Source organism: Ornithorhynchus anatinus, chromosome 16 (assembly GCF_004115215.2).
Source record: "Ornithorhynchus anatinus isolate Pmale09 chromosome 16, mOrnAna1.pri.v4, whole genome shotgun sequence".
Lineage (NCBI taxonomy): Eukaryota > Metazoa > Chordata > Mammalia > Monotremata > Ornithorhynchidae > Ornithorhynchus > Ornithorhynchus anatinus.
In genome coordinates, this window is record NC_041743.1 from 1,335,065 (window position 1) to 1,616,354 (window position 281,290).

The following is a 281,290-nucleotide window of genomic DNA, read 5'->3' on the forward strand; positions in this document are numbered from 1 at the left end:
CCATGCTGCTTCTCAGTCACGCTGCTTGTTCCTTCCCTCTCCCTGACCCTGTCTGGCTGTCTACTGCCTGACAGTGACTGCTGCTCTCTGACTCTCTCTGAATATTTCCGTTTCTCTTTCTTTCCCCTCTACTTTCTCTCCCTCTCTCTTTCCCTTCCTCCTCCGCTCCGTCTCTCCTGGTCTCCCGCTTCTCCTCCTCCCCCCCTCCCCTGCCTTCTCTTTCGCCTCGTCTCTATGTGCAGGTTGCCTCTGTGAGAGCTGCCGTCTCTCTCTTCCTGTCCCGCAACCCCGGCTTCGATCTCCCCGTCAGGTCGTCTGCCTCCGCTGCTCTGCAGGAAATATATATTCGCCATTGCTTCCTTCCCTTTCCCTGGGCCCCTGGTGGGTTCCGCGAGGCGGCTCCGTTGCCAGATGACATCTCTCGGCCTCCCCCGGGTGACCTGCGGGGACTTCTCCCCTCTCTCCGGGCCTGGCCCTGGGCCAGTCCTGGGGCAGGGTCCCCTCCGGCGCCCCCGGGGCCCCGGGCGTGCCGTTCATTCCGTCCCGTCCCCTGGCCGCGGCCGGCGGCTCGGGTTGCGGTTTTGAATTCCTGTCCAAGTCTCCTCTGGCCGCTGGTCGGCGACGCGGCCCTTCGTCCCCCGGCCTCACCCCGCCTCACCCCGCTCTCCTGGGTGCGGGAGGGACCCAGGGTGGCGAACTGCCCTGCAATCGGACTCCTCCGTGCCCAATCCCCTGTTTACCTCTCTACTCGTTCTCCTCAGGGGCCCTCACGTGGGGCTGTGGCCTCACCCTCGGAGGAAGAGGAGATTTTTATGGGTCAAGGAAGCGGGCAATCCTTCCCGTGGGCATCTGTCTTCTTCCGCCTCCCTTCGCTCCTCCTCCGGACACCTGGTAGGGTGGAAGCCCCCCGCCACCCTGCCAGCTGAGCCTTGCCGAGGAGGGCACATGCCCCGTAAGTTCCCAGCTTGTCGCCGGACCTGGCACTGGCCTCGAGGTGCTGGGAGGTCCAGCAGCAGGCCCAGACCTGGTGGCCGGAGAACGGGTGGACATCACCTCCGGTCCGCGGACCACCCCCATCCCCAGCCAGCTGGGTGGGCCACGTCTCCCTTTCCCCGGGGAGTGTCCAGAAGGGTGGCTGAGTGTGAGCGTCCTTGCCTGCCCTCCGCCTGTCCTGCCCTTTCAGAAGGCCGGGGGCACCCTCGGGCACCTAGAGAGGAGGCAGTGTAGATAGCAGCTATTTTTAAGGACGGGGGCAAATTCTGCTTATCGCAGCCATGTTCATTTCCCAGAATATAATCGAATCCTCTGGATCCCGAGCCCTCTGCCATCCTCCCGCCCCTTCCCATCAACCAAGGAGAGGGGCCAGGACCGTGGTCTGCCAGGCTGTCTCTCCCCAAAGTGACACACGCCTGCATCCCTGCTTGTGCCGATTCAACTCCCGTGGCCGTGGCCGGAGGGGAGAGGGCGGGCATATTTGGAAAAGGGGACTACGGATGGGGGGACGGGTCGGAGGGTGGCCACAATCTGGAAGGGAGCAGGAGAGAGTGAGGGTCTGGAGAGCCGGGAGCCCCCGATGGGTAATAATAATTATTATGGTGTTTGTTAAGGCCTTACTATGTGCAAGGCACTGTACTAAGCACTGGGGTGGATCCAAGCAAATCGGGTTGGACCCATTCCCTGTCCCACCTGGGGCTCCCGGTCTCAATCCCCATTTTACAGAGGAGGGAACGGAGGCCCAGAGAAGTGAAGTGACTTGTCCGAGGTCACCCTGAAGACGAGTGGCGCAGTTGGGATTAGAATCCATGACCTTCTGACTCCCGGACCCGGGCTCTATTCACTGCGCCCTGCCGCTTCTCATCCACGCTGGGTGTCTCCGAGGCCGGGGCCCGCCGATAGGAAGCGGCCCTTCCAGTCCCGGCGGGGACGGTGTTGGTAAATACGGGGGAGGGGAGACTCGTAAGCTGAGCCTGGTCACACCGTCCAGTGTGACGGTTTTATTTTTAACTTTGAAACCCTCGAGATATTTCTCCCTGGAGCGGATTCCCGCCCCCTTCCCCCTGGCTTCCAAAGCTCTGCTTCCCTCCGCACCAGACACCTCCCCGCCACCCACCTGCTCGAAGGGGCAGAGACACCCCTTGCCTGGCAGACCAGCCCGGGGACCGATGCTTAAGGTGAGGCTGTTGAATGGTGAGGGGGAGGGAGGCTTTATGGGATTTGGGGTGGAGTTGAGGTGTGTGTTTATGGGAGGGTCTTAGCGATGGGGCCCAGCAGGGGTGGGGGGACGTGAGCGAAGGATACCGAGAGCCACGGTGATATGTTCCAAATCCACCTGCCAGAATTTTTCGGGATGCTTTGGATGCATGGAAGGGTTGCTGGGGTCTGGGGTGATCGACAGGTAGGGTGGGCTTGTCGGGGAGGTCGGGTGGGTGAGCCCCCCGCCCCCAAACCTTTCATTTTTCATGGCTGCAGCCAAGGTGGCGGGGGACAACTTTGCTGGAAAGCAGCAGGGGCGGGAAATCAAGTGTTCTGCGACCGTCCGAAACGCATCCCTATTTTCCCCCCCGCTTCAATCCATCAGTCAATCCAACAGTGGTCTTTATTGAGCCCTCACTGTGTGCAGAGCACTGCCAAAGCACTTGGGAGAGTTCTACCTTCACGGCATCTCTAAAATCTATCCTCTCCTCCTTCCAAACCTCTACTATGCTGATCCAAGCACTTCTCAACTCCCGCCTTGATCACTGTAACGGCCTCCTTGTAGATCTCCCTGCCACCTGTCTCTCCCCGCTCCAGTCCACACTTCACTCTGTTGCACGGATCGTTTTTCTACAAGAAAGTGCACGGCTCTCCACTTCTCAAAAACCTCCAGCGGTTGCCTCTGCTTCATACTGAAACTCCTTATCATCGACTTGAAAGCACTCGATCAGCTGGGCCCCTCCTACCTCACCTCACCGATTTCCTCCTAAAGGCTTGCCCAAACAAGTTGATCCTCTAGTTCCAGCTTGCTCGCTTTGCCTCAATCTCATTTATCTCACCACAGGCCCCTTTCCCATGTCCCCTCTCTGACCTGGAACTCCCTTCCCCTCCATATATGCCAGACCACCACTCTTTATATCTTCAAAACTTTATTCAATTCACATCTCTAAGAGACCTTTCCCAATTAAACCTTTTCCACTCTTCTGTATCGCCTTTGAACTTGGATCTGTTACCCTTTAGGCCCTTAAAATTCATCCCACCCCCAACCCCAAAGCCTCCTTATGTACTTAACCTATAATTTATGTTGTCTGTCTCCCCCTCTGGTCTGTAAGTTTCTCGTGGACAGGGAACCTGTCTACCGACTCTGTTATATTGTACTCTTCCAAGCGCTTAGTACAGAGCTCTGCACACAGTAAGCACTCAATAAATACCACTGATGGATCGAGAGCACATTACAACAGAGTTTGTAATGAGAAGCAGCGTGGTCTAGTGGAAAAATCCAGACCTGGGAATCAGAAAGATCCGGCTTCTAATCTCGGCTCCACCACTTGTCTGCTGGATGTTCTTGGGCAAGTCACTCTCTGTGCCTCAGTTCCCTCATCTGTAGATTGAGATGAAGACTGTGAGCCCCATGTGAGACGGGGACTGTGTCCAACCCGATTACCTTATATCTACCCAAGCACTTGGTACGGTGCCCGGAACATGGCGCTTAACAGATATCACAATCATTATTATTGTTATTATTGTAGACACACTGCCTGCCCACAAGGAGCTTACAGTCCAGCAGGGGGGACAGATATCAATATAAATTAGGGCTATGTACATAAGTGTCGTGGGGTTGAGGGTGGGGAGAATATTGAACGCTTAAAGGATTCAGAGCCGAGTTCCAGAGCGATGCAGAAAGCGAAGTGGGGAATTGATGCAATTATATCCACTCTCAAAGCTCTGCTATTAAGGAGGAAGAAGTGGGAGAGTCTGCATCCAATCTATCCGGTTCCATTTGAAAGATCCGGACGACTGTCCAATTCCTGAAGGGTCTGTTGCCGGGAGGGAGGTTGGGTGGGCTGGGGACAGGGAACAGGCGGGGTCCTCCCTAATTCCAGCAGGGTTGACCTGGAGTCCCGGACTCGCGTCATTTTCCCACCCACCCATCCCCGGGGTGGCGGGATAGTCTGCTGAAAGAAGCTTGGGTCTGGCAGTCTAGTGCCAACTCTGCCCCTGACCTGCTGTGTGGCTTCAGGCAAATCGGGTGACCTCTCTGGGCCCCTTTCCTTCTCTGTAAAGTGGCGTAAGATCTCTGCCCTCCCTCCCTCTTGGGCTGTGAGCTCCGGGTGGGACGGGGTCTGTGTCCTATCTGATTATCTTATTTCTGCCCCACACCTAGCACATTGTTTAGCAATCAGCAAACACTTAATATTTACTAATAATAGAATGGCAGCCGGCTGGAAGAACTGACGGCTGCCACGGCCAGATCAGCGGGCACCCGTCCGCAGAATTCCTCCAGGGCTCTTTATGGGCAGGGAACGTATCTGTTTATTGTTGCACCGTACTCTCCCGAGCGCTTAGTAAAACGCTCTGCACACTGTAAGCGCTCAATGAGCACGAATGAGCGAAAGGCATTGATTTGTCGTAACCTCTGCTGGCAGCGAGCAGGGTGTCCTGGGTTCCAGTGACAACGGGTCAGAATCGATCGATCGGTCAGTGGTATTTATCAAGGGGTTACTCTATGTCGAGCACTGACCCTAGCACTGGGGAGAGTGCAGTAAAATTGGTAGACGCCATCGTTGCCCTGGAGAAGCTTACAGTCTGGTGGGGGAAAGTCCCAGTTCTGTCAGACTAATCTAATCCTCCACCAGGGTGTTCTGATTGAGTGGATAATAATAATGATTATGGTATTTGTTAAGCGCTCACTCTGTGCCAGGCACTGTACTAGGTTACCAGCAAATCAGGTTGGACACACTCCCTTTTCCACATGGGGCTCACAGTCTCAACCCCCATTTTCCAGATGAGGGAACTGAGGCCCGGAGAAGTCAAGTGACTGGCCCAAGGTCACGCAGCAGACAAGGGACGGAGTCGGGATTAGAACCCACGACCTTCTGGCTCCCAAGCCCGAGCTCTCTCCGCTTGTGCTCCGCTGCTTCACTGGATAATGACGGTTTCACCTTGAGTCATGTGGCCTCTTTAAAGGTTGCCCAGGGAGACCGTGGCGGGGCTCAGGATGAGACACGGGTCTCCTGACCGTCAGACAGCTGACCAACTCCCCGCGGTTACCTTTGTGGCCATTATGTCACCGAGTCACCACTGTGGCTTCTGCCCCCGAGCCTCTCTCTCTGAGGAGGCCCTGGGCCTCCCCGTTGGGTTCAGTCTTTCACTCGCTGCATTTACTGAGGACTCGCTGTGTGCAGCGCTCCGTACTAAGCGCCTGGCAGAGTACGAGGCAACAGTAAAGAGACGCATTGCCCGCCCACGTTGTTTGACCAGAGCCGCGGCGGGGGTCTTGGCTGGGCCTCGCTTCCGTTGCACTCTCCCAAGCGCTTAGCACGCGGTGCGGCTCCTTGTAGGCCCTCGGTAGATACTGCCGCTTGGCTGAGCTCAGAGGAGTAGTCGAAACTCTATTTGTGTGTGTGTTGGTATTTGCTAAGCGCTTACTATATGCCGGTATTTGTTCGAAACGCTGGGGCAAACACGAGGTAATTCAAGTTGGACGTGATCCCTGTCCCACATGGGGCTCACCCCATTTTACAGATGAGGCAACTGAGGCACAGAGAAGCAGAGAGACTTGCCCAGAGTCACACAGCAGACCTGTGGCAGAGCCGGGATTAGAACCTAGGTCTTTCCGACTCGTAGGCCTGTGCTCTATCCATTAGGTCACAGTGCTTCTATTTTTTGTACCCACTGCGTGCCAGCTCCGGGGTAGAGCCAAAGGAATCCGATTGGTCGCGGTATCCAAGGCTCCAGCCTGAGGGTGGGGAGAAGAGGGATCTTCTCCCCATTTTCCGGAGAAGGACACCGAGGCCCAGAGAGGGGCAGTGACATTCTTAAGTTCCCCAGCAGGTTGGGGACAGCGCCGGGACTAGAGGCCGAGATTCCCGGCTCCCAACCGCTCCTGCTCTCAGCCGGGCCGTGCTACCCGGAGGAGCGGGGTGGCTTTGCGGCTAGAGCCTGGGCCCGGGAGTCAGAAGGACCTGCCTTCTAATCCCGGCTCTGCCGCACGGCTGCTGAGTGACCTTGGTCGAGTCACTTCACTTCCCTGGGCCTCAGTTAACTCATCTGTAAAATGGGGATTCGTGGGACAGGGACTGTATCCAACCAGATTAATTAGTCTGTCCCCCAGTGCCTAAGACAGGGCTGGGCCATTGTAAACACTTGACGAGTACCGTAATCATTATTACCTTTCTCCCCGGCCTGTTAGTGATTTTTCTCCCTCCCTTCCCCTTGCCCCCGGCGCACCACAGGGCAGGACCCGCCGAGCTCTCCCGGCCCTGCAGCACGGGCACTGCGACCGATGCTTCGACCGGAGATGCCCCGGGCCCGCCCCGCCGGCCGCCTCCTGCCCTCTGACCCCCTGCCGCCTCCTCTGCGGGGCCGTCTTCCACGCCTGCAAGGGCGAGGAGCATCAGCTGCTGTGCCCGCTGGAGCCGGTGCCCTGCCTCAACTCCGTCTACGGCTGCCCGGCCTCCATGGCCCGCCACAAGCTCGCCGGCCACCTCCGGGCCTGCCCGGCCAGCGTGGTCTCCTGCTCCATGGAATGGAACCGCTGGCCCAGCGTGGACTCGGACACGACCCTGCATGAGAACATCATGAAGGAGCCTCCCGGGGAGGAGTGCCTGGACGCGGCCCTGGCCCTCCGGGACCAACGGATCCTCTTCGGCTCCCTGAAGATGGTGGAGCTGTTTCCAGAAGCCCGGGCCGCCGGGGCGGACGGGGAGGCGCAGGGGGACGAGGAGCGAGAGGAGGAGGAGGAAGGGTGGGACGAGGAGGGGTGGGAGGAAGACGAGGAGAAGCAGAAGGAACGGGAGCGGGAGGAGGAACGGGTGGTGGAGCGGGACGGAAGCCGGGCGGACTCTGGAAGGGCAGCAGAGGAGCCGCGGGGGGACCCCGGGCCCGCTGGGGTGGGGCTGAGCCAGCAGGAGCGGGAGGCCCTGGCCACGGGCCGGGAGGGGATGGATCTGGACAGCTTCGGCCGGTGGGAGGACATGTTCAGGAAAGAGCGGGCGGCCTCGGGGGGCGAGGCGAGAGCCGCCCGGCCCCGGGGAAACGGGGAGCCCCCGAGGAGCCCGGTGGCGGCCGAGGGGGTCCCGGGCCGGGGCGCGGAGCTGACCGGGCTGGCCCCGTGGCAGGACGGCGTGCTGGAGCGGCTGAAGACGGCGGTGGACGCCCGGGACTACAACATGTACCTGGTCCACAACGGTCGCATGCTCATCCACTTCGGGCAGATTCCCGCCTGCACCCCCCGGGAGAAGGACTTCGTCTACGGGAACCTCGAGGCCCAGGAGGTCAAGACGGTCTACACCTTCAAGGTGCCGGGCAGCTACTGCGGGAAGCGGGCCCGGCTGGGCGACGCCCTGGCGGGCGGGCGGCCCAGCGAGCACAAGGCGGTGGACACGTCCGACCTCGGGGTGGCCGTGGGCGAGCTGCCCCGGGCGGACGCCGTGCGGACGGCGCTGCAGTGCGCCCTGGAGCGGGAGCTGCGGGGCCACCCCATCTCGGAGAGCAGGAGCGTGGACGGGCTCTACGTGGACCTGGCCACCCAGACCTACGGCTTCGAGGCCGGGTCCTTCGCCGCCGGCACCGTCCTGGCCGACGTGGCCCCGGCCGGCCGGCCCGGCCTGCACGTGGCCCTCCAGAGCGAGGGGGTGACGCAGAGGCACAACAAGAGCAGCTCGGCCTTCACGTTCACCTGCGGCCAGGTCTTCCGGCGGGACGAGTTCGCCGCCCACTTCCGGAACGTCCACGCCGACCTCCAGGCCGGCCTCCACGGCTGGTTCCAGCGCCGCTGCCCCCTGGCCTACCGGGGCTGCCCCTTCGTGCAGAGTCGCCTCGGCCCGCCGGGGCCGGGGGCCAGGGTCATCTACCGGCAGGACCTCGCGGCCTTCGCCATCCGGCCCGAGGTGGCCCCCGAGCTCGGGGCCGGGCGGGGCGGCCCCCGGGGCCCCGGCCGGATGGGCCGGGCCTCTCTCAGCTCTCTGCCCCTGGAGCTCCTGCAGCACATCGCCGGCTACCTGGACAGCGTCAGCCTGTCCCAGCTGGCCCAGGTGTCCGTGCTCTTGAGGGATGTCTGCTCCTCGCTGCTCCAGGAGCGGGGCATGGTCCTCCTGCAGTGGGAGAAGCGGAGGTGTGCCCGCGGCCGCCGCACCACCTGGAGAGCTCACAGAAAGGCAGGTGCCGGGATGTCCCCCCCCCCGCGATTATACTTAATAATAATTATGGTCCTTGTTAAACGCCTACCCTGCGCCGAGCACTGTCCTAAGCTCTGGGGTAAGAATACGGCCCGGGCTTGGGAGTCAGAAAGTCAAGGGTTCTGATCCCGGCTCCGCCCCTTGTCTGCTGTGTGACCTTGGGTAAGCCACTTCACTTCTCTGAGCCTCAGTTCCCTCCTCTGTAAAATGGGGTTGAGATTGTGAGCCCCAAGTGGAACAGGGACTGTTTCCAACCTGATTTGCTCTTATCCACCCCCGCCCTTAGTACAGTAAGCACTTAACAAATGCTATTATTATTATTATTATTATGTGGATCGGGTTGGACACGATCCCTGTCCCACGTGGGGCTCACAGTCTCAATCACCCTTTTTGCGGAGGAGAGAACTGAGGCCCAGTGAAGCGACTTGCCTGAGGTCGCACAGTAGATATGCGGAGGAGGAACCGGGATTAGATCCCAGTCACCTCCTCCAAGTGGCCCTTCCCGATGAACCCCCAATTTTCTAGGCACGCCGGCCCCTCAGCCCCCATATTGTTTGGGGGTATTCTCCTTAGCCATCGCTGACTCCTTTATCCATTCTGACCCGTTCTTGCTCTCACATTCTTAACTTTAGCTATTCCTCAATTTATATTTATTGCCTCCCCCGTGAGAAGGCAAGGTCTCCGAGGGCAGGGCCCACGTCTCTTACTTCTATTTTATGATCTCAAGCTTGGCACTGCGTGCACATTAGGTGGCCAGCACAGAGCTCTGCATATAATAGGCACCCGGTACAGCGACCTGTATATAATAGGCATCTGTGGCCTAGTGGAAAAAAAGCCGGGGCCTTGGAGTTAGGGGTTCCAATGCAGGGCTCCACCACTTGTCTGCTGTGTGACCCCAGGTAAATCACTTCACTTCTCTGTACCTCAGGTACCTCATCTACAAAGTGGAGATTGAGACTGTGAGCTCCACATCGGACAGGGACTGTATCAAAGCTGATTAGCTTGTATCTACCCCAGAGCTTAGTGCAGTGAATGCTTAACAAACACCCTAAAAAGCACGGGCGAGTGCTGTGCACACAGTAGGTGCTCAATGCAGTGCTCTGCATGTGCCTGATTCCTGCTACATCGCTGATCCTGATAGATGCCCCTGATGACAATAGGGAGGAAGACCAGGAAATACCCTCTGCTTTAAAGCAGAGACTGAATCATCCCTGGTGGTTTTTATTTTTACCAGTGTCCTTGCTGTTGTGGGTCTTGGGGCATTTCCTCAGGGAAGCCAGGCCTACGGGCCTGGGGTGGGTGGGGTGTGTCTCTCTGAGCCCAGGTTTGCCTCCGCCTGGAGGCCCCCCCGCCCCGAAGAGGACAGGGCTGTCAGAAAGGGGCAACTGGGGATTCGAGCCAGTTCTAATGGAGACCACCTGCCCTTCCTCGGTCTCCCCACGCTGGACCTCGTTGCGGTTCAGAGTCTCCCTGGGATGTTCAGAGTTAATAATTAATAATAACGTTGGTATTTGGTAAGCGCTTACTATGTGCAGAGCACTGTTCTAAGCGCTGGGGGAGATACAGGGTCATCAGGTTGTCCCACGTGAGGCTCACCGTTAATCCCCATTTTACAGATGAGGAAACTGAGGCCCAGAGAAGTGAAGTGACTTGCCCACAGTCACACAGCTGACAAGTGGCAGACCCGGGATTCGAACCCATGACCCCTGGCTCCCAAGCCCGTGCTCTTTCCACTGAGCCACGCTGCTTCTTGTGATGATAATAATAATTCTGGTATTTGTTTAAGGGCTTACTAGGTGTGATGCACTCTACTAAGCACTGGGGTGGATTCGAACAAATCGGGTTGGACACAGCTCCTGACTCCCGTGGGCTCATACTCTTAATCCCCATTTTACAGAGGAGGTAACTGAGGACCAGAGACCTGAAGTAATAATAATAATGATGGTATTTGTTAAGCACCCACTGTGTGCCAAGCACTGTTCTAAGCACTAGGGTAGATACGAGATAATCAGGTTGTCCCACGTGGGGCTCACAGTCTTAATTCCCATTTTACTGATGAGGTAACTGAGGCCCAGAGAAGAGAAGTGATTTGCCCAAGGTCACACAGCAGACCAGTGGTGGATCTGTGATTAGAACCCAGGTCCTCTGACTCCTAGGTCCTTGCTCTGTCTATTACACCATGCTGCTTCAGAGTTGCCCTGGCCCCTGGGGCTGGGAGGATCAGATTTGCCCCTCTGGTATTGGCCTGGGTTCAGAGACCAGGCTCAAGACGAGGAGCAGAGATGCTCTGGGAGCATCCTGTCTGTCTCCTTTAGCGGCGGCGGCGATCGAAAGCTCATTCTGTGCCAAGCACTGTGCCGAGCGCCAGGATGGAGGCAGGGTCGTCGGCCCGGACCCCGTCCCTGTCCCACAACGGTCTCGCAGTCTAGGAGGGAGGGCAGGGACTTCGCCCCCAGTTTACAGAGGAGGAAACTGAGGTCCAATATTAACTATGGTAATAACTGTGACATTTAAGTGCTTACTATATGCCAAACACCGTATTAAGCGCTGGGGTTGTTAGGAGATTATCAGGTCCCACGTGGGGCTCGCAGTCTAACTAGGAGGGAGGACAAATATTGAATCCCCATTTAGCAGATGAGGGAAGCGAGGCACAGAAAACTTAAGCGACTTGTCCAAGTTCACGCAGCAGGAAAGCGGCGGAGTCAGTATTAGAACCCAGGTCCTGTGACTCCATTGACTTGACCAAGGTCCTACAGCAGGCTGAGGGCAGACCTGGGACTCCAACCTGGTCCCTTGAGTCCCAGTCCAGTGCCCTGCCCACTCTCCTGCCCAAGAAGCAGTGTTGCCTAATGGATAGAGCACAGGCCCGGGAGTCAGAAGAACCTGGGTTCTAATCCTGACTCTGCCACATATCTGCTGTGGGACCTGGGCAAGTCACTTCACTTCCCTGTGCCTCAGTTACCTCATCTGTAAATGGGGATTAAGACCGTCAGCCTCATGTGGGACAGGGACTGTGTCTTGTATCTACCCCACTGCTTAGCACAGTGCTTGGCCCTTCGTAAGCGCTTAACAAGTACCATAATTAGTAGGCCGCGCTGCCTCGACGGGTCTCCGCGGCCGGAGCCCTAACTCCGCTCTCTCTCCTCCCCGGTCCGCCCCCCAGGTCTGGCAGTTCAGCAGCCTCTTCTCCCGCGTCCACACGTGGCACTTCCACGAGGCGGCTGCCTCCATGGCCGAGCACCTGAAGAGCTGCCCGTTCAACATCGTGGAGCGCAAGGTGGAACCCTTCCCCCTGACCAGCCTGTGCGGGGCCCGCGGACCGACCCGGCCCAGCGTGGCTTCCGTCTGAAGGCCCGGATCCTAAAGGAGCACGAGTCTCTGGCCTCCCGCCCCGTCCCCTGCCCCCTGCTCTCCCCTCTCCGCTTCCAGGGCCCCGGATGGAGGGGCCGAGTTGGGTCGGTACTAGCCCGGGTGGAGGTTCGGAGCATCTGGAACCGTGAGTGTCCCCTCCGCGGGGGTCGATGGAAGTCAGGGCCCCCTTCCCTCTCTGGCTTCCTGTCGGGCAGCTGTCTACCACCCCCCCAGGGGCTCCAGTTACCGCGTGGAGCTGGGCCGCCCTCTGAATCCTGCCCCATTCCCGCACTCATCAATCAACCCATCAATCGTATTTATTGAGCGCTTACTGTGTGCAGAGCACTGTACTGAGCGTGTGGGAGAATACGACACAATATGACAGACACATTCCCTGCCCACAACGAGCTTACAGTTTAGAGGGGGACAGACAGACATGAATACAAATAAATAAATGATGGATATGGACTTAAATGCCGTGGGGCTGGGAGCGGGGATGAATAAATGGAGCAAGTCAGGGCCACAGAAGACCCATTCCAGAAACTGGCCCGGGCCTGGAGTCGGACCAGAAGGGAGCCGGAAATCCCCTCAGCCGTTCCGCCGCCGAAGGTCCCGGGGCTGACGGCTTTTCTTCCCCAGACGGCTGCCTAGACCCTCCCTCACCCACCCCCGAAGGCAGCAATGGGAAGACCCGGTGGTTGACGGGGAATCTAGAAGGCGGGAGGGGCTAGAGTCCTGGGACTCGCTGTCCACGGCAGCAGAATTTCCAGCGTGGAGTCCTGGGCAATTCTGGGCCAGACCATGGGTCAGCCTCTCACGGGAAGCTCCCAGATGGAGTGGGATCTTAACCAGAGGGGGAGGAGAGGAGTCCAGGTGCACACCGATCCCCCAGAGAGGAGACCGGGAAGTGTCTTTTGCAATCCTGTCCACCCTTTGGGGTGCCTATCCACGCTAATCTGCATCCACATATCGTCCATCTGTACCTACAAGTTTTCCCCCCGGGCCATCCCATCCTTCACCCTGTCCACCTGGACTGACCCCTCCCCACACCATCCCCCTGGCCGAGAAAATCTACTCGATCAATCCGTGGCTCTGGAGCACCTCGGGTTCACTGCAGGCGCCGTGTGGAGGAGCCGGAAGAACTGGGGATGGAACCAATTCGAGTCCGACTTCCAGCCGTCAGCCTGGTGACAGTAGGAAAAACCCGCCACACCGTTCACTTCCGGGGGAGACCCTTCCCCCGCTGCCCTCTCCCCTTTAAATAATAATAATTATGGTATTTGTTCGTCACTTTCTACGTACACCGTACTAAGCGCCGGGATAGATACGAGATTAATTCTTCACACGGTCTCTGTCCCACCTGGGGCTCCCGTTCTATAGGAAATGCCCGTCCAAGTGGCTGGTGGGCTTTAGGAGAGTGATCACAAAGCGCTTTTGAGCATCTTCTTGAAGGTGCAGTGGACAAAGGTGCCATTAAACCCTCTGCAATTGCCAGATGTCTCTGCCTCTCTCTAGATTGGCTAGCTGGGGGGGGGGTCTCTCCGCCCCTCGGTTCTCGCTTTGGTGTGAGGGTGAGATGAGGGGTCGGGGAGGGAGGTGCCCCAGCGGTGTCGTTTCTGGACCAGACCCCTCCCCGGCCACCTCGGCGATCCTGGCATCTAAGGGGGCACTGAGGAGCTGGCTGATGGTTGCCCTCCTTGCAGCCTCCCACGTGGTGATGGTGGAGCGGCAGATGAGGGCCAAAGCCAGTTCTTGAAGCAGTGCGGCCTAGTGGATAGAACTTGGGCCTGGAAGTCAGAGGACCTGGGTTCTAATCCTGGCTCCGCCGCTTGCCTGCTGTGTGACCGTGGGAAAGCCACTTCACTTCTCTCTGCCTCAGTTACCTCATCTGCAAAATGGGGATTCAATCCTACTCCCTCCTGCTTAAATTGTGAGCCTCGTGTGGGACGGGGACTGTGTCGGACTTGATTAACTTCTATCTACTCCGGCGCTTAACGAGTGCCGTCATCATCGTCAATCGGCCAGTCGCTGGTACTCGTTGGGCGCCTACTCTGATCAGAGCACCACGCTAAGCACTGAGGAGAACATAGAAGACGCTAGCCCGATCCTCCAGGAATGTTCGATGGTACGTTGAGCACGGTACTATGCCGTCGGGTGAGTGCACCAGGCAACGGATGTTATTTGTTGAGCGTCTACTGCGTGTAGAGCACTGTACTAGGTGCTAGTCGTTTTCGGTCAGTGGACTCTAGATCTGCCTCCTGTGAGTCCTCGAACCCAGGCCACCTGTGAGTGGATTTTTGCAGCTGAGGAAACTGAGGCACAGAGACTTTAAGTGACTTGCCCGAGGTCACAGAGCAGGCAAATGGAGGAGCTAGAATTAGAACACGGGTCCTCTGGCTCCCAGTTGCAATCGCTTCTCCACAGAGGTGATAAAACTACAAGCCGTCATTATCATCAACATCAGTGGTATGTATTGAGCGCCCACTGTGTGCACTTTATTAAGCGCTCGGGAAAGTACAACAGAGTTAGGGGGCATTTCCCTGCCCTCAGGGAGCTCGAGGTCTAGTGGGTGAGACAAACACTTTAATTACAGATAGGCGAAGCAATAATAAAGTCTATAAAATATTTATTCAAGCGCTATAGGGGAGCTGTGGGAATTTAAGGGCTGAAGTGGCATTTGGAGGGTGGAAAATGGGTCGATTTTTTATGGTATCTCTTAACTTATTCACAATATTGGTAACTGTGGTATTTCTTAAGCACTTACAATGTGCCAGGCACTGTACTAAACACTGGGGTAGATACGAGGTAATCGGGTTGGACACGGTCTCTCTGAGGTAACCGAGGCACAGAGAAGTGAAGCGACATGCCCAAGGTGACCCGGCAGACAAGTGACAGGGGCAGCATTAGAACCCAGGTCCTTCTGACTCCCAGGCCCCTGCTCTATCCACTGGAGAGGCAGCGTGGCTTAGCGGAAAAAGCCCGGGTTTGGGAGGCAGAGGTCGCGGGTTCTAATCCCGGCTCCTCCACTTGTCTGCTGTGTGACCATGGGTAAATCACTTCGGTTCTCTGGGCCTCAGTGACCTCATCTGGAAAATGGGGATGAAGACTGTGAGCCCCACATGGGCCAACCTGATGACCTTGTATCTCCCTCAGCGCTTGGCAAGTAGTAAGCGCTTAACAAATACCAACATTATTATCATTAGGTGCCGTTGCTTTTCTGATTACGTGCCCGACGCTGTCCTAAACAAGATAATCAGGTCGGATGCCGTCCCTGTCCTAAACAGGGCTCGCCATCTAAAATTAGGGATTAATCTCAGGTTTCGGAGCTGGTTGGGCCCCGTGCCCTGCACCTTGAGGACGCGGTTGACTGATTTCCGGGGTGTGGGCAGCTCTCGCTCACAGTCTGATTTCGAAGCTGCAGGTTGGGAAGATTGCTGGGTTTAGGAATAAATGTGTAATTGTGCTGCTATCTAGAGGTCACAGTTAGAATTATTGCATGTTCGGTGCTGAGTTTAAAAGCCTCCCTAGATCAATCTGATTTTTAAAATAGAATTTAATAATAATGATATTAATGGCATTTGTTAAGCACTTACTATGTGCCAGGCACTGTACTAAGCGCTGGGGTGGATACAAGCAAATCGGTTAGACATAGCCCCCGTCCCGCATAGGGCTCACAGTCTTAATCGCCATTTTACAGATGAGGTAACTGAGGCACAGGGAAGTGAAGTGACCTGGCCAAGGCCACGCAGCACACAACTAGCGGAGTCGGGATTAGAACTCATGACCGGATTCCCAGGCCCTTGCTCTATTTACTATACCATGCTGCTTTGCCTAAAGTATGGGGGTGCCGGGGTTAGAACCCAGGGCCTCACATATGTGAAGTGTGGGCACTTACTGTACTAGGCTCATAGAAAGCGCTTAACAAATACTGTAGTTATTATTATTATCATTATTATTATGTGCCAGGCACTGTACTAAGCACTGGGATAGATACAATCCATGTCCCTCGTGGGATTCCCAGTCTTAATCTCCGCTTTACAGATGAGGGAAAGGAGACACAGAGAAGCAAAACGACTTGCCCAAGGCCACACAGCAGAGAAGTGGAGGAGCAGGGATTAGAACCCGGGTTCTTCTGACTCCCGGGACCGGGTTCCATTTACCCAGGTCATGCTGCTTCAAAAAGCAATCGATCATATTTACTGAGCACTTCTTGTGTGCAGAGCACCGTACTGAATACTCATAAATCAGGGGAGGAGGCAGGAAATCGAGGTGGGTTAAGCACTTAATAAATCTTAATAACATCGGCACTTAATAAATACTATTGATTGATTCTATTATATTCTCCGGTGCTCAGTATAATCCTCTATACACACTTAATAAGTACTGCTGAGCTGATTGGTTGATATAGACGAGAAGCAGCGTGGCGTAGTGGATAGAGCACGGGCCTGGAAGTCAGGAGGTCATGGATTCTAATCCCGGCTCTGCCACTTGTCTGCTGTATGACCTTGGGGAAGTCACTTCACTTCTCTGGGCCTCAGCTACCTCATCTGTAAAATGGAGATTAATAATGTTGGTATTTGTTAAGCGCTTACTATGTGCAAAGCACTGTTCTAAGTGCTGGGGGAGATACAAGGTGATCAGGTTGTCTCTCATGGGGCTCACAGTCTTCATCCCCATTTTCCAGATGAGGTAACTGAGGCACAGAGAGGTTAAGTGACTTGCCCACAGTCACACAGCTGACAAGTGGCAGAGCGGAATTCGAACCCATGACCTCTGACTCCCAAGCCCGGGCTCTTTCCACTGAGCCACGCTGCTTCTCTAAGTTGAGATTGTGAGCCCCATGTAGGACAGGCACTGTGTCCAATCTGATTCTCCTGTATCCACCCCAGCACTTAGTACACTGCCTGACACATAGTAAGTGCTTAACAAATACCACCATTATTATTATTATTATTAATCCAGTGCTTAGAACAGTGCTTGGCACATAGCAAGCACCTAATAAATGCCATCATCATTACTGATAAGTTCGTTTGAGTGAATGAATGAATGAATGAATGAATGAATGAATGAATGAATGAATGAATGAGACCAAGGCGCCCGAGTCTTGCCAAATCGTCCATTGCAATCGCTTAGTCCAGTGCTCTGCACATAGTAAGCGCTCAATAAATACTATTGAATGAATGAATGAAGGAGGGAGAGAGGGAGGGAGGGAGGGAGGGAGGGAGTGGAGCGGTGTCCCCGCCCACCAGCACTTCCTCCCTCCCTCCGCTGGGGGCGCTCCGGCTCCCCGAGGCCGAAGCCTCTCCGGCCGCTCCGTCTCGGGCGCACTCTATGGTCCCCGGTCGCTCTTTGGCCGGGAGGCTGCGATGGCGGCCGGGCCGCTCTTTCCGCCCGGCTCTATGGTTCCGGGTGGGGGCGGCCCGGCTTTGAAAGCGCGAGGCGGGAAGGAGGCCGTCGGGCCCGAGGCTGAGGGGACGGCGGCCATGACGACGCCTCCGCCGCCGTGGCGGAGCCGGGGCGGGAAAAGGCGCCGCTCGGGCAGCCCTCGGGGCCCGGGGCCGCCCTCGCCGAGCCCGCCCCCCGGCCCAGGTACGACCCCCGCAGCCGCTGCCGCCGCCCCCCATTCCCTCGCTCGGGCCGGAGGGGCCGTGTGGCCTAATGGCGGCCGCCCGGGGTCAGAGGTCAGGGGAGGCCCACTTGGAGAAGCAGCGGGGCTCGGTGGAAACAGCCCGGGCTGGGGAGGCAGAGGTCACGGGTTCGAATCCCGCCTCTGCCACTCGTCAGCCGGGGGACCGTGGGCAAGTCACTTCGCTGGGCCTCAGTGACCTCCTCTGTCAAATGGGGATGAAGCCTGGGAGCCTCACGTGGGACCACCCGATGACCCTCTGGCTCTCCCCCAGCGCTTAGAACAGTGCTCTGCACATAGTAAGTGCTTAACAAATACCAACGTTATTATTTTTGTTATTAACAAGTACCAACATCATTATTCACTTCTCTGTGCCTCAGTGACCTCATCTGTCAAATGGGGATGAAGACTGTGAGCCTCACGAGGGACAACCTGATGACCCTGGATCTCCCCCAGCGCTTAGAACAGTGCTCTGCACGTAGGAAGCGCTTAACAAATACCAACGTTATTATTAACCACTTCTTTATGCCTCAGTGACTTCATCTGTCAAATGGGGATGAAGACTGTGAGCCTCACGTGGGACAACCCGATGACCCTTTATCTCCCCCAGTGCTTAGAACAGTGCTCTGCACGTAGGAAGCGCTTAACAAATACCAACGTTATTATTAACCACTTCTTTATGCCTCAGTGACTTCATCTGTCAAATGGGGATGAAGACTGTGAGCCTCACGTGGGACAACCCGATGACCCTTTATCTCCCCCAGTGCTTAGAACAGTGCTCTGCACGTAGGAAGCGCTTAACAAATACCAACGTTATTATTAACCACTTCTTTATGCCTCAGTGACTTCATCTGTCAAATGGGGATGAAGACTGTGAGCCTCACGTGGGACAACCCGATGACCCTTTATCTCCCCCAGTGCTTAGAACAGTGCTCGGCACATAGGAAGCGCTTAACAAATACCAACATTATTATTAACCACTTCTTTATGCCTCAGTGACTTCATCTGTCAAATGGGGATGAAGGTGGTGAGCCTCACGTGGGACCACCTGATGACCCTGTATCTCCCCCAGCGCTTAGAACAGTGCTCTGCACATAGGAAGCGCTTAACAAATACCAATATTATTATTATTATCTTCTCTGTACCTCAGTGACCTCATCTGTCAAATGGGGATGAAAACTGTGAGCCCCACGTGGGACCACCCGATGACCCTGTATCTCCCCCAGCGCTTGGAACAGTGCTCTGCACGTAGGAAGCGCTTAACAAATACCAACATTATTATTAACCATTTCTTTATGCCTCAGTGACTTCATCTGTCAAATGGGGATGAAGGTGGTGAGCCTCACGTGGGACAACCTGATGACCCTGCATCTCCCCCAGTGCTTAGAACAGTGCTCTGCATATAGTAAGCGCTTAACAGATACCATCATTATTATTATTATCATTGACTTCTCTGTACCTCAGTGACCTCATCTGTCAAATGGGGATGAAAACTGTGAGCCCCACGTGGGACCACCTGATGATCCTGTATCTCCCCCAGCGCTTAGAACAGTGCTCTGCGCATAGTAAGCGCTTAACAAATGCCATCATTATTATTATCATTGACTTCTCTGTACCTCAGTGACCTCATCTGTCAAATGGGGATGAAGACCGTGATCCCCACGTGGGACAACCTGATGACCTTGTATCTACCCCAGTGCTTAGAAGAGTGTTTGGCGCATCGTAAGCACTTAACAAATACCAGTATTGTTATCGTTCATTCATTCACTCATTCCATTTGTTTATTCAATCGTACTTAATGAGCGCGTACTGTGTGCAGAGCACTGTGCTAAGCATTTGGAAAGTCCAGTACAGCAAAAGAGAGAATCCCTGCCTATGACGAGCTCTCAGTCTTGTGTCTTTCCCTGTCATTAGTACAGTGCCTGGCGTATATTATCGTGATAATGTTGTCTTGTTTTTGTTTTGTTCTGTTTTATTCTGCTGTCTCCCCCGTTTCATAATGTTGGTATTTGTTAAGCGCTTACTATGTACAGAGCACTGTTCTAAGCGCTGGGGGAGATACAGGGTCATCAGGCTGTCCCACGTGAGGCTCACAGTTAATCCCCATTTGACAGATGAGGTCACTGAGGCCCAGAGAAGTTAAGTGACTTGCCCACAGTCACACAGCTGACAAATGGCAGAGCCGGGAGTCGAACTTAGCCCGTGAGCCCGTCATTGGGCAGGGATCGTCTCTCTCTGTTGCCGAATTGTCCATTCCAAGCGCTTAGTCCAGTGTTCTGCACATAGTAAGCGCTCAATAAAAACGAATGAATGAATGAATATACTAAACGCTTAACGCAATCCATAAAAAAAAAAATCCGTGCCGGACAGGGACTAGGTCTGACCTGATGATCCTGGAGCCACCCCAGCGCCTAGTACAGTGCTTGGCAAATAATAATAATAATAGTAATGATGGTATTAAACACTACATGTCAAGCACTGTTCTAAGCTCCGGAGTAGATACAGGGTTATCAGGCTGCCCCACCTGCGGCTCACAGTCTTAATCCCCATTTTACAGATCTGGTAACTGAGGTACAGAGAAGTGACTTGCCCCCCGTCACACAGCTGACAAGTGGCGGAGCCGGGATTAGAACCCACGACTTCTGCCTCCCAAGCCCGGGCTCTTTCCACGAAGTCTCGCTGCTTCTAATAATGTTGGTATTTGTTAAGCGCTTACTATGTGCAGAGCACCGTTCTAAGCGCTGGGGGAGATACAGGGTCATCGGGTTGTCCCACGTGAAACTCACCGTTAATCCCCATTTTATAGATGAGGGAACTGAGGCCCAGAGAAGTGAAGTGACCTGCCCACAGTCACCCAGCTGACAAGGGGCAGAGCCCGGGGTCCGAACCCATGAAAATGCTAGAAAATGCTTCACGACTACCACAATTCTCGTCGCTCCTGTCAGGGCAGGGTCCGTCGGTGACGGTTCCCGAAGGCCGGATGGACAAGCTGCTGCTGGCCAGCTGGGGGCTGCCCCACGAGGTTCTGGAGACATACCGACGCCTCGGCGTGGTGCGCATGTTCGAGTGGCAAGCCGAGTGCCTCCTCCTCGGGCGGGTCCTGGGAGGAAGAAACCTCGTCTACTCAGGTAGCTCGGGTTGCCTGCTTCCGAGAGCTGATTCTGGGAGGGGGCGGCCACTTGTCCACCACACGGACCTCGCCGCGGGGTCTAGCGGACGGGGCTGGGAGACGGGAGGCCCCGGTGGTCCGGAGAGGTGTCCTTGGACAAGTCACTTAACCTCTCTGGGTCTCAGTCTTTTCGTCGGGAAAACAGGGTTAGGTTTTCTGCTCTCCCTCTAGACTGTGGAATGTGTTTATTCCTATATCATCCTCTCCCAAGCGCTCACTACAGTGCTCTGCACACCGTAAGCGCTCAACAAATACGATGGACTCCCTGCCTCTTCGATTGTGAGCCCCATGTGGGTCTCATCTGACTGCCTGGAACCTACCGTCAGGCTCACCTCAGTGCTTGCACGTAGCAAGCGCTTAATCCGTGCCGCTATTCATCCTGTCCATCGTGAGAAGCAGCGTGGCCTGATGGAAAAAGCGCCGGCCTGGTCCTGGGTTCTAATCCCAGCTCTGCCACTCGTCGCTGTGTGATCTGGGCAAGTCGCTTAACTTTTCCGTGCCTCAGTTTCCTCCACTGTAAAAATGGGGATTCAATTATCCATCCGCCCTCCCGCTTAGGCAGGTAGCCCCCATGTGGGACAGGGACTGAATAACTCGTACCTGCCCCTGCACTTAGAACAGAGCTTGATGCATAATAAACACCAAATATCATTATCATTATTATTATTATTATGATGTCCCATAGGCCCAGTGGCCTCAGGGCTGAAAACTAGCTCCAAGACCTAATTCTCTCTGCGCTTCAATAGTAACGGTGATGGTTTTTCTAGGGGATCAGGGGCCCCACTGGTAGCGATGCACTATATGCTAAGCGCTCAAATAACTGGCTGCCTCAACGAGGCACGCGACCTTTCCCCTCTCGGAGATTAGTTCACATTATATTTACTTTGTTGAGGAGTTGGGAGAATTCGTGAGTGAACAATTAAGTATTTTCCAGCCTTGAACAGAAAGTCAAATAGTCCTTTTCAACTTATTCTCATCTGTGCTTGTCTTGGTATCTCACGGCCACCACGGGGCTTGTGTATTTATCCATTTGTTTATTGTTTGTTCACTTGTGTCGTCTCCTGGCTCTGCCACTTGCCTGCAGAATGACCTTGGGTAAGTCCCTTTACTTCTCTGTGTCTCAGTTTCCTCCTCTGTAAAATGGGGATTAAGACTGTGAGCCCCAAGTGGGACAACCTGATCACTTTGTATCCCTCCTAATGCTTAGAACAGTGCTTTGCACGTAGTAAGCACTTAATAAATGCCATTATTATTATTATTATCCCTCCTCTCCCTCCTCCTTCCACTGTGAACCCAATGAGGGACAGGGACTCTGTCCAACCTGCTTATCTTATATCTATCCCAGTACTTAGTATAAGGCGTAGCACAGAGTAAGGGCTTAAAACCACCAGTCTTTGCTTTCATCATCTTCTTTGTTGTTGTCTTTGTTGTTCTCTTCTTTGTCTTTTTCTTCTTTGTCCTTTTTGTCTTTGTAGCCTGCTTCTTCGTTGCCTTCTTTCTGTCATTCTCAACAATTTGTCAGTTTATGCCAACTCCTTCCCCCATTAGACTGTTAACTCTCACCCACACCTACCAACTTACTCACGTAAGCTCCCACGAGACCCCGGGGTCCCCTTTCATTAATCATGTGACCCCCTTGCGTTAATCGTGCCGTTTTAGCTCCTACGAGTGCCGGGAAGACTCTCGTGGCCGAGCTGCTTATTCTGAAGAAGGTTTTGGAAACCCGTAAGAAAGCCCTCTTCATTTTGCCCTTCGTCTCGGTGGCCAAAGAGAAAAAGTATTACCTGGAGGTGAGCTGAGAGAACCCTCTACCTCGGTCGTCTCTCCTGGGCCGGAAGCGGGAGGACGTTGGGGGGATGGTTCTGTCCTGCTCTGCCTGGCACACGTGCAGATCAGAAGGTGACGTGGTAATGGTCTTTATTAAGCACTTGCTGCGGGCAAAACACCAGGAAAAAAAGTCACCCGGATTAAAAGTAGACAAGGTCACAGCCTAAGGATAAGGGGTAGGGGGGGCCGGCGACAGACACGCAAAGAAAGTGAAATAAACGTTCATTCATTCATTGTCATATTTATTGAGCATTTACTTACATTCAGTAGTATTTATTGAGCGCTTACTATGTGCAGAGCACTCTACTAAGCGCTTGGAATGTACAGTTCGGCAACAGATAGGGACAGTCCCTGCCTCCAGGACCAGGCTGCTGGGGGGCGTGGGGAGCGGTTGGGCTAGGGCGGCAGGGTGACCACAGTCCCACGCCGAGATCTGTCCTCCCGCCGACGGGCTGCTCCTCTTTGCCCACCCAGAACCTGTTCCAGGAGGTCGGACTCCGGGTGGGCGGCTACATGGGCAGCAGCTCGCCAGCGGGCCGCTTCTCTTCCCTGGATGTTGCCGTCTGTACCATCGAGCGAGCCAACGGGCTCATCAATCGCCTCATTGAGGAAGAGAAGATGGATCTGTTAGGTGAGACAACGAGACCCCCTGGGCCCATTCTGAGGGGGAGGGGTGGGGTTGTTGCCGTGCAGTGCCAGCGACTTAGGCCTGGCCTGCCCTGCCCTCTCCTCTCTCCCGGCACCCCCTGCAGCCTCCGGGGTCTGGAGCCAAGAGGCAGCCAACTGGCGGGATGGCCGTAATTTGGGTAAAACAACAATGGCCCCCCTCATTTCAAGGTCTCCCTGGTTCGGCTTTTGCTGTCTGGCAAGATCGAGAAGCGACGACCCCCTCCACTCAAGCTCTCTCTCGGGTGTGGGATGCTGTAGGGCAAAGAAAGCCGGAGAGGGGTTCATTCATTCATTCACTCAATCGTATTTATTGATTAAATTGTTGTTTGGCCGGCGGGGGCGGGGACGGGGCCACCGGACGAGGTTTCTCACCTGTCGCGGGCTGCACCCGGGAACGGTTGTGTGTTTCGTTTGGAACGGTCTCGTTGCCGGGGTTGGCTTCTCCTGGCCGCCACCTCCAAGAGCTGGGCCGAAGTGGAAGCGGGTAGAGTCCACCCCTGCCGGCAGCACGCTCTGCCCCTCCTTCCCTCCCTCCGTGGCCCTCAAGGCCCCGGTCAAGTGGATCCGACCTCTGCTGGAGCCCGCCGGGGCCGGAACGCGGCGATAGGCAGGCTGGACCCGGTCCCCCTGACCCACCGCCTCGAGCCGGCCCCTCCCAGAAACCAAGCCTCCTCCTCTTCGGCTCAGGGATGGTGGTGGTGGACGAGCTGCACATGCTGGGAGACTCCCATCGGGGCTATCTGTTGGAGCTTCTGCTGACCAAGGTCCTCTTCGTAACGCGGAGAACCGCCGCCAGGTGGGCCGGGGGTAAACCGGGGGCCGGGGCAGCCGCCGTTTCTCTCGCGGTCACTGGGATTCAGATTCCCGGTCAAGCCCAGTGTAGTCCTGGAAACCGCTTCCCGGAAGCGATCCTGATCCAATCCCATTTTGCACGAAAACCCGGGCTTGCCAACCTTGGGTTTCATGTTGGTCGTTAGCTGTCTTCTCACCAGTTAGGGGGTCAGCTCCTTGAGGGAGAGGTCTTCCCTACCAACTCTACCACAGATACTTGCAAGCGCTCAGTACAGGGCCCCGCTCGTTAGCAGATGCTCAGTCAATCGGTCATATTTATCGAGCCCTTATTGTGTGCAGATCGCTCTACTGAGCGCTTGGGAGAGAACTTTACAAAAAGAGTTGGTAGTCAGGTTCCCTCCCCACAAGGATTTACAGTCTAGAGGGAGAGACAGGCGTTAATGTAAATAAATTCCGGTTATGTCCATGAGCGTCGTGGGATTAAAGGTGGGGTGAATAAAGGGTACAAATCCAGGGGCAAGCACTGTGCTAGCATTACAGGATACAAGGACACAGTCCCTGTTCCACAGTCCCAGGTAGAGAGAGAACTGATATCAAGGCAGTGAATGGGATTTTTTTTTTTCCTAATGGTATCTGTTGCTTAGTAAGTGCTTTGTAAGTTATGTGCCAGGCGCTGTATTACGCACTGGAGTAGATACAAGCTAATCAGGTTGGACGCAGTCCATGAACCTTATGAGGCTCACAGTCTTAATCCCCATTTTACCGAAGAGGGAACTGAGGCCCCGAGAAGTAAAGTGACTTGTCCAAGTTCACCTAGCAGATGGGTAGCAGAGCTAGGATTAGACCCCAGGTCCCTCCGACTCCCAGGCCTGTTCTCTATCGACTCGACCCCGCTGCTTCTATCATTATTGATTGGTTGATAGTAAATAATCGAGTCTTTGAGCCTAACTCAGAGACTAAACCGACACCCAATCCTCACTTGAATTTGAGGCCCGATTTGATTTGACCAGATTGCTGTGAAAAATTGAAGCTCCACCATCAACCCAGGTCCATTTTTCTCTGAACTCGGATGAACGCGGGTTGGGGAATAAAAAGTTCTGACAGAAAAGAGAACGCTCCACTTTGAATTTCATTTGGGGTAGAAGATTCCTATTGTTCTTCATCCAAGTACCGTTGTGCCTCCGTAAACATGTGGAACCTACAGAGATCCTCAGGTTGCTGGATGCCAGGAGCTAAATGCTGCTTTTCTGACCGAGCAGGGTGAAACATTCTGAGGAGTAAAGCGGGTCGATTGGTAGTAGAGAGAAGAAAGATCAGTAGAAGTGCAATTGAAAAAGAATCCAAACTTTACTGTTGCTAATAATCATAACCTAGGTGGTGTGTGTTTGTGTGTGTTTTAGCCAGGCCAGTTCACCGAATGATTTCCATGAAGGTGTTCAGATAGTGGGCATGAGCGCCACTCTCCCTAACCTGGGTCTCTTGGCATCCTGGTTGAACGCTGAGCTGTACCAGACGGATTTCCGGCCGGTGCCACTTCTGGAGCGGGTGAAGATCGGCGGTGCCGTCTACGATGCCTCCCTGAAACTGGTTCGGGAGTTCCAGCCGGTGCTCCGGGTCAAGGTAAATCTCTCGGGTCAGCTCGGCTCCCGACCCTGCCGTCGCCCCGTTTTGTCCCGCGGGTGACGACGGAGGAGACCGAGTCCGGTTTGGGACTTTCACCGGGCCGCGGTATCGGGGGGCAGGGAAACCCGCCAGCCTCCGTGGGCACTCTGGCTGGTAGTGGCCTCTGCCTTCCCGGCCAGCCACCCGTCTACAGGCAGATCTGAAAGGATGGCCCGAGGAAGTGGGGCTGAGGTTCCCGTGCTCAAATGGGGTGGCTCGGACCGCCAGAAGACCCGCGGACTCAAAATGGTCAAGCTGTGTTAGAGAGGGATTCCCCGTAAATGCCTTCTGCAATTTGAACCCTTCATGGATTCAACAAGAGCTTCCCATTTTGGCCCCGTCAGTGAGGTGGGTCTCCCTCACCTCTCCTTGAGAGCACCTGACCCCCGCCCCCCCGTGCCGCTGGGGCTGAATTCTCTGTGTCTTGATGTCCTCTGCGTTCTCTGTGTCTTGGCGTTCTGAGGGCCAGTGTCAAGCAGTTGTAAATCTCAGGATTTTGAGAGACTCGTTAATACGGCCAGAGAATTTCCAAAGTCATTTCTGTTTTAACTCCGGCCCGACGGCCCCCGTCTTTCCGTTTTACTTCCCATCCCAGAACCGAAAACTCACACGAGCGTTCCCCTCAAGACTGTAACGCCTTTGCGGGCGGGGAACGTGTGTACCAGCTGTTATACTGTACTCTCCCAAGTGCCTCGTCCAGTGTTGCGCACAAGGGAAGCGCTCGATGAATACAGCTGATTGATCGGCTGGCACAACTGCCTAAGTAAATGGGTTTGGTGGATTGTGTGGTGCGTTGGAGTCATCTCTGGTTCTCGGATTGAAATGGCGGTGTTGCTTATAGCAGGGAATCTGTAGCCGGGGATCGACGTATGAGCAGTTGAGGGCCTGGAAGTCAGAGGAGAGGGTGGTTTTTAATTTTATTTCTTATGGTATTTGCTTAGGGCTGACTACGTACTGAGCACTGAGATAGATACAGGATAATCGGGGACAGTCCCTGTCCTCTTAGGGCTCCCCTTCTTAATCCCCACTTTACAGATGAGAGAACTGAGGTCCAGAGAGTTGCCCGGGGTCACCCAGCAGACAACTGGTGGAGCTGGGATTAGAACCCAGGTCCTTTCGACTCCCACCAGGTCCAGGTTCCTTCCAGTAGGCGACGCTGCTTCTCTGGTTCTTCTGCTGGTAATCCTTCTCTTCCCTTCAGGGCGATGAGGACCACGTTGTCAGTTTGTGCTACGAGGTCATCCACCAAGGCCATTCTGTCTTAGTCTTTTGCCCGTCCAAGAGCTGGTGTGAGAAGCTGGCCGACATCATAGCCCGCGAGTTCTACAACCTGCAACAGCGCCAGGCCGAGGGTGGGTGCCGAGGGCCCGCAGTGGGGACCACCGCCGCCCCCGGGGGTCTCGGCGACGGCTGGAGCCGTATCTTCTCTCGCTAGATCCATCCCATCCTGCCCCGGTCGTCCTGGACCAAGCGGGACTCCAGGAGGTGACGGACCAATTAAAGCGCTCGCCTTCGGGACTGGACTCGGTGCTCCAGCGGACTGTGCCGTGGGGTGTGGCGTTCCACCACGCAGGTATTCCCGGCTGGCCCCGCCGCCTCCCCTCGGGTCGCGGGTCCGAGTGGTCGGCAGATCCTGCTGACCTTCCCCTCCTGTCCAGGCACTCTGCTCGTTCACAACCTCCTGGCGTCCAAACCGCAGAGGATGGGGGCCCCCCAGATCCGGGTCCTGCTTCCATCCTCTTCCGAGTCCGGGAGCGGGATCCCGTTCCTCCTGCAGAATGTCCTGGGGCTTCGGCTTCTCTGGCGGGGCCCGGCCGAGGGGGTCCTCTCCCGGGCTTGAGGTCTTTCCAGCACCCCTTCTCCCCTCCTCTCTCCCCTACTCCAGGCCTCACTTTCGACGAGCGGGATATTATCGAGGGGGCTTTTCGGCAGGGGCTCGTTCGGGCGCTGGTGGCCACCTCCACCCTTTCCTCGGGCGTGAACTTGCCCGCCCGTCGCGTGATCATCCGCACCCCCACGTTCGGCGGCCGGCCGCTCGACATCCTCACCTACAAGCAGATGGCCGGCAGGGCCGGCAGGAAGGGCGTGGACACAGTCGGTAAGTGGACAGGGGGCCTCGGGGCTGTTTGCTAAGGCTTGCCCCGGGCCACGAGCCGCAATCTGAGGCTAATCGAGATCCTTTAGACGGCGAGCCCCCAGCTGGACAGGGACTGTGCTCAAACACATTATCCTCTACCTACCCCAGCGCTTAGTAGAGAGCTTGGCACAGAGTAGGCGCTTAACAATCAGCATTATTATTATCTGATCCTGTAGTCTTCGGATAATAATAACTGTGGCATTTGTGGAAGCGCTGACTATGTGCCAAGCACTCTACTAAGTGCTGGGGTAGACACAAGGTCATCAAGCCTCAGTTGGGGCTCACATTGTAAGTAGGAGGAAGAACAGGGATTGAATCCCCGTTTTAAAGTTGAGGGAACTGAGGCCCAGAGAAGTTAAGTGACTCGCCCGAGTTCACGCAACAGGCAAGCGGCAGAGGTGGGATTAGAACCCAGGTCCTTATTCCAGGCCCAGGCTCTTTCCATTAGGCCTTACTGCTTCGGACTACTGGCCTTAATTAAGATGAAGTCATTTTTCTGACTTTCATGGGCTGGGATTTATTATTTCCAGGGAATTTGGGCTACCCTTTCTTCCCGAGACCGAACCACAAGCCTTGACTCATTTCTTTTAATTTGCTAGGAAACGGTCAATCGAATTCATTCATTCATTCAATAGTATTTATTGAGCGCTTACGATGTGCAGAGCACTGTACTAAGCGCTTGGAATGAACAAGTCGGCAGCAGATAGAGACGGTCCCCGCCGTTTGATGGGCTTACGGTCTAATCGGGGGAGACGGACAGACAAGAACAATGGCAATAAATAAAGTAATTCATGTGAGGGAGGAAGCCCCAGCATAGGAACTTGGCCTTGCTGGATTCTCAAAGTGGATTCTCCTGTGGATTCTCAAAGTGACCACAGGTTCCCCACTCATCCCTGTCCTCCCCGTCGCTCTCGGCCTTCTTCCGGAGGGCTGGGGGGTGGCTAGCGGCCCCGGAGAGGTTAGCCAAAGCCTCCCAGGAACTCGGCTGTAACCAGATAATTGTCATCCCATTATTAGCAATGCAGTGGCTTGTTTAAAGGTCCTGGGCTGAGGACCCTCTGCTGTGCAGATGTGGCCCGGGGTCTCCTGGCCATTCAGTGTCCACTCAGTGTCCTCACTTTCACTTCCCTGAGGGGCTTTGTGTGAGGTAGTTATGAAAAGGGAGCGTACTCCTCCTCTTCATCCTCCTTTTTCTTCCTCCCTCCTCCCCCCATCCTTCCTTCTTCCTCCTCCTCCTTCCTTCTGTTTCTTCCTCCTCCTGTTCTCTGCCAGAAACACAGTAGCGCGCGCGCGCGCGCGTGGCAAGCTCAGGCACGCTTTTGCCCTTAGGTGAGAGCATCTTAGTGTGCAAGTACTCCGAGAAGTCGAAAGGCATCGCTCTGCTCCAGGGGTCCCTAAAGCCCGTCCGCAGCTGCCTCCGGACCGGAGCCGGGGAAGAGATGACGGCCAGCATGATCCGAGCCATCTTGGAGGTACGGCACGACGGGCGAGAGAGCTCCTTTCGCCCCTCCGGCGGGCGGGATGGGATACCTACAGTCAACCAGACAGTCAGTCGTATTTATTGAGAGTTTACAGTGGGCAGAGCGCCGTATTAAGCGCTTGGGAGAGGATAATGGAACAATATCACGGACACATTGCCTGCCCACAGCGAGTTTACAATCTAGAGGGGGAGACAGTCATTAAATTAAGTTACAGATATGGACATTAAGAATTGTGGAGCTGGGAGGGGGATGAATGAAGGAAGCAAGTCAGGATGATGCAGAAAGGAGGGTTTAGTCAGGGAAGGCGTCTTGGAGGAGATGTGCCTTCAAAAAGGCTCTGAAGCGAGGGAGAGTGATGGTCGGATATGAAGAGGGAGGGCGTTCGGGGCCAGAGGCAGGACTTGAGCGAGAGGTCAGTGTGAACGTTAGCATTAGAGGAGTGAAGCGATTGCTTGGTTTCCTTCACTTCACGCCCTCCGGGCTAGGGTTGGTTCCTGGTTTCTGCCGGGTGGGCAGCCGAGGGAGGTGGTGGAACGTGGAATCATCGGGCTTGGCAGGGCTGACAGGGTTCCTTGGCCCCGGGGGGAACCTGGCTCGTAGGCTCCTCACCCCAATTCCTGTCCCCGCCTCCTAGTGCTGCCCCTTTCAAGGTTAGCTGGGTATGACCACCGAGTCCAGAGCCGACTCCTTGCCCTCGCTCCCTGCCCGCTTTCTCAGAGGGTTGTGTTGCCTCAAATCAGGGGCAGTGGGTCCTCCGCCCCTCGACGTCAGGGTGTCCTGGAGTGGGTTGGGAAGGATCGCCCTGGCCTATCCCCTGGTCCGCCCCACGTCTCCCTGAATGGGCCCCGGTGCACACGCGTGTTCCAGAGAGAATACAGATGCCGAGGAACAAGTTCTGTTGAGTAACGGGCCACTGGCCTCAAGAGACTCATTGCACCAATCCTCTCCAGCATCCCCGAGGCCGGTTCCAAAATTTCTTCCTTCTCGGAGCCAAGGCCCCTAACTCGTCACCTTGCCAAAATTCACCTCTCCCCATCGAGGGTGCCTGTGGGAACGTGACCACCCCCCCGACTCCCTACCCCTCTCGGCCGGACCGAGCCTTGGGTGAAATCGCCCTGCTCTTCCCTGGCCCCTCTGGTCAAAACCCTCCTGTCGTAGATAATAGTCGGCGGGGTGGCCAGCACGGCCCAGGAGGTGCAGACTTATGCCTCCTGCACCCTGTCGGCGGCCAGCCTGCGCGAGGGCCAGCGGGCCGCCCCGGGGGACCAGGACACCGTCGAGCGGGGAGCGATCGAGGCCTGTGTGGCGTGGCTGCTGGAGAACGAATTCATCCGGGTCCGGGAAGCCGGCGAAGATAAAGGTAATCGTCCCGCTTCCTCCGCTTCCCACTGCCGGGCGAGGGCGGCGTTCTCTGTGGGGGCACCCGGAGCGGAAGCCGATGCTCGCCTGGGGCTCGCCCTCTGAGTTTTACCGCCCGCTGCTCTCTCAGGGAAAGTGTATCAGCCAACCCATCTGGGCTTAGCCACCCTCTCTTCCTCGCTGTCACCGACGGAGGCTCTGGGGGTTTTTGCTGACCTGCAGAGGGCTATGAAGGGGTTCGTCCTGGAGAACGACCTGCATATCCTCTACCTGGTAGGTGTTTCGTCTTCTAGCTTCTCCGGGCCGGTGTGGAGAAAATCCCACACAGCCTGAAAGGGTAGAGGCTTCATAATCGGCCTGGCCTATCGCCCTGGGCTGGGTGACGTGCAGATGGTCTTGGACAGACGGGAAAAACCATCGTTCGTCGCAGCCGATTCCTTTACGGTCAGTGGAGGTTAGATCCCTGTAAAAATACTTGGCAGCAACGTGGCCTAGTGGAAAGAGCCCGGCTTAGTACAGTGCTCTGCACAGGGTAAGCGCTCAATAAATCCGATCGAATGGATGAATGAAATGAGTCAGTAGTACCTGGGTTCTAATCCTGCTTCCGCCGCCTGTCTGCTGTGTAACCACGGGCGAGTCACCGTGTGCCTTGGTTCCCTCGTGGGTAAAGCGGGGATTAGGACCGCCAGGTCGGGCTGCCAGTCACCCCCGCCCGGAGGTTCAGCGGGGTGAAGGCGGCTATGGGCGACCCGCTTCCTCCGCGGGGCCTCGGGCCCGCTTCCCCCTCCTAGGTCACGCCTGTCTACGAGGACTGGATCACCATCGACTGGTACCAGTTCTTCTGCCTGTGGGAGAAGTTGCCCACCTCGATGAAGCGGGTGGCCGAGCTGGTGGGGATCGAAGAAGGGTTCCTGGCCCGCTCGGTGAAAGGAAAGATTGTGGCAAAGACGGAGAAACAGCACCGACAAATGGCCATCCACAAAAGGTAGGGGGTTGAACGGTGGACATCCCACTTCTGAGGGACATTTTCCCCCACTAGCTCGTCGTGGGCGGGGAATGTGTCTCCTTACTGTTATATCGTACTCGCTTCCAAGCGTTCAGTACGGTGCTCTGCGCTCAGTAAGTACTCAATAAATACAATTGAATGAAAGAACGTACGGGACCTGGGAAGATTAGATGGCGATGGGCAAAAGTCTAAATGGGGGTTCCATGACTATTCTCTCTCCTACTTAGATTCAGTAAGCGCTTGGGAGAATATAATACAGCGGTAAGTTCGTGAGCCCCGCACCCAGGCTTGGGAGTCACAGGTCATGGGTTCGAATCCCGGCTCTGCCACTTGTCAGGTGTGTGACTGCGGGCGAGTCATTTCACTTCTCTGTGCCTCAGTTACCTCATCTGTAAAATGGGGATGAAGACTGTGAGCCTCACGTGGGACGACCTGATGACCCTGTATCTCCCCCAGCGCTTTAGAACAGTGTTGTGCACATAGTAAGCGCTTAACAAATACCAACATTATTATTATTATTCTTCCCCAGCGCTTAGAAGAACAGTGCTTGACCCACAGGAAGCGCTTAGCAGAGACCACAGTCATTAGGAGTCTTCCCCTTGACTCTTTTTATCGCCATCGTTCTCGTCTGTCCGTCTCCCCCGATTAGACCGTAAGCCCGTCAAACGGCAGGGACCGTCTCTATCTGTTGCCGACTTGTTCATCCCAAGCGCTTAGTACAGTGCTCTGCACATAGTAAGCGCTCAATAAATACTGTTGAATGAATGAATGAATGCAGGTATCCCTGAGATGACGCTCTTGAATTTTCTTGGCGGTATTTCTTACGGCCCACTCTCACTTGGAGAACACCAGCTGAGCTTACCTAGACTTAAACACCCTCCCTCCCCTCCCCCCTCCGTCTCTGAAGTATTTTGACGGGCTCGAACAGGGGAATCAAACGCGTTTCGGTTTAGCTTCAGATAACGACTGATGGATCCAGCGTAAACGAGGATCGATCTCTGGCCTGGAAATCTAAAGTACCTTCTCGCTGAAAATAACGCATCACATTTATAAAATTGAGTAGTTACGAGTGTTTGCATAAATAACACCTAGTGAAACAACCTTTTACCATCGTTACAGGTTGAAGTGACTGGTCGTGCACCTGGCTTTATTGTCCATTTGGGGATCTATTTATGTGGCTTTGGATCTTGGGAACGCATCGGTGCATTGTTTTCTGGGGGACACTAGTCTTGGCGTAGCCCGCTTTCCCTCACCACTCTGCTCTCCAGGATCTATCAAAGGCGCTAATCGGGACTGAAGGGGAGAGAGAGAGCTTTTCTTGTAATAATAGTCATTTTAAAGCATGACTACAGCGCTTAGCGTAAAGTATCTTCCGGTGTCGGGATGCCTCCTGACCTGTGCATCTTGTTCAGCCTCTAATAATAATAATAATAATGTTGGTATTTGTTAAGCGCTTACTATGTGCCGAGCACTGTTCTAAGCGCTGGGGTAGTCACAGGGGAGTCAGGTTGTCCCACGTGGGGCTCACAGTCTTAATCCCCATTTTACAGATGAGGTAACTGAGGCACAGAGAAGTTAAGTGACTTGCCCAAAGTCACACAGCTGACAAGTGGCCGAGCTGGGATTCGAACCCATGAACTCTGACTCCAAAGCCCGTGCTCTTTCCACTGAGCCACGCTGCTTCTCTGCAGCAGGCATCGTCCCGGGATGGGAGACCCAGAAACCACCTGGCTCGAAGGATTGGAGGGGGTTGGGGCTGGGTTGAGTGGCCACAGCGGCCTGTTTAGCTGGCCACCTGGCCGGCCCCACAACCGGGCCTTCGAGGTCCCGGGGAGGGTTGGAGACCCAGCCTCCGTTCTTAGTAATAACTGTGGTATTTGTTAAGCTCTTACTATGTGTCGGGCATTTTGTTAAGCATTGAGGTGGATGTAAGCAAATCGTGCCCGGTATATTGTCCTCTCCTATGCGCTTAATAGGAGAAGAAAAGCAGCAGCGTGGCTCGGTGGAAAAGAGCCTGGGCTTGGGAGTCAGCGGTCATGGGTTCGAATGCCGGCTCTGCCACTTGTCAGCCATGTGACTGTGGGCGAGTCACTTCACTTCTCTGTGCCTCAGTGACCTCATCTGTAAAATGGGGTTTAACTGTGAGCCTCATGTGGGACGACCCGATTACCCTGTATCTCCCCCAGCGCTTAGAACAGTGCTCGGCACATAGGAAGCGCTTACCAAATACCAACATCATCATCGTTATTATTAATACAGTGCTGGGCACCCAGTCAGCACACAACAAATGTGATTGACTGCCTGACTGATTTGCCCGACAGGTTTTTCACCAGCCTTGCCCTGCTAGATTTAATCAACGAAGTGCCCCTCAAGGAAATGACAGAGAAATTCGGCTGCAGCCGGGGGCAGATTCAGTCTCTCCAGCAGTCAGCGGCTACTTATGCGGGTGAGTTCTGCCTGGCAGGAACCCTCAGGGGCAGCCAGTTTGACCCTAGTAGGTAGGTCGGTAGGTAGCCGATGGGGTGATGTCGGGTCCTGGCTCCGGGGATTGTTGGGCCTGGTGGTCCTCCGCCAAAACCCCCGGTGTTCGGAGAAGAGGAGACTCTCCCGAGGCCTCTGGTATATGATGCACCTGCTCCTTGGATTATTGGTTCGGGAAATATCCTTTGGGAAAGAGCACGGGTTTGGGAGTCAGAAGGACCCGGGTCCTAATCCTGGCTCCGCCACTTGTCGGCTGTGTGACCTTGGGCAAGTCACGTCTCTGTGCCTCCGTTCCCTCATCTGTAAAATGGGACGTAAGACTAGGAGCCACATGTGGGACAGGGACTGGGTCCAACTGGATTAGCTTGTACCTATCCCGACGCTTAGTACAGTGGTTGGCGCCATCACCATTTAGAAGGTGAGTTCCGTGCGGGGAGGGATTGGCGTCACTTGCCGGCCGGGTCCTTCCCGAGCACCGGGCGCCGGGCCCGGCAGGTTGTCACGGGGTCTCGGTAACCGCGGTCGTGCCCTCGGTCAGTGGCGCCTCTCTTGCAGGGATGGTGACGGTGTTCTCTAACCGCCTGGGCTGGCACAACATGGAGCAGCTGCTCTGCCAGTTTCAGAGCCGCCTGTCGTTCGGCGTCCAGCGGGAGCTGTGCGACCTGGTCCGGGTGTCCCTGCTCAACGCCCAGCGGGCCAGAGCCCTCTACGCGGCTGGCTTGGTCACCGTGGCCGACCTGGCCCGGGCCGGGGCGGACCGGGTGGAGGCGGCGCTGAGGAACGCCGGGCCGTTCCGGAGGTGAGCACTGGGGCCCGAGGGGCCGTGGGGGGCAGAGAGCGCTTTGCGGAGCTGAGAGCGGAGGCTGCGGGCGAGATGGCTTCCTTTCCGCCGGGGGCCCCGTGGCCTGGCTCTGGCTTGACCTCTGCTAATCAAATCAGTCAACCAGTGGTATCTGTTGAATGCTTACCACGTGCAGAGCACTGTACTAAGCGCCTGGGAGAGTACAAGAGAACAGAGTCGGAAGGCGCGCTCCCTGCCTACAGTGAGTCTAGAGAACTGGCCGCTTAATGAAGGTCCAGAAAGCGGCGTGGAATCACAGGACCCTCCTGGGGGAAAATTGCAAATCCTCCTGGCGTTCAGATGGGAATACTTGCCTCTGAGGGTTTGGATCTTCTGCGTGAATGCTGGAAGCCTCTGTCGGAACCCGAGGGCCAGCCAGGAAGCAGCCAGGGCCCGGTCCCACCCTGCCGGGCCCGATTTGCTCGAATGTGGTCTGGGCCCCGGAGAATTGCCAGAGTTTAAAGGGGGCGATGTCACCATCTCCCACCGTAGCCCACTCACCCGTTCGGCCACCCTACCGGCCACGGAGTCCTTCCGCACGGCGAACTCGCCCCCGCGGATAAAATCGCACCGGCCGCGGCCGACCTCCACCGCGGTTTCAGGTCTGCCCCCGGGGAACGGGCCGCTGCCGGTCGTCGGCTGTCCGTCGACATCGTCGTTGCTTTGCCTACCCGACCTCCTCCCGTCGGAAAGCCCGTTTTCCCATTCCCGCTCGGGTCTTCCGTGAGTCGTAGCCTGCTTCTTGCTTTGCGTTTTCCGGCTTGATCCCCGACAAGCCTCTCTGCGTTTGCCTTGCTGGGGGCCGCCGACATCAGGTGGTCCAGCCTGGGTCTCCCGTGGCCCGTCTTGGCCCGGGCACATCTTGGAACTGCGGAGGCCAGTGTGGGGCGGCCCCTTCTCCCTAATCCTCGGAGGAGTTCCTTCCTCCCCGGGTCCCCTTCCTCACCCCAAGCTGGGTCCCGTTAGCTTAAGTTGCTTAATTCATCCTGTCCCTCCCGGCCAGCACCCGCCGGGCGGTGGACGAGGAAGAGGAGGCGGCCGAGGAGCGTCGGCATAAGCGCACCATCTGGGTGTCCGGGAGGAAGGGCCTGACGGAGAGAGAGGCGGCGGTGCTTGTCGTGGAGGAGGCCACGGCCATTCTGCAGCAGGACCTGGCCGGGATGGGCGTCCGCTGGACTCCGGATTCTCTTCTGAAGCCGGGACCCGGAGCGGGGGCCGACGGCGACTCGGAGGCGGAGGACCGGGAGTTGAGGCGGCGTGCCGGACGGTCATTTCAGAGGTCCGGGACCCCCGAGGGGAAGGACAAGGGAGCCCAGCCCAGGCCTCGTCCAGTCAAGAGTCCACCGAGGGCGGTGCCAGAATCCGGTAAAGAGAACCAGGGGCGTCCTCCTCCTCGGACCTCCGGCTTCGGAATCCCCGGGGAGGGTGTCCCACGACATCAGCCCACACCGGGAGAGCCAGGTGCCGCAGCCTGGCTGCCCGGGGCAGGGAAGCGGATGACCTTGGACCGTGGCATGGGAAAGGACAACACTCGGGTGCCCGAAGGCCGGCCCGGCTCCCGGAGGAAGGATCGAGCGCTCTCTCTAGAAGATGGGATAACACCGGCTCTGAGCCCCACTTCAGAAAACCTGCCAACTACTCCCAGATTCGGAGCTCGGAGCGGGGCGGCAAACCAGCCCGAAGACAAAACTGGGAGGTGCAAGCGACGTCGCTTGCTTCCGGGAGACTCTGGGACGCAGAGGACGGGGTCTCGGGGCCGCGGGGGACCCGGCGGCGGTGGTCGGAAAGAATCCCCCTCCTCCGGCGGAAAGACTGTGGACGTTTTAGGGTCCGGGTCCCCTGCTCCCAACCCTTCTGTTCACGTTAGGGCCGAGCGGGACGCGAACAAGTCATCGGACCCTCCACCCGCCGAGGGAACCCGTTTGGAGGGTCCCTTTGTAAAGCCAGGTCCCGAGAAGAAGCCTTGGGACACCCCGGAACCTCAAGCCAGGCGAACCGGGAACCGACGGGCGCAGCGAGGGCCTGGAGGTGGCGTGCACAAGAACGATGCAGTCGTTGGCTCGGAAAGCGGGCACGATCGCCACTGGAAACGTGGGAGGCCGAGCGTCCCCGGGCCCACCGTCACCTCCCTGGATTTTCGGGATGTGGAGGGAAGTATAACTAGGACAGCCGAGCCCCGGGAAGAACCGGTCCAGGACGGGGGCCGACTTAGGGACGCCTCTCAGAGGGACGGCAGAGCAGGCGTCTGTGCCGCAACCCAGTTGAAAGCCCAGCGGCCTGCGGACCCGGACCTCGGGCCTGGGGACTTTGAAGATAGCTTCCAGCTGGACACCCAGACGGAGAAAATCATTCAGCAGCGGCCGACGGCCGAGAGTCCCGGACGACGGGGGACCGAGGGCCCGGCATGGAGGGGCAGCGGGCACGCCAGCCGAGCCGGCGCTTTCCAAAACGAGGACGTCGCCTCGGGGCACCTGAATCACGCGTCCGCGAACGCCAGGAAGCAAACCGCCAGGATCCTGAGCCCGGCAGGTCTCCGGTCCAGGCCCCCCGAGCAGCCCGGGGACGCTGCACCCGGCGGCAGTGAAGGAAACGAGGTGTCGGTCACTGACTCCCAACTCACTCGCTTTCTTCAGGGTTTTCAAACTCCAGAGTCAAAAGCAGAGAGCCTCCCCGCGACCCCCGCAACGAGACCCGTCCAGCCGACCCCGTCCAGCGTAGCCGAGGGCCGGTCCGTCTCCGAGAGCAGCCTGAATCTCAGTAGCAGTTTATTGTTCGACAGTTTCGACGGTGACCTTCCCGGAAGCCAAGCAGAGCCCGTCTGTGACCCGCAGGCGGCCGAGCCCCTCCCGCTGGGGATCCCACCGGACCACGGCACTGACCACCCGTGCCCCTCGCGCCGGGAGCCGCCGAGGAGGGTGACCGTTGGCCATTCGCCCGCCATCGAGCCCCAGCCGGCCCTGTTCGGCGACAAGTCCGTCGACTTCTCAGAACTGGACTCTCTCCAGATGGCCGAAGTCCTGATTCCCGCTCCCAGCCCAGAGGCGCGGGCCCCCACCTCGCCTTCTGAGGGAGCGGAGCCAAGGGAGCCGTCGGACGTTGAGAAGGACGATGGCCGCCACTCTGTCGCGGGCGGACGTGGGCCAGGTGGAGGATCTCCGGGGGCTGAAGTCCCCAGGGAAGAGGGAGAAAGTCCCGGGCTGTGGTCGCAGACGTTCGATTTGAGCCCGGGACTACAGGGCCTTTTAGATAATTGTCCCCGCCCCCCAGAAGCCGTCCAGCCGAACGGGGCAGGTTCGGGTCTGCACGGAGGGGAAGAGGAGCCGGCGGACTTCAGGAGCCGGGAGGAGACTGGTTCAGCCGTGGTACCCGGTCACCCGCGCAGAGGGTCAGCGTCCCCTGAGGTCGGTTCACGATCCGAGCGGGGGAGGTCGGACCGTAGGGCCGGGCCCCCGGCGCTGCGCGCTCAGACTGCGTCTCCTCTGAAAGGCGAGGGAGGCCTTGGGGCACCCGATCCCCATCTCGACGGGGGCCTCGGACTGATCCCGCCAACACCCGCCGCTGCTAAGCCCGTCCTTCCAAGCGCCCTGGGCATGTCCTGTGGGAAGCCCAACAAAACCCAGGGGATTCCGGGCCGAGATGGAGCCTGGCATCTCCTACCGCAAAACGCAGCCACTCGCGGCTCGGCCCCGGAGCCGCAAGACCAGCGCGTCGACCCGAGGGCCGGCGGAGTCTCCGCCGAGCCGTCCCGGGACGCTTGGCTCTCCCCCTCGGTCCCCGGCAGCGCCGAGACCCTGACCGTCATTGATGTGGCCAGTGACAGGACTCTCTTTCAAACGTTTATCCGAGAATGGCAGGGCCAGAGAAGATTTGCCATCTCGGTGGCTTGCGAGAAGATCGGTCGGCCCAAGCCCCCCAGATCCACGATCGGGGGCCAGCTCAAGGAAGGTAGGCCGTCGTCCCCTTCCCCGCCCTCTCCACTCCTCTCACTCTCCTGAGCTTTCATCCCTCACCGGTTCCCTTCTGCCGTATTAGAAAGATCCTCGCGGCCCGTCCCGATCACCGACGACGGGTTTCCAGTCCAGGGGTCCGAGGACGTCTCGGTGGTCGGCCTGGCCGTCTGCTGGGGCGGGAAGGACGCCTACTATCTGTCACTGCAGCGGGACCAGAGTCATTCCGGTAAGCAGGCGTGGCCGGCCTGAAGCGGAGAGCACCGCGTCGCCCTTTCCTACCTTCACTCTGGGGTGAGAACAAGCAGTTGGGCGGCTCGTTGGCAAAGGCTCGCGCGGAGTCTTGGGGCATCGGAGAAAGCCGCGGAGGAAAAGGGAAACTGCGGAACTTCCCGGATTGGAACGCGGGCCGAGCCATCGACCCCGTGGAACGGGGGCCGGCCCGGCCGGTCGGGATCTCGGCCGGAGCCCGTGCCCCGCGGGCTTCCGGTAGACGGGAGGTCAGGGGCTTCCGCGCCGCTCCCTTCCATCCCTGCTCTCAAGCTTCCTGCTAAGGTTTCCCGGAGCGTCTAGCGGGGCCCACCTGCGCCGCTTGTAGCTCAGCGGCAGAGCGCGCGCTTCGCATGTGTGAGGCCCCGGGTTCGATCCCCAGCCCCCCCGTACTTCGGGGGAAGCAGCATGGCGTGGCGGATAGGGCACGCGCCCGGGAGTCAGAAGCTCATGGGTTCTAATCCCTCTTCCGCCTACTTGTCTGCTCTGTGGCCTTGGGCGGGTCACTTCACTTCTCTGTGCCTCAGTTCCCTCGGCTGTAAAATGGGGATTAAGACTGCGAGCCCTATGCAGGACAAGGGGGTATGTCCAACCGATGGGCTCGTATCCACCCCAGCGCTAGTTCAGTACGGTGCCTGGCACATAGTAAGAGCTTGACAAATTATTATTATTGTTATTATTATTCTTCGATACACCCTGTGAGATTCAGAAACCGCCCCCCTCCCGGGGCTGCCAGTATCAACACGCTTTGCCGTCGTCGGTCTCAAAGAATTCCAGATGAACTTAATCGATTTCCCTCCCTCCCCCCTTGCCCGTCCCCCGTAAAACATTTCAGACATCAGTGCCAGCTTGGCACCCCCTTCTCTGGACCCACGCCTGCCGGTGGAAGAGAGACTGCGGCACCTCCGATCCTGCCTGCAGCAAGAGCCCGAGGGACGGCGCTCGCTGGTCGTGTACAATTTCATCCCGCACTACAAAACCCTGCTCGGGGCCTGTGACGTCTCCCTGGCCGGCAGCTTCGAGGACCCAAAGGTTTCCAGCCTCCCTTGAGCTCTTCCTTTAGGGGATGACACCGCTCCCGCCTCGCGGGATCGCCTGTTGCGGGGTTCGGGTCGGACCGCCTCGGTGCCGTAGAAGGTCTCGCTGTCTCTCCCGGCGTCGGAAGCAGGTCTCCCGGCCCGGTGGCGCTCCTCTCCCCGGCCGCAGCCCGAGCGCTGGCCTCTTCTCGGAGATGTTTCCGGACCGGCTCCCGGCGGGCAGTGAGAGCACGAGGGTTTATCCCGCGGGGGCGTCTGAGTTCACCCCGTGGAGGGTCGTTCCGCACTGCTCTGATCCAGCCGATGAGCGGTATCTAGTGAGTGCCTGTTGTGCACCGAGCACCGTACCGAGCTCTCGGGAAAGTACGACGCGGTAGACGCGATCGCAGCCCGAGAGGAGCTCGTGGACCGGGCGCGGCCCGAGGACCCCGTGGGAGTCAGAACTGCAGAGTTGGAGAAATCGAAGTGGAGAGGGGCAGAGTGACTAGGGGAGATGCAGCCGTGGCCATTTCCACCCCGGGGAAAGGTGCTTTTGGGGGGAGCGGGGCGTGGTCTAAACCGTCAGTCGATAGCGGCGTCTGTGTGCGAAGCATCGTGGTAAAGGCCTGAGAGAGCGGAGGTGCTCCCAAGGCTAGGGTCTAGGGGGCCGGGGTTGGCAGGCGTTAGTATCGTTTCTCCTCTGGCTAGAAGTGGATTCTAGAGGAGATGTGATACCGGGAGGGTTTGCAAGGTGGGGAGAGTGGCAGTCTGTGGGATCTGAAGCAGGAGAGAAGGGAAGGCTGTGAGGAAGGAGAAGCCGGAGGGATGAGAATGAGGCACGCCGAGTAGGTCGGCTTGAGAGGATCGAAAATGGAGAGCTGCGTTGTAATGGGAGGGGAGCGAGGCTAAGCGGTCGGAGAACCGATCGCCTTAAAGGCGACGGTCAGGGGTTTCCGTGGAGAGCGCTGGACAACCATCGGAGCTCTTCGAGGAGTGGGATAAGCGCAGAGGGACTTCCTGGGAAAACGATCGGGGCGGTCGAGCCAAGTGCGAGGCCAGGGGAGAGGAGGGGCCGTAGGCAGGGCGGCCGGCGAGGTGATGGTTTGGATGGAGGGGAAGGGGCGGGTCCCGGAAACGTCGTAGAGGTGAAACGGTCAGCATCTGGAGGCGGGTTTCCGTGGGGGATAAAACCGATCCGGTGGCGAGCTCGTGTCGGCGGAAAATGGTTCCCGTCAGTTGAGGCTAACCCCTGGGAACCACCGGGCCTCCCGGGTGCCTTGGCCACAGCCGGTCCGCCTCTTCGGCTGAGACTCGGCAGGAGCCTTGGACTTTCCTCTCTCCACGCTCTGACCCTCCGCCTCGGCCGGCCGGGGCGGAGAAGCCACTGTCGCCCCGGGAACGGGGCGGTTCAGAGGGTGACCCCGGCATTGCCCGGGGATCTTGGTGGCCGCGGGCGGGCGTGGCACGAGGGAGGGGTTGCCAGGGCCGCGGGCCCGGAGCCGCTCAGCCCCACCTCGCTCGCTCTCCCGCCTTTTCCAGAAAGGGCCCGGGGGAGCGGCAGCGGGGCCCAACCGGGAGGGCGGCGCTACCCCGCATGGGATCCAAGCCGCCCCGTGTCCCTCCCTCCCAGGTGGCCTGCTGGCTCCTGGACCCGGGCTCCGTCGAACGGACCCTGCACGGCATCGTCGCCAGCTTCCTCCCCGACGAGCTGCCCCTGCTGGACGGCATAGACTCCGGCCCGGGGGTCCAGAGCCTCGGGCTGAGGGCCGGCGCCCGCCGCTCCGGACGCTACCGGGCCGCCGTCGAGTCTGTTCTCGTCTTCGCGGCGATGGAGCGACTCAACTGCCTGCTGCACAAAGAAAACCTACAAGGTGGGGGGCGGGGTGGGAGAGGTGTGGGGGGTGTGTGTTGTAAAACAGCCAGCTATTGGAGAAGAACGAGGTATCCCGCCCTTCTCCGCCTCCTGCCTGCCGTGGAGCCGTGGGCCCCCAGACGCATCTCCTGATTTGGGAGTTTGTCCTGCTGCACAGGGCCCACGGCCCGCTGACCGGGCTGGGCCGGCCTGAGGGGCCCGGTAATAATAATAATAATATAATAATGATGTTGGTAATGGTTAAGCGCTTACTTTGTGCAGAGCACCGTTCTGAGCGCCGGGGTAGCCACGGGAATCAGGTTGTCCCACGTGGGGCTCACAGTCTTAATCCCCCATTTTGCAGAGGAGGGAACTGAGGCCCAGAGAAGCGAAGTGACTCGCCCGCAGTCACCCAGCTGACAAGTGGCAGAGCCGGGATACGAACCCATGACCTCCGACTCCAAAGCCCGGGCTCTTTTCCGCCGAGCCACGCTGCTTCCCCCGGGGCTCGTGGCTTTCTCCGCAACCCCGGGGGAGATACCGCTCGTGGATTCCCCGCCTTCTCCTCCGCTCCGGCCTCTCTTCGCCGACCTACCGAGGCAAGGAGGGGGGTAGGGTTTTAGTAGTCAGGGGGATTTATTGAGCGCCCGCTGTGGGCAGAAGACCACCGTACTGAGCGTTCCGGCCAGGCTCCGGTCCCCCACTCGGGTGGGCAGCCCCATCAGAGCAGGCAGAGCTCTGAAGCCTCCCCTTTGCCCCCGACGCCCCCTTTGCTCCCTAGCGAGCGAGTCTGGGGCTCTCGGGCCCGAGGCCGATAGCCGGCAGGTGAAGGCGGAGCTTGGCTTATTTACTTTCCCGCCGTAGACCATGAGCTGCTTCTGGGCGCGTGCAGAATCTACCGACTCTGTTGTATTCTCCCCGGTGTCTGCTGTGTGACCTTGGGCAGGTCACTTCACTTCGCGGCGCCCCGGTGGCCTCACCTGTAAAATGGGGAGTAAGACTGCGGGTCGCGTGTGGGACGGGGACCGTGCCCAACCCCGATTGGCTCGGATCCACCTCGGCGCTTAGTACGGCGCCCGGCACAGAGCGAGCACTTAACAAATGCCACAGTCATTTTCAGTACAGTGCTCTGCACACAAGAAGCGCGGGGAAAGCAGCGGGGCCCCAACTGGAAAATGGGGATGAAGACCGTGAGCCCCGTGTGGGACGGGGACTGCGTCCGACCTGATTAGCTCGTATCTACCCCCGCGCTTAGCACAGTGCCTGGCACATAGTAAGCAATGAAACGCCACAGTGATTGTTTTAATTAAGTGCTCAATAAATGCCTTGGGAGTTGGGGGGAACAGTGGGGTGAAACTGTCCGCTCAGTGTCTCCAGCGTACTTGCTCTTGCTGTCGTCCGCTCGGTTGTCAACGTAGGGGGAGCGGTGTGGCCAAGTGGGTAGAGCCTGAGCCCGGGGGGGTCAGAAGGACCTGGGTTCTGATCCTGGCTCCGCCCCTCGTCTGCTGTGTGACCTTGGGCCGGTCACCTGACTTCTCCGTGCCTCAGTTCTCTCATCTGTAGACTGTAAGCCCGTCGATGGGCAGGGACGGTCTCTATCCGTTGCCGAATTGTCCGTTCCAAGCGCTCAGTCCAGTGCTCTGCACGTAGTAAGCGCTCAATAAATACTATCGAATGAATGAATGGGGATGAAGACTGTGAGCCCCACGTGGGACAGGGACTGTGTCCAATCCAGTTACCTCGAATCTACCCCAGTGCTTAGTTAAGTGCCTGGCACATGAGAAGTGCTTGACAGATACCGTCCACCACTATTATTATTATTATTGTTTCAGCCTCATCCCGGGCGCTCCAGAAGGGCACGCGGGGCATCTCTGTAAACCCTGCACCCTGGTAGCCGGGGGGAGGTCAGGATCGTTTCTCTGCCTCCGGTCCTTTCAGGAGTTTTCAGCCAAGTGGAGATGCCCACGCGGTACTGCCTGGCCCTGCTGGAGCTCAACGGGATTGGCTTCAGCACGGCAGAATGTGAGTCCCAGAAGCAGGTCATGCGAGCCAAGCTGGACGCCATCGAGGCCCGGGCCTACCAGCTGGCCGGCCACGCCTTCTCCCTCACCTGCCCCGATGACGTCGCTCAGGTGGGTCCATCGACAGCTCGGCCGGGTGGAGAGAGAGCGATGGCCTCTTCTAAGCGAGGTCGATCTCCCGGGCGGTCGGCGGATCTGCCGCTCGGCGGTCGAGATGCGAAAAACGGGATCACGTTTCGCGCCCCCGTCGACCCGCCCCATCCCGTCCCTGCTTCCCCGCCTCGTCTCCGCCGCCCCGAGACTCCTCTCCCCTCCCTTTAGGGCATCGGGCTCAGTGGGGTCTCGAGGCGCCGGAAAGCTCGGAAATCGCTTGCTCGGGAGAGCCGATAGAGGGAAGGCTACAGTTTCCAAAAGGCGGAAGAGAGGAGAATCGGGGGGCCCGTTGTCCAGTCCCCGCAAAATTGGGAGGAGCGGCCGGGGCGGGGACTGCCCCGGGGGTGGAGGTGATCTGCGGGCAGGTGCGCCGGACCGGGCAGGAGGGAGCGGCACGCGGCCGGCCTCACCGGTCGACCCTCGACAGCCACCCGTGGCCCGGTGCCGCCTCGGGGAGGTGGTGCCAGAGGGCCAATGGCAGTGAAATTTCTCTCTTCCCGTCCTCCCCTCCTCTTCTCCCAACCTCCCCTACCTTCCCTCCCCCACTCCCTTCCGTCCTCCGCCCCCCACATCGCTCGCACCAGCCACCTGCCATCTTGGGGGGCGGGCAGAGGGACGGGAGGCGGCAGGCTCGTCCCCGGCGGCCGTTGCCCCACCGGGCCGGACCGGAGAGGAGGGCGTCTGTGCAGGGGAGCTGGATCCAGAGGCGGGGCGGCGGGGTCGCCGTGCGCGTCTCTCAGAGAGCGCTGGGCTGGGGTCCCGCAGGTCCTGTTCTTAGAACTGAAGCTGCCCCCAAATGGAGACGCGAGGCCGCCGGGGAACAAGAAGACCCTGGGCTCCACCAGGAGGCCGGCGGCCGGTAGCCGCGCGGGAAAGCTGGGCCGGCAGTTCAGCACCACCAAGGTAGGCCCGCCGGGTATCCCTCCTCACCGCCGGCCACCCACGGGCCCGGCCGGCTGCCGAGGAGAGCCTGACCGGACGAGCGGTCGCGGGAGGAAGGATGGTCAGCCGATTGAATCATCGCTTCCGGGCTGGGCCCCGACAGGGTTATCTGTCGCCAGGCAGCGTCCCCAGAACCTCTGTGATATTTATTGAGCGCTTTGTATAGAGCACTGTACTGAGCGCTTGGGAGGGGACGGCATAACGGAGCTGTTACACACGTACCCCGCCCCCAAGGAGCTTACGGTGTAGCGGGACGACCGTGAGAACCCCTGGTCCGTTACTTCCTTCGCCCGCTTGTGCTCTCTGATGCCCGGGCTTGAGAGTCAGAGGTCGTGGGTTCTAATCCCGGACCCGCCGCTTGCCGGCTGTGTGACTGGGCAAGTCACTTCTCTGTGCCTCGGTTACCTCATCTGTAAAATGGGGATTAAAACCGCGCGCCCCGCGTGGGACAGCCGGATCACCTTGTATCCCCCCGGGGCTCAGAACCGTGCTTTGCACATAGTGAGCGCTTAACAGATACCGACATTATTATTATTACTCTCTGATGGCCCGGCGTGGCACCGGAGCTTCTCTGCGGTGCTGGGAGAGGACACTGGTAGGGGGAGGGTCCGGCGGCTTGGACCGTGCGGACTGTCACTGCCCGCCGGTTCTGGGGTCCAGCGGGACCAGGGGAAGGAAGAGATCGGGGGGGAGGACGATTGGACAACGTTCCTGGACTCCACACCGGGCCCCCTGACCACCGCCCGGGGGCAAAGAGTGGGAGTTCTGCCCGGCTCCCTTGTGTCCTCTCGGCAGGATGTGTTGGAGAGGCTCAAGGCCCTGCACCCGCTCCCGGGCCTGATCCTGGAGTGGAGGAGGATCACCAACGCGCTGACCAAAGTGGTGTTCCCCCTGCAGCGGGAGAAGTGCCTCAGCCCCGGCCTGGGCATGGAGAGGATCTACCCCACGGCGCAGACGCACACCGCCACCGGTAACGAGCCAGCGCCGGTCTCCCCCGCGCCCGGCCCCCGAAGCTCCGGGCCAAGATCGTGGCTCCTGGGACTCAGCTCCGCCAGGGAGCTAAAGGCAGATTTGACCTCTTCCGGTCAGTCAGGTTTATTGAGCGCCTACTCTGTGCAGAGCACTGGACAGAGCGCTTCGGAGAATAAAATGTGGATCTTGGGTGCGGAGTAGAACCGAAGAGTGGTGCAGTTCCCGGCTTGCTCCGTCCCCTCGGCCAGTCAGTCGTATTTATTGAGCGCTTACTGGGCGCAGAGCGCTGTACTAAGCGCTCGGGAGAGTACAGTATGACGATCTAATAGACACATTCCCTGCCTACAGCAAACGTACAGTCTAGGGGCCAAGCTTACAGCCTAGAGATTCAGGATTCAATCAGTGGCATCTAATGAGTGCCTTCTGGGTACAGAGCACTTGTGCGAAGCACTTGGGAGAGTATAATAAGGTTAATAGACATGATCAATCAGTTGTATTTATTGAGTGTCTTCTGGATTCAGAGCACGCAAAGCACTTGGGAGTCAGTTAATTGTATTTATTGAGCACTTTACGCAGAGCACTGGGTTGATTGAGAGACGACAATAGACACACTCCCTGCCCGCGACGAGCTTGCAGTCTAGAGGGAGAGACGGACATGAATAGAAAGAATTAAATGACAGCTACGATCGGGAGCGGTGTGGGGCTGGGAGGGGGCGATGAATAAAGGGAGCCAGTCAGGGTGACTCGGAAGGGAGTGGGAGAAAAGGAAAAGGGGGTTTAGTCGGGGGAGGCCTCCTGGAGGAGATGTACCTTCAGTAAAGTCTCCTGGGTTGTTTCCCAGCGACGGTTGGCATCGGGACAGCGTCTCCGCACCCCGTGCCGTCGGCGACTTCTCCGGAGCCCCTGGCCGGCTGGCTTGGTGCCGGGCCGGGGGGGGATCTTTGGGAAAGGCAGGAGAGTGGAGGGATCCCTCGCCGGGCCTCAGTTCCCTCCGGGTCCCTCTCGACTCCAGGCCGGATCTCCTTCACGGAGCCCAACCTCCAGAACGTGCCCAGAGACTTCGAGATCGAGATGCCCACCCTGGTTGGAGAGAGCCCGCCCTCCCAGGGCCCCGGCAGGGGCGCGTCTCGCCGGACCAGGTCGGAGCCGCCGCTCCGGGGCGTCGGGACCGATCGGTGGAAGGTCCTCGGGGGGGGGGGTTGGGGCTCAGGTCGCCGTGGGAGCGATCGGGGGGCTGCGGTCCGGCGCCTGGGTGGATCCGTGCGGCCTAGGACACGTATCCGAAGGAGGCGGTGGGGGGGACTCTCCCTTCCTCCTCTCTTCCTCCTCCCCCACCCCCAGGGCTCTCGCATCGAACCCCGAACTCTGTCAGGAGCATCGGGTCAAGGCTTTTCTTCCCACAGAGGCCAGAGAAACTGCCCCCTGGGTGGCGGCCCGCGGGTGCCGGCTGAGGAGGAGAGCACCCCCAGCCGGGGGATGCCGTTTTCTGTCAGCATGAGGCACGCTTTTGTTCCTTTCCCAGGTGAGGGGCGCCCAATCTGGGTCCTGGTGTGGGGGGCCCGGGGTCAGTGCGCTGGAGGTGGCTGTCGCGGCTCCGTGCCGCGGCACGGCGGGGAGGAGGAGTACGGGGCACCGACGCGGTTCTGCTGCCGGGCCGGGCTCCGGCGGCCCCACCCCGTCCCGTGGGATCCCCGGGCTGCAGCAGTGGGTGGGGTGAAAGGAACTTCCGATGGAGGCTTGGGGAGGACCAGAAAACCAACCAAAGGAGGGTTGAGGGCAGTGGCCTCCTTCCCCCCACCTTCTCTCTCCCCTTTCCCCACCGCTGTCCTCTTCCCCGGGTCTGCCGCTGCCCGACCCCCGGGTCGATCGCCCCGGCCGCCCACCCGGCCTCCCTTCCCGGAGCGGGACCTTCCCCGGGGGCAGTAGCGACTCCCCGCCCAGGCTGGAGCGACCCGGACGGCGACCGGGGGACCCCGGGGAGGTGCAGAAAATGCCACTTGGTCCCGGCAGCCCTTCCCCGGGATCCCGGGTGGGTCCAGTGGGCGCGCCGCCGAGGGCTTGCCTTTCCGCGATGCCAACCCCCCTCTCCCCACGACCACGCCGCTCCGTCCCCCGGCTCCCGAAGGAGGGCTGGTCCTGGCGGCCGACTACTCCCAGCTCGAGCTACGCATCCTGGCCCACCTGTCCCGGGACCGCCGCCTGACCCGGGCCCTCGACGGGGACGCGGACGTGTTCGAGAGCATCGCGGCCGAGTGGAAGGCCGTGGACGCGGCCGCTGTGGGGGAGGGCCTGCGGCAGCGGGCCAAACAGGTGACCCTGGGCTCCCTGGCCCTCCCCCATTTATTCATTCATTCGTACTTATTGGGCGCTCACTGTGTGCAGAGCGCTGTTCGGAGTGCTTGGGGGAGTACAGCAGGCCAGCCGGCGGGATGGAGCGCGTGAGACCGGACGCCCCCCGGGAGGGAGCGGAAGGAGTGGGTGGCGACGGGGTGCCGACGGGGCGGCGTCAGGGTGCGGTGGCTGTCTCCGTAGATCTGCTACGGGATCATATACGGGATGGGGGCCAAGGCCCTGGGGGAGCAGATGGGCCTAGCCGAGAGCGACGCCGCCCGCTACATGGAGACCTTCAAAGGCCGGTACCCAGGTCAGAGACGGCCGCCCCCAAAGCCCGCCCGTTCCCCGGCCCCTCTTGCCGGCTTCCGATCCGGCCTGGCGGGAGGTGGGTCTTCCCCTCCGCCCCAGCCTCCCGAGCCCTTCTTCCAGCCCGCCGCCCCGGGCCGCTGGGGAAACGCCGTCGCGGCCTCCGCTTCGCCAGCGGGGTCTCCGCGTGTGTCCTCCCCAGAGGCCCCCCGGGGCTCCCACTGGCAGACCTCCAGCCGACCGTCCCGGGACATCGGCCTGAGCGCGGCCTGGCCCGCCCTCTCCCTTTCCACCGCCTGCCTACGTCCGCTTGGGTCCGGGGGCCCTGCTGTGGTTGGAGCGGTGGCTCTTCCAACCCGTGGGAGGCTTCGGCCCCAGGGATCCCGGCGGTGGCCGGGGGTGGGGGCTCCAGGCCCGGCCCTGGACGGTGGTGGCCGGAATCCTCGAGTGTGTGCGCGGGCCCGGGGCTCTGCAGGAGTGGCCCGGGCCTCTTGGCTCCTGGGTGGCCGCGATGACCGCCTTCTGTCTTGGGGGACACCCCGGCCTTTTAGGCCTACCAGGGGGCTTAGGGTGGCGGAGGGGTGTCCGGGACGTGGGATCGGCCACGCGGAGAGGAGGGTGTCCGCCCTCGGGGGGATACGCGGCCCCGAGCCCCCGCGGGATCGAATCCATCCGATCCCCGGGCTTGAAGGGAGAGGAGGGAAGGGTGGCTGATGGTGGGCGTTGCCTCGGCCCCGTGGGCGCTTGCAGGGGTCCAGCGTTTCCTGCAGGACACGGTGAGGCGCTGCGGCAGGGACGGATTCGTCCAGACTCTCCTGGGGCGCCGCAGATACTTGCCCGGAATCAGAGACGTCGACCCCTACAGCAGAGCCCACGTAGGTCGGGGTCCCTGGCCCCGACCCCTCGCTCCCTCGGTTGCCCGTTGCCGCGCGGCCGGGGGCTTGGCGCGGGGTAGCCACGGAGAACCCGCTGGCCCGCCAGCTGCGTGGGAGCCGAGACTCAGAACCGGGGCGGGGGAGTGGAGGGGAGGGACGCGGGGACAGTCGGCCCAGGGAGCGAGAGACTGCGTCCTCGCCGGCCCCTGGCCGGGTGGCCCACGATATCTGAGCTCGAGGGCGCGGCCCGTCTGACCCGGGTGCAGACCGAGAATCCCCGCACCGCCCCCCGGGGCTGGGGTGAGCGGCCTCCCGCCCGCCGACCGGGCGGCCCCGCGCTGCGGGGCGACCGTCCGGAGCCGGCTAAGCGGGGGACCGCGGCTTCCCTCCGCAGGCCGAGCGCCAGGCCGTCAACACCGCCGTCCAGGGCTCGGCCGCCGACATCGTCAAAACCGCCACCGTCAACATTCAGAGGCGGCTCGAGGCCCTGCCCTCCGCGGCCAGGTCACACGGACACCGGGACGGCGGCTTCCGGAGGGGTGGGCCGGGTGCGTCTCCCGGGGCGGGGAGGGGTTTCCGGGGCTGGGGGAGGGGCCGGGCCGGCTTGGCCGTGGGTCCGCGTTGCCGGGTGGCCGGTCCCACGTCCCGGGGGGGGCGCGGGGACCGAGACCCGGCTGCATATCCCGGCTAGGAGGATCCGAGAAGAGGAGAGCCCCGGGAGGGCTCTGCCCCATCAGAGGCGGCTTCTTCGTCCTCCAGCTGCACGACGAGCTCCTGTACGAGGTGGCCGAGGAGGACGCCGTTCCGGTAACGATGGGGGTGGGCGCCCCGGGCGGGGCTTCCGCGCGGTCACTGCCGACTCCCCCTGGGGTGGAGGACCCTCCAAGACAAGCGACGCCCGCGGGACCCGCTCTCTGGGGCCGGGGGGGGGGGGGGGGGGGGGCGGCGACCGCCTTACCTCTCGGGAGTCTCCGGGCTGGGCCGGGGACTCGGCGGGGCCCGGACCCCGGGGTGGTTGCCGGGGTGGGCCCGGGGAGGGTGGGGTCCCCCCGCCTCCGGTGGAGCGCCCGCCATGGCCTCCGCCGTGGCGAGGTCCCTCCGACTTCCAGGCCCGGCTTCCTCCGGGGCGGCCCCGGGTGGCGCGGCCTCGCCGGCCTGGCTCCGGGGACCCCGTTCCGGGAGGGGACTGACCCAACCCCGCCTGTTGGCCTGCAGGTGGCTCAGATCATCAAGAGTGAAATGGAGAACGCCGTGAAGCTCTCGGTGCGGTTGAAGGTGAAAGTGAAAATCGGGCCCAGCTGGGGAGACCTGCAGGACTTCGACGTCTGACGGGGCAGAGCCCGGAGCGGGAGCCCCCCTCCCTCCCCTCCTCGGTCCAGGCTGGACGCGGTGGGCCCGGATGGGGACGGACTGGCTGGATGGTCTCGTCGACTCGGTCGCCGCCACCTTCCCGAACCCGCGCCCGAGAGAGCCGCCAGGCCTCTCGTGGACGGGTCTGAGTCTGGGCGGCCGCCCCCACGGACTGCGGGTCGGCCGGCTCCCCTTCCCCGAGGACCGTGGGTCGGCCGGCGCTCCGGTGGACCGTGGGTCGCTCGCTGAGCTTCCCCCGAGACTTTTGGGTCGGCCGACCCCCCCGAGGATTAGGGGTTGAGGAGTTCCTCGAGGACTGTGGGTCGACCGGCTTCCCCGCGGACTGTTTATCGATCTCCACCTGGGCGCGGCGGGTCCGTGCTTCGTCTAGCGTGCCGGGGCCGGCGGGGCAGGCGACCGTTAACAAATGAATTGTGTCCTGTGCAGAGTGGAAATGGTGATTCTTTCCAGGCGGGGCCCGTGCCTTCAGAATCCAAGCGGCGGGTGGATCTCTCCCCACCTCCCTCCGCCCCCCCGCTTGCTTTCCCTGCTAATTTTGAAGTGCCCGGACGGCTGCCCACCCGCTCCCCGACTTGGGGGCAGACGGGCGGGGCCCCGGCTTCGGTCACGTCTCCAGGGTGGCAAACGTTTTCCAGGGGGCCGCGGGCGTGACCAGGCGCGGTCGGCGGACCCCAGGTCGTTGGGTGGGGTGACTGCCGGGGCCCGGGCCTGGGGAAGCGCCGCGTCGACCTCCGTCCCGTCGGCTGGCAGGTGGCGGCCCCGGCCCGTGGGGTCGCGCGGTCGGTCAGGCGCGGGGCGCCGGGGAAGCCGATGGATTCCCTGAGAGAGGAGGGGCCGCAGGGAGCGGCAGCGGGGGGTGTCGGGGGCCGGGCCTCTGGGTCTCACCTCGGGAGCGGACGCTTTGCATCTCGGCTCGGAGGGCGGACGGCTTGCTTTCGGTTCGGGTCGGTCTCGGGGCCGGAAAGGCTTGTCCGGGGCAGAGTCTGGGGACGGGGATGGACCGGTGAGGCGATGGGGCCGCAGGCTCTTGGTTTCAGGGAGGTTCCGCGGTCTCCCTCGGCATCCCACTCAGCGCCCGACAACGCTGCCAGGGAGCTCCTCGAAGAACCTCCTCTCCCTCCGGCCACGTTCCTCGCTCGGGGTCGCCATGGCGGCCGGGTCGGTGGGCCCGGGGCTCCGTTTCCGGTGACCCCCGTGGCCGCCCGTGAGGGGGACGGGGACTTTCTTTGCACATTTGGGGGTTTCTTTTGTTGTTCTGTTCAGAAGGAATTGAGGCATCACCTCCCCAGGCTCACCCCGCCTCTGAAGGGTGCTGCTTCACCCCCACCCCCAAAATGGATGCACACGCACACACCCAGACACACACGTGTACGCACACAAACACACGCACACCGCTAAGAAATCAACCAGCCAGGGCGCTTCCTATGTATAAATATTTTTTCAGGGCTGTTTCCACATACATGGTAAACCTTGATAGAAAGCATTAATGTCGCACACTACCAAACTTATACAACATATACATTACATATATTTATAGATATAGAACATCCTATATACAAACATATACAGTTTTCTTGTTCTCTCTACAGACTACGAGAAATTCGATCGTTATAATCACAAGTGCCGAATGCAACAGAAAAATAGGAATCTGTCATTTTCTGAAAGAAGTCCGAAGATACGTCGGCGACGCCACCCGGTCGGCGCCCTTATCCTTCTGGAGAAAAACAGGGAGAGACCGTAGGTTGTCGGCGCTGTCGGGCTGGGTTGCGTGTTGCCGGCCGGGCTTCCCCGCGCCCGGGGCGGGCAGCCTCCGCCACAGGAAACCCACCTGGGGCGGGGGGGGGGCGTCCTCCTGAGCCGCCACCCGGTGCTCCGTCCCGGCTGCCCCCGGCCCCGGGACTCCCTCGATCCCTCCGCTGCCGGCCGGGCCCTTGGGGCTGCCTAGGTGGGGCCGGGCTGGCCGGGGGGACTCCCGGTCCTTCACACGGTGCTCAGGGTCCCCTGGCATCCTCAAGCCCAAGGGCTTCGCGTCCGCCCCCTTCCTAAGGGGCCAAGGGCTGGGCAGCGGCCGTCACCCGGGGGCGGAGAGGTTGTAAGCCGAGCCCCCGGGGGGCCGCCCGTGCCCTAATCTCGCCAAACGGAGCCGCGTCCGCCAGCGCCGCAATCCTCCTCCCGGAGTCCGGGGTCCCGGTCGGCCCCCGGCCCCGCCAGACTCCCGGCCTAATGCACTTTCGGGGTGGAGAAGGGGTGGGCGTGCAGAGATCCGGAAGCCCGATGGGGTCGTAGGCATTTAGTTTAAGGGGGCTTAGCCCCCTTTCGGCCTACAGCAGCGGCAGCACTGCGGCGGGCCTGGGAGAGCTCTGGGGAAGCGACCGCCGGCGAGCGCTAAGCCCAAGACGGACAGCTGCGGACGGGGAGTGGGGACGCTTGCCCTTCGGACCCTCTCGGGGCCAGGGATCCGGGCCCGGCGACGGGGCGGTAAGGGGAGCGGGCTTGGATTTCAATTTACAGATCCGCCAAGCAGCCTCTGGTCCGTGGGCGTCGGGGGAGATTCCCGGAAAGACTCGCCCCGGCCGTGTCCCGAAAACCACGAGCCTATCGGGGGGGGAAAAGGACAAGCGGGCCGCTGGGTGGGGAGCGCGGGGACAGAGTCAACGGCGCGTTTGCGGGAGATTAGTTGGAAGTTTGTTAGTTACCCCGTCGCTCGTCTTTTACCCAGAATGACCTCCCGAGCGGTACATGCCGGGAAAGCTTCCCAAGGGGCCAGCTCCTCAAGGGTGGCGACCCGTGGGTCTGTTACTTTCGCTGTACTCGTCCAAATGCCCGCCCGACAGATAGCCGATGAACGGTCTTATTGGTCGACTCAACCTGGGATGGAGAGACGGGGGGAACTGGAGACTCGACTGAAAGCAGGCCAGTGAACCCTGGGGTCCCCGGGAAGGGTTCCAAGGGGCGTTGGAGGAAAGAGGAGGGGCAGGTCCAGCCGACTGGGAGGTTTTGGCTTCCGGAAGGCCCCTGGTCCTAATTAACTCCCGGTTTGGAGCCTGGGGGTCGGCCACCCGAGCCCGGCAGGGTGGTCTGTCTTGTTCGTCTCTAACTAACGTCTCCTCTAGGCCTCAGCGGGAAGCGGAACGGCCCGGGGTCGACCCGCCGGGAACCCAGAACCCTTCCCCCAGACCCCCCGCGGGTCTCCCTGCCCCGTTCAGCCCAGGTAACTGCTCGGGTCCACCGTCGGCCTGCCAGCGCGGGGCCCTCCTCCCCAGGGGGCTGAGGGGAAGGGCAAGGGCACCTCGGGATGGGGGGCCCGGGACCAAGCTGGGGCGTTGGCACGGGGGAGGCGGTGCTCTGGGTCTTTCCAGCTGCATCTGGTGAAACCCTCCGGTTCCCTCAGGGAAACCAAGACCCACGGCATCGTAGACTTAGCGCAGGTGGTCGGGGGAGAGGAAAGATGGAGTCTGTAACGTCAGCGGCTCCGGGGAACTCCAGTCCTAACAGGAAGTTGCGTGGTCCGGGTCAGCTCCGCGTACCGCCCGGCGCGTTATTGCTTTGACCGGGGCTCGCCCACGGCTCGCTCCGGGACGAGAAATACCAGCGGCGCGAGACCGGGGCTGGGGAGTTTCGTTAAGCGTGTGGCGAGTGGCTGAGCCAGCATGTCGTCCGCCCTCCGCCGCTTCCGTGGGTCATCTGAAGCGAGAGTCCCACCGCTACTCTTGGACCGGGAGAGTCGATTTCGTCTCAGTGTGGCATTTGGGGGAAAAGGAATCCCAGTTACAGACCGTTTCCCTGATGAAGTATTGCATAGTCCATTGTGGATCAGCGGGGTGCCCGGGGGGCGCTTCTGTTCTGGACGGTCCGGTGGCAGAGGTGGTTGGAGGTGGTCAGTGTGGGCGGCACGGGGAATCGTCGCATTCACCGAGGCGCGGCTGACCTCAGGGCTCTTTCCACCGGCGGCAGATGTGCTCATCCCTCCAGGAACGAGGGTCAGCGTTTCCCCGGGGTCGGTCGAGTATCCCCCCCGATCCACGGCTGGATAGGCCGACGAGGTTTGTGTCCCTGGGGAGGTCCCGCTCGCTCCCCAGAGCCTCTACCAGGCAGCCCGATGGCACCCCTCCTTTCCCGCTGGAAGAAAATCCCCTCCCTGGCCGCCCCAGCTGGCCTGATGGGACGAGGCCACTTTGGGCGGTGGGCTCCCCCGGGGCTGACCGACTGGGCAGCGGGATCGGGCCGGGACCGGACGTGGGGCTCTCCTGCAGGAGTCAGGGTACCCCCTGTGACCTCCCTGGGGCAACGCTTGGATGGACAAACGACACGAGCTTCGTTGCCGCATCAGGTTCCAGCCTCCGGTGATTGAAACTACCTGATTCGGGTCAAGTCCAACAGAAGCGACAGACCGAACCCGCAGAAGTGCCCACGGCTGACCCGGATCAGGAAGGCGCTTCGGGGCAGGCGCGGAGGCGACGAGCCTTGAGGAAAGACGGGGTTCCCGGTTAAAGCGACAGCTTCCTGTCCCGACGAAGCAGCGTAGGTGATACGCCCGCTGTTTCTCTAACTCCTCCGTCCCCGCCGGGGCATCCAGGATTCGCCTTCCCTGGCCCGAGTGAGGCCGTCGTGCAGCCGGGCACGTCCCCGGCTAACCCGGGTCCTGCTCAGATGCCACCCGTCCGTCCATCTCCCGTCCCGGGCCCCGCCTGGGGCAGCGCCGGGGAGACGGTAAGAATCGTACTTGAGCCCCACCGGGCCATAGTGGGGAGCAGCCGGGATGCAGAGCGGCCCTGGGATAAATAAGGGGGCCGGGGGGCAAGGGGGACGGCGGCTCCCTCGGGGGGAAGCACAGGAGACAAGGGCGGAGGGGGCTTCGGCAGCCACAGGGCGGTCTCTCCTGCGTCACCCCACTGCTGGCCCGGCCGGGGAACGGGCCCGCTCAGGATGCGGGAGGTCCCGAGGGCAGAACCCACGCCACGCTCCTCCCCGGAGCTGGGAGTCCCTCGCAGATTAGGGGAAGGCCCCGAGGCTCTGCCCCAACAGGAGGCTACCAGACTCTGGTGGGGCCGGGAGGGCGGAGAGGACGGGAAAGCTGCGGGGCTCAGAGCAGAGGTGACAGAAGAGGGGGGTCTTCCAACGCCGTCTCCGTCCCGTGGGGATGGTGGCCGTACCTGAAACACAGCGGTGGCTCGAATGCGGCTCTGGAAAATAAGGAAGCTTGGCTGACTTCGACCGGAGAAATGGGTCCTTTTTCTTCCTTCACAACATGCTTTGTTTTTTTTTCTTCTTCTTCGAGTTGTCAATTTACCATGCAATGAATTTCTGAAAGTGCAGTAGCGCTCGAAGGTGAGGTGCCCGAGAGCCGGAAGCGCCCAGACCCCGGCAGCCAGAGTTCTCGGCTCAGGGAGCCCCTCCCGAGCCGCCCGGGGGGAGATGCCGGAGCCGGGGTCCGGCCTTCGCCGGGGCGAGTCTGGTGTAAATGCCAGGGCGGGGTCGGTGGCCGGGGGGCGGTCCGAGTCGGCATCGGGCCTTCCGGCCGGAGACGGGCGCGGAGGGAGGGGGCGTCGCCACGGCCCCGGCCGTCAGCCTAAAACTGGTACCATTTCTTGTCCTTGTATTTCAGCATCAGCTGCAAAGGAGAGGGAGAGCAGCTGAGAGCCCCGGAGCGGACGGACAGAGACCCCCTGCCATCTGCCCGCCCGCTGCCCCGGTGCCGCCGCGGCCCTCGGCTCCGAGGGAGGCTCGGGAGGACCCTCGCAGGACAGAAGAGAGGTGTGGCTGCAACTGGGCCCGGGGGCTGCGGCGCTGGGGACCACCATCCGTGTTGGGGGGCCCCGCCCCGCCCCTACAGAGGCGGAGGGTCACGGGAGGGACCCCGGGGTAGCCCCGGGCCTGGCTGGGGTCTGTCTGTGGTCCGTCCAGGGGGCCGGGGAGGCTGGCTCAGTCCTGGCGTCCACGAATAAAGGAGGCAGTCGGGTTGAGGGGGGCGACGGGGCGGCCGGGCAGCGGGCCCGGTCACCTACCTCGTGGGCGTGCTTGGAAAAGGCCTCGGCGCTGGTCATCATGCCGGCCGTCTTCTCGTCCAGCTCACTCAGCCTCTGGCCGCGCTCGTCCAGTGCGATGCGGGCCCGGGCCAGCTCCCCGATCACCCCGCCCGCGGCCCCTTTCACGCCCTCCACGCCGCCCGAGCCGGGAATGTGCTGGGCCAGGCTCTTGGAAGCCTTTCCCGCCGAAGCCTCTCCAACTGGAAGACAGAACCACCGGGCCCCGGCACCGGAGTCTGCGGCACTGCCCCGACCCGGGGGGCCGGGGAGGGGGCGCGAAGCGGCGCTTCTGGGGGTCTCGGGGGCCTGGGTGTTTCGACGGCAGCCGCCTAGGCTGCCGCGGCCCTAGGGGACGGGAGCCAAGGAGGCCGGGGCACGGAACCCGGAGGGAAACGGTGGCCCGGAAGCCCCGGGACGTCTAATTTTCGGCCGCAGTCCACCTTCCAAATCATTCGTCGAGACTGCTCGGGCACCTAAGTCTGCTCGCCCGACATTTTCAAGTTTTCCCGCTTGCCTACTTGCCTCTCGATTATGGGAAGGACGGGTGGGACTGACCCATCCCTAACGCAAGAGGCCTGAGCTGGTTTTATCCGAACTTTTTCCAGAGATTTCACTTCCTGGGGAAAGCCAAAGGGTGGGCGGTCATGGGAGGGAATGGTCCGGCCTTCCGATCCGGGCTCCTGGGCGGGAGCGTTATCCTGTCCCCCGCCGCCCCCCAACCCCACCCCATTACGTGACAATTTCCGTCCTTTCCCGCAGAAGGAACCGCTGACTTACAAAGTTCTTCCCGGTCAAATGTCTGCCCGCTTCCACCGAACAGCCCCTTAAGAAAGCCTCTGTTCTGGGCTTCCGGAGTCTCCACCGGCGTGAACAAGTCTCCGAGCACGTCCTGGCCAGCGCAGAGGAAACGACACGAGAGGAAGCCGAGCAGGTGAACGTTTCTCTCCCCTCAGAGGGTGACGAGACGTCACGGCCCCTCGGCGGACGGAGAGTGGAAAGGGAATGTCGTATCTGGGGTGGTTACGGGTGGGAAGCGCTAGTGGATTGGAGTGGAGGCCCGCGCTTAACTCGCCTTTTGTCTGGCCCGTCGTCCTCTTCCTCCTGCTCCTCTTCCCTAGGCAAGTGCTAGCAGGAGGAGGAGGCCAGGTGGGAGGTGGGTAGCCCCGAGCGGAGACGGAGCTAAAAGCCGGCGTGCCCTGCCGTCCCCTCCCCTCCGAGGGCCGGCCCCTCGAGGGAAACCTCCGGACAGCGAGCGCTCGTGACGCCGGACTGCCCGTCCCCCTCCGGCTTCTCCTTCCCCCGTCGGGTTGCAGGCTGTCACGTTTGGCCCCGGAGGAGGGTGGGCGGCCCGGGGCCGACGGGGGCCCACGAAAGGGGTCGCCGCCGGGGGAGGTCGGCGTGTGGGGGAGACTGGAGGGGAGAGGCTGGGGGGATTTCAGTGGGGGTTGACGGGAGCGCAGGGCCGTGTCTGTGTGGGAGTGGTCGTGGAAGAAGTGGCCTCTGCTTTGAGAGTGGGGTCGGAAGGATGGGCCGTCGCTCCACCCCGACGCAACCACACACACGCACACTCTCTCTCTCCCCGCCCCCCCATCCCCTTCAGCTCTTGCCTCTCAGCTGGTCTGGAGCTGAGCGTGTCCCAACAAGCGGGACACGGTCAGCACGCAGAAAAAGCTGAGGCGCGCTGGGCCCGGCTCGGGTGTCCAGAGCAGCAGGCCGAGGGGCAAGACAGTGACCGTGGCGAGACGGCGGGAGCGCCTGGGTTTGTCAGAGGGCACCGCTCCGCCCCCACTACCTTCCCCTTTCCTCCCGGGGTCCGGCTCCTCGCCGCCCCTGCCCGACTTTGAGGTCAGGCCTCGCCCGGCGCTCCTGCCCATGGGCGCTTGGGGCTCCGACCCCGGGACCGGCCTCCGAAATCCGGGCTCGGTCGGTCGTCATTATCATGACGACGGCATTGGTTAAGCGCCTACTTCGGGTCGGGCACTGTTCTAAGTGCACGGTTGATAGGCCGTCATCAGGTCGGCCACGGTCCCCCTCCCCTGCGGGGCTCACGGCCTGAGCGGGAGGGAGAAGTGGCGTCGAATCCCCGTTTTCCAGATAAGGGATCCGAGGCCCAGACCCACCTGCAGACCGTCACACATGGCCTGGCTGTAGGTCAGGCGCTGGATTTCCGTCGGCGAGCCGAGGTACAAGGCCTGACCCTCGTTGGTGAAGCAGAAGGTCCGCGCTATCCTCATGTCGGTCAGCGGCAGGTAGTTGACATCCAACAGGGGGCGGAGGCTGGGGAGACTGGTGGGGGGTGGGGGGGGCTCGTTCTGGGGCCGCGACCCAGCCCGCCCCGCCGGGACCCCCGGGCCACGAGCTCCCGTCTGTCATTGGCTTGGGCGTCCCTGCCCTCCCCGACATCGGGCCCTGCTCTCCTGCCCACCCGGCCCGGTGGGACCCAGGACGGCCCAGATGTGAGCAGGTCCCTTTCTGGACTCCCACGTGGCACCGGCCGCCGGGGAGAGCCTACCTCAGGGTCATGATGTGCCCGTTGGCACAGAAGCAGGCCAGGCAGGGGCTGCCGCCCAGGGTCACCACGTCGGCCCGCAGGAGGAAGGAGGTCTCGGTGATGTTGTGGACGTACAGACACGCCTGGGAGGGCAGCGAGAAGACCTTGGCTTGCTTCTCCGAGCAGATCACGGCGTACTGGGGCTCGCCCGCCTCCTGGGAAGAAGGGGGCGAGGACGAGACCAGTTTCCGTTTCCGGGCTCGGTCGTGCTCGTCCAGGCTGTTGGGGTCCCTCCAGACCTCGTACGGGGGGTGAAGGAACGCCCCCGTGCCGTCCAGGCAGGAGAACGCCAGCACCGCGCCCTTCAGGGCCAGGACCGTACCTGCGGAGGAAGCAAGCCCCGTCTTGGCGCCGGGCCGGCAGCCGGGCGTTCCCCCTCTCTCGCCGGGCCGGGCTCCCCACCGCCCCCCCGGGGCCCCCCGCCGGCCCATCGCCACGGTCCGTACCGCTCGGGGAGACGGTGACGGGGTCGGCCCCCCTGGGCTCGTCGGGGGCGGGCAGGATCAGGGAGATGAGCGTCACCATCCCCATGCCCGTCCCGACCCACAGACACGGCGAGGGGGCCGGGTCCTGCTTCCGGGCGAAGGACTCCGTGAAGAACAAGGCCGTGACGGCTTCCTTGGACTCCTTGTCGATGCTGGACACGCTGGAGCTCCGGGAGCGGTTGGAGGAGTTTTCCCGGTTTTCTGAAACCACAGGGCGAAACGCAGAGCGTCCCGGGGTCTGACGCGGGACGTGACCGAGCCGCGGCCCCGGGAAGACCGGGACTTGATTTCGACCGGCCAGCGGCTCCGACCCGCTCGAGGGGCGGGTGCTTTTCGGAAGCCCGGCCGGACAAGCAGCTCGCTCCCCGCCGTAGCTCTTCCCTCACCCGTTGGCCCAAGGCGGTCAACGATGGGGGAGGGAACCCCTCCTCTTCCCGGCCGGCCCCGACCCCGTGGCAGCCGGTGGGAAGCCGTGGGCTTCCGGATCGGGTGGGCCCGGGCGCTGCTGCTCCTGGCTCGACCGGCGGCCCAGCCCAGGGCCGGAGGTCGTGAATTGCGGCAGCCCGGGTCAGGCCCCCTGACTTCTGGGGATCAGAGGGGTGCTCGGGGGCCCGACCTTTCAAACTCTAGGCCCGAGCTCGGCCACCACCGCTTCTGTCGGAATTTGTCGGCACGGGATTTTGAGGACAGACGGCCGCCCCTGCCGACCGATCCACCCCACCCCGGCCAACAGCCCCTCGCGGGGGCCGGCTGATCCGGAAAGAGGAAGGGTTTCGCCAACCGGGGCCCGCACCAGGAGATGCCCCCGTTCCCGCTGGCCGTGGCACTCGCCGAGGGACGTTTCCAAGTCTGGCTCCCCGGAGGTCTGGGGAAGACACTCGGCCTGCTTAGGCAGAAGCCCCGGATCGGGGACTGGGAACGTCTCCGAAAGCCAGAGGTGGGTCCTGATTTGGGGGGAGGGGGCCTCCGTTTTTTGTTTTTTAAGGGGCAATTTTTGTTTTTCCTCTTTCACCAAATGCGTGAATCCTGGGGTCATCTTTGAGGGTCCGGTGTGAAAATGAGATCATCTTTCTTGTTCAGAGTATTCGGGCCAACCTTCCGCAGAGAAACTTAGCGTTTCCCGGCCCGTACCCTCAAAAAGAAAAGCATTCACCCCGAGGGATGCGTTCTCTCCTCCCGTGGCCACCTTTCCTCAGGGTCTGAGTCTCGGCTGAGCTTCACGCTCACCTCCTAAACTTTCCCAAGACAGAGGGCCCTTGGAGGAGCGCACGCCCAAGTCTGAAAGGCTGAAAGGAAGTCGGGCCTGGGCCCCGCCCAGCACAGGGCAAGGGTGGCTTTCTGCCTCTGGCCGGTCGCTGGCTCCCGGGAGGGGAACGATACCTCGGCCGGACCCAGCCGCTCCCTCAGACGACACCGTGCCGCCCCTCTTAGGGTAGGAGATTCCCAACTCCCACCTGGAGGTCTGGAGGTTGCCGCTGGGGCTGCTAGGGTCAGGGAGATAGATCCGGGGTAAGGGGGCGGGGATGGGAGGAGGCGGCGACGTCTTCCCCCAGCGCCCGCTGACCGCCGGGATAGGGGAGGATGGGACCCTTCCTTAATTCCCCGTTGCGATCCCGGGACCCGACGGCGACGGCAGGCGGGGCTGGGGGGGCACCTGCCGTGGGAGCGGGAGCAGATTCCCACGACCCTGCCCCTTCCCCCCAGCCCCCTCTGCTCAGGGCCTCGGAGAAGAGGATCCGGAGCCGGAGTTCTTCCTTCCTCCCGACGCCACTGCCTTCGTCTCGGCTCGCGGCCCTCGGAGCCAGGTAGGCCTTCCCGCCTTGTCCCTGGCCCTCCTGCCCGGGCCCGTCCGTTGGGCCTCTGGGCGGTCTCGGCTGGCTGACCCCCGGCCTCCTTTCCCACCTTACCGTGACACGACCCGGGGCACCTCGAGGCCCACGGAAAGAAAAGCCGAAGCCGCGTTTGAGGTCTTACCTTTCTCCCTCCAGGTGTAAGCGGCAAAGTGGAGCTCATCGTGTGAAAATGTACTGGCTCCATGTAATTGCTGAAGCATTGCCCGTCTGGAAATGTGACCTACTGCCACAGAGGCGCATGCATTGCAAAGGGACAAGAACAATAGAGCCGACCATCATCATGACATTTCTCCGAAAGCAGCGAAGCAATTTCATCCAAGCGCGCCTCTCCTCTCCTCTCCCGACCGGGCCCCGCCGTCCGGCTCGGCGGCCGCGAGGCTCCTCCGGGCCCCTCCGAGCCTCTGGATGGCTCGGCCGGGCCGCCCCCTCGCCCCCTCTCCCCGCCCCATCCCCTCCCGGTCTGGGAGCGAGGCTTCCCTCCTCCGCCCTTGAGCGCTTCGAGTCCCTCCGGGCCCACGCGGCGGATGCAGGGGGAGGTCGGGCCACCGACCCCGCAGGAGGTGACGGCCGGACTGCGCTCACAGTCGGGGACTACCGGCTCCTTGCCCAGGGCGGAGAGGCCAAACCGGGACCCCGGGGAGCGGGCGATGCCCGTCGGGAGGCCCCCGCTGTGAGCAGCGGCCGACCGCGGACTGCTCTGCGAGAGGAGCAGATTCCCCCCTCCGCCTCCCCTCACCCCCTCCGCCTCTTGCGCCGCCGTGCCCGAGCCGGGGCGGATCGAAACACGGCTGCCATCGGCACCGCTTCGTGTGAAAGATGAGAGGAAGACGGCACGGACGGAGACAGACATCTGAACGTCAGAAACGTGTGGTTTTTTTTCCAAGCGACCATGGAAATCCATCCCGTGAAGGAAGAACCCCTCACGACTTAAGTATAACAGAGACAGTTCTATGGCCGGCGGTTTTAGAAACCTAAAGCCCGCCTTCTTTCCAAATACTTGAATCCGTCCAAATGGCAAATTTGGACTTTTTTGTTTTCCTCTTCCGAAAGAGGGCCTCGACTTCCCCACCTGTTCAGGCCGGGGACGGAGAAGAAGCGGCGTCCGTCTGGCGGTCACCGCCTGCCTCCTTCCGCTGTTCACACGACAGACAAGCGACCCGGACGCACACGCAGGGCAGCGGGACGGGCGGCGGCGACGCGACAACGCTTCGGCCGGGGAGCGGGGGCGGTGAGAGCGAGCAGGAGGAGGCTGCGGGATCAGACTTCGCGGGACACGGCGGGGGCGCTGGGAGGAAGGCGTGTCGTGGGGGGCGGGGGGGTGGGTGGGGTGCGGTACTGCTGAACAATCCGCTAAGCGACCCGCTCTATCTACCCGCAGTTTGTCGTCGTCATCTCATTTCAGGGAGGCGTAAACGGGACCGTGGACACCCCCGCCTCCCGCTTGATGGCCATCTCCGTGAAGGGGTCCGAACTCCACTCCGGCTCTCCGACGGTTGTTCTACCACTTCCTCCTCCCTGGGCTGGGGGCAGGGGCCTGTCCAAGCCAGCTGCTGCCTTCCAGTCCCACCTCAGGGCAGCAAAGGGCCCGAGGAGAACACCACCATCCTCCCCGTCTCACAGACCCATAACCCTGACATCATCCCCGACTCGCTTCTCCTTCGCTCCACATATTCAGGCGGTCAACCTTCAACGGTCACTAAGATCTGACCTTTTCCTCGCCATCCAAACTTCTACCCGCATTAATCCAAGCACTTTAACTTTTCCTGATTACCGCGTCGTCCTCCGCGCTGCGGCCCCCTCCGCCTCCTGTCCCTTCCCCACTCCGGTCCATACTTCACTCTGCTGCCCTGATCGTTCTTCTGCAGAAACCATTCGGGCACGTCTCCCCAGTCCTCGGGAACCTCTGGCGGTCGCCCATCCGCCTCCGCATCGAACAGAAACTCCTTTCCGTCGGCTTTAAAGCTCCGGATCATTCACCCCTCCTACCTTACCTCACTGCCCTCCTACCCACCCCGGCCCGCACCACTTGGCTCCTCTGAAGCCAACCTACCCACTCTGCCTCCCTCCCGTCTATCTCACTGCCGACCCCATTCCTGCCTCTGGCCTGGAAACGCCTTCCCTCTTTATTTCTGACAGACAATCCCCCTCCTCCGCTTCAAAGCCTTAATTGAAGACCCACCTCCTCCAGAGGCCCTTCCTTGACTAAGCCCTCCTTTCCTCTTCTCCCACTCCCTTCTGGATCACTCTTGAAATCGGATTTGCACCCCTGATCTTTCCCACCGCATTTATGCACATATCCATATTTTTTTGACTCATATTAATGCCTGTCTCTCCCTCTAGACTGTAGGCTCCTTATAGGCACAGAGTGTGTCTGCCAACTCTGTTATATTGAACTCTGCCAAGCACTTAGTACGGTGCTCTGCCCACAGTAAGCACTCAGTAAATAACACTGATTAAGCGGGAGTAACGGAGGCCCAGAGAATAACTGTGGTAATTCTCAAGCGCTTACTCCTATACCGAGCACCGGTGTAGGTCATCAAGTCGGACACGATTCCCGGCCCATCTCGAGGCTCAGCGTCTAAGGAAAGAGAACGGGTCCCCGGGCCCCCGTTTTACAGATGAGGAAACTGAGGCGCAGAGAAGCGAAGATATCCACGGTCACAAGCAGGCAAGCGACAAGAGCCGGAATTAGAACCCAGGCCCTCTGACTCCCGGGCCCGGGCTGTTTCCACTAGGCCACGCTGCTCGAGCAGTCAGGAAAAAGACCACATTCTGGGCCTGTAGATTGGAATCCTAAATTCCAGAGCAGTCGGGCTTAGTGGAAAGAGCAGGGGATCCTGATTTGAGTCTCTCGGTTCCACCACCAGCCTACTCTGTGACCTTGGCCATGTCATTTAACCTCTCTGGGCCTCAGCTTCCTCATCTCTAAAATGAGAATGGGATAGATTGCAAGCGCTTGCCCCTGGTTGAGGATCGGGTCAAATTTAATAACCCTCCAGCTACCCTTTTAGACCCCCTTACAGCCCTGTAGACCGAAAGCTCCTTGTCGGCATGGTACGTGTCTGCCATCTGTTCTACTGTCCTTTCCCAAACACTTAGTTCAGTGCTGCGCACGCAGTAAGCGCTCAATTAGATACCGGTCGATTCCCCCGGCGCTTAGCACACAGCAGTAGGAAGAGCCACAATTATCATTTGTTTCGGAAAAGGGAAAAAAATCAGCTTCTCTAGTGCTCTGCCCAAATAAGCGCTCAATATAGGCCATTGCTAGATTGATAGCTAAATAATGTAGTCTCTCATGTTCTTCCGTCGTACTTCCCCACGCATCTATGGAAAAATCCAAACTAGCCAGACAGCGCTCTGAAACCAGCACACGGCAATCATGCAGGGCGTCTCGATGGTATCAAACACGAATAGGCATACGTCGGCATGGATGCGTGTTGCGAGGAATAGATCCTGAAGTGAACAGGTCCCAACTGGCAGTTAAGTGAGCCACCAATTACCGAAATTGGAAACCGAGAGATAATCAAGTCGAACGCTATTAAAATGGGCCACCGTGTTACCTGGAAATAAAACATCTGCCTCATAAGTCGCTCCATCACGGAAAACAGGATAATGTGCCCGAATGTGACTTTCCTGTTCTGGAAGGGTACCAATTTCATAACAGTCCATGCTTTCTGGTGCCTAGGATCGAGCCTCAGAGGAACGGTAGACGTTAGACCGGAGAAATAGCTGGCTGAACGGGTGGTTAGGGCGGTCTGCAACACCTCCTGCTCTAGCTTATGCGAAATTTCCCGGCACGGGCCCAGAATCACTCGTTAAAAGGTGGAAAGGTCGTGCGAGTGAGGAGAGTCCATACAGAATGGCCGGGCGGGCTACGTTCAATGCAGCAGGCCGCAAAGGAGTTTGAAGAGCCTCTTGGGAGATCAGGATGCCTGACGATGGGAGATTCTTTATATTATATTCAAGTATATTAAAGGCACTGTCTCGGGAGAGAGTCAGTCCGTGATCCTAGGTAGGCTGGCTATTTTCTGGTCACCGCCGGGTTCCATTCACAAAACCAGAGACCGAAAAGAATCCCAGATTCTAAGTCCTCTCCTGACATTTAAGCTCGGGTGGCGCCTAAATTGGGGGAAACTCTCATCCCACTTGCAGTTCGTACGTGGGATACGTTTTAATTCGGCGGGAGCAGACCGCGTACGACGGGGCCCCGAGGAGGGCTGGGTCCGAGAAGCGACCGTCGCCGCGCGTCACGGCCGTCGCGCCTGAGCTCGGGGACGACTAGCGAAAGGAAAGCCGTTGCTTTCGGGTGACACCGGGAAGAGGGCCGGGAGGAAGCACGGTTGTTAGTAGCAGGTTAGTACACGCCGTAGAACAACACGGTGATCGATCGACCTGAACGTTTCTAGACAGGTAAATGGAGGCAGCGGCGGTCTGAGAACAGGCCAAGCTGGGTGGAGGGAGTGGGGTTGACCCTATGGGGTGGTGAGTGAAACCCCCGCCCCCCAAGCCCACCCCCTCTCGTCGGGACCCACCTTCCGTCGTGACCGGGAGGGAGATGTCCATGCAGGCGGCCGACTGGGCCTTGCGGAAGGGCGGCTTCCCGGGGCCCCGGCGATTGGCCTTGGTCGCTTCGGCGCCGGCGAGGCGCTTCCCGGGGGCGCAGCTCTGGGAGGTGGGGCTCGTGCAGTGCCCGTTGACGTGATCTGGAACGAGAACGGCAAGGCGGACGCTCGCACGATGAAGCGGGAAGCGGGCCCTCGTGACCCCCGTCGAGCCCCGGGGGCCAACCTTCTTTCGCCTCCCCCGCGATTGGCCCTTGGTGTCCCAGGTGGACCCAGGATGAGTGACCGACTCCACACTCCTGAAACGAGAGGCATGCGGGCCGACGGGTGACGTCGCAGGAACGGTCAATTCTGTGTCGGCACAGGGGTGGGTGTGTTTTATACTGTATTCTCCCGAGCGCTTGGGACAGTGCTTTGCACACAGTAAACTCTCAATAAGTACAGCTGAATGAAGTGTCTCTCTGTGACTTACACACACACGCGCGCGTGCCAAGATGGCTGAGTTACAGTCTTTTCTAGACCCAGAGCTAACCCAAATAACAAATCGAGAAAATCCTTAAGCTCCTTAGTAATTCCGGCTGCGGGGTCCGACGGGGGGGGGGGGTCGAGGGCAGACGGTGTTTGTGCAAGCCAATTCCCCACCCCCACCCCGCAAAAGAAATGGATTCTAGTGGGAAGTGCTATTAGACAGTGCCTTACCGAAACCATTCTCGGAACTGCCAATTTCACACCTGAACAATTTGGTTTTGAAACCCCCAAATTTACAAACGTGGTGAGAGGCTCGCCCGAGAATGGTTTATGGGAAAATCAATTTGAAAAGGAAACGGAGTAGGAAATCTCCCCAGGCTAGTGACGTCAGGGTCTTGCGGCAGGCTGTATATGAGATATGGGAGATACAGCTGGCAAGCAGCGTGGCTCAGGGGAAAGAGCCCGGGCTTGGGAGTCAGAGGTCGTGGGTTCGAATTCCAACTCTGCCACTTGGCAGCTCTGTGACTGTGGACAAGTCACTTCACTTCTCTGGGCCTCAGTTCCCTCATCTGTAAAATGGGGATGAAGACTGGGAGCCTCACGTGGGACAACCTGATTACCCTGTATCTCCCCCCCGGTGCCTAGAACAGTGCTGGGCACATAGTAAGCGTTTAACAAATACCAACGTTATTATCATTACTCCAGCACCCGGAAAATAACACCACAGCATCCGAAAGAGGTGCATGGACTCAGCAGATGTATTCTTCCGTATTCTCCGTGCACTCATATACCAAACTTTCACGTGCACGGCTAGCAAGGGGACGAGGGGAGGTCGACGGGAGGGTTTGGAACGCGTCTCGATTTCCCAAGGGAATCCTTCCGCAGAGGTCAATTTTGCTAACGGCAGACTCTCTCGGGAATACTTGTGCCGGCCTGAGAGAGAGACTGTGGTGTCCAGCTCTAGGGAGCCCCGCCCCTGCTTTCAAAATCTGACGGGTATTTTCCATGGGCGGGACTTCCTATGGATGCTGGGAAGAGGGGTTAGGGGAGATGTCTTTCTCTGATCCTTAGTCCAGTGCTCTGCACGCGGTAAGCGCTCAATGAATACCACTGATCGATCGAAGAAACTTTCTGACAGATCGACCTTACCCCTCGGATACTTAGCCGTCTGCTGTTCTGGTCGACGGTGACACCCCGACGGCCAACACCTTCCTGCAGAAGAAACCGGGCCTCCGGGGAGCCCTGTGAGACCCACAGGACCCACTGCCTGCCGTGTGACCTTAGGCAAGTCACTTCTCTGTTCCTCAGTTTCCTCATCTGTAAAATGGGGATTGAGCCTGCCCGGGTGGGGCAGGGTCTGTGTCCAACCTGACTAGCCTGAATCTACACCACCACGTAGTTCAGTGCCTGGCCCACGGTAAGCAACTAGCAAACATCTTTAATTTCTGAAAGCGGGTGTTGACTCGGGCACAAGAAGAGGCTCCGCAGCGTTACCCAAAGCAAAATCCATACTTCATTTACTGTAAAAATAACTGTCCCAGCACTGACTTTTGGATTGTACAAAGTGCCTGTGCTAGAAAAGACCAGCTAAGCCCAGGGCAGATTTACCATCGCCATCTCTCTGCCTAATAATTTTCAAAACCCTGCAGGTCCGCTGGTCTTGCCCACATTTTCCGGTGACGCCACCACCCTCAGCGTCCCTCCCGCCTCTCCCGATCGAGCCGATCCGCTTATCGTCTGTCTTCCCCAGTGCTTGATACAGTGCTCGGCGCAGATTGACTGCTGACAAATCCCACGATTATGACCGTCTCTCCCTGCAGCCAGCAACCCCAAAACATCGCCGGACCCCAAGGGAACAGGAAGGAAAAGACCAAGTATTTTCAAAGCCCATCGCCCTGTCCCTCTCGGTCCGCTCTCCTCCGAGCTTGCTCACTCGCTCCCCGATCCTCGTCCGCCACCGGTCTTGAAAAGGACAGAATCGTGGCCAAAAGCAGAAGCAGAGGCCCGTTCTTAAGCCTCAGGTATTTTGGTTTCGTTTACTTACTCAAGATAGAAGATTTTCCTTCCCCTTTACCGTTGCGGGCAGGGCCGCCTGTTCACCCAGCATCATGAGCCTGGCAGAAGAGCTTTCAGCATTCCCTCCTTCCCGAACACGGGTTTCTCCTGGAGAGACTCCCCATCTGGGAATCACACGCTTCCAGCCCCTCACTCCCAAGCCCCAACAAAGCTTCCCCTCCACCCTCCCTACACATAGACGGAGTCCGCTCCAAACCACCTGGGCAACCAAAGCTCACCCGCGGCCACTTTCCGATCCCCCTTATCAGATCCCGATGCTCTGCCACTTTGTCCTACCAAAGCCGGCGGTCGTTTGATCGGGGCTTGGTTCTATGCTGTGGAAAGCGCCAGAGTCGGGGAACGTGGGATTTTCAGCTATTGCAACGGAACGAGTTCGGAATCGCTCGTTACTTAAAACGGAGCCCCTTGGAGAAAAAGAAGCCATTAAATTCTTAGCCGAGATATGATATACATTAATCACTGAAATTCCTTTTTAATAATCATGATCTCTGGGGGGGAGAAGGGGGCGTAACGAGCCGATGAAAATAGCAAAATTCCTGTAAGTACAGTCCATAAAATGCTCTTGCTCCTATTCCCCCCATCCCCTGAGCCTCGTATCTAGCCGCGGACAGTGGCTGAAATCTACGGGTTTGTTGAGGCCAAATGGCTACACCGGGAAGACCAGAGGCCGGAGTCAAATGCCCCCCGGATCTTGACGTCTGCCTCCCTGGAAGCTGCACCGGGCACCGGTTGTGAGACCTGAGCCGGGGGAAGTTGGGAGCAGAGACAACTCTCTGCCCGCAAGGAGTTTCCCACAAATCTCCACCTCCTGCTGAGCCCATCGCCGCCGCCTCCCACTCCGTCCCGCCGGCCGAACGGCCCCATCCAGACTGGACCTCATACTATCCTTTCTGCTCCACCCCGGCCTCGGGCTCCACCTCGTAACCTTCCTGCCCCTCCTAGGCAATCGTGGAGCGACCCTGCCGGTACCAGCCGGAGAAAGCTAAACCCCCTCCCAGGCCTGTCGCTCCGATGCTTCGAGCGGGACCGTCAATCCACCCCCAACCGGCAACGTTCGGGACTTGGCCGGGGTGACGCTGCAGGGTCGAGGATCGCGGCCAAGCAACATGGGACCTGGGACCCAAAACGGAGGTCTCCTGGCCCGTTCGCAGTGTGAAGGTCAGCCCCAGGCCCCCACTCTCCTCTTCCTCCTATCCCCCTTCCAAGAACCCCCATCCCCTTCCTGCACTGGAAATGAAAAGTCCGTCACCTCTCCCGTGCCACCCGAAGACCCAACTGACAGATTCGCAGGGGGTTAAGCAGCCCCCTTCCCCGGAAATTCTCCAGTTCAATTCTAGGGCAGAATACAATTTACAGATAAAATGCGGAAAATCTCTCGCTCCAGCCCATTCCCAGATGGGATGGAGGTCACCCGGTCCCCGGGACCGACCGGACGCCACGTTGCCCCGCGCCGTCAGAACCAAAGCCGTCCCGCCTCCGGGTGCGATGATTTGTACAATGTGTTGACGTACGATGAGAGTTAACAAGCGGAATGTTGGATGCTGCCAACGGAATCGTATGGGTTAATAGGTGGTTTTTACTAACGCCTTTGGCAGAAGCCTTCAGACGGCGCCCGGAAGAGCTTTGGCGCTGTTTTATGGGTTGACTGGGGAAAATGCTTAGCCAGATGAACGTAAGGAAACTTAAAACTGTTGGCCTTCGCCTACCGTACCGAGATCAATCTTAAGATCTGTTGGCAGACTTAACTTTCTCGGTCCTTTAACTGAAACAACAGAAAAAGGAGAAAGGCAGTTGTTAATTATTTAAAAGAGAGAAAGGAGCGAGGGGTGAACTGTGACCCTGGGCCGATCTGCTCGCTCATCCGGCAGTCAAAAGGCGGGGAGAGAACTAGGTCTCCCGGGGGGGTGCTGATGGGTAGCTCTAGGCCCCAGGGGCTGGCTCAGAACCCAGACACGGGGGTAGGAGGGGCAGTGATCGATGATGATCGACGACGGGAGGACTGAGTGTCGGCTGTCGGGGCGGCCTGGGTCCCGGGGGATCGCCACGGTGGAGCGATTTCAGTTTCCCCTGCCAAGCACGACCGGAATGCCAAACGTGGCAGACAGATGTCGCGGCCGAGGATCCCGCAGACCGCACGGACACATCCCGCTCGGGCCCTCGGCCGGGAAGAGGAGCCGTCCTCCCCAGCGGCTCCGCCGCCGGCCTGAAACGGGAGCCGTCCCTTGGTTGGGAGGGGTTTGTCGTAGACGCGCTGTAGGCAGGGAAATTTGGGGATGGAAAAGCCGATTTCATCCGCACCGACGTTAAAGCCATACGGAACATAAAAAAAGCCAAAGGCACGGAATACGGTTTCGTTTAGTCGGCGGAGACTCGTGAGACGAACTGCGTTTCGGTGAAGCTGTCGGCCGAGAGGTTTCGTTCTCACGGAGGAACGAAGCGCCGGCGAGTCGGCAGCACGAGGCTTGCGGCTCTATAGGAAGTTATGAGGTAAATCAAGGCATGGCCCCTGCCCTCGCAGAGCTTATAGCCTGAGCGAGGAGAAAGAGTACACACAGAAACATGCGTAATGCCCTCGAATGCCTAGAGAAGAAACGGGAACATTAAAGACAGAAACATCTTAAAAACGTAATTCCAGAGGGAGAGGCAGGGGCCCGAGTAATTACGAGAGGACATCGGTGGGTTCATCTGGGAAGACTTCATGGAGGAGAGGGACCTGGAGCCGAATGAGACGAGCACTGCAAGGGGGGAAAGGGTAGGAACAAAAGCAACTCTTGTGAGCGGGCCAGAAATCAGGATCACTTTTCTTTTATGGTACTTGTTGAGCATCTTCTTGTTAAGCACTTGTCATGCAGCAGACAAGTGATGACACTGGGAAAATAACTATATTTGTGAAGCGTTTACTGTGTGCCAGGCACTGTGCCAAGCGGATGCTTAATACGTGCCGGGCACTGTTCTAAGCACTGGGGTGGATACGAGCAAATCGGGTCAGACCCAATCCCTCTCCCACATGGGGCTCTCAGACCTCAATCCTCATTTTGCAGATGAGGTAACTGAGGCACAGAGAAATTAAGTGACTTGCCCAAGGTCACACAGCAGACAAGTGGCGGAGCCGGGATCAGAACCCAGGTCCTCTGACTCCCAGGCCCGTCTATCCACTAGGCCACACTTTCTTGCTGCAGGGCCTGGTGTAGTCTGTAGCGGGGAAAGCAATGAAGGCAGGTTATTTGGCGAGGGGAGACTAGAAGCGGTGATGAGAGCCTTAGGATGGTGGACGTGGTATAATAATTATGGCATTGAGCGCTTACTCTGTGCTAAACGCTGTGTGGAGAGGAAGGGGTGGAGATGAGACACTCTGGGACACTGCATGTGGGAACCGAGAGGATTTAAAGATGAACGGAAGATCACGAGCAGGGGGTGTAACGATTCCCCCGTGATGGAAGATGGGGGAAAAGAGAGGATGAGCCGTGGAGGCCAAAAGATCTTTTACTCCTTTGTTACTCTGAGTTTGCCCCCTTCGTGATTTATCTGTGAATGAGATGTCCGTGTCATCACCATAGGGGAAATTCAAATGTCGTGGATCTTGCGGTCATTAGAAACCCATCGAGGACAGACATTTTTAGAAGTATTTTTTGAAGCAGTTGATTTTTACGACTATTCTACCTTTGCACCGTTATCCTCTAAGAAGGCCGACTTTTTCAAATGAATGGTTTTCATTTTCTGGATCCTGTAACTTTGGGGGCATGGCTGGGTGGCCTGTGGATCACTATTTAGATCAATTTCCTGATTTTCTGTAACCCCGCTTCCTTACTAGAGCAGTCCAGTCAGAAATAAGCCTAAATTGGCCCTCCCGCCCAGAGCGGAAACTCCTCGATTCTGGCTATGCTTTTTTTTCAAAGGAGAAAAGCAGCACGACCCAGAATGGACCCCTTCAGCCAAGTCCTGACCCTGACTCCTCCTTTGATTGAGAGATTGACGGTACCCGTTAAGAGCTTACGATGTGCCAAGGACCCTTCTAAGCGCCGAGGTAGGTACGAGTTAATCGGGTTGGACGCGGTCCCTGCCCCACTCGAGGCTCGCAGTCTAAGTAGGGGGGGGAGTAGGGTTGATCCCCATTTCACAGCTGAGGTAACCGAGGCGCACGGAAGTGACTTGCCCAAAGTCACAGAGCAGACCCAAGGCAGAAGCCGGCATCAGAACCCAGATCTTCCGACTCCCAGGCCGGGCGCTTTCTACTAGGCCACGCTACCTCTCCCAGCCTTGTGTGGGGTAGAAGGCCGCTGGAATAGAAGGGGCAGAGACATCCAGCCCGTGAACAATGACCTCCCCCTTCTCCTTTCAGCCGCCGACCCGCCCCACCTCCAGAACGCACGGGGAACCTCTGCCGACAGCTTCGCTTCGACCCCGCAGCGGAACGGGCCTCTGAGGCACAGGCAAGCTCAGGGGATTTTCAAAGCTCTTTCCTCCAACCTCAGCAAAAGCCCAGAAAGAGAAAACTACCTCTCAGGTGGCTCGCTTTCTATTGTGCGTCGAACTTCGTTCTCCGGCATATGGACGGAAAAATCCATGAATGTGCGTAGAACACTTTCTAGGGCCTAGAGCTGACAGCTTTTGATCTCATCCCATCATTGCTATTCTTATACGTGAACCGAAATATGGGACACTCAATTCTAACTTTGTTTACGCTCCTCTGAGCTGCTTGAGTCATTTTGAGTCCTCTTTTTCCTTCTTAAATGTGGCTTCTTGGGGTTTTTTGAGGGTGTTTTCCCCCTTCTCCTCCAGCCCTCGCTTTTCCTTCCGTATACCTTCTTGTTGGTCTGGAGAACTTGGCTACTGCCTGGAGTCAAGGCAAGCCTCCTTTCTCCAATCCTTGGGGTTTGGTTTAGTGCGTTCATTCATTCAATCGTACTTACTGAGCGCTTACTGAGAGCAGAGCACTGTACTAAGCGCTGGGAAGACTACGGCAGAACAATCGACAGATACGTTCCCTGCCCACAACGAGCTTATAGTCTTACATCGGGGGTGGAGGGGACGACGTTCTCCGGTCCCCCAAAAGCCACTGTGCCGACCCACTTCCAGGAGGTCTCCCTGAGGAGGTAACGGAGGGAGGAGGGCCAGCCTCACGTAAGAATCTCGGGGTGTCATCGTCACGGCCTGTCGACTTGAAGTCAGAGAGTTCTTGCTCTCTCCCTGAATCACCCTGTCCACCTCTGGGTCCGCTGCACCCGTCTTGCGTTGCTCTCAATTTTAGACTTTTCCAAACGATCCCTTACTAGGTCTTCCGAGAATTTTACCGGCGAGCTTCGAGTCTCTCTGCTATCCTTCTCACTACGCCCTTCCTGGAGTATCCTGTTTTCTCCTCCACCATTTTGGAAGAAAAATGGCCTTACTGCCCCTGAAATGACTATGCCGTAAGCTACCGCCCGCTAGCCTGTGAGCTCCTCCAAGGCAGGGATCGTAGCTACCAACTCTATTATACTCTCCCAAGTGCTTAGTTTAGTGCTCTGCACACAGTAAGCGCTCAATCAACACTATTGATAGAGTGGAGGGACAGTAGACCAAAAGTGACGAAAGGAAATAAAGTTAATAGCCATCCAGAGAGGCTCTCACCCCTGGTAGGACCATCTTTGAACCTCAAAACCAAGTGCATTTATTTCTCTCTCCATTTCTCTCTCTCTCTCTCTCTCTCTGGATTCTATCGAGTCTGAAGCATTAATTCACTCATTAATCTTCAGATTTGATTAAAATCCCACGGTGATAATTTGGCCAATCCCCAACACGAGCGTGAAATGCCAGCCCAAACCTCTTCGGTTTGCCAGACATGGTTCATGTGGGATTCTGGGTTCAATATCCCAGTAGCGGAAGCGGGAACTTCCTTCAACTCCACGACCGATGAAGTCTTTGGACTGGGCTTACAATTTCCCCGAGCAGCTTAACAGCAACTAGCCTTCTTCAAACTAATGGTCGACGTCTTTTAAGGTATTCTTATTTCAGGGCCCAGGCAGAGCAATATTCTTAAACCAAAGCTGATCTTACCAGGATCCAGATCTGCTGCTCATTCAGTCGTATTTATTGAGCACTTACTATGTGCAGAACACTGAACTAAGCGCTTGGGAGGGCCTTTCAAATCAAGGTTTGCAATCCATCGAGTTAGAAAATATCTTCAGATTGGGAAGCAGAAATGCCGTCCCAGATTCGGTTTCAACCGCTTGGGGCGGGAGGCGGCTCACGAAGCAGATTCGGACAGTCAATTCTCAAGACTGTCCCAGGGACGGGGACGAATAAACCGGAATTTTCCGGCCCCGCAGGTAGGAAACTTTCAAGACCTATTTCCTTCGATCTGTTTTTCCATTTTGGAGAAACTGAAGAGGCTCGACCCTTGGAGACCAGGTAGAAAATGGATTGAGAAGACTAAAAGGTGGCAAATTCAGGTTCCACCGCTCAGGGCGGCACCTGGAGAGTTTCCAAAACTCTACCAGTCTCGACTACGGGAGGGAGAGTCGAGCAGAGGCCTGTCCATTCCATTCCTGGCTTGGGCAGTGGCTATTGAGTGGAAGGCATCTGCTACGAGTCAAAACTCACCCACGCTGGGCAGCAGCGGAACGGGAGAGAGTCGAGGGCGGAGATTCGAATTTACTGCGTGAAAGGCGGCAGGGGTAAACCCCTTCCGTATTTTCACCAAGAAAACCCTCTGGATCCACTACCAGAACGACCGCAGATGGAGGTGGGGCGTTCTGGGAGAGACGTGCCCATGGTGTCGCTGTGGGTCGGACACGACTCGACAGCAAAAGGCAACAGCAAATCGAGGTTCTACTTCAAATCAAAATCACAATGGATGATGGTGAGACGCTGCCTCCCAGTCCTCCTCCTGTCGGTGCCCTTGCTCAGTGCTTACTGGACGCAAAGCACTGTACTGAACGCTAGGTAAGAAGACCTGGGTGAAAATTAGATAGGACTCCTGAGCGTCAGGTCGGCCGAGCAGATACGGGAAGATTCACTGAGCGGTAGCTGCTTCAAGGGAAATGGCAGGTGAGGAGGGTCGGCCATACAAGGGTAGAGCAAATAATAATGATCATGGTACATGTTATGCGCTCACTATGTGCCCAGCTCTGTTCTAAGCGCCGGGGTAGATACGAGTTAATCGGGCTGGATGCAGTCCCTCATGGGACTCTCAATCTTAATCCCCATTTTACAGATGAGGGAAATGAGGCCCAGAGAAGTCAGACTTCTCTGGTAGTGCCGCTTCACTTCTCTGCGCCTCATTTCCCTCATCTGTAAAATGGGGATTAAAAGTGTCTTGGCCAAAGGAACACAGCAGACACGTGGAGGAGCTGGGATTAGAACCCCGATCCTCTGACTCTCAGGCCCAGACTCTATCCACTAGGCCAAGCTGCTTGGGCAGGGATTGTCTCTATCTGTTGCCGAATTGTCCATTCCAAGGGCTTAGTCCAGTGCCCTGCACATAGTAAGCGCTCAATAAATACTATTGAATGAATGAATGAATCCTTCTCTAGGCTTTCTTCCTCAGAGGGAGTAGGGACCAGTCTTTCTTTACGAGGAAGAGGTGAGCCCTCCGATGAGCTTGAGTCGCTCTCTTCTGTGCATTACGTCCACATGACCGGGAAGAGTAAGGGGTTGGAGAGGCATTCTTGGCAGGGGCAGTTTTAGACGACTTCCCAGAAAAGTATCAGAAAGGGGAGTTTCCAACAAAGCGAGGGGCTTGGTCCCTCGAGAAGCAGCATGGCTCAGTGGAAAGAGCACGGGCTTTGGAGTCAGAGGTCATGAGTTCAAATCCCGGCTCTGCCACTTGTCAGCTGTGTGACTGTGGGCAAGTCACTTAACTTCTCTGGGCCTCAGTTACCTCATCTGTAAAATGGGGATTAAGACTGTGAGCCCCATGTGGGACAACCTGATTCCCCTATGTCTACCCCAGCGCTTAGAACAGTGCTCGGCACATAGTAAGCGCTTAACAAATACCAACATTATTATTATTATTATTATCGATCATATTCGTTTCCTTCTGACCATGAAGCTCAGAGCCAAGGAAAGGAGTCTTCAGCTTCGTCTCTTTTGTTTCAGATCTCCCGGGATTCAGGTTCCAACTCGGGCTACGGAGACGGGTTAGAATTTCTTTTTTTTTTTACGGCTTGGTCACAGACACTCTGAGAACCGATCCGGTTCCTTGCTAAAACCCCCAGCTGAAAGGAAGCATGATTTCCCATAAACTCCCCGAGTTCTGGGTCGTTTTTCCCCAGCGGGCTGACTGGCACCGATTCCCGGTGCTTCTGACTCACCAGCAGTGAGACGCGGCGTGGCCTAGTGGATAGAACCCGGGCCTGGGAGTCAGAAAGACCTGGGTTCTAATCCCGGCTCGTCCACTTGTCCGCTGTGTGACCTTAGGCAAGTCAGTTCACCTCTAGTCACCTCATCTGTAAAATGGGGATTAAGACTGTGGCCGACCTGATTAGCTTGTATCTACCCCAGCGCTTAGTACAGCACCTGGCGCGTAGTAACCACTTAACAAAGGCCATTAAAGGAAGAAAGACTTCCACTCAAAGCTCAGAGACCAATGACCGGCTGCAGCTTACCCGTAGGCATTATTGTTCTCTGTGCGAGGTCTTCCCTCAGAACTACGGGGGAGAGGGTAAAATAAATAAAATCAATTGTGGTATTTGTTAAACGCTTACTATGTGCAAAGCACTGTTCTAAGCACTGGGGGATACAAGGTGATCAGGTTGTCCCACGTGGGGCTCGCAGTTTTAATCCCCATTTGACAGATGAGGTAGCTGAGGCACAGAGAAGTTAAGTGACTTTCTCAAGGTCACACAGCTGACTAGCGGCGGAGTCGGAATTAGAACCCGTGACTACTGACTCCCAAACCCGCGCTCTTTCCACTGAGCCACGCTGCCGGGTGGGCTCCATCGCTGAAAAAACTTCGACCGGGGAGAAAATGCCTCTCTACCAGACAGACGTTAAGAATGGACGGAGCTGGGTGAAAAATGGCAGATGCCCCTAGCTTTATTATATCTACCTTAAAGTCGCTTATCTTCTTCCTTCCTCCTTTCTCCAGTGAATCAGGGCTCAAGCTTTCAACAAAGCAAAACTCTCCCCTCTATGGTTAAGCAATCACTGGTAGTTACTGAACACCGACTGTGTGCAGAATACTGTACTAAGCGCACACAATAAGTGCTCGATATATACCACTGATTGATCGCTGACTGATAAGCACCCGGGAACGTACACTAGGCAAGCGCCCGGTCAAATGATGCAGAATTGGTGTTTTATTTTTAAATCCCAAGAGCGTATATTTGATTAATAATAACTATCGTATTTAAGCGCTTACCACACGCCAGGTACCGTATTAAGCGCTGGGGTAGATATAAGCTAATCAGGTCGGACACAGTCCCTGTCCCGCATGGGACTCACAGTCCTCATTTTCCAGATGAGGGAATTGAGGGCCAGAGAAGGGAAGTGACTTGCCCAGGGCCACAGAGCCGACAAGTTGAGGGGCCGGGGGTCTTTCCGACTCCCAGGCCCCGGCTCGTTCCACTAACCATTAGACCGGGTGATAAAGGATAAATTTCACCTACACTTATGATGGGGATCTTACCTATCCTCACCCGAAATTGTCAGTTTCTACCGAACGAGTTCATCCCAAAGCTTCAACAGAAAAAGGGCTGTTTCTGTTTTACATATATTCCTAGCGCTTAAAGTATCCAGTACACAGAACGGACGACGTAAGGAGAGGAAGGAATTTTTAAACCGGCCCTTCGTTTCACTGCTTTCTCATTCTCCTCGCTTCTCCCACCACCACCCCCACACCCGACTCTCTACATCGCATCATTCATTTTCCAGCCGTTTATTTTTGCCAAGCAGAAGGCAACTAAAACCAAGAGTTTAGAGATTAAGACTAAGCCTTCATTTCTTCTCCCACTCCCTTCTACGTCTCCCTGATCCGTTCCCTTCATTCACCCCACCCTCCGCCGCTCTGCACTCATGTACACGCCCGTAATTTATCTATTTATATTTATGTCCGTCTGCCCTTCTAGACTGCAAGCTCGTTGCGGGCAGAGAGTGTCTACCAACTGTTATATTGTACTCTCCCACGCATTTAGTACGGTGCTCTGCACACAGTAAGCGTTCGATAAATACAATTGATTGATTAATTGATTAATGGGGGAACGCGTTGCAGGACAAGAAAAGCAATAAGGAGGATTGAATGCAAGGCTACCTGTGGGAGAATGGCCTTTGCCAAGTACAATGTTCTGCACAGAGTAGGAGCTCAACAATACTTATTGATCGACTAGGAAGGGGATGGTGAGTCATATTTAATAGTTAGGGGAGGTTGGTTATTTGCCTGATTAAAAGGACCAAGTGGAAATGGGGCTTGCTCACCAAGCCACCAGAAGGGCCCAGCAGGCCACGGTGACCAGAAAAAACTCACTGGAGAGTAAAGCTGGGAGGGGGAGAGGGGAGACTGCCTCGGCCATATTCCAAAAGCAAAAAAGCACAAAGATCGAGCTACAGCGACACGTAAGGCGGCTCACCCCTAAGTTTGTGTGGGGCACCGGGCGGGGAGAGAGGGCTATTACTCTGGATTGATGATGGGACAAATTAGAGAACTGGCCAGACACAGAGACAAAGGGCAAGTGCATGATGAACTGCCCAAATGCAAGTAATGCACTCAGGGAGAAAAGACAACCGGCCCCCGTGGGAGAAAGGGAAACGCAGGTCTTATTAGGGCATGGAAGGAAAGGGTCGTGGGGCCCAAGAGTCTGCTCAGGAGTAATTGTCTAATGGAAGCTATGAAGTGCACTTGCTTAAAAAAATAATAAAATAAAATAAACCCAACTTGCCAAATAGGCTAAGTCAGTGTGTTAAAAAAAGCAAGATAGAGAGATAAGAATACAGCCTGTAGGAACCCCAAGGTTAATCAAACATTATCCCCGGCCCCAGACAGACCCTTATGGAATTTAAAAGGAACTTCCTGGAAATGGGATTGCTATGTACTGGAATTGGAAGTAGACAAAGGCGCCAACTTTGCATTGTGAATCCCGGGGCCAAAAGGGAACGGGGATTTAGCGGGGACGAGAACGGGGTGGATGCAGGCTTCAAAGGGCCAGGGGGCCAGGGGGCTGCCATTCTGAGCATTTCCTGCCCTGATGGGTCTGGTCAGAGATCTCGGATGACAAAGTCTGGGTGTCCAACTCAAGAGCTGGAGGTGTTTTGTCGCCGGTGGGGGTGATCACCCCACGGCCCCCGTGGAACGGACACTGTGAACGGAGGGACTCTTTCTGGAAAGTGCAGATCTGGTTTTTGAAAAAGCAGCCGAGGTGTGACGTTCCTCATGAAAGAAGGCTAGGGAAATTCCGAATGGGCAGAGGAGTTCCCTCAGTACCACGAGCGCTTCTATCCGTATCCGTAACTTATTTATTTATATTAATCTCTGTCTCCCCCTCTAACTGTAAGCACATGGTGGGTAGGGAATATGTCTAGCGGCTCTGTTATATTTTCTACCCAAGCGTTTAGTTCAGTGGTCTGCACACAATAAATATAACTGATTGATTGAGGATTCATACATGAAGAAGGAACAAAGCTGGCTCGATGTTGCTCTGTTCCCACAAGCCTTACCCTGGGAGCTTTGAGAGCGCATTTGTTCTTTTCTACTCTTTCTCGATTGCCAGGATCTGGTATTTTCCTGAGTATTTCCAGTGCTTTATAAAGCTCCCCATAGCGTTCTGCACGCAGTAAGTGCTCTTTAAATACGACTCGATGAATGAATGACCCGAGCAGCAGATACCTGGGTGACCTTAAGTGAGGCAGGCCCCCAAGATTCCTCTAGAATGGCAGGCCATGTCGGTAGACAAAAACAGAACTGAAAGCAGTCACTATATTTGGCTACCTGGGCAACATCCTGTCAGTCATACTTATCGAGCGCTTACTGTGTACCGAGCCCTGTGCTAAGTGCCCGGGAGACTACGATACAGCAGTAGAAAAGACAGATTCCCTGCCCACAAGGAGCGACAGTCCACCAGAGCACAGACCGACGGAGAAGTGGCAAACGGAATCAAGAAGTACGGCTTCAAACGTCAGACCAACTGAAGTCTCAGAGCAGAGGCCGAGTCTATCGCAACCCAGAGATAATGGTCAACAGCAGGAGATTCCAGCACGGGACAGAGGGGAAAAGGCTGCTCGGCTGGGTACAGCTCTCCCCTGCTCAAGCCTTAACTGTGATAGGTCTGGATTAAGAAATCCAGCTATCGAGGAACGGCTCCTCGGGCATAAACGCTGGGAAAAGGTTATGACCAGAGCCAGTGGCGGAGTGGGCTCGTGAGACGTTAGGAAGCGCCGATAGATAGATCAAGACTGTTGCCCTAACGATCCTCCAAGTATTCACCGAGACCGGGAAAGTCTACCTCGAAATGCACCGCACCCGAGTACTTCGGTGTCGTTGTACGAGCTCGACAAAGACTGACCTAAGAATCTCGGGAAGACCCAATTGCTCGTCACGGTCCCTTTCTGTGCCTTTCTGGCTACGGTCTCTGGATCGGTCCCAAGTTATGTCTCTGGAACTTGCTGGCTGCTGCAGCCCGGAGCTCCGGATTCCCTTGTCCTGAGATCTGTCTTTGATGGGCTGTCCCCTCTTCCTATTTGCTCCCATGCTTGAAATGAAAAGCCGGGGCCCATTATTCACTTCCGCCACGGAGAGAAGTTGGTTGTCACTTTGCCTGGATCGACAGAAACCGACAAGCCGGTGAAGTCAGCGCAAGCGAGTGCTGGGAACAAAGGCGGAACCTGTAGATCCTGGGAAGATCGGCCCCAAGGTTCGGAGACCCTGAAGGTTCAGGGAGAATCCCACCTCTTCCAGACTCAAAGTGGTTTCCCTAAACACCCCTGAGGGATCCTCAGGCCTGGGGGGGCACTCGAGGGCCTCGGAGGCCCCTGTGTCTGATGGGGTGGTCCAGCCCACCTCTGTCTCCCACAGTTTCCTGGAGCTTCCCTCTAGCTGACTCTCTGTCTAAATCATGAATGCTGGACCACTGCATCCTTCCCCAGCTGGGAACCACAGGGGCAGAGACGCCAGGTGGCCGCGGCGTGTTTCAGGGGGCTGGGGATAAAATGATGGAAGTTTTACAAGGGCCACCCATCATCAGGAAAAGCGAGAAAATCCTGTCGGAGTCAGATAATTTGGGTCTGAAGGATGACGTTTTCAAGCCTGGGGCCTCTAGAGGTTCGACCCCCTCTCTTCCCGACGCCCCGGGGGGAAGCCGCACCACACGGACGGGACACTCTTACGCAAGCCTAAAGTCCTGCCCGTCGCCCTTCACGCGCCTACACTGTATCCCATCGAGTCCCTTCCCCAGTCCTTGGTTGTCTCAGTGGCTGCCTGCGGGAAGGTCGGCTTCTCGCCGATCACGGAGCACGGCCCGGAATCTCCTACACGACAAGATGAGGAGGCAGGGCTTGGGAGGTGAATGGCAGAGAGTGATTCATCTGGCCAAATGGAGGGGGTGGAGGTGGGATCCCAGCCTCTCCGGCAATGGGGCTTTTTAGTTTCACCTGGCAAGTGGTGGGCTTGATCCCAGCTGGTACCTCGTTCCGGAAAAAGCCTGGCGCTGTCTCGGGAGTTTGGGCAACCAGGCCTGGAGGGAGGAGAAATAAAATGCTCGGTCACCACGTTTCCCGGGTCTGGTGACACCAAGGATTCTGACCTCAAAGGGCGGGCTTGAAGCCAAGAGTGGCCACCGGGATTGATTAATGGTATTTGTTAAGCGCTTGCCATGTGTCGGGCACTGTATTAAGCGCTGGGGTAGATACAAGCTAATAGGGTCGGACACAGTCCATGTCCCACATGGGGTTCGCCGTCCTAATCCCCATTTTACAGATGAGGTAACTGAGGCACGGAGAAGTGTGGTGACTTGCCCAACATCATAAGGCAGCCAAGTGGCGGAGCTAGAATTGGAACCCAGGTCCCTCTGACTCCCAGGCCCAGGCTCTATCCACTAGGCCACGCTGCTTCTCTAGGTCAGACACCATCCCTGTTCCACATAGGGGGGTTCACAGTCTAAGGGGAGGGAGAAGAGAACGTATGCCAGGCCTTCGCATTTTTTCTGAATACAGAATGATGTTCTGCCCACTCCGGGTCTGAGAGCCTTTCTGGTACCCACAGGGAAAGACCCGTGTATGTGGGGGAAGTGTTGGGGGGCTGGGGGAGACGCTCTCAGAGCCTGTTTCAGCGGATCACTTCCTGAGGCCAGGAAGCCGATCCCCTCTAAGGCTCGCTCCAATCTGTCCTTCTCCTGACTCATGTCTTCTCAGCTGGCGGGGGCAACGTTTGTCATCTGTTTTGAGAGTTCCTGCCAATTTGAAATCATGGATCCCCAAAGGATTATCGGGGCCATTTCTGGAAGACGTCATTAGAAACGTATCGTCTTTCGGTGCGGTCGGGATTAGGGTCGGCGACCCCCTTCCGTCACATACAGTTCGGGGGTTTGATTTCATTTTTATAGGGGTTATAATCGTCTTCATTTTCCTAAAAGCTTCAACGTGATATGCTGGGGAGATGCGACCGGGCATTTCACTTCATAAAATGAATTGAAAATATGTGAAAATTTCTCCCGACAATGATCCTGCCATCCGCCCTCTGACCAGCTTTACTATTTGTACAGATACGGGAGTTGGGGGTTGCTTCTGGCACAACTGGTGTCGACTGCATTTTGAAAAGGATGAAATCGTTGGAGGAGCCCGGGGAAACCAGCCACCCGGAGAAAGCTACAAAAGGAATCATTCTCCGCTCTGGCCCGGGTTCCCTCGGCTCTAAGTTTGAAGCATTGTCTAAACATCCTGTGAAACTTGTCCAGAGCAGACTCCATCAAAGTCCTGTTTGGGTGAGTTCAGCAGCGATGACAGCAGTCGGTGAGGGATTTTTAAAATGGGAGCTGCCGACTCAAGTTACTTCCGCCAAAGCTACTGCCTTAATTTCAAGCGGCCGGTTCCCCACGGGGTAACGTTTGCCGGGCTTGGCAGAGATCGGAAAATTCGAGCAGTGAGTTTGAATTTAGGCTCTGCAACACTAGATAAATCACCACCAGGATGTCTAAGTCTCTCCGTCTGGAAGGCGAAGTTGTAAGAAAGAGTAAAAACAATGACTGAGGTGGCAAAGCCTTCCTCTAAGGAGCTGTGGAGGGTAGTACTCCCTCATTTTCTCTCTATTACCAGGAAGATTTATATCCTGGTGGGCCTAGGCCTCGAGACACTAACTCCCTGGCAGGCCTAGGCCTGGGAAGACGCATTCCCTGGCGGGCCTACTTGCTTTCTGGCCAGCCTAGGCCTGGGAAGCCATGCTCTCTGGAGGCCTAGGCCTGGGAAACTTGCTTCTTGGCGGGCACAGACCCAGGGAAACTCTCTCCCTGATGGGCTTAAGCCAGGGGAGACTCCTTCCTGGCAGGCGTAAGGCCAGAGAGATTCACTCCCTGGCGGGCCTAGGCCCGGGGAGACTTGTTCCCCGGCGGGCTTAGGTCTGGAGAGACTCACTCCCTGGTGAGCGAAGGAGGCCGGAAAGCCATTTCCGTCTGCTCCACCGGGAGAATGTGACCCTGCTGGTCGCGGTTAGGGTGGGCCCATTCTACTGCAGCTCCCCACTCATTTAATTCTACAACGGGGAAGAGAGTGCCAGTCACACAGCAGATTCTTCATTCACACTCGCATCGCTAGGATCTCACCGTCGACACTGTGATCTTTGAAAGCGAAGGACAGTTATATATCGTCACCAGCTTTTACTATGAACCTATGAGCACTTACCACATGCAGAGCGCTGTACTGAGCGGTTGGGAGAGGACCATATAACAGAATTAGCAGAAATATTCCCTGCTCATAACAAACTTACCGTCTAGAGGACCATACCTACTACTTAGAATTGCAAACTGCCTTTATCTTTCCAAAGCATTTTCATAGCCATCATCTCCTAGTGTCTCGACATCCCTGCGAGGCAGGGAGAGGCAAGTATTACTACTGTTCACATTTTCTAATACTCCCCACTTCAGAGATGAAGAAACCGAGCCCCACAGGGGTTAACTGACTTGCCCAAGGTCAAAGGGCAGGCGACTGGCAGAGCTGTGATGAGCACCTGGGTCTCCTAAATCTTAGATCCAGGCTCTTCCCACAAGGCTGAAGAGATACGAACTATCGTCATCAATGCTATTTCTTGAGCACTTACTGGGTGCAGAACACTGTACTAAGCGCTTGGGAGAGGACGCTACAGCAGAACCAGCAGACAGGCTCCCTGCCCATAACCAGTTTACAGTCTAGAAGACCGTACCTATTACCTTGAATAGGCAAAACCCCTTTATCCTTCCAAAGAATATTCGCCTCAGTCATCTCCTTGTGTCTCCACATCCCTGTGAGGGAGGGAGAGGCACGTATTACTACCACCCCCGCTTTCTAATACCCTCCTCCCGCTTCAGAGATGAAGAAACCGAGCCCCAGAGGGGGTAAGTGATTTGCCCAAAGTCACAGAGCTACAAACTGGGATTAGAAACCGGGTCTCCTAACTCTTAGATCCAGGCTCTTTCCACTAGGCCAAAGAGATATGAACTATCATCCTCAAGGGTATTTACTGAGAACTCACTCTGTGCGGAGCACTGTACTAAACCCTTGGGACATCTGGGATTAGAACCCAGCTCTCCCAACTCCTAAATCCGTCACTATCCTAAGAGATGTGCACTATTACCAACGATGATATTGAGTGCTTCCTGTGCGCAGAACACTGTACTAAGCTCTTGAGAGAGTCCAATACAACAGCATTCGATGGGTGGTATTTATGGAGCGCTTACTGTGTGCAGAGCATTGTACTAAGCGCTTTATCAAACAAACAAAAATCAACCGTTTGTAGAAGGAGTGTTTCACGCAACATTTCCGTTATTGAAGAACCTCCGAAACAACAAAACCGATACCATTGGTGGATGATTCAGTGAGGAAGAGGTCAGTCGCTTTTAATAAAATAATAATAAGGATAATAATGGTATCTGTTAAGTGCTTACTATGTGCCAAGCACTGTTCTATGCGCTAGGGTAGCGACGAGTTAATCAGGTTGCCCCACATGGGGCTCACAGTCTCCATCCCCATTTTACAGATGAAGTCACTGAGGCCCAGAGAAGTGAAGTGACTTGCCCAAAGTCACACCGCTGATACGTGGCGGAGCCGGCATTAGAACCCACGACCTCTGACTCCCGAGCCCGGGCTCTTTCCACTGAGCCACGTTGCTTCTCCGTAGAGGAAGTGGGCTTTTTACCTGAAGTGGGGGACTTGCAGCGCTCCAGTTCCAAGGAAACTGGGCTGTCACTGAGTTCAGTGAGACCTGAAAGAAAAAATAAAGACAAGACAGATGAGAGGAAATCCAGGAGGAAAAAGAAGGCTAGGAAAGAATTGAACGTTCAGCTGGTGATCGGGTTAATAAATAGCGAAAGCAAAATCGTTCTTTTGGGATCCACACCCTCCCCTCTGCCTCACATCGGTATGAAAAACCAGCCTGGATAGTCGTAACTTCTGAAAAAAGAAAACGCTTGACGGAGGAGAGAAGCAAGCAAAATAATCGATTGACACAAAAAGGGAAGTCGAATGTGGCTGATGGAAAAGTCTTAAAATATCAGCGTTTCTGTTTCCCCATCTACACCGGGAATACACGTTTATCAGAATTCCGTAGGGTCCGTGGGATATTATTTGACGTGTGACTGAACGTCGTCATTACCAGGATGGGCTGGAGTGAGAACCTCCTTCTAAAGAGAGGAAACGAAGGCTCCGTCAAACTGGATGGGCTAAAGAAGGGAGGGGATTATCTTTGGAAATAAGGACCACTCGCTAGAGTGAGCGTATCGAGGAGCTGTATAACCCATCATCAGAACTAGGTCTCTGGTGTGAGAGTTGGGAAGCCCGAATAGACCCTGCGGAAAGACTGACGCTCTCAACTTCTTGTCTAGCCGTCCTCGTGCACTTAACAAGACCCAGGGGGGTGACTTTCTGGAGCAGGGGATGCTGGAATGCTCCGCCCCACCATCCGGGAAGAAATCCCTCGGAAGTGGCTGTGGAGAACCCAGATTTCTCGGGCCCTGGCAGCTAAGCGGGCCTCAGCGGGCGACCCCGGAGTTTCCGCCACCGGCCCGACTGCGGGACGGGGTGGGGCTCGCTGGCCGTGAGGCTCTCAAAAGCGCGGCCTTGGGCCTCGCTTCTGCCACGGGCCCGTGCTGTGGCTGCTCGCTGCCTATTGGAGCATCAGCAACTGGAGCTCAGCGCCCTCGGTTGCTCCCAAATTCCTCTTCCCTCAGGATTACTTGCCCCGCGCCCTCCAAGGCCACCTTCCCTACATCCGGAAACACACCAGTTAGAGCCACTTGTGGCTGCATCCTTTGCCCCCCACGGCGGGACACACGCTGACCTCCCAGTCCCCACCGCTGGCACGTGAGCAGAAAGACGCCCACCGTTTGGCTTTCGTAGCTGGTTTGTGCCGGGGCAAAATCCACCCTTTAGTCACCGGAACATTTCCTATATTTTCCTCAAGAGAGTCAGTCACTGAGCACTGAGGGACGCAATCTACAAAGCCCCCTGGTTCACTCCTCTCAACGACTAACACCGGCCACGCTCCGAAGAGGTGACTCTCCCTCAGACCTCGATAAGGACTGGCTCATTAGGGCCCAGGTCTTTCTCCTACATCTCCGGCAAGCTGCCTGAGTACGTGGGGATCGGAAATGTGCCGCGACGAGCGTCCTCAAGGGTGCGAGGTTTAAGGAATTACCAGCTAAAGCAAGCCCCAAGTTTGTGTCCCGCTGCGTTCAGATGCACAGGTAGCAGACGGTCAACACAGGGAAGAGTGCCATCTATGTGGGTAGAAACCTAGAGATGTTCTGATGGTTAAGCTGACCTTTCAGATTTTTTTTTAAATGGTATTTATTAAGCTCTTATTACGTGTCAGGGGCTTTACTAAGCGCTGGGATAGATAAAAGTTAATCAGGACGGACAAAGTCCCTGTCCCACGTGATGACGGCGATGATGATGGCATTTGCTAAGCGCTTACTATGTGTCAAGCACTGTTCTAAGCACTGGAGTAGGACATCGTCCATGTCCCACATGGGGTTCACAACATTAATCCGCCTTTTACGGATGAGGCAACTGAGGCACACAGAAGAGAGGTGACTGACCCAGGGCCACACCGCAGACAGGTGGCAGAGTCGGGATTAGGTCCTTCTGACTTCCAGGCCTGTGCTCTATCCACCAGGCCACACTGCTTCTCATTCATGAGGAAATATTCAAATTCATTTTAGCTCTTTCCACTACGGGCTCTTTCCAAACTCTTGGACTGTGAGGCCCCGGGGGACAGGGACTGTGCCCGACCTAATTATCTTGTACCTACCCCAGTGCTTAGAACAGCGTTTGAATGTTGAGCTGAATAAGGTATTTTCGGGGCTCAGACTGGGATGGAGGGGGAGTCAAGGTGGGTGATGTTGGAAGGAGAGGAGGACCGGCCAATTCTGATGGATTTAGGCAAAATGACCATCTCAGGGAGGTGGCGGGAGGCACCGGTGGAGGGCTGGGTAGACCGGGACGTTAGAGCCTGTGGGGGCTGGTTTAGAGGGCAGGGTCTGAGAAATTCTGGGGGTGGATCGAGCCCGGAGTGTGGGGAAGTTGGAAGCAGTGGGGAGCAAAAAAAGAGAGGAAGAGGAGGAGGCGTCAGGGGAATAAGTGAGGATTGGGCTGTACGATGATAAACCAAGAGGCAAAAGTCTCTGAAAAGGCAATTCCATTTGGGAATTTGTGTGGCCTGACATCTTCTGACATCCTTTAGACTGTAAGCTCATTGTGGGCAGGGAACGTGCCCGCCAACACGGTTGTACTGTATTCTCCCAAATCCTCCACACATAGTAAGCGTTCAATTGATACATTATAATGAGGACGATGATCCTCTATAGTTGAACAGGGAGGGCCGTTGCTTAGCAACGATGTACTATGAGAGTGGTACCTTTGGACCCCGTATTTTTTTCCATCCTATAAATGGTAATTGATTTATCATTAAAATTAGAATTGGCCAGAAAACCTTCCAAGGGATTAAGCTTCCTCCTAGTCCACCTACTGATAATTTTCCCCATCAATAGTCTTATTTTTACATTAACATGGGACAAGAAATTAAGCTTTTGTAGGTTTTTGCCTTTTGGCATTTTGCCTGTTGTTAAAGGCCAAGGAATTGGAGTCAAGATATTCATCTTTGAAATATCAAGTAATCTGTGCAGGTTGCCTGAAGGCTACCAAGTTTTTCACAGAAATCCTTTTGTGATTGTGATGGATTCCCAGTAATCTTCTAATAACAGATTCTCCCGCCACTTCAAAATTAAAGAAATCACATAAACACACGTTAAAATGACATTAATGTCTCGAAGAACGAGTCAAAAATCAACACATTCTAGTTTCTTCCTAATATAGCTCCATTTTCTTTGGTTTGGTGGTGCCATCCTATGATTATCTGGATGAAAGGGGAATCCGAGAACAACAGAACTCTATAATTAAATACTACTTACGCTTTGGTGCTTACACGCAATGAACATTTATCTGGGCATGTATAGGACACTATTAAACTCGAACAGGAGAGATGTGTTCTCCCTTCATAAGCGCACTTTCCAGGCTAGAAGGGTTTAATTGCAGCGCGGGAGTACGATATAACAATAAACCGTCACATTCCTTGCCCACAGTGAGCTTACTTATCCTGTCTGTACTCTCCCAAGCGCCTTGCACAATGCTCTGCACCAGTAGGGGCTCTATGAATATTATGGACGGGCCGATTGGCGGTAGGCATGCAATACCGATGATGCCGGATGGTGTGTTCTGTGGCGTTCTGAGAGCCAGCAGAACCCTGGGTGAGCGAGCGAGGTCTGGGAGTCCGGGGACCTGGGTTCTAAACCTGGCTCCCGGACCGGTCTTCCATGTGACCTTGGGCGAGTCGCTTCACTTCTCTGCACCTCACTTCCCTCCTCTGTAAAATGGGGATTAAGACTGTGAATCCCAGACGGCCCACAACTGATTTGCTTGTATCTATTCTAGCGTTCAGCAGAGTCCCTGGCACATAGGAAGCGCTTAACAAATACCATTTAAAAAAGACCATTTAAAAAAACAAAACACACACACACAAAAAAAACCCACAACACCATATCCAAGTGCAACAGAGCCAGTGGAGTGCCATAGCTGGGGACGATGACAAAGGGCAACAGAGGAGGCACCCCAGAGGACAGCTCCCAGAGAGAGCAGCCCCCGGAAATCAATCCCCAGAGAGTAGCGTTGGACCGCACTCCTTTTCCACCAAGTTGTGGGCTGAGCCGCGGACCAAGATGGGAGAACTGCAACCTCAAATCTAAGGATGCCCTTCGCTTTCCAAATTCAAGGCGTTCTGGAGACCTGCTGCCCCAGGGGTTCCGAAGAACACCCACTTGCTTGTTCTCCAAGGCACCTCCCCGCGGCTCTGTCCACATTCCCAGAGCCCCTCGCACCGCTCTGGGCAAGAGGGATGCGCCCTCGTTCCCCAAGAACCGGGCTCGAGACCCCCGAGGTAAAGTTTCTTAAAAAGGAGGAGCTGTCCTGGCAAAAATGGGGTGTCCGAGCGTATTTGCAGTGTGTGTCAAACATGAACGCAGACAGACTCAGTCCTTGGATTGTTTCATAATTTGGAACCGCAAGAATCCCGGTTTCTGACTTATTTTCTTCAGGAGGTTTCCGGTACGGTTCCGGTCCACCCCCATACTGCTGGCCCTGCACCGCACTTTTCTAAACCATCTCCTAAAAACTCATTTCCCTGCTCCCAAGTTTCCATGTTCCTCCTCACGGCCGAACAACATTAGTTCTGGTCCGAATTGGTTCACCCCACCTTGTTATTGGACAGCCACTTGCTCGCCGGGAAAATCTCTGCTGTCTGGGAGCTCCTTGAGGGGGGGGATCGTGCCTACCGACTCTCTTAGACTCTTCCCAGTGCTGAATTCAGTATTCCATACTGATGGATTGGAAGTTCCTTGCGGGCAGGGATCGTGTCTACTCACTCTCCCAATCACTTAGTACAGTGCTCTGCACAGGTTAGGCGCTTAGTAAACCTTCCTGGTGATTTCCTCTGCATACCACTCAGGAGGAAATCCCCATGAGTGACGAGGCCCACCAAACACACACACACACACACATATGCAGAGCCGTTGGCTGACTTCCCCAACCTAATTCTGTCCCAAGATAGATAAATTAATTTTTTATCCTGACTGCTCCTGGTGCTACTACAGTCTACTGTGTAAACAAGCAATTTAATATAAAAACTGATGTTCCCCAGAAAAATGCTTTGCCAATTGACCGTTTTCAAAGTTTAATATATTGTCGTTTTTTTCGAATCCCCAAACAATATGCCGGTGGCCTAGAATAGCTCCTCCAAAATTAACCGCGGTTTAACGTGTGCTGGGACTTGCCGGTGCCGAATCACAGTATCTGCGGGGCAGAGTTCCGGCACCTCTCTCGGACCCCAAAGCCCCCCCACGATGGGTGAGGTCGTGCAGAGAGTCCCAAGCCACTTTAGTGCCCCCCAAAAGAGAAGCAGTGAGGCCTGATGGATAGAGCTCAAGCCTTGGAGTCAGAAGGACCTGGGTTCTAATCCCTGCTCTGCCCCTTGTCTGCCACGTGACCTTGGGCAAGTGACATCACGTCTCTCGGCCTCAGTTCCCACATCTGTAAAATGAGGATTAAGACTGCGAGCCCCATGTGGGTCGTGGACTGTGTCCAATCTGATTAGCTTTTATCCACCCCAGCGCTTAGTCCAGTGCCTGGCACATAGGAAGCACTTAAATATTATTTTTTTAAAAAATTCTGAGCAGTTTGTGCTGAATTCCCAGAGGGAGAGTCAGGGATGAAGAGGGGAGAGTTAAGAGTTGTGCATCACCATACTGGGTCACCAAAGGGAGTCAGGGTTCATTCGTTCAATCATATTTATTGAGCGCTTAATGCAGAGCATTGTATTAAGCGCTTGGGAAAGTACAATACAGCAATAAAGAGAGACGATCCCTGTCCGGAAGGGAGAGTTAGGGAGCTGGGATGGCCCCTGAAAATGGACATCAGGGAAGGAAACCAGCACCCCATTCCTCCAAGCAACCTGGACCCGTAAATATAAACACTCTAATCGAATGTTGAAAAGCTCGGTTGAAAAAAAATCAGTCCATCTCCCAGGGGTTTGCCAATGCAGATCCAAACTGTTCCTTAGGGAAAGTCACTTCCCATCTCAGGTGGTCTCGGACACCGCCTCTCTTCTGAAGCGAACGGGTGCCAGGGGTAGCTGGCATGATGATGAGAACCCTCTAGGCAGGGAGCCTAGCAGGCTCAATGGTTCAGTGACTGATAAGCTCAGTGGGGTTGGGAAGGGAACGGGAGAGCTCGCCTGAAGCACAAGGCAGGAGCCTCGAGAAGGGCCTTGAAGCTTAAGGGACCAAAGGCTCCCCCTCTGTGGGTGGGCTTCACCCATAGAAATGTGAACAAATACGAAATTGGTAGCTTGGTGAGGCAGAACCCCAAAAAGCCCCAGGATGAAACAAACAGCAGTCGTTCGGAAGACCGGCGCTTTCGTTCAATGAGTCGGTCCGAGACAGTCGCTATCCCAGCCCCGAGGGGAAACCGGGCCGCGTGTCTGTTTCCCCCCCGCCCCTGCTACCCACCCCTTCGGGAGAGGCGGTCTCTTCAAGCGGTTTGGTTCATGACTTGGACTTGAAACAACAGTCCTCGGGAGCAGGCCTCCCAAGCGCCCAGCTGCTTGCTCGAGGCCACCCTCTCAAACGAAGGCTCTGGGCTGCAGCTCTCTGGCCTCGGCGAGGACCGGGGACGTTGGCCCGGGTGTCATCTGCGGGCCCGTGGACTGGAGGCTGAGAAATCTGGGCCATTTCTCACAAGCCCCGGATCCCCCTCTAACCCTTGTGGGAGCCACGGACTAAACCCGACACGTTTAGCGTGAGCCCGAACGGAATCGAGTCTCACTTAAATGACCCTTTGGGTTATTGAAAATTCGAAATGAGCCCGGCCCCGGGCTTTTGGGGCAAATGAGTCTCCTGCAGGGGCTCCGTCCCGCTTGCGGCTCCAGAAGGGTTAGGCTGACTTTTCCCAGTCCTGGGGCCTGGTTGAGGCTCTGCCCACAACAAGCTTTCAGTCTAGCGGGGGAGAACAGTCACCGAACCCCCACCTCGCAGGTGAGGGAACCGAGGCACAGAGAAGTGAAGTGACTCGACCGAGGTCATACAGCGCACGAGTACCGGAGGCAGGATTGGAACCCAGGTTCTCTGACTCCCAGGCCTGTGCTCTTTCCACCAGGGAGGACACGGGGGCTCCACCCCTGGCTCCGGTGGGGGCGAGGGGTGATGAGAGGCTCACAAACAAAAAGTAGAAGGATGTGTTTTGATGTAAACACAGAAACAATGCAAATTCGTCACCGGGTGCGGAACATTAAAAAAAAAAAAAAAGGAAAAAAAAACCGAGGGACTATTTTATCGCTTCAAAGGTACGCAGCTTTCAGCTTGACTGAGAAACGGAATGAAATATGCACACATGCCGAGTGTGTTGAAAGCAACGTATCACTGAGCACGGACGTATGGAGTGGACTCAAGCACATTGAGAAAGCCGTCGGCCTAACCTTTATGGAACTTACTCTGATAGGAAGTACGGATCCGTTTCGTTAAATCTGGATAAAAGTTAGACAGGCCACGCATGCAAAAGTTGTCTGTGGGACATGCCAGAGCACCAGCATCAGCAGCAGGCAGAGGAGAGAGAGAAAAACAGTCTACAGTGAAAGGAAGTGACATCATAACCAGCACCTACAACAGCCAAGGTGAAGAAGTCGCAGCAAGTGTCGGGTTTTCGGATCGAAGGGGGGAGGCACCGAGAAAAATAGCTTAATACAAAGAAGGAAGGGATGGTAGATGAGTGGTGGAAAAAGCAGTCGGAAACTTCGGTCAGCTGAATTCCTTAGAGGCGGGATCTAAACGGGAAATCGCGCTGTCGGGGAATTGTTCCTCAACGGCGGCTCGCTTGGGTTCGATCATCTGGCCAGACGACTCCTCCGTTGGTATCCAGCGGAGTGCTTTTGGTGGTGGTCTTTCCCCACTCCCCACCCCTCCCCCCCCCGCAAAAAAATGGAGATTTTAGGGTGTGGTGTTTATGCCAGTGAACATACTACTGTGCGTTTTAGATTATTTGGGCTCCTTAAACATATTCCTATATACACATTTGCATATGTGACTCGATTGCCCTTGCCATGGGAGTTTCTCCCTAATTTCTCCTCATGCTAATCCCAGAATCTCATCAGTATGTGGCCCACAGGATTTTTCAGAGTGGGGCTCGGGGAGCCCTCGGCTCTATCGAAGCAACCCGGGCCCCGCAAAATCGGGTGTCCCTTTCTGGCCTGGGCGGGCCCTTGGGGTCCCGGGGTCCCGACTCCCCGGATGGAAAAGCGGGATCGGGATGCCCAAAGGTTTGCCCCCAGTCGGTCCGAATCCGGCGTGCCCCGTGCTGCAGGTCTGGGCCCGAACTCGACATTCCCTGGGGCCCGTCGAGTCCCGGTTCGGGTCGGCGTGGCCTCCGCCTCCTCACCATAGGATTGTGGCAGGGCTAGCCCAGGGTTCGGAGACGCGCTGCTCTTGAACAGTTAAGGGGGTCCGGTCTTCGGAAGCAGAGGGGGGACCCCTCCGAGGCTGGAAGCACTTGAATGATCTGGAAGGGGGCCCCTCCCTGCCTTCTCCAAATGCCTCTCCACGTTCCAACTGGGCCAAACCTCCCCTCCCCGGCCACCTACGACCTCCCTACCCGCAGCTCTACAGTCTACGTTCAGAGTCTGCGCGGAGGCATTCCTGGCAGAGTTTGGAACCCACTGCGGCGGAGACTTCGAGGCGGCCTAAAAACTCTCAGAGCTGCCTCTGACTGCTCTGTGCCGACACCTTGAACGGGTTCCCGAACGCTTCTCTTTCCTCGGAGACTATTTCGTGCGAGCCCGCGGAGGACGCGGGCGGCTTTGGTGCTGGTCTCCTAATTAGATATCTAGGCATTTGGCAGCCGAAAAGGCCAGGATGCTAATTCTAAAATGCCTATTTTTGGCTCATTTAGAATCAGCAACTCCCTATTCTCCATAATTTCTCAGGGGCTCTAAAGAGGGCGACACCAGGATGGCATATCGAAGGCCGAAACGGTTCATGCGACGGCAGACGGAGAACCCCAGGGCTGGCTTTGGCATTAAGTCACTCTCCCCGCTCCCCAACCCCTCCTCAAAGTTATGTAAATCTTGTTGGCTGGCCTGTTTTACATTTCAAAGGCATTATAAAAAGCTCTAGGCGAGAACCCCAAGGGCTGAGTCAGAGGCAGAACCATCTTTCCTACCTGCGATGAACTGCTTGCTTCTGCGCGGAGAGCGGGGTTGCCGCGGGTAGGGATCGCTCGATCCGTATAAGTCGACCGTCCCCATGCTCAGCAACACGGTCTTCTGCAGGAAGTCCACGACGGCCAGCCCGTTGCAGTTCCCGAACGCGACGCTGAGGAGAAGGTAACCGAGCAGGGAGGGTCGGTTGGGAGATTCTCGCACAAATAGTCAAACCAAGTCCCCGGGAGCCTGAGTCACCGCGATGTTCAGCGCAACTCCGAGTAGAGGCTTCTTGGACTGACTGCATCTCGAGGGGATTACTATGCGACCGCCCCCCGCCCCGGTAACTACACTTTGGACCCCCACAGTGTCATATCCTCGAACTCCCATCCCCTTTAAAAAAATGATATGTCAGTTGAGAGTGGGCTGTAGGCTTGTGGGAGGGAACACGTCTAACACCTCTGTTAAACCATCCTCTCCCTAGCGCTTAATACGGCGCTCTGCACGGGGTAAGCGGTCGATAAACATGACTGACTGATTGACTGGTCTGAAAGGGGACGAAAACCACTTCGGAAAGTTGAGGCGACTCGGGATTATCCGTGTTTGACGAAAGACAAAGGACGGGGATAAGCTCAATTCCCGGAAAATACCGAATCCTCATTTCCTCCCCTCACCAAGCGTTTTCCTGGATCGGCCAACCAGTAGATAGTTGAATATCGGCTATTCTCACTGCTAGGAAAAAAAACGCTTTGATTCTTGTCCCTTCACCCCAATTTAGAAGACTCGGTCCATCTTCCAGCTGCTCACAGATCAATGAGGAGACACGCTTTGATGCCAGATCATAAGAGTTGCCCGAGCTCCTTTACCCAAAATCACACCGGAGGGAAGCCAAGGGAAAGAAAAACCGAGCCCTTATTTTGGAAAGGACTGATTTACTTTTGGGAACTGTACATTCTCTCACCTCCCGGCCCACCGCTCGACCCTCCAGTCTGCCCAACTTGTCGAGGTCCCGGTCACTCTCCGTATTTAGGATTTAAAAGGCAACTCTTGCTGTGTGACCTTGGGCAAGTCCCTTAACTTCTCTGGGCCTCAATTCCTCTCTGTAAAATGGGCATTCGATACCTGTTCTCCCTCCTGCTTGGACTGTGTGCAACCTGATTATCTTATATCTTCCCCGGTGCTTACTACAGTGCTTGGCACATAGTAAGTACTTAAGTAAAATAATAATAATAATCATCAATGGTATTTACTGAAGGCTTATTGTGTACTAAGCATTTGGGAGAGAAGCAGCATGACCATGGGCCTGGGAGTCAGGAGGACTTGGGTTCTAATCCCAGTTCTAACTGCTTGCTGTGTGACCTTGGGCAAGTCACTTAACTCTCTGTGCCTCAGTTTCCTCAAGTGTAAAATTGGGGATACCTATTCTCTCTCCTACTTTGACTGTGAGTCCCATGTGGGACAGGGACTGTATCTCAATTAACTTGTACCTATCTCAGTGTTCAGAACAGTGTTTGACACTTGGAAATATTCCAAATATCTTAGTGAGTACAGTAAAAGAGTGGGAAAGTTGGGCAGGGGAGAGAAAATCATTTAAAGCTAACTTACAGTCCGTAGGCAGAGCTGACGGCAAGGCTTGTGATTTGCTGCGGAGGTTCTCCGTCCACCCACACCAGCTGAACCACGAGGTCCGCTTGGTACCCAGGAGGCATCCTCACAGGGCGACCCTTCACGCTACGGGAAAGGGGAGACACCGAAACACATCCTGTGACGACCCCCTCGGCCCCCCCGAGGCCATCGACGATGTGGAAAATACAGCGGAAAGACGCCGGCTCACAATTATCTGTTTATCGCCTACAGTCCCGTTCTCTGGAAAATCCCAGTGGGTCCCCGGGGGAGAACCAAACGAGCGTGGATCTCTAAAGGGGCTGAGGATCTTCCACTAGAGTTCCCAACTTCAACCAGGGAGAGACACCAGTTGAGAGACGAAACTCTTGCCAGTGAACGTCCTCCGTCCCTCGCACCATGTTCCACTCTGGCTGGCGCGTGGCTACTCACCCCAGATGCCCTCTGCCGCTAGGCCCTTGGCTGAAGGCAACCAAGAGTGGAAATGTACCGTGTCACTCCCAACTTTGGGCACCCCATGGCGGCTCTGTGAGGGGAGAGGCCTGGGGGGTTGCCCTCGCCATCTTGGCTCTGTGTCACAAAGGGCCACTGATGAGTGATAAGGGGCCACCCGCGGCGTCGTGCCACCGTGCAGAGAGGGAAGGGCTGGAGTGAGAAGTAGCGTGGCCTAGTGGAAAGATCCCGGGCCTGGGAGTCAGAGGACCTGGGTTCTCATCCCGGAGCCGCCACTTGTCCGCTGGGTGACCTCGGGCGAGTCACTTCACTTCTCTGGGCCTCAGTTCCCTCATCTGGGAGACGGGGATTAAGACCATGAGCCCCACGTGGGACAGGGACCTGATGATCTTCTAACGACCCCAGCACTGATACGGTGCCTGGCACATAGTAAGCACTTAATAATAACTGGTATTTGTTATGGTTATTATTATTCCTTCTCGCCTGAACTCATCTGGAGGGTGGAGAGAAGAACTGAGGCCATTCAAGAAGAAACCCAAGGACCCAGAGCAGTGAGATGAAGCGTCTCTGATCAAGGGTTTGCTGGGGGCAAAACGCTGGGCTAAGTCCTAGGGTAACTATGAGATCGTTACCTCACATTAGCCCTTACGCATTGTCAACGGACCCGTGACCTTTGGACATCTGATATTCGCCCCACCCCAAATCCGACGGCACTTATGTCCATCTCTTTAAATTCTCCATTATATACGGCCCATTTATTCTTATCGTTGTCTGTCTTTCCCGCTAGACTCTCAGCTCATTATAGGCAGAGAATGTGTTGGACGCTTCCAAGCACTTAGAACAGGTGCTCTGCTCATAGTAAGCGGCAGCATGGCGTAGGGGAGAGAGCACGGGCCTGGGAGTCCGAAGTCCTGGGTTCTAATCTCGGCTCCACCACTTCTCTGCCGTAGGACCCAGGGCAAGTCGCTTCACTTCTCTGGGCCTCGGTTCCCTCCTCTGTAAAATGGGGATTGAGACTGGGAGCCCCACGTGGGACAGAGACCGTTTCCAACCCGATTTGCTCGTATCCCTCCTGGCTCTTAATACGGCGCCTGGCACCCAGTGAGCGCTTAACAAATCCCGTAATTATTCATTACTATCACTGACGGATTGAACGCGGTGTTGCTCGGATCCAGGTTTTAACAGGAGACATTGAGATCTTACTTGAGGCATGGGAGGCTGTCCTTGGTCACCCCTTCGCTGGTCACTGTGGTGGTGCTGCTCCCCGAAAGACTCTTTAAAGAAGGTAGCTGGGAAGGGGGATCTGGAAACGGAGGAATTGTTTCTGGTTCAGGAGTAATGATCTCTTCAACTTCATACTGAAGTCGTACCTCTAATGACTTAAGTAAATAAACATCCGTGTTATCGGCGAGCAGGAAACGAAATGTCATTGCTTCCAAATGTTCAAGAAGAGAGCTGAATTACATTTCCCATGGCAGATATCTCGACTATCACTTCTGCCCAATCAGATCTAGGTGTGAACAGTTCCCGGGGTGAAACTAATCCACAGAAACCGCGGAGAACGAACGCAAACGAAACCCACCCCTCAAAAAATCATCCCTCACATTCTTTCTGGGCGATTCTGGCTACACCGAAACTGGGCTTCCATTCCCAAGAAACAGCGTGAGCTGCAGCGTGGCTTACTGGCAAGAGCACGGGCTTGGGAGTCAGAGGACATGGGTTCTAATCCCACCACTTATCTGTTTTGTGACCAGGGCAAGTCACTTCACTTCTCTGGCCCGCAGTTACCTCATCTGTAAAATGGGGATTATGACTGTGAGCCCCATGTGGGGCAGGGACCATATCCAACCTCATCCCCCCAGTGCTTAGAACAGTGCTTAGCACATAGTAAGCACTCAATACCTTTAAAACATGGGATCCATTCCGCCAAATTGATAGCCAGGGAGAAATTACTTTCTAGAAAAACTGGGAATCCTTATTTTTAATTTCAAGATAGATATAAAATTAGAAATCCTCCATAGAACTGTTCTCACGAGGGTACATATATAAGGTATCCTGTCAGATGATCAATTTGTTCCAAGAGATTGCCCCCCCCCCCCCGCCCACCCCATTTCTCCTGAATCTTGATTCTAAACAAATATGGATTTGGGGGGGGGAGATTAGTAGAGAAATCGCTTGAACTATTCAGTGGCTTTACTATTAAAAAATAACCCTAAACTTTTGAAAATCCTAGACACCACTGTGATTGGAAGCAGCTTCCAAATGCGAATACACGGATGGCTGACAAAACTCTCAAACTAGGAACAACAGTTGCAGCTAGACTGTAAGCTAGTTGTGGGCAGGGAATGTGTCCGTTTATTGTTATATTGTACTCTCCCAAGCGCTTAGTACAGCGCTTTGCACCCCGTAAGTTATCAATAAATACGATTGAATCAGTTATTGAATGAGCTACCACCCAACGGGTAACCCCAAGGTGATGGAACAGCCAACTATTGTTTTTGAAATGCTTTCAAACCTTCAGCGCGACAGATTGGGCCGGGGGAGGGAGATCCATTATAATAGGAGCTTGCCCCTTTTTCTCTCCCATTTTTTTGCCACCAGGATTTGCGTTCTTGAGGCTTCAGGGAAAAACCTCAGGCAAGTGTCATTTCCCGAGTGATTAATCCTAGGGAACCACTGTCCCGGGAAACTCAGCCCCTGCATCTCAGGAGGGAGCACGTCATGTGACAGGGGAGTGGGAAATAATAATGTTGGTATTTGTTAAGCGCTTACTATGTGCAAAGCACTGTTCTAAGTGCTGGGATAGATACAGGGTAATCAGGTTGTCCCATGTGAGGCTCACAGACTTAATCCCTGGAAGCAGCGTGGCTCAGTGGAAAGAGCCTGGGCTTCGGAGTCAGAGGTCATGAGTTCGACTCCCAGCTCTGCCACTTGTCAGCTGTGTCACTGTGGGCAAGTCACTTAACTTTTCTGTGCCTCAGTTGCCTCATCTGTAAAATGGGGATTAAGACTGTGAGCCTCACGTGGGACAACCTGATGACCCTGTATCTACCCCAGCACTTAGAACAGTGCTCTGCACATAGTAAGCGCTTAACAAATACCAACATTATTATTAACATTATTATCCCCATTTTACAGATGAGGTGACTGAGGCCCAGAGAAATGAAGTCACTTGCCCACAGTCACACAGCTGACACGTGGCAGAGTCGGCATTCGAACCCACGACCTCTGACTCCCAAGCCCGGGCTCTTTCCACGGAGCCACGCTGCTTCTCCAACCCAGGGCCTAACCGTGGACAGGATTTAAGTCCAGGCCCCGCTGGCCACTTCTCCCTGCACAGTTCAGCCCAGTAACGGGTCCTCTAACGACAAACTAAAACTAAATTGAGAGCCCTAGAGGAAGTCGAAGCCAAACGATACTTTGTGCAATGAAATAGAACAGCAGACGGCAAGGTCAAAGCTGCATGGTTAATTTACCTCCATGCTCTAGAGTAACGTTGGGAAGCCCTTTGCTTTCTTTCAGGCCATTTAATGATGCGGGTGCCTAATCTGGGTTCTAATCCCGGCTCTGCCACGTCTGCTCTGTGACCTTGGGCAAGTCACTTCACTATTCTGGGCCTCGGTTCCCTCGCTTGCAAAATGGAGATTAAGAGTGGGAGCCCCATGTGGGACAGGGGCCGTGTTCAACCTGATGGATTTGTATCTACCCTTAAAACAGTGCTTGGCACATAGTAAGGGCTTAACAAGTACCATTTCAAACACCAACGGCGAAAAGTCTTGGAAGCAGAGCGTGGGCGAATGAAAAGCCTTCCCCTGATGGTTCAAGGACAAAGCAAACGCTAGCTGGCTGACATACTCTATCTCCTTCCTTCCACTTCTGTCAGACAAGCAAACTCGTTCCGGAAAGACTCACCGTTATTTCGGTTGTCGTTTCGAGTCTGCTGAACCGGTAGAGAATCACGTAGGCAGAGACCCCAGCCACACAGAATATCCTGCTCTCCGGACACCAGGAGATCATCTGAATGGCGAAAGGATCCTCTTCTACAATGTCGCACGTTGGCTTTCCTTCTCCCGACTTGGGCTTTTCGAAGACTTTTGAGGTCTTCAACTTGTACAGCATCTGTAGAGTTACTGTAAAACATTGAAACAGGTCGAAAAACTCTCACGCCGGTGTGGTATCTCCCCCTCTGGACTGGAAGCTCGGTACGGGCAGGGAAAGCACCTACTCACTCTGTCCCACCGGACTCTCCCAAGTGTTTGGAATGGTGCTCTGCCCACAGAAAGCGCTCAATGAATGGGATTCATCAGCGGCTTTAACCCCAACACCAAATTTTCCTTAACCTGGGGTGGCGTTCCAAGCCAACACGACAGTATGGACCGTGGGAGTAAGGACACGGGTTTCGTGGGAGAACGCTGGGGATTAACGTCTGTCTCCCTCTCTAGACTGTAAGCTCGCTATGGGCAGGGAATGTGTTTATTGTTCTATTGGACTCTCCCCCAAATGCTTAGTACACTGCTCTGCACAGAGTAAGCACTTAATAAATACAACTGAATTAATCTAATTCACACCTCCCTTGAGCGACTTCAAGATCATTACGCTGAGCCACGGTTGGTCTTAGTGGTCCACTCATGTTCACTGCATCTTTTCCTCTTTCCTCCTAATTTATTTTAGCAACTGTGAATTGCCTGCTAGACTGTGAAGTCCTTGAGTCTGGGGCCAGGTCATATGTCTAAGTATTTGATTCAGTGCTCGGCAGACAGTAGAGGCTCAAAAAATACCATCGACGGATAGGGATGGGTTCTTGGAGAATGCTCCGAGATTGAAACCCATTTACTGTCGACAGACTATACAGCCAACGTGGGGTAGAACTGCGTTTTAAAACAACAAACTGCCTGAAAAATTCCCTAAGGAAAAACAGTCCCCGCTGGTGGATACACAAAACCTAGGTCAGGCCCAAAGGGAAACAAAGAACAAAGGCTGTAAAATAATACTAATAATTGTGGTATTTATCAAGCGCATAGTATGCACTTGATAAATACCACAATTATTAGTATTATTTTACTAATGCATAGTATGCACCAATACTATGTAGTAAGCAATGGGGTAGTTACAAGATAATCAGGTCTCGAATGAGGCTCACAGTCTAAGTAAGAAGGAGAACAAGTGTTGAATCCCCATCTGATAGATATGGGAACTGAGGCACAAAGAAGTGAAGTGACCTGCCCAAGGTCACCCAGCAGAGAAGCGGTGAAGCTGGGATTAAAATCCAGGTCCTCTTAATAATAATAATAATGTTGGTATTTGTTAAGCGCTTACTATGTGCAGAGCACTGTTCTAAGCGCTGGGGTAGATACAGGGTAATCAGGTTGTCCCAGGTGAGGCTCACAGTTAATCCCCATTTTACAGATGAGGGAACTGAGGCACAGAGAAGTTAAGTGACTTGCCCACAGTCACACAGCTGACAAGCTGACAAGCAGACTCTTGACTTCCAGACCCAGGTTCTTTCCACTAGGCCACCCTAGTAATTCTTCTAAGTAATTCCGAAGTAAGAGTTGTAAGAGAAGTAATCTCTATTTGCATCTCAAGCAATTGGGGTAGAATGCTGTTGATTTTCCTGGTGAATTTATTCAGGAAGGAAATGCAAGTGAGAAGTAGGTGGATCTTATATGTAGTTTAGAATGTCATACTGTATTCTAATGATTAGCTGTGGAAACATTTATAACACACGGTGAAGCTAAAAGTGAATTCTGTTTTTCAGTTTTCAAGAATGAAAAAAGAAACTTAAAACTTACTTGCAGAAGCATCCCAAAACTTGATCGATCCATCCGCGTGACTAAAAAAGAGAGAAATTAAACACTGATTAAAACATGTTAAAACTGAAAATCTCAATCGTTGCTGAGTTACCATCTTATCAGAAAAGTCAACAACATATTTATGGAAGTAATAGTTTGCCTCAGGTTAAAGTATTTATTTGAACTATGCCCTCAAACTATAGTAACATATGCTGAAGTTGATTTTATAGGTAAATGAACAAGCAACTATTCTTTGGCACATTTCTCAGTGCTTTTTTGCTATTCACAACATGTTTCAACAGCCAACTGGTAGAACCTTTCTTTCTCCCTATTTTGTGATGGCTCTAAGATTTGGAATACTTATCCATTTTTTTTAATGGTATTTGTTAAGCATTTACTACACGTCGGTCACTACAGGAAGCACTGGGGTAGATACAAGCTAATCGGGTTGGACACAGTCCTCATCTTACATGGGGCTCACAGTCTTTATCCTCATTTACAAATAAGGTAACTGAGGCGCAGAGAACTGAAGTGACTAACTCAAGGTCACGCAGCAGACACGTGGCAGAGCCGGGATAGAACCCAGATCCTCTTACTCCCAGGCCCGAGCTCTTTCCATAAGGACGTGCTGCTTCCCAGTTAGCAATCAAAACGGATTGACCAGTTATCGACCTACCCCTTTGCCTGCCTCTCTCCCACCTTCTCTTCCTCCACCCCTATATAATAATAATAATATATAATAATAATATAATAATAATAACTCTTCAAGCTAGAGTTGTCTCTGAAAATCAGTTTCTACTTAAACCTCAAGGACACTTTTCTTTTTCATGCCTGTTGGCTACCGATCCACAATATCCTCCGGGAGAAATCCCAACCCATCAGTACTGTTCTGCTTACTGTTATATTGTCCTCTTCCAAGCACTTAGTACAGTGCTCTGTACGCAGTAAGTGCTCAATAAATAAGATTCGATGAAGGAACGAGGCCCCGATTCCAAAAGCCTTCCTCCTGCCACTGCCAATGACCCAGCTCCCTCTACCCTAACCAGAGGAAAACCGGTTGAAAGCGGCACGGCCTAGTGGAAAAAGCCCGGGCCCGGGAGTTGGAGGACCTGGGTTCTAATCCCTCACCGTGGGCAAGTCACTTTCCTGTATCTCAGGTCTCATCTCCAAAAGAGGATTCAATTACTGTTCTCCCTCCTACTTGGACTGTGCGCCTCATGGGGGACAGGGACTGGGTCCAACCTGCCTACTTTGCTTCTGCCCTGGGGCTTATCACAGTGCCCGGCACATAGTAAAAGCTTAACAAATACCACAGATAAAACTAAATCATAAATGGATGGGAACTGGACGGAAGGGTGAAGAACAAGTGTGTGTGTAAGCACACGACTGTGGATTATCTGAAATTCGGATTACCAGTACAAAAGTCCTATCTACTATGTGACTTTGGGTAAGTCGCTTCACTTCTCCGTGCCTCAGTAAACCTCCTCTGTAAAATGGAGATTAAGACTTTGAGACCCACGTGGGACAGGATTGCTTCTACCCCGATTATCTCATATCTACCCCAGGGCTTAGTAGGGTGCCCGGCTCAGAGTAAATGCTTGACGAATACAATTTTTTTAAAAAATCTATTCATGTCGATAATTGATATTTACTGTAAATCAAATAAGGGAAAAGAACAGTAACTTGATAAAAACCCCCAAACAGTCCCTGTTGGAATGATGAAACATGCTAATTGTTGAGGAAAAGGAATCTAAGAGCAAATCTTGGGGTGTCTTTCTAGAACGCCTCAAAGGAATTTCTTTTTACTGTCACCGTATCGCATATGAACAGGTAGGGTAACCCATATAACTTTCCCGTTGCTGCCGTCGTGCAGATGAGGCATGAGGAGAGAAGACAAGTACATTTTTGAGCCAATATTTGAATACAGTAAGGTTGGAAGCACAAGGCCGGGGGAGACCTGGACTTCTCGCCCAAAAAACTAATGTCTCTCCCCTAAGTGGGCAGCACCCTGAACACCCAGACTTACTGTTTCTAAATTCACAAGTCACCGCCATTTCCTTACCCCGTGATTATAATTTCTGGGTATGTTTGGGTCCCAAGGTTCCAGGTCCCTCCGCTCACTGGCCACTCCTAAATCCAATGATCAGAAATCAGAGGTTAGCATCGGTCTTCTCAGAGCTGAAAGAAGTATGTTGTGTTTTCAATTGGAGAAAACAAAATTACGGAACAACATTCACCCTGAGACTGTACACCAGGAAATTCACCGGCCTTTAACGTCTTAGCACTTGCTGGCCTCTCTTTCCCTATTTAAGTAGACAAACCCAGGCATGGGTTCAGAAACAGTCAGACCCAGAAAACATGGCCACCGCCGAGGTCAACTCTTTGGATTTAAAAAGGACAGCCACTAAAGTTGGAAAAAATAATAGTGAGGGGTACTCATTTTAGAGTAGGTGGCTATAATAAGAAAGGAAGTTCATTGTGTTAACATCTAGATCAGAAAATAGAATTCACCAAAGAATAAACGCTAGTTGATCTACTCGATTCATATCAGGATGCAAAAGACAATCTCTCCGGTTACTGGACCTGGGACATTTATGAGGCAGGGGAGAATTACCATTAAAACACAAAATGGGACTGCCCAATTTATTAGGCCAGAGATACTCATAATTTCTTAAAGCATTCATGCCTGACATCCAAACCGTAAAATGCCTTATGATGTCAGAATCCGAACGGTGAATTAAAAACCAGTTGGCTCGACTGCATCCCAAAAGTCATTCCGTAGGGTTAGAAGGAGTCTCCAGGCAGGGAGCTTATTTTAGCAGGTATAAAGGTAATAGCTGTAGAAAGCGGACTTCTGACCCCCCTCTTCCCAAGCCTTTGACAAGGTCTGAAAATTTGCACTCTGGGGTGGAAAGATCCAAAATGGAGGCTTTGGGGTCTGTTAGCCCTCTGAAGCCTGTCTCTCCCAGTCTCTATCCCCACCAAAAACTCTGCCTCCGTTTCACCTCCATGCCAAACATTCATGGGCGTGTATCTGTGCCACTGAGGTAGAGTTCATTCAATTATATTTATTGAGTGCTTACCGGGTCTGCAGAGCAGTGTACTGTCTCTATCTGTTGCCGACTTGTTCATTCCAAGCACTTAGTACAGTGCTCTGCACATAGTAAGCGCTCAATAAATACTATTGAATGAATGAATGAATAAGCGCTTGGAAGAGTATAACAAGAGAGTGTTTGTGTGTGTGTGTGTGTTTGTGCTTGACTGAGTGACTGGGGTGCTATTCTGTTAGGAGAATATACCACTCCTGAAAACGCTTTGAATGACAACACTGATGGGAGGGAAAAACTCCCCAGGTTCTAATGCAACATTAAAACCAATTTTCCGGGAATCTACTTCTCTTGGTGATCGTGGTTTAATTTTCGATAACAGTGCAATTCGATTTAATTGTATTTCTCAGATCCTATTACGGGCACCCACGGTTTCTGCAAGGGTTTCTGCTCCTCCCTAATCTTGGGAATAACTTGGGTAAAGGGAGGGCTTGCCGATTCTGGCTATCCAGTCCCCGAGTCTGTCATTCGCTGTGACCTCTCTGCTTACCCATTTTAGGCTCGGGCCTGAGTCTCGGGGAAAACCAAGACTGTCAGGAACTCCACCCTTTTACCAATTCAGGGAGAAGGTTCCCGAGCTCTAAGGAGCCGGGCCTTTGCCCTGGGGCTCTCCCACTTCGCCTCCGGGCTCCGAGGTGCCTCCACTGGGGCGGCCGTTCCGGATCCCGGCATCGGGTGGGGAAGGGACGTAGACACAGGGTCCGGAGGTAACCACGGCGACAACAAGACGAGACAGACCCAGCGGAGGCAGAAGCTGGACCCTGGATTTACAAAAAGGGGGCCCCGCCGACCAGTCTGGTACCTCCCGGTGGTCCGGGCCCGGTTTTCCCCTTCTGACAAAAGGCCAGGTCGACCCGGGCCGGGAACTGACTCGCAAGGGATGGTCCTTGCTCATTTTTGAAGAAACCAGTCCGCATAATAAGCAGCATTCAAACAACACGTAGAAGCCCCCTGCCTGCATATCCCCTGGAGCCCCCGTTGGTTCTAAAGACCCCAGGAGCAGAGTGAAATCACACAGAAACGACCCCCCAGTTTCGACTTGAAATTAACTCGCCTTTTGTCCGCTTTACCTTATTGCTGTAGCCTTGCTTTTTATGTTTGGCTCCTATGGAATAGAGCACCGGGATCAGGTCTGGAGGACAGTCAGCAAAATACTCTGTGCAGGTGACGGGGGACTCGTGAATGTCCATGGGATAAGGATTTTCAAAGATCGGAAAGCTAACGGACGGAGACAGGGAATTAATACCGTTGCGCCATCCCCAACGAGGAGAATACGAACGACCATTTTATCGCAAGAACGTCGCTCAGGATCGGGATTGGGAATCACAGGGAGATTCAGAATTTCCTGGTTAAGATCGACTTTCTAAGGTCCAAAATGAGCGATTCTCATACCGCCTGGCTTTCCCATTAAAACGACTATCTCTCCGATTTTGCTCCCTGTATTACTAACCCTTTTCAACCCCGACAACTGTAGTGATCTCGCCAGAAAAATATTGATGTCCCGCAGCGCGTAACTGTTGTAGCAACATCACACAAAGGAACCCACAACTGCGGTGTTATTCTCCTGATTGGGAATTTGACTGGCAGTTTGATTAATATAATCCCACACAATCTCAGCGGTTGAGATGCCTTTGGTTCCTTCAAAACTCCCCACTGGCGTGTGAAATGTGGCTCATGATTCTCTTCTCTCCCACAGGTGAAATCTCACTTCGGAAACGCTCCTGGATTTCCAACACGTTTTGTTTACTTCATTTCTGATGGACCCCCAATGTTCCTCCTGTGGATTTGGGTGGGGGACTGACAAGGAATCACGGTAAAGCCCCCAGTGATTTTGTGAGTCTACATCGGAACGACAGCACCTCAGCGGTGAGCGACAATTTGGCCGTGGCTCAATCAGCTCGCGCGTTCTACTTCACCTCGCTGGCCTCCTACTCCAGCCCAACCCACACACTTCGCTCCTCTAGCGCCAGCTTATTCACGGTGCCCCCATCTCATCTATTTCGCTGCCAACCCCTTTCCCACATCCTCCCCCTCCCCTGGAACTCCCTCCCCATCCATAAACGCCAGACTGCCACTCTCCCCACCTTCAAAGCATTATTAAGGTCACATCTTCTCCACGAGGCCTTCCCCCATTAAGCTCTCTTTTCCCCGGCTCGCTCTCCCTTCTGCGTCACATGCGCTTGAATCTGCGACCTTTGGGGATTTGCTATTCTCCCCACGGCACTAATGTATGTATCTTTAAATTGTACATTATAAATTGCTTCTTTTTATTACGGTCTCTAGACTGGAAGCTCATTATAGGCAGGGAATGTGCCTGCTAACTGTGCCGTATTGTACTCTCCCAAGCACTTAATATAGGGCAGAGACCCTAGGAAGCGCTCAGTAAGTGCCACTGATTGATTGGGTCAGAGAGCTGACTGTGGTTGAAGGAGGAGCCTTTACAGATGTTTGTAGATAGGGTCAGAACACCCACATTTTTAGCAATTAAAAGAACTTCCATCAGGCCTCCCCGTGTTCACCGGGTTGTGGGGGGAGAGGGGAGCTTCAGTTAGATGCTCCTGAAGGTATTGAGCAACATAGAAAATACGGCAAGAGGCCAGTTTGGATAACCATGAGCCAAATGACTGCAACACAGTATTCTCGCTTCAGCCCAAAAGATTAGGTGAAACTGTGGGTGGGTCAGAGAAACAGGTTGTCTGTGCTCACCCCCTCAGGTTGGGAGTAGGGAAAGGTATGCAAAGTATTCACCCCTGCCCCCCAAACTTTGCGGGTGGGATACTGGGGCCCAGATTTCCAGGGAGGAAGCCAGGGCTCGCTTGGAGATTCCCGTCACCTAACTAGTCAGTGGTCCGAGGGTCTGAGGAGAGAGGCTGACTCTCGGAGACGTAAAATTGATTTAAGGTGTGTTAGAGCGAGTCGCGGAAACCCGATCCGAATCCATTCGGGTGGAAGCTCCCCCTTCCCGTTTCAGACAACGCTTAGAATGGAGGACAGAACGCCACCAAAATCATCAGATATCCAGTTTTCGCCTTCGAGACGTTAACCAAGGGGAAAAGATAGAGGCCCAATTTGAGGACTGGTTGATTCCAAACAGAGTGCGAGGTCAGGGATGGGGGCCTGGCATTCGACTTCCTCTCCTATGGCAGCTTTTCGGGATTGATTTGAAACCAAAGCACTTCACTAAAACCACCCTGCTGTATCTTTATATTCACACTGCAGCAACAGGGAGCTCTGTGCGGGGAACCGAAGGCTTTCATTTTCTCTCTCTTTTCTCTGGGAAGCAGCATGGCCTAGAAAGAGCACGGAAAGAGCATGGGTCTGGGAGCCCGAAGATCTGTATTTTAATCCCGGCTTTGCGACTTGCTTGCCGCATGACCTTGGGTAAGTCACTTCATTTCTCTGAGCCTCTAGGTTTCCTCCACTGTAAAATGAGGATTTAATACCCGTTCTCCCTTTTAGATTGTGAACCCCATGTGGGACAAAGACTCTCTCCAACCTGATTCTCATATTTCTACCCTAATGTTTAGAACAGCGCCTGACACGCAGTAAGTGCTTCATAAATAACCATCATTATTATTTCTAAGTGTGTCTCTCATCTCTCTGCTTCTAAATCTATCTTTTAATAACTCCATGACTCTCCTTTCTCTCTCTCAGCCCACCCAGCAGGTGACAATCAAGAATGGGGGTGACTCATCTGGAGCAGAAATTTGGGGGAAATAGGATACCGAGAGGCAGGCCGAGTTGAGCGGCGCACAAAGAGCAAAGTCACAGCCCAGCAGAAACGATCTTCAGGGGAGAACAGGGTGGAACCGAATGCTGGTTAGACACCAGTCCCACCAGTCGCCCCCACCCCCACTCACGGAAGGAAGATATACCATTAATCAGCCTCCTCCTCAAACACAACATGTGGTTACATACCACACTCTCCGCTGGACACGGTAAAATCCTTGAATTGTTTGTGACTCATATTTTTTTTCCCTTTGCCTTTGAGGCAGCATGGCCTAGTGGAAAGAACCCAGGCCTTGGAGTCGGAGGTCCTGGGTTCTAATCCCTGCTCTGCCAATTGCAAGCTGTGTGACCTTAGGGAAGTCACTTCGCTTCTCTGAGCCTCAGTTTTCTCCACTATAAAATGGGCATTCAATCCTCATATCCCCTACTGAGACCGTGAGCCCCATGTGGGACAGGGACTGTGCCCGACCTCACGAACTCGTTTCCACCCTAGCGCTTGGAGCAGTGTTCGACAAAGGGCAAAAGCTTAACAAATACCAAAAAGGAAATGCACGCTAATCAATCAGTAGTATCTATTGAGCACAGCCTCTGTGCAGAACACTGTACTAAGCACTGGGAGAGTACAATTCAACAGAGTTGGTAGCCATGTTCCAAATCAGCTGCACTAAGCCTCCTCCGCAGAATCTGAGATGTTTGAGATCTGCTGGCCGGTGTGAATTGAGGGTTCGGTTGGGGCTGGGACTTTAAGCACCAGTGGCTTTCAGAGAACACAACCCATAACCGCCATCAGTAATTCTGTTCCGTTTGGGATCTCTGCCAGCCGGCTCGAAATGCACCGAACCAAGCATAGGGCCCTTGGGCCAAATACTGGGAAGCGAGCGGGGAGGTCTGAGAGCTAACCTGATCCCCGCTCTGCCACATGTCTGCTGCGTGACCTTGGGTGAGTAGCTTAACTTCCCTGTTCCTCAGTTATGTCATTTGTAAAATGGGAATTGAGACCGTGAACCTCATGCAGAATGGGGATTGTTTCCAATCTGATTAACTCGTATCTAACCCAATGCTTAAAACAGTGCTTGGCACATAGTAAGCGTTTAATAAGCATCGCAACCGTTTTTTCCTGGTTTGGCCATGGACGCAGGGTCACTTGACTTGCCTCACCTCTTGAGCAAAACTAAAACCTCCCCCCAACCCCTTTTGGGGAGATTCAGTTGATACAAAGAACGAACCTTGAACCCTCCCAGCCTTTTAGGGGAACCGCACTGTTTTGACTATAAAACTGCCACTGTGATTACCACTATAATTCTCAGACACAGATGGGGAAAAAAAAAATCCCCTAAATGTAAATAACTCCCACATTTATATGTCTATTCTACCGGTGATCAGTATTTTTTTGCGGGGGGAAGGATAAAGGATTCCATGGGGCTCTGAATTCTCCTCTGATGTAAAAATTTCTCTCTTAAGCCATCACATCTGAGCTACCACAAAATATTTTAGAGTACAGATGGTAGATAATGCAATGGCATGCTACCTCTCCTAAGCTCCGACCGCAGGGAATATACAACACGCTAATCTTCTAGGATTACCGTGCTACCGGGGCCCGAAGCCAACGAATCATTCCCTGAGAAATGGAGAATACCTCTGGTTAGGGAATGCCAGGCATCTTGAAACGGATACTTCGGGAGTTCGTTTGGGGGGTGGGGAGGGTCGAAGAGAGGTTCTACTGCACCAGCCGGTGGTTATCACTCATTACTCGATCGACGGTATTTATCGAGTGCTTACTAGGTGCAGACCTCTATACTAAGCGCTTGGGAGAGGACAATACAACAGAAGGAGCAGATGGGTTTGCCGCCTCTAATGAGCTGACAGTCTAGAGGGGGAGCCAGACGTTAACGTGAATAAATAATTTATAATATATAATTTAAAGATATGAGGTTGGTTCGGCTCTTTAGCCTTATCTTCCGTCCCTCCTCCCCTCCCTGGACCGTCAATAGTGGGTAATGAGAATAAAGAAGAAGAATTAATTATGGTATTGGTTAAGCACTGTGTGCCAGGCACTGAATTAAACACTGGGGTGGATATGAGCAAATGGGGTTGGACACGGTCCCTGTCCCGCATAGGGCTTGCAGTCGTAATCCCCATTGTACAGATGAAGTAACTGAGGCTCAGAGAAGTGAAGTCACTTGCCCAAGGCCACACAGCAGACAAGTGGCGGAGCTGGGATTAGAACCCATGTGATCTGAGGCAACGTGGTCTGGTCGGAAAGAGCACGGGACTGGGATTCAGGAAATCTGGGTTCTAATCCAGGCTCCGCCAGTGGGCTCTGTATGACCTTGGACCGGTCCCTTCATCGCTCTGGGACTCGGTTTCTTTAGTTAGAAGATAGGGATGAGATACCTGTGCTCTTAGACTGTGATTTTTTTTTTAAATGGTATTTGTTAAAACATGTACTATGTGGCAGGGACTGTTTTAAGTGCTGGGGTAGATATAAAATAATCAGGTTGGACACAGTCCACAACCCACATCGGGTTCACAGACTTCATCTCCAATGTTGGTTTTATTGTATTTCTTAAGTGCTTATTATGTACCAGGCACTGTACTAAGGACCGGGGTAGATACAAGCTCATCAGGTTGGACACAGTCCCTCTCCCACATGGGGCTCACACTCTTAATCCTCATTTTACAGAATGGGGATAAATGACTTGCCCAAAGTCACACAGTAGACAAGTGGTAGAGTCAGGATTAGAACCCAGGGCCTTCTGACTCCCAGGCTCAGGTTCTATCTTTTAGGCCAGGCTGCTTCTCGTAAGGAACTTGCCGGGAAAGTTCCTTTAATTATGAACTGAAAGGCGGATAGCGGTTTTCGAGACGTTCACGCTGTTACTAGACAGTTATGAGACATGCATTTTAATCCGCACATTTAGAACTCACTTGCTTTGTGTCAGGTCCACTACAATTAGATCTTTCTCCAGAAGCACAACTACAGCGTAGGGTTCTTGAAATTCTAAAAACAAACACAAAAGCAGAAAGAAAAAAAGAAAGCCAAGCTTTGCCATGAGAAATTTTTCAACGCGATCACCGAAACCTTACAACTGAGAAAAAAAATACCATTAATTAGAAGAATGTAAAGCTCTCTAAATCCCAGTCTCCGGTCTCGGGGACAGTTTGGAAGGCGTGATACAGTGAACGTGTTCTCTTTCATGAAGAGATAAGCCCGCCTTTCCTCTTCTCCCACTCCCTTCTGCGTCACCCTGAATTGCTCCCTTTATTCATCCTCCCTCCCAACCCCACACCACGTATGTCCACGTCTATAATTTTATTTATTCACATTAACGTCTGTCTCCCCCTCTAGACTGTAAGCTCGTTGCGGGCAGGGAATGCGCCTGATATAGCGTACTCCCCCAAGCTCCCAGTACAGTGCTCTGCACACAGTAAGCACTCAATAAATACTATTGACTGAATGACTAAAGTGGGCCGGGACCCATGTCTCGAACTAAATTCCCACATGTCCAGGGTTAAAATAGCCATCCCATCTCTTGGAGTTCCAAAATGGTACACTGCATCACCCTGGGCATTGCAGAAGTTATCGGGGTGAGAGGGGGGATTTAATTAATCCTTCAATCTATGGTATTACTTGAGTGTTTACTGAGTGTAGAGCACTCTACTAGAACAGTGCTTAGCCCATAATAAGTGCTTAAGAGTACCATAATAATCATTATTATTATTACTAAGCACCTGAAAGAATACTACAGAATTGATAGCCAGGTTCCCTGCCCACAGGAGCAAAGGAGTCTAAAAGAGGAGAACAGTATTAAAATAAATTCTGGATCTTTAATAATAATAATTATTATTATGGTGTTTGTTAAGCTCCTACTACGTGCCAAGAACTGTGAGGCTCAGGGTGATGTGAATATCAAGTAAGAATAATAATAACAATTGCAGTATTAATAAGCGCTTATTATGGGTCAAGCACTGTTCTAAGCGCTGGGGAGGATACAGAATAATCAGTCCAGACGCAGGGCCTCTCCCACACAGGGTTCACCACCTAAGCGGGAAGGAGAACGGGTACTGAATCCCCATTTTACAGACGAGAGGCCAGAGATGTGAAGTGACTTGCCCAAGTTCCCACAGCAGGCACATGGCAGTGCCTGGACTAGAACCCAGGTCCTCTGACTCCCAGGCCCGCACTCTTTACAGATCCAAGTGAACAGGCGACGCGGAAGGGAGAGGGAGAAATGAGGGTTTAGTCGGGGAAGGCCTCTTGGAAGAGTTGCGATTTTAATACAGGTTTGAAGGTGAGGAGAGCGGTGGTCTGTCACATATGAATAGGGAAGGGATTTCACGCCAGAAGGACGACAAGGGCAAGGAGTCGGCGGTGAGCTAGTGGTACAGTGAGTAGGTTGGCACTGGAGGAGTGAAGCGTGCGGGCTAGGTTGTAGTAGGAAATCAGTGAGGGAAGATAGAAGGGGGGGAGCTGATTGAGTGTTTGAAGCTGATGGAAAGCAGTTTCTGTTGGATGTGGAGGTGGTCAGGCCACCCCTGGAGGTTCCTGAGGAGTGGGGAGACATGGACTAAACTTTTTTGTTTAGAAAAACGATCGGGGCACTGGAACGAAGCGAGGACTGGAGTGGGGAGAAACAGGAGGCAGAGAAGTCAGCGAGGAGGCTGCTGCAGAAATCAAGGCAGGGTATGATAAGTGCTCGGTTCTGCATAGCAGCAGTTTGGATGGAGAGGAAAGGGTGAATTTTAGTAATGTTGTGGAGGTAGAACCGACAGGATTTGGTGACAGATTGAATGACAGATGAGTTAAGTAATACCGAGGTTACGGGCTTGGGAGACGGGGAGGATAGAGTTGTTGTCTACAGGCTTAGGAGAGACACGGGGAGGACAGGGTTTGGGTGGGAAGATGAGAAGTTCTGTTTTGGACATGTTAAGTTTGAGGTGTCAGCGGGACATCCAAGTAGAGATGTCCTGAGGGAAGGAGGAAAAGTGTGACTGCAGAAGAGAGAGGTCAGGGCTGGAGATGTGGAATTGAGATGACAGAGTGCAGAGAGTGAATGAGTGTGCAGAGAGTGAATGAGTCCTTCGAGGGAGTGGGTGTAGCAGGAGAAGAGAAGGGGACCCAGAATTGAGCCTTGAGGCACCTCCACAGAAGGAGGATGGGAAGCAGAAGAGGAGACAGGGAAAGAGAGAGAGAAGGAGCAGCCAGATATACAAGAGGAGAAAACCAGGAGAGGACAGCGTCAGTGAAGCCGAGGTCAGATACGTTTCCAGGAGAAGGGGGTGGCCCACGATGTCGAAGGAAGCCGAGAGGTAGAGGAAAATTAGGATGGAACAGAGGCCGTCGGATTGGGTGAGAAGAAATCAGTAGTGACCTTAGGGAGGGTAATTTTCTTGGCGTGAAGGGGGCAGAAGCCAGATTGGAGGGGGTCAAGGCGAGAGCTGGGCAAGAGGAAGTGGAGGCAGTGGATGTAGACAACTTGCTCAAGGAGTTTGGAAAGGAATGGTGGGAGGGGAGATAACTTGAGGAAACCGTGGGGTCAAGGGAAGGTTTTCTTTGCAAGGGGGAAATCGTAATCTAGAACGCCCTTTCTGTTGCCTGGTCACCCAGCAGTGGCAATTTAATAAAGGACAATTCCCCGAGTGTCTACCAAAGGACATGTGGATGGGAGCCCCTTTAAAATACTGGAGTGGGGAAAAACAGGAGGCAGGGAGGTCACCCCCTTGAGCTCCCTGACATCATCCAAAGCCCCCCACTCCGAGGGGAGCAGCCCCAGGAGATCACCGCTTCTTCACAGGGACACCGCGAGGAGAATCCCCCCGGCAAGGCAGCGAACACGGCCGGGGCCTCCAGTCCGAGGCGCCCCTCAAATCCCCAGGTGGTCCCTCTGGGAAAATGGCTAGCTGAGAGGAAAGAAAGCAGGAAATACGGGCGTATGAAGTGTTTGTTCCTGGCTAGTTCGAGGGATCGCAATCGGGCCAGGTTCTGAGGTGAGCTCAACTCTACCCTGCGGGGAAAGGCAGACTCTCTGGGAAGTCGATTAACATGGTCAGGGTCCCATTCAGGTCCATTTAGAGGACTATTAGTACCACTGACATTACCATTTAGTAAATAACTCCATAATGTACTTACTGCAACTGTTATTTAGCCAACGGCACCCTTGTGACCTAGCTGAGTTAATGCACCTCCTAAAGTGTCCGGGAGGAGAGGAAGCGCTTATTTATTTCATTACCAAAAGGCCCACTGGGAGGGATTTTAATATAGGAATGCTATTGAAAGATCCCCCACTCCCTTCGGCTTTCGACCTTCGGAACAGGAAAGAGGGCCATAAACCAGAGCTCGATTTATGGTGAGGTTACCGAGCTGGAGAAATGACCGGGAATGATGGACGGCATTCAAGCGGAAACTAGGGAAGTGGGGGGCTTCAGCCGGCGTGGTCCAGTCCCTGGCCTGTGTGTCAACCGGTAGCCCCCAGTCAATCCCTGGCAGCCCCCAGACCCGCCCTCAACCATCCCTGCTTCACCTGCGGGCCCAGGCCCGGATTTATAAGTTACTCGTGGGCCAGGATTGGGTCTCCTGTCTCTGCTCTACCGCACCGTCCCGAGCACTCAGTACAGTGCTCTGCACACAGTAAGCGCTCAATAGGTACCATTGATTGATTTAACACCTGTGGTGGAAGGCTACGGGGCAGGCACTCATCCTTCTCTGGAAGCAGGAGTGGTGGGGGAGAAGATGAATTTTAGCACTCTACCTTGCAATCAATAGATGCTCAATGAATACTACCATTACTATGGCTATTATTACCACCAGAAGTACGGCCTAGTGTATAGAGCACGGGCCCGGGAGCCGGAAGGACCCGGGTTCTAATTCCCGGCTCCGCCACTCATCTGCTGTGTGACCTTGAACAAGTCACTTCACTTCTCTGGCCCTCAGTTACCTCATCTGAAGAAAGCGGATTAAGACTGGGAGCCCCATGTGGGACAGGGCTTGGATTGACCCAATCCAATTTGATTACCCTGTATCTATCCTAGCCCTTAGAACAGTGCCTGGCACACAGTAAGCATTTAACAAATACCAGAAAAAAACTTCTAATTGCATGTTCTTCAGGGTAAGAGTCAGCAACCTATTCTCCCAAGCGCTTAGTTCAGTGTTTTGCACACAGTAAGCATTCAATAAATACAACTGGCTGAATGAATGAATCCTGGAACCAGAGATGTGAACTGACAGGGGACTGACAGATGGATTTATGCATAAGGACCGCAGAGCTTCAGATAAACCTTCTTGAAGTTTCTTGAAAATTCAAATGTGATCTGCTTAATCCCAAAAGGAACAAGGGAGACAAAAGTCATCTTTTTCCCATCGGCTCTTTCAGTAGCATCTCATTTTCGTCGGTACCTGGCATTACCCTATCATCTTTTGATGCGTTCTATTTAAGCTACGACCTTTATCTTCGATAAAACCGCTTCGCCAGAACTTTGCAGAAACCAGGGCTTCGGAAGAAGGTGCGTCGTTTCTACCGCTTACCGTTAGGGTAGGGCGTTTCGCACAGTGTCAGAAACTCAACGATAGGGTGATCCATTTCCAGCACCGTAATTGCTTTCCCATGCATGATGGTCAAACTCGGTCTCCTGCAGGCTTTATCATAGGAAAGTCCGCCAGAAAAAATGATGAATGGCTCGCTGTCAAGAAAAAGAAACGGAAATGTTTGCCGTTCCTTTTTTTTTTTTTTTTGGCCTCGCCGACTTTAGAATCCAGGATTAAAAAGAAGATCGTAACGAGCAACTTATATACCTCCTCTCCCAAGCACCTAATACAGTGCTCTGCGCACAGTAAGCGCTCGATAAGTACGATTGATTGATTATATCTATGCATACTTGGGGATACTTTAAAAAGAAAGCTCAGCCTGCTGGAATTTGATACCTGAAAAATACTGAAGCATATATATATCTATATATATATATATTTACCAGTCCACCAACTCTAAGCATCACAACTAAAAATAAGCCCATCAGAGACCAACCATCCTTATGGAGTGTTTGCTATCTCCATCTACACATGAATGGCTAAGAATCTGGCTGAGGTTCATGAATCTAGCACTTCCACTTCTGAACCTGTGGACTTATGCACCTTACTGTTCAAATATTTATTCATCGACAGAACTTCATCTGTATTTCCTTTCTCTTCTTCTGATGTGTAAAATTATTTTGTATCCATCTTCTCCGTAGACTGCAAGCCCCTGGAGGGGAGGGATCACGTCTCCTAACCCAACTGTACTCCGGAGAAGCAGCATGACCTAACGGAAAGAGCAGGGGGATTTCTACTAAATGGGGATTCGATCCCTGTTCTCCCACCTACTGGGACTGTGAGGTCCCTGATGATCCTGTAATCAATTAATCAATCAATCGTTATATATTGAGCACTTAATGTGTAGGGGAGTATAATACAACAGAGTCGGTAGATACGTTTCCCGCCCACGACAAGCTTACAGTCTAGAGGGGGAGACAGACATTAATATCAATAAACTAGAGAAACATTGCACTTACCCCAGCACCTATAACAGTGCTTGGCACAGAGTATTATCAATATTATTATTATTATCATTTAATCTTCCAAGTGCTTGGCATTGTGCTCTGCACTCAGTATGTACTCAATAAGTATTGTTAATTCTTCTTCTTCTTATTATTAACAGGGAGAGAAGAAAAAGGATGGTTCTATGGCAAGAACCAGGACTCCAGGGGCCTGAGAAGAGCGTCGGTTGGGCTAAAATGGCTATTTTCCAACTCACCTATTGCTGTCTGGCGCCTCTGTTCCGATGAAAAATTCTCCCTCAAGCTCTCTAATTAAGCTTGGTGAACAAACCTAGCCCTAAGCCCACGGCAAACAGTTTTTTGGAGAGCTCTATTTATCTGGCCATTGATTGATGGTGAACCGTTCATTTGCTTTCTCTTAAATCATTTAGTAACCTAATTGAATGCAATGTTCAGCCTACTTAGCCCTTACATTCTCTATGCCTCTCAATTTCCTGATCCTTTATCCTCTTATCAGTCAGTCGATCATATTTATTGAGCAATTACTGTGTGCGGAGCATTCCACTAAGCGTTTGGGTGACTGTAATAATAAGCAGACACATTCCCTGCCCACAATGAGCTTACAGTCCGGAGGACATTCTTACACCAGTATTTAATACTCGCCTGTGGAAACGTGGGTTCCCTCCTGCTGCAGTGTGGCCTAGCGGATAGAGCCGGGGCCTGGGAGCCAGAAGGACCTGGATTCTAATCCTAGCTCCACTGTGTCTGCTGTGACCCTGGACAAGTCACTTCACTTCTCTGTGCCTCAGTGACCTCATCTGTAAAATGGGGACAAAACCGGGAGCCCCACATGGGACAACCTGATCACCTTGTAACCCCCAGCGCTTAGAACAGTGCTCTGCACATAGTAAGCACTAAACAAATACCACCATTTTTAATTTTTTTTTTAATTTCTCGATAAATACGATTGAATGAATAAATCTTAAAAACTACATCTCAGCCTCATGTAGGATGATTCGGAAGCCACTAAGTCATGGACTATTTTAAAATTGACTGGCTACAGATATTATACAAATGATCAAGTAAGTCTCAATTCTTAAACGTTCTGGTTTGCCGCTTGCTCTAGGTATGAGTTTCCTAGAACATGAAATGATTTGGGAAGCCACTGATGAATATATTTGATTACAGGAGCTGAATACTGGAAGGGGAGTGGGAGGCTAAGTAGATGCTGCAAATTTGGACGACTTAAAAAAAAAAACAAAACCAAACCCACGTAATTCTAGGAGAGAAAATTTTGCAGTGGGCTGTAAATGCCTCAGAAAGAAGGAACCTCCTCCACTAACTTAATTTTGAGGAAGCAGCGTAGCCTAGTGGATAGACCACAGGTCTGGGAGTCAGAAGGACCTGGGTTCTAGTCCCGGCTCCGCCACTTGTCTGCTGTGGGACCTTGGGTAACTCCCTTCATTTCTCTGGGCCTCAGTTACCTCATCTGTAAAATGGGGATCGAGACTGTGAGCCCCATGTGGGACAGGGACTGTGTCCAACCTGATGAACTTGAATCTACCCCAGCGCTTAGAACACTCCCTGGCACAGAGCGCTTAACAAATACGATAAGACCAAACCAAACCGAAGTAATCAGTTGAGGACGCGCCCAGATAAGAATGTAACGCTACATTTTAAAAAGGATGGAGCAAATTCATTAGTTTAAACAATTCCTGGGAGAGCAGGCAGATAACATCAATAGGTACTAGGTAGCTGTCATCCATGGGGAGTTCAAATAGAGAAACTCCAGAAACCTTGTGAGAAAGAAAATGGCCTCAGCTTTCCACCTCTGCTGGTCTACCTCTTCAATTCACCATAATCCCTGGAAGTACAGAGGAGGCATACCTGTTTTTACAGGTCTTGTACTCGACTTTCAGAATTGGCTTACAGGATTCAGGTTTTCTTCCATCTCTCTGATTTTTCCCTACGGAACAAAACCACCTCATTAAACCTCAATTAAAAATTCGATCTGCTGCCCTCGAGGGGAAAAAACATCACGCAGTCGTCTCATCAATCAACCATTCAATCAATTGTATTTATCGAGCGCTTACTGTGTGCACAGCACTGTACTAAGCACTCGGGAGCGTCAAACATAACAGAGTTGGTAGACATGTTCCTGTGATGCAAAGGAAACAGGAAATTATTCCTTTGTCAAAATAGCAGAATACATCTGGTAATTAAAGGTAATGGCCCAGGCAAAAATGGGATTAGATGAGATCTTAAGGAAAACAGAGCAACTTTACTTTGGGTAGGGGAACGAGCCCGGATCTGGGAGTCTGAAGGACCTGAGTTCTAATCCCGGCTCCGCCATTTGCCCGCTGTGTGTGTGGCCGAGCCACTTCACTTCTCTGGGCCTCAGTAACATCATCTGTAAAATGGGGATTAAGACTGTGAGCCCCCTGGGGACATGGGCTGTGTCCAACCTGCTCAACCTGATTCTACTCCAGGGCTTAGTAAGCGCTTAACGAATTCCATCATTATTATTAACATTATCTACCCCAGGGCTTAGCACAGTGCCTGGCACATAGTAAGCGCTGAACAAACACCATCATCATGGACTGGGGTACATGGACTGTGTCCAAACTGGTTAGTTGTATCTACCCCAGGGCTCAGTCCAGTGCCTGGCACAGAGTAAACGCTTAAAGAACTTAAAAGAAAAACCACTTAAACACTTCGAGAAGCAGCGTGGCTTCGTGGAAAGAGCCTGGGCTTGGGGGTCAGAGGATGTGGGTTCTAATCCCGGCTCTGCCACTTGTCTCCCGTGTGGCCTTGGGCAAGCCACTTAACTTTTCTGCGCCCTCGTTACTTCACTTGTAAAATGGGGATGATGACTGTGAGAGCCCCACGTGGGACAACCTGATTACTTTGTATCTACCCTAGAGCTTAGAACAGTGCTTGGCACGTAGTAAGCGCTTAATAAATACCATCATTATTATTATTATTATCTACCCATCCCAGGGCAGATCTGCCTGGCCCATCCTAAGCGCTTAACAAACACCATCGTCATCATCATCCGAACACACCCAACCTGGGGCTACGTCACAAATTCGGAACCCGTCGGCCGTTCCAGGGGACAAGGCCTGCCTTACCGTGTGGAATTGTGGTCTGGAACGGTCTGCTTGGGCTCTTCAGGTTCCACAGGGTCAAGCTGCCGTCCGAATGGCTGCACATGAACTGTTTGCCCTCGTGGTGCCAGGCTACGGAATGGATGGCCTGAAAGGAGAACGGGAAGAAGAACGGAGCTAAGAGATCCCATCAGCGTTGCCGGATCAGATCGCTCAGGGAGGCAAACTGTTCGGAGCCAATAAGGGTCCATAGCCCTTGTGAGCCCCAGGTGGGACCACCTGATTACCTTGTATCTCCCCCAGCGCTTAGAACAGTGCTTGGCACGTAGCAAGCGCTTAACAAACACCATCATTATTACGAGGAGACCTGTTTGGTAGAAGGAGCCAACGAGTGAGAATCAGTCATCGTCCTGGTATTTAACGAGCGCTTCCGGGGGGCAGAACACTGTACTAAGCTCTCGGGAGAGTCCGAGAGTCCCACATGGCGCTTTGGGTCTAGAATGGGAGACAGACATTTCATACGAACAAATAATTTCTAGTATGTAATTTATAATACAGTCCATTTTTAAAATGGTTCTTCTTAAGCCCGGACTGTATGCCGGGCTCTGTACTAAGCGCTGGGCTAGATATGAGTAATCAATCGGGTTGGAAACAGTCCCTATCCCACTGGGCCTCAGTTAGAGGAAGATTCAATCCTCATTTTGCAGATGGGGTAACCGAGGCACGGAGAAGTGAAGTGACTTGCCTTGAGGTCAACCAGCAGGAAAGTGAGCCCGTTGTTTGGTAGGGATTGTTTCTATCTGTTGGCGAATTGTACTTTCCAAGTGCTTAGTACAGTGCTCTGCACACAGTAAGAGCTCAATGAATACGATTGAATGAATGAGAGGAAATAAGGGCAGTGAAAAAAGGCTTCTAGGAGGAGATGGGCATAAGTCTTCGAAGGTGGGAAGGGTGATCGGCCGTTGGCTACGAGAGGGAGGGGCTGCCGTAGAAACTTGAGATGGCAACTGGCTCCTGCTTGGTTCATTCATTCAACCGTATTTATTGAGCGTTGAGTGCAGAGCGCTGTACTAAGCGGTTGGCTGTGGGTGTGGAGGCCGTGACTCTCGGTCCCTCCATTGTCCCTTTTCCAATTTGCTCCTCCTTCTGTTGCCCCCGGGGTGCTCCTCTACTAACTCTCACAGTGTTGCCTTTGGGAAAGCCCATCGATCTATCCGTCAGTGGTAGTTATTGAGGGCTATGGCGTAGTGGACAGAGCCCGGGCCTGGGAGTCGGGTGGTCGCGGGTTCTAATCCCTGCTCTGCCACTTGTCTGCTGTGCAGCCTTGGGCAAGGCACTTCACTTTTCTGTGCCTCGGTTCCCTCATCTGTAAAATGCGGATTAGGATTGTGAGTCCTATGTGGTACAGGGACTGTGTCCAACCTGATTTGTTTGTATAATAATGATGATGTTGGTATTTGTTAAGCGCTTACTATGTGCAGAGCACTGTTCTAAGCGCTGGGGTAGATACAGGGTAATCAAGTTGTCCCACATGAGGCTCACAGTCTTCATCCCCATTTTACAGGTGAGGGAACTGAGACACAGTGAAGTTAAGTGACTTGCCCACAGTCACACAGCTGCCGGGTGGCAGAGCCGGGATGTTTGTATCCATCCCAGCCCTTCGTACAGTACCTGGCACATCGTAAGCACTTAAATACCCTTATTATTATTATTATTATTATTATGTGCAGAACCCTCTTCTAAGCATTTGGAAGAGTTCAATACAAGAGAATAAGCAGACACGATCGCCGTGCATAATGAGCTTAAGATAAGATTGCACGTTGTGGACAGAATTCCCACTCTGCCTTCCTAGTCCAGGTTTGCTGGTTCCAAACTTTCCTTCTGCTGACATCATTTTTCGTACAGTGCTCTGTACAGAGTGAGCGCTCAACAGAGATCACTGACTGACTGACTGATGGATTCCTTTTCAATCTGGGCTGCTCACCCCTCTCCACCAGGCAGACTTTTAAGCCTCCTACGGATTTTAACCGGATTGAGCTCGGTGAGGGAGAGAAGTTCAAGGCAAGCCCAGAGGAAATGTATGAGACACTCAGTTACATTTCCTATTAACATCCTCTTTGGTAAAAGGAATTGGCATTTCACAAGAAAAGATAAATGCTTAGTAGCATTCCCCGAGCTCCGCTCTTGTTTTCGGGATTTCCTTTTCTTGTTTTTTGCCCCTCTCCCAATAGGTTAGGCTGAGGAAAATATCCCCGTTTGCATTTGTAGGGATGAAATATTTATTCTTCAGTGATTACGTTTGATCTGGGTTCGGCTGAAAAATTCCTTTCACAAATGACTTTGATCCGGGATAGCGACAAAATCAGTTTCCAATCCAGGTAAACATCACCATAAGCACGATCTAGGAAACGGGAAATATCTGGAAACTATTAAGACAATATTGCAGCTTTCACTTCTCCTTCCTGGCTCCTCGACAGGATATGGCGTTGGCGAGGTAAAAATGGTCATTTTGAGGTAATTATTGGATTTGAACTTGCTTCCTCACTGGAATAAGATCTGGCTTCAATTTAAAAGAGTTCAAAAACCTCATGCTTTCTGGGAACCTTGGTTCGATTCAGAACCACATCTGCATGGCAACAACCGCTTCAGTAATTTCTTCCCGCCCTGCATCTAAGACACCCCCCTACCTAGTGCCACTTCCATAAAGACACCCAGAAAGTATATCACTCTGACTTGCTCCCTTTATTCATCCCCTCTCCCAGCCCCACGGCACCTAAGTCTATATCTGTCATTAATTGATTTTCTATTAATGTCCGTCTCCCCCTCTAGACTCTAAGTTCATTGTGGGCAGGGAATGTGTCTGTTTATTGTTGCACCGTCCTCTCCCAAGCGCTCAGTACAGTGCTCTGCGCACGGTAAGCGCTCAATAAATACGACTGACTGACTGCCAGTAACTTCCCATATTGTTTACACCACCTGTCTCGAACGCAGCGAGCAAACATCTCCCAGACATGTCATTAGAGTAACAAAATAATTTTTCTCCAAACCCCCGCCCTCGGCCATCTTGCAACTGGACATGAAATGTTTTAAGCTGACGGAGGCTACGGAATCAGCAGAGGCCCTAATAACTGTAAGTCTTCATTTTAATAAAAATGGCAGTATAATTGGTTTAATCAAGTTTAACGATGGAAACCAGATCCCAATTCTAATCTGGAGGAAGCATGGGGAAGCGTCTCTCCTGTGATGAATGACTCGCTCCTGTCTTCCTTTTTCCCGGATCTTAAAATCTGCCGAATGTTTTCCCAAGTGATGGAAAATCGGCAGAGCTGAAGAGCCACAGAGGTCTCTGGGCGTTTGGAGGAGACTACGAGTGAGAAGCAGCCTGGGAGTCAAAAGGTCATGGGTTCTAATCCTGGCTCTGCCACGTCTGCCGGGTGACCTTGGGCAAGTCACTTCTCTGAGCCTCAGTTACCTCATCTGGAAAATGAGACTGTGAGCCCCACGTGGGACAGGGACTGCGTCTGACTCGATTTGCTTGTATCCACCCCAGCGCTTAGAACAATTCTTGGCATATAGTAAGTGCTTAATACATACTATCATTATTACAAAATGGGACAGGCCTACTCGCTCCGACTGAGGAGCTCACTGAAGAAACATTTCTAGCCAATTGAGTGGACTTTGGTTTGATCCGTGTTCAGAAGATGAAAGTTAGGCACACCCTTTAATCGGATCCGGTGCCTGAGGAGGCTTGATTTGGAAACAAATCACCGTCCTCGGGACCTGCTTTAATTCCGATTTCCCCGAGAGAGACCATCAGAGTAAACATAAACGTGCATAAAAAGCAGATTCCTTCCCCAGCTTACCTACTCAATCCTTTCCCTGTTGCTTAATCTACTGTACTCGCTCCTGACTTTCAATTTTTCCCTTGCCTCCCTCTACCCGCTTCAATCAATCAATGGTAGTTATTGAGCGTTCGGGATTGATGGATTGGGAGACTACAATACAACAGAATTCACGGACTCTTTCCCCGCCCATAACAAGCTTATAATCTCCCCATCTCAGAGGCGGTCTCTTATCCAGGTGATCTCGATATTTCTCATAACCTCTCTCTTTTTTTTCAAGCTATTGGTTAAGCACTTCTTACGTGCCAGGCACTGTATGCTAAGCGCCGGGGTAGATTTAAGCTTATAACCCTTCTCTCCCATATCCCAAGCTGTCCTTTCTCGGACTACCTGCTTTCCTTTTAATCAGAATAATCATTGTGGCATTTGTTAAGCACTTCCTATGTGTCTAGCACCAAACCAAGCTCATCGGCAGATATAAGAAAATGAGGTTGGACACAGTCCCTTTCCCTGTTTCATATGGGACACCCAGTTTCCCAACTCGGTCACATTCTAATAATAATAATAATATTTCTGGTGTTTGTTAAGTGCTTTCTATGTGCCAGGCACTGTATTAAGCGCTGGGGTGGATACAAGCAAATTGGGTTGCTTGTGGGACTCACAGTCTCAATCCCCATTTTACAGATGAGGGAAGTGAGGCACAGAGAAGTTGCGACTTGCCCGAGGTCACACGGCAGACAAGTGGCAGAGCGGAGATTAGAACCCATGACCTTCTGACTCCCAGGCCCGTGCTCTATCCACTATGCCATCCTCTCCCAACCGCCCTGCATTCAAGTGGAAGCTCTTTGGGGGCAGGGAAAATCTCGTGCTTCTCTTGTACTTTTCCAAGTCCCTAGTTGAGTGCCCTGGACCCAATGAGTGCGCTCAATAAATACGACTGACTGACTGATTGCTTAATACATGCCATTACTGATTCGCTCCCCCTGCCACCAAGGGGGACAGGGACGGTATCTTTAACCTGATGATCTTGCACCGACCCCAGTGCTTAGCACAGGGCTTTCCAAATACCACAAGTAAGCTCCTTGTGGGCAGAAAACACGTCTTCCAAGCCTATTATATCATACTCTCCATCACATCTGGTACAGTGCTCTACACACGGGAAGTGCTCAATCGATCGATCGTATTTATTGAGTGCTTACCGTGTGTAGGGCCTGTTTTGCCCGTTTCACTTGTTCTGATGTGTATAGATATCTCTAATTCTATTTATTTATACTGATGCTATTGATGCCTGTTTGCTTGTTTTGATGTCTGTCTCTCCCCTTCTAGACTGTGAGCCTGCTGTGGGCAGTGGTTGTCTCTCTCTGTTGCTGAATCATACTTTCCAAGCGCTTAATACAGTGCTCTGCACACAGCACTCAGTAAGTTCGACTGATTGAATGAATACTAAGCACTTAGGAGAATACCCCACGGCAATAGAAAATGCACCATCCCTGCCCACAGCTAGCTAAACGTGACTGAGTTCTAATGTCCCGTCCCGCTCGGCTTAGATACTGGAGCAGCCGGCGCGAGAAGAAAAGCAGCGATCAAAATGGGATTTCTCCGATTCCTGCTGATCTGAGGAAGCGACTCGGTGAGCGCCCCGAATCTGGAACAACTCGAGCCAATTTAAAGAGCCCGTGGAGAGAGAAGCGCTCACGCGATTCTCGTTTCAAAAAGGCAGCGGTGAACTGCACCAACGCCGTAAGCGACGGAGAAGGAAAACGTCGGCTAGTAACGGTTTTAGGAACGCCCCTAGCTTCTGGATGTAAAATCGGCTCAATTCACATCCCGGGAGTGATGAACGTGGATTCGGGACCATCAGGAGAAAGATCTCCGACTCTGCAAACGCCCATCTGACTCCTGCAGGCGAGGGAAAGATGCGATCCAAACGGCCGACCATATTCTCAGCTAAGACATCTGGCTCGCTGCTCTCCGCTGGGTGCCCTGAGATGATAAGAACGGGGCCCGAACCATCCCCACCTTAAAAGTCGGCTCCTGTGTGAGTCCAGAGGGCAATAATAATGATATCACCAATGATATTTATTGAGCGTTTAATGTGAGGACAGCACTGCACTTAATGATATCACCAGTGATATTTATTGAACGATTACTGTGAGCAGAGCACCGTAATGATTGCTTGGGAGAGCACAACACGTCAGAGTAGCTAGGAACGTTCCCTGCCCACAATGACCTCACAGTCTGGAGAAATAATCATCGTCATCACAATAATAGCGATGATGACAACGATAGCAATCGTGATTATTTTTTTTTGGTGCTTACTATGTGCCAGGCACTGTATTTAGCCCTGGGATAGATACAAGGTAAGCAGATTGGACACGGTTCCTGTCACACATGAGGCTTCTAGTCTAAGTTGGAGGGAGAACAGGTTTCGAATCCCCATTTTACAGATGAGGAAACAAGACTAGAGAAGTTAAGTGACTCACCCAACGTCACACAGCAGGAAAGCAGTCAAGCTGGGACTAGAACCCAGGCCCTCTTACTACTCAAGGACAGGAGGAGGGGGACAGCATGCTCAATTTTTTTAAATTAGTATTTTTAAGTGCTTAATGTGTGCCAGGCACTGTTCTAAGCACTGGGGTAGATACAAGCTAATGAGGTTGGACACAGTCCCTGTCCCACAAGGGACTCACAATCCTAATCCCCATGTTACATATGGGGTAACTGAGGCATAGCGAAGTGACTTGCCCAAGGTCACACAGCAGAGAAATGGAGGAGCCGGGATTAGAATTCAGGTCCTTCTGACTTCCAGTTCATGCTGGGCAGGGAACACGTCTGCTAATTCTATCCTGTTCTCCTTTCCCAAGAGCTGAGCAAAGTGTTCTGCACATAGTCAGCGCTCAACTGTGCTGTGTGACCTTTGGGCAAGTCACTTCACTTCTCTGAGTCTCAGTTCCCTCATCTGTAAAATGGGGATTAAGATTGTGAGCCCCAAATGGGACTGTGTCCTACCAATTTGCCGGAATCTATCCCAGTGCTTGGAAAGCACTTAAATGCCATTAATAATACTGAAAATAATAATAATCGATTACTGCGGTGGGGTACAATATTGTTCGGCATTCCTGAACGCTCATTATGGGCAGGGAACACATCTGCTGATTCTGTTGAACTGTCCTCTCCCAAGTGCTTAGTACAGTGCTCTGCACATAGCGCTTAATAAATACCATTGGTTGATTGAGTCCTAAGTGTGCAAAACAATACGAAAAACGAAAATGGCTTCCCAAGTAGCATATCTTCAAGACGGGTCCCCGCCCCTTCACTCCGCCACACCAGGACCCCAGTCAGTTTTTCTCAGTTCCGAACGGCCCACCGCGGCTTACCTCGTCATAGTAAACCCTCAGGTCTGCTCTCTTGGACTTCAAGTCCCACAGTACCACTGTCCCATTTTCATAACCTATTAGCAGCTGGAAAAATAACAGAACAAAAACGAGAACAAGATTACTTTTTGAATGCTAAAATTTGTCACGAAGGCTTCTGTCATCCAAGGTAGGCCATTATAAGGAGGCGGCGAGCATTCAGAGTGATAGCATCCAACGCTATCTGGTGAGATGCCTTCGATCACTTGAAAGACAAGAGATGGTTCCAAGCAACCCCGGGCCCGACTCTCCAGTGTGGAAGCTTCCTTAGATTTTTTTTTTTTAATGGTATTTTTTAAGCGCTCTCTGTGTGCCAGGCACTGGGGTAGATAAAAGGTAATCGGGTTGGACCCAGTCCCTGTCCCATGTGGGGCTCACAGTCTTGATGGCCATTTTACAGATGAGGTAACTGAGGCCCAGAGAAGTGAAGGGACTCGTCCCAGGTCACACAGTGGACAAGTGGTGGAGCCGGGTTTAGAACCCAGGGCCTTCTGACTCCCAGGCACGGGCTTTATTAATTTGGCCGCGCTGAGACCCGCTGGGGCGCGGTTGGCGGTAGGCTGGGATCCACCGTAACGTATGGGTCTGTTGTGGATGTCCACTTGTCCATTCCAGAATAACTCTACTGCCCTGCCCCAGCCCAGCTGGAACCCGAGCTTCCGATTCCCCATTCCCCTTCCTTACTTAAAAGGGAAGCAGCGTGGCCCAGTGGTCAGAGCCACGGCCTGGGCGTCAGAAGGACCTGACTTCTAATCCCGGCTCTTCCATGGGTCTGCTGTGTGTGACCTTAGGCAAGTCACTTCACTTCTCTGGGCCTCAGTTCCCTTCTCATCTGTCAAATGGGGATTAAGACTGTGAGTCCTCTGTGAACAATAATAATAATAATGGTATTTGTTAAGTGCTTATTGTGTACCGAGCACTGTTCTAAGCACTGGGATAGACACAACGTCATCAGGTTGTCCCACGTGGGGCTCACAGTCTTCATCCCCATTTGACAGATGAGGGAACTGAAGCACAGAGAAATAATAATGACGGTATTTGTTAAGTGCTTACTATGTGCAAAGCACTGTTCTAAGCACTGGGGTGTATACAAGGTAATTAGGTTGTCCCACATGGGGCTCACAGTCTTCATCCCCATTTGACAGATGAGGCAACTGAGGCCCAGAGAAGTGAAGTGACTTGCCCAAAGTCACACAGCTGACAAGCGGCGGAGCCGGGATTAGAACCCATGACCTCTGACTCCCAAGCCCGGCCTCTTTCCACTGAGCCACGCTAAGTGACTTGTCCAAGGTCACCCAGCAGACAAGTGGTGAAGTCAGGATCAGAACCCACGTCCTCTGATTCCCAAGTCCGGGCTCTTGCCAATAAGCCACACCGCTTCCCTGTGTCCAGCCCGATTATCTTATATCTACCCCAGTGCTTAGAACAGTGCCTGGCACATAGCAAGCACTTAACAAATTCCACCGTTATTATCATTTTATTATTATTTGAAACAGAACTGAGCCCTGGGTGCTCCAAAACTCTTATCCGACTGACTGGAAAACCAGCCCAGAACACGCTAACAATAGGTTAACACTAGGTTAATTTAATATACCTCCACATCCCAACTCATTTGGGTCGAAGCTAAACCACAACAAATTACTCCTGCCATGACTACCGGTCTTCTGTGTGGGAGCCGAAAAGCACCGCATTTTATTTGAAAGGAAAGCTCTATTAAGCTCAAATCCCCCTAGAACAGACTCCTGGCGTTGGTACAAATTTTTCCATTAATAGTGTTAAGAATTTCCTGCGTAAAGAATTATTTTCTTGAAATATTGCCCCTGCGACAGATTTAATGGAATCAATTTTAACTCTGCTCAGATAGTTCCTTTAAAACGTGCTCTTTTGCCTCTCTGAGTTTCATCGGACTTCTAACGCTGGACTCTCCTGAAATGAAAGCCTCTTTTAATTTATCTTCTCTCCCCTTCTCGAGCGGTCGGATCTCATTTCCAGGACCCAACCTGAGAGCGGCTCAGGAGAAATCAACTTGCATTACCGAGGGAAGGTTCTTTATCAACTGAAGCCTCAGTACACACCGGGCTGCAAGATAAATGAGTATGGTCTGGCTTAGTTCATTCAGAGAAAAATTCTCCAGTCAGATCTGGAGGCCCGTGGCTTCTGAGAATAATAATAAATAATGATAATAATTGTGGAATTTGTTGAGCACTTATTATGTGCCAGACACTGTACTAAACACTGGGGTAGATACAGGCTACGCGGGTTGGAGACGGTCCCTGTCCCACGTACGGCTCACGGTCTCAATCCCCATTCTACAGATGAGGTAACCGAGACCCAGAGAGGGGAAGTGACTTGCCCGAGGTCACACAGCAGGCAGGTGGCGGAGCCAGGATTGGAACCCAGGTCCTTCTGACTCTCAGGCCCGGCTCTGTCCACTAGACCTCACTGCCTCCCAGGTTCTAACACTGACAGAAACTCTATCAACTCAGTGGTCCACAAAAGAAAGGCAGGAATGTACTACACAGAACTCTCTTCCCCTTACAAAACAACTCACAATCTGAAGTGCCTCGCCCAAAGCCAAACTAACACGCTCGCTTAAAAAAAGACTAAGTTTCCTGGGTCCAGGAATCATTTCATCTACTTTACTGTATTCACCCAAATGCTTAGTACAGTGTTCCACGCGCAGGAGATGCTCCAAAAAATGCCATTAATTGGTAGTCAACCTTAGATCCCGGAAGGCCAACCGTTTCAGCCTCCAGGATGCTCAAAAATGAACGCGGTGTCGGGCAGTGAGAATACTGTCGGTCTCTTCACTTTCAAGTGAGCGGAGACAGAGAAGACTTTCAATTTTGAAAGAGAAAGCTTATACAAAAGAGTCGCGAGCTGCTGATTTACACTCCCTCTTGCCAGACACTAATTCTTTCAAACCCGGGCGGACCGTGGAGCAACCTGAAAGGGAGATGTCACAGACGGAATGTGATAATGGCTACAAATATGGGTTAAATCCATCAATCGGTGGCATCGATTGAGTGCTTATGGTGTGCAGAACACCGCATTGTAGTTATTATTATATATCATGGCATTTAAGCACTTACTCTGTGCCAGGCACTGTACTAAGCGCTGCGGTGGATGCAAGCAAAGAGGTTAGACACAGCCCCGTCCCACATGGGGCTCACAGTCTCAATCCCCATTTTCCAGCTGAGGTAACCGAGGCCCAGAGAAGGGAGGTGACTTGGTCAAGGCCACACAGCGGACAGGTGGCCGAGCCGGCATTAGAACCCACGACCTTCTGACTCCCGGGCCTGGCCATGCTATGAAGAACTTGGGAAAGTACATTCCCAAATAATCGGTAGATGAGCTTCCCTGCCCACAAGAAGCTCCCAGTCTACGAAGACTGCGGGTGTGCCGGGAACGCGGGATAGCGGGTCCTTGCACGTTTTGAGTCCAGAAAAAAACGATACCCATTGAGAAGGGGGCCGGTGTGCCTTTAAACCTCCAGGAGTTTAAGGGAAAGCCAAACCAGGCCACGAGAAATAATTCCATTGCTGCTAGGGGAGTACTCACTTTCCCTTCATCTCTCGGACTGTCGCTGAGATGTACAACGGGGCCTGGGTGAGTCTTTGTGGATCTGCAAAAGAAATCAATTCAGAACTGTAAAACAGCTAAACCGATGGAAGGCTCTTTCGCAGAGAGAAACTGTGCCTAGAAAAATCAGAATACGTCAGCCCCCAGTATTTTATTAATAATAGTAATAATAATAATTAGTGTTGGTTAAGCACCTACTAGGTTCCAAGCACTCTACTAAGCATTGGGGTAGAGAGAAGATAACTAGATCCCACATGGGGCTCATAGTCTGAGGGAGAGCAGGTATTGAATCCCCATTTTACAGATGAGGGAACTGAGGCACAGGGAAGTTAAGCGACTTCCCCAAGTTCACAGAGCAGGTACGTGGCGGTGGCGGGATTAGAACCCAGGACCTCCGACTCCCGGGCCCATGCTCTTTCCATTAGGCCACACTGCTTCCTTAGCTTACGGTACCGCTTTACTCACTCCCTAAAACCCAGAATCAGCTCTTGGACTGGTTTACCGAACCACCCCGATCATTTCTTTCCTTTGTCTTCATTCGTTCTCTCCCCTGTCGTCTTTTTTTTCTTCCTCCATTTCACAATACCTGTGTCTTTAGCGGTTCCCTTTCCCTGATGGACATTTCCACTCCCAGGAAATCTCATCTGCTCTCAGAGCGCTTAACAGATCAGGCTCAGTTGCCAGCTTCAAATCCCCTGCGTCCTGTATCGCTTCTGAAACGCAGTCGCCCCTCCCCAAACTCTGCCCTTCTGCCAGCAAAGGAATGGCCACAGAAGCATATAAACGTGGCGGATGCCGACAATCGTTATGATCTGGGGAGGCAGAGGACCTGGGTTCTAATCCTGGCTCCACCGCTTGTCTGTTGAGTGACCTTGGGCAAGTTTCTTCACTTCCTCTGAGCTTCAGTTCCCTCCTCTGTAAAATGGGGATTAAGACTGTGAGCCTCACGTGGAACAAGGACTGTGTCCAACCCCATTACTTTGTATCTACCCTAGTACTTGGAAAAGTGCTTGGCACATAGTAAGCGCTTAACAAATCCATTATTATTATTAACTCTTAGTTACTTCTGACCCGAGGAGAATGATAGATGCTCTGATTACAAGGAATCGCTGAGCATCGTGGACTGCCAGTTCTGTTGAAGCCTCCCGTACGACATGGATTGAGAAGCGGCGGGGCCTAGTGGATAGGGCACGGTACCTGGGGGGGGGGGGCAGAAAGATCTGGGTTCTAATCCCCACCCTGCCATTTGTCTGCTGTGTCACTTCACTTCTCTGAGCCGCAGTTACCTCATCTGGAAAATGGAGAGGAAACAGCTGTTCTTCCTCCTACCGAGACTGTGAGCCCCAGACCTGGTTATCTTGCATCCACCTCATAGCTCGGTTCAGTGCTTGACCCACAGTAAGTGCTTCAATACCACCATTACTGAACAACAATGATAATGTTAATAATAGTAATTGTGGTATTTGGTAAATGCTTACTCAGTGCCAGGCGCTGGACTAAGCACTGGGGTAGATACGAGTAAATCAGGTCCCACACGGGGCTCACGGTCTTAATTAGGAGGGAGAACAGGCATTGAATCCCCTTTTGGCAGTTGAGGGAACTGGGGCACAGAGAAGTGAAGTGAGTTGTCCAAGGTCACACGGCAGACAAGTGGCAGAGACGGGATTACAACCCAGAGAGTCAGGCCCAGGCTCTTTCCACTAGGCCACGCTGCTTCGTGACTCCCGTGCTTAGCACGGTGCTTGGCCCATAATAATCGCTCCCGTTGTTGGGTAGGGATTGTCTCTCTTTGTGGCCGAATTGTTCTTTCCAAGCGCCTAGAACAGGGCCCTGTGCACAGTAAGTGCTCAATAAATACGATTGAATGAATAAACAAATAGCACGATTATCCTTATTTCAGGAGACCTTAGACCATTTTGGGAATGAAATTAAAAAATAGGCAGGACTCTCTTGGTGCCCTAGGGTATTGTTCTCACAAATCCCTCCCTCCTCTAAGCACTCACGGTCCTCTCCTCGGGTGATTTCCCCTCCACCCGAGAAGCAGCGTGGCCTAGCGGATAAAGCCCGGGCCTGCAAGTCAGAAGGCCCCGGGTTCTAATCCCGGCTCCGCCACTTGTCGGCCTTGGGCGAATCACTTCTCTGGGCCTTGGTTCCCTGATCTGTATGATGGGGATTGAGAATGTGATCGCCTTGTGGGACAGGTCTGTGTCCAACCCGATTAGTTTGGATTTACCCCAGCGCTAGGGACAGCGCCCGGATCATAGTAATACTATTTAAAAACAAACAAAAATATTAAGCATATTCCCTCGTTTTGGTCACCGTGGTTCCATTTAATCGAGAGCAGTAGTAACTCCTTTCAGCTTGGTCTCCCCAAGAGGCGTCTAAATTCTGAGGCGAACAAACAGCATTCTAGGGTTCTCTTATTTTAAGAAATACTAAAGCTAGAATCCTTTTTTAAAGCCCAAAGGGTCCAGTTGTTGCCATTTGAAGGCAGCACCCAGTTGGCCCCGAAGTCAGCTGACGTAGAGGACAGGCAGAGTTTAATGAATTTGCATGGTTTCTGCCCTTATCTGCATGCACTGCCAAGGATCTACCCGTTTTAACTTTTTCATGCCGTCTTTTCCCCGAGTCTAATTAAATCAAACGTTGCCCGTGAATGTCTTCAAAAAGGCACGCGGTATTTCTTGGAGAATATACGAACTTCCCAAGCACTGGAAAAAAAATGCCTAAATCAAAGTATGAACTTACAATTCGATTGCCTTGTTCCACATGATTACATATCCAGAAAGAACAAAAGATTCAATATTTACAATGTGTGTATTTCCCCTTTCTGTTCCGACATAGAGCCATTTACTTTGGAAAGGCAGATGGCAGTAGGTAATTCTGAAAGAAAGAGAATGGCCATTAAAACTGGGGGATTCTCCATCCTTACATTACATTTTCCCAAAGACAGCTAGGAAAACATGGGGTCCTCTAAATTTTAATGACAATGACATAGCAGGAGGTATTGTTTTCTTGCTTTGCACATGATTAATAATACAGTTCAGCAGGCTAGAGTTAATGTAACATGAAAATGTTTAGCGCTTTGTAAAAAAGGGAATGGAAGGTTTCCATCCCCACGTTGCAATCTTTGTGTCAGTAGCTGTAAGCTCATCTTGCAGGATACGAAGTTGGAGTCAACATTTTAGGGTTCGAGTCAAAGCTGCATTTGTATTTTCCCTTCCCAGAACTTTAAACTACCAGGATGCTTCTTCAGAGATTTCTCAAGAGGGTTTTAAGAGACAGCCACTTTTCTTAGAAATTATGATTGGATAAACAAATTTCTGACAACACGAATTTCAGATCACAATCAAATCTACAATGAGATGCATAAACTTTGGACCACTCATGTATTAAATCTACTTTCAAAAAAATCAATCAATATAGAATTTACTGAGCGCTTGTGGGCAAAGTACTCTGCTGAATGCTTCGTAGAGTATGACAGAGCTAGCAGTGATAGTAATAATAATAATAGTAATAACAAACATGATTCCTGCTCTCAAGAAATTTGAACTCTAGCGGGAATGGCAAAAATGACCCGGCATAAGAACTACAGACTGTAAATTTGCCGTGAGCAGGGATTGTGTCCGCTTAGCGTTATCTTGTACTCTCCCAAGCGCTTGGTAAAATGCTCGGCACCCGGTAAGCGCTCAATAAATACAACTGAATGAATACAGACGGTTAAGATCAGTGGGTCGAGAAAAAATCAATTAATCAATGGCATTAATTCAGTGCTTATTGGGTGCAGAGCACTGGACTAAACACTTGGAAGAGGACGATATGACAGAGTTGGTAGACACGTTCCCTGCCCACATGGAGCGGACAGTCTAGGGGGGAAGACAGATATTAATATAACGACACAAATGACGGATTTTGACACAAGAGCTGTGGGACCAAGGGAGGGGTGACTAAAGGGAAGAAGTCGGAGCACGAGGGTGACGCAGAAGGGAGTGGGAGGAGAGGAAATGAAAGCTTATCCAGGGAAGGTCTCTTAAGGCCTCTTTAGGTCGGGTAAGTTTAGCAAGGAACCTTGAGGCTGGAGAAAGTGTAAATATCGGGTCTACGTGCTTTAAAAACACGGACCGGTTTTAAAAGGAACTCACTGAAACCCCGTGCAGTTCTTCCGAATCTTTGCCCGGAGTCCCCAAGTTGCACAATTGACCCAGTGTGAACTGGAAGTACTTGTGTTTGGCTCAGAAAAAAGGAGAACCAGGGGGAACATATTGTAACTCAGTAAAGAGTGGGCTGAAAATGAAGATTTGGCTTTTAGAGCCAATAATGTTTTTGAAAATCCGGTGGGGGATAGAAGAAGAGATGATGTGCCAGATTTCCTTGATATCTAAGCTTCGTTTTAGTCGGAGACAAAACAAGGATCATAGCGTTCGACCCAATCTAACCCAATTCCTCCCTGTCATATATAGAGATATAGATATAAACATAGATGCATAAATACATATATATTTGATGTATACATATCCATATGTATTTTAGGAGGGTTAATCCTGGGCAACAAATATTTTCATTTCAAAAAACCTCTGTCAAAATTTAACATTTTCACAGGCCAAAGTCACCAAGGCGGTTTACTAATTCCTACTACACGTATCGTGGCCATCAAGTCGATTTAACCCAAGAGTGATGGATTGTCAATATTTTCACTGTGGTATAAGGAATCAATAGGTCTTTTGGAATGTGTATCAGGACATTTTGGTCACTTTTAAAAATGCATCAGAAGGGTTTTGGGTGGTTTTTTTTCCCTCTCCACTCCACTCTGTGATGCTTCCTTGCATAAGTGGCTTCGGCAGTGAGTTTGCGCCGATCTACTGAGGGAGTAAAATTACTCTTCTCGTTCCAACGCGTAGAGCCCTCCCCTTGACCTATTGCTTTCAATCGAAGGAATTTACTGAGCGCCGACTGCCCAGAGGGCTGTATTAAGCACTTGGGAGAGTAGAGTAAAAATAATAATAATAATGATGGCATTAGTGAAGCGCTTATTATGTGTCAAGCACCGTTCAAAGCGCTGGGGTCGATACACGCTAATCAGGTTGGACGCAATCCCTGTCCCACAGGGGGCTCCCCGTCTTAATCCCCAGTTTACCGATGATGTCCAGAGAAGTGAAGTGACTGGCCCAAGGTCACACAGCAGATCAGTGGCAGATCCGGGATTAGAACCCAGGCCTTTCTGACTCCCAGACCTGGGTTCAAGCTACTAGGCCATGTTGCTTTGCTAAGGAATGATGCTGGGGCCTGGTTCCCTTTAATGAGTAAAGTCGCCACCATACTACTTTGGGAGCCAACAGGTAGCGGTGATGAGAAGCATTCGACTATCCCTAGAACCGAGTCACGGTTCCGAAGAAACCCCTCCGGCTGATGCAGATGTGGAAAGGGAAATATATACGCAAAAGTAAAGCCACCTGAAATTTTAAAATAAATCCAATGCACACTTATTTTTCATCAGATAAAAGAAAGTATGAAACCCAAAATACATACCTGAAATATATTAATAATATAGTACTAAAATATATATTTAAATTTCATTCATTCATTCAATCGTATTTTTTGAGCGCTTACTGTGTGCCGAGCACAGTACTAAGCGCTTGGGAGAGGACAATGCAGCAATAAATGCACACATTCTGCATCGGGAGAAGCAGCGTGGCTCAGTGGAAAGAGCACGGGCTTTGGAGTCAGGGCTCATGAGTTCGAATCCCAGCTCTGCCACTTGTCGGCTGTGTGACCGTGGGCGAGTCCCTTAACTTCTCTGTGCCTCAGTTCCCTCATCTGTAAAATGGGGATTAAGACTGTGAGCCCCACGTGGGACAACCTGATTCCCCTATGTCTACCCCAGCGCTTAGAACAGTGCTCGGCACATAGTAAGCGCTTAACAAATACCAACATTATTATTATTATTATCATTCTCTGCCTTTGGGAAGCAGTGTGGCCTAGTGGATGAAGCAAGGGCTTGGGAGTCAGAGGATTTGGGTTCTAATCCTGGCTCCACCCTTATCTGCTTGTGTGACCTTGGGCAAGTCACTTCACTGGGCCTCAGTTCCCTCATCTGTAAAATGAGGATTAAGGCCGTGAGCCCCATGGGGGACGAGGACTGCGTCCAACCTCATTAGCCTGTACCTACCCCAGCACTTCGTACAGTGACTGGCGTATAATATGAGCTTAACAAACACCATAAAAAATGTAAAAATGCACATTCTAGCCATCAGCAGAGGTCTTTGAGGAGCTGAGGTTGCTGTCTCAAGCCACTGGGGTGTCCGGCAGGTGAAAGCGGAAAACGGAGAGGTAGAATGGGAGAGGAGAGACAAGGGGAGGCCTTCTCTTCCTGCCCGGCTCCGCGGTTCTCATCCCTTCAAATACCACAATTATTATCATTAATACTCTGCGGCCGCTAGCAGGAGAGCACTGTGGTTAGCGGACACATTCCCTTCCCGCAACGAGCTAGGAATTAACACTCCCATCAATCACTTCTCCAGATATTTGTGTTTAGCTCAAAGCTCTTGCACTGAGAGGAAACATCAGGCGCAGGAAAGCACGGTGCCCTACGGAGTTTAGCATCTCTTTCCGGGGGCCTGTTGGCCCGACTCTTTCATTCAATCGTATTGAGCGCTAACTGTGTGCAGAGCACTGTACTCAGCACTTGGAGAGCACAAAAGAACAATGAACAGACACATGCCCCGCCTCCTCTGAGCACAGTCTAGAGGAGGAGACAGACATTAATAGAAATAAAGAACTGACTGCTAGGAACATTAGCGCTCTGGGGCTGGGAGAGGGGATGAAATTAGGGAGCGAGTCAGGGTGACGCAGAAGGGAGTGGGAGAAACGGAAAGGAGGGCTTATTCAGGGAAGGCCTCTTGGAGGAGATGTCCCCAATGGGATCCATTCCTCTCGGGTTATGTGCAGCCCTCTTCCGCTTGGGAATCTGCGGAGAAAAACTAGTTTGTCCCGAGTGCTCAGGACAGGGCTCTGCTCCCAATAAGTGCTCGATGAATCCCATCGATTGATCGGTTGACTGATTGACTAAGCGCTCCTTTTCCTCTGTTCCCCCCCGCTCATCACCCCGACTTTTTCCCTTTGCTCTGCGCCCCTGCCCTCCCCACAGCACTTGTGTATAATGTAGATATTTAAAATTCTTTTTATTTATATTAATGATATGAGTATATCTATAATTCTATTTATATATACTGATGCTGTTGATGCCCTGGTTACTTGTTTTAATGTCTGTCATCCCCCTTCTAGACTGTGAGCCCGTTGTGGGTATGGATTGTCTCTATTTGTTGCTGAATAGTACTTTCCAAGCGCTTAATACAGTGCTCTGCACACAGTAAGCACTCAGAAAACAGGATTGAATGAATGCACCTTGCGGTGGGTATCGATGGCTCAGGTAAATTCTAAGTAGCAAATCTCCACGGGCCTGTGGGGAGAATGAGGACATTTCCTCTCAGGGCAGAAGCTTTGGACTGGACCTACTCTTCAGCGAACAAACATCTAGAGAAGAGATTGACGGGACTGTTGGCTTCTGGCTCGTTGTGGACAGGGAACTCATCTGCTAACTCTGTTGCGCTGCCCTCTCCCAAACGCCCAGTACAGTGATCTGTACATAGTAAGCGCTCAATAAAGACCACTGATTAACTGATTCACTTGGAAACTGGTTCTGCTCGCTAGGCTTGTCCAAAGGAATACCTCGAATGAGCAATGGATCCAGATAGAACTTGAAACTTCTATGTCCTTTACTCTCCAGGGTCTGTTTGGCCAAAATACCCATTTACTTTGAACGTGAATTTTAATGAAATTTTAATTTTGAAGCAACAGACCTGTTGACTTTTAAAGCTTCACTACCAATACCAAGAAATGTGCTGATGCAGTTCATTAACGAGCAACTGCAATTGATTTCTCCATCGGCATTCTGATCATTTTCGTTTTAAACTCACATATTTCAAAAATCGACCGGTACGTAACAGCCGAATAAGTATTCATCTGTGTACATGTTTTATAAGAAATCACCACGCAGAATCTATTCATTTAAAAATATCTGGATTCACCTGACATTAAACGTCTTCCACTGCTACTAAAAATCCCATAAAGCGAGAATCATTAGACCATATTTTGATATCGGTCCATTTTTCACCCAGTCCCCGTCCAAGCTTATTATAGTTCTTAATGGAATTAAATGCAAAGATGTATCTTTTTAGCTGCAGACAATCCACGCTCTGGACCTTTGCCAATGGGGAAAAAAAAAGTGAAATGGCAAGGTTGTAATTACCTCATTTTGCAGTACAGTGCAGTTCACACGAGCAAGCAAGACAAGGCAGAGCACTCTAATAATACAGATTGCAAGAAGACGAGAACATTCATCAGAAAGTCTCAGCCCACTGAAGTATGGCAAATTGTCCTTGTTTCTCATCAATCTACATGATTTTAGTTGACGGGACTCTTTGAAAATTGTTTGAGATTTCATCACATCCGTCAAATTGACCACTGTCCCCCAGCAGAATCGCTATCCTAGGAGTAAATCTCTCTAACATTTGACGGCAAAAGAGCGGTGTGTGGATTTCATAAAACGTTTCCAGGGGGCCACTATATTTTAATTTTGAGGCAACATACCCGTTGATTTTTAAAATTTCACAACCGATACCAAGAAATGTGCTATGCAATTCATCAATGAGCAATAGAAATTGATTTCTCCATAGGCATTCTGATCATTTTCTGATCACTCCACTCAGTTTGGTGCCATTGGAAAATATAACACACTCTACTCTCCGGTCCATCAATTCAATCACGAGTGAAATAATAGCAAGATTTGTATTCGTTAAGGGCTTAATAAGTGCCAAGCCCTGTACTAAGCACTGGGGCAGATACCAGATCATCAGATCAGACGCAGTTCCTGTCCCGCATTGGGCTCACACGTCAAGCTCCACCAAACTGGAGCCTCATCTGTTCAAGTAATGGTATTTATTGAGCACTTATTGTATGCAGAGCACTGTACTAAGCGTTTGGAAGACTGTTATTTGTTAAGTGCTTGCTATGTGCCTAGCCCTGCTCTAAGCACTGGGATACATACAAGGTTATCCATTTGGACATAGTCCCGGTGCCTCATGGGGCTCAGTGTAGGTAACAGGAAGTGGGATTTAATCCCCATTTTACAGGTGAGGGAACAGAGGCAGAGAGAAGTGAAGTGACTTGCCCGCGGTCACGCAGGAGACGAGGGGAGGAGCCGGTATTAGAACCCAGGTCCTTTTGACTCTCAGGCTCGTGCTCCAACCATTAGGCCATGCTGCTATCAACTGCAGATATGGATGAAAGTGCTGTGGAGTTGAGTCTGGGGGGAATAAAGACTATAAATCTAAGTGCAAGGGTGACCCAGAAAGGAGTGGGAGAAGAGGAAATGAGGGCTTTACTGGGGAAAGCCTCTTGGAGGAGATGTAATTTTAATGAGGCTTTTAAAGTGGGCAGAGTGGTATTCGATGGGGAAATAAAGGGACCCCAGGCTCTTCTGGGCCCAGAGGGGAGCCCCGGCTCCCAGGATCGGACCGTTCCTCATCCTTCGGTGAGCTCCGAGAGCAGCCCTGGGGCTGATGACTTTTCCAGGCAGGGCAGGGGATGGCAGACTAGTCAGTCTTTGTCCCGGGCCAGCTGGGCTTCAGAGTCTTGATTAGTGGGAATCACATCACAGGAGTCAAGGTGAGAACAACTCACATCAGTGTGGAGCAAGGATTTTCATTTTGCCTTTTTCCTCCAAAGGAAGACAGAACATGAACTATCCATTCCTGAGGAAAAGGAGAAGATAAGCAAGCCCAAGCTAGCAGGAAGTCTCTCTATCTCTATCAAGTCTCTCTATCTCTGTCAGTCTCTCAGAACACATACACACACACATACATTCTCTCCCTCCCTCTCCCTCCTTTCCTTCCTTTCTCTTCACCCCCACCCCCCGGCTCCTAATTTCCCCTTTCAATGTGTTATGGTTAGATATCTACACCCCAGAAAAGAGGACTAGGCCAAAAATGGATATTTCAAAGGGGACTAAAGGACCCAGACTGACAAATATTGACCCCACATCAGGGCACGAGAGGACCGATGTTTGCACAATACTTTATTTTTAGATTTAAAACAGGTCCCTGTTCTTTTCTCCAATTTCCAACCGTCGTGAAGCTTCTTAAAGTGAGGTATGTGGTTTTAGAATGCTTGCTTATTTAATCCTTAGAGGTGGCTCATCTTCCTCCTTGCCTACCTGTTTCCGACGCTAGGTCTTTGAGGGAAGGTCGAAAACATTCACCCCGAGGACAGATGTGGCTCGTTTGTGGGTCTGAGCAGCAGGAAAAGACAAGAGGAACGCTCTTCGACGTGCCATGTTAACTCCAGAACAAGACACCCTTGGATTGACGATCCACCCGCACACCGGATGGACGCTTCAAAACTCCGTAATAAAACCGTGAGCTCCTCGTGGGCACGGGATGAGTTTCTCGCCTCTGCCGCACTTTCCCATGCCCTTAGTACAGAACTCTGCACTCGGGAAGTGCTCAATGAACGCCAGCGCTTAGCCGTAACCACACAGAACGAGACGCCTCGAATCGAAGGTGAAGGAAGGCTTACCGCTCTCGGTTAAATTTCAGAGAATGGAGAAGAGCCGGCCGTTTCTGTCTGAGGTTCCACAAATGAAGTGTGTCATCAGCACTCGCGCTGACCAAAGCGCCCTGCAGCAATAACAAGTCACAGTCATTGGGGGATGGTTAATAATCATGCTAGTAAAAAGAAGAAGAAGAATCGTGGTCCTTGGAGCTTGGAACTTGGAGACACAGAAGGGGGTGGAAATAGAGGAAATGGGGAGTTAGTGTCTCCAAGCTCTTCTGCTCTCCAAAGCCCTTAATACAGTGTTCTGCACACAGTAGGAGCTCGATAAACGCCATTATTGACGATGGCATTCGTTCCTTGACTTTTCTGCAGTCTTTCCTTAGTATCTGAGGGCCACTGAAAGAGTGCTGGGCCTGGAAAAGAAAACCGCAGGCACTTTTTTCCTCCTCAGAGCTACTCTGCTCTTTGCCAGCTTTCCTCAGATGCCTCTTCTCCCTTTGCCAGTTCCATTCAATACCAGGGAACGGGGCCATCGCCGATCCATACTGCTGCATCGGATCGGGTCAAGTCAAAGGCAAAATCAGCAGGCGTTAAAATGAAAGGAACACGGAGAAGAGCTCGGGTTTACCGATAGAATAATGATCGTAATAACTGGTATCTGTTAAGCGCTTACTATGTGCCAAGCACTGTAAACTCACTCTAGACTCTAAGCTCATTGTGGGCAGGGAGCGTGTCTACCAACTCTCTCTTATTCTCCTCTCCCAAGTGCTTAGTACAGTTCTCTGTGCACAGTAAACAGTCAATTTAGACGACCGATTGATATTTTGTATAGTATTTTTTACGCGCTTACTAGGTACGAGGCACAGTTCTAGCGCTGGGGTAGATACAAGATCATCAGGTTGGACACAGTCGCTGTCCCACATGGGGCTCACAGTCCCCACCTCCATTTTAGAGATGAGATAACTGAAGCACAGAGAAGTGAAGTGACTGCCCCAGGACACACAGCAAATAAGTAGCAGAGCCGGGATTAGAACCCAGGTCCTTCTGACTCCCAGGACCGTATTGATTTATTTTAGTCAACTATTTGTGTGTTTTATTTATTTCTATTAATGTCTGTCTCTCACTCAAGACCGTACGCTCGTTGTGGGCAGGGAATGTTTCTGTTTATCGTTACATCGTACTCTCCCAAGTGCTTAGCACAGTGCTCTGCACAAAGAAGGCACTCAATAAATACGACCGAATGAATGACTGAATGAATGAAAAAGTGTTCAATTCACTCGGCTACGCTGTTTCTTGATTACTAAGTGCTGGGGTAGATGCAAGATCAAGTCTCAAGCCTCACGTCTACGAAGGAGGGAGAAAAGGTATCCAATCCCCATTTTGCAGATGAGGGAACTGAGGCTCAGAGAAGTTCAGTGACTCGGCCAAGGTCACGCGGCAGGTAAGTGGCAGAGTCAGGGGGCTAGAAGGAGGAGCAGCAGACGGAGGTCGGGAACATCGGCGCCCTGAGAGGTTGGCGGCACCGCGATGCCCCTCTCCAGAAGACCAGAGATAAAAAACCGGAATGATCAAAGAGCCAGACGAGGACTCACATTTCTGTTTCCAAAAGGACTAGAAAAGCAGCGGACTGAGTGACCACGTACCCAGTGGGAACATATTTGGACATCATTTACTGTGCTTTTATGAACTGTTACTAGAAATTCCCTTTTCTTCCCGCAAGACGGTCCTGAGAAAAATTGCAGTCTCATGCCCGAGACGGGGGGGAAATCCTACAGGAATAATACTCTGAACCCAGTTCTGATGATTACTACTACTACTAATAATAATTGTGGTATTTGTTAAGCACTTACTATGTGCCAGGCACTGTACTAAGCGCCGGGGTGGATTAGACTGTGAGCCCGTCTTCGGGCAGGGATCGTCTCTATCTGTTGCCGAATGGTCTGTTCCAAGCGCTTAGTCCAGTGTTCTGCACATAGTAAGCGCTCAATAAATACTATTGAATGAATGAATGAACATAAGCAAATGGGGTCAGACACAATGCAACAGATGGTGTTTCTGTGAACCTCACGCAATCCCTCGGTGGTATTTATTGAGTGCTTACTGTGTGCAGAGCACTGTACTGAGTGCTTGGGAGCTCATTATGGCCAGGGAATGTGTCTGCTAAATCTGTGGTATTGTAGTCTCCTAAGAGCTTAGTCCGGTGTTCCGCACATAGAAAGCGCTCAATAAATACCACTGATTAACTGATTGGGAGAGGACAATACAGCACAGCGTAATAGATAGAGCCCGGGCCTGGCAGTCAGAAGGTCATGGGTTCTAACCCCGGCTCTGCCACTTGTCTGCTGTGTGACCTTGGGCGAGTCGTTTCACTTTCCTAGGCCTCAGTTACCTCCTCTGTAAAATGGGGATTGAGATAGTGAGCCCCACATGGGGCAAAGGAAAGGACTGTGATTTGCTTGTATCCACCCCAGCGATTAGTACATAGTAAGCGCTTAACAAACGCCTTTAATTCAAGACTGAAGGTTTGGGGGGAAGGAATCGATGATCGTGTAGGTGGCTTGGGAGGGGCCACACACTCTCCCTCATCGGAGCCCATCGGAGTCTCCCCTGGGGCAAAGAGGGCAACGGGAGGGAGACGGGTAGAGTCCAGCACACAACTGAGGGCCCATGACGAGCATAGCGGGGATTGGATTGTAAGCTCGTCCCCCTAGACCGTAAGCACGTCGTGGGCAGGGAAGGTGTCTCTTTACTGTTCCAATTGCTGGGTACAGTGCTCTGCTAAACGCTCAATAAATAGGATCGAACGAATGAATGAACCCACGACTCCCGCTGCCCGATGCCACGCTCAATCCACCAGACCGACGGCGGGGCTCGGTTCAGACGAATGACTGCTATCCCCGGGCAGGGGTTAGGATGCATTTCTAAACCCACAGTTGCTCACAGATCAGCCGTGAATTTCTGCCTCGCCCGCTTCATCTCCCGCCGTGCCTATCGACGCCGACTAACCACAACGTTTAAAGATTCATCCGCTCGCAAACACCGCGTCCGTCACAGTCCGTTCCGTAAATGAATCAATATTAATTTGCAACTGACAGCTGTTTGGCGAGTTTAAAAGAAAATCCATATCATGCTTGATTACACCCCCCACCCGCCGCTCAATATCTTCTACAGTTTAGACCTTCGACAAATTTCATTTATTTTTTGCTTTGACCCATTAGAAGTCACGGTTTAAATAAAAAAAAAAACCAAACCCGAAACCCATAGACTGCATCGTTAAAGTCTACTTAAGACAAAAGGAAAGCATCTACTTACAGGAAATCAATCCTTACCTCATTGATTAAGAACTGGAGCTGGAGGACGGCAGCTTCGTTCTCGTGTTGGCAGTGGCAGTCGACCCCAGGTCTGCCCAAGCTGGCACGGTCAAAGTCAAAGATTCTGACATTTCTGTTATCGCCAAGATTCAAAAGTAAATTGGACAAATGGGGAAAAAAAAAATCGAACTACCTAGCAACTGTCCTGTGATTTCACAACCTTTTTTCTTCTGACTGAACGGAGAAGCCACCTCCCGCCCACCCCCGCATCGCCACACACCCACTTGTCTTTTAATGGTAACAATAACTGGTATTTGTTAAGCTCTTACTCTGTACTGAGCACTTCTCTAGACCATAAGCTTGTCGTGCGCCAGGGATGTGTTGCTCGTTCTGTTGTACTGTGCTCTCCCAAGCGCTTCATACAGAGCTCTGCACATAGTAAACGTCAATAAAGACGATTGATTGATTGGGGCGGGTATAAGTAAATCGGGATGGGCACAGTCCCTGTCCCACACGGGGCTTAATCCCCACTTTACAGATGAGAGAACTGAGTCCCAGAGAAAGGAAGTGACTTACCCAAGATCACACAGCAGACAAGCAGTGGAGCTGGGATTAGAAGCCAGGTCCTCTGACTCCCAGACCTGTGCTGCTTCCCTGATATTTGCTGGGTGCTTTTTATGTGCCAGGCACCGATTTAAGCGGCAGGATAAGCACAAGTTATTCAGTCCGTCAATCAGTTGTATTTACTGAGCACTTACTGCGTGCAGAGCACTGTACTAAAGGCTTGGGTGAGTACAACGCAACGCAGTTGGTAGACACGTTCATTCAATCGTATTTATTGAGCGCTTACTGTGTGCAAAGCACTGTAGTAAGGGCTTGGGTGAGTACAATATAACAAGAAACAAACACATTCCCTGCCCACAACGAGCTCACAGTCTAGAGGGGGAGACGGACATTAATATACATATATAAATGAATAAATAAATCAATTACAGATATATGCAAATGTGCTGTGGAGCTGGGAGGGAGGGTGAATGAAGGGAGCAAATCGGGGTGACGGAGAAGGGAGTGGGGGAAGAGGAGAGGAGGGCTTAGTCCGGGAAGGCTTCTCGGAGGAGATGGGCCTTCGATAAGGCTTTGAAGTGGGGGAGCGCAATTATCTGTCCGATATGAGGGAGGGCGTTCCAGGCCAGAGGAAGGATGAGAGTGCGAGGTCAGTGGCAAGAGAGACAAGATGGAAGTAGGTTGGCATTAGAGGAACCAAGTGTGCAGGCTGGGTTGTAGCGAGGTGAGGTAGGAGGGGGCAAGGGGATGAAGTGCTTTAAAGCCAATGGTGAGGAATTTTGTTGGATGTGGAGATGGACGGGTAACGACTGGAGTTCCCTGAGGAGTGGGAAAACACGGTCTGAATGTTTTGGAAGGAAAACGATGCAGGCAGCAGAATGGAGCAGGGAAGAGGGAGGGCATTCCAAGCCAGCGGCAGGACGCGGGCGACAGGTCGACCCCGAGATAGATGAGAACGAGGTACGGTGAGTACGCCGACATTAGAGGAGAGGAGTGTGTGGGCTGGGCCGGATTTATTCATTCATTCAATCGTATTTATTGAGCCCTTACCGTGTGCAGAGCACTGTACTAAGCGTTTGATAACAGCGAGGTGAGGTAAGAGGGAGGTAAGGTGTTGGAGTGCTTTACAGCCAACGGTGAGGAGTTGCTGTCGGATGAGGTGGATGGGCAACCACTGGATGTTCTTGAGGAGTGGGGAAACACAGCCTGAGCGTCGTCGTTGAAAAACGATCGGGGGAGCAGAGTGAAATATGGACTGGAGTCGGGAGAGACCTTCACCCATGGGGCCTTCAGGAATCTAACCCTAGCAGCTGGTGAGTGAAATCTTGGTTCCTAAGTGAGTAGAATGTTCCCAACTGGGTGGCCCTCAAAGGAAAAACTAGTTTCCATATTCCTGTGAACCCACCAAGACACAGCCGCTACTTGGAGAATGCAACTAGATCCACCTTCTTGAAGGTCAAGGTGTGAATCCCCCCTCCCCGCCCCTTCCAAAAAGGGAAAGAAATTGTGAAGAGCAAATGGGGAAAGAGAAATCACTCAAAAAAACTCCAATGTAATGGAAAGGAGACTATTATCTAGCAGGATCATCTAGCATTCTTTCAGCATGGTTGGTTTTGTCTCTCGAGCATAGCGGGGATTGGAAATTTCAATCCCTTGCAAAAATACAAGCCCTCGTACCTTTTTCGGCAATCATTCAAACCGCTTAAGACATTTTTTCAACATACTAAACTGGGCTTCACTTTAAATAATTGCCTGATCATCAGGAATGAGATTAAGAAGAACTCAGAGTAATCAGACGGGGCTGAATAAGAAGTGCAATTATATCTCAGATAACAATGGAAGAGTTTGGAGAAGTGATTAGCACTGCATTTGGGAGATTCGCAGGCTAGCTGAATTCAGATGTTCGGAAGCTCACCCACGAGGCTTGCTTTACCCCTGAAGAGGAGACCACCATTTCCTCAAAACCCTCTACCGTCTACGGGTTCTACGGTACAACCTTTCCGTAGCACATGCAGGTGGGTGGGAAGAGAAGGCCTTTGAAGGTTTGGAGGGAGGGGAATTCTAAGGAAATGGGGGGATGGAAGAAAGGTTGGAGAGAGTGGAGGATTTAAAACAGAAGAGAAAAGAGGATTTAAAGCAGAAGGGCAAAAGAAAACAGGCAGAGGAGAGAGGCGAAGATTCATTCATTCATTCAATAGTGTTTATTGAGCGCTTACTATGTGCAGAGCACTGTACTAAGTGCTTGGAATGAACAATTCGGCAACAGATAGAGACCATCCCTGCCCACTGACGGGCTTACAGTCTAATCAGGGGAGACAGACAGACAAAAACAAGACCACTTAATAGCCATAAATAGAATCAAGGGAATGAACACCTCATTAATATGCAGCATGTCCTAGAGGATGGAGCCAGGATTAGAACCCATGACCTCTGGCTCCTAAGGCCATGCTCTTTCCACTGAGCCACGCTGCTTCTCATCCCAGCTCTGCCACTTGCCTACTGGGTGACCTTGGGCAAGTTGCTTCTCTTCTCTGGACCTCAGTTCCCTTATCTGTTAAATGGGGAGGAAGACTGAGAGCCCTGTGTGGGTCAAGGATTGTGGCCAACCAAATTAGCTTATATATCTACCCCAGCATTTAGTATAGTGCCCGGCATATAGTAAGCACTTAACAAATACCACAATTACTATTACTACCCCAGTACTCAGTACAGTGCCTGACACATAATAAGCACCTAACAAGTACCATAAAAAAAAGGAGAGGAGAAGGAAGTCACAGGAACAATGATAATAGTAATTATGTTTGCTAAAGCTCTTTCTATGTGCTAAATACTGTACTAAAAGCTGGGGCAGATACAAGGCCGGTCAGTACGGACACAGTCCCTGTCCCACTTGGGGCTCAAAACCTAAGTAGAAGGGAGAACCATTTTACAGATAAGGAAACTGAGGCCCAGAGAAGTGAAGTGACTTGCCCAAGACCACCCAGCAGACAGGTGGCAGACCCGGGATTAGGACCCCGGTCCTCTGACTCCCAGGCCTACGCTCTTTCCGCAGAGTCGAGCTGCTTCAACCGGTACCGTACGATCACCTTATTAAGCTGCTGGACTTATTGAGGACAGCATGAATTTCCCAATTAATTAGTCAACTGAGCCAAGAAATAAATTTCACAGATTAAAATCCATATCCAATACAGCTGCCTGAAAAATTGACCGATCTCACCAGCATCATTATTACCTGTGTAAATCACGGAAATAATCTTCGGCCCATAACACGGCCCGTGGTGGGAACGGGGCTATTTTAATTACAGGGCAAAATGGGTGGCCTCTCCGGGCCCACTGGTTTTATTATCACCGACCTCTGTTAGGTGTTTACTCTACGCCAAGCTCTCTGCAAAGCGCTGGCGGACAATCCAGGGAAATTCATTCATTCATGTATTCGTTCAATCATATTTTTTGAGCACTTACTGTGTGCAAAGCACAGTATTATGTGCTTGGGAAAATACAATATAATAATAAACAGATACATCCCGTGGCCCACAGAGGCCTTATAATCTAAACAGAAGAAAGGCACACAGAAAAAAAGAATATTATACCATCTGTAAAATGAGGATTAAGACCGTGAGCCCTGTGTAGGATAGGGATTGTGTCCAACCGGATTATCCTGAACCTACCCCAGCGATTAGAAGAATGCCTGGTGCATAGTAAGCGCTTAAAAAATATCATTATTATTATAATGATGATAACAATGATAGTAATAATAATGATATTTGTTAAGCACTCACTGGCTCAGTGGAAAGAGCACGGGCTTTGGAGTCAGAGGTCATGGGTTCGAATCCCGGCTCGGCCACTTGTCAGCTGTGTGACTGTGGGCAAGTCACTTAACTTCTCGGTGCCTCAGTTATCTCATCTGTGAAATGGGGATTAAGACTGTGAGCCCCACGTGGGACAACCTGATTCCCCTGTGTCTACCCCAGTGCTTAGAACAGTGCTCGGCACATAGTAAGCGCTTAACAAATACCCACACTATTATTATTATTATATTACCTAAGAAGCACTGTACTTAGAGCTGGAGTAGATAATGATGGCATTTTGGTTTTGTATTGTTTTTTATGGCATTTGTTAAGCACTTACTACGTGCCAGGAACCCTACTAAGCACTGGGGAAGATAAAAGATCATCAGATTGGACTCAGTCACCTGACCCCCGTGGGGCTCACGGTCTCAATCCCCATTTTACAGATGAAGTCACTTCACTTCTCTGTGCCTCAGTTATCTCATCTGTAAAATGGGGATTAAGACTGTGAGCCCCACGTGAGACATCCTGATTCCCCTGTGTCTACCCCAGCGCTTAGAACAGTGCTCGGCACATAGTAAGCGCTTAACAAATACCAATATTACCAACATTAGATGAGGTAACCGAGGTACAGAGAAGCTGCAACTTGCCCAAAAAGTCGCCCAGCGGCCAAGTGGCAGAGCCAGGATTAGGACCTAGGTCCTTCTGACTGCCAGGTCCAGGCTCATATCCACTGGGCCACGCTGCTTCTCATAAGCAGATACGGAATAAGCAGATCAGACACAGTCCCTGGCCCACATGGGGCTCGGAGTCTAAGAGGGAGGGAGAGAGGACAGGTATTTTATGTCCATTTGACAGATGAGGAAAGTCCGGCCCAGAGGAGGTGAAGCGTCTTGCCCAAGGTCATACGACAGGCAAGTGGTGGAGCCAGATTTAGAACTAGGCTCACCTGGCTCCCGGGCCCAGACTCTCACCACTAAGCCACGCTGCTTTAGAATAGAAATACCACGTTCTTGGAGTGTCAAAGGACCCTCTTTCGTCACACCGCCAGCTGCCCTTTGCGGGATTCTGTTTAGCTCTCCACACACCCTAAGGTGAGAGCCATTCGGGCCCAGCTGGGGCGATGAGTCAGAATCCTCCGGCCATGCCAGCAATGATCGATCGATTGATCGATCAAGGCTTTTTTTCTGTCAGACCACAACCTTCAAGTCTTCTTCTAGAACAAGCAGGAATTGTGAAAGATCTAGAAAAGGCAGAGAGCTGTACCGGTTTTCCTACTGTATAAAACAGTATAAACAAGAAAAGGGAAGTTCACCTTTAAGAAACCTAAACTAATAAACAAGAATTATATTCTCAATGAAGATGGTCTTTGCGTTTCTTTCATTAGCTTCTAGGAACCAAATTGATATTTATGATGGGCCTATTTGCTATTTTAAAAGTCAAAGTAAAAAGGACTATTTTTCCTCCCTTCATATCATAACATCTGCACATTATATTTCGCACCATTTTATGCTATAAATTAAGGTTTACGTTTGCTCCTTTTTATGCATATAATCTTTCCTGCTCATATCCTGGCCAACCTTTCCAGGTCACTCATTCTAAAGTGATAGTTATCCTAAAATTAAACAGTGACAACTAAAATGTCCGGGAACTAATATTAATGATAGCATATATGAAACAGCGTGGTTTAGTGTTAAGAGCCCAGGCTTGAGAGTCAGACGTCGTGAGTTCTAATCCTGCCTCCGCCACTCATCAGTTGTGTGACTTTGGGCAAGTCACTTAATTTATCTGTGACTCATTACCTCATCTGTAAAATGGGGATTAAGACAGTGAGCCTCACGTGGGACCAACCTGAAAACCTTGTAATAATAATAATAATAATAATGTTGGTATTTAAGCGCTTACTATGTGCCAAGCACTGTTCTAAGCGCTGGGGTAGATACAAGGTCATCAGGTTGTCCCACGTGAGGCTCACAGTCTTCATCCCCATTTTACAGATGAGGTAACTGAGGCCCAGAGAAGTTAAGTGACTTGCCCACGGTCACACAGCTGACAGCCAGGATTAGAACTCATGACCATCGACTCCCAAGTCCCATGCTCTTTCCACTGAACCACGTTGCTTCTCTTATCTACCCCAGGGTTTAGAACAGTGCTTGGCACTTAGTAAGTGCTTATTAACAAATACCATCATCATCATATCATCATTAAGCAAATACATCCTTATATATCTGTAGTTTATTATCTATTTATTGAATTTATATTAATGTCTGTCTCTCCCTCTGGACTGTGAGCTTATTGTGGGCAGGAGTGTTTCTACTTTTTGTTATACTACGCTCTCCCAAGGGCTCAGTACACTGCTCTGCACATGGTAAGCGCTCAATAAATATGATTCAAGCGAAGTCATACATACCAGGTGCCAAGCTCTGTGCGAAGCATGAGGTAACGTGAAAGATAAAATCTGAACGCAACGTCACTTTTACTTCTCCATATTTTCAAAAAGCCAAATAGACTGAAATACCCATTCTTTCATCTTAACTGGTTGTAGTTCACGTTTTAATTCTTTCTTTCCAAGGGGTTGCAAGCCGAACATTCTCCACCCAAGATGACATTATTAAGCAGAGAGTGAGTCCAAATTAGAGTACGAATCATCAGAGGTTCAACCCTGACTCGCGGGAGACAGATACCCAAGGAAAACGGGCAGGAGAAACAATCGATCGATCAATAGTATTTACAGAACGCTTACTACGCGCGCAGCCCGGAACCAAGTGCTTTGAAGAGAACAATACGAAAGAGTTGGTAGACATGGTCACTGCCCACAGGGAGTTTAAAAGTCTAGAAGGGGAGAAGGTAATAGTCAAGTCGGTGCAGAAAGTGTGCGTAGCAAGTGAGGCGGAACGAAAACCACAAGAGCCTTGGAGGGGACAAGGCTGGAGAGGACAGTAAGAAAGAATAATAATAATAATTGTGCTATTTAAGTGCTTACTATGTGCCACGCCCTGTACTAAGCGCTGGGGATGATACATGGTAATCAGGTTGGACACAGTCCCTGTCCCACACAGGGCTCACGGTCTTAATCCCCATTTTACAGATGAGGGAACTGAGGCGCAGAGAAGTCAAGTGACTTGCCCATGGCCACACAGCAGACAAGTGGAGGAGCCAGGAGTCGAACCCGGGTCCTTCCGACTCAAAGGTCCGTGTTCTATCCACTGAGCCGTGCTGCTAGAGTTAGGCATCCGTAAAGTTGAAGAAATCCAATAGATCTAGTATTGGATTTCTAGTATCTAGTAGATATAGAAGAGGATCTAGTAGATATAGAAGGATGAGGACCAAGGGAAGGCCTTTTTATTTGATTTTTATGGTATTCGTTAAGCGCTAACTGTGTGTCAAACACGGTTCTAGGTGCCGGGGTAGATACAAGTTATGAGGTTGGACACAGTCCCCGTCCCACACCGCTTCTCACAGAGTAAATTAGAGGGAGGAGGATTTAATCTCCGTTTTACAGATGCAGTGGTTTGTACACAGTAAATGCTCAATAAATTCGATCGAATGAATGAAGATCTGTCTGAGATGAGCCACCGAGGCCGGGAGACGCACCAAGATGGAGGGTCGGAGGTCTGGAGAGAGGCAGAGTCGAACGACTAGAACAACCACGGTTTTAAAGGCTTCTCATCATCTTGGATCGTAACCTTCGAAGAGATCTCATGTTTCGTTGCAGAGAGTGCTCTGACACCAGGAGCGTATCAGAGAAAATCAAAGAGGATGTCAGAATTTGAAATTCAAATAAGCGCAAGTTGAAAATAGAAAGCATCCAGTTTTGTAAAAGAACAAAGCAGTGAAAGGATGCAAAGAACGGAACACCCAGGGGATGAAGTGCTCTGCTCTGAAGGGAGGCCTATTTAGGGGAAATGCGGAAGAACGGAATGGAAAATCCATCCGTGCTTTTATAGATACAACCCGCTTTAATTGAGTTTGACGTTCCTCTCGTTCTACATTTGATTGACATAAGCGCGTCCTGTCTGACTTGTCGTTCCGAATGGATATCGCTGTCGGTTCAATTTGCACGTCATTTCTAAATACAGCCAAATTACGCTTTCAGGCTAGTCCTGGAAACTTGACGATCCCCCACGTTTTCTTTTGACAAAACCGTACGTTGCTATTCAGAACTGTCCGAAAGGAAGCATTACAGGAGAGGAGGTGAGAGAACGGAGTCGCCGCAATTGACTGACGAACCACGTCAAGCCTCCCCGGGCTACAGATTATTCATCAACTGAAAACCAAACTGCCCAGGATGCACGACGGTGTCACGCTTTTGTGGCGTCAGAGGCACGCCGTCAAGCTGTGGAGCTGGAAAATTCAGACACAGAAAGCTCTCCTCCTCTCCTTCCCCTCTGTCCTCCTCCTCCAAATCCTGTAGCTCTTCTAATATTTTGCTGCTGCCCAGCTGCCTAATTTGAGCTTCTGGCAAAATGGGGTGTTTGTCTCCCCTCTCCTCCTGCCAATTTCCCGGTAAATCCGAAGGCCTAGTGGAAAGAGAATGGGCCTGGGAGTCAGGGGATGTGGGTTCTAATTCCGGCTCTGCCGGTTGCTTGTTGGGTGACCTCGGACAAGCCACTTCGCTTCTCCGGGCCTCAGTTACCTCATCTGTAAAATGGGGATAAAATACCTGTTCACCCTCCCTCTTACACTGGGAGCCTCGTGGAATGTGACTACCGACTCTGCTATATCATACTCTCCCAAGCGCTTAGTCCAGTGCTCTGCACCCAGGAAGCGCTCAATAAATACCACTGATAGATGATTGAGACCCCAAACCCCAAATTACCAGAGTGGCCTGGTGTCAGAAGTGAGGGCTTATCCCTTCCCCAACCTCTTGGAGAAAGGAAATGGAGACTTCCAAAGAAGCGGGGGGTTTGTCCGTCTGCCAAGTCGCTTCCCAGTTACTCCGGGGGAAAAAAAGCAAGGGTGGAAAAGGTTGAAAGTCAATTATTTATTAGAGATGAAGGGTGAGCCGGGCTCCCGCTGCTATCCCTCCAGATACTCGGCGAGTGGCAGTTCGACTGTGGCTTAGGAGCAAAGCTCAAATTTCCTGGGAGGAATCTGGCTCATTAAACAACTGTTCCAACCTCGGCCCCGATGAGGCAGAGAAAGCAGCATGGCCTAGTGGCAAGAGCCCGGGCCTGGGAGTCAGAGGACGTGGGTATCTCATCCCGGCTCTGCCGCGTGTCTGCTGGGTGACGTCAGGCAAGTCGCTTCACTTCTCTGGGCCTCAGTTCCCTCGTCTATCAAATGGGGGTCAAGACTGTGAGCCTCGTGGGGGACAGGGACTGTGTCCAACCTGATTAGCTTGTATCTAGGCCAGTGCTTAGGATAGTGCTTGGCACATTTTAAGCACTTAACTAATGCCACAGTTATTATTATTATGATTTTGAAAGCAGAGAGAAAGTCCCCCTCTATAGTATGCTTCCCTTAAGGAAAAAAATAAGATAAATAAGATAAAGGTACATGAAAGTAATCGTCACACTGCCGCTGTTTAAGGCGAAATGAATTCCACAAGGTATTTGGAATGGATTTCCAGGAAAACATGAGAAAACGTGGCAGGCCTGTCTTTATCATGGGCAAAATTAATTTCACGGGCATATCACTGGCCGAGAATTTCTCCTGAATACATGCCCGAAATAGACCTGAACTCTCAGAGGGTGGGTGACCTCCTGAACCACTGGGCTTCTTTGTAGCAGAGGCTGGAATGTCTCGGGAGTGCAGTGCTAAAAGATAATTATAGTAACTATAATTATGATATTTGTTAAGCGCTTACTCTGTGCCAGGCCCTGTTCTGTCGATACAACCAAATCAGATCAAACCAAAGGGAAACATACTATGGAGGGGGGGCCTTTCTCTCTGCTTTCAAAATCATAATAATAGTAACTGTGGAATTAGTTAAGTGCTTAAAATGTGCCAAGCACTGTCCTAAGCCCTGGCCTAGATACAAGCTACTCAGGTTGGACACGGTCCCTGTCCCCCATGGGGCTCACGGTCTTAGCCCCCGTTTTACAGATAAGGGAATTGAGGCCGAGAGAACTTAAGTGCGTTGCCCAAGGACACCCGCAGGGAAGTGGCGGAGCCGAGATTAGAACCCAGGTCCTCTGACTTCCAGGCCCGGGTTCTTCCAGCTAGGCCACGTTGCGTCCGCTGTTGTCAGTGGACCCCCACATTTAACACCAGGGTCCTGGTGACTACAGCTTCTAACAGCCGTAGAAGACACGTTCTCGGAGTTCCCCACTAGAAGAGCGCACTGTGCTAAGCATTAAGTACAGTGCTCTGCACACAGTAAGCGCTCAATAAATACAATTGACTGACTGACTCGTCAATGGTAGGGAACGTGTCTGCTATTTCTGTTGTCCTGGACTCTCCCAAGCACTTACTACAGTGCTCCGCAAATAGTAAACGCTCAATAAATACCATCGATGATTGCTTGATTGATCAACACACTTTCCCTTCCAAAGAGTGCGCTGAGACAGGTTGAGGACCCGGCAAGTTCTCCCTTGGCCACCGTCCTGGGGCCTCAGGTTCTGCTGCCCCGATTCCTCCCGGGGCTCCATCCCCTCTCTCTGACCCGTCGCGGTGTTGCCGAAAAGACCCTCCCAGCTCACGGGAAATGAATGCAAATTGTAGGAAACCCATTTCCTTTTCCCTGAGATGCCTCCTCCGATACATCGTGTATCACATTCCCATCACAGTAAGTTGAAATGGAGTCTAAAAATATGTTTAAATTGTGGGGGGAAACAGCAATTTTACCACAAACATAGGAAATCCTTTCTAGACACCAAGCTCATTATGGTCGGGGACTCTGTCTCCTAATTCCGTTCTACTATACTCTCCCAAGCATCAGTACAGTGCTCTGCACATAGTAAGCACGCAATAAATATCATTGATCGATTGACTGTGGCTCCTGGAGGCCTCGATTCTGCTCTGTTTCACCAGAACAAAACATGGCGGAATTCCCTACTTCCACCTTTCATAAAGGACTGACTTAGTGGGATCGGAGGTGACTATTTCCTTTCCCACTTAATTCTCACAGTTCCTCCGACCCAAAAGCCCAAAGGCTTCTGCTTGCAGAGAATGTAGCGATGAGTATGAATTTAGCCTGTGCTCCTGTTTCACTGCCAATTCTCAGTCTGTGCTACAGGCCTGTCTCTGGGCCTTTTTTAATGTGTCTGTTCACAGTGTTGCTGGATTTTTTTTGGATCGTGACTTTCCAAAGGGCAGAGCCCATGTCTGTTTAATTTACTTTAACTCGCTCAGCTCGCCACACAGCACCAGGGGTAGGCGGTATCGGGGAATGACTAAAGCTCATTTGACGATGAGGAGGATGATTTTTTTTTAAATAGTATTTGTTAAGCGCTTACTGTTCTAAGCATTGGGGTAGGTATAAGTTAATCAGGTAGGACCCAGTCCCTGTCCCATTTGGGGCTCACCTTCTTAATCCCCATTTTGCAGATGAAGGAACTGAGGACCAGACAAGTAAAGTGACCAGCCCTAGGTCACTCAGCAGAAAAATGGCAGATCCACAATTAGAACCCAGGTCCTCTGACTCCTAGGCCGGACTCTATCCACTCACCCCACTCCACTTCTGATTTCGGGTTGGCCAGGGATTCACCGGTATCCAAAATCTCTACCTAGAGACAGGGATTCCTAAAATTAAATCAGACTACGGGTGGCGAAAGGGAGGGTACGTCGCCTCCAGTGTCTCAATCCTTTGGCCGTTTTGGAGACGTTTTCAGGAATTCACCCTTTGGAAAGCTTTGCTCGCTCAGGGAGAAGCTCCTCAGGCTGAAGATTAGATGTTCCACTTACTGATTTGGGTCAAAAGACAATTTTCTGCTCGAAAATATACCCGTGTGAGGCTAGTTGTCAGCGGAAGGACTCGGCCAACGTGGGCTTGGGATTCCCCAGAGGCTGGTGACAGATTTTCTGAGCGACCATATTAGGGGACCCCGTGAGCACCTGGCAAACTTGGCAACCTTGAAGTGTGGGTTCATGGCCACTTCACAACTCCAGAGGGAGGAACCTCTCTCTCCCGCCAATCAGAACCCTTCTCCCCCTCTTTTTTATGGTATTTGTCAAGCATTTAGTATGTGTCAAACACCGTTCTAAGTGCTGGGGTACGTACAGATCAATTAGGTTGGACCTAGTTTCTGTCCCTCATGGGGGTCACAGTCTAAGTTGGAGGGAGAACTGGCACTGAATCCCCATTTTACAGTTGAGGGAAATGAGGCACAGAAAAGAAAAGTGAATTGCCCAAGGTCAGCAGTCAATTGGCAGACCCGAGATTAGAACCCAGGTCCTCTGACTCCCAGGCCCAGGCTCTTTCCACTAGGCCCTGCTGCTTCCTATCCTCGATAATCCCTAATCTTATCCCATACCTTCTCACATCAAACAGGAGATCCCGTTAACTGGTTCAGGGCCTCTATCCACTCCTGTCCTTCCCACCTCCCAACCCAATCATATTATTATTACCGTTATCATTATTATTATTTTAAGTGTTGTGTTTAAGTACTTACTAAACAAACGGTAGATACAAGAAAATTGGGTCAACACAGACCCTGTCCCGCCTGGGGCTCAGAGTCTAAGTAGAAGGGAGAAGAGGTCTTGAATCCTCATTTTACAGATGAGGTAACTGAGGCCCAGAGAAGTGAAGGGACTTGCCCAAGGCCACACCAGACAAATGGAAGCAGCATGAGAAGCAGCATGGTGTAGCTGACAGAGCATGGGTCTGGGAGTCAGAAGGTCATGGGTTCTAATCCCCGCTCTGCCACATGTCTGCTATGTGATCTTGGGCAAGTCACTTTACTTCTCTGGGCCTCCTCTAAAATGGGGATTGAGATTGTGAGCCCCACATGTTTCTAACCCAATTTGCTTGTTCCCACCCCAGTGCTTAGCAACAATAATGTTGATATTTGTTAAGCGCTTACTATGTGCAGAGCACTGTTCTAAGCACTGGGGGAGATACAGGGTAATCAGGTTGTCCCACCTGAGGCTCACAGTTAATCCCCATTTTACAGATGAGGTCACTGAGGCACAGAGAAGTGAAGTGACTTGCCCACAGTCACACAGCTGACAAGGGGCAGAGCCGGGATTCAAACCCATGACCTCTGACTCCCAAGCCCCGGCTCTTTCCACTGAGCCACGCTGCTTCCCTGTGCCTGGCCCATAGTAAGCACTTAAATATTATTATTACCACTACTAATTAGTGGTTATATTCCCTGCCCATAACAAGCTTACAGTCTACAGTGGAGCTTGCAACCTAGAGTCTGTCTCCCTATCAATTGTATTTATTGAGTGCTTACTATGGGCAGAGCGCTGTAGTAAATGCTTGGGAGAGTACAATACAGCATAATTAGATCTATTTCTTGCCCATAACTAGCTTACAGTCTAGAGACAGGCGATTGTATGTTTCTAGACCGTAAATTCCATGTGGGCAGGGAACATGTCTACCAACTCTTAGACGGACCTCTCCCAAGCGCTCAGTAAATACCACGGGCTGATCGTGTCCTTACGTCTTCTACATACACCCCTCCTGCAACCAATATTGAGTTCTGCATATAGTTGGTACCCAATGACCACTGACGATCAATCATATTTATTGAGTGCTTACTATGTGCTGAGCACTGAACCAAGCACTTGGGAGAGAACAACACGACAGAATTAACAGATACGTTCCCCGCCCAAAACAAACACAGTCTAGAGGGAGAGTCGCTGTCCGAACCTGAAACAGGGGACACACGTATCCGGTTTAATGTTGAAGACGGGGGCTAAGGAAGGAACGCTAAAATAATCTAGTTATTTCCTTCACTTCAACAACCACGGCCCGCCGTTACCCCTGGACAATCTGGGAACGGCAGCGTGAGGGAGAGAGTCGACCTCAGTATAAATCCAACTTGAAAATATTGACAATTTGAGTTTTGTTTTCGCTCTTAAAGGTGGCATTCAGTTTATATAATTACACGCGGGAGATGTTCTTGTGGTTCTGAGAAAGTAGAAATACAGTTCTGCTCTTTAAAAGAAGACTATAATTTATCTTTCAGATATTAGCGCTCCACTCCCCGATAGAGGGGAGTTTAAGTACAACAATTTAATTCTGAAGTTAAAAAGTACTAATTACAGAGGAATTGGTAATATTTGTTGCGAATGCCAGGATGGGTACAGTTTCCTGTTTTCCAAGAACCAAATATGAAGGATACAAGAGCATGCTCTCCTAAGAGCTGAAAACGGCAGCAAGCCAGTTCGAGGTGGGCAGGGTTTTAAAAGGAATTTTAATAATAATAATAATTAGTTATGGTACTTGTTAAACCCTTACTATGTGCCAAGGACTGTTCTAAGCACTGGGGTAGATGCAAGTTTATCAGGTTGGACACAGTCCCTGTCCCAGATGGGGTTCACACTCTTAATCCCCATTTGGCAGATGAGGTGACTGAGGCCCAGAGAAGTGAAGTGACTTACCCAAGGCCACACAGTAGACATGTGGCGGATCCGGGATTAGAACCCATACCCTTCCGACTCCCGGGCCTGTGTTCTATCCACTAAGCCATGCTGCTTTGTGGCTTTTCTATTCAATCGTATTTATTGAGTGCTTACTCTGTGCAAAGCACTGTACTAAGCACTTGGGAGAGTACCAACTGTCGTCACTAGAAAAGGGGCTGCTGCCTTCTGCAAAACTAAGAAGCATGATAGACAACGTGGCCCGGGGGAAAGAGACCAGGCCCGGGAGTCAGTGGACCTGGGTTCTAATCCCGGCTCTGCCACCTGTCTGCTGGGTACCGACGGCTCAGGTAAATTCTAAATATACAAATCTCCACAGGCCTGTGAGGAGAAGGAAGACATTTCCTCTCAGGGCAGAAGCTTTGGGCTGGACCTACTCTTCAGCGAACAAACATCTGGAGAAGAGACAGACGGGACTGTTGGCTTCTGGCCTGTTGTGAGCAGGGAACTTGTCTGCTAACTCCGTTGCTCTGCCCTCTCCCAAGCGCCCAGTACAGTTATCTGCACATAGTAAGCGCTCAATGAAGACCACTGATTAATTGATTCACTTGAAAACTGGTTCTGCTCGCTAGCCTTGTCCAAAGGAATATCTCGAATGAACAATGGGGCCAGGTGGAACCTGAAACTTCTAAGTCCTTTACTCTCCGGGGTCCGTTTGGCCAAAATACTCATTTACTTTGAATGTGAATGTTAATGGAATTTTAATTTTGAGGCAACATATCTGTTGATTTTTAAAATTTCACTACCAATACCAAGAAATGTGCTGATGCCGTTCATTAACGAGCAATAGCAATTGATTTCTCCATCGGCGTTCTGATCATTTTTTTCTAAATTCACATTTATCAAAATGGACAGGCACATAGGAGCCGAATAAGTTTTCATCTGAATACATGTTTTATAAGAAATTACCACACAGAATCTATTCATTTTTAAAAATTTGGATTCATAGAGTAAGCGCTTCACAAATACCATCATCATTATTATTAATATTAATATTTGTAGTAAGAGTATCTAGATTGCGAGGGAGCTTTTGGGGAGGCGGAGAAAAGAGGAGTCCGGACTGCAACTGGTTTTTCACTTCCTCCCTCCTACGAGTCAGCCGCAAACACCCGAGTCGTCACAAGCGACTGGTGGAACGGTAGGAGACAGGAGGCAGAACGGCGCTTAGTACAGTGCTCTGCACATAGTAAGCGCTCAATAAACACCCCCGATTGATTGATTTGGGCTAAGCCTCAGCTCCTTTCCAAGACGCCCTGCTCCAGTGACAGTCACTTCCTGGTCCCTTTGTTTGGTGTAAGCAGACGAAGGGAAAAAACCTGTTCGCCCAGCAGATGGCCAACATATGGTCATAGGAAATTGTGGAGGCAGAAAAAATATCATTAGGTTCAAGGAGCAGTTGGATGAATTCACAGATGAGGGTTCAGGGTGGACTGCTAAAGAGGAAATGAGGACTGCAGAGAGGATTATGGATCTTTAGATGATCTGCACTCAATCCTATAGCGCGATGGCAAGAAGGGAGCCCTTCAACTCCACTTTGGTTCCGCTGAGAGAAACCAGGGCTGGATGGGTCATTAGGTTTGATGAATCAATCAATCCACTCTATTTGTTGAGCGCTTGCTGGGTGCAGAGCACTGTATTAAGCACTTGGGAGAGTAACAGAGTTGGTAGACCAGCTCCCTTCCCACATGAGCTTGCAGTCCAGAGGGGGAGACAGATATTGATATAGATAAAAAAAATGATGGATATGGACATAAATGCTGTGGGGCTGAGGGAGGAGTGAATAAACGACGCATATCCAAGTGCAAGAATAATGTAGAAGGAAGTGGGAAAAGAGGAAATGAGGACTTAGAATGGCCCAGTTTGGTGTTCCTTATGCTTTAGAAGGATAAAATTGTTGACCTCGGTAGAGAAGAATGAAGAACAGGTTTTTGCATCGGGGTGTAAACAAACAGCAGGAATATAAGAGGGGGAATCATTTTCTGAAAATATCTAAGGCTAGAAAAGACCTTCGATGATCGTGTGGTTCAAACTGGATTCAGAAATGCAAGGTGGCTCCAAAAGATGACTCTGGAGTGCATCAATTGGAATAAAACAGGAAGGAACCAGGTAAGTATTTTCTGATTACACCCTCCACAAGTATTTTCTTATTCACCCAGTGGAATAACTGTGGTATTTGTAAGCGTTTACTAAGTGCCAAGCACTATATTAAGCACAAGATGAACAGATCCCACATGAGGCTCAAAGTCCAAATAGGAGGATGAACAGGTAATAGAATCCCCAATTTGCAGATGAGGGAACTGAGGCACAGAAAAGTTAAGTGGCAAGCCCAGGTGACAAGAGACAAATGACGGAGCCGGCATTAGAACCCAGGGCCTCTGGCTCCCAGGCCCAAGATTTTCTTCTACTAATAATAATGTTGGTATTTGTTAAGCGCTTACTATGTGCCGAGCACTGTTCTAAGCGCTGGGGTAGACATAGGGGAATCAGGTTGTCCCACGTGGGGCTCACAGTCCTAATCCCCATTTTACAGATGAGGGAACTGAGGCACAGAGAAGTTAAGTGACTTGCCCACAGTCACACAGCCGACAAGTGGCAGAGCTGGGATTCGAACTCATGAGCCCCGACTCCAAAGCCCATGCTCTTTCCACTGAGCCACGCTGCTTCTCACCGCTTCTCAATGTAGGAGGAAGGTCCTAGAAACCAACCCCTTTAGACTGTAAGCTCATCGTGGCAAGGAATGCGTCCGCTATATTGTTATATTGTACTCTCCCAAGTGCTTAGTACAGTATTCTGTACACAGTAAACACTCAATAAATATGATTGATTAATAAAGATGACAAGGATTAAAAAAATAGAAACCACAGGAGAGGGTCAGAGAAATTGGGACAATTTTGATCTGTGAAGATGAGGCTGAGACAATTAATTAAGGATCCGGCCTCCTTCCTACATACACTGTGAGCCCTAAATGGGACCTGATCATGTTGTATCTACCCCAGCACTTAGTACAGTGCTTGGCACATAGTAAGCACGTAAATATCACAGTTACTACTATTATATTATTATTATTTTCCAAGATAACTACGCTCCTGAAGCTGAGGAGCAGCTGCTCTTTCTTTGCACTGAGGCCAGAACCGGGGGACTGAAATTCTGCAGCGGGAGAAATTTAGTCTAGAGAGAAGACCAAATTACCCGACAGTAAATGTTGTTAAGCCCTGAAATAAATGAGCCCGAGACCTGGGAGTCGGAGGATCTGGATTCTAACCTGGCTCCACCACCCGTCTGTCTTGTGACCTCGGGCAAAGTCATTTAACTTCTCTGTGCCTCAGTCTCTCATCTGCAAAATGGGGATTAAAATTATGAGCCCCACGTGGGATAGCGACTGTGTCCAACCTCATTATCTTAGCTCTACCCCAGCGCTTAGTACAGAGCCTGGCACTGAGTGTTTAACAAACACCACTGAAAAAAATAATGAGTAAACTGCAGAGGGAAATGGTGATGTGGCCTTTCCTCTAGATCTTCAAAAAAAACAAACAACAAAAAACCAGGAGAGATTTGTCTCTCCGGAAGCCTACTAATTTTGATCAGTGGATCAAAGTAGATCAAACACACTGGTGATATAGGAGCAAGAGCATCAATTATGGAAAAAGGCAAACTCTGCATAAGCTTTTGAGGCAGGCTGCCAAAGTTCTCCTAATTTTCATTTCTCAGCTATTTAATAATTCATGCGGTGCTCAGCAGTCAAAACATCCATTTAATGTTTCTGCATTTGAATGAAGCATTAGTGATTTTTTAAAATCAAGATATTTATGTTTTAAACTGTCACTGCCCTTCCCGGTGGAGCGGGAGAACCAAACCTCGTCAGTTTCGGACCTCTGGCCCCCGCCTCTAATAAGGTGAAAAGAAATTCCCCCTCGATGACCCCCATATGGGGAAGTCGAGAGTGATGTGTTTTAACAGTCTTCCGATTTATACACAATGTCTTCTTAAAAATGTTGCTCCAGTGTTTGGCTGGCTCAAAAAGATGAACTGCATAAGAGGTTGTCAGAAAGTATTTATCGACTGTCCAGAGGGATGTGGATTGAGGTAGCTGGGCCTCAAGCCCCGGTTCCTTTTCTTTTTTTAAACATGGCATTTGTTAAGCGCTTATTTCGTGTCTGGGACTATACTAAGCGCTGCGGTAGCTCACGTGGGGCTCACAGTCTTACACCCATTTGACAGATGAGGTAACCGAGGCCCAGAGACGTGAAGTGACTTGCCCAAGGTCACACAGCACACGTGTGGTGGAGCCATTAACTCTTCAACTGCTCCATCTTCCCCCCAGCTAGATCAGACCTTTTAAATATTCAATATTTAGTATTTTCAATATGTTCAAAAGAAAACTCCCCATGTAACTGATTTTTTTTAATGGTATGTGTTAAGCGTTTACTATGTGCCAGGCACCATACTAAGCATGGGGGTGAATAAAAGCTAATCAGTTTGGACAAAGTCCGTGTCCCATAAGGGGCTCGCGGTCTTAGTCCCCATTATACAGATGAGGGAACTGAGGCACAGAGAAGTTAAATGACTTGCCCAAGGTCACTCAGCAGACAAGTGGAGGAGCAGGGATTAGAACCCAGGTCTTTCTGACTCCCAGACCCATGGTCTACCCACGCTGATTCTCTAATTGTTTTTAGATGGTCATGATCCTCATTCAAGAGTCTTTGCTTTTGTCTTCTAGATGTCTCGGCAAGGTGTCCACCCACTGCATCTCGGGGCAGAGAGATTCGCGGATTTGCCCCCGGGCTATGATGAATGTCACCCTCGGGCTGAGGTTCCCCATATTCTTGAGGGAATCTCTGGCCCCCAGATCAGCAATCCTGGCCTTGTTCAACTGGTCCATTCTTCCACCTTCGGGACCAGAAATGGGTCCCCAAGTTATTGATTACCTTGGGCAAGTCACTTAACTTCTCAGTGCCTCAGGTTACCTCATCTCTAAAATGAGGATTAAGACTGTGAGTCTTCTGTGGGAAAGGGACTGTGTCTAAACTGATTACCTTGTATCTTCCCCAGTGTTTAGAACAGACTGTGAGCCGGGACTGTCTCTCTTTATTGCCGTATTGTACTTTCCCGAACCACAGTATACAGTGCTCTGCACACAGTAAGCGCTCAATAATTACAATTGAATAAATGAATGAATGTTTGGGACATAGCTCTTAACGAGTACCATAATTATTATTATTATAAATCAATCCTATTCATTAAACACTGTGTGAAGAACATAGTACTTGACACGTGGGAGAGTATAATATAACAACATAGGAAGAAACGTTCTCTGCCCTTCAGGAGCTTCCAATCTAGAGGGTTGTTATGCACAATTATTAAATTATGCCGCAAACCAATCTGAGAGTGGATCCCTCCCTGGATTTTCAGTGGGTTCCTAGGTAATTAAGACGCTCCACCACAACCCTCGCTTCAGCAACTTTGGAAACTTGCTCAAAGAAGGCTGTGCCAATCTCCTTTTTGTTGGAAGCTGTTTAGTGATTCCCTAGAGGACTGCAGAAATGAATGCGGCTTCCAAAAATATCCGTAACTCCCGGGTAGGATCTTACTGACTAAGAAAATCTGACTAAACATGTCCAATCGAACAAGTGAATTAATTCCCCGTGGGCTTACCGGGGAATGAGGGAACTGGAAATCCACCAGACTGGGGTGCATGTAGGTGACCAATTCTGCCACATTTATAAATCGGTCTTATGCCAGCATGTGGGCAGCATCATTAACTTCAGGGACAGGATGGGGGGTGGGAGAGAAGAGAAGGAGAAGGGGGAGGAGGAAGGGGAGAAAAATTGGGGGAAAGGAGGAGCAGGAAGGAAAGAGGAGGAAGGGGGTAAGGGGAGGGAGGAGGAGGAAGAGAGGAGGAGGGGGGGAGGAGGAAGGGGAGAGAAGGAGAACGGTGGTGGGTGTCTGAGGACCTGGCTTCTAATTCTGACTTCACCACCTGCCTGCTGGGTGACCTTGGGCAAGTCACCTCACTTCTCTGGGCCTCCATCCCCTCTTCTGGAAAATGGGGATTCAATACCTGTTCTCCCTCCTACTCAGACTGTGAGCCCCATGGGGGATGGGGACTATGTCCAACCTGATTAACTTGTACCTACCCCAGTTTTTGACCCATAGTAAGTGCTTAACAAACAATAATAATAATAATAATAATAATGATGATAAAGGAACCTCCCCTTGGATGCATCGGGTAGGGATGCTGATAAAGCATGGGCACCTGTTGGATTCTCCTCCGCTCCCACTCTGAAGTCATCAACTTCTTGCTTCCGAGAACAGTATTTTGCACATAGTAAGTGCTTAACAAATACCATAATTATTATTATTATCTGAGAGAGGCACGTGAGGGGGCTGGGGCAGACCAGCTCAGTGGTGGCAGGGAATGTGTCTATTATTATATTGTCCTTTCCCAGTGCTTAGTAAAGCGCTCTGCTCCCAGTAAGCGCTCAATAAATACAACTGCCTGACTGACTGACTGGGCAGGATTCCGGGCTCAGAGTGGAAAAATAGGCGAGGGGAGGATGGAGCGTCCCTATCTCTTCCAACGCTCCCCCAACTTCAATACTGAAGGCCCTCCTCCTCCAAGAGGCCTTCCCTGACTAAGCCTCCCTTTCCTCTTCTCCCACTCCCATCTTCGTCACCCTGACTTGCTCCTTTTATTCATCCCCCCGTCCCCCTGGCACTTATGTCCATATCTGTCATTTTCTTTATTCTCATTAATGTCTATCTCCCCCTCTAGACTGTAAGCTCTTTGTGGTCAGGGGTTGTCTCTACTGATATATTGTATTTTTTCATGCGCTTAAGACAGTGCTCTGCACAGAGTAAGCGCTCAATAAATACGATTAAATGAATGAATGAATATTCCGGGGAGACATCGAGGCTAATCCTGCAGTGATTCCCCTCCCCGCCCCCACCCTGCACCACAGAGTTCAGTGAAGCAGCGGCTTTGAAATACTGAATTCTTTAGAGATCCATTATGGTTATTACTCACTGTGCCGTGAACTTCAAGGACTTTGCAAATGGAGTTTCGGATCATTTGTGCCTGTAATTTTCCAGGTACAGAAGTTGAGCTGACAGGCCAATAATTAACAGACGCATCTTTTTCCTTGTTTTTAGAACGGAGGGATTCACTTGGCCTTTTGCCAGCATTCAACACATTCAACCGTTCCCTGAAGTATCAAAATGACAGCTAGTGGCTCTGGGCTGACTTTAGCCATTTTCTTAAGCAGAAAGAATTGTATTTTTCCCGGTGTTTTGTGGATTTTTTTTCCAGTGGTATTTCCTGAGTGCTTACTACGTGCAGAGCACCATACTAAGCGCTTGGAAGAGTACAATGTAACGGAGTTGGTAGCCAGTGCTTAGAACAGCGCTTGGCACGTAGTAAGGGCTTAACAAATGCCATCATTATTATTAAATGTCCTCTGCCCACAATGAACTTACAGTCTAGAGGATTATTTCCCTGAGGAACATTTCTCCTGGTCTCATTTGCCACGTAATTGTCTTCCTAAAGATTCTAGAAAGGTGAAGGGTGGGAAAAATCCACATTAATTTCAATAATTCTCCTTATCAAATTCTCTCTCATGTTTTCTAAGTGGTTTCTTTCTTTGTAAACGAGTGGCTATTTTTGAGATCGAAATCACCCCGAAGAAAAGTGATCATCGTAGCACAATTCAGGGGCTGGTTCATCACTAGTGGGAAGAAAATCATTTAGCTTTCCATCTAAACTACGGATGGAAAAACGGCACACTACCGTAAAGCGCGTTTTCTGATTGCCATGTAGAAATTTTATCTCATTAAAAATGGAGCTATTTTGGCTCAAGGGAGAGAGAGGTCTATTCTCCGCTTAAAAGGGGAGAAAGAATATATCTTAGAGAAGCAGTGCGGCTTAGTGAAAAGAGCACGGGCTCGGGAGCCAGAGGATGTGGGTTCTAATCCCGGCTCCGCCCCTTGTCTCCTGTGTGACCTTGGGTAAGCCACTTCACTTCTCTGAGCCTCAGTTTCCTCATTTATAAAATGGGGATTAAGACTGTGAGCCCCACATGGGACAACCTGATTACCCTCTATCTACCCCAGTGCTTAGAACAGTGCCTGGGACATAGTACGTGTCTCACAAGTACCGTAATTATTATTATTGCTATTAACAAGCGTAGGAAGCATTCCCCTAAAGCGAGCACATTTCTGAGGGGAATCTTTCCAGAGAAAATATTGTTTCAGCCCCAAACCGTCGTGGGGAGTCATAGCCGGGAACACCTGGCCAAGGTGTTTGGCTCCTGGGCCCACAGGCAGAGAGGACATTAGCCAGCCAAGCACCAACAGTCCTCACCTTCTGGCTCGCCCCAGGAACGTTGCCAGACTGGCAGAAAGTGTCTCCGGTTTTGCCAAGCTCCATCCTTGCCCGGTCCCTCTGCTGTCCACCTACGTAGCTTTTGGCGACCCCCAGGATCAGGGTTTGGGGAGAGGGGAGCCCAGAGCCACCTGTACCCCCAGTAGTCAACTGTCAGGACCCCCACCCAAAGAAGCAATGTCCTGGCCCAGCTACCGCCTTAGCCAGTCCAACGTGAGAAACAACATGGCCTAACGGGTAACCCGGTCCTGGGAGTCAGAAGGACCTGGGTTCTAATCCCAGCTCTGCCGCTTGTCTGTTGCGTGTGACCTTGGATGAGTCGCTCCACTTCTCTGGACCTCCGTTCCTTCATCCGGAAAATGGGGATTACGACGGTGAGCTCCACGTGGGACTGTGCCCAACCTGATTGGCTTATATCTACCCGAGCACTTAGTACAGTGCCTGGCACGTAGAAAGAGCTTTACAAATACCATTAAAAAAAAATGGGCTTTTCAGACTCGGGTGCTGAATTGGGGGCAGACAGAAATCCTGGGACTCTGCAGCTTCCCTCTACTCCTCTTCAAATTTTCCCCTGACTGATCCAAAGAGCCGTCCTCTGCAATGGGTGGTCAACTCCAGCCACAGACCAGCTGGAAACTCTCTCCGGGTGGTGGGGGCGGGGGGAGCTGAGGACGGGAGCATGAGGGGGAATAATAATAATAATAAAAGTGGCATTTGTGGGGGGATAGCACCAGTGAGGAAGGGCTGAAGGGAGGCTCATTTCCGCTTTGTGGTCGTAGAAACGAACCGAGACCAAGATCTGCATCTAATGGGATTCCCCCTGCAAGGGGCACTACACAAATTTAGAATGTCACAGCTGGATCATTTGGCCAAAAATATTTCGCCCCACCGGTATAGAAAGAACACTCTAGTATTTATACTGTCCTCTCCCAAGCACTTACTACAGTGCTCTGCCTGCAGTAAGCGCTCAATAAATACCACTGACTGACTTAGAAAATGCATCCGATTCGTGATTACATTTGGGAAAGAAGCACTTCTTTCATTCCTCTAACCGAAAATCAGATGGACAGCTGGAAGGCAGACCCTTTCGACAATCAGTTAGCAAGGACAAGTTATCGAGAAAGTCTACGTTTCCATCTGACAGAACCTGAAAACTGCCTGTATTCATTCAGTTCAATAGTATTTATTGAGCGCTACTGTGTGCAGAGCACTGTTCTGCCCATATATAATTGTTCTCTGAAGGTAACTCTAGCAGAGATCGAATCCCAGCTCCGCCTCTTGTCTGCTGTGTGACCTTTGGCAAGGCACTTCACTTCTCTGTGCCTCAGTTACCTCATCTGTAAAATGGGAATTAAGACCGTGAGCTCCATGTGGGACAGTAACTGTGTCCAACCAGATTACCTTCTATCTACCCCAGCACTTAAAACAGTGCCTGGCACATAGTAAGTGCTTAACAAATACCATAATTATTATTATTATTCATCCCAGCGCTTAGTTCACTGCCTGGCACATAGTAAGCATTTACCATTATTATTATTAGAGAATCGGGGCGGGTGGGGGGAGTTTTCTTTTTCAAACCAGCTAAGACCCTAATTTTAAAATCAAGAAATATTCCTCTCCTGGGGCAAACATCCCCCATAGAAATAGAAACTGAAGCCTACAACAAACCTCTATCTACGAGTTTAGAAGAACGGTAGCAAATGGGGTCTTCGTTAAGCACTCACTCTCTGCCAAGCACTGGGCAGATCTTCGGGTCAGACCCAGTGCCCTCCCCGAATGGGACTCACAGCTAGGTGGCTGGGGGGGACTGGAAGACACCATCTCCTGAGGTCTCTTTCAGGTCTAGAGTTCTGCGATCTCAGAAAACCTGCAGCTTGGGAATGGCAGTCATTCAGATGGCCATTAGGGTTCTCTAAATCTCCGGCGGCAAATGGAGAATCATTCTGAATGCTTCCTCTCATTCCTCTGCCACTTTCTACACTGGCAAACAGTATTATCTGCTTTGTTGCCCACAGAACAAGGGAGCTCTGGGGAGACGGTGGTTCTGCTCTAAAGAAGGACCGTGGCTAGTGGAAAGAGCCCGGGCCTGGGAGTCAGAGGACGTGGGTTCTACTCAAAGCGCCGCCACTTACGAGCTGTGTGACGTCAGGCAAGTCCCTTCACTTCTCTGGGCCTCAGTTCCCTCATCCTTAAAATAGGGGTTCAATCCCTGTTCTCCCTCCTACTTATTCTTTGAATCTCACGTGGGACCCGATTATCATGTATCTACTCCAGTCCCTAGTACAGTACTGGGACATAGCACTTTAAAATACTATTATTCACTTCAGCTCCTTTGCACCATATGAAAATCCCCAGAGGTTTTGTCCATGATGACAACTGCGGGACAGTCCAGTTAATCCTGCTGAAATTGGCAATGGTTTCATTGCTTCTGACAAACGCATCTGTCAGAATCAGAGTTTGGGAAAAAGCCGCTAGGAGTATCACAGCGGGACAAAAATGGCCCAATTCAGCAGTCTGTTTGCAAAAGCAGCCAACTCTTGCAGTAATTATTTGAGGAAAAAGAAAACTTTGGGCACATATTACTTAAAAACCTCAGATAATCAATAGAGTATGAAATTTGGCACCAGTGGATTAAAATTTCCATTTCAACTAATACTGGGGCGACATTCATTGGAGAATGCAAAATCTCGATCGAAACCAGGAAGCCCTTATGGAAAATTCGGCAACTGAAATGATGTAAAAATACCACCTTTTTTCTAAATAGTGCGGCTTATGGTGGTGAAGTATGGATTTCGATTCTTCTCCTGAGATCGTATCTCCTCCAAGAGGCCTTCCCTAAGTAATCCTTCATTTTCCCTAGCCACCTTTCTCTCTGGCTTGACTAAACTTGGCTGAGAAGCCCATAAGCACTTAAAATACTCACTCCAGCTCCACGGCACTTTATGTCCACATCTTTATACCTTATTTTAAACTATTTAAACTCTGTAAACTATTTTAATGTCCGTCTCCCCTCTAGACTGTAAATTTCTGGAGGGCAGGAATCATATCTGCCAACTCCATTATACTGTACTCTCCCAGGTGCAGTGTACAGTGCTCTGCACACAGTGTGCGCTCAGTACTGTTTGACTGAGTCTCCCTTTCATTTTTTAAAAATGGTACCTATTAAGCTTTCACTATCTTCCAGGCACCGTTCTAAGAGCTGGGGCAGATACAAGGTTGGACACAATCCATGTCCCACATGGGGGCTCACAGTTTTAATCCCCATTTTGCAGATGAAGAACCCGAGGCCCAGAGAAGTGAAACGACTTACCCAAGGTCACACCACAGATAAGTGGCGGAGCCAGGATTAGAAGCCAGGTCCGGGCTCTTTCCACTAGGTCACACTGCTCCTCCCCTCTGTTTCCTCTGCTCTAGGTGCTAACGAGGGGAGAGATGGGCCGAAAGGTGGGCAAGCTTTTGCAAGCTGGAAGCTTCACCTCAGAATCACCTTACAACAAATACTTATTGATCAGTTAATTGAAAACCACTTAATGTTGCCCTGATTCCAGCTCCCTGGCCAGAGTTGGGCACTCCGATGCCTGCTCTCGGCTACCCACGTCTTAGCGGATAGAACTGGACCCTCCGAGCCAGAAGCAGCGTGATCTGATGGATAGAACACGGGCTTGGGGGTCAGAATGACCTGGGCTTTATCCTGTGTTTATCTTCCTTGAGTGTGTCAAGATTTCCCTTTGGATGGTAATAAACTCCCATAGGGGAAGGACGTATCTTACATTTCCTCAGGGTAGCGGGCGTTCAAAGTATGTTATTGCAGGGTGACTGGCTAATCTTTGGTAAATTCATTTCATCAGTCTTTTAGCTAGCCTGGTTTCTTTGTTCCTCGACCAGATATATTTGGAAGCTACAGGAAGTGAGGATTTCCCTGCAATTGAGAAGCAACGTGGGTAGAGCCTGGGCCTGGGAGTCAGAAGGCCCTACTCCCGGGTCTGCCACTTGTCTGCTGGGTGACCTTGGGCAAGTGGCTTCACTGGATCTCAGTTACCTCATCTGTCAAATGGGCATGAAGACTGTGAGCCCCACGTGGGACATGGACTATGTCCAATCTGATTATCTTGCATATATCTCAGCTCTTAGAACAGTCCTTGACACATAGTAAGCGCTTAACAAATACCTTCATTATTATTATTATTAATTGTTAGCTTGCATCCACCCCAGCACTTCGAACAGTGCCTGGCACATAGGACGTGGTTAACAAATACCATAAAAAAAAGCCAACATGCCTGCCTTTGCCTTCGGTGTCGAAACTAAATCAATCGACGCATCAATATTCAAGTATTTGAACATCATCTTTCCATAATGTCATCTTCCAATCATATTCCTTCCTAGGAAGTTTTCAGTGAGCCTTGCTGGCCTCTTTCCCACAAGTCAACGCTAGGAGCCGGAGAGGAGGTGGGTTAGTCTGCTCTAAAAATATTCTCATTTGGGATTATGTTCTTTAAGTACAGACACAGTACCATTTGAAATATTAATGAAATGGAATTTCAATTTACATCCCCACTCCGATTTATGATTCCCAATCTAGAGCACCGAAAACTACATGTAAAAGTGCCAATTTCCTTTGGACACACAAAATGAATTGAAACATGAGGTGGCAAATGAATGCCCCGATCAAAAACAGCACATTTTTACCCCATAGCAAACAAGAATTCATACGAAATTAGAGTATTTTTGCATTACCGTGGTTGCTACAGAAAGAGCTCTTCCTCTAGAACGGAATTCTCATACCGAAGGCTTTGTACTCGAGTACATTAATTCGGGTGGGAGACCAAGCCGTTCAGAAGGCAGAGTTTAACGGAGACCTGATCTCTAGCTCAGAGTTCATTCATTCATTCAATCGTATTTATCTAGCATTTACTTTGTGCACAGCACTGTACTGAGCACTTGGGAGAGGACAGTAGAACAATATAACAGACACATTCCCTGCCGACAATGAGGTCTTCAAGTTCTTCCAGGGTTTCCCCTATCGTGATGTGGAGCCCACGGAGTCTCCTGGGAGTTCAGAGATTCCCCAACTTTTGGGGGTGCTTCGGGGCCCTCCATTTCCTTTCTGAAGGGGCAGAAAGCTCTCCCTCCACCCCAATCATGCCTTGTTCCTGAATTCCCCCTCAGCTTCATGTGTTCAGTGGAGAAAGAGGGAACTGGAAGCCTTCCTTCCTTCTTTCCTCCACCCTCCTCCTTTCCCGTTCTTCCCCCTAAAATGGGATTTGGAGGTTCTCCTGTTCTCCTTCCTATTTAGGCTGCAAGCCCCATGCTGGGCAGGGACTGTGTCCAACCTAATTAATTTGTACCTATCCCACGCTCAGAACAGTGTTTGACACAGTTCTGAGCACTTAACAAATACAATTAAAAAAAAAAAATGCCAGGATCTGGGAGCCTCTCAGCCAGAGGCAGCTTCCAGCTTCCCTTAAAACAACTGCAATCCATCAATCAATGGCATTTATTGGGTGCTTACTGTGTGCAGAGCACTGTAGTAAGCATTTAGACAAGGTCATTGTCTCTGCATCAAGTCTTCCCAAGCACTTTTCAAAAATGTTCACAACTTGATAAAACCCGGCTTGAACTCACATTATTTTCAGTCAATAGTATTTGAGTGCTTACTGCGTACAGAGCACCGTACTAAGCACCTGGGAGAGCAAGAAATTACAATAAAGGGACACATTTCCTGCCCACAACGAGTTTTCAGTCTAAAAGGATTACTTCCCAGCGGCCCTAAGCAGAGCGGTGACTAGACAAGTGAAAGTAGGTTTTTTTTGAGCAATTCCTGTTCTATTTAGCTTTAAAATATTTAGCATCCTAGAAGGATGCGCTGTTCTACTATAGGTATTGATTTTCTCCTGATTCAATTTTCTCTTACAACAAAATAGATACTCTTTCTGTTACAGTGAAAATTGAGCTGCTCTAATTAAATGATTCCTTTACTTTCTAATTTCAGCCCAGAAAGAAAAAAAAAGCCAATGCAACAACGGCAAGGTAAGATGGAAAAGCAGATTTCCACGGAAACTTGCGTTTTAAACTCTTTAGGGTGGTATCGTCGCTAGAGAGATTCTCTGGAGGATTTGCGACTTCTCTTGCAGCAGTGCCTTTCGACCTTAAAAGAAATAAAGAACCACGCAGCTTGAGCATGGACCTTGCCCTCCTTTACTGCCACAGCCTCTCTGGCAAAGATCTATTAATCATATTTATTGTTTCTCAAGTGCAAAGCACTCTACTAAGCGTTTGGGAGAGGACATTAGAACAATATAGTGGACACATTCCCTGCCCACAGGAGCTTAACAGTCTGGGGGGGAGACAGTCGTGAATAGAAAGAAATAAATGACAGATATGTACGTAAGTGCTGTGGGGCTGGGAGGGTGGGGATGAATAAAAGGAGCAAGTCAGGGGGACACAGAAGGGAGTGGGAGAAGAGGAAAGGAGGGCGCAGTCAGGGAAGGCCTCTCGGAGGAGATGGGCCTTCAATAAGGCTTTGAAGTGGGCGGGGGGGGAGTAGCTATCTGTCAGATATGAAGAGGGAGAGTGTTCCAGGCCAAAGGCAGGACGTGGGAGAGAGGTCAGCGGCAAGTTAGACGAGATCGAGATAGAGTGAGTAGGTTGGCGTTAGAGGAGTGAAGTGTGTGGGCCGGGTTGGCCAGAGAAGCCCAGAATGGAGAACAACACTTACAAGAAAGGCAACCAAATTCACAGTCTGCAACCTCTCTACATTACTGTACAGATGCCGCAGTTCTTTAAGGTGAACAGAGGCAAAACGGTTACCTAAGGGGTTTGGCCAAGTGTCACCTGCAGGGCTGAGAAGCAACACCACTGGTGGAAAAGCAATATTCTGGATGACCCGATTAGAGCCTAACTCTTCAATCAATATTACCTACTGAGCCTCACGGCTTCTGTACTAAGCACTGAAGCAAGGCCTAGTGGATTCAGCCCGGGCCTGGGAGTCAGAAGGCCCTGGGTTCAAATCTCGGGCTCTATCCACCTGACCACGCTGCTTCTCAGTTCTCCTGATCTCCCTCCTACTTAGACTGTGAGCCCCTATGCTGGGTAGGGACTGTGTTCAACCTCAATAACTCGTATTTACCTCAGCGCTTAGAACGGGGTTTGATACACGGTAAGCGCTTAACAAATACTGTGAAAAAAAAATTACGGCAGGGATGAGATAGCATGAGTGATGCCATGTGCAAACCACTGGAGTGCTCAGCGATTCCTTGGTGCAAACGGATTTTTTAATGGTATTTTTTAAGCACTTACTACGTGTTGCACACTGTGCTAAGCGCGGGGATAGGTACGAGATAAAAAGGTTGGACAAGGTCCGTGTCCCACATGGAGCTCCCAGTCTTTAACCCATTTTCCAGATGAGATAACTGAGGCCCAGAGAAATGAAGTGACTTGCCAAGGTCACAAAGCAGACAAGGGGCAGAGCCAGGATTAGAACCCAGGTCCTCCTGACGTCCAGGCCCGGGCTCTATCCACTGGGCCAGGCCACTTCTCGGTCCTGAACGGTTAGGACCAACCGCAGCCTGTCCATTATTCTCCATGGAAGCCCATCAGCTGTTAAGGGTAAGATTTTATTCCCAATATTGACGTTACACCTGCAGTTCCACCTCAAACTTCCAGAGCACCAAGGGGCTCCACGTACTTCATCTTTATCATCTCAAGAATCCTCCAAACATGCCGGGAGAGGGAGGGTCGGTGTCAGTTTGAAGAAGAGCAACTCTACTTGCACATTTTATGATTCCTCCTGACTTCTCTTTCATCTTCTTGATATGAGAGGGGAGCAGGGAGGGGAAGAGAGAGAGAGAAGAGACCAAGCCGGCAAGTAATAAAATATGATAGAATCCAAATTTCTCCTTTCCTGTGATGTTTTTACGGTCCTAGTTCGGGAACAGAAGCATGGAAAGAAAATCATTATTAGAAGATTATCTATGAAGGCAAACTGAGCTATGCGGAACTTTGTGCGTGAGAAGATTGCTAATGGCCCCAGAAAGGGAAGCGGGAAGTGGGGCTCTAACAGCCTATCTTGCAGGCTGCAGCACCCAAGCAAGAGCAAATCCCCACAACGATCCTGCTCGTCCACATCCACATCCACTGCCCGGCCTCAGGTGTTCTGGATTCACTCCTGCATTTCAAGAGTGCTCGATGGGGTCCGGAGTGGGAAGGGGACGGAGTGGGGAGAAGCGAAAGAACGACGCTTTCGGAAGGGCTTTAAAAAAACAAGTCCACACCGTTTCGACGGGGTCTTCGTTGTCCTCTCTTCTTCTGAGCAATTATTTGGTTTCTGAAGTTTTCACTTATTCCATCGTACTTACTGAGCACTTACTGTGTGCAAAGCACTTGGGAGAGGCCAATATAACAACAGACACATTCCTGCCCATAATGAGTTCACGGTCTAGAGGAAGTTTTCGTGGGGTCTAATCCCGGCTCTGCCACTCATCTGCTTTGTGACCTTGGGCAGGCCGCTTAACGTCTTTGTGCCTCAGTTCCCTCATCTGGAAAATGAGGGTTAAGACTGTGAGTCCCACGTGGGACAAGCTGATTACCTTGTCTCTATCCCAGTGCTTAGAACGGTGTTGGCACAGAGTAAGCGCTAAAATACTGTAATTATTGTTATTAAAACTATTGGGAAGTTTCCATTCCGCCCTCTAGACTGTAAGCTCGCTGTGGGGAGGGAATGTGTCTGTTTATTGTTCTATTGTAATCTCCCAAGAGCTTAGTACAGCGTTTTGCACATAGTAAGTGTTCAGTAAATACGTTTGAACGTAAGAATGTTTGGAGAGGGCATTTGAGAGAACATATGTGGAGCTCTTGGTGGTCCAGGTGGTATGACAAGTGAAATGTCACTTTAGACATCACGTTCAGGAATTTGGGGCTCAGGGCAGTTTGATTTAGGAATTTACTGCTCACCGCTACTGGGTAAGAGGAGAGAAATGGAATCCTTCTCTCTCTATTATTATTCTGATGATGAAGAATAAAGAAGAAAGGAAAAAGAAGAAAGAAGAAGAAATGTGGTATTTTTAAGAGCTTCTATTAGCCAAGCACTGGAGTAGACACAAGTTAATCAGGTTGAATTCAGTCCCTGTTATTCAATTCATTCATTCATATTTATTGAGCGCTTACTGTGGGCAGAGCCCTGTGCTAAGCTCTTGGAAAGTACAATTCAGCACTTGGGGCTCAGTCTAAGTAGGAGGGGGAACAGACACTGAACCCCATTTTACAGTTGAGGAAACTGATGCCCAGAGATGCCAAGTGACTATTCCAGGGTCACACGTTTAAGCGATGGGCCGAGCCGGGATCGGAATCCGAGTCCTCTGACTAAGTCCGCGGTCTTTCCACTAGGCCAAGCTTCTTCTCTAGTAGTTGGTTATCCACGTATTAATGGACATTGTTACTGAACACAGTGTTTCAAAAGATGTGTTCTCAGTGGGGTGGTTACAAATTTGCTGATTCTACTTATAAAATTTCAAGGTTGCAGCAAAAAACCAACAAACTTTGCTACCTCAATGTGGAGGCCACCCAGCTGACTTCTCCACAGTGAGCATTGGTCGTGTTCTTATAAAACACTGCCCAAAAGGCATAAAATGTTGATTGCTTTTACAATGTGGTATTCTAGCTAGCGGAACATTAATAGTGTGGATTGGAAGCAGGCGGTGCTGCTAAGCGTTATGGCCCAGTGGATAGAGTAAAGCCTGGACATCGGCAAGACCCGGTTTTGAATCCCGGCTCTGCCACTCGTCTGCTGCGTGACCTTGGGCAAGTCACTTCACATCTCCGGGCCTCAGTTCCCTCATCTGGAAAATGGGGATTAAGACCATGAGCCCCATATGGGACACGGACTGTGTCCAACCCGATTAGCGGGCATCCACCTCAGTGCTTAGTACAGTGCCTATCACCGGTACTTAAATACCATAAAACAAAATAAAATTTAAAAAATACTAATAATAATGACGAGAAGCAGCATGACCTAGTGGATAGAGTCCAGACCTGGGAGTCGGAGACCTGGGTTCTAACCCCATCTCCACTACTTGTCTGCTGTGTGACTTTGCCTAAATTATGTCACTTCTCTGTGCCTCTGTCCCTCCTCTGGAAAACGGGGGTTAAAACTCTGACCCCCTTGTGGGACGTGGACTGTGTCCAACCTGATGAGCTTGTATCTACCCCAGCGCTTAATGCAGTGTCTATCACACAGCAAGTACTTAAGTAACATAAAATAAATACTAATAATAATGACGAGAAGCAGCGTGGCTTAGTGGAAAGAGCACCGGCTTGTTAGAAGACATGGGTTCTAATCCCGGCTCCACCACATGTCTGCTGTGTGACCGTGGGCAAGCCACTTCACTTCTCTATGCCTCAGTTACCTCATCTGTAAAATGGGGATTAAGACTGTGAGCCCTAAATGGGACAACTGATTACCTTGTATCTACCCCAGTGCTTAGAACAGTGCTTGGTGCATAGTAAGCACTTAAATACCATCATTATTATTATTACACCAGCACTAAAAACAGTTCCTGGTACATAAGGATTTAACAAATACTATTTAAAAAAAAATAAAATAAAAAATAAAAGTGCACTGACTGACCTAGGCACACCACACCCCCCAGGATACATTTCTTTATTTAGTTTGGTTATTTTTTAAAATATCACATTTACTTGCATAAATGCCCCTCCTGCAAAACTGCCTCACCCGAATTATTGAGGAAATAAAAGATTCTGTTTACCATATACTTGTACAGGGAAGAGGAGCGGGGGGAAAAAGACCAGACCACCAACTCAGCAGAAAAGGTGAATTAATTCAGTCAGTCCCCGAGCACTGTACTAAGCGCTCGGGAGGGTATGACAGAACAATATAACGGACCCATTCCCTGCCCACAACGAACTTACAGTCTACAGGCTTGTGGCCTAGGAGGCCTTAATTCACTGAACTCCTATGATGATGGGATTTCTCAAGCGCTTACTATGTGCCAAGCGCTGTTCTAAGCACTGGAGGAGATGCAAGGTTATCAGACTGTCCCAGGTGGGGCTCACAGTCTTCATCCCCATTTTACAGATGAGGGAACTGAGGCACAGAGAAGCAAAGTGACTTGTCCAAAGTCATGCAGCTGACAAGTGGCAGAGATGGGATCACGGTAATGTGGGCCTTGGGAAGGCGCATTAGAAATGAGAGATATCGGCTCAAATGCCCTCTTGCCTTCTCCCTCCCTTTTTTACTTCTCTCTAGATTCTAAGCTCACTGCGGGCAGGGAACACACCTGCCAATTCTGTTTTATTGTCATCGCCCAAGCTCTTAGAACAGTGCTCTGCACCTAGTAAGCGCTCAATAAACACCACTGATTGATCGGTTCACTTTTTCCTCCTCCACTAATTGATCAGTTGAATTCTCATGTGACCTCTATAATTTCCCCACCCTTATTTTAAGGCCACAGAAATTGCATTATAAAATTAGGGCAATTTTGCAAGTAAGAGAGGCTGGGAGTGCCTCGGGAATTCCATCTTAAAAACTTCTTCAGTATGCACCTTCTAAGCGCTTGGCACAGTGCTCTGTGCACAGTAGGTGCTCAATCAATGCTGTTAAAAGACTACTGCTGTAAACGCAAAGGATTTGTTCGGTTATTTTATACGAAGATTTTATTGAGCTGCAGATTTGAAAATAATTGCACATATCTCTTCCAGCTATTTTTCAAAATTGCATTTTAGTGGAAAATAGAATTTCCTGGCAAGTCAGTAATACATGTGTAACAATGGAAATGATTAATAAACAGAAAAAGTGATTTTCTTTCAGTCATCCATAAAAGTAATTATTGGACCCCGTGCCTAAAGCCAAAAAGAAATCAGGGTTGGCTTAATAGAAACCAGCGGCAGGTTTGATGGATAGGAAAGCAATTGTCTTTGAGAAATTTCATTTATTTGCCATCTTCTTTGTATTCCTCTGTCTGGTTGCCTGTGGGAATCTGTGTTTACAGTAGGGGGCCACTCGAGATTATCAAATAAAAACTTATTGGGGGCAAGGGCCATGTCTACTAACTCTACTGTACTCTCCCAAGTGCTTAGTACAGTGCTCTGCACCCAGTAAACTATACACTCCATGAAGGAAGGGTTCACGTCTATTGTGGTTTTATTCTCTCCCTAAGGTTACTAGGGTACTCTGCTCCCACTAAACTGTAAACTCCTCAAAAGTCATATCTACTGACTCTTCCTAAAGCTCAGCATAGCACTCTTCACACAGTAGGTGTTTAATAAATACTCTTGATCGATCACTCATTTACCAAACCTGAAACATAATGCATGCCCTCATTCAAACATATTTATTGAGCACTTACTGTGTGCAAAGCACTGTACTAAGCGCTTGAGAGACTAGTAGAACAATAGACACATTCCCTGCCCACAGCGTTCAAGATCCGTCAGGAAATAACGTAGCATTTTGGGTATTCGATGAACATCCTACTTCCAACACGTAGGTACGTAGCTTTACATTCTATACTATAAATTATTTGTAATAATGTCTGCCTCCCCCTCTAGATTGTAAGCTCACTGTGGGCCGGGACTGTGCCAACTCTGTTGTATTGTACTCTCCCAAGTGCTTAGTACAGTGCTTTGCACATAGTAACCGTTCAATAAAAAAAAAACGACCTCCACATTGTGAGCTCGCCTGGGTGCTGCCCGTCTTTCCTGATGGCCCAATGCCACACCCGGCCTAATTTGGGGTCCGGAGCTGCGTAACGTCACCCCGAAGCCTTCGCCACAGCGCCTGACTGCCCACAAAATGAGATGAGAATGACCGTGGGCCACCCCGACAGTATGGAAGTGGAGAAGCAATACAATAACAATTTTGGTTACTGTTAAGTACTTACTATGTTCCAGGCACGGTACTAAGTACCGGGACGCATATCAGAAAATCGGGTCCGGGATGCATACCAGAAAATCGGGTTGGACAACCTCCCTATCCCAAATGGGGCTCACAGTCTTAATCCCCAATTTTCAGACGGTCTGAGTCCCGGAGAAGTGACTTGCACAAGGTCACCCGGCAGACGAGGGGCGGAGTCGGCATTAGACTCCAAGTCCTTCTGACTCCCAAGCCTGGACTCTATCCACTAGGCCAGGCTGGGTGGCAGATGCCATCGGAGTATTTCGCCCTGCCCAAGAGCCAAATGAGAACCAAGCCCCTGGGCTCAGATAACCTCCAAGAATCCAGGAAACTCATCACACTGAAAATACATAAAAGCCTCACACAACTCTCAAAGGAACAAAAAGGCCCTCGGGGGAAATGACTTTGGAAATGAGAAACTTGGCTTTTTCACACCTCTGACAGCACATATTTTCAACTCCACTGTGGGAAGGCTAGGTCAGCTTGAGCCTGCCTGAACATTAAGGTAGGACACACGCTAGTACAAGACTGTCTCTCCCTTTATGAGAGAAAAATCCTTCTCCTCCAACAACCACCCTCTAAAACCTTAGCTGCCGGCTGATCTGGCCAGAGGGATGGGGAAGCCCTTGGGTAAGATTCAGACCCAAGGGCAATTTAGGTCAAAGAAATCCCCTCCGGGGGGAGAGAGCGTGTAAGCAGAGACTCCCATTTTTTTTTCCTCCAGAGGCCTGACAGAACTGGAGCACCCGTGTGTCGGATATTGACCGAAAAAGCAGCACGGTGTAGTGGATAGACCCGGGCCTGGAAGTCAGAAGGCCTTGGGCTTTAATCCCGGCTCTGCCACTTTTCTGCTGTGTGACCTTGGGCAAATTATTTCACTTCTCTGGGCCTTAGTTACCTTATCTGTAAAATGGGGACTGAGACTCTGAGCCCCACGTGGGACAACCTGTGAAGCAGTGTGGCTTAGTGGAAAGAGCCCGGGCTTGGGAGTCAGAGGTCGTGGGTTCTAATCCCGGCTTCGCCACTCATCAGCTGTGTGACTTTGGGCAATTCACTTCACTTCTCTGTGCCTCAGTGACCTCATCTGTAAAATGGGGATTAAGACTGTGAGCCTCACCTGGGACAACCTGAGAACCTTGTATCTCCCCCAGCGCTTAGATCAGTGCTTGGCACATAGTAAGCGCTTAACAAATACCATTATTATTACATGGGACATGGACCGTGTCCAACCTGATTAACTGGTGTCTACACCAGCGCTTAGTACAGGGCCTGGGACATCGTCAGCACTTAATAAATACCCTTAAAAACAAAATAAATCTTATCTTGTGCCATGGGGGAGAGGTCGCATTGAAGACTCCTGGCCACCAGGAAGTACCAGTTAGCCATCAGGCTCTCTCTCAGCTCCTCGTTCATTCATTCAATCATATTTATTGAGCACTTACTGTGTGGAAAGCACTGTACTAAGCACTTGGGAGAGTACCACACAACAACAGACACATTCCCTGCCCACAATGAGCTCACAGTCTAGAGGGACAGAGTCCATGTCTCCTTCCCCATTGTAAACACTTTCCCAGCGCTTAGTAGAGTGATCTGGCCACAGTAATCACTTACAAAATGCTATTACTACTAGTAAGCTCCTCCTCTTAGACTGTAAGCTTCTTGTGAGCAGGGAATGTTTCTACCAACTCTGATATAATGTACTTTCCGAAGCAGTCAACACAATGCTGTGCCCACAGAAAGCACTCAATAAATACCATTGACTGATAATAGTACTCGATTCGCTATTTCTGAGCCGGCTCCCACTCGCCCTGCCACAGGCTCTGCCAAGAGCCAGGCTATCTCACCACAGTTAGCCGCCCGGGACACATATTCAAGACCTTCCAGTGGTTGCCCGTCCCCATTCGCATCAAACAGAAACTCCTCCTCACCCTCCGCTTTAAAGCCCTCAATCCCCTCGCCCACTTCCACCTCATCTCATCACTCTCCTACAACTCAGCCCACGCACTTGGCTCTTCTAATGCCAACCTTCTCAGTGTACCTCAACCTCGCCTATCTCGCTGCCGACCTCTCGCCCCTTCCTGCCTCCGGCCTGGAACGCCCTCCCTCCTCAAATCTGACAGACAAATCCTCTCCCCCCGTTCAAAGCCTTATGGAAGGTCCATCTCCTCCGAGAGGCCTTCCCTGACTAATCCCTCTTTTCCCACTCCATTCTGCGTCGCCCTGACTTGCTCCCTTTATTCATCCCCTTTTCCATCCCCACAGTGTATATGCCCATATCTGCAATTTATTTCTATTAATGTCTGTCTCCCCCTCTAGACTGTAAACTTGTTGAGGGCAGGAAATGTGTCTGTTCAATGTTCTATTGTGCTCTCCCAAGAGTTCAGTACAGTGCTCTGCAGAAAGTAAGCGCTTACTAAATACGTTTGACTGCCTGCCTGATATTTCATCCAGGGCAGAAGCAGGAGGGCATTTTTCTGATCCACTTAGCTGACTAGTGAGAACGGGGGTGGAAGGCACGTCTTTTTTTAACTACCATTTTCCTAGCCTCGAACTAGAAATCCAAGTGGCCTGGAGCAGGTTCAATGCCCGCCCTTGACTTTTCACAAGAACACAAGGGAGCAGAAGCCTTTCGGCGAGCAGTCGGAACGTCGAGAGAAAAGCATAAATTAGAGTAGCCAAGCGATCCCCCAAGCCAAATTCCAAAAATCGGCCCCTCCCCCAAGATGTTGGCAAGAAGACTGAGCTCTCAGGCGCCTGAGAAATCGGGAGATGAAGAATCCTGGATTCTATCACATCCTCCGCAGGGTAACTGTTCAGCGGAGCTTATTTAGATGGCTTCATTTCGTAGAAGAAGTGGAAAAGATCCCAGATGTCTTAGCAACTTTGCCAATTCTTTTTCGTTTCAGAAAAATGAAACCCCGAACCATGCCATACAACAACTCACTTCGTTTCGTCATTTGACGGTATTTATTGAATCCTTATTATGTGCAGAGCGCTGTACTAAGCACTTGGGAGAGTATAATATAGCAAAATAACAGATATATTCCCTGGCCCAGTGAGGTTACAGTCTAAGTACAGTGCTCTGCACACAGTAAGCACTCAATAAATGCCACTGAATAATTGATTGATTGGCCGGAATCAAGCTTACTAAGACCTTTCCTTCCCTCTTCACTGGGATGTTGTGAGGATGAAATCTCTCCATTGGCAAACGATTTGGGACTTATAGAAGAAAGGAGCTAAATGAAGGTATTAGCTGCTGATTCAAGCCTACATCTTTTTGCAAATTACTAGGCCTTCATTAAAATCTGCGCAGGCCCTTTGTGATTCTGTTTTATAGTTAACAGGCATTTCATTATAAATTCCATTTTCAGAAGGAGAGAAGTAATTCTAAATCAGCAATAAAAATGCTAAACTTGTCAGAAGTGAACTCAACTCGAGAGGAATTTGGGGAAATTAATTTAGCCTACATAAATCCGGCTGTACGGAGATCAAAAATGTTTTTCTCGGTTTCGGATGTTTTGCAGGTCTAAAAATAGTATTAATTGAAAACTTCAATGGTTTCTCTTTTTCAGTATAAAGGTCCTCGTGGATCTAATAATGTTGGTATTTGTTAAGCGCTTACTATGTGCCGAGCACTGTTCTAAGCGCTGGGGTAGACATAGGGGAATCAAGTTGTCCCACATGGGGCTCACAGTCTTAATCCCCATTTTACAGATGAGGGAACTGAGGCACAGAGAAGTTAAGTGACTTGCCCACAGTCACACAGCCGACAAGTGGCAGAGCTGGGATTCGAACTCATGAGCCCTGACTCCAAAGCCCATGTTCTTTCCACTGAGTGTTTACCCATGACCTCAATTCTTAATGATTCAGGAGTCCAAATGCTTTAAAAAAAAAAACACAACACACAACAAAAAAGAAAACCCACCTAGATTATGAGTTCTTTGTGGGAGAGGGATTGTGCCTGATCTGTGATAGCTGTATCTACCCGGCACGTATAGCACAGACTTTGGCAATAGTAAAAATTTCACTCACTATGTTGCTGAGAAAAGACTGGAGTTGTAGAGCCCCAGATCTGATGTGGGAAATGGAGGTGTTTCCAAGAAATAGTCTGGGTTCTTGGGATGAGGGATGACGAGGAAATGGGAATATTATGAGGAATCTTTAGGAGGGGATGCTGTGAGGGAAATTGGAGAACCCTGTTTTAAACTTAAAAATTCACTTCCAGTTAAAGATGGAACGAATGCTCTATCTTTTCTTGAATTCAAATTATTTACACCAGAATGCTGAACTTAGAAATGGAAATTTTAGAAATCTATTTTGCTAAAAATCACAAATCATTCTTAGCCACCCAAAAGCCCCCAAATGGTAGCATTATCTTTTCTTCAATCTCCATCGACAATTTGGATTGAACAATCTTCAAAACCTCAAGTAGGTTATGTAAGGCACTGCAAAGCAATTTTAAGGTAAAGCCCACTTGAGACATCAATTAGAGTTATTAACTTTCCTGAATGTCTTGTTTTTTACGACCACTTAAAAGTACAAAAGTACAGCGAATCAGAACACATCTTCTTTTATCTGAAGCGGAGTCTTCTCTGTGATCAAGTTATACATTTCCCTCTCAATCTTGGCTTGAAAAACAAGAATGAAAAGTAATGTCTTAACAACCAACTTTCCTTCCTCAGAACTGCTTTCTTGCCCATCCCACAATCACCCAGTTCCCGCTGTCAGAAATAAATAGCATTCTCCTTCTTTCTTCTATTGCTTCTTGAGAAGCAGCATGGCCTCGCGGAAAGAACCCGGGCCTGGAAGTCAGAGAGACCTGGATTCTAATTCCAGCTCTGCCAGTTGTCAGCTGTGTGACTTGGGTAAGTCACTTCACTGTGCCCCAGTTTCCTCATCTAAAAAAGGAGGATTAAGACTGTGAGCCCTCTGTGGGGCAAGAAATGTGTCCAATCTGATTAACTTGTAACTATCCCAGCTCTTACTACAGTGCCTGGCTCATAGTAAACGCTTAAATACAAAAAAAATCCCAAAACCACTCCATCTTCTATTACTCTTACAGGGAGTCTTCACTGTGATCAAGTCATAGATTTCCCTCTCAACCGTGGCTTGAAAAACCAAGTAAAAAGTTAGTGTTTTACATCCAGTTTTCCTTCTTTGCAACTTTCTTATCCCCCTCCCCACACACAATCACTCCAGTTCTCACTGCCAGAAATAAAGAGAAATCTCCCTCCTTCTTCCGAGTTCCTTTGTGGGTGGGAGATGGAAGGAGGCAGAGGAGCTGGAGTAAGCTTCTCTCAGAAGGAAAGAGCTCAACATGGGTTATGCTTTTGCGAATGTCTCCTCTGACTAAGCCCTCCTTTCCTCTTCTCCCACTCCCTTCTAAGTTATCCTTGCTCTTGGATGAATACCCTTTATTCACCCCCATCCTCAGTCCCACAGCAATTACGTACACATCCATTATTAATTTATATTTATATATGTCTCTTCCGCTAGACCGTAAGCTCCTCCTCGGCAAGGAACGTGTCCACCAACTCTGTGACACTGTACTCTCCTAAGCGCTTAGTACAGCACTCTACACACAATAAACGCTCAATAAATACCACTGATTGATCAAATGTCCCCTGACCCTGGGGGAAAAAAGACTGCGCTCCCTAGACAAGTTTCGGCAATCACATTTTCCCACTCACAAACTCATTTTGAAGCATCGTCTTCAGTCACTTCTTAAAAAAACAAAATGATATCAGAAACACAGAGGGAAATTGAAAAGGCCCTGCTTTTTCTTAAACCACTGATGCTTTTTCTTTAAGAAGAAATAATTGCCATTGAGGTACTTAGGAAAATCTGCTTACCTCAAGATTTGGACGTGCAGATGCCGGTGACAGTTCAGACACATGGTCAATGAGCGTAAGGAATATTAACCAATAAAGGATACATTCTGATAGCGCCTGTTCTCGTCCCGATAGCCAAGATTTTCTGAACCGGGTCAAAAGCCAAAGCTGTAGGCTGATATGGGAAACCGTGACGGACCGTCTGAAACAGAACAAATGGACGTAATCTCATTATAAAATTTTCGGTAGTAAAAGGAAAAAGAGAGGCAGTTTTTTATTATTATTATTGTGATAACCAGACTTATTATATAAGTCTACAGCATTCACAGCACAACAGTAGCCACATTTCGGAGCTGAACTTTTAAGACAGTAGGTAAAACTTTCCTTTTAGAAAAACTAGCCATGCCAGATCATAATAATAATGGTACTTGAGCTCTTGCTATGTTCCAGGCTCTGTACTAAGCGCTGGGGTGGAAACAAATAGATCGGGTAGGACACAGTCCCTGTCCCAAGTGGGGCTCACAGTCTCCATCCCCATTTTCCAGATGAGGTAACTGCAGCACTGAGAGCTGAAGTCATTTGCCCAAAGTCACCCAGCAGACAAGTGGCAGAGCGGGAATTAGAACCCATGACTTTCTAGCTCCCAGGCCCATGCTCTATCCACTAGGCCATGCTGCTTCTCATGTGGTGATAGCCTGAGCTCCATCAATTTTATTATGTTTGTCACTGCTGCTATCTGTGCTAAATATTTTAATAAATGATTTTCTTGGGCTTGCACTCTTAAGTTTTAAACAAAGGGTACCATTTTTTTTTTTAAATCCCATGAATAAACAAACAGGGAGTGCTGTCCAATCTTGCCAGGGAATATATCGGCTCCTTTCAGCACAGAAAAATGGAAAATTAAGGCAGTGAACCAGATTCAACTGTAACAATTTTGCCTCAGTTACGGAGCCCAGACACTATCTGAGATTCCTGAAAAATTCATAAGATTTTTCCTGACCCCATCCCCCATTTCTTTTTGCATCTTTCCCTGTTTGTCCCTTGCATTCCCCTTCGTGACCCAACAATGACTCCCTCTTTTGCAATTATCCCTCTTTCTCTCTCTCTCCCCCTCTCTCTTTTCTCTCTCTCTCTCTCTCCTTTGCTTCCATTTCTCTCTTTTTTAATGGTACTTGTTACGCATTTACTATGGGCCTGGCAATGGTACTAAGCACTGGGGTAGATACGAGACAATCAGGTTGGACACAGTCCCTGCCCCACTTGGGGCTCACAGTCCTAATCCCCATTTTATAGATGAGGGAACTGAGGCCAGAGAAGTGAAGTGATTTGCCCAAGGTCACCCAGTAGACAAGTAACGGATCTGGGATTAGAACCCAGGTCCTTCTGACTCCCAGGCCCGTGTTTGCTCTCTTTTTCTCCACGCATATATGGGCATAAATATATATGCCTCCTTGGTTTTTTTGTGGGGTTTTTTTTTGCAGTGAGAGAATTACATCATGTGATTTCCCTGGGATGAAATTTTACCAAAGAGGCTTTGCGGAGAATGTAATCTAGAGATTACTCCACGTCGAAACACAGCCCTTAGAAACCGGCCACTTTGCACCTACGCCGGTCTGACGTGAAGGCTGCCCCTCAGATGAAGTGGAAATGGTGGTCTCCGTCCAGCGTCCGACCAGGGAGGAAATCCTCTCCCTTCCTCACCGATCCCCAGCTTTCCATTCCCTGCTCTGGGTTCAAATTTCCCGGGCAACAAGCTGAAACAGCTGGGTTGGATTGAGGTAAAAAAAACTGTCAGAAGCAGGAAAGAATCGGAGCAGTCCTCCCCGTTGGCCTTTTCCCTGTGATTTCCTATATCCCTGGGCAGGTTCTCCCCCTCTAGACCGTAAGCTCATCCTGGGCCTGGGATGTATCTGTTATATGGGATGTATCTGTTATATTGTTCTACTGAACTTTCCCAAGCGCTTAGTGCAGTGCACTGCACACAGTAAGTGCTCAATAAATGTGATTGATTGACTGCTAAAAAGTGTCATCACTATCTCCTTTGGAAACAGAATTTTCAGTCCTTCTGTACTGCATTTCCTGCAATGTGGCCAAGTAGATAGAGCCCGGGCCTGAGAGTCAGAAGGACCTGGGTTCTAATCCCCGCTCTGTTATTTGTCTCCTGAATGACCTTGGGAAAGTCACTTCACTGGGCCCCAGTTACTGCAGCTGGAAAATGGGCATTCAGGCCGTGCGCCCCATATGGGACATGGACTTTGTCCAATCTGATGAGCTTGTAACTACCCCAGAGCTTACTAGAGTGTCTGGCACCTAGTAAGCGTTTAACAAAAACCATTCAAAATAAATAACTGAGGTCCAGAACCGGCTCATGTTGCCGGAGCGATTTTCCAGGCTGAAATTCCTGGCTTCAGGACATCAGTATCTAATCGGGACTCCCTCAGAATTAGAAAATAAACCTTGAGTCATAAGAAGTGCAGTGTATTTCTGCTTGTTACTAACAAAGTCAGGCATCAAATATTGGCATCATTGGAATATTGTTGCTTAATATTTCTCGAGTCCCCACAACCTGCTAGTCAGTGGATCCTTGGGAAGCTACGTTCAGTTCATTTTGGGGAGCTGCCTTCCACAACGACTTGCTTCCTTTTGCTGCTCTCCCTTCCTATGCTGCAATGCACCACACAGGAGGGGAGGGAAACCAGCCCCGGCCCAAGTCCCTAATGCTCATAGGGTCACTGGACGAGCCACCCCCACAGACGGACCACACGGACTAGCTCACCGGCCCCCGGCAGCATGGCCAGGTGGCTAGAGCCCGGGAGTCAGAAGGACGTGGGTTCTAATCCCAGCTCTTGCCCCTTCTCTGCTGTGTGACCTTGGGCAAGTCGCTTCACTTCTCTGGGACTCAGTTCCCTCGGCTGTCAAATGGCGGTGAAGCCTGTGAGCCCTAGGTTGGGACAGGGACTGTGTCCAACCCAATTTGCTTGTAACGAGCCCAGTGCTTAGTATATTGCTTGGGACATAGTAAGCAATTAAATAACACTATTACTATTATTCACCATTCAATCGGATTCATTGCGTGCTTACTGTGCGTAAAGCATTGTACTAGCCCCGCGCCCTCTCTTCAGAGAGCCTTAATGCCTCCCCAAGGTAATGAGGTCAGATACAGTCCCTGTCCCAAATGGACTTAATCCCCAGTCTTAATCCCCATTTTAGGGAGGAGATAACTGAGGCCCAGAGAAGTGAAGAGACTTACCCAAGGTCACACAGCAAGACAAGTGGCAAAGCCAGGAACAGAACCCACGTCTATTTGATTCCCAGGCCCGGGCTCTATCCAGTAGGACAAACTCCTTGCCTCTGAGGGTGGTAAATCGCCTCGCAGGATCATAATTTGTATTCCAAACAGTGACTTCCAACTCGGTTCGCCACAGGGTCTGATCACTCATCTGGAATTTCACATAGTCCGGCCTGCAAGCCACTAGTCACTTCTTCACCTAATACCGATCACCAGGGGACGTGGGGAACTGCCCAGAGACACGGAACCGTGTTTGATCGATCTCTTCGGACTACTGGAGAAATTCTTGGCATAACGACCCGAAACAATGATTAATCTACCTAACATGCCAACCATTATATTTTCTGATCTTTTTACCCAAATATAGCAAATAGAAAATCACTTCAATTAGAGGGCTAGTTCTACCCTACGTGCACAGTATATTTTCATTTCCAACTTAGTAAGAGCAATGCAGCAGCCATGAGCAGCCCGACCTTAAAAACCTTGTTCTCAGGGATAATTACTCGGATGCGTCCTGCACCTCTGAGTTGCCCACAGTTTGTTTTTTTCTTTTAAATAGCATCTGGTAAGCACTTACTATGTGCCAGGCACTATACTAAGCGCTGAGGTACATAGAAGACGATCAGGTTGGACCCAGTCCCTGTCCCACAATCTAAATCCCCATTTTACAGATAAGGGAACTGAGGCTCAGAGAGAAGTGACTCGTCCGAGGTCACGCGGCAGACAAGCGGTGGAGCCGGGATTAGAACCCAGGTCCTCTGACTCCCAAGCCAGGGCTCTACCCCCTAAGCCACACCCACCTCGCTCCCACCTGCACAGTCAAATGCTCACTCCAGGTTAAAATATTGGAGTCAAGACTCCTCCTCCAGTCCCCAGTTCCCAGGAAAACGCCATCCTTGCCAAATTTGCGGATCCTACCCGGAGGACCGATTTTACAATCAACCAATCAATGGTATTTATGAAGTGTTTACTCTGTGCACAGCACTGGACTAAGCGTTTGGGAGAGTATGACGCAACAGAGTTAGCAAACAGGCCTTTTGTACACAATGACTTACAGTGTAGAGGGGGAGACGGACCTAAATATAAATAACTAAGAATTCACACTTTCCGTCTAAGCTACGTTTCCCAATTAAGCACTCAAGAGCAAACGTATTGGCATCCACTTTTGGGGGAGTCCTCTACACTGCCAAAGCACTTGGCTTCCCACCTGGCTTTGAAAATTCAATCGTACTGACTGCTTACTTTGTGCAGAGCACTGTACTCAGCGCTTGGGAGAGTACAATACAACAATAAACACATTCCCTGCCCACAATGAGTTTAATGTCTAGGGGCAAATGACTGCTACTGTTCACTGAAGGATGGGTCTCTTATGTCTTGATCATTCATTCATTCAATCGTATTTAAGCACTTACTGTGTGCACAGCGCTGTACTAAGCACTTGGAATGGGCAATTTGGCAATAGATAGGGACAATCCCTACCCAACAATGGGCTCACAGTCTAGAAGGGGGGAGACAGACAGGCATCAATAATTGAATTATAGGTATATACGAATCATTCATAAAATACAATAATAAATATGTACATCTATACACAAGTGCTGTGGGGCGGTGAGGGGAGTAGAGCAGAGGGAGTTGGGGCCATGGGGAGGGGAGGAGGAGCAGCGGAAAAGAGCTCAGCCTGGAAAGGGCTGGTTTCTAGTCCTGGCTCTGCCACTTGTCTGCTTTATGACCTTCACTTCTCTGTGCCTCAGTTTCCTCCTCTGTAAAACAGAGATTAAAACTGTGAGCCCCAATGGGACAGGGACCGCATCCAACCTCATAACCTTGTATCTAACCCAAGGTCTCAGTACAGTGTTCTGCACACAGTAAAAGCTCAATAATTACGACAGACTGATTGACTCTCTGCGGGCACCTCATTCCAGCTCACCGGGCAGCTGCTGCTCGAGCGTCCTAGTTCCTCCCGGATCCCCAGGCTCCGGAACGAGGGGCGACTCCCGAAGCTGAAGTGGACGGGCTGCCCTCTGGGGAAAAGAGGCAGGTGACCCTGACTTCCTCTCCGCCATTCACTGTTTTCTAGCATTATTCCCAGGTGATCTAGATTGAAACCACTCAGGGAGCCAAAAGAGACATCTGTGGCTGGTCCAAATCTCCCAGACAAATACGGATATCAGGGCAGATGCTGTCTTCGGTCTACAGACCTTTAGCTTGATGTCACGCTGACCTGGGGGTGCCTTAGGCTGGACACACGCACATAAACAGACACAGCTTCTGGAACGACCCAGCGTTTGCTCCAGAATTCAGGAAGTCTCTGGGGTCCAAGCCACATAATAATCACAATTATGATATTTCTTAAGCACTTACTCTGTTCTAAGTGCCAGATAATCAGGTTGGACACAGTCCCTGTCCCACATGGGGCTCCCAGTCTTCATCCCCATTGTACAGATGAGGTGACTGAGGCCCAGACAAGTGAAATGACTTGCCAAAGATCACACAGCAGACAAGTGGCGGAGTCGGGATTAGAACCCACGTCCTCTGACTCCCAAACCGTGCTCTTACCCCTAGGCCACACCGAGGGAACAGGGGTACCTGTGAACTGAACTGTGGGGAGACCCACCCCATCATTAAGAGACCTCTGCTCCCGTTTTAAACAAAGCCAAATCACCCAAGGGCCTGGTTAAGGGTCCCACAGTTGTGTGGCGGGGCGGGGGGAGAAGCGGATGCTAATTGCAGCCGGCCCCCAAAATCTCCCTCCGCTCTTGTCTAGTACATAACAAGGTCGGAGAGTGAAATATTTTTCCTTCGCTAAGTTGGATTTTTCTTTCTGCCTCAAGCGGAGGACTGCGGCGATACAGGAACAGCATTACTAACTGGGCTCGGTTCCAGGGTTTCACTCTCAATAGCAGCTATCAGAGAACACTCTACAGTATAGTCATTCAGCTCTATTAAAAACCACACAGGTGATGTCATCCGCTTCTTTTGTAACTCTAACAACAAAATCCCCCTAGAATCGAGGATGGAAGAACCAAGGCTACATCTGATTTGTTTCCACACTGGGGACAGCTTCTTTGTTTTTGTAAATGCTACTTGTTCAACGCTTACTGTGTGTCAAACACTGCTCTGAGCTCTGGGGAAGGTCCGAGTCGATTAGGTCGGACACAGGTCCCGTCCCGCAGGGGGCTTAGAGTCTAATTAGGAGGGAGAACACGTATTGAAGCCCCATTTTACGGCTGAGGAAACTGGGGCACAGCGAAGTGAAATGACTTGCCCAAGGTCACGCTGCAAGCAATCGACAGAGCCGGGATTAGAACACAGGTCCTCCGGCTCTTTCCACTAGGCCACACTGCTTCTAGGGTTATCGTTCTCCTACAGTTACGAAGTCAGTTTCGAAGATATCTCCTTTCGGGTCCTCCAGACCTTCCTGCAACCGTGCAGGACCTTAATCTGACTGTGTCCACCCCGAATTGCTTCTATCCGCCCCAGCGCTTAGAACAGTGCCTGGCACACAGTAAGTGCTTCACAAATAGCATAATTATTATTTTTACTCTTCAGAGGAGCCCTAAAAAAGCATTGCCAAGAAAATGAAGTCGGTGTCATCGATTTAGAGATCACAGATTTTGATCTTTATCTAAAAAAAACCTACATATTTTATGAAAAAAAGATATTTATAAGGTGATTATAATAAGGTGTTACTTCTAAATGCCTCAAGATGTCATCTTATCTCTTCTCCAGAAATAGCAGGATGTCTACATGCCATTATCTATGCACTTGCGCCTCATTTTATCTCCCCCAGAAATGAGACAGCTTTCTGAATGGGTAAACCATCCTCTCATGCTGGTAAAAAAAAATTGTACTTTTCATCTTTTAATTCTCTCCTAAGAGAAAATGGGCAAAATCGAGCCTCAGAAATGACAGTTTCCAGGCTGCTGCTAGTCCGACTGCTTTGAGGCTCTGGGGATCGGGGCTTAAATAGGACACCGTCTTAAAGTCCATTCCGTCTGGACCGAGGGAATCCAAATCATTTCCTCCACCAAGGACCCAGCTTCCAAACAAACATCCTCCTCCCTCCACCGTCCTGATGAACTTGAAACCCTTCTCCCACCTCAAACTGGCTAATGCAGAGGGGTTTTTGAGGACGGCGCTGACGGCTCAAAGCCCATCTCCTCCAAGAAGCCTTCCCTGGTTGAGCCCTCCTGTCCTCTCTACCCACTCCCTTCTGCGTCACCCTGACCTGCACCCTTTATTCATAATAATGTCGGTATTTGTTAAGCGTTTACTATGTGCAGAACACTGTTCTAAGCGCTGGGGTAGATACAGGGGAATCAGGTTGTCCCACGTGAGGCTCACAGTTAATCCCCATTTTCCAGAGGCATAGAGAAGTTAAGTGACTTGCCCACAGTCACACAGCTGACAAGTGGCAGAGCCGGGAGTCGAACCCATGACCTCTGACTCCGAAGCCCAGGCTCTTTCCACTGAGCTACACTGCTTCCCCTATTACTCCCCTAATTAAGACATTATTCATAATGTCTCACTCTCCCTCTAGACTGGAAGCGCATAGCACAGTCCTCTGCACACAGTCAGCGCTCAATAAATACAGTCGATGAATTGATTGATCGCCTGACCTTCAGGCAAATGCTTTCCCCTCTAGGCCACGGTGGCTGGTGATACCTGGACAGAGGTTACCACTGCACTATCAATCGATCAATCAATCGTATTTACTGCGTCCCTCCTGCGTGCAGAGCACTGGACTAAGCACTTGGGAGAGTACAATGAAACAATGTAACAGACTCATTTCCTGCCCTCAGTGAGTTTATAGTCTAGAGGGGGAGACGGGTAGGAATAGAAAGAAAGAAAGAAATGACGGATCTGGACGTAAGCGCTGTGGGGTTGAGGGAGGGATGAATAAAGAGAGCAAATCGGGGCGATGCCGAAGGGAGTGAGAGAAGAGGAAATGAGGGCTTAGTCAGGGAAGGCCTCTTGGAGGAGATGAGCCTTCAATAATAATAATGTTGGTATTTGTTAAGCGCTTACTATGTGCCAAGCACTGTTCTAAGCACTGGGAGAGATACAAGGTCATGAGGTTGTCCCACGTGGGGCTCACAGTCTTTATCCCCATTTTTACAGATGAGGGAACTGAGACCCAGAGAAGCCAAGTGACTTGCCCAAAGTCACACAGCTGACAAGTGGCGGAGCCGGGATGAGAACCCACGACCTCTGACTCCTAAACCCGGGTTCTTTCCACTGAGCCACGCTGCTAGACTGAGCCCCATGCGGGGCCCAATCTCATTATCTTGTATCTACGCCAGCGCTTAGAACAGAGCTTGACATATGGGAAGCTCTTAACAAGTACCATAACGATAATAATGATTCATTCATTCGATCGTATTTATTGAGTGTTTAGCGTGTGCAAAGCACTGTGGCTTTCACTCTGGCAAGGATCAAGGGTGCCATAACCTCAGCAGCATGGTAGTTTTAGGGAGTGACAGGTCTGTACCTGACCCTTAGCAGCTCCCATTTTTAGATGCCCCTAATGCCCTGGTCCTAGGTTTCAGAGAAGCCTGGTAATCCTAAACAAGCGTTGTGTTCAAATCCCCAAATTTCCCTCGCGGACAACCCAGCTGGAGAGGAAATTGTAATGAAGTCTTTCCAACTTTGGTTCAGTTTTCTGAAGGCCGTCCCGTTGATAACTACATTATTTCTTTTCATAAATCTCTTCACCTTCTTATCGCTTTGGGACGGTGACTAGGGTTTCTAGGTGGTGTGAAATTTGGGATTCTGCCAACCAGAGGGAGGGGCGGAGGGGGCCGACTGCATTTTTCTCGTCGTCGAAAGTGTCACCACAAAATCCGCCTCAGGTGATTCCTCACTCTAACAAGTATGAACTATAGTGCGAGGCTCATTATAGCACGAGGAAACCAAAGCACTATTAATACAGAACTGGGTGGATATGCAAGCTCTCTCATAACGAGCATTTTTTTTTTAATCATCAGATCCAAACTTCACCAGTAATTCCTTCCTATGAGATAGTAATAGTAGTGATGATAATAATAATAATAATTGTGCTATTTCTTAAGCACTTACTATGCACCAAGCACTGTACTATGCTCCAGGGTAGATGCAGCATATGCAGAGAGAACACTATCCTTTGTCCACATGGGGCTCACGGTCTAAGTGGGAAGGAGAGCAGGTATTTAATCCCCATTTTACAGATGAGGCAACTGAGGCCCAGGGAGGTGAAGTGGCTTGTCGAAGGTCAGTCGGCAGAGCCGGGATTAGAACTCGGGTTCTTGGACTCCCAAGCCTGAGCTCTTTCCGCTAGGCCATGCTGCTTTTCACTAACGCCTCCTCAGTCAATCAATCCATCAGTGGCATTTATAATAATAATAATAATAATGTTGGTATTCGTTAAGCGCTTACTATGTTCAGAGCACCGTTCTAAGCTCTGGGGTAGACACAGGGGAATCAGGTTGTCCCACGTGGGGCTCCCAGTCTTCATCCCCATTTTACAGATGAGAGAACTGAGGCCCAGAGAAGTCAAGTGACTTGCCCACAGTCACACAGCCGACAAGTGGCAGAGCTGGGATTCGAACCCATGCCCTCTGACTCCAAAGCCCGTGCTCTTTCCACTGAGCCACGCTATGGAGCGCTTTCTGGGGGCAGAGCACCGTACTAATTGCTTAGCACTCAGGGGAGTGAGCATTCCTCCCACTAAATGCAGAGTTGTGGCACAAAGATATCCCCTGCAAAGTTGGCCTTGCAAAGGAATGATGCCCTCTGTTATTTATATTTATATTAATGTCTGTCTCCTCCTCTAGTCTGTAAACTCACTGTGGGAAGGGAATGTCTCTGTTGTTACTGTATTCTTCTGAGTGCTTAGTACAGTGCTCTGCACAAAATAAGCGCTCAATAGATATGACTGACCTCACATCACCGGGGAAAATTAAATGGGTTAGTTTTAGCATGTGAGAAAAAAAGGGATTTTAAGTGGCCTATCACATTACTAATTCATTCAAACTTTCCTGTAAAAACACCCAAAGTAGTGATTTCATTTGGTTTGAAAGTAAACGTTGTAGCCCTCTCAAGGAGAGTGTAATCGTAATTCAGGATTAACTCTTGTAGCATTAAAATAAAACCTTGCCAGAATTTGGGATAAGCAAACATCGTGATACTTAACATTAATTATTAATGCTCTGCATTTCATTAAAGTGTGTTTTCCTTTCACCAAATTTTAAAATAGCCATAATGGAAATCACTGACCATTGCTCAAAGAAGACAGTATATACAGGCAGAATAGGTATTGGATTAAAAAAAAACCAAAACACAAAACTAGGACTCCTCTATGGATTCGAAATATCATATTTATATTAAATATGGGAAGCAGCATGGCCTAGTGACAAGAGCACGGGTTTGGGAGTCAGAGGTCATGGGTTCTAATCCCCGCTCCGCCACTTGTCAGCTGTGTGACCTTGGGCAAGTCACTTCACTTCTCTGTGCCTCAGTTACCTCATCTGGAAAATGGGCATTAAGAGTGTGAGCCTCATGTGGGACAGGGACTGTGGCCAAACTGATTACCTCGTATCTACCCCAGCGCTTAGCACAAATTAAGCACTTGACGAATACCAGAATTATTATTATTACATCTTTCGGCAAAATAGTCAACCTAATACAAGCATCTGCCCCTCTTAAAGGGAGAAATCAATCAGTAAGATTTACTGAGCACTGTTCTAGGCTTTTTTGAGCAACCAAGAGAGTTACCAAGCCACAATCCCTGCCTGCAGTAAGCCTACGGTCTCCTGTGTGCTGAAGACTAGAGGCCTGTACTGAGCGCTTTTTAATGGTACTTGTTAAGCACTTACTTTGTGCCAGGAACTGTACTAAGCACTGAGGTGGACATAAGCTAATCAAGTGGACCCATTACGAGTTCCACATGGGGCTGAGAGTCCAATCCCCATTTTACAGATGAGGTAACTGAGGTGCAGAGGAAGTGCAGTGACTGGCCCAAGGTCACACCGCAGACAAGGAGCAAAGGCAGAATTAGAACCCAGTTCCGTCTGACTCCCAGGCCCGGCCTCTATCCATTAGGCCACGTTGTTTCTCTAAGCATTGAGGAGAGTACGAGAGGTAGAGAACACAGTCCCTTGCCTTCAGAAAGCTACAATCTAATATACGCCTAGGACTGGACTAAGCGTTTTGGGAGGCTTCAAGGAGTTTACGAGGTCGGGTGAAGTTTACAGTCTCACAAGGTCATCACTGGCCTACATATGAGAAGCAGCGTAGCTCAGTGGAAAGAGCGCGGGCTTTGGAGTCAGGGTTCATGAGTTCGAATCCCAGCTCTGCCACTTGTCAGCTGTGTGACTGTGGGCAAGTCACTTAACTTCTCTGTGCCTCAGTTCCCTCATCTGTAAAATGGGGATTAAGACTGTGAGCCCCACGTGGGACAACCTGATTCCCCTATGTCTACCCCAGCGCTTAGAATAGTGCTCGGCACATAGTAAGCGCTTAACAAATACCAACATTATTATTATTATATGGAAGAAGGGACCCAGATATTTTTCATGTACGGATCTATTTGTTAAGCTTGTACTGTGTGTCAAGCACTGTTCTAAGAGCTGGGGTAGATATAGGTTGGACACAGTCCCTGTCCCACATAGGGCTCATTGACTTTATCCCCCACTTTCCAGATGAGGGAACTGAGGCCCAGAGAAGTAAAGTGACTCGCCCAAGATCACACAAGGGTCAGAGCCGAGATTAGAACCCGGGTCCTTTGACTCCCAGCCCTGCGCTCTAATCCCTAGGCCGCGGTGGCTTCCCTGATCAGCTGCCAAACTGGCGATTCCCCCTCAGCCACAGTAAGCGCTCAATAAATATGATTAACTGATTGACCAAGCAAGAAACACACACAAGGAGAAACGAAGAAAATGGAACTTGAGCCCGTGGTATCGTCTCCGATCGCAGTGCAATTCACTGAAGGCCGTCGGTGACCAGTCTGCCGTACACTAGGGCCAAAGACAAATTTTGTTAGGCCAGGCTAATTCTCGGGTTGGACATTCGGTGGGAAGGGCTCAGGGTCCAGATCTCACACCTGGACAAAGGATAATAATAATAATAACAATAATTACGGTATTTGTTAAGCATTTTCTATGAGCCAGGCACTGTACTAAGCGCTGGGGTGGATGGAAACAAGCAAATCGAGTTGGGCCCAGTCCCTGTCTCATGTGATGAGTTGAGATGAGATACAGATGAGATAACTGAGGCACAGAAAAGTGAAGTGACTTGCCCAAGCCCACACAGCAGATAAGCAGTGGAGTCGGCATTAGAACCCAAGACCTTCTGACTCCCAGGCCCATGCTCTATTCATTCATTCAATAGTATTTATTGAGCGCTTACTATGTGCAGAGCACTGTACTAAGCGCTTGGAATGTACAATTCGCTACGCCATGCTGCTTTCTCACGAGAAGAGCAGCGTGGCTCAGTGGAAAGAGCATGGGCTTGGGAGCCAGAGGTGATGGGTTCAAATCCCGGCTCTGCCACCTGTCAGCTGTGTGACTGTAGGAGAGTCACTTCACTTCTCTGTGACTCAGTTCCCTTATCTGTAAAATGGGGATTAAGACTGTGAGCCTCACGTGGAACAACATGATTACCCTGTATCTCCCCCAGCGCTTAGAACGGTGCTCGGCACATAGTAAGCGCTTAACAAATACCGACATTATTATTATTATGACAGTGACAGGGAAGATAAGGCTCTCTACTTAGGCAAGGCAAAAATGCAGTCGGATCCCTTATGTGGATCACGCCTTCATTCGATCGTAATTATCGAGCGCTTACTCGGTGCAGAGCACTTACTGAGTGCCTGGGAGAGGGCGGTAAAACAATAAACAGATTTTTTCCACTGGAAAAGCAACCCTCCCCTACTGATGAATGAAAGGGGGTTCAGCTGGGTAGCCAGGCTGCCGGTCTACACTGAGAGAATTTGCCGGCCACTGGCTCTGCTCTCCATTTCAATCTGCCCGTCATAAAAGCCACACAGGTTGGTCAAATCATTCAGAGCAATCTGTCCTCACCTCCCGAGGTTGATAATGATAATGACTAGAGTAATCCCGGAGACTGGAGTCTCCTCTCCCCGGCCCAGAGAACGATCAGATATCACATTTGAAAAGCCAGCACTTAGGTACAGATCTGTAATTTATCGATTTATATTCACGTCAGTCTCCCCCTCTAGACCGTAAACTTGTTGTGGGAGGGGAACGTGTCGGTTTATTGGTCTATCGTCCTCTCCAAAGCGGTTAGTAGAGTGCTCTGCACACAGTAAGTGCTTAATAAATATCATCGAATGAATGACTGAGTGAATAAAAGCCTCCAATGAAAGACAACAGCCCAAACCCACAATTCATTCATTCATTCAACAGTATTTATTGAGCGCTTACTATGTGCAGAGCAATGTACTAAGCGCTTGGAATGTACAGATCGGTAACAGATAGAGACAGTCCCTGCCCTCTGACGGGCTTACGGTCTAATCGGGGGAGACGGACAGACAAGAACAATAGCAATAAATAGAATTTATTAATTTCTATTCACATCTGTCTCCCCCTCCAGACTGTAAGCTCGCTGTGGGCAGGGAACGTCTCACTCTTTACTATTGTACTCTCCCAAGTGCTTAGAATAGTGCTCCGCACACACTGAGCACTCAATAAATACGACTGATTGATTGATTGGCTGTAGGTCCCGCTTACGACAGATGAACAGCACTTTGCAAGACAGCTTAAAGAATCTAAGTAGACCCTACCTGCCGCTTGATTCCATAACACGACCATTTCCAGCCACAATAATAATAATAATAATAAGGTATTTGTTAAGCGCTTATTATGTGCCAGACACTCTACCAAGCACTGGGAGAGATACAAGTTGATCAGCCTTTCTTCAGCCCAACAAAAATGAGATCTGTAAGCTAATAGAGTCTCATTAACAACGATAAAGAGTCTCATTCCCTGCCCACAATGAGTTTATAATCTAGAGCCGGAGGAGTCAGACATCAATACAAATAAATAAAATTACAGATATGGACATAAGCACTGTGGGGCTGGGAAGAGGGGAATCGGGCTTCTTGGGGGCAGGGAACATGTCTACCAAGTCGGTTGTACTATACTCTCCCAAGCACTAAATACAGTGCTCTGCACATTGTAAGTAACAGAAAAGCAGTGTGGCTCAGTGGAAAGAGCCCGGGCTTGGGAGTCAGAGGCCGTGGGTTCTAATCCCGGCACCGCCACTTGTCAGCTGTGTGACTGTGGGCAAGTCACTTCACTTCTCTGTGCCTCAGTTCTCCCATCTGTAAAATGGGGATTAACTGTGAGCCTCACGTGGGACAACCGGATTATGCTGTATCTACCCCAGCGCTTAGAACAGTGCTCTGCACATAGTAAGCGCTTAACAAATACCAACATTATTATCATTATTAAAATGGGGATTAAGAATGTGAGTCCCATGTGGGACAATCTGATTACCTTCTATCCCCCCCTCCAGTACTTAGAACAGTGCTCTGCACATAGTACGCGCTTAACAAATACCAACATCATTATTATCATTATTAAAATGGGGATTAAGAATGTGAGCCCCATGTGGGACAATCTGATTACCTTGTATCCACCCCCAGTGCTTAGAATAGTGTTTGACACATATTAAGCACTTAACAAATGCTGTCATTATTATTATTATTATTAAGCACATAAAAATACCACTGCTGCAATGATGCCATGGGGAAGGGGCCTGGAGCTTCTAGGGGCTGGTGGGGGGGGGGGGGTCACTCTGCCGCTCCCAGACAAACTTGCCCCTTCAAAGGGGGGCGACTTCCTCTCCTGGAAGCTACCAATCCGTCAATGGTATTGATTGAGCACTTACCGCGTGCAGAACGTTGTACTAAGCACGTGGAAGAGTACAATATAGCAATAAGCCGGCACATTCCCTGCCCACAACGAGCTTCCAGTCTACAGGGGGAGGCGGACATTAACATAAAGAAATAAATACGGCTGTGGTCAGGAAGCAGGCATCCATCCTCCTGATTCAAAAGCAGCAGCTTAGCCTAGTGGGTAGACCACCGGCCTGGGAGTCAGAAGGTCATGGGTTCCAATCCTGACTCTGCCACCTTGTGACCGTGGGCGAATCGCTTATCTTCTCTGTGCCTCAGTCACCTCATCCGCAAAATGGGGATCGAGACTGCGAGCCCCATGCGGGACAGGGAAGCAACTGCTTGTATCCACCCCACCGCTTAGTACAGCGCCTGGCACATATTAAGTGCTCAACAAAGACCATAATAATTATTATTACTATTATTATTCAAGTGCAAAATAAGGGAGCAGGTGGAGAGGAGTTGTTTTCCCCTCGGCTGTCCCGGGGGGGTTATCGGTCTGCCCACGGGAGACGTGGATGAGCCAAAGAGAGTGGCTCAACATCTTTAGGTGGTGAGTTCCTCCCTCGCAGGGAAAGACCGGCGGCTCTGTGTCTCTCTTACCTACCAACCCACCAACAAACACCTAATTCCGGTCTCCCTCTTCTCCCAACCACCTCCTTCGGCACTCTCCTCAGAATAGGCGCTCAGGGAATCCTGTTGGTACTGACGCTCTCCGCCCGACAAGTCTGAAGAAGAAGAATTTAGAACCGTGGCATTTGCTGTGCGCTTACTCTGTGCCAAGCACCGGGGCTGGTATAACAGTCATTGGTTCAATCGTATTTATTGAGCGCTTGGGAGGGGACAATAAAGAGAACCATTCCCCGCCCGTCCTCCATGGGACTCACAGGCCCAGGGGATCGGATCTCCATCTGATGGAAATGGAGGCCCAGGGAAGGGAACAATAACCATAGTTATGGTGTTGGGTAAGTGCTATGTGCCAAGCACTGAGGTAGATACGACGTTATCGGTTTGGACATGGTCCCTGTCCCGTATGGGGCTCAGAGTCTAGGTAGGAGGGAGGGGGATTTAATCCTCATTTTACGGATGTGGAACCAGAGGCCCCGAGTAAGGAAGGGACTTGCCCAAGGTCGCACACAGAGCCGGGATTAGGCTCCAAATCCTCCGACGGCCTCGCCCAGGCTCCTTCCTCCGGGCCACACAGAAACATGACTTGGCTCCAGTTTGTACCAAAAAAAAAATAGACATGATTCAAGTCTGGGGCTGTAGGGGTTTTCCATTTTTATATCATTTGCTACTGCCGGTTTTCCCCTTATTTCAGCTTGTAAATGGAAATTGTCTACATGGGCCGTCTCTCCCCTTCCCTCCGTGCTTAGACTTTAAGCTCCTTGAGGGAAGGAAGCATGCCTTTTAGAGTTGGGCTGTAAATTGTCTTCCTGCCTAACCCAGCCTGGGGTTCTGTAAACTACCGCCTCATAATAAAGAAATGGTTGATGGAATGACCCCCCGACCACCGAGGTAGAATAACTCTCTCCCTTGAATTAAATAGTCGGGTTTGTGGCAGGGGGAGGGGGTTGTTGTTTGTTTGGGTTTTTTTACAACCAAATAAACACAGTTTTCCAATTAAATATGCATAAGAAACAAAGTAGCTCCCCCTGTGCTTTACACTCTGCGTATTTTATCAGTCAAGTGACTTAATTCTAATGGGACAGATTGTTAACAGGATAACATCTCATTTCACAAGGAAGGGGAAGAGAGGGGCTGGGAAGGGAAAAGAAGGGAGGGAGGAAAAAAACGCAATCAATACCACCCATTCCTACCACCGTCCAGTCATCGGGTAAAAAACAATATATTTCCTAGGCACGTAGAGAAGTCTGTCTTTAGCTTTTCAAACATGAGATAGTGAGGAAGACTAAACCTGTCACTGCCATTACTCAGCTCCATAGGTTTACCCCTAGCTTGCGTCCTCGGGACTCCCAACATTTCCTCGTTAAATCCTGAACTTTAGTCTCTTCCTGGAGTTCGTTAAGACCCCTACGACACCCCATTCATTCATTCATTTGTATTCATGGAGCGCTTACTGTGTGCAAAGCACTGTACTCTGAGCTTGGGAGAGCACAATACAACATCAGACACGTTCCCTGCCCACAACCAACTCACCGTCCGGAGGGGGAGAGAGACATCAATATAAATAAATTAATAGGTAATTGATCTATCAATTATTAACTATTAACTAACCCCCTTAGTCAATCAATTAATTGTATTGATTGAGTGCTTACTTTGTGAAGAGCACTGTACTTAGCACTTGGGAGAGTCCAATACAAGAGAATTAGCAAACATGTTCCCTGCCTATAAGGAGCTTAGAGTCTGGGGGGGGATAAGTATTAATATGACTATTATTAAGATAATGGATTGGAGAATAAAATCCCTCTTCCTTCCCTTCTTTGCCTCTTGAATCGGACTCAAATCCTCTTCGAGAAGAGGTCAATCTCCAAGCCACAGCAACCCCCACTTCTCCAAAACGTGGCTCTTCTTACTGGAGAGTTTTGTCCTGTGGGTTTTTTGTTTTTTTAATGGTATTGGTTAAGCACTAACTGGGCGTCAGGCGCCATACTAAGCGCTGGGGTAGGCACAAACTAATCAGGTTGGACACAGTCCTCGTCCCACAAGGGCTCACCGTTTTAACCATTTTACAGATCAGTCAGTGGCATTTATTAAGCACTTACTCTACGCAGAGCACTGTTTTAAGGACTTGGGAGAGTACGACGCAACAGAATTATCGGACACATTCCCCGTCCATAACAGCTTACAGCCTAGAGGGGAAGACAGACGTTTAATGAGGTCACTGAACCCAGAGAAGTTAAGTGACTTGCCCAACATCACAGAGAAGACAGGTGACAGAGCTTGGATCAGAACCCAGGTCCTCCGACTCCCAGGCCCCGGGTTCTTCCCACTAGGCCACACCGCTTCCCGATGGAGGCGAGGGAGCAGAGGGGCCATGGAGAGATGTCGGGAACTGAGTTTCAGTGCTCTGGCTTACAGTGAGCGCTCAAGACACTTCATTTCTCATTTCTGTAAATAGGGATTGAGACTTGCGAGCCCCATGTGGACAGGGACGCTGTCAACCTGAATAAGCTTGTATCTACCCCTGGCGGCTTTAGAACAGTGCTCTGGCCATAGTAAGCGCTCTAACAAGTTACCCATTATCTATTATTCATTCAATAGTACTTTATTGAGCGCTTTACCTATGTGGCAGAGCACTGTAACTAAGTGCTTGGAATATACAATCCGGCCACAGATAGAGACAATACCCAAATTACGCATTGGATGGGATAGAGGGAGAACGGGTACTGATCCCCATTTTACAGAGGAGGTCACTGGGGCACAGAGAATAATAAAATTATTGCTACTGGTTAAGTACTAACTTCATGCCAAGACACTGGATCTAGCGCTTGGCGGGGGGAATGCAAGCAAATCAGCGGGGCCTACAAGTCCCTGTCCCACATGGGGCAATCACAATGGGTCTCCATCGCCATTTACAGCATGAGGCTCGGCCACTTGTCAGCTGTTGTGAACTTTGGGGCAAGTCCTTAACTCTCGAACTTCTCGGTGCCTCAGTCCTCTCTGTACAATAGGATTAAGACTGGGAAGCCCCACGTGGGACAACCTGATTCCCCTGTGTCTACCCCAGCGCTTAGAAACAGTGCTCGGCACATAGTAAGCGCTTAACAAATACCAACATTATTATTATTATTATTAGATGAGGTAACGAGGCCCAGAGAAGTGAAGCAACTTGCCCGAGATCAACACAGCAAGACAAGTGGCGGAGTCGGGATTAGAACCCATGACCTTCTGACTCCCAGACTCCTGCTCTAATAGACTACGCCCCACGCTGTTTCTGCTGCCAATCCAACCCAATCGCAACCAATTTGCTCTTCTAACACCAATCTACTCAATGCCCCATCTCACCTCTTGCTCAGATCCTCACCTCCTCCTTTGCACCACCAACCGCTCCTCTCGCCTTTTCAGATCTCTCTCCTGCAGTCAGCTTCCCTGAATCAATTTCTCATCTCCCCACGCAATCTCTAGCACTTCCCTATCACTTGAGAAGCAGATCTCAGTGCCCGGCAAATAATCCAGTTTCATGAATCCCAATTTGGTGGTCTGGTGGGCTAGGGTTGAGAAGCAACGGTGGCTCAGTGGAAAGAGCACGGGCTTTGGAGTCAGGGCTCATGAGTTCGAATCCAGCTCTGCACTTGTCGGCTGTGTGACTGTGGGCGAGTCACTTCACTTCTCCGTGCCTCAGTTCCCTCATCTGTAAAATGGGGATAAGACTGTGAGCCCTACGTGGGACAACCTGATTCCCCTATGTCTACCCAGCGCTTAGAACAGTGCTCGGCACATAGTAAGCGCTTAACAAATACCAACATTATTATTATTATTACCTACCACGCTAAATGTGAGATGAAGACCGAGGCCCAATGCTTGCCCAAGGTCTCGCAGACACAAGCGGAGCCGGGATTAGAACCTGGTCCTCTGACTCCCAAACCGTGCTCTTTCCACTAAGTCAACGCCGTTTTACGGAACCGCTCACGGGGGAGGGGAGACTGGGGGAATCAGTCCGCCCGGAACGGCAAACCGACTGTGGAACTGTTTTCAATTCACTTGTCTCTGGATCTTCACTGCCTGCAGATCCCACGCTGACGAGGTGAACGGCCAGATGGAAGGGGATTCGAGTGCTCGAAAGCAATGAAAATCGTCCCGCTAATCCCTGCATCTCAACAAGGCTCTACCCCTGAAGTTCGCTTCTAGAGAAATGTAGCAACAGGAAATCAACTGAAGAATTGTGAAGAAATCGAATCCTCCCAGAGCTATTCCCAGCTCTTCGAAGGAATCTCAATCCGATAAGGATGACCGACCGGTAGTGGACTGCTTAATCGGCTTGCCGACGCCTGTGTTTTTTTATTAGCTCGGAATCGAGTTATTCTGCCGATATTACCAAATCGGTACTTTGAGTTACCTATGCAATCCACAGCTAAATATTTACTCTGTTTTACAAACATGAATAGGTATTTTTTCTTCACTGTAAAACCGTGTGGCTCGATTTCTTCTTCCAATCTCTGAATTATTATTCGACAATTACGCTCTAATCCACTATTTATTAGATCTATGCTTTGGACCTTTCGTCTTTTAAATAGAGTTCCGGGTTGGGAGGTTTACTAAATTTAGACAGTCATAGATTTTCAATCAATCCATGGTATTTATTGAGCGCTACTGTATGCAGAGCACTTTATTAAACGCTCGGGGAAGAACAATAAAACAAGTTAGGATACATCTGCCCACAAGAAGCTTACCATCTATTGTACTGTCTGCTGCACACAGTAAACACTCAATAAATAGATTGAATGATGAATCTGGGGGGGGGAGACAGTCCTTTACAATATTTATCAATAAACCCCCGGCCACCGTGGAGTTCACCTATCATCCGTGGTTTATTTTAAAACCTACAGAAGAAGTCGCTTTGCCACAGGTCGTATATCACTTGGCCTCTTCAGAGATGATTCGGATCGGAGAAACGGACTCTGTACTGGAATTTCCCCAATGCACTTCTTTTTGACAACTAATGGGTAACTCTTTCTAGTAGAAAAACCAATTTCTAAAGTTTGTTGACTGAACTTTTGATGAAATACAGGCTTCAGATCACTCGTTAACAATCATAACCAGAAAAGGCCGCAACCCAAACAGGCCTTTTGCTCAACTCAAAAAGGAACTGTGGATAATAACACCGATCACGGAAACTATTTCTTATCATACTGGAAATGTCTAATTAGTCCAATTTTGAACTATGTCGGCACACATACTCTATCGAGGGGCAGTGCGGAAAGCAGAGAGGAGCACACACTCATTTCTGGGAAAGATTGGAATCTCGAAATCCCCAAGAACAAAGCTAGATTAAAACAGGCATTTATCTGTCACTTAATTCGGACTGCTCTCGGTTCCTAGGTTTAAGCAATGTCGCTTCAAAATATTACTGGTATTATGTCCTCATCTGGTATTACTATGGCAATAAAGAGGTTTGGAAGCTCAATATGACATTTATTTCTCGGTGACACGCAGAATTTTAAATCTTGTTTGCACGTGGTAGTACAGGGGGAGAAAAAGGAGAATGAATTCTGAGCAGCACGGCTTAGCGGATAGAGCACGGGCCCGGGAGTCTGAAGACTGGTTCTAATCCAGAGCTCACGATGCCTGTGACTTAGGTGAGTCTTATTCTCTGGCCTCAGTTACCTCATCTGTAAAATGGGATTAGAGTGTGAGCCTTGTGTGGGATAGGGTCGTGTCAATCTGATTTATTGATCTATCCAGTGTTTAGAACGGTGATTGGCATTAGTAACACGAGTATACTATTTTATTATTATTGTTATTGGTTTGGCCATTTTTTTTCTACCAAATAGAAAACCAGGTAACAGATGTCATGTCTGAGTTTTATTTTTACTCCGATATGGGTCTCTCTGAGTTGAGCATGAAGAGGTGGACAGAGGACAGTCAGATGAGGGGGCGATGGACGGCTGAATGGTGCTTTTTCCCGCAGGCCCACAGGCCAGCCAAGCTTCCCCGCCGATTACTTCCGATCTATCTCGGCCCTGTGTCTACCCTCTACATTGTGCTGCCGTTCCGCTCTCCGCCCGTACCATCGAGGTCCTCTGGTAAGGACAGGGACTGGCGGAAACACCTGTGACCGCCGCTTCTTATTAACCCAGCCCTTTCGAGGGCGTAAGGGTCCACACATATATATGTTTAGTCCAGATTTTTATCATCCTTTTAATGTTCGTGCGCTATTAGTTGGTCCTTTTTGTTTCCCCAGTGCCCACAATCAATAAGCACTGGGTCGAGGATGTGCAAAAGGAATCATCTTTAGAAATGTTTTTTCTCCCAGAACTGCCTGAAAGTTAGGTCGAAATCAGTTTGTCTCAAATACTATTCACCAGACGGCAGAATGTCCTGCTTTCGGGTCAGTGAGCGTCGGGCTGCGGATGGGCATTGCTTCATTTATTTCAGGAAGCCAGACTTTATCAGCGTTGGAAAATTAGAAATCAACAATGGCACGGATGGGGTCGTTCATTTTTGGCGGTGTCTCTGGCAAATGGGAGAGTTTGCGATTATCCAGTAAATAGGATCATGAGGCAGGCAGTCTCTTTAATTCACTTCCAAAGGAGGTGTTGTGGGTTTTTTTTTTAGGGGGGGCGAATATACTTGGCGTACCATTTATTTTTAACGCTTACTAGTTTTAATTAGTATTAATTCTCAAACCCACACAGGATTTTCACGGATTCTGAACAATACCGACTGAGAGGAGGTTTTTTTTGTTTCGATTTTACTCTGTGGTCACTATTTTAATTATTCATAGTATTTATGGAGAGCTTCCTTGTGCAGAGCAATGTATAGCGCTTGGAATGGCCAATTCGGCAAACGATAGAGCAATTAAGTAGGTAGCTATTTTCTCCTAAATAATTTTTTTTAATGAAAAATAGTTCCCCGAGACGGTCCTCGGGCTCAGCGCCACCGCATCAACGTGATTATGAGGGTTAATGATGATGATGGTATATGTAGGCTCTTCCAGGTGCAAGCACTGGTCTAAGGTTGGTTCGGCTCGTTCCGGCAGGGAAGGTGCCAGTCTCCCAGGCGCTTATCACGTGCGGTTGCCTTAGGTAAGGCTCAGAACTACACGAGTGCTTAACGATGGGCCTTGGTGATTCCCCTGACTTCAGGAAGGAGGCCGGCTGGGTCGGAGGTCGTGGGTTTAATGCGGCTCGTCCTGATGGGCCGCGTGCTTGGGCAAGTCACTTGGCTTCTCTGGGCTCGTGCATCATCTGGAAAAGGGATGAAGACGGTGAGACCCCCGTGGACGACCCGTGACCTGCTATCCCAGCGCTTCTTACGGGCTCGGCCGTGGCAAGCCCTGCACGATGCATATGGACGGGGCACCGAGGGCTGGGCACGGTTCCCACGTTCAAAGCAGCTTGGACCTTGTGGCTGGTGGGCCGGCGGAGAAGGGGAGCCTCCTCTTCCCGAGCCCTCCATCCAATCCGCCCTACCTGCGAGGATTTGGGTCGTCCGAAGTGAGGGTCTCTGGACTCGTCCGGGGGGTGACGGCGGCGGGGGCGGGGGGATGGACGGACCCCGGGCCGCCCGGGGGACGAGCGTCGCCGTCAAACTTTGCGGAATTAAACTTTATCTCGAGGCGGTGGTCGGGGCGCCGAGGAAGGGGAGAGGAGGAGGGAGGGGAGAGGAGGAGGAGGGACCCCGGGACCGGCGGGCTCGAGCGCTCGAGCGACGCTCGTGCATCGACTAAAAAAAATAAGACGATGATGATGATGATGATGATAAAAAAAAAAGGAGCAAAGCCCGACCGAAAGGCAGGAGAAGGGGCCGGGTGTCCGTGTGTGCGTCCTTTCTCCGGCGGGCGCGGTCTCGGGCCGGGATTCGGTGGAAAGGACCGGCCGCACCACCGCAGCCACCCCGGCGGCGGTGTTAGGGCTGGGCTCGGCTCCGGGGGAGGGGAAGGGCTTGTCATCGTCCATTTCATCCGGGCTCTTACATAATCTCCCCCGCCCGGCTGGGTGGCCGCCGGTCTCCCTCCGCACGCGGGCTGCGGGTCGAGGGGCTACGCCGCACCGTCTCCTCCCGCAGCGGACACGTCCTCCTCTTGTCTCCTGCCCTCCCTAGCGCCCGGCAAGGTGTGCGGATGTGCGGGATGTGCGGCCAATGCCTGCTGGCTGCGTGTGTGTGGCTGGGTGTATGCGTGCTGCGAAGCGCTCGAGTGAGGGTGGGGTGGGTGCGGTGGGTCCGTCCCCCCCCACGGGCCGGCGGGGATGCTTGGGTGGTGGGTGCTGCTGTGGGGATATGGATGTGGTTGTGTGATTGCTGTGTGATGGATGTGTTGCTGGTGATGGGGGTGGGGTTTGTTAAGGATGCTGCGAAGCCGCGATGGCTGAGGGGTGGTGGGTGCGTGGGGCCCCGGGCCAGGCACGGGCATGCTTGGGGTGCGTGTGTGGATGCTTGTGGGGGTGTGGGGCTGCCGTGGGGTCTGTGGGTGTTGCTGTGTTGGTGGTGGTGTGTGTTTTATGTGGTGGATGTGTGTGTGGGGTGGCTCTGTGGTGGGGTTGCTGGGTGGTGGGTGGTTGCTGGGTGGTGGGTGGGTGTGCTGTGGGGGTGGGTGGTGCTGGTGGTGTGGGTGTGTGTGGGTGGGGGCGGTGCTGTTAGTGGGGGGCTGTGGTGGGGGGCTGTGTGATGTGGGGGGCTGTGTGGTGGGGGTGGTCTGTGAGTGGGATGATGGTCGGGGTTTGGTGGTGGTGTGGGTGGCTGTGGTGGGTGGTGCTGTGGTGGGTGGGTGATGCTGTGTGGTGGTGTGCTGTGTGGTGTGGTGGTGCTGTGTGATGTGGTGGGGCTGTGTGATGGGGTGGTGCTGTGTGGTGTGGTGTGGCTGGTGATGTGGGTGTGGCTATGTGATGGTGGGTGTGGCTGTATGTGGGGGTGCTGTATGATGTGGGGTGGCTGTGTGATAATAATAATAATATAAATAATGTTGGTATTTGTTAAGCGCTTACTATGTGCGAGCACCGTTCTAAGCGTGGGGTAGACACAGGGGAATCAGGTCGTCCCGCGTGGGGCTCACCGTCTTCATCCCCATTTTACAGATGAGGGAACTGAGGCACCGAGAAGTGAAGTGACTCGCCACGGTCACCCAGCCGACAAGGGGCAGGCTGGGACTCAACTCATGAGCCCTGACTCCGAAGCCGTGCTCTTTCACTGAGCCACGCTAGGGTGAGGTGGAGGCCGCTCTGGGTGGGGGTGCTGTGTGATGGGTGGGGGTGCTGGGTGGGGTGTGTGTTGCGGGTGATGTGGGGTTACTGTGTGATGGGGGCGTACGTGATGTGCGGAGAGGTGGGTGTTGCGGGTGGTACCCGGGACTGTGCGGAGCACAATGGGTTATGTGCGTGGCACGGTGTGATGTGTTGTGTCGCGGTGTGAGGTTGTTCGTTTTGTCCGCTGGACCAGTGTTTTGCATAGTAAGGGCTTAAACGAATGGCATCATTATGATGATCGGAGTGGGGAGGGGGGCGTGACGCGCGTGGGGGCGAGTGCGGTGCCGTGTCGCGCCGGGTGGGCCCGGGGTGGGTGTATGTGTGGGGGCCCGGGTGGTGTATATGTGTGTTGCCCCGTGGTGTGTGTGGCATGCGGAGCCGTGGTGGTTGGTTTGTTGTGGTGCGGGATGGTCCTGGGTGCGAGGAGTGTGGGCGGTGAGGTGTGGGATCGTAGCCCAACCAAAGAGCTCAACCTCCCCAGGAGGCCTTCCCAACTGTGAGCAGCCTTCATTGGACGGGGATTGTCTCTAACTGCTGCCGAATTGTCCATTCCAAGGCTTAGTCCAGTGCTCAGCACCTAGTAAGCGCTCAATAAATACTCTTGAATGAGTGAATGAAAAGCAGCGTGGTCAGTGGAAGAGCCGGGTTTGGAGTCAGGGCTCATGAGTTCGAATCCCAGCTCTGCACTTGTCGGCTGTGTGACGTGGGCAAAGTCTTCACTTCTCTGTGCCTCAGTTCCCTCATCTGTAAAATGGGGATGAAGACTGTGACCCGCTGGGACGACCTGATTCCCCTAGGTCTACCCAGCGCTTAGAACGGTGCTCGGGCACATAGTAAGCGCTTAACAATACAACTTATTATTATTTATTAATGAGATTTCCCTCTGCTCCTCCTCCTCCCATCGCCCGACTCCCTCCCTCTGCTCTACCCTTCCCTCCCCCAGCACTGGTCTGTATTTGTGTAATTATTTATTACTCTATTTTGTTAATGATGTGTATATAGCATGATTCTATTTATCGACTTCGATGGTGGTGATGCTACTTTTTTGTTTTGCTGTCTCCTCCTTTTAGACTGTGAGCCCGTTGGTGGGCAGGGATCGTCCCTCTTGTTGCCAAATTGTACATTTCCAAGCGCTCAGTACAGTGGTCTGCACGTAGTAAGCGCGCAGTAAATATGAATGAATGCATTTGTAGACATTGTTTCTTACTCTGTTTTATTAATGTGTGTATTTGTCTGTGATTTTATTTACCTATTTTGAGGGTATCGATCCTGCTACTTCTTGTTCTGCTGTCGGTGTCGGGCAGGGATTGTCTTTCTCCGTCGCCGAATTGTCCATTCCAAGCGCTTAGTCCAGTGCTCTGCACACACTAAGCGCTCAATAATATGATTGAATGAATGAATGAGGCCTGCCCAGACTGAGCCCTCCCTTTCCCTCTGTGCTCCCTCCCTCAGCTCCACCCCCTTCCCTCCCCACAGCACTGGTGTATATTTCTATATATTATTTTATTACTCTCTTTTATTAATGATGTGTATATGTCTATGATTCTATTGATCTACTTTGATGGTATTGATGCCTGACTACTTGCTTTGTTTTGCTATCTGTCTCCCCTTATGACTGTGAGCCGTTGTTGGGCAGGGATTGTCCCTCCGTTGCCGAATTGTACATTCCAAGCGCTCAGTACAGTGGTCTGCACACAGTAAGCGCTCAATAAATATGAATGAATTTGTATAGATTATTTATTACTCGAGTTTATTAATGATGTGTCTATATCTATCATTCTATTGATCTATTTTGATGGCATCGATGTTGTCTGTCTCCTCCCTTCTAGACTGTGAGCCCGCTGTTGGGCAGGGATTGTCTCTCTCCGTCGCCGAATTGTCCGTCCCAAGCGCTCAGTCCAGTGCTCTGCACACAGTCAGCGCTCAATAAATACGATTGAATGAATGAATGTTGCTGTGTGGTGGATTGGGGTGTGTCGCTTTTTGTGGTGTTCGGTGCGGCGAGGAGTAATAATAATAATGTTGGTATTTGTTAAGCGCTTGCTATGTGCCGGGCACTGTTCTGAGCGCTGGGGGAGATACGGGGTAATCAGATTGTCCCACATGAGGCTCACAGTCTTCATCCCATTTTTCACATGAGGTCACTGAAGCCCAGAGAAGTTAAGTGACTTGCCCACAATCACAGCTGACAAGTATGTGTTGCTCATTGGTATATATTATTTATTACCCTCTTTATTTTGTTAATGAGGTGTACATCCCTTGATTCTCTTTATTGCTCTTGTTTTTGTCTGTCTGTCTCTTTTATTACCCTATTTATTAATGAGATGTACATCCCCTTGATTCTATTTATTGCTATCGTTTTTGTCTGTCTCCCTAATTCATGTTAATGTTAGTATTTGTTAAGCGCTTACTCTGTGCAGAGCACTGTTCTAAGCGCTGGGGTAGATACAGGTCATCAGGTTGTCCCACGTGGGCTTACAGTCTTCATCCCCATTTTACAGATGAGGTCACTGAGGCCCAGAGAAGTGAAGTGACTTGCCCACAGTCACACAGCTGACGAGTGACAGAGCTGGGATTCAAACCACGACCTCTGACTCCCAAGCCCATGCTCTTTCCACTGAGCCACGCTGCTTCTCTGGCCACGCTGCTTACTGTAAGCCCGTCCCTGGGCAGGGATGGTCTCTAACTGTTGCCGAATTGTATATTCCAAGCGCTTAGTACAGTGCTCTGCACATAGTAAGCTCTCCATAAATACTATTGAATGAAGGAGTGAATGAATTAGAATTGTAAGCCAAATTAGATGTAAGCCCGTCAATGGGCAGGGATGATCTCTATCTGTTGCCGAATTGTCCATTCCAAGCGCTCAGTCCAGTGCTCCGCTCATAGTAAGCGCTCAATAAATACTACTGAATGAATCTCTTTAGCTTGATGATGTTTGTTCTCTTTTGCTTTGCTGTTTCCCCCATTGACACTGTGAACCCGTCACTGGGCAGGGAGGGTCCCCTATCTGTTGCCCTATTGTCCATCCCAAGTGCTCAGTCCAGTTGGCAGTGCACATAGTAAGTGCTCGATCAATACCACCAGATGGATGGATGATGGAAGGATGGATGGTGGACTAGGGTGAGTGTGTCGTCGGTGTGGTGTGTGTGTGGTGTTGGGGCTGCATGAAAAGGGGGGGGGATGTGTGTGATGTTGGGGGGGTCGCTTTGTGGTGTGTGTGTGACATGTGCTGTGCTGTGGTGTGCGTGCAGCAGCGTGGCTCAGTGGAAAGAGCACGGGCTTTGGAGTCAGAGGTTAAGGGTTCGATCCCGGCCTCTGCAACTTGTCAGCTGTGTGACTGTGGGCAAGTCACTTCACTTCTCTGGGCCTCCAGTGAGCCTCATCTGTCAAATGGGATGAAGACTTGAGCCCCACGTGGGGCAACCTGATTCCCCTGTGGCTACCCCAGCGCTTAGACAGTGCTCGGCACATAGTAGGCGCTTAACAAATTACCAACATTATTAAGGCCAAGTGGGAGAACTCGAGGAGAGCTGAGGCCTAGGTCGGGGGGCCACCATGCGCGCCCTCAGCGTGCGCGCCCCCCGCGCCCCCCCTGCTCGCGGCACGCCCCCTCGGGGCGCGCGCCCCCCTGCCCTCCCCGGCCACAGCCCCGCCCACCCCTCTCCCGGGATGGACAGGCCTCCCGTCCCAATCAGGCTTCACGGAGGCCCCCCCAGGGCGGGGCTTCCTTGTGGCCCCGCCCTCCCTACCCCGTTGAGGTCCCCAGTCATTCATTCAATAGTAAAAATAATAATAATAGAAATAATTGGATGTTGATATATTTATTGTGTTTATTTCCGTTTTTACATTCTTTTAATTCATTTATCAAAATGCTACTATAAATAGGAGTTTAGTGAAGCGCTACTGATGTGCAGAGCAAGGCAGCGTGGCTCAGTGGAAAAGGAGGCCGGGCTTGGGAGTCAGAGGGCATGGAGTTCGAATCCACGGTCGGCCACTTGTCAGCTGGGGTGACTGGCGGGCAAAGTCCACTTCTCTGGGCCTCAGTGACCACATCTGTAAAATGGGGGATATGACTAGTTGAGCCTCAGTGGACACACCTGATTCCCCTGGATCTCCCCAGCGCTGTAAGAACAGTGCTCTGCACATAGTAAGCGCTTCCAAATACCAACCTACTTATTACCTAAATGCTTGGAATGGACCATTTACGGGCAACCGGAAGAGGACCGTTCCCTGCCCCCACAACGCGGTTTACAGGTTCTACAAGGGGGAGACAGCCAAAAGAAGTAAGTTCAGGCATCAATACCATCAAAAGAGATCAATAGAAATCATAGATAATAATAATAATGTTGGTATGTGTTAAGCGCTTACTATGTGCAGAGCACTGTTCTAAGCGCGGGGGAGATACAGGGTCATCAGGTGGTCCCACGTGAGGAGCACGGTCTTCAACCCCATTTTGCAGCTGAGGTCACTGAGGCCCAGAGATAACATAATAATAATGTAGGTATTCGTTAAGCGCTTACTATGTGCAGAGCACTGTTCTAAGCGCTGGGGGAGATCCAGGGTTCATCAGGTTGCCCCACGAGGGGCTCACAGTCTTCATCCCCATTTTACAGATGAGGTCACTGAGGCCAGAGAAGTGAAGTGACTCGCCCACAGTACCCAGCTGACAAGTGGCCGAGCCGGGATCGAACCCTGACCTCTGACTCCCAAGCGCCGGCTCTTTCACTGAGAGACGCTGCTTCTCTACACATCATTTAATAAATAAATAGAGTAATAAATAAGTATGTACAAATACAGGACAGGTGCTCTGGGGAGGGGACGGGGGAGGAGCAGTGGGAGGGAGGAGGGGCAGAGGGAAAGGAGGGCTTAGTTTGGACAGGCCTCATTCATTTATTCAATCGTATTTATTGAGCGCTTAGTGTGTGCAGAGCACTGGACTAAGCGTTTTGGAATGGACATTTTCGGCGACAGAGACATCCCGCCCCGACGACAGGCTCACAGTCTAAAAGGGGGAGGCGGACAGGCAAAACAAAAGACGTAGTCAGGCATTAAGTACCATCAAAATAGATTAACAGAATCAGATCTATACATATTAATCAAATAGAGTAAGAAATAAGATATCGAAATATACACCAGTGCTGTGGGGTGGGGAAGGGGTAGAGCAGAGGAAGGTGTTGGGGGCAATGGGAGGGAGGAGGGGCAGGGCTCAGTCTGGGAAGGCCTCATTTATTCATTCGGTTGGTATTTATTGAGCGCTTACTGTGTGCGGAGCACTGGGACTAAGCGCTTGGAATGGACAATTGGCAACGGAGAGAGCGAATCCCTGCCTGTCGACGGGCTCCCAGTCGAAAAGGGGGAGACAGCAAACAAGTAGACATCACCATCAGAATAGATCGATAGAATTAGAGATCTATTCACATTATAAATAAGATAAATAGAGTAATACATGATATATAGAAATATAGACCAGTGCTGTGGGAGGGAAGGGTAGAGCGGAGGAGAGAGATGGGGCAATGGGAGGGCCCAGTTTGGGAAAATTTAGGTCCACGTCTGCACTTTTATTTATTTGTATTGGGGTCTGCCCACCCCACACTGCGAGCTCGTCGTGGGCAGGGAGTGGCACTGTCTATTGTTGTATTGCACTCTCCCAAGCGCTTAGTACAGTGCTCTGTAAGCGCTCAATTAATAAGAATGAATCGAGCCAGAAAGAAAGCAGCGTTTCGCCTAGGGGCGGGGTTATTTATTCATTCATTCATTCAAGAGTATTTATCGAGCGCTTACTATGCGCAGAGCACTGGACTAAGCGCTTGGAATGGGCACAAATCCGGCAACAGATAGAGACAGGCCCTGGCCACCTCCGAGGGCTCACCAGTGCTATTCGGGGGAGACGTGACAAAGACAATATGCACATAATAGTATTTATTTCTATTTGAGGGCTGTACTCCCCCTCTATATATCAGATAATAATGTGTTAAGCGCTTACTACGGGCGAGCACTGTCTAAGCGTGGGGGGAGAAACAAGGTAATCAGGTTGTCCTACGTGAGCCCGGTTGTGGGCAGGGATGTCGCTGTTTTTTGTTGTATTGCACTTCTCCCAAGCGCTTAGTACAGTGCTCTGCACTGTAATTAAGACAGTGAATGAATGAAGCCAGGAAGGAAGCAGCGTTTCGCCTGTGGGGTGGGATTTATTTATTCATTTTATTCATTTCTATTAATGTCTGTCCCTCTAGACTGTGAGCTCGTCGTGGGCAGGGAGTGTCACTGTTTAGTGTTGTATTGCACTCTCCCAAGCGCTTAGTACAATGTTCTGTAAGCACTCAATTATTGAATTAATTCATTCGAATGAAGCCAGAAAGCCCCGTTTCGCCTATGGGGCGGGGTTTATTTATTCATCTATTTATTTCTGTTGATGTCTGTCTCCCCCTCTAATTATAATCATCATAATAGTATTTGTTAAGCGCTTACTATGGGCCGAGCACTGTTCTAAGCGCCTGGGGGAGGAACTAGGTAATCAGGTTGTCCTACATGAGCTCGTTGTGGGGCAGGGAATGTCGCTGTTTCTTGTTGTATTGTACTTTTCCCACGCGCTTAGTACAAGTGCTCTGAGCCTCAATAAATAAGAGTGAATGAATGAAGCCAGGAAGAAAGAAGCAGCGTTTTCGCTTGTGGGGTGGGATTTATTCATTAATTTCTACTAATGTCTGTCCCTCTAGACTGTGAGCTGGCCGTGGGCAGGGGATGTCACCGTTTAGTGTTGTATTGTACTTTCCCAAGCGCTTAGTACAGTGCTCCGCACTCAGTAAATAAGACCGTGAATGACTGAAGCCAGCAAGAAAGCAGCGTTTCACCTGTGGGGTGGGATTTCTTTATTCATTTTATTCATTTCTATTAATGTCTGTCCCTCTAGACGGTGAGCTGGTCGTGGGCAGGGAATGTCACCGTTTGGTGTTGTATTGTACTTTCCCAAGCGCTTAGTACAGTGCTCCGCACTCAGTAAATAAGACAATGAATGACTGAAGCCAGCAAGAAAGCAGCGTTTCGCCTGTGGGCGGGATTTCGTTATTCATTTATTTATTTCGGTTGATGTCTATCTCCCCCTCTAGACTGTGAGCTCATTGTGGGCAGGGAATGTGTCCGTCCTGTTGTATTGTCCTCTCCCAAGCGCTCAGTACAGTACTTTGCACACAGTAATCGCTCGAATACGAATGAACGAAGTGGGTTTGACGCTTTCAGAGACCAATTCGCCTTTCGTTTTGAAGGAAAGGACGGGCAGACGGAGCCTGTCTTGTGCTGTTGAGTCCTCACGGAAGGCAGGAAACCATCGATCTGGAGGGAGAAAGCTTCGGGTATTGAGGGGGCCAATTTCCTTGTTGAACTTTGGGTCTGGGGGAAGCAGGAAAGCAGAGGGAAGATACCCGCCCACTGTCAAAGCCCTTCTGAAACCCCACTATTAATAATTATTATTACGGTATTTGTTACACACTTACTCTCTGTACTGAGCGCCGGGGTAGATACGAGATCATCGGGTCAGACACAGTTCACGACCCACCACGACCCAGTTTTAGATAACTGAGGCACAGGGAAGCTACGTGACTTGACCGAGGTCACGCAGAAGACAAGCGTGCTCGGCACACAGTAAGCGCTCAGTAAATACAGCCGGATCGAGTTGAAGGTTGCAGAGCCAGATTAGGACCTCGGTCCTCCCGGCTCCCAGGCCGGGGCTCTACCCGCCAGGCCACGCTACTTGGCGACTGGTTGGAAGCCGGGTTCCGGGGGGGTTTTCCACGGGAGCAGAAGAGGGTGTGGGGGGGGTGGAGGGGGTCATTTCCCTTCTCCCTATTCCCTTCGAGACCCATCCCCACCCTCCTTCTGATTAGATTTGTTTTCTCCAAAGCCCCATCAGGCGAACCCTCCTCTCCCTTTCCCGAACCAACCCCACGTCTGACCGTAATCGTTTCCGACAGAGGGTACGAGGGTCTCCATGGAGACAATGGGTACTGGAGTCTCCATGGTGACTCCGGTAGACGTTACAGGCCCCCGAATAGATCACGCGAACCATCGTGATCGTGCTCTCGGCCCAGCTTTCGAGAGTCGGGGTTTGACGGTTTGCGTCCTCTCGTTCTTCTGGATCAGGAACGACGGGAGAGGTCACCTCGCTCACCTCTTCCGGGCTCTCTCCTTACCGCAAATTTCGCCGCGCCTTTAAACGCCGAAACCACCTGGCTGGAAAGAGCCCTTCCTCTGCAAACCGGCCCGTCTCACTTCTCCCCCGATCATCCCGACCCCCAGGACCCGCCGAACGCGTGAGGGCGAGGAACGCTCTACCGAGCCCTTGGGAGGACGCAGACCGAACAAGAGATGTCCCTTCTAGATTTTCAGCCGCTGTGGGCAGGGGAACGTTCACTCATTCATAGTATTTATCGAGCGCTTACTATGTGCAGAGCACTGTCTAAGCGCTTGGGATGAACAAGTCCGGCAACAGATAGAGACCGGTCCCTGCCGTTCGACGGGCTTACGGGAACGTGTCCCGCTTACTGTCCTACTGTCCTCTCCCAAGCGCTCGGTGCGGTACTCTGCGCCCAGGAAGCGCTCAATAAATGCTACTGAATGAATGACCGGTTTCCCGCCCTCGAGGAACTCAGCACGCCCGGGAGACGCTCAGTAAACCGACTTGGCTGTCATAATTTCCGCGAAGCCATCGCTCCGTCTTCCTCAATTCCCGGTCCCCTCTCCTCCCGGACCACAGTCTCGCCACCCCTTCCTCGGTATCTCTCTTGTCCCATCTGCTCTCCTCCGGATAATAATCGGACCAAGCGCCGGGGCGGATACGGGCAAATGGGGTCGGACAGAGCCCCCGCCCCGCCACGGGGCTCACGGTCTTATGTCCCCATTCTACAGATGAGGTAACTGAGGCACGAGAAGTGACCCGCCCCAGGCCACCCAACGGGCCAGAGGCGGAACCCGGATTTAGAACCCACGATTTTCTGAACTTCCCGGCCCGGGCTCTCATCCGCTCCGCCACGCTGCTTCCCAGATCCCTTCGTCTTTTCATTTTCAGCGTGGGCCATCCTTCTCTCCGTAATGGACGACGAGGGCAGATGATAGCTACAAACTTTTCCCCCAACTCCACCCTCTCCTCTCTTTCCTCCAATTGAGAAATAACTCGATTAGCCCCCCGAACAATTCCCCATTTCCTGCGGCCGGGGGTGGGGGTGGGGGGAGCGGAGGGGGGCTCGTTCTCCTAGGCTCTATTTCGATTTTGTTGCTTCGCAGAGCTATGAAATGTAACTCGAATGAAAGCTACCATCCACCCATCTGGCCCCTGAATGCCAGACCCAGAAACAGTGGAATTAAGAAGTGTTTAATTAGCCAATCCCTCCCTCTTCCCTAATGACGTCGCCATAGGTCCATCACTCCCGTTTTCTCCTCTTCTGATTCTAACCATCCTCCCCTCCGCACAACAGCGTCGGTACCTGTTAGATGTTTACCGCGTGCAGAGCGCCGGGCTAAACCCCAGGCGGTGAGGTGGGATGCAGTCCCCGCCCGTCACTGGACTGACGGGTAGGAGGGAGACGGGGTTTCGAATCCCCATCTGCACAGTTGAGGAAACCGAGGCAGGCGACGTGACTAGCCCGAGGCCCCACAGCGGGGCGGGTGGCAGAGGCGGGATCAGAACCCAGCTCCGCGGACCCCCGGGGCCCCGTCTTCTTTCCCCACGGCGCTTACGTCCACGTCTGCGATTTATTTCTGTCGACGCCTGTCTCCCCCACCAGACCGTAAGCTCACCGTGGGCAGGGAGCGTGTCCGTTTTATCGTTATACGGTACGGAGGCAGGGCGGCCTGGTGGAAAGAGCCCGGGGGTCAGGGGCCCGGGGCTCCTCTAATCCCTCCTCCGCCGCTCCCGCCTGCTGTGGAACCTTGGGCGGGTCACTTCCCTTCTCCTTGCCTCAGTTTCTTCATCTGTAAAATGAGAATCACATGTATATATATATATATATACATCCACACGTACATATACGAAAACGTACAGATTTTTCTTACCCTATTTATTTTGTTAATGAGATGTTCATTCCCCTTGATTCTATCTATCGCTAATTGTTTTCGTTTGTCCGTCCGTCTCCCCCAGATTAGACCGGTCAACCCGTCGGAGGGCGGGGATCGTCCCGGTCTGTGCGGAACTGTCCGCTCCAAGCGCTTAGTCCAGTGCTCCGCACATAACAAGCGCTCAGTAAATTACTATTGCATGAATGATACTGAATGAGTTGATACCCGTCGTCCCTCCAGTTGGACCGTGAGCCCCACGTGGGGCGGGGACCGAGTCCAACCGGGTCGCCTCGTGTCTACCCCGGCGCTCGGGACACTGTTCATTCATTCGGTGGTACTTATTGAGCGCTTACTCCGGGCAGGGCACTGTACTAAGCGCTCGGAATGGACAAATGGGTAACAGATAGAGACGGCCCCTGCCCTCCGACGGGCTCACGGTCTAACCGGGGGAGACGGACGGACGAGAAGGATGGCGACGGACGGAATCAAACGCCCGACGAATGCCACGATCACGTCGTCGTATCAGATACCAGATCGATCCGTACCCGATCAACATCAGAGCGGGCCCCCCCAAAGCTTTTCTACCGGAGTCCTCCGTTTTCCTGTCTCTCCCCCGGCCCGCCCGTCGCACCTTGCCCGATCTCCACGGCACCGACGTCTGGCCGCTCCAGCGGACCCGGTCGGGCCCGGCCCGGGCGTTGGCCGGCGGCCCCCCCCCCCGCCCCCCCGGTCAACCTCCGTCTTGTCTCGATTTCGGCTTCGCTGAGCGAGTCTCGGTCGGTTGGGATAACAGACGTCCGGGTAATCGGCTGCTTCCTCCGCAGGTTGAATTATAACATTTTATCCCTTCGCTCGTCCGCTTGCAGGTGGCATCCGGCGGCGGTCGAAAACGGCGCCGCGGCGCGACGGTCTCCGAGACGGGGCCGACCCTGCCGGGGGCCGGCGGGGCCCGGGGCGGCCGAAACCGGGTGCCCGGGCCCCCCCCCCCCCCCCCCCCCCCCCCCCCCGCCCCTTGTCCGAAATCATCCATCGGTGCTATTTACCGAGCGCCTGACCGGGCACCGAGTGCTGGACCGGATTCCTACCGCTTAGAAAAGCGGCTTGGTTTTAGCCATTACAGGTCAGGCCCGCAAGTCAGGAGGACCCGCGTTCCAACCCCGGCTCCGCCGCTCGTCTGCTCCGTGACCTCGGGCAAGTCACTTCACTTCTCTCCGCCTCGCTTACCTCATCTCTAAAACGGGGACCGAGACTGAGCGCCCCATTTGGGAGAGGGACTGTGTCCGACCCGATCAGTCCGCGTCTACCCCAGCGCTTCGAAAAGTGCCTGGCACAGGGTAAGCGCTTCGCACACGCCGTCGTTATCATTAACGATGCAGCAGCGTGGCTCAGCGGAAAGAGCCCGGGCTTGGGAGTCAGAGGTCACGGGTTCGAATCCCAGCTCTGCCACTCGGCAGCTGTGTGACTGTGGGCAGGTCACTTCACTTCTCTGGGCCTCAGGTACCCCATCTGTAAAATGGGGATTAAGACCGTGAGCCTCACGTGGGACAACCCGATGACCCCGTATCTCCCCCAGCGCTCAGAACAGTGCCCGGCACATAGTAAGCGCTTAACAAATACCAACGTCATCATCATTATTATTATTATTATTATTGTTAAGACCGTCTACCGGATTCCGTACTGGACACCTACTGCGTACCGAGCCCTCTACTCGGTGTCCGCTGGGGACCGAGAAGCGGCGTGGCTCAGTGGAAAGAGCCGCCCGGGCTGGAGAGTCAGAGGTCACGGGTTCGAATCCCGGCCCCGCCCCTTGTCGGCTGTGGGACCGCGGGCGAGTCACTTCGCTTCTCTGGGCCTCAGTGACCTCATCCGTAAAATGGGGATTAACCGCGAGCCTCACGCGGGACGACCTGATGACCCCGGATCTCCCCCAGTGCTTAGAACGGTGCTCGGCACCTAGCAAGCGCTTAACAAATACCAACATTATCATTACGGAGCGCCGTACCGGACCTCTACTGGGCAGCGTGGCTCAGCGCAAAGAGCCCGGGCTTGGGAGTCAGAGGTCCCGGGTTCGAATCCCCGCTCGGCCACTTGCCGGCTGGGTGACTTCGGGCAAGTCCCTGAACTTCTCGGTGCCTCGGTTCCCTCGTCTGTAAAATGGGGACTAAGACCGTGGGACGACCTGATTCCCCTGACTCCCCCGTGTCTCCCCCAGCGCTCGGACCGCCGCTCGGCCCACGGGAAGCGCTTAACAAATACCAACGTAAATATCCGTAAGGCCGCCCTGCTTCCTTGTAGCGAGGACCTCGTCCTCCCAAAGCACCGGGCCTCCCCGGGTCACGGGACGCGGCCTGGAGGTGCCCGGGGCCGGGGACGAGGGGCCCACGCTCTCTCCCCAAATCCTCCCGACCCACCGTGCGGCTGACTCATTTTCCCGCTAGGCGGTTCCCAGAGGACGGTATCAGAAAATCCGAATGGCTTTTTAAAAAGGCTTCCCCGGGCCCGGGGCGCTGGCTTTATTTTTACGAGGGGTGTGCGTCGGTGGATCTTGTCGCGGGCTTCATTCTGGCACATTTTCCATATTTAAATTCCTGAATGTTTAAAGCTGATGGGTCAGAGCAGAACTGTTCTCCCTCGCGTGAGAGAGAATGAGACGGAGAGATGATCGATACAGACTTATAGATGGACAGAGTCTTCTTCGGCGGCTTCAACGGAGCCCGGACCTGGAACTCAGGAGGATCCGAGTTCTAATCCCGGCTCCGCCGCCTGTCTGCTGCGTGACCTCGGGCGGGTCACTTCACTTCCCCGTGCTTCGGTTCCCTCATCCCGTACACCGACGTCTGTCGAGACCGGGGGGGTCACCGTTTATTGGTGGATTGTACTTTCCCAAGCGTTCAGTACAGCGCTCTGCACACAGGAAGCGCTCAATAGGATCGGGCGAATGAATGAGTGAACAAAATAGCGCTTGAGAAGCAGGGTGGCTCAGTGGAAAGAGCCCGGGCTTGGGACTCAGAGGGCGCGGGTTCTAATCCCGGCTCCGCCACCCGTCTGCTGCGTGACCCGGGGCGGGTCACTTCACTTCCCTCTGCCTCGGTTGCTTCATCCGTAACAACGGGGATTAAAAGATGTGAGCCCCACGTGAGACGATCTGATTCCCCCGTGTCCACCCCGGCGCTTAGAACAGTGCTCGGCACACAGTAAGCGCTTAACAAACGCCGTAATTATTATTATTATTATTAAAATAGGGATTAAGACCGTGAGCCCCAGGTGGGCCCTGGACGGCGTCCACCCCGATTAACTTGTATCGACGCGCCGGCACAGAGTAAGCGCTTAACAAATACCCTTAAAATTAAAAATACGCGTTTTTTAAAATTACAAAGATCCTTCCTCGGGAAACGCCGATTTGGCCGAGCGTTTTCTGAGTGGTTCAGGTCCGCGAAGATTCTCCTGCGGCGTCAGCCCCTTCACCAATCCGGCCCACGCGCCCTTCCTATCCGAGGGGACGCCGCGTCCTTGTTTCCGGAGCTGACGTTGGCGAGGGTGAGGGCCAGCGACCCGGCAGCCGTATTTATCGAGCGCTTACCATAAAAATAACAACGATAATAACGCTGGTATTTGTTAAGCGCTTACTACGTGCCGGGCACCGTTCTAAGCGCCGGGGGGGATCCGGGGTCAGCGGGTCGTCCCACGTGAGGCTCCCGGTCTTCATCCCCATTTTCCAGAAGAGGGGAACCGAGGCCCAGAGAAGTGCCTTGCCCACGGTCACCCAGCCGACGAGGGGCAGGGCCGCGATTCGAACCCGTCACCTCTGACTCCCAAGCCCGGGCTCCTTCCACGGAGCCACGCCGCTTCTAGTAAGGGACACTCCCAGCCCGCGGCGTGTACGGAGGGTTAGCGTCTTGCCGAGAACACCGTGTACGCTGCCGGGCACCGTGGTGAGCGCCGAGCACCTGTGCTGACCTCCGGGACCCCGTGGTCTAGTGGACAGAGCCCGGGCCCGGGAGTCGGGTGACCCGGGTTCGAATCCCTCCGCCGCCACTTGTCCGCTCGGCGACCTCGGGCAGGCCACCTCACTTCTCTGTGCCCGGATTTCCTCATCTGCCAAACAGAGAGGCGGCGCGGCTCAGCGGAAGGGGCCCGGGCTTGGGGGGGGGGGGGGGGGTCAGGGGTCATGGGTTCGAATCCCGGCTCTGCCCCTCGGCAGCCGGGGGACCGTGGGCGAGTCACTTCTCTGGGCCTCGGTGACCTCATCTGTAAAATGGGGGTGAAGACCGTGAGCCTCACGTGGGACAGCCCGCATACCCTGTATCTCCCCCAGCGCTTAGAACAGTGCTCTGCACAGAGTAAGCGCTTAATACCAACATCATCATCATCACCTCGTATCTAGCCCGGCGCGTAGAACGGCGCCCGGCACGTAGTAAGCGCCTGACGAATACCGACATTATCATATCTCGTATCTAGCCCGGCGCCTAGAACGGCGCCCGGCACGTAGTAAGCGCCTGACGAATACCATCGTCATTACTTCTATTATTACTTACAGAGACTTACTCCCATGACGTCCCCGGCCCGTTACCTGGCTCACGAGCGGGAGGTTAAGAGTTCGAGTCTCTAGCCCGGAGGCAAGACGGCCGAGGGCGTGAGAGACCGTTCGGTGCGACGGCGGCGGGGCCAGCGAGTCCAGTCCCCTCTGCCGAAACGTCGCTCGTCCATTCGTTCATTCAGCAGTATTTATCGAGCGCTTGCTAGGTGCAGGGCACTGGACTAAGCGCTGGGAATGAACAGGTGGGCAACAGACAGAGACGGTCCCTGCCGTCTGACGGGGCTTACGGTCTCTCATCGTTCATTCGCCCGTATCTACTGAGCGCCTGCGGCGCGCAGAGCGCTGGACTAAGCGCTCGGAACGGACAGTTGGGCCGCAGAGGGCTCCGGCAACGCGGACGGAACTCGCTTTAGAAAGACACGCCGCCTTCGGGCCCCGAACGTTCCCGAAGGAATCCTACGTCTTCCCTCTCCTTTTTCGGTGGTGGTTCTTTCGGTTGAAAGATCAGATTCCTTCAGGGAGCGAAGAGAACGTGTGGCATCTGTGCAGAACCCCGCTGCGGCGACGGGCCAAGACTGCAGCCGGGGAAGGGGCTGGCGGAGAATGTGCATTTGGCGGCGGGGGAGACGGGAGGGGGGGAGGCTGAGCTTACTCGGAATTTGCCGGGCGCCCTTCTCTTCCGAAGCTCCTTCGCCTCCTCGAGTGAGGATGATGATGATGATGTCGGTATTTGTTAAGCGCTCACTGTGGGTCTAGAGAGGCAGCGTGGCTCGGTGGAAGGAGCACGGGCTTCGGAGTCAGAGGTCACGGGGGCGAATCCCGGCCCGGCCACTTAGCCGTGTGACTCTGGGCGAGTCGCTTCGCCTCTCTGGGCCTCACTGACCTCATCTGTCAAATGGGGATGAAGACCGTGAGCCCCACGGGGGACGACCCGATTCCCCCGCGTCTCCCCCGGCGCTCAGAACGGTGCTCGGCCCACAGTGAGCGCTTAACAGATACCGACGTCGTTCTTATTGTTATTGTTCTAAGCTCCGGGGTGAATACAGGGTCATCAGGTGGTCCCAGGTGGGGCTCACGGTCTTCATCCCCATTTGACAGACGAGGTCACTGAGGCCCGGAGAAGGGAAGTGACTTGCCCACGGTCACCCAGCTGACAAGAGGCCGGGATTCGAACCCAGGACCTCCGACTCCCAAGCCCGGGCTCTTTCCGCTGAGCCCCGCCGCTTCTCTACGTTCGCCTCGCGTCCGTTCTCGCCGCGCCCCTCGGAGGGAGGAAGGGGAAGGCGGTGCTCCGCTCGTTTAACGGAGGAGGACGCTGAGGCCCAGAGAGGTTCGGGAACTCGGCCGGGGTCACGCAGCAGGCCCGGGGCAGCCGGGGTGCGGGAATCCCGGGCCTCTGAGCGCCGGCATCTCTCGCCTCCTGTTCGTCCGGTCGTATTTACTGGGGGCTCGCCGCGTGCGGGGCACTGTACTGAGCGCTTGGGGGGGGGGGGGGGGGGGAGCAGGCGGGGCTCGGCGGAAAACGTCCGGGCTGGGGAGTCGCGGGTCCGAATCCCGGCTCCGCCGCTCGTCGGCCGGGTGACCGTGGGCGAGTCACTTGGCTCCTCCGGGCCTCGGCGACCTCATCGGGAAAATGGGGATGAAGACCGCGAGCCCCACGTGGGACAGGCCGATGACCGCGTATCCCCCCCCGGGCGCTCAGAACGGTGCTCCGCGCTTAACAGATCATCCCCTCGACTCGATTTAGCGCCGTCGTTCTCGTCCGTCCGTCTCCCCCGATTAGATCGCACGCCCGCCGAGGGCGGGGCCCGTCTCCACCCGTTACCCATCTGTCCATTCCGAGCGCTCAGTCCGGCGCTCCGCGCCTGGTGAGCGCTCAATAGGTACTCCCGAATGAACGAGCCAATGCCGTCACCATTACACCGTCGGTATTTGTTAAGCGCTTCCTAGGTGCGGGGCCCCGTTCTCAGCGCCGGGGGAGATCCGGGGCCGTCGGGCCGTCCCACGTGAGGCTCACGGTCGATCCCCGTTTTCCCGATGAGGTGACCGAGGCCCGGAGAAGTGAGGTGCCTCCGGTCACCCGGCTGCCGGGCGGCGGAGCCGGGACTCGAACCCGTGACCTCCGATCGCCGACTCTGGGCCCTTTCCACCGATCGTTACCATTACGACAATAGAAGACACATCCCCCGCCCACGGCGGGCTTTCGGTCTGAGCGTTTCGGCTCGCCCAGGCGCCTCAAGGGAAGCAGCGTGGCTCGGCGGAAGAGGGCCCGGGCTTTGGGGTCAGAGGCCACGAGTTCGAACCCCAGCCCCGCCACCCGTCAGCCGGGTGACCGGGGGCGAGTCGCTTCGCCTCTCTGGGCCTCGGTTCCCTCATCCGTCAAAGGGGGATGAAGACCGTGAGCCCCACGCCGCCTGATTTCCCGTGTCCGCCCCAGCGCTTAGGACGGCGCGGGGCCCGGCGGCGAGGAGGGGGCCAGCGCGGCGGTCGGCACGCGCAGGAGGTGCCAGAGACCTTTCCCGCTTCGGAAGAGTCGGCTCCGCGGGCCTCGGGCCCCCCGAAGCCGGGGCGCGGCCGGTCTCCCCGGGCGGGGGCCGGGCGCTCCCCCCCGCCTCCCGGGCCCCGGGGGGCCAGATGGGCCTAGCGTGCGGGAGCCGTTCCGGAAGGCGACGCTCCGGTGAGGCGCGGCCAAGTCCCCGTTCCCGGCCAGCCCCCGCACGGAACGTCTGCCGGCCGGGCGCGCGGAGCCCCGTCCTCGTTCCACTCCTCCGGCTCTCCCCGGGAGCCGGGCCGGGGGGCTAACGGCCCGGGCCTGGGAGTCGCAGGACCCGGGCGACGATGACGATAGCGGTCTCCGTTCGGCGCCTACTCCGTGCCGAGCGCCGTCCTAAGCGCTGGGGGAGAGACGGTCCTCGGGCCGTCCCACGGGAGGCTCCCGGTTAATCCCCGTTTCCCGGATGAGGGAGCCGAGGCCCGGGGGAGCGACCCGCCCGCGGTCCCGCGGCTGACGGGTGGCGGGGGCGGGATTCGAACGCATCGCCTGCGACTCCCAAGCCCGGGCCCTTCCCGCTGAGCCCCGCCGCTTCCCGTCCCGGCCCCGCCGCCCGTCCGCCGGGTGGCCCCGGGCGAGCCGCTTCGGCGTCTCTGGGCCTCGGTTCCCTCATCCGTCAAATGGGGATGAGGACCGTGAGCCTCACGTGGGACGACCCGGTTCCCCCGCGTCTACCCCAGCGCTTAGAACGGCGCTCTGCACGTAGTAAGCGCTTGACGGATACCAACATCATTAGGGTGCCTGACCCGTATAGCAGGCGCCTCACAGATACTATTTAGGGGGGGGAAAAAAAAAGCCCAGGACTCCCGGAAGAAGAGAAGAGAAACCCACTCGGGTGCCGGTGATGCCCCTCGGCCTCGGCGCGTCCGCGGGCACGTGGACGCCCGCCCGCGTGTGTCTCCGCGTGCACGCGTACGGCCGAGATCCGTTCGGTCGTATTTACTGAGCGCCTGCTGTGTGCGGAGCACCGCACTGAGCGCCCGGGAGGGCCGGTTCGGCAACGGACGGCCCGGAGCGGCCGGGAAGCAGCGCGGCCCAGCGGGAAGGGCCCGGGGCTGGGAGTCGGAGGACCTGGGTTCTAATCCCCGGCCCCGCCGTCTATAATAATGGCGACGACGGCACGCGTTAAGCGCTTACTAGGCGCCGAGCACCGTTCTAAGCGCCGGGGGAGATACGGGGCCCTCGGGTCGTCCCGCGTGAGGCTCACACTTTCAATCCCCATTTGACCGACGAGGTCGCCGAAGCCCAGAGAAGTGAAGCGACTTGCCCAGGGTCACACAGCAGACAGGTGGCGGAGGCGGGATCAGAACCCACGTCCTCCGACTCCGGAGCATGTGCTCGGGTAAGTCACTTCGCTTCTCTGGGCCTCAGGAACCTGGTGAGCTGGTTCTGTACCCCCGCGCTTAGTACAGTGCTCGGCACTTAGCGAGCGCCCAGCCAAGACCACGCCCACGGTCGTCGTCACCAGAGGCCGAAGCCGGGGCCGCCCGCCACGTCCGCGCAACAGCGGGCGGGCCCGTGTTCGTCCGTTCGTTCATTCGAGAGTATCTACTGAGCGCTCGCTAGGTGCGGAGCACTGGACTAAGCGCTTGGAACGGACAGATGGGTGACAAGAGACGGTCCCAGCCCTCTGACGGGCGCACGGGGAGACGGACAAGAACGGCGGCCCGCGGGCTGCCGGCAGAGAAGCAGCGTGGCGCAGCGGAAAGAGCCCGGGCTTGGGAGTCGGGGGTCGGGGGTTCGAATCCCGACTCCGCCAGTCGTTTCGCTTCCCCGGGCCTCAGTGACCTGGTCCGGAAAACGGAGCCTAAGACCGTGGGCCCCACGGGGGACAACCCGACGACCCCGTATCTCCCCCGGCGCTTAGAACGGTGCTCGGTGCACGGTAGGCGCTCAACGGACACCGTTGTTATTCTCGGGGCCCGGGACGCCCCACGTGCGCAGAGCGCGTGTCCCTCGGGTCGCGTCCCCATTCGGAGTTTCCCGGCTCTTGCGGGTCGGACACCCGGCCGCCCTCCGGTCAACGGACCGGGGGACGGGGCGGGGCCGCGGGCGGGCCCGCGGACTCCGGGCTCCCGTTCTACCTCCCCGTCAATTCCCCGGGGCCGTTTCCGGCGACGGCCTAGACGGCCTCGCCTCCCCGCGCTGCCCGTCGTCGGCTCCGGGCGCCGGATCTGTTCGGAGAGCCGAGCGGGTTTATTTTTAGAGCTCTCTCTCCGCCGACACACTCGTCCCGTCTCCCGGGGCCGGCCTGCGGCACCCTCTCGGAGGACCTCCGCCGCAAACGAGGTCCCGCCGCCCTCCGCCGCTTGGAGAAAATCTCGGCCTCGGCCCCCGGCGACCCGGGGGGGGGGGGAGGGGCGTCCGGTGAAACGGGGGCGATTCCTCGCTCGCCTTAACCATCACCGCTCTCCTCCGGTCGTGTCGACTGAGGGCTCGCCGGGCGCCCGGCCCTGTACTGGGCGCCTGGGAGAGTCCGGCGGAACAAGAGATCCTCCAAGAGGCCTTCGCAGACTGAGCTCCCCTTTTCCCTCTGCTCCTCCCCCTCTCCCGTCCCGCCCCCTCGGCGCTGTGCTGAATATCTCTTCATCACCCTATTTATTTCGTCGACGAGACGTACGTCGCCCCGATTCTATTCAGTCGCCATCGTTTCTACGAGACGTCCTTCCCCTCGACCCTATTCGTCGCCACCGTTCCCGTCCGTCCGTCTCCCCCGATCGGACCGTGAGCCCGAGGTCCGAGGGCAGGGGCCGTCTCTATCCGCCACCCATCTGTCCGTTCCGGGCGCTCGGTCCGGTGCTCCGCACATAGTGAGCGCCCAATAGATACTACTGAACGAACGGACGGATGGAAAAGACGTGTTCCCGGCGCACGACTGGCGGTGTGGGACGGGCCATCCCGGGTTGCCGGCGGGAGGGTCAGAGGGGGACAGCGAGGGGAGGGTCGGGGGCGTTAGCCAGTCCGTCGATGGTATTCAGTAAGCACCTACTGTGTGCGAAGCACTGTTCTAAGCGCTGGGGGGGGGACACCGGTCGATCAGACCGTCCCGCGTGGGGCTCCCAGTTTAAATCCCCGTTTTTCAGATGAGGTAACCGAGGCACAGAGAAGCGACCTGCCCCACGTCACTCCGCCGGCAGAGCCGGGATTAGAACCCACGACCTCTGACTCCCAAGCCCGGGCTCTTCCCACTGAGCCCCGCTGCCTCCTTAACGAGCGCCTGGCGTGTGCGGAGCACTGTTCTAAGCGCCTGGGAGAGGACAACCCAACAGACCCACTCCCCGCCCACGAGTCTACGGTCTAGAGGCAACCGCGGCGTCCGTTAAGCGCTTACTCCGTGCCGGGCACCGTACCCGCCGCAGGCCGGCGCCGGATCCGAGCGAGCGGAGCCGGGGTCAGAACCCGAGACCTCCCGACCCCCAGGAGGTCCGTCGACCCGGCCGGTGCCGCCCGGCCGGCGGCCGGAATCCATCCGGACGGTCGCTCGGGGCTCCGGCTCCGACCCAAACACACGCTCAAACATTCACGGCGCGGGCCTCGGCTCCGCGGCCGGCCGATTCCCCGCCCGCCCCCGGTCCGTAAGGCAGGCGGGATCCGGTCTAGGCGGATGGCCGGACCACGCCGCCGCCGGCCCGAGCTCCCCTTCTCTTCCAGAGACGTCGGGGCCGGCTCCCGCCCGGCCGCCGAGGGGACGATAACAGCAATGGTAACCAGCGCGCTGTCGGTGAAGCGCCTACGTGCCGGGCCCCGTTCCGGTCGACGCAACCTAGTCGGCGGTCGGGAGCCCGCGGGGGCTCGGCGTCTCGATCCCCGTTTTCCAGACGAGGTGACCGAGGCGCGGAGGGGTTCAGTGACTTGGCCAAAGTCACACAGCGGACAAGTGGCGGAACCGGGACTAGAACTCAGAACCTTCTGACCCCCAGGGCCGGGCTCTACCCGCTGGGTCGCGGAACAGACCGACCCCCCCCCCCCCCGCCAGGCCTCTACATTTGACTTTCGCCCCCCCCCCAGAAACGGTCTCCAGTCAGAAGGCCTCTGCGGGCCGATTCTGCGTTCCTTCATCCGATGACGTGATGACGACGACGCTGGTATCTGTCGAGCGCTTACTAGGTGCCGAGCACCGTTCTGAGCGCCGGGGGAGAGACAGGGTCATCGGGTCGTCCCCCGTGAGGCTCACCAGTCTTCATCCCCATTGTCCGGACGAGGGAACTGAGGTCCGGAGAAGTGACTCGCCCACGGTCACGCGGCTGACGAGGGGCAGAGCTGGGATTCGAACCCATGCCCTCGGACTCCCAAGCCCGGGCTCTTTCCACTGAGCCGCTCTGCTTCCGTATTATCTATTGAGCGCGGCGTGCGGAGCACTGTACTAAGCACTTGGGAGGGGGCAATATTCCCGGGAACCGGGGGGCGGCCTGTCACTCCACGGGCCGGGGGCGAAACAGGGACAACGATCGATTACATTCATCACGCGCGAGTCCGTTCGTTTGGTTTTTTTACGGTATTCGCTGAGCGCTAAGAGCCAGGCCCCGTAGCCGACCGTGGGGCTCCCGCTCTTAAAAGTCCCCCTTTTACGGATGAGGCCACGGAGGCACAGGGAAGTGACCGGCCCGCGATCGCACAGCAGACGAGCGGAGGGGCCGGCGTCGGAACCCAGGTCCTCCGCGGCCCGGGGCCCGCGCTCCCCTCCCCGGGCCCCGTCGCCTCCCGTGGCCAGGGCGCCGTCCGGAGCGCTCGGGCGGACGATCCCGTCCCATCCGACGAAGCGTCCCTGCCCCGGAGGGGGTTTAAATCGAACGGAATCCGCCCGGTTCCCGACTCGTCCCGTTGCCGTTCCGGTCAGTGGTAACCTACTGACTGAGCTGGTATTTTATAGAGAAGCGGCGTGGCTCGGTGGAAAGAGCCCGGGCTTTGGAGTCGGGGGGGGGGGGGGCATGGGTTCGAATCCCGCCTCGGCCACTTGTCAGCCATGGGCGAGTCACTTCACTTCTCTGCGCCTCAGTTCCCTCATCCGTAAAATGGGGACCAAGACTGCGAGCCCCACGTGGGACCGCCTGATTCCCGTGTCTACCCCAGCTCTTGGAACGGTGCTCCGCACATAGTAAGCGCTTAACAAACACCAACGTTATCATTATTATTATTATTATTACTGAGCGCTTATGCGCAGAGCACTCTATTAAGCGCTTGGGAGAGGACAATAATACAACAGACACACTCCCCGTCCACTTCGGGCTTACGGTCTAGGGGACCAAACCAACTTCATACCGACGGGACTCAGGCGGGCCCGGGCTCGTGGCGGGCAAGGAATGTGTCTGATATCACGCTGTCCTCTCCCGAGCGCTCGGGACAGTGCTTCGCACACAGTGAGCGCTCGTTAAATACGACCGCCTGAATGGGAGAGAGGAATCGGGCACGGGCGGAACCGTTCCCACCGAACTAAGGCGGTTCAGACGGATCATCCCGAGCGGGACCCCCGACGCCGGCCCTTCCCCCGCGGAGAGCCGACCTAAGTTTCCTGCCTAGCCGGGCCCCGGCCGGCCCCTCCTCCCCGGATTCGAACTCGACCCTCCCCGCCCTTCCGCCGGCGCGTCCCCAAGGACGTCCCGCTTGGGCTGGGGCTTTCCCTCCGCGTCCCCGGGTGCGCCCCTAGGTCTGCCCAAGCAACCCCGGACCCCCCGACCCCGTCCGTTTCCGGAACCCAGGAGAGAAGCGGGGCCGGGGAGGCGGCCCTCCCGAGGGTCCCTCCGGAAACGCCGCCTCCCCGCGAGCGGAGAAGAGCCCGGCGATCCGGCGCTCGAGGGCGGCGGCGCCCGGTTCGGCGCCCCGCGGAGAGTAAGCGCTCAACGGATACGAAAACGAGAGCGGGGCGACGCCGTCGGCCCTCGGGAGACCCCCCCCCCCCGTTCCCTCCCCTCGACGAGCTTAACCGTGACCTCGTCTGCGAAATGGGGATTGAGACCGTGAGCCCCGCGCGGGACGCCCCGATAACCTCCCGTCTACCCCAGCGATTAGAACGGTGCTTGGCACCTAGTAAGCGCTTAACGATTTCCGTCATCGGTACTATTATACGGAAATGACCTACTGCACGGTAAATGCAGAAGCTCCGGGACGCCGGCTGGATCGGAGACGGGACGCGGGGTGCCGGGATTTAACCGGGGGAGGCTTCCCGGTACGGGTGAGGTTCAAAGGCAATTATCGCCGACCGCTTCCCCTGCGCCTAAGCAGGGCGCCAGCCTCGACCGTTAAATCGATCCGAACGTGACGGAGAGACCTTCGACGGAAAGGGTTGGAGACGGTTTATTCTTACAAAAAGGGTCGGGGTACGGAGATGCTGAAATCCGCCCCGAGCGTGGCGGAGGGGCCGCGTTCCCGGCCCCCGGCCGGTCCCAGGCGGCTCGCCCCGGCCCCGGCCGCCCCCGCGGGCATCGTCTCCCCTGGCACCGGAGTCCGGACGCTCCGGATTGGGAACGATCCTTCCGGAACCAACGGAAGACGCCGGGGGTGGGGCCCGGCCTCCGCCGCACCGGGAGGAACGGGCGGAGGAGCCGCGGAACCGGGGGCGAGGGGGCCGGCGCCGGCCCGACCGTCCACGCGCGGGCCGGGGGGCCGCCGGGGGGCTCCGGAAACCGACGGGGAAGGGGGGGGGGGGGGCCCTGAGCGGATCCCCCCCCCCGCCCCGGCACCTCCCCCCGTCGGCCTCTCCCGGCGTCCGGCCGTCCCGGCCGCCGCGGGCCCCGGACGGACGGCCCCGAGGGTCCGGACCCCGTCGCCGGAGGACCGGCGGGGGCGGCTCACTCGTACATGTCCTCGAACATCCGCTGCCCCATGGTGATGTAGGCCTCCTTCTCCTCGGGGGTCATCTGGGCCACCAGCTCCGGCTGCTGGCTCACCTCGCCGTAGGAGAAGGGCCGGCCGGCCACCGTGACCACGGGGTCGTCCGCCACCTCCTCGAACTCGTCCTCGTCCCCGTCCCCGTCCCGGCCCGGCAGCGCGGCGGGGAAGGCGGCCGGCCGCGGCGGCGGCGACTCCTCGTCCGACTCGCTGGTCTCGCTGTCCGAGTCGCTGCCGCGGCCGGGGCCCCGGGGGGCCGCGGCGCCCGCCGAGCCCGCCGCGGCCGAGGGCGTCTTCTTCTCGTGGATGAGCAGCGCCCGCATGACCTCCTCGTTGTCGTCCGGCGCCCCCCGGCCCTCCGCCCGATCCTGGAAGCCGGCGACGCCCAGGGCCCCTGCGGGACGGCCGACGGCCCGGTCAAGCGCCCGCCACGGCGCTCCGCCCGCGGTGAGCGCTTCGTGAATACGGCCGAGCCCGACGGACGGCTCGGCGCCGCGGCCCCGCTCCCCCGGGGACCGCCCTAACCCCGCTCTCCTGGCGCCGGCCCCCGACCGGGCCCGCGGCCGCCTCCGCCCTCGAGGGTCCCGCCCTCCCGGACCGCAGGCGGACCCCCGGCTCCGTCCCCCTCGCGTCCGAGCCAGCGGGGCGTCGACCTCCACCGGCCGCGGCTCGAGTCTCTCCCGGCGGCCGCCGGGGGAAGGGGAAGCGACGCAAGTCGGGGAGACGGCGCCGGGGGGCCCCGGCCGCGGTCGGCTTCTCCGGCCCGGACACCGCGTCGTGGGTTGAGCCCAAACCTGGGATCGAGCGCTGGAGAAGCAGAGCGCGCGCCGCCCCCAACCAGCCACGCGTACACCCCCCCCCCCGCACACGCATGCACACACGCCACACACAGGACACGTGCCATCACCTACACCACCCACCATTATGCCTTCAACATCCCCCGCTCACTGTTACCGTTATTTTGGTACTCATTAAGCGCCCGCCATGTGCCCAGCACCTTTGCGAGCGTCGGGGCAGATACCAATCCGTCAGCTTGGACCCAATCCCGGCCCGCCGTCTTAAACCCCATCTGGCAGATGAGGGCGCCGGGGCACGGAGAAGTGAAGCGACCGGCCCGAGGCCGCCCAGCCGACGAGCGGCGGAGCCGGGATCAGGCCCCGGGTCCCGCTGACTCCCGGGCCCGGGTTCTCTCCGCCGAGACGCGCGGCTCCCCTACGGTACCGGCAAACCAACCACCCGGCAAGCGCACGCGTCCCAACCGCGCAGACCCGCCGCCGGCCGCCACCGGCCCGCCGGCCTTACCGTCCGCCCCGTCTTCGTGGTCGTAGGCCCCCTGGACGGTGCTCTTCCCGCAGCCAGACGGGCCTCTCCCCTGGGCGGCTTGCCCTCGGCCGCCGCGCGTGGACGTCCTCCCGGTCGTCCATGCTGATGATCACCTTCTGCGTGTACAGGTCCTCGTAGGACGGGCCCCTGGTGGCCCACGCCTCCCGGGGCGGCCCGCCGGCGAGGCTGGGGGCTCCCGCCGCCGCCGCCGCCCGTTCCTTGCTGGGGGGGGGGGGAGGAAAGGACCGCGGGCGTCAACGGGGGTCGGATAAACGCGGACAGTCGCGTTCACTGAGCCCTTTCTGTGTGCCGAGCACCGTCTCCCCCCATTAGACCGGGAGCCCGGCGACGGACGGGGGTCGTCTCTACCTGTTGCCCAACTGTCCGTTCCAAGCGCCTAGTACAGTGCTCTGCACAGAGTAAGCGCTCGATAAATACTCCTGAATTGAATGAGTGAGCCGTGCCGAAAGCTCGGGCGAGGACAAGAGAAAACACGCATTCCCTGCCCAGAGTCACAGTCGAGGGGGCGACAGACATTAATATAAATAAATCACAACTAAATATAAAGATCTGCTCCTCTCTCTTTCTTCCTATGGCACCGGTTAAGCACTCACCACGCGCCAGGCCCCGCGCTAAGCGCCGAGGCGGACGCAAGCAAATCAGGCCGGACACAGCCTCTGTCCGACGTGGGGCTCACGCTCTTAATCCCCTTTTTCCAGGCGAGGTACCCGAGGCCCGGAGAAGTGACTTGCCTGAGGTCACGCGGCAGCCGAGACAGGGAGCTGGGATTCGAACCCAAGTCCTCCCGACTCCCGGGTCCGGGCTCTATCCGCCAGGCCCCGCTGAGGACGCACCTTCCCCCCCGGGCCCCCAGAGAGGCCGCAGAATTAGACCGGGAGCCCGGCACCGGGCGGGGGCCGGTCTCTACCTGTTGCCGAACCGTCCGTTCCAAGCGCCTAGTCCGGTGCTCTGCGCGTAGGAAGCGCTCGATAAATACTAGTGAACGAACGAATGAACGAACTGCCCGGCGAAGGGGGAAGGGGCTTGGGAAAAGGGTCTCCTCCCGGCCTGCGGCGCCAAGCGGAGGAGCTGATGCAGCGGGGGGAAAGGGGATCGATCGGTTTTACAAAAACAGAACCGGGGGGGGGGGGGGGAAAAAGAGGGAAAAAAGGGGGGACCCAGAAGAGGAACAACCTGGGCCCTTAATAAACAGCTGCCGTCGAGTCATCACCGTGCCTTACAGACGCCCCCGCCCCCCGTACCGGCAGACCAGACCTTCCGGCCGTTTAAACGGATACCCGCCCAAGGACCAGCGGCGATTGTTTCTGTCCATCGCCCGACTAGCAAGTGAGCCTCAGACTCCAAAACGGACCAGGGCGCGGATCCCGCGGGCCGCCCATCTGAACGGGGAGAGAACCGGACCCCGCGCTTCGCTCCGTCGACCGCCCCGGCCTCCCGAGTCGCTGGGCCTTTGTGATTCATCCGGCCTCGGAGATAACGGGGGTCCCGGGGGAGCTCCGCCCGGGTGGCCGCTGGAAAGACGCACATCCGCTCCTGCACGTTTACAAGCCGCACCCCGTTCTTCCCGCCCGGCGGGACCGCTCCGGGCTCCTCCCGCCGCCCCCGGCTCCTTCACCGTCGCCGCCGATCATTCAACCGGGCAGCCTCCTGCGTTATTTAAGGCCGCCGTAGAGCCGTTCGCACGTTCTCGCGGTGCAACGTGCTCTCCCAGGGGTAAGGAAAATCATCTCTCGTTCCGGTTCTGGGCCGCGAGCGGATTCCTTTTTTTTTTTTTTAAAGACACGTGTCCGGTCGGGAGAGAGAAAGGAAAGGGCCGGTGGCGGCGGGAGGAGGGTGACGTCTCCGAAGGGGATCTGGAAGACGTAAAGTTTGGGGGGGGGGGGGGCGGGGCGGCGGGGGGAGCTCTGGATTCGGAAGGCTCCGGGGAGAGAGAGAGAGAGCGGAGAGGAGAGAAGAGATTCCAGCCAGACGGCCGGCAGAAGGGGAGAGCGAGCAGATGGCGGCTGGGTGGCACAATACGGGCTGTGCCATCCGCCCCTGACGCCTCGCAGCTGGACCGGCGAGATTTACCGCTGCTGGAACCTGGGCCCCCCTCCCCGGGCAGGGCCCTGAGAGGAGAAACACGGACGGACGGGACGGTCTCGGAGAGAGGAGGGGGGCCCGGAGCCCAAGAGGAGGGGCGGGACGCCAAGAGGGCAGAGAGAGACGGGGCCGCAAACGTCGCCGACTCGGCCGAACTCTCCCCGGCCACTCCCCACCCCCGGTCGGCGCTCAGCGGACACCGTGCCCGCCGCCGGGCCCACCACCCACCTCTGCTTGAGCGCCGGGATCTCGGCGGGCTCGGGCTCCAGGATCTCGTAGGCCAGGTTGACGTCCTCGGTCTCCCGCAGCAGCACGTAGATGGGCTCGATCTGCTCGTTGAAGCGGGCCACCAGCGTGCGGGCATCCTTCTTGGGCATGGCCGACTCATCCTCCTCCACCTCGGTCTCGCAGAACGTGCAGCGGAAGGTCCCTGCGCGCAACGGTCGGGCCGGGCGGGTCACCGGGCCCGTCGCCCGGCCCCAGGAACGTCCCCGGCGCGCTCGGTTTTAACCCGACCCCTCTCCCCGGGGCCGCGACGCTCCCCCCGCCCCACGGCGGCCCGGGGGCTCGCGGGAGGCGAGGTGAAGCCGAGAGCCCGGGCCTGGGAGTCGGAGGGCGGGGGTTCCGATCCACGTGTCCGCTGGCTGACCTCGGGCGGTCGCTCGACTTCTCGGGGCCTCGGGTACCTCGCCTGGGGGTCGGGACTGTGAGCCCCGCGCGGGACTGGGGCCGGGTCCGACCCGACAACCTTATATCTACCCCGGCTCTTAACACGGGCGCTTGGTACACGGCAAGGGCCTAACGAGTACCCCAACGGCAGCGGGCGGAGCGGGCGGGCGTGGGCACACCCCGGTCTGGCCCGCCTACCCTCCTTCTCGAGCCTCCCCACCGTCCCCCGACCCTCCCTCGCCCTTTCCACCCCTCCCGCCGGCTCTCCCAGCCTCCCGGGGCCCGGTAGCTCCCTCCTCCTCCTCCTCCTCCTCCTCCTCCTCCTCCACCACCTCTGACGGAGGGGACGGGTAGGGACGGGCGAAACCACGCGGTCGCTCCCGGGAGGAGGGGATCGGGCGGACGGGCCGTGCCAGGCGCCTACGGGGCGCGGAGGGTCGGGCCAAACCCGGGGCCGGACGCCGGGCTCCGACGCGGCCCCCGCCCCACACGGAGCTCGCCATCGCGGGTGTGCCGGGGGCGGGGTGCCGCCCGGGGCATCGAGAAGTCGCCCGGCACGGTAGACGGAGCGCGGGCCGCAGATCAGAACGTCCCGGGTTCTGATCCCGGCCCCGCCGCTCGTCTGCCCCGTGACCCCGGGTAGGTCGCTTCGCTTCTCTGTGCCTCAGAGACACGGGGATTACGACGGTGAGCTCCGGGCGGGGCAGGGACCGTGTCCGACCCGATTCGCTCGCACCCAACCCCGGCGCTTAGCAGAGTGCCCGGCACACAGTAAGCACTGTGCATCATTCTTACTGCTGCAGCCTGACGCCGCCGCGATGCCCGCATTTGAAAATAAAAGCTACCATTTCCTCCCCGCGAGGAACCGCGGGCTTCGACGGGAGACGGGGGCCCGAGCGAGCCACGGGAACTCCGAAGGCTCCCCGGGTCGGCCGCCGCGAAGCTCAGAGGGCCGGGACTCGGCCGGAGCCAAATTCCGGGAGCCCGGCGGGAGCCCCCTCCTCCCCGACCCCCCGGCAGCTAACGGCGGGAAACGGCGGCTCTCCGCAAGACCCCCGGTTTCGCCTGCTGGAGTCGGGGCCGGGGGGGGGGGGGATCATCTCCGGTTGGCTTCCTTAATCCGCTCATCTCAAACCCCCCCCAGTAGAAACGTGCTAGCCGAGGGAGAGAGAAGCAGGAGGGGGAGAGACCAGACCGCCGGGCCGCCGCAAAGAAGGCTCGGGGGGCCGGGGAGACGACCCCCCCGGAGGGCCCCGCTGCGGCTTTTTTTCCGCCGGGGGAAACGGGGCCGTTCGTCACCGCTCTCCTTCGCGGAGAGAGACGGACGAGGCTTCTCAAGTGCCTCGGGCTCCTCGAGAAAAAGCGGGCGATAAACTAGGCCCTTACAACCGCGCGGCCGGCCATCCGTTACCTTCCGGTGCGACCCGGGCTGAGCTGTCGAGTAAGGAACGCCTCCGCTTCCTCCGCCGACGCCCAACCGTGCCCCCTTTCTGGATCCGAGGATCGGGACACGCGCAGGGCCAGGACAAGGAGGAGGGCAGAGATTCCGGGCGGGCACTGGGTGGGGGTCAACCCATCAAGGGTATTTACGAAGCGTTTAACCAACGCTATAATTATTATTACATTATCAGGACAGGCGAAGAGACACCTCGACGGGAGGACAGCCACGCGGGCAGGCGGGGGCCGCGTCCACTAACTCGTCCGAATCCTCTCCACGCGCTCCTTACGGCGTCGACGCTCCGTGCTGTCGGCCCACGGGTGGGTCCTGCTTCGCCACGTCGCTCCCGTCCTCGGAGGGCTACGGAGCGGGCCGGCGTGAGGGCCCCCGGGTCGAACCGGCCCCCGCCGTTTCCCCTTCCGCACCGCCCACAACCACCCCACCGTCGCACTCGGCGATCGCCACGGCCTCCGGCAGCCGCCCGAGCCCCGAGCGGGGGGGCGGGGGGGGAGCGAGCCACGGTGCCCACTGCCGAGGCTTCATCCGGCTGTGCTAAGCGCTTGGGCGAGTCCAACGCAACAGAATTAGCAGTCACGTACCCTGTCCGTAACGAGCTTACTACAGTCTAGGTTCATTTAGAAAACGGACCCAGCCGACCCGCGGGGGCGGGAGGGAGCGGGGAAGGGGAGCGTGGCTTCTTCTCCGATCCGCTCCACTCGGGCGGGGGCGGAACAGGGAGGGAGGGGGCGAGGGCGGCCGGGAGACGACCGTCATCTCCCGGGAAGCGGCCGGATGAAAGCGGGGATGGGGTCGGGGCGGGTCAAGTGCCTCTGAGCTCCTCTAGGCGCGGGGTCCCCCGACCTTCGGCCTCTGAGGATCCGCAGGCGGAGGAGGGTGGTCTGTCGGTCCTCCCCGTGGCTGCCACCCAGCCCACCTCACGGCCCCGACCGCGCCCACCCGCGCCGACCGGGCGCGGCCGCGTCCCTCCCCGCCCACCGGCCCAGCGAGGGACCTGGGAACCGTTCGCTTCTCGCACCCGGGAAACCCGAAGAGCGGTCGGCGTTCGGTGGCGTTTGGGCGAGGAGGAAACGCAGCCCCGAAACGGATGAATTTTAGCCAAAAAAATCCATCCGTCCTCCAGCTCCCTCGAGGGGGTGGAATTCAAGGCGGTGTTATCGTCACCGTCCCGCCCGTCGTGCTCCCGCCGGGACGCGGGGCGCGTCGAGCCCTCGGCTGAAGGGGGCCCACGACCGTTCCCCTCGCGGGACCCCGCCGAGGCGGTCCCGGCGGCTCCTTCTTCGGCCGGCCGGTTTCCCACGTTCCCGTTAGGCCCGTCCACCTCACGGGCACCGGGGTGGACGCTCCTCTCCCCGGAGGCTCCAGCTAGAAGGGGATCAGAGGACCCCCCCCACCCCTCTCCCTGCCTTCTCGGGGCGAGGGGTCGGGGGGACTGACCTTAAGGAGCGACCGGGCCCTTTACGGACACAGGTGGCGGCCCGACCGGCGGCACGTCGGGTACGGAATCGAAATTACCGAAAGCGGAGCCGACTCGCAGAGAGGAAATGAGATCAGGGTGACCTACAGGCGGAACGACATTTACATTCAGAAGCGTCAGATCTGGGAAGGGCGACAGCGGGGTCGGGGCCGCCCGAGATCCGGGGACGACCGGGTTTCCGAGCAATCGGCTATCTGTTTTACCGCCCTGGCCAGAGAGAATACGAACAGACAAGTGAGGCACGGGGAAAGCACTTTGAATCCTTAGGAGGAAAGGCCCCGGCTGAATCCTTGGATTTCAATCTGCTTTAAAAGACAGAACACCCCCCCCCCCCCGAACCTCTCCGAACCGTCGGCCGGCCCCTTCCGAAAGGCAAATCTTTTCCGAACCGGATCCGGGCCTCCTGCCTCCTCCCTTTCTTAAAATAACCGTCGGGCGGGCAACGTGTCTGCCGACTCCGCTGAACTGCCCGCTGCCAAGCGCCCGGCGCCCTGCGCACGGTAAGGCCTCGACGGACACCTCCGACGGAGAGGCCGCACGGCCCGACGGAAAGAGCGCGGGCCCGGGAGTCGGACCGACCTGGGTTCTAATCCGGCGGTCGCTCTTCCTGGTATCTGTTTAAGCGCAGGCGGCGGAAGGACCGCTGGGGTAGCGACAGGACTGGACGCGATTCACGTCCACGGGGGCAACGCGGTCTCGATCCCCATTTTACGGATGCGGTAACGGAGGCACGGAGAAGCAGGGTGACCTGCCCACGTCCCGCGGCGGGCAAGAGGCCGTGCCGCCATTAGAACCCGGGTCCTTCCGTCTCCCGAGCCCCTATTCTATCCACCAGACCGTGCCGCGCCTGGCTCCGTGCCCGCGGGCAAGTCACTTCACTTCCGTGCCTCGGTCGCCTCACGTGTCAAGCGTGGATGAAGACCGTCAGCCCCACGCGGGACGCGGACCGTGCCCGGCCCGGTCGTCTTACGTGACCGCTAAGACCTAGCCCCGGACGGGGCCCGGGCCCGGGAGTCAGGAGGTCACGGGTTCTAATCCCGGCTCGCCCACTCGTCTGCCGCGCGACCCTCCCTGGGCCTCACTCCCCTCCTCTGCAAAACGGGGATCGAGACCGCGAGCCCCACGCGGGACGGGGACCGCGCACGGCCGGGCCGCTCGGCGCACGGGAGCCGCGTCCCCGGCTGCCCCGACGCGGACTCATCTCGGCCTTCCGGGGAGCGAAAGATTCCCGGTTGCGAAACATGAGTGGGACCGGGTATCCCGGGAGATCGCCCGCCCGCCCGCCCGCCCGTCAAAAGCCGGCTGACAGACCTAAAAGGGGCCTGGGGCCGCCCACGCCGGCCCGCCCACACGCTCGCTCGCACACGCGCCCCGAGAGGAGCTGCAGCGGGGCATCTTTGGGCTTTACGAAAGCCTCCCTCGTAGCTACGGAGAGATCGTTCCCCATAAAGACGACTAGCCTGGGATCTCCGCTCGACGCCGCCCGGCAGCCGGGAGGGGCCGGGGGGGCGACCGCCCCGCGGGCTCCAAAACCTCAAGACGCCGCTTCTTCTGTGCGTCGAGCCCCCTTCCAAGCGCCGGGGGGGGGGCGGCACGGCGGGGCGGCCGGGGCCCGGGAGTCGGAAGGTCCCGGGTCCCGATCCCGGCTCCGCCGCCTGTCTGCCGGGGGGGCCGGTCGCCGTTTCTCAGTTCCCTCGTCTGGAAAATGGAGACGGCGACTGTGAGCCCCACATGGGACGGGGACTGGGTCCGACCTCATCCGCCTGCATCCATCCCGGCGCTCAGTACAGTGCCCGGCACGTAGTAAGCGCTTAACCAATTCCCCCCGGGTCACTCCTTCCATTTGGCCACGTGACTCACTAATTACGGGGACTCGCCCTCCGTCACTTTAACGTCTGTCTCCTCCTCCTCCTCTCCTGAGCCCTCCGTGGGAGGGGATGACGTCTACCACCTCTCTCGTACTCTGCTCTCCGGAGAGCTCAGTACAGCGCTCCGCGCAGGGTAACGCTCGGTAAGTATCACTGACGGATGGATTGAGTCGGGGCCCAAGAGAAGGCTCCTCATCCCGGGGTCCTCACTGGCCTGGGCCGTGGATTTCGAGCGGGGACTGGGGCCCGCCTCTCCGTAGTTGCCCTCGGGGGTCTCCCCGGCAGCCCAACGCTTCCCCTTCCCTCCGCGGGGGATGGCGACGCCATATTCTAGGGGACAGAACAAGGATCCGGGTTCTAATCCCGGCTCCGCCCCTCATCTGCCGCGGGTGAGCCGGGGCGAGTCACCTGACCGCTCCGTGCCTCAGAGACCTCGTCTGTAAAACGGGGACGCGGGCCGCGGCCCCGCCGCGGAGCTTGAATCTACCCCGGCGTTTAGTACGGCTCCCGGCGCAGAGCAAGCGCTTACCCGATCCCGTTAAAAAGCGAAAAAGACGAGCGCTCGCTGCCGGGGGGTGGGGGGAGGGAGCCCCTCTTTCCCCATCGCCCCAGGCGGCCGTCGTCCTTCCGACGACGGGAGGGAGCCCGGCTCGGCTCCTCCCGACCCTGGAGGTCGCCCGGCGGGAGCAGCCGCCGGCGGCCCCGCTCCCGATCCGCTAATTCCAGGCCGCGCTAATGAGATTTCGGAGGAGACGGAGATCTCTCATCACCGCGTCCGGCCCCGGGGAGACGGCCCGGGCCCAGCGAGGACGGGGTTTCCGGTCGGCCCCCGGCCGGGGGCGATGGGGGAGGAGAGACGGAGAAGGTCTTTATATTCCGGCTTTGGTTTTTCTTTTACGACGTCCTACGCGGCGGGCACTGTACCGAGCGCCGGGGGAGACGGAAGCTAATCCGCTGGGACCCGGTCCCCGTCCCCCACGGGCCTCACGGTCTCAATCCCCATTATAGGGATGAAGGAACCGAGGCCCCGAGAAGCGACGTTGACCCGCCCGGGGTCACGTGGCGGGCAAGGGGAGGAGCCGGGACGGGCACCCGGGCTCTACCCGCTAGGCCACGCTGCCCCTCGATACAGATACTCGAATTATCACGATTGGATTATGACTGTTTTGATCACGACCGTTACGAGGAGACCTGAGGTCTCCTGCCCCAGAGCGTACCGGTTCTACACCCCCTCCCGGGCGCTCGGTACAGCGGACCGTCGGCTCCTTGAGGGCAGCTCCGGCGTCTACTCACTCCGTCGGACTGCCCCAAGCGCATCGCTCCGTTCCTCTGTACTCTCCCAAACGCTCAGTGCAGCGCTCCGCGCGCAAGCGCTCAATAAATACCACCGGCAAATTACCCTGGGCACGGTAGACGACCGGCCCCTCGAGGGGAGGGCTCTACCCGGCCTTCAGTACCCTGCCCGCGGCGAGACGCTCAGTCAACGCCGTTGACGGGCTGACTGAAGGAAACCAAAGCCCGCCGAAGCCGGTCCCGATTGTCATTATTTTTTAACGGTATCCGTCGAGCGCTCCCCCGTACCGAGCGCCGGGGCGGATACGCTGTATCGCCCTGTCTCTCCCCCAGCGCTCAGCACGGTGCTCCGCACGCAGTCAGCGCTTAACGAGTACCAACATTATACGAGCCGATGAGGCCGGACACGCTCCCCGTCCCGCCCCCGCCCCCCCCCCCGGCTCGCTGCCTCAAATCCCCATCTTCCAGATGAGGAAACTGAGGCCCGGGAGGCTCCCGAGGTCACCCGGCGGAAGAGCCGCGATTAGCGCCCACGTCCCCCGGACCCAGTCGGTCCTACTTCCTGGGCGCTTATCGTCTGCGGGGCCCTGTACGGGGGAGGCAGCGCGGCGCAGTGGAAAGAGCTAGAGGTCATGGGTTCGACTCCCGGTTCTGCCACCTGTCAGCTGTGTGACCGGGGGCGAGTCACTTCGCTGGGCCTCAGTTACCTCATCTGGAAAATGGGGATTAACCGGGAGCCTCAGGCGGGACGACCCTTGTTCTCGTCCGTCCGTCTCCCCCGATCAGACCGTGCGCCCGTCAAAGGGCAGGGACCGTCTCTCTCTTTTGCCGACTTGTCCGTTCCAAGCGCCTGGTACGGCGCTCTGCACAGAGTGAGCGCTCAATAAATACTACCGAACGAACGAACGATGACCCTCTGTCTCCCCCAGCGCTCGGAACAGCGCTCGGCACACAGCAGGCGCTTAACGGATACCAACGTTATCGTCACTAGGCGCCCGGGAGCGACACGGCAATAGGACGGCGGCTCTCCCGGGCTCCGAGGCCCGGCCCGGCGCCGCGTGACCTCGGGCGGGCGGCGACTCCTCTGGGCCTCGCCGGTGGGACGGGGACGGCGACGGCGGCCGCCCCGCCGGCCTCGCGGCCGCCCCGGCGCTCGGAGGACGGCCCGGCGGCGGCATCCCGCCCGGCGCCGTGATCGGCGGGGGGGGCCTCACCTGTCATGGGGTCGAAGAGCTGATTGGCCTCCAGGTCGGTGAAGGTGCTGAAGCAGACGGGGCACTTGAAGGAGGCGCGGTTGGTGGAGTCCCTCTCGTCCGTCTCGATCCGCCGCCGCATGTGGTCCAGCTTGTACTTGACCACGTTGACCAGGAGGCGGTAGTTGATGAAATAGTAGTTGTGGCGGGTGGTCTTGCCGTCGGCGGCCGTCTCCACCCGCATGCGGCACTTGATGAACTTGTCCCCCTTGAGGGTGTTGAGGACGGCGCGCAGCTGCTTCCGGTCGAACTTGAGCAGCTCCAGCATGTCCTCCTCCTTGACGCACGGGTTGCGGATGAGGATGTCCAGGGCCAGCGCGTGCTCCAGCCCGTAGAAGCCGCGCACCACGTACTTGGCCAGGCGCTTCAGGGCGGCCGGCACCTCCGTCAGCACGTCCGGGTCCGTCATGGCGGGCCCGGGGCCGCCCGCCTCCGCCGGGCTGAGGGCGAGAGGGGTCGCCGAGGGTCAGCCGGGACCGGGGACGACGGACCCGCTCCCCTCCCGCCCCGCCCCGCGGGACGGGGGCCGCGTCCGACCCCTCTTGCCGTCTCTCCCCCGTTGAGAGCGCTCAACGGACGCCGCCGCGACTATCGCCCCGACGCTCGGGGGAGCGGCGCGGCGGAAGGGGCCCGGGCTCGGGAGTCGGAGGTCAAGGGTTCGACTCCCGGCTCGGCCCCTCCTCGGCCGGGTGAGCGACCCCGCTCCGCCCCTCGTCTGCCGGGTGACCTTGGGCAACTCGCTTCACTTCTCTGGGCCTCGGCGACCTCGTCTGGAAAACGGGGATGACGTCTGGGAGCCCCACCTGGGACCACCGGATAACCCTGGGTCTACCCCGGCGCTTAAAACAGTGCTGGGCACATAGTAAGCGCTTAAATGCCAAAATTACGATGATTATCACCCCGGCGCTTAGAACGGTGCTGGCCCCCGAGTAAGCTCTTAACGAATACTATCACTATCATCATCCCAGGTCTTAGAACGGTGCTTAGCACACAGTAAGCGCTTAACCAGTGCCATCGTTACGATCAGTATGATCACCCCGGCGCTCGGAACAGCGCTTGGCACACGGTAAGCGCTTAACCCACACCATCCTCATCATCATTACTTATTGTGTCACCGACGGCGCCAGGGCTGCGCGGCGAAGACGAGGTCTCCTGTGGGGAGAGGGGAATAAAGACTGTGAGCCTCACGTGGGACCCCCCGATCACCTTGTATCTCCCCCAGCGCTTAGACCAGTGCTTGGCACCTAGTCAGCGCTTAACCGACACCCTCGTTACGACGTGCATTATCGCCCCGGCGCTTAGACCAGCGCTGGGCACCTAGTAAGCGCTTAACCGACACCATCACTATGATTAGTATCATCGCCCCGGCGCTTAGACCAGCGCTGGGCACCTAGTCAGCGCTTCCCCAACGCCATCATTACGCTTAGTATCGAATCGTCCATCCCCGGCGCTCAGTCCAGTGCTCTGCACATAGTAAGCGCTCAATAAATACTATTGAATGAATTAGTATTATCGCCCCAGCGCTTAGACCAGTGCCGGGCACCTAGTAAGCGCTTCACCGACACCATCACTACGATTATTATTATGGCCCCATCGCTTAGACCAGTGTTGGGCACCTAATAAGCGCTTCACCGACACCATCACTACGATGAGCATCATCACCCCGGCGCTTAGACCAGTGCTTGGCACCTAATAAGTGCTTCACCGACACCATCACTATGATTATTATGGCCCCAGCGCTTAGACCAGTGCTTGGCACCTAGTAAGCGCTTAACCAGCACCATCATTAGGATTATTATTATGGCCCCAGCGCTTAGACCAGTGCTGGGCACCTAATAAGCGCTTCACCGACACCATCACTACGATGTGCACTATCACCCCAGCGCTTAGACCAGTGCTGGGCACCTAATAGGCGCTTCACCGACACCATCACTAGATTATTATGGCCCCAGCGCTTAGACCAGTGCTGGGCACCTAGTAAGCGCTTAACCCACACCGTCACTAGGATTAGATTATGGCCCCAGCGCTTAGACCAGTGCTGGGCACCTAATAAGCGCTTCACCGACCCCATCACTACGATGAGCATTATCACCCCAGCGCTTAGACCAGTGCTGGGCACCTAATAGGCGCTTCACCGACACCATCACTAGGATTATAATTATCGCCCCAGCGCTTGGCACCTAGTAAGCGCTTAACTAACACCATCACTAGGATTATTATTATGGCCCCAGCGCTTAGACCAGTGCTGGGCACCTAATAAGCGCTTCACCGACACCATCACTAGGATCAGATGATGGCCCCAGCGCTTAGACCAGTGCTGGGCACCTAGTAAGCGCTTACCCAACCCCCTGCTGCTGCAGCTGCTGCTGGCAGGGCGGCGAGCAGGTGGCCTCCCCCGATGAGGGTGGATTCCCCCGTCCCCGGCGCTCAGCACAGCGCTGAGCACACGGGGGGCGCTCAGCACAGCCCACGTGGCGACGCCAAGGCCCGACTGACCCGCGCCGGCCCCGCCACTTCCGCTCCCCCTCCCCCCCCCCGGCCGCGGAGGGCGTGACGTCAAAAGCCCGCGCCGCCGGTCCCCCCCCCTCCCTCCCCGTCGCGCTCCTTTGATTGGTCGGCCCGCCCGGCCGCTCCCGCCTCCCTCCCCGACGGACGGCCGGCTCGGCCAATCGGCTCCCGAGGAGGGCCGGCGTCCGGCCAATGGGGGGGGGGCGGCGTCCGGGCCGTTGGGGAGGAGGAGGAGGAAGATGGCCTTGGACAGGGTGAAGGTGCTGGTGTTGGGCGACTCGGGTGAGTGGTCGGGGTGGATGGCGGCCTGGAGCTCGCCTCCTTTCCGCCCGGCCCTTCTTCCCCGCGCCTGGAGGCCGGGGCCCCGCTCGGGCGGCCGAAACTACATTTCCCGGCAGGCAGCGGGGCGGCGGCGGCACGTAAGCGACGTCGTCACGTAAGCGGCGTCGCTACGTAAGCGGCGTCTGGAGGGGGGCGAAGGGGCCCCTTTCCTCAGGCCGCCATTGTCATTCATTCACTCGCTCATTCATTCATTCATCCATCCATCCATCCATCCATCCATCCATCCATCCTCTTTATTAAGGATAATAATAATAAAGTTGGTACTTGTTAAGCGCCTACTAGGTGCAGAGCCCTGTTCTAAGCGCTGGGGGAGATCCAGGGTCTTCAGGTGGTCCCACGTGAGGCTCCCAGGCTTCCTCCCCATTTGACAGATGAGCAAACTGAGGCCCAGAGAAGTCAGTGAGAATAATGTTGGTATTTGTTAAGCGCTTACTACGCGCAGAGCACGGTTCTAAGCGCTGGGGGAGAGACGGGGTCCTCAGGTGGTCCCAAGTGAGGCTCCCAGGCTTCCTCCCCATTTGACGGATGAGGGGACTGAGGCACAGAGAAGAATAAGAATAGTAATGTTGGTATTTGTTAAGCGCTTACTAGGTGCACAGGACTGTTCTAAGCGCTGGGGGAGATTCAGGGTCATCAGGTGGTCCCGCGGGAGGCTCACAGTCTTCCTCCCCATTTGACAGATGAGGGGACTGAGGCCCAGAGAAGTCAATGATGATAATAGTGATGGTATTTGTTAAGCGCTTACTAGGTGCACAGCACTGTTCTAAGCGATGGGGGAGATCCAGGGTCATCGGGTGGTCCCTCGTGAGGCTCCCAGTCTTCATCCCCATTTGACAGATGAGGCCACTGAGGCCCAGAGAAGTCAAGTGACCTGCCCAAGGTCACACTGCTGACAGGTGGTGGAGCTGGGATTAATAATAATAATGGTGGTGTTAAGTGCTTACTCTGGGCCAAGCACTGTTCTAAGCGCTGGGGGAGAGACAGGGTCATCGGGTGGTCCCACGTGAGGCTCCCAGGCTTCATCCCCATTTTACAGACGAGGTCACTGAGGCCCAGAGAAGTCAGGTGACTTGCCCAAGCTCACACATCTGACAAATGGTGGAGCTGGGATGAATAATAATGATAATATTGGTGTTTGTTAAGCGCTTACTCTGGGCCAAACACTGTTCTAAGCACTGGGGGGAGAGACAGGGTCAGCAGATTGTCCCCCACGGGGCTCCCCCTCTTCATCCCCATTTGACAGACGAGGTCACCGAGGCCCGGAGAAGTCAAGTGACTTGCCCAAGGTCACACAGCTGACAGGTGGTGGAGCCGGGATTAATGACAATAATAATGGTGGTGGTATTTTTTAAGCGCTTACTATGTGCAGAGCACTGTTCTAAGCACTGGGGGAGATGCACAGTCATCAGGGTGTCCCCCGTGGGGCTCACGGTCTTCATCCCCATTTGACAGATGAGGGAACTGAGGCACGGAGAAGTGAAGCGACTCGCCCAGGGTCACACAGCAGACAAGCGGTGGAGTCAGGATTAGAACCCGTGACCTTCTGACTCCCAGGCCACGCTACTCCTCATAAGTTAGCCCAGATGTTATCCCTCTCCCTCCCTGGGGTCTCCCAAGCTACGGGGAGTCCCCCGTCTTGACCGTAAGATCAACGGGGGCCGGGAGCGCGTCTGTCATTTGGACCTCTCCCAGGCGCTCAGTACAGCGCTCCCAGTAAACGCTCGCTACGCCCCGTCGCCGGGCCGAGTCCCGAGGGGCAGGAGCAGGCCTGGGTCCGGGCCGGCTGCTTCTCTAGAGAAGCTGCGTGGCTCAGTGGAAAGAGCCCGGGCTCGGGAGTCAGAGGTCATGGGTTCGAATGCCGGCTCTGCCACTTGTCAGCTGGGGGACTGTGGGCAAGTCACTGCACTTCTCTGGGCCTCGGTGACCTCATCTGGAAAATGGGGGTGAAGACCGTGACCCCCACGGGGGACAATCTGATGACCCTGTCTCTCCCCCAGCGCTTAGAACAGGGCTCTGCACATAGTAAGCGCTGAACAAACACCACCGTTATTATTATTGTCATTAATCCCGGCTCCACCACCTGTCAGCTGTGTGACCTTGGGCAAGTCACTTGTCTTCTCTGGGCCTCGGTGACCTCGTCTGTCAAATGGGGATGAAAACCGTGAGCCCCACGTGGGACCACCTGTTGACCCTGCCTCTCCCCCAGCGCTCAGAACAGTGCTCCGCCCAGAGTAAGCGCTTAACAAATCCCAACATTATTATTATTATTATCCTTATTACGCTCCGACCTCCGCGTGGATGACGCTCTCGTGTCCCCGTCCCTCCGCAGGGGTTGGGAAATCATCCCTCGTTCATCTGCTCTGCCAGAACCAAGTGCTGGGAAATCCGTCCTGGACCGTCGGCTGCTCGGTGGATGTCCGAGTAAGTACCAAGCGCTTAGGACAGTGCCGTGCACATAGCGAGCGCTCAATACATACTACTGAATGAACGAGTAAGTGACACGAGCGCGCGTGGAGGACCCGGAGCCGGGGAACGTTAAAAATATTCCGGAATAATCCCCGCGGGCGGGCGTCGCCGTTGCCAACTCTTATCGCGTTGGACTTGCCCAGGTGCTCGGGACCGAGCTTGGCACCCGGTCGGTGCTCGACGTAGGCGATGGATCGATGGATAATAATTGCGGCGCTTGGTAGAGAAGCAGCGTCGCTCAGCGGAAAGAGCCCGGGCTTTGGAGTCCGGGGTCATGGGTTCGAATCCCGGCACCGCCACTTGTCAGCTGGGTGACTGTGGGCAGGTCACTTCACTTCTCGGTGCCTCAGTTCCCCCAACTGTCAAATGGGGATGAAGACTGTGAGCCTCACGTGGGACGACCTGATTCCCCTGTGTCCACCCCAGCGCTCAGAACAGTGCTCGGCACACGGTAAGCGCTTAACAGATACCAACATTATTATTATTAGAAACAGTACAATCAAACCGTGGCTCGGTGGAAAGAGCCCGGGCTTGGGAGTCAGAGGTCATGGGTTTGAATCCCGGCTCTGCCACTCTGGCAGCTGGGTGACTGTGAGCCAGCCCCTTCTCTGGGCCTCGGTTCCCTCGTCTGTCAAATGGGGATGAAGACTGGGAGCCTCCCGTGGGACCACCTGATGACCCCGTGTCTCCCCCAGCGCTTAGAACAGTGCTCTGCACAGGGTAAGCGCTTAACAAATACCAACGTCCCCCGTGGGCAGCTAGCTAATCCCATTTCACAGGTGGGGAAACTGAAGGGCAGGAAAATTAAGGGACTGGACCGAGGTCATCCAGCAGGTAAGCATGAGAAGCAGCGTGCCCAGTGGCTAGAGCCCGGGCCTGGCAGTCAGAAGGACTTGGGTTCTAATCCCTGCCCCACCACTTGTCTGCTGTGTGACCTTAGGCAAGTCACTTCACTTCTCTGGGCCTCAGTCAATCGGTTGTACTTATTGCACGCTTACCGTGTTCAGGGCGCTGTACTAAGCGCTCGGGAGAGTGCAACACGACAGTATTACGGAAACAAAACCTGCCCACGGCGCGCTGGCACTCTCTAGACTCGGAGCTCGTGGTGGGCGGGAATGTGTCGATACACTGTACTCTCCCAAGTGCTTGGTAGAGTGTCTGGCACCCGGAAAGCGCTCAATAAATACAACTGAATGAATTAAAGACGAGTTTACGGCGCAGAGGACGAGTTTACAGTTACCTCATCTGCACAATGGGGATTGGTGGTGAGCCCCATGCGGGACGTGGTCTGTGCCCAACCCGATTAGCGTCTATCTACCCCAGCATTTAGTACGGTGCCTGGCGCATAGTGAGCGCCTAATGGATACCGTTTTAAAAAATAAAAAAAAAGCAGACCGAGGATTAGAACCCTGGTGTCCTAACTCCCAGTTCCGTGCTCGTTCCACCGAGCCAGGCTGCCTCTGAGCTTATTCTCTAACTCCACGGTCCGTTCGGAGCAGTCGGCTGAGTGATCAGACGTGCGCCCGTCAGTGGGCAGGGACCGTCTCTATCCGTTGCCGATTTGTCCATTCCAAGCGCTTAGTACAGTGCTCCGCCCACGGTAAGCGCTCAATAAATAGGACTGAAGGACTGAATGAGAATCATCGTATAGGCCACGGGGCCCCGTGGTGATGTGAAGGGAAAGGTTCCAGGCTCCCTGGAAATCCTACTTTTGGGGTTGAGACCAGCCTTAGCCGCGCGGTCTTACTATCTGTGGTGTTGGTTAGGCGCTTACTCCGTACCGAGGACTGTGCCAAGCGCCGACATAAGGTGGCTGGGGAAGCAGCGTGGCTCAGTGGAAAGGGCGTGGGCTTGGGAGTCAGAGGTCATGAGTTCGACTCCCGGCTCTGCCGCCTGTCAGCTGGGTGACTGGGGGCGAGTCACTTCTCTGTGCCTCAGTTCCCTCATCTGTCAAATGGGGATTAACTGTGAGCCTCACGGGGGACCACCTGATGACCCTGGATCTCCCCCAGCGCTTAGAACAGTGCTCTGCACAGAGTAAGCGCTTAACAAATACCAACCTTATTATTATTATAAGGTAATCAGATCAGACACCTGTCCGACGTGGGGTTCACCGTTTTCAGTAGGAGGGAGAACCGGATTTGGACTCCCGAATTTCAGCGGACGGTGGATCCGGGGACCCCCCCGGCTCTGACCGCCCAGGCCCTCGGCATTCCGGACTATGGTCCCGCGGGCCGGGAGACAGATTCCGGCCCGGGAACCGAGGCCCTCCTGGGAAGCCAAGACTTAGCCTTCCTCCTCAGAGGCCCCTTGGGCCCAGGAGGCCCGCGGTTTGATCCTAAACTTCCAAAGACGGTAAAAACCAGCGGGGAGGAGAGGAATCGTGGAGACCTTCAGAAACTCATCTCGCCGGGACGCGTCTCGTAATGACCAGGATGTTTTTAAGCGCTTACCCAACGGTGTTCTAAGCACCGGGGGAGATCGACGCTAATCGGGTTGGACCCGGTCCGTGTCCCACTTGGGGCTCCCAGCATTAATCCCCGAGGGAACGGAGAGACGGCCAAGTGAGGTGACTCGCCCGAGGCCGCGCAGCCGACGAGAGGCGGATCCCCGTCTAGCGCTTCGGGATCTTTGGCTGATTTATTCCACGCTGGCTTGCTTCGGTTCTTTCCGTCTGCGTCTCCGTCTTCCCTCCTGCTCCCACGGCGCGGAGTTAATCGATGCCTTCCTGTCGCCCCTATTAGAGCGTAAGCTCCTCCCGGTCGGAGACCGTATCTTCTTGTGTCGCGTGCTCCCCGGGGGCCCGGTACGGTGCTCTTCGCACCCCGGGCTCCCAGCGCGGTGGCCCGCAGACAGTAGGCACTCCGCAGAGCGGATTTCCGTCACTGGGTTTTTCAGGTTCACGACTACAAGGAAGGAACTCCGGAAGAGAAGACCTACTACATCGAACTGTGGGATGTCGGCGGCTCGGTGGGCAGCGCCAACAGTGTGAAAAACACGAGAGCGGTGTTCTACAACGCCGTGAACGGTAAACCTTTTCCTCCCCCCTTTCTTTCTCCCACTTCCCCGTTGCCCAAACCGGGGCCCCGAGGTCGAGCCTCCGCCTGGGCTCCGCCCCGGTGCTCTTCTCCCGTCCGGCTCGGGCCCCGGCACTCCACGATGATCATTTATTGTGGTATCTGTTAAGCGCTTACTGTGTGCCCGCCACTGTTCTAAGTGCTGGGGTAGGTGCCAGATGGACGGGTAGGACGCAGTCCCTGTCCCACACGGGGCTCCCAGTCTCAAGCCCCATTTTACAGAGGAGGGGACTGAGGTCCGGAGGAGCGGGGTGACTTGCCCGAGGTCACACAGGCGGCGGCGCCAGGATTAGAACCCGTGACCTTCGGACTCCCGGGCTCCAGCCACTAGGCCGTGCTGCTTCCGCGGGCACCCTAGCTTCTGCCAACCTACGGTATCGGCGGGCCGTCCGCCTGGCGGACGGCGGGACGCCCCCGTTACCGTGGCTTCGCGGTATGTGCCGTCGTAACTGGTATTCTCCGAGCACCCTGGAGAGAGGGACGATTATCGAGCGCTCACTTGGTGCAGGGCCCTGCCCTAAACACTCCCTGCCCTCGAGGAGCTTACGGTCCAAGAGGGGAGAGGGGTAAGAAACTGAATTAGAGGTAGGGGCCCCCGGCCCCCCAGGTTTTTACAGTCCAGGTCTCACCCCCCGACGAGGAGGCTGTCCAGCTAGGGAGGGCTCCCGGAGGAGTCACGCGAGACTTCCTCGGAGCAAAGAAGTCACCGGGCCAACTAGCCGAGGCCGGATCGACCTTCCCGTAAGGAGCGCCCTTGGGGAAGGCCGGGGTGGGGCCGGTCAGGCGTTTGGGTCAGAAGCATAGGATTGGAGCCCCCCTTTTCCCCTGCGCCTCCTCCTCTCCCCGTCTCCCCGACCCCCTCTCCTTCCTCTACCCGCCCCCCGGCACTCGTGTATGTACGTACGTATCTATCGTTTTAATTCCACTTATTTTTACGAATGAGGTGTTTATATCTGTAATCCTATTTATAATGATGCTCCCGACGCCCGTTTACTTGTTCTGATGTCTGACTGCCCCCCCCCCGCCGTTCTAGACTGTGAGCCCACCGTGGGCAGGGATCGTCCCTCTCTGTTGCCGAATTGTACTTCCCAAGCGCTTAGAACAGCGCTCTGCGCACGGGAAGCGCCCGATGAATACGGCTGAATGAGTGAATGAATTTGAGACCCCTCCACCCTCCAGATTTACGTAGGATAATGTCCGTCTCCCCCTCTAGACTGTCAGCTCGTTGCGGGCGGGGAATGGGTCCGTCTGTTGTTGTATTGTCCCCTCCCAAGCGCTCACCTGCGCTCAACAAATACGATTGAACGACCGACTGACCGTCTCCAAATCTGCAGACGTCAGACCGGGCGGGAGCGACAGGGGGGCCGCTGACCCCTTTTTCCTCCCGGCTTCCGCAGGCATCATTCTGGTCCACGACCTGACCAATAAGAAGTCCTCCCAAAACCTGTATCGCTGGTCACTGGAAGCTCTCAACAGGGACCAGGGGCCCACCGGGGTCCTGGTGACCGGAGGGTGAGTAGCTACGTCCCGCGTCACCGTTGGGACCGTCCTCCCCTCCGCCCGTTACTTTCGGACCCTCGGGGGGGGGGGTCTTCGGAAATTGGCCAGGAGGCGGCGGAGCGTCGCCCGGCCCCCACTGGAAGACGTTGGGGTTGGGAGCGTTGGCGGAGTGGCCGGTATTTCCCCGTGGGGGTAGGAGTGATACTGGGTAGATCTGGTATTTACCGAGCGCCCCGTCCCCAGCAAGTTGCCAAAGAGGCTCACCTTTCACCCCCGCCCCTTTCCCAGGGACTACGACCGGGAACAGTTTGCCGATAACCAGCTCCCTTTGCTGGTCATAGGGACCAAGCTGGACCAGATCCCCGAAGGGAAACGGCACGAGGTCCTCACCAGGACAGCTTTCCTGGCTGAAGATTTCAACGCCGAGGAGATCAATTTGGTGGGTCTCCCCCGCCCCCGAGGGGACCTCCCGGGGGTCGGCTCGGTTAGGTGGACGGAGCTGGGGCGGGGGGCGGCCCGGCACCGTGCGATCCGGGTCTCGCCTCACGCCCCGCCCCCGGAGCCGGGCCTCTCTGGGACCGTCTCCAGGCGCCCGTCCCGGGTGCCGAATCGACCTTCGCCGCGGGCACCGGGCGGACGGAGGGCGACGCTCGTCCCCGGTCCGGCCGGGGGGCCGGAGCCCGGGTCGGGCACGGCCGGCCTTACGCGCCGGGCCGGCTCCGGGGAGGCTCTGTGGTTCGGGGCCAGACCCGGCACACGGAGTCCTAACGGCGCCTCCCCGGGGGTGTCTTCCAGGACTGTACCCACCTCCGCTACCTGGCAGCGGGCTCGTCCAACGCCGTCAAGCTGAGCAGGTTTTTCGACAAGGTGGGTCCGTCGGCTTGGTCTCCGGCCTCCGTGTCCTAGCGAGGAGGGCGGCCCCCCCCCCACCGCCACCAGCCCCTCCTCCTCCTCGGGCGACCCTCCCCTCCCTCCCGGCCGGCCCGGCCGCCGGTTTAGAGATGGCGCGGGACCTCCGGCGCCGGGCCCCGGGGCAGCGGGCTCCAGCCCGGGCGGGCCGGTGGAGGTGCCTGCCCTCCTGCCCCGTGCGTTCGCCTTCTCCTCCCAGACCGGTCTCTGCCCCCGAGGGAGGGCCCACCCGACTTAAGGTCGGCTCTTCGGCCGGTCAAGTGATCCCCCCCATCCAGGGGCAGTGGCCGGTTCTCGGCCAACGCTCCCTCCAGCTTCCCCCGCTAAGGATTTTGCCTTTCAATTATCGACTCCCCCCCTCACCCTCGTCCACCCCTCTACGTGTTCAGCGACCCGACACCGGCCCGGACGCTTGGCTCGCCCAGGTTGGCGTGGCCCATCGCCCTCCCGGCACGGGAGGGGCCCGGCGGGCGGGCGGACGGCTTGGGCTTCGGGTCCCGTTGGATCGGGGAGGCCCGGATCCCCTTCCCGGGTGCTCGTGCCTGGGCTCTTCCCCCCGGGGACTCATTCATTCATTCAGTCGTATTTATTGAGCGCTTACTCTGGGCAGGGCGCTGTACTAAGCGCTTGGGAGAGGACGCGAGAACGGTAAGCAGACACGGTCCCCGCCCACAACGAGCTTACAGTTCAGAGGGTGGGGAGACGGACGTGAAGAGAAATCGGTGAATGACAGGTGTGGACCTAAATTCCGTGGGACCCGAAGCGGGGATGAATAGAGGGAGCAGGTCAGGGCGCCGCCGAAGGGAGTGGGAGAAGAGGAAAGGAGCGCCTACTTGGGAAAACCCTCTCGGAAGAGAGAATAATAATAACGTTGGTATTTGTTAAGCGCTTACTACGTGCAGAGCACCGTTCTGAGCGCCGGGGGAGATACGGGGCCATCAGGTCGTCCCACGTGAGGCTCCCGTTTAATCCCCATTTTCCAGATGAGGTCACCGAGGCCCAGAGAAGCGAAGTGACTCGCCCCCAGTCCCCCAGCTGACAAGCGGCAGATCCGGGTTCGAACCCGTGACCCCTGACTCCCAAGCCCGGGCTCTTCCCACTGAGCCACGCTGCTTCGAGACCTCCGGGGCTAGACCTCCCGGCGGGCAGACGCCCAACCCCGGGCGGGCTCCCGGGGGCCTCCCCAGAGCGTCGGGCCCAGCGCGGTGCAACTGCTGGGCTTCAGAGAAACGCCTCTGCTGAACCCCCTCTCCGTTTGCCCCCGCAGGTGATCGAGAAGAGATACTTCTTCCGGGACGGCGCTCAGGTGCGTCCCCCGTCCCCCCCGCGGCCGGCGGGCGGGAGGCAAAGCGCGGGCCGACGGCGGGGAGGGGCAGGGCCGGGCCCGACCCGCTGACCTCTCCCCTCCTCGAACAGGTCCCCGGCTTTCCCGACCGGAAGCGTTTCGCGGGAGGGACGCTCAAGAGCCTTCACTATGACTGAAGCGCCCGCTCGAGGCCCCTCGCCAGCCCGGAGACCGGGACGGTCGTCCCCGGCGTCACCCTCGGGCTCGGGGAGCGAGAGGCGACGGCCTCCACCCCGCGGCACCGACCCCGCCGCGCCCCCTCTCGCTCTCCGCCTCGTCTCCGCCGGGAGGCCGGGATGCAATAAAAGAGCGGCTCACTGACCTGGCCCAGCCCCCTGACTCTGTCCCCGGGCGGGCCCCGCGGGACTGTCGTTGCCCTGTCCCTCCGGGGTGGGGGGCGAGGAGGGGGCGACCGGGCCCCTTCCGTTCATTCCGTCGTATCCGTTGAGCGCTCACTATGTGCACAGAACCGTCCCCTCCCCCGGCCCTCCCAGCGTCAGTGCCCCGTTCTCCCCTGCCGCGCCCGTGAGCGGGGACCAGCGGCTCGGAGCCGGGGTCGGCTGTCCAGTCGGTCGGCGGGATTTATTGAACGCCTCCTGTGGACGAAACACTGGCCTTAGCGCTCGGGAGAGGACAACCCAGCGGAGGTGGTAGACGCTCCCTGCCCGCCGGGAGCTTCCGGTCTAAGGAAGTAACCCTAAACAGACGCGGGAGTCGGTCGGTCGGCCGTACTTTCCGAGCGCTTACCGTGCGCACGGCACTGCCCGGTGCCGACTCCGCCGCTCGTCGGCCGTGTGACCCGGGGCGAGTCACCTCGCTGCCCTGGGCCTCGGTCTCCTCATCTGGAAAGTGGGGATTGAGACCGGGAACCCCACATGGGACTGGGGCTGGGTCCAACTGGATTAACCCGTATCTACGCCAGCGTTTAGAACGGTGCCAGCCGCGTAGCGCCATAAAGGGGAAAAAAAAAAACCGGGAGCAGCAGGAGTAAAGCGGACCTAAGCCCGCCGCCTTCTCTCACGTCCAGCTGGATGTCCGGCCGTGGCCGGAGAAGGCGTGGGCTGTGGTCTCGGGCCAGGACGAAGGCGGGAGAGGGGGCTTGGAGCCGCCGGGCTCTCGTTCGAGATAACCAGCTGCGGAAAGGTAAATCTGGATTAGCGTCAGGGTCCCGGTTCAGCAAGCTCGCCGGTCTCCCACCCAGCCTGCGGTTTCACAGACGGCGGACCGGCCCCCGGGACCCCTCGCCGGCCCCTGCCCGTCCTTCTCCCCCGGGGGCGCGGGGTGCAACGGGCGAGGGGGTGGGCGATCCGCGGCGGAACGGCCGTGTCTATCAATCAATCGAGCGTATTTACGGAACGCCTAATGCGCGGAGCGCCGGACTCAGTCCCCGCCCCCCGTTAGCCCGCCACGGGCGGAGCCGGAAATAGCCCCCAGGTCTCCTGATTCTCCGAGCTGCCCTCTGTCCTCCGGCCCCACGGCAGGCTAAAGCGATTGCCAACTGGCACGGCATTAGAGATCTGGTGGTTGGGTGGCCGGTCAATAATTGCTTTTGCCTCTGGTCAAGGACCGGTCACCAACTCCGCCGTCAACAGGAGTGACGTTAAATGCTTGCAATACGCGGGACTCCGTCCTGGGGCTTACGAGCGGGGCAGGGAACGTAGGCTGAGAGGAGAGGCGGGGTACAAGACGTTCGATCAAGAGCAAAGAAACAAATGACCTATTTTTTTTTGTGGTATTCGTTAAGTGCCCGCTCTGTGCCGGACACTCTTCTAAGCACGACCTACATGCCCCACGTGGGGCTCGGTCTCGATCCCCATTTTACGGGTGAGGTAACTGAGGCGCGGAGAAGTGAAAAGGTCTGCCCGTGGTCACACAGCAGACGAGTAGCAGAGCGTTTGACTCCCGGGCCCGTGCTCCATCCACTAGGCCACAGTGCTCCCCTAAGTGAAAACAAAAGAATAAAAGAACGAGCGAGCAGCGCTTAAAGCGGCTGACGGGGCCGGGGGAGACGCTTGACCGGAAGGCGAAGGACTAATCTGGGAATGGCCTCCGGAGGAGGTGGTTTTTTAAGTATTTATTGAGCGCCCGCTCGGTACACTGCGCCCAACGCTCGGAAAAACACAACGGACCCCCAAAACTACGTGAGTTTCTCGGGCAGGACCGAGGCGAGTGATGGGGTAACGTGAGTGGGGAGGTGGGGGGAACCAAGGGGGAGGCTTTGATGGAGGGGAGAGGGGGGTGGGTCGCCGGATTTGAGTATTAGGTGGAGTTAATGTTGGTATTTGTTAAGCGCTCACTCTGCAGAGCACTGTTCTAAGCGCTGGGGGGATACAGGGTCATCAGGCTGTCCCACGTGAGGCTCACGGTCTTCATCCCCATTTTACAGATGAGGGAACTGAGGCACAGAGACGTTAAGTGACTTGCCCACAGTCACACGCCTGACAAGTGGCGGAGTTGTGTGGAAGGGGGAAGCCGGGGGGGCGGGGGGGAGGGTTGAGAATGAGGGGCGGAGAGGACCGGTTTGGTAAATCAAGTCAGCAGGTGGGCGAGGGGGAGTCAGCTGATGGAGAACCTGAAAACCCTATCCAGGGCTCTCCTCCCTACGTAATAATAATAATAATAATGTTGGTATTTGTTAAGCGCTTACTATGTGCAGAGCACTGTTCCAAGCGCTGGGGGACACACAGGGTCATCAGGCTGTCCCACGTGAGGCTCCCGGTCTTCATCCCCATTTTCCAGATGAGGTCACCGAGACCCCGAGAAGCGAAGTGACTCGCCCACGGTCCCCCGGCTGACGGGTGGCAGAGCCGGCATTCGAACCCGTGACCTCTGACTCCCAAGCCCGGCCTCTTTCCACTGAGCCACGCTGCTTCTCTAGACTTAGACTTTGAGCCCCATGCGGGACAGGGACCGCGTCCACTCTGAGGATCTTGTTTCTACCTCAGCACTTAGTATGGTGCCCGGCACGTAGTAAAAGTTAACGAATACTGTTAAAAACTAAAGGAAGGCCTGGCACTGCGGAGAAGAGAGAGCTGACGGACTCCCGTTGACTAATGGTCAATGACCTGCCCAATTGTCCATTCCGAGCGCTCAGTCCGGCGCTCCGCGCATAGTAAGCGCTCAGTAAATACGACCGAATGAACGAATGCACGGATTGTTGCCGATTTGTCCATTCCGAGCGCTCAGTCCGGCGCTCCGCACATAGTAAGCGCTCAGTAAATACGACCGAATGAACGAATGCACGGATTGTTGCCGATTTGTCCATTCCGAGCGCTCAGTCCGGCGCTCCGCGCATAGTAAGCGCTCAGTAAATACGACCGAATGAACGAATGCACGGATTGTTGCCGATTTGTCCATTCCGAGCGCTCAGTCCGGCGCTCCGCACATAGTAAGTGCTCAATAAATACGACCGAAGGAACGAATGAATGAACTGTGGCCGAATTGTTCATGCCAAGCGCCTAGTCCAGTGCTCTGCACAGAGTAAGCGCTCAATAAGTACTAACGAACGAATGACCGACGGGCCTGGTCACGGGCAGTAAGCGAGGAGCCGGGTCTGATTCTTCCTGGCACGTGGTAAGCGCTTAACAAACCCCTAAAGGAGGAAAAGACGTCACGTCGCACCTCAACACGAGCAGAGCAAGGGGAAATAGGGAGTCGACGGGGCCTTGGATTTGCACAACACCATCATCTCACCGTGTCCTCGCCACAACCCGGTGAGGCAGGGAAAGGCAGGTGTGTTGGGAGTGTTTTACACTTGAGGACGTCGAGCCCAGAGAGGCTAAGTGGCTCGCCCAAGGTCACGCCGTCTCCCGGAAGATTGAGCCTCGCCCCCTCTCACCCGCCTGCTCTCCTAATCCAACCCAGCCCGCACACTTTGCTCCTCCGACGTTTACACTGTGCCTCGACCGCGTCTCTGTCGCCGCCCGAGGCCCGCCGCCGGCCCGGAGCCCCCTCCCTCCTCAGATTCCCCCGCCCGCCTTCAAAGCCCACGCTACGAACAGTGCTTTGCACATAGTAAGCGCTTCGCCGAAAGCCGTCGTCATCACCCAAGGCCCATCTCCTCCGAGAGGCCTTCCGTCACTCACCCCTCCTTTCCTCTCCTCCCACCGCCTTCTACGTCGCCCCGACTTTGCTCCCTCTATTCCTTCCCCCTCCCAGCCCACTTGGGTCCAAATCCGTTACTTTTATTTGTTTATAGTAACGTCCGTCTCCCCGCTCTAGACTGTAAACTCATCGTGGGCAGGGACCGGGTCTGTTATATCGCTCTCTTATCCTCTCCCAAGCGTCTGTACGATGCTCTGCACGCACCGCTCAATAAATACTCCCTGCTTTCAGCCCTGGTCTCTTTAATATTAATTTTAAAATAACTGAGAAGTTATAACTGAGAAGGAGAAGGGGGACCACCGCAGTCATTTAATAATAACTGCGGTATTAAGCGCATACTCTGTGCCAGGCGCCGTACTAAGCGCCGGGGCGGATACAAGCCGTCAGATTGGACACAGTCCCTGTCCCCCGTGGGGCTCCCAGGCTCCATCCTCATTTTACAGATGAGGTCACTGAGGCCCGGAGAAGTGAATTGCCCAAGGTCACGCGGCAGACGAATGGCGGAGGCGGGATTAGAGCCCGTGACCTTCTGACTCCCAGGCTCTACCCGCCACGCCATGCCTCCGTGGGCTGTCTGAGCCAGAGTCAGGTGAGGGAGGTCGTGCCGGCTCCGGAGAGCGGGACTCGGATCCGGGAAAGGACGGTGGCGGGGGTGGAGAAGCAGCGTGGCTCAGTGGCAAGAGCCCGGGCTTGGGAGTCAGAGGTCATGGGTTCGAATGCCGGCTCTGCCACTTGTCAGTTGTGTGACCGTGGGCGGGTCACTTCACTTCTCTGGGCCTCGGTTACCTCGTCTGTCAAATGGGGATTAAGACCGTGAGCCCCACGTGGGACAACCTGACTCACCTGTGTCTACCCCAGCGCTCAGAACAGTGCTCTGCCCAGAGTAAGCGCTTAACAAATACCAACATTATTAAGAGGCCTGGGGCCTCTTCTTTGTGCCCGGAGCTTTTCTTCATCTGTCGTTCCCCGGGCCTGCTCCCCCAGGTTCTGGAATGTGTCGGTTCACCGAGGATCCGGTTTTTCCATACAAAATCCGCCCCGGGCAACCCGTCCCGCTGCAGCGTCGGGACTCCGACTGGCTTTTCCTCCACGTAAATCCTCGAAACCCCCAAAACGGCCTTGCCGGCCTCCTCTCCTCGCCGCCCCCCCCCCCCCCCCCGCCACTCCCCTCCCGCCGTCCTACCGAAGAGCCGCTCTAGCTCTGTTTTTCTCTCTTCTCGGGTCAACGGCTCACATCAGAAGGAAAACGGGATGGGTTATCTTCTGTCCACAGGCCCCTGGACCTTATTCAGAGGGCAGGGAGAGGGATCTGAATCTAATCCAAAAAAGACAACGCTACGTAAACAACTGGCGATCCGAGAGGTGGACTTTCTCACCCGCCGGACGGGCGGTTTTGAAATTCCTCTAGGCAGCGAGGCCGTGACCTACGAGGACGTGAGAAGGAGAGAGGAGAGGCACCCCCGCGGCAGGGAACGGCCAGAAGCAGCTCGCGTGGAGCCCGACCCTCGCCGCGACGCCGACGCTTGGTCCTTGGGGAAGGAGAGAATTGGAGAAGGGGTCACCGCCTGAGGCAGAAGCGGAATGGCCGGACTGAAGGTACGGGGTGACTTGAGGATACGGGGGAGCGGGATTGGGGAGCCGGGGTCCGCGCCCCACCCCCTCCCTGGCCGGACAGGTGGGCGAGCCTGAGGCTGGGGAAACGGGGGAGAGGAGGAGGAGGAGGAGGAGGAGGAGGAAGTCGAAAGTAGTAAGTGGTGGCGATAGGATTGAGTGCCGGCTCTGTGCAGTAGACACTGGACTGAACGCTGGGAAACATTTCGGGCGGCGGGCGGGGGGGGTTAAACCGAGTCCCTGGCCCTTGAGGGATTCGTACCCCGGGGGGGCAGGGGCGATGGGTGCACGCGTGTGTGTTCGCGTGCTTTCCGGTTCATCCATTTTTTTAAAAATGGCATTCGTTAAGCGCTTACTATGCACCTGACACTGTACTAAACGCGGAGGTACCAGTCCATCCTCTAGACTGGCAGCTCACTGTGGTCAGGGAAGAGGTCTACTAACACCGTTCTATCGATGATGATGGCATTTGTTAAGCGCTTACTACGTGCCAAGCACCGTCCTAAGCGCTGGGGGGGATGCGAGGTGATCAGGTCGTCCCACGTGGGGCTCACGGTTTTAATCCCCATTTTCCAGATGAGGGAACTGAGGCCCAGAGAGGTGAAGTGTCTTGCCCAAAGTCACACAGCCGGCCAGCCGGGATTAGAACCCATGACCTCTGACTCCCAAGCCCGGGCTCTTTCCACTGAGCCCACCAGTCAGATGTTGCTGATCTAGAAATTCCTCAGTGGGTCCTGCCCACCTCTCTCCCCTTCCGGGCAGGGATGAGGGTGTAGCAGAGCCAAGCCAATCAGATCGGCCTAGAGAAGCGGCAGGGCTTAGTGGCCCTGGGTCACGGGTTCTAATTCTGCCTCCGCCACTCGTCTGCTGTGTGACCTTAGGCAGGCTGCTTCACTCCTCTGTGCCCCGGTGACCTGTGAGCCCCGCCTGGGACGGGGACTTGGTCCAACCCGATTTGCTTGTTTCCACCCCAGCGCTTAGTACGGTGCCCGGCACATCCTTAGCAGAAACCATAATTATTATTATTACTAGCACTGTCGCACTCACCCAAGCACTTAGTTCAGCGCTCTACTCCCAGGAGGCGATCAATCATTATTATTTTTTTTGAGGTATTTGTTAAGCGCTTACTAGGTGCTGAGCGCCGTTCTAAGCGCTGGGGTCGATACAGGGTCATCAGATTGTCCCGCGTGGGGCTCACGGTTTTTAATCCCCATTTTTCCAGATGAGGTCACCGAGGCACAGAGAAGTGAAGTGACCCGCCCAGGGTCACCCAGCTGACAGGTGGCCGAGCCGGGATTCGAACCCGTGACCTTTGACTCCCAAGCCCGGCCTCTTTCCACTAATCCCCGCAGCTTATTATTACTATCCTTATCGTTATTATATTTAAGCGCTTTCCCTATGCCAAGCACTGTTCTGAGCACTGGGATAGATACAAGTCAATCAGGTCGGTCACAGTCCCTGTCTCATATGGGGACAGAAGCAGAACTAGAGAAGCAGCGGGGCTCAGTGGAAAGAGGCCGGGCTTGGGAGTCAGAGGTCATGGGTTCGAATCCCGGCTCTGCCCCTCGTCAGCCGTGTGACTGTGGGCGAGTCACTTCACTTCCCTGGGCCTCAGTGACCTCATCTGTCAAATGGGGATGAAGACCGGGAGCCTCGCGTGGGACGACCCGATGACCCTGTATCTCCCCCGGCGCTTAGAACAGTGCTCTGTACGTAGTAAGCGCTCAACGTTATTATTATTATTTCTAGCTCTGCCCCGTCTTGCCGGGTGACCCTGGGCAAGTCGCTGAACCCCTCTGGGCCTCGGCGTCCTCCTCTGTAAAATGGGAAGAAGTTCCCCGCGTCCCTCCCTCTTCGGGGGCTCTGAAGGGGACTAGGGACTGTGTCCGCTCTGAATCTCTTCGATCCGCCCTAGCGTTTGGCACAGTGCTCGACCCGGAGCAAGCGCTGAATCAATTCCTTCTCCCCATCCCCTCCAGCTCCCCCACCCCCCCCGACCCTCCCAGTCCACGGCAGCTTCCACAAGAGGACTCACAGACGCTGCGTTTGCCTCGTTTTACAGTACATGTCGGGGTTCGGGAACGAGTTCGCGTCCGAGGATCCCCGCTGTCCCGGAGCTCTGCCGGAGGGTCAGGTACGGGAAGCCCCGAACGGCGGGTTTGCCGGCTCTCCGGGACGTGGGGGTCGCTCCCCCCCGGGATAACGCAATAGTACGGTATTGTCGTATCCTTGCGCTCTCCCAAGTCCTTCGTTCAGCGCTCTGCACACAGTAAGGACTCAGTAGATATAACTGAATGAATGGATGGCGGCACCTCCGTGCCCCAGCCCGCCCCTCCTGTGCCCCAGCCCGCCCCTCCTGTGCCCACGTTGGCAAGCCAGGCGCCGCCCAAGTCGGGTACCGTAGACGTTAGGGGCGACGGGGAAGCAGATCGAGGAGGACCACATCCAGGGAGGTTTGAACGTCCCCAAGAGGGGACCCGAGATGGCCATCAGAATGACCATCCTGGCCCGACAGACGACCCGCCGGGCCCTCCCACCACCCCGAGATCTCTGCCCCCTCACGGAAGAGGCCGGGGGCTCTGGGGGGCTGGAGTCGGGCCAGGCTGGGGGTGAAAGGGTCTTCTAGTGGCAGTCCGGGGCCTTCCCTGACCAAGCCCTCTTTTCCTTTTCTCCCACTCCCTTCCGCGTCACCTCGACTTCCTCCCTTTATTCATCCCCCGCCTCCCACACCACTTATGTCCACACCTGCCTTTTTATGTATTTCTCTTCATGTCTGTCTCCCCCTCTCGACCGTAAGCTCGCCGCGGGCAGGGAATGTATCCGTTGCAGTGTTCTAACGTCCTCTCCCAACGCTTAATAGAGTGCCCTGCACCCGGCAAGCGCACGATAAATACCACTGACTGGCTGACCGAGAGGAGCAGTAGCCCGATCCGCCCCGGGGCCCTGTCTCGAGCCATGGGTAGTGGGCTCTCCTCACCCCGCGGAGGCTGTTCCTCACGGCTTCCGGGAGGGCCCGGGAGGCCGGGATCCAGGCGGGGCCACCGGCCTCTGCGTCTCAGGGTCCGGACCGGACCCCAGGGCCCCTCTGGAAACTCCTGCCGAGAGACGGCGGCCCATTCGGGTTAGAGTGAGAGCTCCCTGTGGGCGGGGAACGTCGGTCCTGCTGCCCTGGAACTCCCCCAGGTGTTTAGTACGGCGCCAGGCCCTCAGGAAATACCACCGGTTGTTTGATTTGGAGTCGGCCTCTCCCCGTCACGTCTGCTCCTTCACTCGTCTTCCCTCTGGCAGAATAACCCTCAGGTGTGTCCCTACGGCCTGTACGCCGAACAGCTGTCGGGGTCGGCGTTCACTTGCCCCCGGGGCTCCAACAAGAGAAGGTAGGAGTCCCCCGTCGCCCGGCCTCCGTCCCCGGACCCTCCCGCTGCCCGCCATCCCTCCTCCCCACTCTCCTCCCCTCCCGGGGCAGGCCGAAGCAAGAAGGTTTGGCAGCCGGGGATGGGTCACGTTGGGAGGGCGCGGCACGATCGGTCGCTTTCGACGACCGGGCGGGCAGGTTTTCCTTGGATGGTCAGGGCATGGAGCCGCCCGGGGGGGCGGGAGGGACCGCCCCCAGAGCGGGCGAGGGGGGAGGTGGCGGAGCCAGGACGGGGGGAGCAGGGGGAGCACGGAATCGCCAGTCCCTGGATCCCACCCCACCCGGGTCAGAGGCCTCCCCTGGAGCCGGAGGGTTCCAAACGGCCGGAGTCGAAGTCCTTCTCCTCCCACTTGTTTATTGCCTGGAATTTGTTCCCGCAGAAAGGTGCGCGGGCTGAAAATACCGGTAGGTTCGCGAGAGGTTGGGTAAAGTCGCAGATCAGGGATCTCTCTGCTGAGAGGGAGAGCAAGGAGTGAAGAAGGAAGAGTTGCGGGGCTGAGGGGTCTGGTGGGGTCACTGGGGGAAGAGTCAGGGGTATTGGATGGTCCAGGCTGGGCTCCCGGGGGCGGTGGGTAGCGTGAGAGATGAGGAAAGGAGAGTCAGGGGTAATAATAATAATAATGATGGTATTTCTTAAGCGCTTACTGTGTGCTAAGCACTGTTCTAAGCGCTGGGGTAGGTCATTAGACTGTCCCACGTAGGGCTCACGGTCTTCACCCCCATTTTACAGACGAGGAAACTGAGAAGTGAAGCGACTCGCCCAAGGTCACCCGGCAGACAAGCGGCAGAGCCGGGATCGGAACCCACGCCCTCCGCCCCCCAGCCCGTGCTCTCTTGCCCCTAGGCCTTGCTGCTCCTCCGTTGGGTGGTCCACGCTGGGTCGCGGGGGAAGAGGCGGGGGTGTCGGAGAGCACGTACAGGGCTCCTGATGGGGAGGGGAGAGTCAGGGGAGCGGGTCGGTCCACGCCTAACGATGAAGGCGGCGTCCAGGAGGATGACCGGCAGCCGGTGCCGCCCAGCACCCGGCCGCCGCCGTCGGGGACGGGGTCCGGGCCCGACGCCGGAGGGAAGGCCGACCATTCATCCTCCGGGTGCCGGCCGGCGGCTCGACCTCTGACCTCCGGCCCCTCTCTGCCCCCCAGCTGGTTCTACAGGATCCTCCCTTCCGTCTGCCACGAGCCCTTCGAGCCCGCCGACCAGGGCCACCTGACGCACCGCTGGGATGAGGTCGGCCCGGACCCCAACCAGGTACCCGGCCTGCCCTCCTCCCAGCCCCCCGGCCCCGGAGCCGGGCAAGTGGAGACCCCCGGGATAGGCTGCGGCCTTGCCGTCCTTCGCTCTTGGGAGTCCGTCTCGGGGTGGAGTTGGCCGTAGCGGCCTCGGGTCACCCCGCTGACCTCTACCTTCGTCTCCTAGCCACCTCTCAGGTCCTAAGGAGGGTCACGAGGACCCCTGGGCTAAGCCCGGTCCTCTCCCTGGCTCTGTTTGGGCCCCTCAGCGGTTTTGTATTCTTGCTGTGGTTTTTTTCACGGTATCTATTAAGCACTTACTACGTGCCGGGCACTACGGTAAGCACCGCGGTAGAGACAAGCTAATCGGATTGGACGCAGTCCATAATAATAATAACGATACGGGCTAAGCGCTCACTTGTGTGCCAAGCCGTGCTCTGAGTGCCGGGGTAGATCCGAGGTGATCAGCCCCGTCCCACGTGGGGCTCCCAGTCTTAATCCCCATTTTGCAGACGAAGTGACCGGGGCCCGGAGAAGTGACGTGACTTGGCCGAGGTCCCTCAGCGGACAAATGGCGGAGCCGGGATCAGAACCCACGTCCTCTGACTCCCAAACCCCTGCCCTGGCCACCAGGCCACGCTCCACCTGGAGCTCACAATCTTTCACGCCACTCTGCACTCTCAAGTTGCAGAAGGGCAATTAGCAGAGTCCTCGGAGGCGGAGCTCAAGTAAAACTGAACGTACTGGAAGGCGGGAGGACCTGTCCGGCTTGCAGCCCGGGGTTGCGAGGGGGACGGGGGAACGAGGGGACGGTTGAGGGACCCGTTTCCAGGGGGATGGGGGTGTTCTCTCACCTCCCTCCTTCCCTGTCCCTCTCCGGGGAGAAGAGCAGAGCGACCAGGGCCCGGCAGGGCCAGCAGAAGTTCGGCCCCCCCCCGGGTAACGACGACGTTGGTGTTCCTTAAGCGCTTACTATGTGCCGCGCACTGTTCTAAGCGCTGGGGGGGATACGAGGGAATCAGGTCGTCCCACGTGGGGCTCACGGTCTTCATCCCCATTTTACAGATGAGGCAACTGAGGCACCGAGAAGTGAAGTGACTCGCCCAAAGTCACACAGCTGACAGGTGGCAGAGCCGGGATCAGAACCCGCGACCTCTGACTCCCAAGCCCGGGCTCTTTCCACTGAGCCGCGCCGCTTCTCTGTCGGCGCCTTGCCTAGCGGGGTTGGGAAGGGAGCATCTGGGGGGAGCGGGAGATCGCACCCTCCGCCTTATTTCCTTTCAGCTCAGATGGAAGCCGATCGAGATCCCCAAGGCCTCTCAGAAGAAGGTGGATTTCGTGGCCGTGAGTGCCCAGCGGGTCGTATTTATTGAGCGCGTCCTCTGCGCGGTACACCGTACTGAACTCTTAGGGGGAGTCTAATAGAGAGACCCACTCCCTGCCCAAGGTAAGAGGGGGGAGGCAGGGCCAGGTTGGGGCCTCCGGCACGAACCCTCCCTGATCCCTCCCCACGACGATGGGCAGGATGAGCCCGTCTGGGGTTCACAGTCTGAGCTGTTGACCGGAATTGTGAAGAATCCGGAGGCGGGACTGGTGAGCGTAATCGTCATCGTCGGTGGTGATTACCGACGCTCGCCGTGCGCTCAGCATTGGGCCGAGAGCTTAGGAGAGTCCAGTACGGCGGAGGAGAAGAGCTCCTTCAGTTAGCCCAGCACACACGCTTTTCCACGGCCCCGCCGCCTTCGTGATCTCAGTCTGTCCCCACGGTGTTCCTGGGCGGGGTGGGGGGGGGGGGGAGAGGCAGGAATCGTTATTCCCGTTAGAGAGATGAGGAAACCGAGGCCGGAGGAGTAGAGTGACTTGCCCGAGGTCCCACGGCAGGCCCGGGACTTGAACCGGGGTCCTCCGACTCCAGGCCCGTGTTCGTTCCACTAGACCACGTCCGGGGGATTTAGGGTAAAAGCAGACCACCGGGATCGGTAGCACCCCCGCCTCGGTGGATCGGGGGCCGGTCGGGGTGGTTGCCCCGGTACCTGCCCCCGGAGCCCGCGGCGGCACAATCGGGGCCCGTCGAACGGCGCTCAGTCCAGCGCTCGACACGGAGCCCGACGAACGGCGCTCGGCCCGGTCGGCACCCAACGCAGAGCCGTAGAGGACGGACGGGCCTCTGAGCCGGGATAGAATCGATCGAATTTGGGTCCGGGCCGCGGGACGGCTTCCACCCCCGGGGTGGCCGCTCCCCGGGACCCCCGGCCCCGGGTCGGACCCTTCCCCCCCAGGCGGTCGAGGAGGGGGCGGGATGGGGGGCTGGTCCGATTAAGGCCCGGTGGGTGCTTCTCCTCAGGGGCTGCACACCTTGTGTGGAGCCGGCGACATCAGGTCCAACTCCGGGATTGCAATCCACATCTTCACCTGCAACTCCTCCATGGAGGACAAGTAAGTAATGATAATAATAACGTTGGCATCTGTTAAGCGCCTACTATGCGCAGAGCACCGTTCTCAGCACTGGGGGGGATGCCGGGGTCGCCGGGTCGGGCCGGACTTTGCGTCCAAGATGGCGGGCCGGGCCCCGGGTCCTCCGGACGTCCCGGCTTCTCCGCTGGAGGCGAAGCCGGGCTGGATGGACCCGGGACCGATCGTCATGATGATAAAAATAACGGCATTTGTTAGGCCCTTACTACGTGCCAAGCACTGTTCTAAGCACTGGGGTAGATAGCAGGTGAGGAGGTTGCCCCACGTGGAGCTCGTAGTCTCGATCCCCATTTTACGGAGGAGGTCACTGAGGCCCGGAGAAGTGAAGTGACTTGCCCCGAGTCACGCAGCAGACGCGTGGCGGAGCCGGGATCAGAACCCACCACCCCCGACTCCCGATCCCGGCTCTTTCCTTCGGTGCTGGGGTGGATACAAAGTTATCGATTTGGACGCGGTCCCCGCCCCGCCCGGGACCCACGGTCTAGGTAGGAGGGAGTGGGATCCAGTCCCCGTTTTACGGGTGGGGAAACTGAGGCACAGAGAAGATCGGGTGACGCCTCCCCCGCACAAGGGTAACGTGGGGACTCCCAACCTCTCAGGAGTGACCGTCTCTTTTCGTTGGCAGATGCTTCTACAATTCAGACGGGGATTTCCTGATCGGTGAGTTTTTCTTCCTGGGAAATGATTTCCCCTTTCCTCGGTCACCGGCCACGGTTTATCGCTTTCCCCAAAGCTCCCCGACAGCTCTCCTTCTCCCTCCTTCCACTCGCCCGCTCCGCAGCTCAACCGGAGGGGGCTTAGTCCAGTGCTCTGCACAGAGTAAGCGCTCAATAAATACGGGTGAAGGAATGATTGAACGAATCTCCCCACTCAGCTCCCTGAAGCTTTCCCAGGGTGTCCAGGAGAGGGGCATGTTGATCAATCAGTCGATCGTACTCATCGGGCACTTACCGTGCGCAGAGCACTGTACTGAGCGCTTCGGAGAGGACGGTATAGCAGAATTAATGATGATGACGAGCGCTTCCTAGGCGCCGGACGCCGTTCTAGGCGTCGGGATAGATGGGGTTGGACACGGTCCCCGTCCCACAAGGGGCTCACGGTCTTCATCCCCGTTTTCCAGGTGAGGTGACCGAGGCCTAGAGAAGTGAACAGACTTGCCCAAGGTCACAGAGTGGCAGAGCCGGGATTAGAACTCTGGACTTCTGACTCACAGGGCCGGGCTCTCTGCCCGCTTCCGGTCTATTGGCCAGGCAGCACAATCCTAGTTATTGTCCACCTCCAGGCTGCGAGCCCGTTGCGTCTCTCTTTATTGCTGAATTGTACTTTCCAAGCGCTTAGTACAGCGCTCTGCACCCAGTAAGCGCTCAGTGAACGCGATCGAATGAATGAACGAATCTCATACTCTGCCCTGGTAGCCGGTCGCTCACGGGTGGGGCTGCTACGGGGTCTCAGCAGTAATAATGACGACGACGGTATTTGTTAAGCCCTTGCTATGTGCAGAGCACCGTTCTAAGCGCCGGGGGAGATACGGGGTCATCGGGTCGTCCCACGGGAGGCTCCCAGTTAATCCCCATTTTACAGAGGAGGTCACTGGGGCCCAGAGAAGTGAAGTGACTCGCCCACAGTCGCACGGCTGACAAGCGGCAGATTCGGGATTTGAACCCATGACCTCTGACTCCCAAGCCCGGGCTCTTTCCACTGGGCCACGCCGCTTCTTGAGCACATACTGTGCGCCAAGCACTGTTCTAAGCGCTGGGGGGGATACAAGGTGATCAGGTGGTCCCACGGGGGGCTCCTCCCGGTCTTCATCCCCATTTGACACATGAGGGAACTGAGGCCCAGAGAAGTGAAGTGACTTGCCCGAGGTCACACAGCCGGTGACCCCGCTCCACCAGGTGGCGCTAGTTCCTGCATTCAGTCGTATTTTATGGCGCTCTTACTGTGTGCAGAGCACTGTGCTAATACTAATGAGGATGATGGCATTTGTTAAGCGCTTACTATGCGCCAAGCACTGTTCTAATCGCTGGGGGGGGGGATACAAGGGAATCAGGCGGTCCCCCCCGGGGGCTGACGGTCTCAATCCCCGTTTTCCAGATGAGGTCACTGAGGCCCGGAGAGGTTGCCCCAAGTCACCCGGCTGGCAAGGGGCGGAGGCGGGATTAGAACCCACCACCTCTGACTCCCCAGCCCGGGCTCTTCCCACTCGGCCACGCTGCTTCTCAAAAGATGTGGACGCATATAACAATTAGCCCGTCGAAGGGCAGGGACCGTCTCTATCCGTTACCGATCCGTCCATTCCAAGCGCTTAGTCCAGTGCTCTGCCCACAGTAAGCGCTCGATAAATACTATTGAATATTGACGATGGTATCCGTTCAGCGCTTACTATGGGCAAAGCACTGTTCTCAGCGCCGGGAGGGATACGAGGCGATCGGGCGGTCCCACGTGGGGCTCCCGGTTTTCATCCCCAGTTTACGGATGAGGGAACTGAGGCCCAGAGAAGCGAAGTGACCGGCCCGAAGTCACCCGGCTGACGAGCGGCGGAGCCGGGATCAGAACCCACGACCTGCGACTCCCCGGCCCGGGCTCTTGCCACTGAGCCGGGCTGCTTCTCGTGCAAATCGGGCTCAGGGAGGCCGTTCCGGGGGTTCTCCGGGGGAGGTCGAGCCCCCGGTGACCGTCACCCGGGGCGGCTTCTCCCCCGGCCCACGGGCTTCTCTCCCGCCCTTTCCTCTCTAGTGCCGCAGCAGGGGAAGCTGCTTATTTACACCGAGTTTGGGAAGATGCTGGTGGAGCCCAAAGAAATCTGCGTGATTCAGGTAAGTGGGCCGCTCACCTCCTCGCCGGGCCTCGCTCTCGCCCGTCCCGCCGTCGACCCCCGGCCCACGTCCTACCTCTCACCTGGAACGCCCTCCCTCCCCACCTCCTCCAAACCGGCTCTCTTCCCCCCTTCGAAGCCCTATTAATAATGTCGGTATGCGTTAAGCGCTTACGACGCGCCGGGCGCCGTCCTAAGCGCTGGGGGGGATACGGGGTCATCAGCTGGTCCCCCGTGGGGCTGGCCGGCTTCATTCCCATCTTACCGACGGGGTCGCTGAGGCCCAGAGAAGTGAAGCGACCCGCCCGAGGTCACCCAGCCGACAGGTGGCGGAGCGGGCATTCGAACCCGTGACCTCTGACTCCCAGGCCCGGCCTCTTTCCACTGAGCCACGCCTGAGGGCGGAGTGACTGGAGGGTTCAGAAGGGTTGAGAAGCAGCTTGGCTCAGTGGAAAGAGCCCGGGCCTGGGAGTGAGAGGTCACGAGTTCGAATCCCGGCTCTGCCACCTGTCCGCTGGGTGACCGCGGGCGAGTCACTTCACTTCTCTGGGCCTCGGTCCCCTCATCTGTAAAATGGGGATGAAGACCGGGAGCCCACGTGGGACGACCCGATCCCCCTGCGTCTCCCCCAGCGCTTAGAACGGTGCTCCGCACCTAGTGAGCGCTTAACAGATACCAACGTTATTATTATTATTATTCAGAGCCAAGCGCCGAGATGACGCAGGAGGCAGAGGGAAGAGGGGAAATGAGGGGTTAGTCGGGGGGGGGGGGAGCTGAGGTTTTAGGGGGGCTCCGAAGGTGGGGAGAGGGGGTGGTCTGTCGGATGGGAGAGGGGAGGGAGTTCCAGGCCGGAGGGAGGCCGGCGTCGGCGGGGAGAGAGACGGCCCTGTTGGCCTTTCCTTTCCAGAGAGGCATGCGCTTCAGAGTGGACGTCTTCCAGGAGACCAGGGGCTACATCCTGGAGGTCTACGGGGTCCACTTCGAGTTGCCCGACCTGGGACCCATCGGTAAAGATTTCCCGCCGCTCCTCCTGCGGGCCGGCCCCTAAAGAAACACCATGGATCGACTCAGAACCCCAAGGCGGTCGGCCCCTCGCTGCCTCGGTTTCTCCCCGGAGGAACGAAGAGACCCCCGCTCCCGGCCTCGGGAGGAGCCTCCCGGACGTCCTTTAGCGACGGGATCGGTCCCCCTCCCCGAACGAGCGTGCTTCCCCTCGGTCGACCTGAGCAGACGCAGAGACTCACGGCCGCGGGATTCGTCGAGCGCTTCCTACGGGCCGGGCACCGTACTAAGCGCCGCGGGGCGGTCACGGGCATATCGGATTTGCTACCCGGGGCTCGGAGCCTCCATCCCGATTTCGCCGATGAGGTCAACGAGGCCCGGAGAGGCGAAGCGACTCGCCCAGGGTCACGCGGCGGAGAAGCCGGGATCAGAAGCCACCGCCTCCCGACTGCCCGGCCCCGGGCTCCGTCCGTGATTCGTTCGTTCACTCGGTAGCGTTTACTGAGCGCTCGCCAACTGGACCGGGCGCTCGGGCTGGACGATCCGGCCACGGGCCGCTTCTCCTTCTCCCTCCAGGTGCTAACGGGCTGGCCAACCCCCGGGATTTCCTGGTGCCCGTGGCCTGGTACGAAGATCGCCAAGCGCCCGGCGGCTACACCGTGCTCAACAAATACCAGGGCCGGCTGTTCGCCGCCAAGCAGGTCCGTGACTCGGTCGGGTGCCCGGGTGGGGAAGCGAGCCGGGGGGGGGGGGAGGGCTCGACCCGAAGCCACGATAAGCGCGGTTATTTATTTTTTTTAAACGGTATTATGGTTTTTAATGTTCGTTCAGTGCACTTCACGTGGCGTCTGACGGTAGTTTCTAAATGGCGTCTGTTAAGCGCTTCCTTCGTGCGAGGCACTCTGCTGAGCTCTCGGTAGAATTAAGCTCGTCGGGCCGGAGCCGGTCCCCGCTCCACGTGGGGCTCACGGTCTTCGTCCCCGTTTCACGGATGAGGAAACTGAGGCCCAGAGAAGCGACCCAAGGTCACTCGGCAGAGGAGCGACAGAGCCGGCGTTAGAACCCGGGTCCTCCTGACCCTCGGTCCCTCTGACTAGGCCCTGCCGCTTCCCTAGCGTTCGGCGCTTATTCGTTCATTCATCCGGTAGTATTTATTGGGCGCTTGCTGTGTGCAGGGCACTGGACTGAGCGCTGGGAATGGACGACCGGGCAACAGATAGAGCCCGCCGCCGCCCACCGACGGGCTCCCGGTCGAAACGGGGGGAGACGGGCGGCAGGGCGGGACAAGTAGTCCGGCGTGGATGTCGTCAAGATCAACGGAACGACGACCGTGGTTTCCGCGGGGCGCTCACCGTGTGCCGGGCACCGTCCTGAGCGCCGGGACGGCTGCAAGATAATCGGATCGGCCCCGGCAGCCGCGTGCCCCGCGCAGGGGTAGATAGAAGAGGGTGAGGACGGACGGAGGGGTGGGGCTGCCGGCTCCGTCGACGGGTGAGAGGATCGCCGCCCCGCCGCCCGCGCCCGGACACCCGGCCGACGTCCCGACAGGCCGCCCCGTCCGGGGCCGGGAAAGGCCGTGGCGGAGAGGGGCCGGGGCGGGGGCCGACTCCTCCGCCCGGCCGGCCTCGCTTCCTTTCTCCCGGCTCCAGGCGTCCTCCCCCTTCAACGTGGTGGCCTGGCACGGGAACTACACGCCCTACAAGTACGACCTGGACCTCTTCATGGTCATCAACAGCGTGGCCTTCGACCACGCGGTGAGCGCCCGGGGGCGAGGGGACGGCGGGGAGGCCCCGGTCGGCCGCGCCCGGCGGACGTCTCCGCCCGGTCGACCGACTCTGCCCCGGGGAGACGCTCCTCCCCTTCCCCTCCTCCTCTTCCACCCGCCCCCCCCGTCGCCGAGGGCGGCGAGGCCTTCGGCCGCTCGGCCGGTCGTATTTACGGGGCGCTCGCCGGGGGGGAGGGCGCCGTTCTGAGCCGTCCCCTCCGGCCCAGGACCCCTCCATCTTCACGGTGCTGACCGCCAAGTCCCTCCGGCCCGGCGTGGCCGTCGCCGACTTCGTCATCTTCCCGCCCCGCTGGGGGGTCGCCGACCACACGTTCCGGCCTCCTTACTACCACAGTGAGCGCCTCCCTCCGTGCCCTGACCCGGCGGGGAACCCGCCACCCTAGGGAGGGGCGGGAGCGGGAGGGGCCCGGCCGGGAGGCCCCCCCGGCCGGTCCTCCTTCCCCTCTCCCTCGCAGGGAACTGCATGAGCGAGTTCATGGGCCTCATCCACGGGAGCTACGAGGCCAAGGAGGAAGGGTTCCTGCCCGGAGGCTGCAGCCTGCACAGCGCCATGACCCCGCACGGGCCCGACTCCGACTGCTTCGACCGGGCCACCGAGGCCAGGCTGGAGCCCGAGAGGGTGGCCGACGGAACCATGGTGAGGACCCCCCCCGCCTCCGGGCCGGGGGGCGGGCCACGTCCGGGGGTCGGGGGACCCCGCCGGCTCAGGGGATGCGCTCCGCCGGCCGGCCCTGCCCGGCCCAGGCGGGCCGCGGGAGCGGCGGGGCCGACGCCCACCGGTCGGAGATGGCACCCGCGCCGCCTTCGTACGGTCCTCGTGGGCAGGGAATGCCCGTCTGTTCTCCTCCTGTCCTCTCCCCGGTACTCAGCACGGCGCTCCGCGCACGGCAAGCGCTCGATAAATACCCCCGACTGACTCCTAACTAGCCGGCATCCCCTCCGTGCAACATCGAAGCCGGCTTCGGTCTGTCCGGCGGAGCCTCCCTCGATCCGATAACATTTACTGAGCGCTCACCGCGGGCCGAGCGCGGCACGGCGGGTAGAGCCCACGCCTGGGAATCGGAAGGCCGTGGGTTCCAATCCCACGTCTGCTGTGTCACCTTGGGCGGGTCGCTTCATCTCTCTGTGCCTCGGTTACCTCGGCCGTCCAACGGGGACCGAGACCGTGAGGTGGGAAAGGGACTCGGTCCGACCCGATTCGCTCGAGTCCGCCCTAGAGCTTAGTACGGTGCCTGGCACTTAGTAAGCCGGTAAGCGCTTAAATACTATTATTATTATTATTATATTATTATTATTCCAGGGAGAGTACCACGCTACAGAGTTGGTAGACAGGTTCCCTGACCACGAGGACCTTATAGTCTAAAAGGGGAGGCAAGAATCAGAAGAAATTACAGATACGTACATAGGAGCCGTAGGGCTGAGGGTTTATCAAGAACTTAGGGGATACACAGCCAAGTACGGAGGCGATGCGGGTGTGGGAGGAGATGAATAATGATAAAGTTGGTATCTGTTAAGCGCCTTACTCCGTGCAGAGCGCCGTTCTAGCGCTGAAAAGGGGGCCGAGTCGGGGAAGGCCTCTCGGAGGAGATGGGCCTTCGATAAGGCTCTGAAGGGGTGGGGAGAGCCATCGTCCGTTGGATACGACGAGGGAGGGGGCTCCGGGACGCGGTGAGGGGTCGGCGGCGAGGCACAAGACGGGGGGGACAGCGAGAAGGTTGGCACCGGAGAAGCGTGCGGGCCGGGTTGGAGCAGGAGAGCGACGAGACGCGATAGGAGGGGGCGAGAGGATTGAGGGTTTTAAAGCCGACGGCGAGGCGTCTCTGTTGGAAGCGGAGGTGGGCGGGCGACCGGGGGAGGGTCGGGGGTCCGCCCTGACCGTCGCCTCGTGCTGTTCCGCCCGCCCCCCCCCCCCGCCCCCCGCCTACCA

The 281,290-nt window shown here is 54.2% G+C and overlaps 6 protein-coding genes and 2 long non-coding RNA genes across 8 annotated transcripts; 6 read left to right on the forward strand and 2 right to left on the reverse strand.

Moving 5' to 3' along the window:
- Positions 1-1,767: 1,767 nt before the first annotated feature.
- FBXO40 (F-box protein 40) lies at positions 1,768-11,815 on the forward strand. The gene is made up of 3 exons (XM_029080349.1): positions 1,768-2,171; positions 6,429-8,351; positions 11,536-11,815. The coding sequence occupies exons 1-3, from the start codon at positions 2,163-2,165 to the stop codon at positions 11,719-11,721; spliced, it is 2,118 nt and encodes a 705-aa protein (XP_028936182.1). The 5' UTR covers positions 1,768-2,162; the 3' UTR covers positions 11,722-11,815.
- Positions 11,816-17,089: 5,274 nt separating this feature from the next.
- On the forward strand, positions 17,090-51,354 carry POLQ (DNA polymerase theta). Its single transcript, XM_039914339.1, has 30 exons — positions 17,090-17,312; positions 20,295-20,477; positions 22,178-22,308; positions 22,820-22,976; positions 23,702-23,810; positions 25,207-25,426; positions 26,670-26,820; positions 26,904-27,041; positions 27,354-27,566; positions 28,935-29,077; positions 30,245-30,446; positions 30,576-30,718; positions 31,237-31,430; positions 33,773-33,897; positions 34,488-34,731; positions 35,777-38,718; positions 38,806-38,949; positions 39,826-40,022; positions 41,637-41,877; positions 43,797-43,990; positions 44,798-44,935; positions 45,770-45,944; positions 46,959-47,085; positions 47,350-47,468; positions 48,072-48,256; positions 48,479-48,590; positions 49,337-49,461; positions 49,856-50,009; positions 50,153-50,268; positions 50,677-51,354. The coding sequence occupies exons 1-30, from the start codon at positions 17,090-17,092 to the stop codon at positions 50,788-50,790; spliced, it is 7,659 nt and encodes a 2,552-aa protein (XP_039770273.1). The 3' UTR covers positions 50,791-51,354.
- An 897-nt stretch (positions 51,355-52,251) lies between these two features.
- Positions 52,252-193,701, reverse strand: STXBP5L (syntaxin binding protein 5 like). Its single transcript, XM_029080943.1, has 28 exons — positions 193,549-193,701; positions 188,437-188,534; positions 146,354-146,435; positions 143,046-143,146; positions 135,162-135,296; positions 132,393-132,456; positions 128,796-128,879; positions 121,601-121,724; positions 120,357-120,435; positions 117,466-117,620; positions 112,872-112,944; positions 107,285-107,432; positions 105,170-105,237; positions 103,108-103,148; positions 101,228-101,445; positions 98,519-98,694; positions 96,845-96,970; positions 95,260-95,411; positions 93,539-93,610; positions 86,141-86,206; positions 66,280-66,450; positions 61,869-61,970; positions 59,856-60,095; positions 59,371-59,731; positions 58,979-59,144; positions 57,636-57,747; positions 56,838-57,058; positions 52,252-56,443 (listed from the first exon to the last, which is right to left on the reverse strand). Exons 1-28 carry the CDS (start codon positions 193,699-193,701, stop codon positions 56,402-56,404), a joined length of 3,630 nt encoding a protein of 1,209 aa, XP_028936776.1. The 3' UTR covers positions 52,252-56,401.
- On the forward strand, positions 71,996-73,529 carry LOC120638877. The gene is made up of 2 exons (XR_005660894.1): positions 71,996-72,877; positions 73,193-73,529. It is a non-coding gene; the product is annotated as an uncharacterized LOC120638877 (long non-coding RNA).
- LOC114817248 lies at positions 124,453-127,500 on the forward strand. Its single transcript, XR_003765097.2, has 2 exons — positions 124,453-124,706; positions 126,966-127,500. It is a non-coding gene; the product is annotated as an uncharacterized LOC114817248 (long non-coding RNA).
- A 43,510-nt stretch (positions 193,702-237,211) lies between the features above and the next one.
- Positions 237,212-251,287, reverse strand: LOC114817469 (general transcription factor IIE subunit 1-like). The gene is given in 7 exon segments (XM_029081419.2): positions 237,212-237,734; positions 238,643-238,685; positions 238,687-238,885; positions 240,995-241,196; positions 248,744-249,222; positions 249,886-249,934; positions 251,123-251,287. Coding segments are annotated over 5 exon segments (1,326 nt in total). The 5' UTR covers positions 249,192-249,222; positions 249,886-249,934; positions 251,123-251,287; the 3' UTR covers positions 237,212-237,300.
- A 208-nt stretch (positions 251,288-251,495) lies between these two features.
- Positions 251,496-261,251, forward strand: LOC114817472 (rab-like protein 3). The gene is made up of 8 exons (XM_029081432.2): positions 251,496-251,572; positions 253,962-254,053; positions 256,997-257,126; positions 258,573-258,687; positions 258,964-259,114; positions 259,471-259,542; positions 260,852-260,890; positions 261,001-261,251. Exons 1-8 carry the CDS (start codon positions 251,530-251,532, stop codon positions 261,064-261,066), a joined length of 708 nt encoding a protein of 235 aa, XP_028937265.1. The 5' UTR covers positions 251,496-251,529; the 3' UTR covers positions 261,067-261,251.
- A 5,063-nt stretch (positions 261,252-266,314) lies between these two features.
- On the forward strand, positions 266,315-280,446 carry LOC100086427 (homogentisate 1,2-dioxygenase). The gene is made up of 13 exons (XM_029080944.2): positions 266,315-266,629; positions 268,707-268,778; positions 269,933-270,021; positions 271,202-271,307; positions 272,573-272,632; positions 273,633-273,724; positions 274,386-274,420; positions 276,497-276,576; positions 277,483-277,582; positions 278,154-278,278; positions 279,227-279,331; positions 279,570-279,696; positions 279,819-280,446. The coding sequence occupies exons 1-13, from the start codon at positions 266,615-266,617 to the stop codon at positions 280,277-280,279; spliced, it is 1,467 nt and encodes a 488-aa protein (XP_028936777.2). The 5' UTR covers positions 266,315-266,614; the 3' UTR covers positions 280,280-280,446.
- The last annotated feature ends 844 nt before the right edge of the window (positions 280,447-281,290 follow it).

Coding starts and splice junctions, on each gene's coding strand:
- FBXO40 (XM_029080349.1), top strand. Junction 8,352..11,535: donor CCTGGAGAGCTCACAGAAAG/GCAGGTGCCGGG, acceptor TCCGCCCCCCAG/GTCTGGCAGTTCAGCAGCCT.
- POLQ (XM_039914339.1), top strand. CDS start 17,090: ATGGCGGCCGGGCCGCTCTTTCCGCCCGGCTCTATGGTTCCGGGTGGG. Junction 17,313..20,294: donor GAGCCCGCCCCCCGGCCCAG/GTACGACCCCCG, acceptor CGCTCCTGTCAG/GGCAGGGTCCGTCGGTGACG. Junction 49,462..49,855: donor ACCCCTACAGCAGAGCCCAC/GTAGGTCGGGGT, acceptor TTCCCTCCGCAG/GCCGAGCGCCAGGCCGTCAA.
- STXBP5L (XM_029080943.1), bottom strand. CDS start 193,701: ATGCTAGAAAACAGTGAATGGCGGAGAGGAAGTCAGGGTCACCTGCCT. Junction 146,436..188,436: donor AGAACAGGCGCTATCAGAAT/GTATCCTTTATT, acceptor TGACCGTGCCAG/CTTGGGCAGACCTGGGGTCG. Junction 128,880..132,392: donor GTCCGAGAGATGAAGGGAAA/GTGAGTACTCCC, acceptor TTATTTTTCCAG/CTGCTAATAGGTTATGAAAA.
- LOC114817472 (XM_029081432.2), top strand. CDS start 251,530: ATGGCCTTGGACAGGGTGAAGGTGCTGGTGTTGGGCGACTCGG. Junction 257,127..258,572: donor GTTCTACAACGCCGTGAACG/GTAAACCTTTTC, acceptor CGGCTTCCGCAG/GCATCATTCTGGTCCACGAC. Junction 258,688..258,963: donor GGGGTCCTGGTGACCGGAGG/GTGAGTAGCTAC, acceptor CCCCTTTCCCAG/GGACTACGACCGGGAACAGT.
- LOC100086427 (XM_029080944.2), top strand. Junction 273,725..274,385: donor AACTCCTCCATGGAGGACAA/GTAAGTAATGAT, acceptor TTTCGTTGGCAG/ATGCTTCTACAATTCAGACG. Junction 278,279..279,226: donor GGCTGTTCGCCGCCAAGCAG/GTCCGTGACTCG, acceptor TCCCGGCTCCAG/GCGTCCTCCCCCTTCAACGT.